Source organism: Ovis aries, chromosome 1, assembly GCF_016772045.2.
Source record: "Ovis aries strain OAR_USU_Benz2616 breed Rambouillet chromosome 1, ARS-UI_Ramb_v3.0, whole genome shotgun sequence".
Classification (NCBI taxonomy): Eukaryota; Metazoa; Chordata; class Mammalia; order Artiodactyla; family Bovidae; genus Ovis; species Ovis aries.
This window is the reverse complement of record NC_056054.1, coordinates 249986496-250274853: the sequence shown is the minus strand read 5'-3', so window position 1 is coordinate 250274853 and position 288358 is coordinate 249986496. Positions and strand designations below refer to the sequence as shown.

Below are 288358 nucleotides of genomic sequence, written 5' to 3'. Positions count from 1 at the left end.
TTTTATAACAATGAAAGCAAAAGACAAGAAGAAAATGTCTTAGATCTCTGATTAGCCCTCTACTTCTGGCAATTCATGCTTAAGGACAAAGTCAAAGAAGGGCCTCTCAGCAAACAAAAACAATGTATATTCAGGGATATTTGTTCTACTGTTGTTTATAATAGTAAACAAAAATAATTTAGAGAGTCAAAAATTGATTGAATAAATGGTAGAAATTCATACAGTGGAATACTTTGCAATGTTGAGACTAAATATTGGGGCTTGCATTTTTAAAACATTTCTGAGTGAAAATAATTAGGATATGGAGCAACATGTAAAGCAAGACACTCTTTGCCTTGTTTTCGAAACTTCTGAGTGGCTTTTGAAACCTCAGGTTCCCAAACCTGGACCCTCAGCAATGAGAGTGTGGGGTCCTAACCACTGTGCCACCAGGGAATTCCCAAGGAAGACCCCTTTGATGCCATTCTACATACTTGCTCTTGTGTGCTTACGTTTGGAAAAGTACCCAAGAGAGTGTTTTCTAAGATGTTATCAATGGCTGTCTCTGGATGATAGGATTTCTCATTTTTCAGTCTCATTTCTCATTCTCTGCACTTCTCTGTACTGAGTTGACTTTTTTCTTTTACATCATATGTGTATTGATTTTATTTTTTTTAAAAAAGCTTGTACACTCTCTGCCTTTCTCGAGCTCAGGGGACTGGCAAGGTCCCTGTAGCCATCTGGGATGAGAAGGACTAGACAGAATGAGACCAGGTCAATGTTTGCTTTGTAGTGAGTTTGCCAAACACCTTGTCTGGCCTTAGGACAGCTCTATAGCCCCAAGCCCTTGGGAAGTTTCAGCAACAGCTGCTTGACCTAAAGCTATTGATGGCCGGCTAGGCAGGCACCTGTTGGGACATTGGACTTGTGGCAGATGAATTGTTTTGGAAAGTAGAATGGGGTAGCAAAAGAGAAAGAACCCAGAAACTGTTGGGCAGGCAATCTTGGGCAATTATTTCTCCTCTCTAGCCTCTGTTCCTCGGTTCATGAGTGCATGTGTGCACTAAGTCACTTCAGTCACGTTCAACTCTTTGGAACACTATGGGTCATAGCCTGCTGGGCTCCTCTCTCCTATGTGATTCTCCAGGCAAGAATACTGGAGTGGATTGCCATGCCCTCCTCCAGGGTATCTTTCCAACCCAGGGATCGAACCCATGTCTCTTATGTCTCTTGCATTGGGAGGCAGGTTCTTTACCACTAGCACCACTTGAGAAACCCTCCTCTGTCCATAAAATGCACTTAATAGACCCTATGCTATAGGGTCATTGTAGGGATCAGATAAAATAATTTACATGAGAGATACTCAATACATGTCAGTTTCCCTCTTTAAAGTCTTTCCATTGTGCCACTAAAATTAGATTCTTTTTATTTTATTGATAATTGGACCCTAGGTTGAGGGTAAATTTATCTGGAAATGTTTGTGGAGGACAAATGCTCTCCGTGTCCTCTGGTCTGTATCCACATATCTAGCCTTAAACACACTTTAGGATTTCACTCCTGATGGGAGACTTTCAACTCAATTATTTGTTTCCAGAACTTGATTTCCCTGTGCATTATCTTGTTTGATATGTGAGAAACAAGAGATTTCTACTATAATTTCTATGAATAGACTATGATTAAACAGTTGTCAGGAAATCAGAACAAAAGGGGATGCTTTGCACTGAAAAGGCTCACAATCAATGTTGAGAGGTCAGAATGGCATTTGTCATCAGAGACAAGTGAACAGTGTTTCCATTTCTCCCTTGGGGTGATAGACTCTTGTTTCCCACCTCTTCATCTCTGAATTTCAGCTCAATTAAACAGCAGAGTCAGCCTGCTGACCTGGGCGGAAACACAAGTTGAGTACATTCGGCTCCTTCTAGCTTATTCAGAACAGCAATTTGAATTTTTAAAAATAGTTAAGATGAGTGAACCAGCGCTCCACATTGTTTTAGGAGGGAGAGTCTGTCTCAGGCAGGGTATGGTGAAAATATTCCCTCTGAAGTCAGCGCTACTCAGGAACCCAGCAAAACAGAGTTGTTCACTGGATCAGAGTTTTGGAAACATTTAAAACAAAGATTTCCGGGTGGCTCTGTGGTAAATAATCCATCTGCCAATGCAGGAGATATGGGTTTGATCCTTGGGTCCCGAAGATCGCTTGGAGAAGGAAAAGGCAACCCACTCCCGTATTCTTGCCCATATAGTATGGGCAGAGGAAAATCCCATGGACAGAAGAGCCTGGCAGGCTACATTCAGTCCATGGGGTCACAAAGAGTTGGACACGACTGAGCATGCATGCAAAACAAAGATTATTTTATGGGGGTTATTATATCAAAGCAGTGAACTCAAAGGGCTGAGTTCCAGTTCAGGCCCCAAGCCTGTAATCATGGAATCCAGGATTCACCAGAGCAAATAACATACCTGCACACTGTCCAGGCAATTTCTTTCTCAGAGGACAATATCTGCATTTTTTTTTACTGAGGTGGCCCCCGGCTTCCCCGGTGGCTCCATGGTAAAAAAAATCCACCTGCCAATGCAGGAGACGTGGGTTCAATCCCTGGGTCAGGTAGATCCTCTGGAGAAGGAAATGGCAACCCACTCTAGTGTTCTTGCCTGGAAAATTCCACGGACAGAGGAACCTGGTGCGCTACAGTCCATGGGGTCACAAAGAGCTGGGCAAACTGAGTGACTGAGCATGCATGCAGTGATTTAAAAAGATGGCTATACAAGTTAACCTAGATGTGTACCTAGCCCAAGGGCTTCAGAATTAAACATTGCATGAAGGTCCAGGTGATAACTTTACAAGTCCAAGTCCCTCCACCAGGTAAATTTCACCTCTGTCCAATGGGTGTGTGTCTGCAGGGGGGCTTGACAATACCTTGACCCTCGTCAACATCCTTGGTGTGGGAATTGGGGATTGAGGCTTCTAGGGGCAAAGTCTTGGGTTGAACATGATTAGGAAGTGATGACACTGATGAATCAACCACCATCAAATGGTCAATCATTGAGACTGAGCTCTTCAGAATTTTCCTCGTATGGGATTAGTACTTGGCCCATACTGTGCGGGATTATGTATGTGTGTGTGCATGCATGCACACACATGCACAGACATTAAGTGGACCAAGAGAACAGAAATAAAAGATTCCAATTAATTGCCCAATTAGCTGCCCTCTCAATTATGGGAATGTGACATTTAGTTAAAAACGCAATGATTGTTTAAATTAAATTGCCCATTTTGAAAGCGTCCTCCTGGCTCAGTCGCCATGCCAACTGGTTCTTACAGTGGTGCCTTTGCTTTTGAAAGGCAGGCACAATAGTCTCCCTCACACCAAACCCGGTCTGCTTTCTTAATTAACAAAGTTGAAACCAGGGAGGGAAAGGCCTGTGGTTGGGAGCTGGGGGTTCAGCTAGACTCTTCAGGGATTTCTCAGGCTTGGGGGTGGCCTGCCTGGCCTCTGAATCAGAGGAAATACTGCAGCGGAAGACAGGACCCGGCCAAAATGGGCTGATCAGGCATGTTGCTGTACAATCAGCTGAAGGTTTCTTTTCTCTTTTAAAAAAATTAAAAACTATGATTTGGCCGCATCAGGTCTTTGGCGGCATGCAGGCTCTTTGTTGCAGTTCATGGGCTCAGTAGTTGTACCTTGAGGGCTTAGTTGCCTTGTCAAAAGTGAGATCTCAGTTCCTTGACCTGGGATGGAACCAGTTTTCAAAGCACGGTGGTAAATGAGCAAAAATAAAAGACAAAGGGAATGTAAACAAAATCTAAGGTTCTAGAGAGCTAACAGCATTACTGATTGAGGTCTGGCTGGATTCTTAGCAGAATTTCCCATTGGCATTCAGAAATCCAGAAGGAGACAGAACCTGTAAACTTTTCTTCCTCCTCTGTGTTTGCAGGTGTCTTGCTTGTAGACTGAACTGATTGCTCACCCAGGGCCCATCTCTTGGATACACAAGAGCCTCAGGACTTTTTGGCATCCTTTCCCCCCTGCATCATACCCACCCATAAAGAGAGCATGACCTAAATCCAAAGGGGCTGGTTGTTCCCACATGTATCACTTTCACATCCCTGAGCTCAGGGAGGGCAGGCGGGGGCGGGGGAGGGGGTGGTCAGGATTCTGAAGGGCCCTGAGACCTCTTCAGGGAAAGCTCTGCACCCCAGTGAACAATGAACAAATGCAAGCTTATGTGGCAGTGTGCTCCTCAAAAAGCCCCATTGGCCAACACTTCTCCTCTCCTACACTATGAAATGTGCTGTTGATGTACAGGGCTGGAACCAGCACTTGCTTAAGAGCAATGGGCACTTTGGATTTGGGTTTACTGAAGGGTCTGCTGCTTTGCAGCTGGAGGCACTTGGACAGGTTACTTAAACTTTCTGAACAGCAGGGAGCCTCGTCTATAAAATGGGGACCAAAAACGGTTACTGAGTTATTGTGAGGACTCAGTAAGGGAATGGATGGGAGAGGCCCAGCACTGTGCCTCAGATATAAGTACTCAGAAATGGTAGCCTTTATCACTAGATAACATACTATGATATAACATATTATTATTACTATATTACTATAAACTATTACTATATCACTATAAACTATGACTATATTACTATTCCTTTCAAAAGGATAGCTCAGTGTCAAAGTTTTAACTCCAGAGAGGATCCATCAATCTACAGCCTTACACAGACCCTGGGGCCTGGAGGCCCAGACACAGGCCCACTGGGCCCACTCCATGGTCCACCCTCCACATGGCCACCAGCAGGGTCTTTCTAAACATGGAGCTATAAAAACATGTCTTTTGTAGTACTTGAAGCCCTTTAGTGGCTGCCACTGAGCCCAGGATAGGAGCGGGGGCTTCCTGCAAGATGGAGGGTCCCTCTGAGTCATGTGGACTCCTGGGTCTGGAGTAGAAGCAAGTGTATGGGCCCAAGGGGGAAGCCTTCTCACTAGGGCAAGGGTCTGGGCCTTCATGCATCAGGGCCCAGGGTTCAATCCAGGTCTAGAGAAGACTCAGGAACAGAATGGGAGCAGAGATTTGGGGCAGGCAGTCTAGGACCTAAGGCAGGCTGGCAGGAGGGGTGGCCTGGGTAAAAGCAGGACCTAAGAGTGACCGTTGATCCTGGGTGGGGGGGATGGTGACCTTGCTCTGTCCCACCGCCATGTGACTGCTTTGCATCCTAGTGTGTGTGGAGAAGTGTGGCAGTTTCCAGCAGCACCCGGGATGGCTTCAGTGGCTAGTGTGGAAAGACAATATCACTGCGGGCAGTTAAGATGTTTAAGCAGTAAGTCACAGAAACCCAATTCAAATAGGCTTGAAACATAAGGCTATATGTTTTCTCACAATTTTAGAGGTACAGGAGGAGGCAGGCTCCAGGTGGAACTGAGCAGGACCCCGTGGGACTCCTGAGCATGAAAGCCTTTCTGCTCCTCTCCCCCCACCACCTTCACCCCACAAGCTTTCTTTTTTAACAGGTAGGCTTCATTCAGCCTTCATGACCTTCCCTGAGTGCCAATGGGCAGGTTCAAACAGTTATTAATCAGGAATGGAGGGGATGTGGGGACACGAAGGAGAAATAGTGCAGCCTTGGGGCAGGGTCCTGGTTTCCCATCAAAGAATACACACAGCAATATCTTTGAGTTGTTTTGCAGATACTAAAACCCCCATCAGGTGGGAGAAGTTAACTTGTGCTGCCCATAAGCACGCAGACCACAGACCAGTTGGAACCAGAAGGTTGATGATGCTAACTCCCACTTACCCCACCACCAACCAATCAGAAGAAGGTCCATGAACTGGTCACACCCTCTTTGAAACCATTTCTATATAACTGCTCACTCCCGACTCCAGGTTGGGACACACAATTTTTAGGGCATTAGGCTGCAGTGTCTCCCTTTGCCTGGCAAAGCAATAAAGCTATTCTTTTCTACTACACCCCAAACTCTGTCTCTGAGATTCAGTTTGGAGTCGGGGTACAGAGGCCAAATTTCAGCTATGCAGGCGAGGGACTACAGGTGGCTCAATGACGTCGTCAAGAATGCAGGCTGTCCTTGTGTCTGGGCTCTGCCGTCCTTGCAGTGGACATCCTCCCAAGATGCTTTTCTTCAGAATCTCAAGGTGGCTGCAGGGAAAATGGCTAGTCTCAGCCTTCTTGTGAGGGTAGGGGACGAGTGCAAGAGTCCCCTTCCCCAATCATGAAATGTAAATCCTTTCAGCCTGACTGGGCAACTTAGGGTGCCCCAGAATCAATAACACAGTTTCCCTCTAGAGCTGAGTGGGCCCCAGAACAAACTTGAGACTGAACTAGAAGGGGCACAGGGCAGAATTGTGGATTGGGTGGGCAAGCAACTCCCCAGCATGTCCTAACAGAGACGTGCCTCACTGTAGTTCACAGGAAGCACTCCCAGAATTTTAGGACTATGACATCTTCTAACTTCTTGAAGATTGTTAGGCTAAACCCAGGAGGCCTGCAAGAGCTGTCCAGCTTCAAGACCAAAGAAAGAGCCCAGAGTTAGCAATAGAGATCTGAAGTAAGGACTTACAGCAACATCCCACTGTGTGCAGTGGAGGCAGGACATGGCAGAAGTTTTCACTCTCCAGGGGAAGGGGGGATTGCCAGTTATAGGGGAATTGTTGTCAGGTGGGCTCATTAGTTACCAGGGAAACCAGCAGAGGGGCACGCTCCTTGCAACCTCTTTGATAAGAACAACCACTGGCAGGGCCTGAGGCAAGCACTCAGGAAGGTCAGTCCTGTGCAGAGGGCATAGGTGCAGCAGGCACTAGTCGGGCAGGGGATGTCCGGAGAGAAAGAGAAGGGGCATCTTGAGTGGCCTGATCGTACAAAGACCCATGGCAACCTTGAGAGGTGGGCAAGGATTAATCTACCTACGTGCCACAGCAAGGCTCAGAGAGGTTAAGAACTGCACGCATGGCCACACCGGTAGAGAAGCAGCAGCGGGTCTTTATTCCCCTCCCTGCCCACTCAGAGCTCATTTGTGTTCTAGTGCCCAGAGACGATTGAATTTTTGCTGTGCATATGACTGGTACATAACAATGCCCTCTGTGACAACCCCGCCACCTGCACATCCTAGAACTTTGGTGCTAGACTCATCCCAGCCCCCAGTCCTTAACCTTTAACCGGCAGCTCCCCATCACCCAGCTCTTCCTCTGCTTCCTACCCACAAGTCCTGCTTTTTCACATTTTCCCTTCCCACCTCTGAGTACCTTTGTCTCACAACTCCGCACTATCAGTTAATGACAAAGTCCTTCTAGTGTGGGTGTGATGGGAAGGAAAGAGAGAAGCACATTCCTAAGCAGGGAGGCTGGGGCAGCTGCCCCCAACCCCTGCTCCAGGCTATGTGGCGGAGAAGCCCATCTGAGCAGATCTGAGACAATCGGTATGGGTGCTCTCAGACGGACCATCAGTGCCATCAAGGAGAAGACACTGACTCATCCATTGGAAGATGTGGTTCCTTCCATGAAGTTTCCCTGTTGATGTTTGGTACAAAATAAGGAACTGGAAACAGGACTTTGGACAAGCTGGTTTTCAAAGTACTCAAGGAGCAGAGTCCACCTGTGGGCTGGCGGGGCCTGACCTTTGCCACCTGGAGGGGTTACAGGGAGATGGGTGTGTATGGCCTTTTCCTCCTTCTTATTCTGATGAGAGAACCAGAATCAGGGACTATCCATTCCACCCCTGCCTTGTACCTTCCAGGTGCCAACAAGAGGCTGCGGGCTCCTCTGGTCATTGAGACATCCACCCTCCAGGTCAGCAAGTGCCTGGTTCTTTCAGGCTCTTTCTCTCCTTTTCCAAAGTCTCCCAAATTTGGATGGCCCCCACCAGGAATTTCTGGGCACCCTGGGGTTTCTCCTGCCTTTTGGATTTCCTGGGGCTGGAGCAAATGTGGTCCCCAGGGGAGCGGGGAGAACTGCATCTGAGGCCCGGCTCTGCTGTAAGCATTGGAGTGACCTGGGAAAAGTCACTTGACCCTCTTGGGCCTCAGTTTTCTTATCTGCCAAGAGGATCTTGACATTACCTGCCTTTTCTTCCTGGTTTTCACGAAGATCGCACACAAATATGAAAATGCTTCACAAACTGAAAGATGCTTCATGATTGTCAGGTGGCCCTGTTAGTGACCCCAGTGCTATCCCTTGTGATTTCTCCCTACCTGGAAAGAAGAGCATGGGAGCAGGCAGCAAGTCTTCAATGAGGAGGTTATTCCCCTTAAGCCGAACCGTAATTGGGAAGCGTGTGGAGTGAAAGTCGGGAAAATCTGAATTCGAGTCCCAGTGTCCTCATCACTAAGGCATCTTAGCAAGTCCCTTCTTTGGCTTCTAGCAGGGAAGGAGTGTCAGATGACCACCAAGTCACGTCTTAGCTTCAGTTCTGTGAATTTTATTGAAATCCCTACCCTTATAGCCAGAGTTATCAGTTCAGTTCAGTTCAGTCGCTCAGTCGTGTCCGACTCTTTGCGACCCCATGAATTGCAGCACGCCAGGCCTCCCTGTCCATCACCAACTCCCGGAGTTCACTCAGACTCACGTCCATCGAGTCCGTGATGCCATCCAGCCATCTCATCCTCTGTCGTCCCCTTCTCCTCCTGCCCCCAATCTCTCCCAGCATCAGAGTCGTTTCCAATGAGTCAGCTCTTCGCATGTTATAACAAGGTCCAAAAAGAGCTCTATTGAAGTGTAATTAACATAGAGCAAACTGGGGACCTGACTTCTGGTCAAGGGACTCGAGTTTTGACCATGGAAGGTCTTCTGTAGCCTCACCTGTTAGAGAAAATGTAGCCATGTCCCTGCAGATGCCTCTGCAGTCCCAGAACCTCACCCTGATTAGAGAAAGTAGCACCACATTTTCTAATTATCCCTGCAGTTCTGACAAGGCCTTTGTTCCTTGAGTCCAAAGGGATTTGAAGTCGTTCTAATCTGGCTGGGCTCACGTCACATGGCACGGGCTTTCAGATTTCCCATTGTTGGAAGTGCATTAACATTCCCCAAAGGTCTTAACGGGGCTAAGAGGGGCCTCCAGGCCTGCAACAGGGAGAGAAGGAACTCAGACAGGGCGAGCACTTAAAAACAGGAGTTAGGGACTTCCCTGGTGGTCCGGTGGTTAAGACTCTGAGCTTCCCCTGCAGGGGTATGGGTTTGATCTCTCGTCAGCTTCCCTCATAGCTCAGTTGGTAAAGAATCTGCCTGCAATGCAGGAGACCCCAGTTCAATTCCTGGGTTGGGAAGATCCCCTAGAGAAGGGATAGGCTACCTACTCCAATATTCTTGGGCTTCCCTTGTGGCTCAGCTGGTAAAGAATCTGCCTGCAATGTGGGAGACCTGGGTTCGATCCCTGGGTTGGGAAGATCCCCTGGAGAAGGGAAAGGCTACCCACTCCAGTGTTCTGGCTTGGAGAATTCTTGGGTCGACTCTTGAATCACAAAGAGTCAGACACGGCCGAGCGACTTTCACTTTTCTTTCAGAGAACTAAGATCCCGCATGCTTCATGGTGTGCCCCCAAATAAATAAATAAATAGATAAATAAATATTTAACTTGTCATCTGATCTGAAAAAAATCCTTTTTAAAATATAGGAACTAAATCTTGGAAGTCCTGACTCTGCAAAAAAGTAGGTCGTGTCTAACTTCCGTGGTCCCTGAGCGAGCCGAGAAGACAGAGGGGATGTGGGATGAGGCAGACAGTGGCAACAGACTATCTGTGAAGCTGGAGCAAAGCCTATTAATCCTATACTTAGGTTACAAGGGGGGAAAAAAAAAAGCCTTCCAACTGATTCTAGATCATCACCCAGGGAATTGATCACTCTGTGTCTGCTGAAAATAATGTTATAATAAATAATTGATGCTGCAAGAGAAGTCTCCATAAGACCAGCTTCTCATCCTTGGCATTTTTGGCATCTGGGGCCACAACACTCTTTTTTTGGGGGCTGTCCTGTGTGTTGTAGGGTGTTAGCATTCCTGGTGCCTTCCATCCCTAGTTACAACAACCAGAAATGGTCTCCAGGCAATGCTGAATGTTTCCTGGAGGGCAAAAGTTTTCCTTTCTGGTTTTAAAAAATAGTCCCATTTTATTCTTTAAAAAAAGGAATTACAGACTACTGTCTTAGATTTGTTGCCTGACTGTTACCTGCCTGGCTCTGGGTTAAGGGCCTTACAGACAAGATCTTGTTTATCTGTGGATAGTGGATTATAAGGTTTTTTTTTGTTTGTTTGTTTGTTTGTTTTAAATTTTCTTCTCTTATCATGCTTCCCTGGTGGCTCAGTGGTAAAGAATCTGCAGATGCAGGAGACTTGGGTTGCATCCCTGGGTTGGGAAGATCCCCTGGAGGAGGAAATGGCAACCCACTCCAGTATTCTTGCCTGGAGAATCCCATGGACAGAGGAATCTGGCAGGCTTCAGTCCATGAGGTCCCAAAGAGTCAGACACAACTTAGCGACTAAACAACAAAAACAACATTGTGGAAAACACATAAAACAATAGCGTCTTCTTTTTTTAACCTCACTGCCTACAAGATCTTAATTCTTTGACTAGGGCTCGAACTCGCAGCCCCTACAGAGGAAGTACGGAGTCTTAACCACTGGACCACCAGGAAAGTCTCAGCAGCAGCATCTTCTGATTTCTCTAGTTAATTTGCAGGCTGTTTCTCTACCTCCTGCCCCATCCAGCAAGGAAGAGGAGCAGTGTCGAGCAGGGAGAAGAGATGCCTGACTCTGTCACTTCCAAATCAGTAGTGTGCTTTTGGAATCCTTCTCACCCTGTTTGAGCTGCATTTATAAATGTGGATAATGATGCCTGCCTTGCAAAGCTGTGAGGCCAAAAATGAGGGAGGAGGTAACGTGGCTGCTTGGCTTCCCTCTGTCCCATCAGTGTCCACCTGCTGGGCCTGGTAGATGATCAGTAACATTCCTGGACTGAATAGGTTGATGAAGAAAAATGTTTGTATCTATTGTAGGCCCTGGCACCAGGGTGTCCGATGAATACTTCCTGACTGACCACGTCTGCGATGCAGACAGGCAAAGGGCAGAGGCAGCAGCAGGCATCAGAGGCTACAGAGAGCGGTATGCAAACCAGAGCTGCCTCTGCCCTTGAGGAGTCTGGGATCCAGGAGGATGGGAATGACAAAGAACACGAATTCCAAATCGCTAAGCAATTACCAATTTGAAAAGTGCCACAAAGAAAGGGTTGAGTCACTCACATCCCACACTCACCTGGACACACGTAAGCACATCTGCGGGAGCTGTGGTGTAGCCTGTGGGACCATGGTTAGCCAAGGATCTGGGCTCTGGGGAAGTTTTAGAGCACTTTCCATTGCTTTTAAAGTTCAAAACAGTGAACTTTAATAAAACGTTTCCATTGAGCTTTTAAGTACTTAATAGGAGTTAAAAGTAAGGTGAATAAAATAGTCTGTTTTGTTTCAGTTCAGCAACTGCTTTCTTTTTATTAACTTCATTGTCCTTTAAGATTGGGGTTAAGGTTTGTCTGCATTTGGAAAAAGTCACGTTTGCCCAAAGAGCGATGGATGTCAGAGCCAGGCAGCCACAGGCACTGGGGATGCCAACAGGAGCCTAGGCTCTGTGAGGCTGTAACCAAAGCTTCCCCACCCCCACCGTGTCCTGGCTGTCACCCTCCCTGCCCCGCCAAGCCTTAGTTTCCTTTTGTGTAAAGTGGGGATGGAACTGCTGTGCAACGCGTTGTGTTGAGGGTTAAGAGATCTACCACACTATGGAAAGCACCTGGCACACTTGTGGCACAAGGAGGGGTCAGTTGGTGATGAGCCTTCCCTCTTCCCTGTACTGCAGAGGTGGCCTGAGTCAGACTGGAAGCTCCTGAAGGGCAGCGCCTGGGCGCCACTCCCCCTCGTGCCCCTCGTGCCCATTTGCTCTCAGATTCCTTCCCCTCCTTTCCCTGTGCTGCTCTGCCTTGCTGGAAACTCCACTTCCCAGGCTTCCTGGCAGCAGGCTTTGGGCTACTTTCTACTTGTGGGAGGACAGATGGGAGGTTGGAAAGTGGAAAGAAGAAGAAGACAGGGTGATTGTCCACTTCTTCCATCTTCTGTTTTTGGCCTTCTCTGATAGCTCCTCCTGCTGTGGTCCAGCCCCGCCCCGGCTTCTGGCTTCTGATAACTATGTTCCCCCGGATGCATCCATCCCAGTAGGTGGTACTGGCAGTTTCCTGCTATTGCCAAGCTTCTGGATGCTCCTCATCTCCTACTAGGCTTCTAAGCTTTCCATCTTCTGTGTAAGCAATTCCTGGTACCGAATCCCCTTCATGAGAAACGCCTAGCAAGGCTGTTTCCCTCCCAGGAGTAAACTAACACATTTGTGTCTCCAGACTCTGACCCTGGCAGGTGCTCACTAATCTCTTATTGGCCGAATGCATTTTCTGTTAGAATATTCTTAAAAAAAAGGTGGAATTTGACCATCTTTTCCAGGTTTTCTCCTTGGTGTCCCTTCACTTTCCATAACCTTGGCAATCCAAGAAGCATGAGGAGCAACTAAAGTGAGGCCAGCCCCAGAAAATCTATGACCAAATCTTGGAAGTTCTTGACAATTCTGTCTAGTTCATTTCTATTTCATTTTCTTAAGCCCCAGCTTTTAACTGCATCCATCTACATAACCAATGTAATCAGTGAGCCAAAATTAAATATCCCTAACCCCTGACCTTCTAACCAATCACAAATCATGAATGAAAAGAGCCAGTTCAAGTGGAAAAATCAGTTCCAGGAAGTCTGCTCAGTATATCAGTTCTGTCAGGCTCTTTACAGAGGCGTGACCCAACTCCCCAACTGGGAGAATGCAAACAAGTCATTTCCAGTGACGTCTTGTCCGCAGACTTAGTCTTGGAAGAGACATAGCGAATGTTAATTTAAGAAAAAGAAAACCTGATTTCAAATAATGAGGAAGAGATGGCCTTTGGTCTCCTGGCCTTTGGTCTCCAGGGGTCCAGAGCCTACTGGGGTGGGCCTGGACGTCAAGGAATGGGGAGACCCACCCTGTTCCTGCCAGGGGCCACCTCCCCCAGGAAAGGTCTCTGACTCTGGTGACAGACCCAGCTGGGTTCAAGTTCTGCTGTATGACTTACCAGATGTGAAGTTCTGGGTGAGTGTTGGAGCCAGTCAGAGCTTTCCTCTTCTGTAAAATGGGATCCTCTGTCCTAGTCTTAGAAAGTGTTCTAGCACTGATGAGGTACTTAACAAAAGTGCCTGTATGCTCTCTTTGAACACCAATTAAGGACCCAGGTCTATTGAGCGCCTGCACACATACCTGCTCTGTACTGACTTGCCAATTTCATTTAAAGAAAACTTCCTATGCTTATGGCTTCCCAGGTGGCTCAGTGGTAAAGAATCCAGCTGCAATGCAGGAGATGCAGGAGACTCAGATTCCATCCCTGGGGTTGGGAAGATCCCCTGGAGAAGGGAATGGCAACCCACTCCAGTATTCTTGCCTGGAGAATCCCACGGACAGAAGAGCCTGGCAGGTTATACAGTCCAAGGGGTCACAGAGAGTCCTACGCGACTGAAGTGACTGAGCATGCGCTCGAGCTTCAGGGTGTATGTAGGGGAGCAAAACTAGAGAAAGTCTCTGGGGTGTGTCTCAGTTGCTGCTGTTCGCCTGGTTGGTCAAGGTTGTGTCTGCATCTCTCTTCTGCCCTTACTCAAGGTGAATAGGGGCTCCATCCCAAGTCCCTCCTCCTCTCTCCTCCTCTCCCCTCCTCTCCCCTCCTGTCCCCTCTTCTCTCTTATTCTCCCCTCCCTTCCCCTCTCCTCCCTCTGCCCTTCTCCCTCCCCTCTCCCATCCTGTCCCCTCCTTTCTCTTCCCCTTCTCCCTCTCCTCCTCCCTCCCCTCCCTCCTGGTGTCATCATCACTTCCTGGCCTCAAGAGTGTCTTTGCAGCCTGGCCCTCTTTCAGCCCCAGCATGGCCTCCTGCCCCAGCAGGGAGGTAGGATGTAGGGGGTGACACTTGGCCACTGGAGCATGGCAGTGGGTGATGGGAAAGGCACATGGGCTTTGCAATCACTGCTCTGTCGCGTCCTGTGCATCAGGCTTGACCCAAGCCCACGACCTTCTCTGTGGCCCTCTCCCCCCTTGGCTGCTAAGGTGCATTGAGGCTCCTCCTCCCTCTTCCCCAAACTCACACTACCCTGTGGCCTCACTTCCTCTCAGAGCTTCGAGCAACCAACACCTAGTACAGGGGCCCCTCCCATCATCTCTCATCTTCCTTGCTTGCATCCTACAGCCACCCCCTGGCCCTAACATGGGTCCCTCATTGCTTCTTCATATGGATGACTTATTGCAGCAGCCTGAGTCCCTTTCCTCACCTCCATCCCTCCTGCCAACAGTGGCTGAGCATCGCTGCTGGCCTGTGAGTTGAATCACATCACTTGGCTCTCAGAAGCCTGCACTGGCCCCCATGATGCTCCCATTGAGGCCCAGCAAGGCCTTCATAACCTACCTTGGTTGAGTAACTACCTTCTTCATCCAGCTCCTCACTTACCATCACAGGTAGGTGTGGCGCTCCCACCACCCCGAGCCCTCACTGCCTTTCTGCCTCCTGCTTTGGCCCCTTTCTTCTCTGCTGTGCCCTGTCCCCATCATCCACCGTCATCCTCCAGGGCCTGAATGCCACCACCCGCCCCCCCCCCCCCCCCCCCCCCCCGTCACAAACCAGCTTCAGAGAGTGTGACATCACTTCTGTTACAGGGCTCAGCCACATGGGCAGCAGTCCTGATTCCACCCAGCAGAAAGAACTGTGTGGGTGGTTCACATGACCTTTGGCCACCTGCAGAGATGGGCCTGGCTTTTGCTTGATAGTGTGTATGTAAAGTGAATCAATCAAGGTAGTGTTTGTCAATGTGCTTGCCAAGCACCTCTGGGTGCTCATCTGGGGAGCTTATAACAACAGACATTTCTGGACTGTGCCTGCGACCTCAGAGCGAGAATCTTGAAAGGGAGGGCAGGATCTGTGTTTCTAATCAAAGTCCTCCTGGTGATCTTTACTTTGGAGGACTATAGTCAGAATCTTAGGGTTAAAGCTTTTAGAAAGCAAATAATTTTAATGAAGGGAATCACTTATTATATATGTATGTATAAATATGTGGAACTGGGATGGAGAATATGTATACATATATGTGTGTGTTAGTCACTCAGTCGTGTCTGACTCTTTGTGACCCCATGGATTGTAGCCCACTGGGTTCCTCTGCCTATGGGATTTTCCAGGCAATGAAACTGGAGTGGGTTGGGGGTGCCATTCTCTTCTCCAGGGGATCTTCCTGACTCAGGGATTGAACCTGGGTCTCCTGCATTGCAGGCAGATTCTTTACCATCTGAGCCACCAGGGAAGTTCATATATGTATATACATCTGTATATTTACACATACATATTTGTCCCTTAGTATTCATGGGATTGATTCCAGGCCACCCGTGGAAACAAAAATTTGGAAATGCTTATATCCCTTACATAAAATGTCATAATATAGTTGACTCTCCATATCTGCAGGTTTTGAATCCATGAATTCAGCCAACCTCTGGTCTAAGTTTGGAATCCTCAGATACAGAGCATTGAGGATAATAACGATGTTGGCTGTTGTTTCAGTCACTGTGCCAAGATCTTACTCAATCCTGACTAATCCTCATGAATCACAGTCCATATTCCTCACTTTGCAGATAGACGGAGGCTCAGAGAGGAGAAGTAACTGCCAGACCACCACACAGCTAGAGAGAGATGGGGCAGGATTTGATCCAAAGGCTGACATGTAAGTCCACACTGGGCCACTTGGCAGCTCTGCCCATTTGTGAACTGAGATTTTCATGTGACAAGTTCTCTTTAACTTTCAAGATTCAGCTCCCAGGTTTATAGTTAACCCCAGCCTTATAATACACTCTGAAGGCAGGGGTCCTGAAAGTCTGGGAGTCTTTCCCACCAGCGTGACCCCTTCCACTCTGTTCCCAGACAATCTTGTCAGTACTGGGGTGAGGCAACCCTGTCATGATTTGGTTTTGAAATAGGCTGAAAGAACAGAAATAGGAGGCAGGCAACTTGCTCTGCCTCACTCACAGTGAGTGCAGGACTGGGCGACTAGCCCAGGTCCCAAATGTTTCCCCTGGCTTTAATATAGGAACCTCTAGGGACTTCCCTGGTGGTCCAGTGGTTGAGAATCCACACTCCCAATACAGGGGACATGGGTTTGATCCCTGGTCAGGGAACTAAGATCCCACATGCTGCATGGTGGGGCCCAATAAAGCATAAGTAGATAAAATCATAAAAAATAGACACAATGGGTACCTCTCATTTGACCATATCTGATGAGTTCAGATGCATTTTAGTTGAAAAAGAATGATCAGTAGCATGAATACCGCCACAGCAAGTCTTTCACGCCATATATAATATAATTCAGCTACTCTCCATTTGTGGGAAAAAAATATACTGAGAAAATCCCACTTGGGAAAAGAGGGTTTTAAATGAAGTCATTTGTTCTCTCTCATTGAATGCAGATGTACAGTGTTTCCAAAACACCCTGTGGACAGGAAACACTGCAGGGTGGAGGGAGTGCTGGGGTTTAAGGCCAAGCTTCTTGGCTGAAGGACGTTGCAGGGCTTTAAAGACACTAATTCTCACTCTGCATTCCTAAGAAGAGGATGTAGTTCTCAGCATTTCTGTAGTTCATTTGACCATGAAGAGTTGTGCAGAATCTTGGGAGGCTACCATTCCCTAGAATACACTTTGCAGAAACTAGGATCCAGAATTACTAATAAATATAACCCGTATGTGTGAAGAATACTTTTCAGCTAGTCCCCAGTGACCTCATTCAATAGGGTTTTCTTGGGGGACAAATGAGAGGGTCATTTGAGGCTGTGGTGAGCAAGGGTAAGACTAGGGGTGGGGTGGTCATTCAGTAATACAGAGAGGCTCCTGGGAAGCTTGGGACAAGGGCCCCCTTCACCAGTTCCTCCACTTGGACCCTGGCCTGCCCCAGGAGACGGGCCTGCACCTCCTTAGGCTCCCTGCCCCCAACAACCATGGGGAGAACTCCCACCTCCCCTGGGTCCCCAGCCAGCGTGAAGCTCCATGGGTCACTTCCTTGGACATCACATGGCTTTGGGGGAGTGCAGATTGCCAGGAGGCCCATGTCACTACCTCCTGTCACAAGGGCTTGAGCCAAGACTGACCCTGGGTCACTCAGGCAGCTGACAGCCTTTCTCTCCATCCCCAAACCCATTTAGGATGTTTGGGATCAATGATCATTCAAATCATACCAGAGTGTGCTAACACTACCGGCTACCCCTCCTGGCATGAGCCTACTTTTCAACGGCAAGGCTTGTCTGATTGTGAGATTCCAGGCCTCATTACAGAGGAGTAAGGAGATGCCTTCCCAGGACCCCATGAATGATCCACCTTAAATCCATCCCTATTAACTACTCTGCCGTTTCAGGTGCACTATTTCACTTGTGTACCCAGCAGGAAAATACAATGCTGCTCAGAGGAACGAACCTAATGTTCTGGAAGCACCAGGAGGCCTTGGAGGTGCTGACCTCTTGCTACTTAGCATCCACTCATCTGGACCCCTGGGGTTGTAGAGGGAGTAACTCTACATAATGACTAGAGCTAGGAGAGCCCTTCCAAGCAATCTGTTTGTGTTAACTTACTTAATCCTCACAGTGACCCATCCCAGTGGAGAAGATGTTATTTTTTTTAAAAATTTTTTTAGAAGATGTTATTTTTATATTCTCCATTTTATGGAGGAGGAAAACAAGGATAGAGAGTCAAATGATCTGCCTATGGTGACACCATTAGAAGTGGCGCAATAAGACCTGAACTCAGGTTACCTTGCAGAGCTTTGTGACCTCTCTGCCAGCATGCTGGTCTGCCTGGAGCTGTAGGGCAAAGGGCTGACTTGAGCCAAGAGCAGCTGGTACTGCAGACCTGCAGAGGCTTTTAGAGGTAGTTCCACTCAGGCTCCTCCAGGGAAAGAACAAACTGGAAGGCATATGCTTCTTAAAATAGAACCTTGAAGACATAGATGTGCTATCCAAAGGAATGAATCTCAAACAGGCAATATCCAAGGATTAATAGGGGCTGCTGTGTTGGTCAGAGAATGTTTCCAGATAAAACAACCCAGCACAGAAACTAACAACAAACAAACAAGGCTAAACTAAACTAAAAAATAGACAATAACAAAAGCTTCACAGAAAACCACCATGTAGCCAATCACTCTGGTTATGAATAAAACTGACAGTTTTAGAAATAAATGAGAATAGATAAAAGGGTTTCAAAGAAGAGGAATGATTTTTGATTTTGGATTAATGCCAGATTTCAAGGAAGGAAGACTGTGTCTGATACTGTTACACACTCCTGTTTAAAACCCATTCAGATGTCTTTTTTTTATTAATGCTCAAAATTCTCCAAGCCAGGCTTCAGCAATACATGAACTGTGAACTTCCAGATATTCAAGCTAGTTTTAGAAAAGGCAGAGGAACCAGAGATCAAACTGCCAACATCTGCTGGGTCATGGAAAAGCAAGAGAGTTCCAGAAAAACATCTATTTCTGCTTTATTGACTATGCCAAAGCCTTTGACTATGTGGATCACAATAAACTGTGGAAAATTCTGAAAGAGATGGGAATACCAGACCACCTGACCTGCCTCTTGAGAAACCTGTATGCAGGTCAGGAAGCAATAGTTAAAACTGGACATGGAACAACAGACTGGTTCCAAATAGGAAAAGAAGTACGTCAAGGCTGTAGATTGTCACCCTGCTTATTTACCTTACATGCAGAGTACATCATGAGATACGCTGGGCTGGAAGAAGCACAAGCTGGAATCAAGATTGCTGGGAGAAATATCAATAACCTCAGATATGCAGATGACACCACCCTTATGGTAGAAAGTGAAGAAGAACTAAAGAGCCTCTTGATGAAAGTGAAAGAGGAGAGTGAAAAAGTTGGCTTAAAGCTCAACATTCAGAAAACAAAAGCTGGCTTAAAGCTAAACTGGGCATCCAGTTCCATCACTTCATGGCAAATAGATGGGGAAACAGTGGAAACAGTGGCTGAACTTTATTTTTCTGGTCTCCAAAATCACTGCAGATGGTGATTGCAGCCATGAAGTTAAAAGATGCTTACTCCTTGGAAGGAAAGTTATGACCAACCTAGACAGCATATTGAAAAGCAGAGATATTACTTTGCCAACAAAGGTCCATCTAGCCAACGTTATGGTTTTTCCAGTAGTCATGTATGGATGTGAGAGTTGAACTATAAAGAAAGCTGAGCACCGAGGAATTGATGCTTTTGAACTGTGGTGTTGGAGAAGACTCTTGAGGGTCCCTTGGACTGCAAGGAGATCCAACCAGTCCATCCTAAAGGAGATCAGTCCTGGGTGTTCATTGGAAGGACTGATGTTGAAGCTGAAACTCCAATACTTTGGCCACCTAATACTAAAAGCTGACTCATTGGAAAAGACCCTGATGCTGGTAAAGATTGAGGGCGGGAGGAGAAGGGAACGACAGAGGATGAGATGGTTGGATGGCATCACCAACTCAATGGACATGAGTTTGGGTAAACTCCGGGAATTGATGATGGACAGGGAGGCCTGGCATGGTGTGGTTCATGAGGTCGCAAAGAGTCAGACACGACTGAGCGACTGAACTGAACTGAACTAAACTGAAAGAGAAAAAAGGTTTATTCAGGGAGGAAACAAACTCCATAGACATAGTGTGGACCATCACAGAAGCGGGAGAGCCCCAGATATCTCAATGGGCTCTGTCAGGACCAGGAGGGTCCCCATGGCTGCTCCCCAATGCTGGCAGAGAACTCTTCACAGGGAGCATGGAGTGTATGCTCAGTAGGCCCTCCTCACACCGTCACTTCTTCTTGAACACTTGACGGCACACCTGGTCGCCGCACGTCAGCTCCTGCAACATTATAAAGCAGGTGAGCGATTAACAAGCCACGCCTTCCTTCCACCCACCCCCAGCCCTCTGGGTGTCTGAGTCAGAGAGAAGGGGAGCTGGAATAAAGAGGACAGTTAGTCATTCCAGGCAAAGAGCATTTCAGAGACCCAATCAGCTGGCGTGCCCTGCAGGTAGCAGTAATTTGATTTTGACACTTGAATTGAGCTTGAACAGCTATAAAAATGAAAAATGCAAAGAAATTACCCTCTTGGGCGGGATTTCTCCTACTCTCATGATTAAAGCAACATCGCTTAATTTACAAAAGGCACGAAGCCACGGTAAAGGGAAGGATCTGAAAGGGGAGTGTTTGGAAGGCCTGGTGAGGGGTTTTCTGGCCTCTGGTAGATTGGGCTGCAGAGGGGCTCCTCCAGGCCTGCCTGGGTAGAAAAGATGCTGGCCTTTCATCTGGACAGAGGGAGTCCGCAGGCCTTACCCGCATCTCATAACCCCCTGGGGGGAGAGGAAAAACACGAGTGTGGGACAACCAGAAAAATCTTTCCAGTTGACAATGAATCCATTGTCTTAGCCACAGGGACCACCAGCGTTTGTACTACAATTAAAAAAATCTATCATCCAAACCAGAGCACGTAGGGAAAACCATCGATGGAAAACATGGTGACTCCCTCCCATTCATCACTGGTTGACATTTCCTTTGAAATAAAGATCTCAGGTGAGGCAAGGCTGGCTCTGAAGGACACCCTGTGACCTGAATACTGATGCTGGAGGCAGGTATCTGCCTGACACTACAGGTTGAATGAATGAATGAGGGAAGAGCCATTCACTGAATGAGTCATTCAGTTAACAAATGAGTGGCTGAATGCATGAAGCAGTGAAAGGTTTTTCACTCTTTGAATGTTGGATGCATCAATTTTAAAGACTGAAGTGTGAAAAATTAAGCTATCTAGACAGGTGTAATTTATTCAAGAAAATCAGCAATCATTCCAACTGCTCTGTTCTGGTGTCAAATTAACATAAAGTATTTTGGGATCAAGTGGATGTACCTTAGGATGGGAGTGGAGTGCCTGTGGTCTACAGGCAGTTCCCAGGCCCAGCTGCCCCCAGTACAACGTGTCCCCACAACATCCCACCCCTATGGTGACCCTGCTCCTCTGAGGCTCACATCACTGAGGCCTGGTCTCAGCCTCCTCCAGGGCCTCTTAATTCTGTGCCTCACATTTCTCCCTAGCTGGTCTTTAACAGACTCTGTACATTTCTCCTTGGATTTCAGCTTCCTAACTCAGCATTTTGAACTTTCCTTTTAATTGCAGCCATTCACAGAAATAGCCATATAGAGTTCCTCCTGGAGTCCCCTGAGCCAGGAAGGAATGACTTTCTAACTGTATGACCACACTTGTTTGGCTGGAGCTTAGGGGAGGAGGGAGGGCCATTTTTCTTGTCCAAGTGCATGGCGAGGTGAACCCGCAGTTGGCAAAAGCAGAGTAGAGGGGAGCTGGGTGGACCCTGAGACTTACCAGATACAGCTTGTCCCCCTCAACCCACTGCTTCCAGCCTCGGTTCTCCTTTTCCCCCTTCTGCACGCACACAAGGGCATCACCTTCCCAGACGACCAAAGTCTGTAATGAGAGGTTTCCAGCCAAAATCAAACACATGGTCTTGATGGGGACTGAATGCATGTAACCTGCAGGTGCAGACCCTGCAGCCACTCTCGGGCTCCCGCTTGGCTCCGGGGCAGAGCCTCAAGCCACAGCGTGCCAGCATCACCCTCTCTACCCTGCCCCAGACTCCTTTCCCCACACACTCTTCATTCCAGCCAGACAGGCTAATCATGGCTAGTTTTGTTCTCTTGGAAAGATTTCTCTTCTTCCCCTTTACCATATGGTAAAGACAGTATTCTAGATCAGTGGGGGAAAATGATGATGAATTTAACTATGTTGCCATGTAAAATTTCTGGGAGGGAAAAATACCTCAGTGTCAACAGATACATAACAAACTGGGAAAAGTAATTGTAACTCATATCAGACCAAAGACCTGATTTCCTTATATACAAAATGAAAGTGAAAGTTGCTCAGTCATGTCTGACTCTTTGTGACCCAGTGGACTATACAGTCCATGGAATTCTCCAGGCCAGAATACTGGAGTGGGTAGCCTTTCCCTTCTCCAGAGGATCTTCCCACCCCAGGGACTGAACCCAGGTCTCCCACATTGTGGGAAGATTCTTTACCAGCTGAGCCACAAGGGAAGCCCTCCTGTAAATCAAGGAGGCGAAGATCATTAATCTAATAGGAAATTCAACATAGGACACCAAACCAACAACTTATAAGGAGAAAAAAAAACACCCTAAGAGCCTATCATACGGAGTGAAGTAAGTCAGAAAGATAAAAATAAATATTGTATGTTAACATACACACACACACACACACACAGAGGAATCTAGGAAGATGGTACTGATGAACCTATTTGGAGGGCAGCAGTGGAGACGTAGACATAAAGAACAGGCTTGTAGACACAGGAGGGGAAGGAGAGGGTGGGATGGACTGACAGTAGAATGGAAACATACATCACCGTGTGTAAAATAGATAATCGGTGGAAATTTGGCTGTATTTTGTAGGGAGCTCAAACCCGGTGATCTGTGACAACCGGAAGGGGGTGACATGGAGTGGGAAGTGGGAGGGGGGTTCAAGAGGGAGGTGATAAATGTTTACCTATGGCTGATTCATGTTGATCTATGGTAGAAACCAACGCAGTATTGTAAAGCAACTGTCCTCCAATTAAAAATAAATAAATTTAAAGTACAGCCAAAAAAACAAAACAAAAACAAAACCACCCTAGCAGGTGGCTTTTAAACATAAAAAAAAAATATTCAACCTCACTTATAATAAGAGAGATGCACATTTTAAGGTTGTTTGTTTTTCAGATACAATTCATCCTGCGGTCAAAGATCAAAGAGCCTAATAACACACTGAGTTGGAGGGGATGCTGAGAAACATAGGCCCTCATACAGGGCCAGTGGGTATATAAATTGGTGTGAATCTTTTTGAGGGCAATTTTACATTACCTTTGAAAATATAACATTGACCTAGAAATTCTACTTCTGGGAATTCTCCCTGCAGGAAACACATTGGAGGCCTGCCCATTGGAGGGCAAGAATAAAGGCAGGGAAACTCCCTAGTTAGCAGGGGGCTCCACAGATCACTCCAAAGCTAACCTTGTCATCCAGAACCAGGAGGTGGACTTTCCCTTGGTCTTGGGTTTCCTCCAGGCAGCCCTGCTGACCAATTAGCGCAGAGAAGGTAGCAGAGATGCAGAGTTTGTGATGGACAACCTGGCTGAGTTGACCAGTGGGTTGGAGATGCCACAAGAGGCTCCAACCTCTTATTAAATTTGCATATTTACAAAGTTCACACCCTGCCCCACTTCTCCTTCTGTTTCCCTCTTTACCTGTCTTATTACTTGCCTAGGGACAATCTGTGCTATCCCTAAGTGGTCCTCCAAGCCACCCACCTCTGTGCCCACATTAGGCTTGCACGTGAAGTGATGATATTCCCATCCAGGCAGTGGTGGTGTGTGGGTACTGCTATTCCTCAAGAATGATCCTGATGTGAGCTGGTTTTCTTCCAAGTATGTGCAAACCATATTATACCTCTATGAATGATATTATGCTAAAGACCAGACATTTATTTTCCCCTCTATCTTGCAAACCCAGTTGGTGATAAACAAACCTGTGTGTTTATTTTAATTCACTGTCCTTGCAACTTCAGCTCTATCTATTTTTTGGTAGAAATCTGTTTTCTACAGATTGTTAAGTCTACCTACTTCTTAAAATAATATTTGACCTTGACCAAATTATATATTTTATGTACAATTTTATTTCTCCTTATTTAACTCCTCAGCCCATCACAGCATTGTTTGTTACAGCAAAGGCCTGGAAGCCTCATAAATCCCATCAGTGCACGACTGGTTAAATATAGTGTGGTTCCTCCCTGTTCTGCGGTCCTTGGAAGGAGGAGGCAGTTCTATATTATGGAGAAGCGCAGTCTCCATAGTGTATAATTTAAGTTAAAGAAGCAAGGAGGAGGGCCATGTACATGAAAGAAAAAGGGATTGGGGATGCACGCATATGTTTTGAATATGTTCTCTGCAAGGAGGCAAGAATATCTTTAATAGTGGTTGTCCTTGGGGAAGGAACTGAGGGGCTGGGGGCCAGGATAGGAAGGAATTTCACTTTTAGTGTTTAATTTTTTTTTAAACCATGTATATATATTAATATTCCCCCAATTAATTTAGCAATAAAATTTTACATGTTTAATAAAGAAAATATCTCTTCTTCCTTCAGGGCCATCCCAAGCCTCACATTTTTTAATGTCTTAGAGAAGCTTAATTCATAGGTTGTTCTTTTTGTCCTTTTGGAAGGAATTTATTACCTGGAATATTCCAGAGATGCCTCCCAAATAGACAAGGAAGGACTCACATCTTCTGTTTGGGCAAGGACAGGGTCTTCCAGTCCCCCAGCCCATATTGTCTCACACATCAAGGACACCTAAATTATGTTGACTGAATGAATGTCCATCTCCAATAGACAACAAGCTTCATAAAAGAAGAGGCCATGGCAGCCGTTCATTTCTTCAGCCCCAGACTCAGCATAGTCATCAGCATATAGGAGGTCCCTGCGAAGCACTGTTGAGTAAGTCTGTGGTTAAATGATTTTGTTGAAACAGCATCTTGAGGATAAATCCACATGGGGAAATAAATGAGCATGTGTATATATTTTTCACTGATAGTCTTGACAGTGTCTTAGTCACCCTGCCTTTTTGCTTTAGTTCTGGTATCACTGGAGGGTACACGTGTCCATTAACATGGACACTAGATGGTCATTGTCATCTACTTGTCTGCTACTTCAAAAGGCTGTGAGATTTTTGAGGGCAGGAAAGGGGGTCTGATTCATTATTTATCAATAGCTCCCAGGCCTCACAGGTAGGAGGGGCTTAACAAATTTGTGGAAGGAACAAAGGAGAAAAATGTTGGTGCATGAGGGCTTGTCCCAATGTCTTCTTTTAATAACTCATGTTTGGGAACAAGATTAACTAAAAGTTATTCTGACCCCAGAGTAAATTGGTTACTAAGGAATTGTGGTAATACCTATGATACTGTAGCCTCACTCCTACATGAAGCAAACAAACAGAAGGGAGAAGAAAATGATTATAAGAACTAAAATGCCACCACTCAATTTGCTTTTTAGTTGGTGTCCTTTATCCATGCATTGGAGGAGGCTTCAAAAAGAGATTCAATTGCCTTCACAGATGTTGAGTTTGAGGAGATGGATATAAGAGAGGAAAACCACTGGTTCTGGGCCATGCTGAAGAGGGAGAGTAGTGTTCCATGAAGATGAAGAGGATGACTTGTAGGAAATTAAAGAAGGAAGTTGGCCTCACACTGCAATTTCCCCATCACCATGTCCAAAGTAAAGTCGTTCAGTCGTGTATGACTCTTTGGGAACCCATGGACTATAGCCTACCAGGCTTCTCTGTCCATGGAATTTTCCAAGCAAAAGTACTGGAGCGGGTTGCCATTTCCTTCTCCAGGGGATCTTCCTGATCCAGGGATTGAACCTGGGTCTCTCACATTGCAGGCAGACACTTTACCATCTGACCCACCAGGGAAGCCCACAAAGTTAACATCATGAAAAACATCCCATGATAGCCAGTCAATGAACCTGCTTACCTGCATGTGTTTCTGCAGAAACATATTTAGAAAAAGCTGGCAATAAGAAAGCCATGTTATGAGACTTTAAGACACCGAAGTCATTAAGGCCCCTAAAAATGGCCACAAGAAAACAACAACCATAACAATAGCCTTTTGTGGTAAATTAGATACAGGTACTGTGTCAATGTTAAAATTATAGAGGTTGATAACTACACTGTGCTTATATAAGAGAATATCCTAATTCTTAGAAAATAGACAATGAATTATTTAGAGGTAACCCATAAGATTGCTCAGAAAAAAAATGTATATATACTAGAAAGAATAAGAGCAAATGATGAAGCAAATGAGGCAAAATGTTAACAACTGGTCACTCCCCTGGTGAAGAGTGTATAGGTACTCTTGGTTATACTCTTGAAACTTTTCTGTAAATTTGAATCATTCCCAAGTAAGTTTTCTTTAAAGGAAAGTAACAGCTCTCTAAATTAGGAGCAGTGAAGGACACTATCAGCATGTTAAAACCCTCCCCAGTACATCTGTTCTCTTCTAAGCCTCAGCTCTGCCTCCTGCCTTGCCCGGTGGGGCCCCTCCTGGGGAGTCGATTTTCCCTGGGCTCTCATGGGTCCTCTCAAAATCATGACTCTAACCACCATCTTTATATCTGTTTTTCCCTACCATTATTTTTCAGTCGAGATATAATTCTGATAAGATAAAATTCAGCCTTTTATAGCATATGATTCAGTCATTTTTAGTATATTCACAGGGTTGTCAGGCCATCTCCGCTAATTAAATCTAGAGCATTTTCGTCACCCTCAAAATAAACCCAGTACCTGTTAGCAGTTCCTACTAATGGCAACCATTAATGTCTCTACAGATTCACCTATTCCAGACATTTCATACAAATGATACAATATGTAGCCTTTTGGGTTTGTCTTCTCACTTAGCATAACAGCTTCCAAGTTCATCCATGTGATAGTATGTGGGCATGCACTTCATTCCTTTATATGGCTGCATGACATTCTGTGGCCGTGAGCATAAATTACTGCTTCTTAGTTTTATTCTACTTTGGGTAGCTTGTGTATTTTAATTTTTAAAACTTTTTGTTTTATGAAGGCGATGGCACCCCACTCCAGTACTCTTGCCTGGAAAATCCCATGGACCGAGGAGCCTGGTAGGCTGCAGTCCACGGAGTCGTGAAGAGTTGGACAGGACTGAGCGACTTCCCTTTCACTTTTCACTTTCATGCATTGGAGAAGGAAATGGCAACCCACTCCAGGGTTCTTGCCTGGAGAATCCCAGGGACGGGGGAGCCTGGTGGGCTGCCGTCTATGGGGTCACACAGAGTTGGACACGACTGAAGTGACTTAGCAGCAGCAGCAGCAGCAGCAGCAGCAGCAGCAGCAGCAGCAGCAGCAGCAGCAGCAGCAGCAGAGTATAGCCAATTAACAGTGTTGTGATAGTTTCACGTGGACAGCAATGGGACTCAGCCATACCTATACATGTATCTATTCTCCCCAAAACTCTCTAGCTTGTGTATTTTTGATGGGGCTTTAAATTCTGAGAAATAAGTAAGTGTAGGAAGCTAGTAATGTATACAAACCACAGGAAGGAAGAAGGCAGCCCCTGAGTCCCTCAGAAAAGAGTCAAATGCATGATCAATGTGGTTTCATCACTCCTGCCCTTGGACATCACAGAACTGGGCCCTGCAGGGCCCTGAAGGGCCTCTGCTGCAACCCCACCCCCAACCTCTCGCCTCCAAACTGCTCAACGAGGAGATTTTCAGAGGGGCTCATGCAAATGACCATGGAGTTAAGAAAGTGGCGTCCTGGATCCTGGAGATTAAGAGGACGAGGAGTAGAGGAGTACTACACGCAAACATGCGCATGCGCACAGAACAGTTTCTACGTGCGCTCGGGTGTGCTATCAAGCGTGAGCAGTAGAAATTAATCAGACTTAGACTCACCCGCTTTCTCCCCTCCCTCTTCAGCTAAGGGGTTGTAGTTAGGTTACAAGAAGAAGGTAGTGCCCAGGGCACCTGCTCTGTGTTGTATTTCTCATGGGAACAGCCCATGCAGGAGGCCACTGTCTGGGTACTTCTCAGCACCCCCATTGTGTGTGTGTGTGTGTGTGTGTGTGTGTGTGTGTGTGTGTGTGTGTGTGTGTGTTTATGTATGTTCATCAACCCTGGCTTTTTGCTACAGGCGAAACATCGACCAGAAGCGAGAAAGGGGATTATCTCTCTCTGCAGGGCTAAGAGCTGATCTAGGAGAGAAGATGGATGGCTCTCAGAGGGGACAGCGTGTGGAATGGAGAGGCAGAAGGGTAGGCATTATCGGATGGAGTCCTTTAAGAGTCATGAAGGATCAAAAGGACATGATCTATTTCAGCAAAAGTGAGTTCTCCAACATCAAAGGGGATAAAAGAATGAGTCAGAGGGCTGCTTTCCAACAGCCCACACCCAAAACTGAGAAGCGAAGGGAAAATGAATCATTTAGAACTGATTAGGTTAGAACAGCAGAGGGATGCAAAAATCCTGAGACAAATCTTCCTATCAGTTCTGGTGTCTAATGATTTGGCCTTACAGCCACACAGTTCAGAAAAGCCTTGAAGATCCAGCAAACCCTTGGGGAGTGATTCCACAAGGGCTGAGCTTTGGGTCTCCTGCCAAGACTGCTCTGATGGAAGCATTTCCAAAGTGCTTTCCATTTCCCGCTTTTCTTCAGCAGGGGCATTAAATGCCATTCAACCCAGACTCAATGGCTGAGATGATCAATGTGTCAGGACAACCTGATTAAGAAATAAAATCTTGCTTTTTTGGCTTTAGAGTCTTCCTCAGAGAATGATGACCTCTTTTCCTCCACATGCCAGGAGAAGAGCCAGAGCTCTGGGGGAAGAGTTGAGATCTCCAATTTTGAAGGAGCTCCTGGAAGCACCAGAAAGAGTGGGACTCTGGGGTGAGAGGTGCTTACGGGGAAAGGAGAAGGGCAGGCTGGTGGGTCCTGCTTCCTCGTGACCCTCCAAGAGACTGGCCCTCTGTAGAGGTGACAGCATGGGTAACTGGGCACAGGAGTCTTGGTCCAGCTCTCCTCAGCTTGGGAGTCAAGAGAGAGGTCCTGGTGGCCGCATTGGCACAGAGGGAGTGGGTACCATGAGGCTTCAAGCTGCCCACTCTTGTATGAACTGCATGGGCTTGTGCTGGACTGTGCAATCTCAGGGCACTTGTATGATACTAAGATTTGGGTGTGGGCATCCTTAAATTGGATTTCTTCTCATTTGTGTTTGTCGGGACTACCCACATGCAATTAGATCTGGAAAACCAAAGACGTTCACACTGATCGTGAGGGTGGACATGACTGAGACTGGATTTCTCCCCATTTGTGTTTGTTGGGACTACTCAGGTGTAATTGCATTTGGGAAACCAGAGGCATTCACACTGAGCATGAGCGTGGACAGTGCAAGAGTCAGTCACTAGGCTGCGATACCACCAGGTGACACGGGAGAAGAGAAGGACCTGCTGCCGGCCTCATGTTCCCCACCACCACCCCACTTCTCCCTGCTAGTACCAATTTCTGCCTTATTCCTGAGGGCCTCTTGGGTGAGGGCCTGCTTCTTCTGCAGACTCCAGTTCTCAGGCTTGGAGATCACTTCCCACTCTGCACTTAGCTGTCTGTTTGCCTTAGGTGCCTCCCTATATCCAAACAGTTCAAGCAGCTAGAAGTCTGCCTTCAGATGCACAGAGGATTTCCTCGATTATGTCCTGCAAGTTAAGGTGAGGCTGAGACTGAAGACGCAAACTTGGTAGAGATTTCTCTGAGTTACTAGGATTGGAGACAGCCTGACTTCATCTAGTCTACTGATTTTTGGGTGTGATTTGCATTACAATTTTCTAAAAGATAAATAGATAAATCAGTTGGGATCATCTAAAATGGAGATATTTCATGTAAGAACATACGAATGCTCAACAGCTCCTGAAAAGAATAAAAATTCAGGCAACATGAGGGCTTCATGCTCTATGGCAATGCTTGGCTGCTGCTGAGGAGGGCTGCCCTGTGATGAAGCTACGCTGTTCAGTTGGCACCATTATCATCCTTCCCTATGACTCCCCCTGGCCCTCTTCCCTTTGCCTGCTAGGCCCATGGCAGTCTATGAGTCAGTCTGTTACTCTGGATACTTGAGAGGTCAGTATCCTTTAATCTCTCCTTGGCTTATAAGCTTCATGCAAAGGCCAGCCTGCTGCTTCTCACTAAACTTTCAATACTTGCTTATCCAGCATCATTGAGTCCATTCTGGTGCCCCTCTCCTGATGCCTCACAGGTTGTTTCAGTCATTGTTCCATTGTAAAGCCAAAACCCAGCCGCTGCACCAAGAGTATGCCAGTGAAAACTCTAGCCCGGTCAGTACCTTAACTTTCCGGTCGTCCAGGCCCTTTGTATGCTCTTCAAACTCCACCCCAACTGTGAAATCCACATTATAGTTACGGAATGTGCTCTTGGTTTGCGTCTTGAACTTATCACCATCTTGCTCAATGATCTTCGTCTGAGTCAGATGGATGGCGATCTTGCGGGTGGCAAAATCAATATCTGTTGGCACAGGGAGTTGTGGAGGTTATGAGGTGCTCAGCCAGACTCATTCATTTCTTTTTTTTTTTTTTCATTCATTTCTTTAACAAGGCCAAGCACTCAAGACCAGAGATGCAGATCTCAGGCCGGCCACATTTCTTTGCTTAAGTGGGAAGCAAGAGCTGTCTTGTAAACGGCCAGTCCGGGCATCTCAGCCAACTCTCAGGAAACCCAGGGTCTCTGGGCGCTTACTTGGGAGTCTTGATGGGAGGAGGAGATAGCAGGCAGGGTTCACCCCTGAGCTGCAACTCTCCAGGGTGTATGTGTGTGCATACATATGTGTTTGTATGCATACATATATACAATATGCACACACCCCTCCCCCACAGCAGCTCCCTTCTATCTATTGACATATCGGTTTCCTCCTAAGAGTCTGCTGAACAGAAGTCTTTGTGGTTTAAAAGCAACCAGTCTAGATCCTGGGTAAAGACAGAACTTCCATTCATGCTCTCCAAAAGGAGGCATACATACAAACTTCCATTCTATAGCAGCTTTAGGAGGCTGTTGTGCCTTAGTCGTGGCCCTCAGCACAGCTTAGACATACACCAGACATTTAATCAACACTTGCTCAGAGCTTTCTTTTGTCGTCTTTAAGGAAAAGATGAATAATTGTTTATATTTTTATTACAAAAAATTCCAAACAAACCGAAGTAGAGGTGAGAGTACAAGGAACGCAGCACACTCACCATGCAGAGTTCACTACTGTCCAGTTTTTGTTGCATCTACTCCATTTACACCTTTTCTTTGCCTTGATATTTTAAAGAAAATCTTATTCATTTCCTAGAGACTATTTGTAAGTGAAAGGGAGCATGTCCTTTAATAGTGTATTTCATTTCCTAAGCTTTTCATTTTACAGCAAGAATCTAAGTGCTGAGTCCACCTCCTGCTAACCTCTGTACATAAAGTGGCACCCAAGCCAAAATGTTACTGGCCTGTGAAAATGATGTAGAAACAGAGGCTAATACCAGAACTGTTACATTCATATCCTTGTTACAAATATCATTAAGTTTTCAGTCTCTAGCCAAATCATATTTCACATTTGACCTTAACGCCTGTGAATTTTCTTGCTTCCCTGGTGGCTCAGATGGTAAAGAATCTGCCTACAATGCAGGAGACCCGAGTTTGATCCCTGTAAGGAAGATCCCCTGGAGAAGGGAATAGCAACCCTCTTCAGTATTCTTGCCTGGAGAATCCCGGTGGACAGAGGAGTCTGGCTGGCTGCAGTCCATGGGGTTGCAAAGAGTCAGATACGATTGAGCAACAAACACACACTGTGAATTCTTCAGAATCTTTGGATGTCAATCTAAATCTTTTTTTTTTTTTTTTTTAGAGACAGTTTACCTAGATTTCAAAACACACTGAGATTGATTCTCTCATAACCCAAGATAATAATGACGTCAAGAGAAAGAATAGTTCTAATTCACTGAGTGCTGTTTCTTTGAGAATTCCAGCCTCATCTCTATGGTAGTAGGTGATTAAACTTCACATTGTGTATTATCTGATGGGGGATAAATACTATTGTGCCCAAGAGTGAGACCGGCAGTTATCAACATTTCATGGAGTAACTGTCAGTTTAGAGAATGAACAGCTCCTGTGGTTGCATCCCCACCCTTTCTGCTATCCTTCCCTGGATAGCAGCGACTCACTTCCCTGAAGTGAAGCATCATTTCGCTCACCTTCTCCTCCCATTTCCTTTTGGACCCATTTCTTTCCGAATCTCTCTTTGGTCACTACCACTTTCTTTGTCACAGAGGTCCAAGTGGATGCCTGGACCACAGGAGAGTCTAGGAAGGATCTCAACTGGATGGCCTTTGCGATCCTAAATTGTATAAAGTCAGCTTTTATCACAAGGGGCTTCCCTGGTGGCTCAGATGGTAAAGAATTCACCTGTAATGCAGGAGACCTGGGTTTGATTCCTGGGTTGGGAAGACCCCCCTGGAGAAGGGAATGGCTACTTACTCCAGTATTCTTGCCTGGAGAATCCTGTGGACAGAGGAGTCTGGTGGGCTACAGACCATGAGGTTGCAAAGAGTCAGACATGACTGAGCAACTAATACTTTAATCATAAGGGAATAATTTCAAGTTATGTTAGGCAACCCAGAAGGTAAAAGGATTACACACCGTAAGTTGAAGAGACAAAAAGGTTCAAGTTGCCCTAAGCTGGGACATGAATGCCAGCACCTTGCTCAACTACTGTTCATTATTAATACTATTTGTTCAGAACTTGCCACATCTAAGAGTTCACTGATGGGGCCCAAAACTGGCTGCCCATCTGCATCACCTGGGAAGATGTAAAAAGTATAGAACTGGGCCTCTTCTCAGACCCTGAACCTCTGGACAGTTTTAGACCTTAGATTTCCTTAGGGGAGTGCTTTTGGGGGAAAGATTTCAATAGTTTAAGAAATTTGAAAGCTGCTGTTTAAGCATGAGTTAGGAAAAGTCAAGGCTGGGCCTGAGAACAGGCTCCTCATGCATAGGTATTACGCAGAAGGCAAGCCATCTCCTTGTTCTGCACTTAATGAGGCCATGATGGGGGCATGGCACCCAAGACAAAAACTTTGTAGCATCTGAGCAAGAGACTCTGATATGAAAACCATGGAGCAGGCTCAATAAAAATGTACAGACTGCAGATGATTTGATGAAAGACAAAGCAGCCACGGCAGCCTCCTCACCCTTGCGATGCAGAGGATTTCTTCACCCAACATGGTTGCGGAGAGGATGTCAAGTAGTCCTCTAGTAACCCTAGCCACATTGTAATACCATCATAATATGATTGGCATTGCAGTTTTGACCCCACCCCCACGCCTGTGGGTTTCGAGTAGGTGCTATGGGAAAGATGCAAAATGGAGCCTGGTGGAAGTCCAAATAAAGAATTACAGATGATACAATCACAGGAGAGGGAAAGGGGAGTCACTCCCATCTAAGCCTGGAAAGATTAAGCCCATATTCACAAGCTAAGCTACCCCTATTCATACCCCTCCACGTAAGAACACCTGCGCTCTTCTTCTTCGAGGATGCAACTTCAGCTTCTGCCCTAAATCAACTGCTTCTTTGTACACTCTTCTGCACATACTGTGCTTCTAATAAACTCTGTGCTTGCTTTATAATCTTGGTCTCTTTGTTGAATTCTTTCCTCAAAGGGCTAAGGTCCTTTCAATTGCAGAAATCTCTCATGGCATCTCACTAGCAAATCTCTCTGATGACATGGAGACCCAGAGACGTTAAGTGACTTGTCTAAGGTTACACAGTTGAGAAACAATCAGAAGGGTTTGGCAATTGGATGGATGTGTGGAAGATCAAGTTGGGAGGTGAAAACAGAGGTTCTGAGCTTAGGGAACCAAGGTAGAACCAGACAAATTGGAGAAAAAATTTTACGGGGGCCCTTAGGAGCTAAGTTTTAGGTAAAATGACTCTGGCGGCCATGCTGTGTGAGAACCTTCAGGGTGATAGTTAAGACATGCCTTGGAATCAACCAGGAATAGTGCCCCATGGTAGACCTTCCCTGGGAAACTTCACTCGCTCAATTCTCTCACGAAACCCACAGATGAATATCAATTCTATATTATCTCCATTTTGCTAATGAGGAACCTGGCTTACAGAGGCTGTGCCATTGGCCTTGGATTATATAGTGAGGAAGCAATAGAGGTGGTAATAGAACCTGTAATTGATGGCCTGTCTTCAGGGCCAGCTCTGAACTCCACGAGCTCTGGGCTGGCCCATCGCATCACATCAGACCACTCCAGTTTGTGCGCTTCCAGTGGCTGCCCAAGATACCAAGAACTTCTGACTCTACATTTCCCCTGGAGCCACAGGGCTTCTTGACCCAACTGCATGAGCCCTCCCTGTTTGGAGCAGCTGATGTTCCCCAGAGTTCATATGCACTGTCCCCACCAAACAGCAATTGATTACTAGGCCTATGACTCTACGGAAATTCAGAACTGGAGGAACTACACTTCAACCCTGGATGTTTTCTGATAGCTTCAGCCTTGTGGCTTACAAAATGGTACCTGGGCACTTTTAAGCCATACAGCCTGGGTGTTTGGGGGGAAGTTGTATAGGCCTCAGGGCTTGGGGGGGGATAAATGCCCTCTCTGCCACTGTGAAGCCCCTGGGCATCTCGACCAGCATTCACAGAGCCCAGGGTGCCCCACGGTGTTTGCCATGGGTTCAGTCCGTAAAAGACTAGTGGTCAAAATTATTTTCAAATGGGAACTCACGATCAGCTAAGTTTGAGAAATGAATAATTAAAACCAAGACAGGCTGGCTGTTTCCCATGCTGAAAAACTTTATGGAGCCTTTAATTTGGAAAAGGTCCTTTGTAGCTCTAACAGCAGGGTACAAGATGTAGCTAGCCTCTCCCAACTTTCCGTGTGTGCTAAGTCGCTCCGTTGTGTCTGTTTCTGTTCGACCCTATGGACTGTAGCCTGCCAGGCCCCTCTGTCCATGGGATTCTCTAGGTGAGAATACTGGAGTGGGTTGCTGTGCTCTCTTCCAGGAGAATTTCCTAACCCAGGGATCGAACCTGCTTCTCTCACATCTCCTGCATGGGCAGGTAGGGTCTTTACCACTGGTACCACCTGGGAAGCCCTTTCCCAACCTTATGTGGCTGTAGAACCCTCCATGGTGGGATTTCCAGCTGGTCAGGGTTTCACAGAACATAATACAGGAAGGGCTGACAGAGCCCCTCCTGAGGCCTTTATCTCTGTCTCCTGGTCCCTGCAATTGTGAAAATATCCCCTACTCAATTTTTTCCCATTTAAGGCAATAGTTGCCTTGTTTGGAATGGAGGAACAGGACCAAGTGGTCAAGTATTTCTGATTTAAAAATGAATCCTTCCTTAAAATTGTTAAAAGCTGAAAAAGAATGTCTTCCACCTTCCAGTTGGTATAAACATGTGCTTATGCTAGGCAGAGCCTAATATCATCCTCTGACTCATGTTTCTTTCCTTCTGCCCCAGAAATATAGCCTAATGAGCCAGGTGGTGTCTGGGGGTCTCACTTCAGCCACATCCCTGGTCACTAGGGTCCAGATCTGGAAGCAGCACAGAGCAGCAGCTGTAAGTGGAGTGATTTATAAACCACATCAGGCTATTTTGAGGATTAAATGTGATGGTGTGGGAGAGTTCTGCCTGGAATCCGGTGGGTATGGTAATGGCTCCTTAAGTGTAGCTGCTGGCATCATTGAAATCAGCCCCCTGATTGCATAGGCTAGTTTCTTCAGAGTCCTTTGCATTTTCCCAGATACTCCCTGTACCTCTGCTCCCCGAATCCCTGCCCCTCTCCACCCAGCCTCACCTGCTTCAGCACGTCCTACTCTTTCTTGCCTCCTTTCTCACCTGCTTTCCAGGCCCAGAAGTTTAGCTCCCAGGAGGCTCTACCTGACATTCTCCTCTTTTTCATGGGGTCTATTGTTCTTTTCTCCAAAGTCTCAACTCTGTGAGGACAAGGACGATGTTGGCTTTTTCCTCTGTGTCCCCCTAGAACCAGAGCCAGGGCTGGGTACACAGTAGGAGCTCAAGAGATACTTATGGGTTGGCTAATGTGGGCACTGTGGTCTAGGATGGGGGTTCTCCAAGTGAGGCCCCTGGGCCCGCAAGCAAGTACATGACAACATTTTAGAAATGTATATTCTGGGATCCACCCTAAACCTACAGTAGAGGGTTGGGCCCTTCCTGGTTTTACAAGCCTCCCAAGTAATTCTGCACATTTCCATGTTTAGAATCCCTAGTATAAAAGAGTGAGGGTGAGATCTGGGCAAAGATCCTGTCTCTGATCTCCCAGCTGTGTGACCTCAGAGAAGTCACTTTCCTGTACTGAGTCTGTTTCTCATAGTAAAGTGGGGAAAGAAAGCTCATCTCATGGCATTATTTATGTAAGGATTCTGTTAAAATGATAGGTAAGTGCTCTTCCCAGTGCCAAGGAGCTGGTGGGTATTTGATGCAATTGGCCCCCACTCATTGGTCTTTTCTGTTCTGGCCAAACTGTGGTCAGGGAGGCCTGGTGGTCTAATGGTTAGAATTCCAGGCTTTCACTGCACAGGGCCCCGTGTTCAATACCTGACCAGGGAACTGAGGTCTTGCAAGCCACACAACATGGCCAAAGATAAATAAAAATAGTTTTGTAATGCCTAAAAAACAAAACAGTGGCCAGATAAGCATTCAGATCCTATTTATGCATCTCCACAGCCATCTGCCACTTCACACAGCCCAAGGGTCCTGGGCTCTGAAGGAACAGTCAGAATGCTGACTAATCTACGCTCTCCCTCCCTCATACAGCCCCGGCTTGCCACGAGGGCATTTAATCCAGCCTGACCAGACCTTCGTTTGCATGGACTGGTTTCCTCACTCCATAGTTTGGCCAAAGTGTAGAAACTTGAGTTTCTGCTCTAGCCCTCTGTACTGAGTGAGGTCCAGGCTATGCTAAACCCTGCTGGAGTCACAGGTAGATGATGAGGAAATAAAACCATGGATCATGTGTTAACCAGATGAAACACAGGGGAGGGTGTCATACAAAACCACAGCTGACTCTTGAATGACACAGGTTTGAACTGTGCAGGTCCACTGATATATGGATTTTTTTTCAATAGTAGCTACAGAACCACTCCATCTGTGGTTGGTTAAATCTGCAGATGCAAAACCACAGATATGGAGGAACTACATGTATAGGGAGGGCCAAATATATGTTCTGTGCACAGTTTTGACTGCGTGAAGTGTCAGGACCCTTGACATGCCCCCACTGTAACCCCTACCCCCCTGCCCCTGCGGTTCAAGGGTCAACTGTACTAAGGAAGAACTGGGAACTACAGAGCCGTTTAGAAATCTAAATGTAAATGATCTCAGAGAGCAAATCTATTTTTACTCCACAGATATGGAAATCAAAGCTCAGAGAATTTAAGTGACCAGTTCAGAGGTACCCAGCTAGGAAGTGCTCCTGACTCTTTGCCTACAAGTACATTCTGTTTATCATCTACAACTAAGGCTCCCCAAACAGAAATTATTGCTTGTTCCTGGTAGTTCAGAGAGGTAGAGCGCATCTAAAAATGTCTATTGCCAAGAGAACAGGTTTGTCCTGGAAATCCCAGCCCCAGTCAGTCTTTCTGACCAGAGCCAGGGAATCTTATTAGAGGCCCTATGCAAATTGAATCAAGCATCGTTTCTTTTCTGGATTGAAAAATAGCTTGGTCTCTTGGCTACCCTTTACCATGTGTGCCGGCTAGTTAATCATGTCACCTCTGCTCCACCCCAGGGAAGGGAGCCGAACGTTCTCTTGGTGGATTCTCAATATTTCTAATCAAAAGGAAAGGTTTAACTGCTGCTGTAGAATACACAAGCACACACACACAGATTACAAAAACACTTCCTCTTTTTACTTTGGAGGGAAAATTATTTTCCTGATACGGTATTTGAACACCAGGGTTATCAAATATATTTGATCTGCTTTTCTGGATTAAAGGTATCTCTGAGCCTGATTTATAGCCAGGCGAAATGAATTTCTATCTCAGAGGAAAAGGTCCAAAGGCAAGCAATTTCTGAATAATATATATGGCTTGTAGCTGCTGCAGAAGAAAAAAAAAAAAACCACTGAAGTGACTTTATTAAAGCATACTTTTCATAACTGCATTTTGAACAATGCAAGCCATAAAGTTGAAATATGAGTATGCTACTCAACATTAAAATGCTTTGTAATGTGCTTGTGGAAAAAGCTAAAGTTGTAGGCTAAAAGGGCAGGCGAGCTTTGTAAATTAAAGAGCAGAGATGCACACGGATTCATCACATGAAATCTGAGACCCTTCCAAGTGCAGCTTCCATGGACTTCGAACCTGGACTCTTAATTCACAAGTCATCAGCACTCAGGCAGTTGTGAGAAGCAGAGTGAAAGAGCAATGTTCTCCATCTTTCCACGTCATTTCCTCCTCTGGATAATCCATTGAGAGAGGAACTGTCCTTGCCCCCTCCTGCCTCCTCCTCTCTCATCCTCATGGACTTCTCCAAATATATTCAAAGCCTTCCCTAGACAGCAGAGGCAGGCTGGAGACCCTGAAGTGCCTCCATGTCCCCTTGTACTTTTCATCTCTATGCAAACTGAATCAAACACTGCTTCTTCTCTAGGTTGAAAAAATGGCTTGGTGCCCCACCCATAGTCGGGTCCTCACCACTGGGCTGGAGATTAGGGAGGAGGGGCTGCCCGTACACACCAGGGAAGACCCATAGAAAGGGACCAAACTTATCTTCACCTGGGTTTTCCCCACAGCACTGTCCCTGTGTGAAAATTCAATCAAGTAAAGATTTTGGCAAGTGTCTAAGTTCATTGATTTGTGAGCACCAGCAGCAATTTAAATGTCGTGAAACTAACTCTTTGTTAGGTCATCAGACATTCATTCATATATTCACTTGTTCATTCATTTCTGCCCAGGGACTCGGAATTATTCTCTTGCAGTGTTTCTGCAGTGTTCTGAGTGTTTCTCCCGCCTTCTTTGGAGCTCCCCATCCTGACGAACCTTGCTCACTGTGAAGCGCCCTCTCCTCTAACTCCATATTAGTACTCTCACCTGGGAGAAGGAAATGGCAACCCACTCCAGCATTCTTGCCTAGAGAATCCCATGGACAGAGGAGCCTGGTGGGCTGCTGTCCATAGGGTCGCACAGAGTTGGACGTGACTGAAGCGACTTATCATGCATGCATGCATTGGAGAAGGGAATGGCAACCCACTCCAGTGTTCTTGCCTGGGGAATCCCAGGGACGGGGGAGCCTGGTGGGCTGCCGTCTATGGGGTCGCAGAGAGTCGGACATGACTGAAGCAACTTAGCAGCAGCTGCAGCACCTGGGAGAGTGCTGCAGCAAGGGCTTGGGGGTTAGAAGCAGACACACTGGGCTCCTGTCTGAGCAACACCATTGTCCAGCCAGAAGTGACCCCAGGAAAGTTTCTCCACTTCCCTGACCTTCAGCTTCTTCACTCCTTAAAATGGCAAGCATTCCTTTGGCTTTATCCCTGACTCTACCCTGAGTTCTAGATCTTATATCAAGATGCCAATTTTAACACTCTCCTTGGATGCATCACAGCCATCTGAAATCAAAATAAGCAACTCAGAATTCTTAACGCATTCCCCCCATCCGGCACCCCTGTCCAAACTTACTCCTCTCCATGTTTCCCCATGTCAGCTGGTGGAGTCATGGTCTTCCCAATTATGCAGGCTTCAACCTGGGGGCCACCTGCATTTCTTCCCATTTAATTTTCATCTGAAAGCCCTGTTGGCTTTATCTCCAAAATATTCACTGAATCTCTATCTTCTCTTCTTTAGTCCTGGGCGTCACCCCAACCCAACCCACCATCATTTCTTGCCTGAACAACACAGAAACCTCTTTAGTGGGCCTACTTGTTTCTAGTCTTGCCCTCCTGTGATTCATTCTTCACAGTATAGCAAACCTTAAAGAATATAAATAAGATGGTATAAGTCTGCCCATCGTAAGGCCTGACTACCACTGGGTTCACCACATGCCCAGCACACCAGCCTTTGCATGTTCCCCGAACACACCCAGAGCCTGTGAACTTGCTGTACCCAAAACATCGCTTCTCACCATTCAAGCCTCAGCTCCAATGTCACTTCCTCGACAGCCTTCCCTGACCACCCATCACTCTCCTCCCAAGAATTCCTTTCTCTTTTCTTTAAAGTACATCATCTCAAACTGTTACTCTCTCTCCTACTAGCATGCACCCTCCACAAAGGATGGGAGTTTGTTACCTCATTTACTACACTTCGCCAATGCCTGGAGCATTTCCTGGTGTGTCTTAGGTGCTTGTGCATTTGTTGAAACTGAATTAATTAAACAAACGAAAAAATGGAAGCTCATGATAGCATGATACTTATCATGGCATGAGAATTGTTTGTACATGTGCTCACCTCCGATGTTACACTTTGGTTCCTTCAAAGTGTAAGGCTTTTGAACCTTGTGGGTAATCAGGAAATGCTTCCTGGCATAGACCACTCAGGTTGGGAGCTCCTTGACTTCCGTCTCTAAGGCTACTGCCGTCCTGGTAAAATTTTTCAGAGACCCACTCCACTGTTCTTGCCTGGAGAACCCCAGGGACGGGGGAGCCTGGTGGGCTGCCGTCTATGGAGTCGCACAGAGTCGGACACGACTGAAGCAATGCAGCAGTAGCAGCAGCAACTAGGACTTTTTGCAGTGGCCACTGCTCTTTTAAATCTGTGCATGAAAATTTCAGTGAAAAGATGCTCTTCATAGAAGAAGATTCTCACTTTTCTGTGTGAATTAAGGGCATTGTATTTTTCCTGATGTCTACAATGTTGGAATAAAAATTTCCCCAAAGATTCAAGTTCAAAGGTAACTGGGTATTTTCAGAACAGATGCCTTCCATTATACATTCCCATTTTCCTGATTAAAGTTGCATGGTGGTGTTTTATTTTCTAGGCTCAGTCTTGCCTCTTCTCCACTTGGTCACCGAGCCTAGTCTGTTTCCTGCTATGGACATCCCCCTGGCTGCCCTCCTTGGCGCCGCTCTTGCATCTTCCCGGGGCCACTATAACCACTTCTTCAGTTCTCCGACCGTCTCTGCTACCTGCTTACGCCCTGGCCGTCAGGGCGTTCACGGTCTCTCTCTCCTCCCGACAGTGCTTCCCAGGATTCTCTGCTTGCGTGATGCCCTCGGGCGGCGTCCGCATGTGGCGATGCGCCGCTTTATGATCCAGCCCTGCTGCCTTTTCGACTCTTCTCGCCCCACTGCCTTGGTAACATGACTCCTGCGTCCCTTGGCCGCAAACATCCTTTTCAACCAAACTTGGCCCGTGCCCACAGGGCCAGAGCCAACTCTATCTCTGTGTGGAGCGCTCCTCTCCTTCCTTCGAAACTCCACCCAGAAGCACTTAGGGAGACTTCACGCATGCCTGCTCAGTCACTCGGTCATGTCCAACTCCTTGTGACCCTATGGACTGTATCCCACTGGGCTCCTCTGTCCATGGGATTTTCCAGGCAAGAATACTGGGGTAGGCTGCCATTTCCTCCTCCGGGGGAACTTCCCGATCCAGGGATTGAACCCAAGTCTCCTCTGTCTCTAGCACTGCAGACTGATTCTTTACCACCGAGCCACCAGGGAAGTCCAAAGAATAAGCATCTACAATTTTAGCTACTTGGGTTTAAAAAAAATTATTATTATTTTATTTGGCGGGCTGGGTCTTTCTTAATTGCAGCATGTTGGATCTAGTTCCCTGACCAGAGATCAGAGTCAGGCCTCCTGCATTGGAATCACAGAGTCTTAGCCACTGGACTGCTGGGGAAGTCCCAGGAAGCCTTCAATGACCCGTCTATTGTAGCTCTCCAACCACCATCCCCCACCACACACGCTTAAAAAACAAAACAAAAAAAACCAATGTAAATTTCAGATGTACAACATCATAAATCAACATCTGTGTAGACTGCAGAGTGATTCTCACCACAAGCCTGGGTACCGTCCCTCACCATACAGCTTACATACTTCAGGTCACCATTGTTCTATCGTCACTATAGTCTTTTCAGCCCTAAGGGACAGAATCACCTGCTGTCCCATCTGTGGCAGATTATACTTTCTTAAATAGCTGCAACACAATGTCTCATCCTACTGGATGTTCTTACAATTGATTTTGACCTTTTGAGAGGCGGGGTCTACGTACCTTTCTTTTGAATATAGGTGAACTCAGGACTGCTTCAACCAATAGAATACAACAGAAGTGATGCTATGTGACTTCTGGGTTTGGGTCATAAAATCTCATTCATCTGCTGCCTCCTCTCTCTTTGCACACAGCCAGGGTGATGTGAGGACACCCAGGCCATGAGGGACATCACAAGTAGACACCCACAGCCCTGGCTGAGGTCTCAGGGGCTGGCCAGCACCGAATGCTAGACATAGGAACGAGGAAGACATTGAGATGGCCCCAGCCACTGTCCTGCTACAGTGGAGTGAGAGCTTCCTAGCAAGACCTCTCTTGGTGAACCCAGTCAGCTCCCACATCTACGAGAGGCAATAATAAAATTGTTGTATAAGAAAACAAAGCCTCTATGTTTTGGAGGTGATTTAATCTCACTGTAATAGAAAACAGGAATGCAACTTGTATATGGCTATAGCTTGACTGGCGGCACCATTTTGAGCTCTTTGAGAATAGAGACTGGGCCTGGGCCTGCCTCAGATGGCACAATCCCTGGCTTCCATGGCAACGTCTACAGCTTTGGTAGAGAAGCTGAATGATCCCATGTACATGCAGTGCTGGCTTCACTCTGGAGTAGAGTGAATGGACTCTCCCCTTTTGTCCTGTCACAGCACCGGGACCTCACTTTGAGGGGTCTGTCCCTTAGACTGAAGATCACTCCTCCATTCTCTGACCCCCTGATCCAAGTTGAAGGAGGACCTCAGGACATGACAGATTCCTCAGGGAAGATGAGTTCACTGGCTGATTTCCTTACTGTAAAGAATCTAGGGCCTCAAGGAACACCAGGAAACAAGGTACCATTGACCCTTGGCACTCACCCTCTGAACAGCTAGTGACCTGGATAAGTTGGGGCAAGCCCAAAGGTTGCCCTGACATGTCACTACTGAGGCTGGCAGCCAGGTCATGTGGGGAGGCCGGGTGTGGAGTGAGTTGCCAGCTGGGAACAAAGCCAGTTTGTCCCCCAACCCCCTCCCCCTCAAAAAAAAGAGTACTTCCTTCTTCCGGAACTAGCTTCCAGGTTCAGGGAGAAAGCCGACTCCTTGGTGCTAGGGACTAAGATCTAAGAAAGGGAAGGCTCTTTGGAGTTATACTTAGTGATATTTCTGCTTCTGGGGACTTAGAAGGATCTCTACATGTTCTTTCCAAATGCCAAGGGCTTCATGCTCCAAGGGGCAAGAAAGTCAGGCTTCAACTTGTCAATATTGGGGCAGTAACGTTTGTCCTGCGGGGTTGATGTGGAGGGAACTGTATGGATCTGCTGGGTTTCTGTTAACAGATTCAATTGCAGGGTAGTGAGTGGGGGTGGGCAGCCCCACTCAGCTGCTTCTGGCTGAGCCCTTGAGACCTGTCTCCAGTCACCACCAGTGCCTGCCTGGCCACTTGTGTCCCCATGGGCAGATGAGCGGGGTAAGGTGTCCTCTCTTGGAGTGGGACAGTGACTCTGGCAGCGGCGTTTCTGCACAAAGAGTCATGGGTTCAAGCTGGGGCACATTTCTAGGACACCTTAGGAACACTGAGGCAGCTGGGCAAGCCAAGGCATGGAGCGCATCCGCATTCTGGAGTTAGCTAATACCATTCCCTATGGTATTAGTCTCCACCGGGAACTGTGAGCCCACCCCTCTGCACTGCAGAGACTGGCACAAAGAGGCCAACCCATTGGCTTGCTAGAGTGAAATCAACATAGTGCGATGTTGAATGGAAAGTCATGACTGCAGCTCCAAGAGATAAGAGGTGTCCAGTGCCAAGGAGAACCAGAAAGGCCACTCCCTCCAAAACCTTCTGAAATAAGACATTCACACATCACACTCAAAATCCAAGCACCCCTCCTCCATCAGGAGGCTGTAAGTTGAGGTGAAAGAGTCCAGTGGAAAGCTGCTTTAGAAGAGGATTGTTTGAAAGAGCTGACAGGGTGCCCTGCTTCCTGGCACCACCCAGAGGGGTCAGGGGATGATAACAGGACTGCATGCCTTTCACCTCCAGCCTAGAAAGAGGGGCTCCAGGGGCCCACCCTGTACAGAAGAAAACTAAACTGAGACCTGCTTTTGTACCTAAAGTCACCGCAGGACTTTTTATTGTTTAAGAATAAGCAGCAAAGGAGACAAAATTGCTTTTCGATTATATTCCCTGAGTTGGGCTTGTTCAGTTTACTGCAGAAAGCTTGAAACCACCAAATAGCTTTTGTTAAAGTATTTTCAGTCATTCCAAATAACAAGCACATCCAACATCATCTGGAGAAACAGGCAAGGCTGGTATCTCTATTTGGTGAATGAAGAGACTGGGTCAGAAAGGTTAAAAAATTGGTCAGAGAGAAAGCCTCAGCTGAACTTCTGGTTTGGTTTCCTCCTCTGTATGATGTTGTTCAGAATCCTAGTCCTGAGCTCAGCTCCAGAGCATTTACCCACATGTTAGAGGGAGGATTCCATTTTCTATCCTCACTCAGTATTAAAAGCAGAGGCAACAGGGTTAGGGCTCTGGCAGGAGGATTTTTTACCTCCTCCCTTCTCTCCCAAGTATATTGGTAACACTCTGTGCATGCGTGCAGGCTAGGTTGCTTCCGTTGAATCTGACTCTTTGCAACCCTTATGGATGGTAGCCTCCCAGGCTCCTCTCTGTATGGGATTCTCCAGGCAAGAATACTTGAGTGGGTTGCCATGCCCTCCTCCAGGGGATCTTCCTGACCCAGGGATTGAACCCACATCTCTTATGTCTCCTGCATGGTAGCTGGGTTCTTTACCACTAGCACCACCTGGGAAGCCCAACATTGTAGCCAGGAGGAAAAAAATCTGTTCAGTGTTGGAAACATGTCCAAAGTCCGTGAAAAACTTCCAGTCTCTGAAAATTGCACAACGTATCACATGAGCTCTTCTTATTTACTGACACGGTGGAAGTGTCATCAAGGTAGAAGTGAACTGCACAGAAAAACCTATGATTCCCATTCTTGATGAGACATTCTATCATCACATCCAAATTATTGGCCCTCAAACTCCACTTGCAGTCGTTTTCCTCATGGTTGGTATAGAGAAGTTCCAGTTGGAAACTCTATATATGGAGAGATCTAAAGCTAGAAAAGGTGATCCAGAAGCCGTCACAGGAATAAGGACAGGCAAGGTTCCTTGTCTGGGGCCTGGCCTACATTGTGTGCTAAGTCACTTTCTGTCATGTCCAACTCTTTGAGACCCCTTGGACTATAGGCTGCCAGGCTCCTCTGTCCATGGGATTCTCCAGGCAAGAATACTGGAGTGGGTTGCCATTTCCTGCTCCAGGGGATCTTCCCAACCCAGGGGTTGAACCTGCATCTCTTGTGTCTGCTGCTTTGGCGGGAGGATTCTTTACCACTAGCACCACCTGGGGCCTACAGCAGCTGCCCCCAAAAGTGAGCTTCCCTCCATGGGTCCAGCTTCTCTGGTTTCATGTTTTTTCTGCCTGCCCCACAAGAGATCCCACAAGAGGTTAACTCAGTACACATGCTGATGGAGCCCCTGGGCTGGCGTCTAGTTCAGAAGTCAGGTGAGCAGTAAATTGTTTGATCTATGTGACGAAAGCCCTTCCTAGCTTTCTGTGTGCCTGACTTTCTCTCGGCTGAGAGGTTTGTTAGCCACTTTTTTTTGCTTCTCCACTGCAAGACTAGCAAAGGAGCAATGCAGGGGTCATCTGTGTATAATATCAGTTCCAGCTGGCTGCGACCACAAGGCAAGGAGACCTGCTGTGTTTTCCTCTCAAGTCTGGCTTTCCTCATGTGTGCATGCATGTGCCTTCATGCGCGTGTGTGCGTGTGTGTGTGTGCATTCTCCACTCAGCGAATCTTTTCTGTGTGCCAAGAACCTTCTAGACGCAGCCTCATTTAATACTGTTCCTAGCTTGCCAACAAGGAATCTGAGCCTCAGCAAATGAGTATGGCCTGCCTCATACTACACAGCTGGTCAGAACTGGGGGCAAGACTTGCACACAGGTCTGGGGAACTCCACTGCAGCACTGTCAGAGAGGCCAGACCGCAGTCCTTACGAAGCTGCCCTCTCTCTCCCTTTTTCACCTCCCCTCTCTCCCACCTGCTGCATCCCCCTTACCCAGGGCCTTCATGTAGCCTTCAAAGTTGTCATTACTCTCCATCTCCCAGGTTCCATTCTGGTCCCTTGTCATGGTGGTGGCCTCTGGTTACCGTTGGTGTGTGCTGGATGGCAAGGAGCAAGCTGCAGGGAGAACATGTTAGAACGAGCTACTTTTATAATCCAGTGGGCCAGGCTTAAGACTTTGAAGATAACAAGCTCAAAGATCACAAGTACAACCGAAAGGAACTTTCCTTTCCTTTGCAAAGCTCAGCAAGACTATGAGCAATGTACGCTCAAAACCTGGCACAGCCAGGCATGGGTGTCCTGGTGACCTCATTTTTGGCTGGTTGGGCTCCCACAGAACCCCTTGCCCCAAACAGAACACTCTGTCCAGCAAATACCCAGTGCCACCCCTCATGTACAACAGGCCACCAGCTCCCAGGCTTCAAACCTCAGCTGGAGTCTCTCATCTGTGTAGCCAGCATTTCTGGCCTGGCTAGTGAAGCCAAGAAATGAGAACTCACACCTGTGCACCTCTCCTCTACTTTGGGCTGGGCGCCAGACATCCTCCATCTTGTTTTCTTACAAGAGCTCTGAGCTATGTTTAAACATCTCCGTTTTACAGATGAAAAAGTATCAAGGAAGTGAAATCACATGCCAAGTAACTACTGGTCAGTGACCAACCTGGGATTCAAATCCAGGTCTGTCTGTCTCCAATGCTCTAAGGAAAAGAGTTTTGTTAAAACAGGGTGCTAAAGACATCATAACGGTTCATATAGTCAAAGCTTTGCTTTTTCCAGTAGTCATGTACAGATGTGAGAGTTGGACCAGGTAGAAGGCTGAGTGCTGAAGAATTGATGCCTTCAAATCGTGGTGCTGGAAAAGACTCTTGAGGGTCCCTTGAACTGCAAGGTAATCAACCAGTCAATCCTGAAGGAAATCAGTGCTGAATATTCATTGGAAGGACTGATGCTGAAGCTGAAGCTCCAATACTTTGGCCACCTGATGTGAAGAGCTGGCTCACTGAAAAAGGCCCTGCTGCTGGGAAAGATTGAGGGCAGGAGGAGAAGGGGGCAGCAGAGAATGGAATGGTTGGATGGTATCACCAAATCAACGGACATGACTCCAGCAGATACTGAAGAACAGGGAGGCCTGGCAGGCTATAATCCATGGGGTTGCAAAGAGTCAGACACGACTGAGTGACTGAACAAGTTCAGCATGGAAAAGGCAGCGTGGATTGGGGTTTGATTTGAGAACCTTATTCTCAATTGCTTCCCAATAAGGTACCCCAAGGCATCTAAGCAGTGGGGTTACTCAAGAAAAGCATGTTTTCAGAGCATGGATCTACCGAAAGCAAGCAGGACCCAGGGGAAGGCCAGATGGAAGGTAGTGGGGGTAGTGGGACTCTGCTTGAGACCCCAGGAAAAAGTTGAAGATTACCTTGACCAAGGAGGGGTGCATGGCTGGCATTTGGACAAGGACCTGGTCAGGACTGTTCTTCAAATGGGCTATCCCAGTAGGTCAGAAGATAGGTTGACTTACTGCTCTGACACATGGTTCTGAGAGTTACGACCTGAGCCCTGACTACACTCTGAAGAATGGAGCCGTGGACTGAGATGGATAAACCACGAGTCTCTGATTTTAATTATGATACTTTAAAGCTCTAAATCTAAGCAAATGGTTCTGCTGTTGAAACAGGGAAGGACGCTATGGTCCTTGCCCCCTCCCCACATCCTCTGGTTGCCTTTTGCCAGAGTAAAACTTTAATCAAAGAAAAAGTTTAATCAGAGAAATGAGAACATAGAAGAGCAAAGGAAAATAGTCACAGAAGACCAAATAATAATACTGTATTCATTAAGCATAGTCAAGGATCTTTACTTCTTTCTCAAGGCCTATAGACAATATTCTGAGCCACATTCTGTGAGCTGTCTTAGACATAACGAAAACCCCAGGTGGAGAAGTTAACTACATGATGATCAGACTGTACCCATGACATGAGCTGCCACAGTTCTAAGAACTGGCTTCAAAGAAATGGAAACACACCAGCCCTAGCACTGAAGGTTAACTGTACCTGAAACAATCAACATGCACTGATCAGACCATCAGTGACCAATATAGAAATGACTGTCAGAACTGACTGTGCTGCTTTTACATGTAGGGCCCCCCCCCAACTTCTGTCTACAAAAGCTCTTACCCCACTTTTTGCCAGGAGGGGGAGTTGGCCTTTGGGCAGATGTCTGCCCTCCCCACCAGTTGCTGGCATCTGAAATAAAGCAAACTCTCCTTCCCACCAGACTGGCCTGTTTATTGACTTTTGGGTGGTGAGCAGCCAGACCCCACACCTTTTAGTAACAGTGTGTGTGGTTTGGGGGTATAAAAGAGTACATTTATTTTTTTTTTTTCAGTAAATATTCTAGAGTCAGAAAGACACACAGTCAAAAAAATGGCCCAGCTGTTGTCCAAAGGCCAGTGTAGGATGAAAGGGAAAGAGGAGCAAAGGAAAACTTTACAACAAACGGGGGATGAGTGAAGGCAGAAGAAGTGGACAGATAAGGGAGCCTTGGGCTTCGTCCTTCGAAGTCTGGCCAGAACCTCCTGCAGGCTGAACATTCAGCCTCCTGGGTTGAAGAGATAGGTACTCCCCTCCAGGTTCAGATTCCTACCCCTACCTGATTGACCAGCCAGTCTCCTGGGGACCCCTCCCAGCAGTCCCCAACATTTTTGGCACCAGGGACTGGTTTTATGGAAGACATTTTTTCCCATGGACTTGGGGTAGGGGGATGGTTTTGAGATGATTCAATCACATTACATTTATTGTTCACTTTATTTCTATTATTATTACATCAACTCCACCTCAGATCATCAGGCATTAATTAGATCCCAGAGCTTGGGGACTCCTGCCCTGTAGGCCTTCCTTGCAAGAAAGCAACAGAACAAACAAACAAAAAAACCTGTGCTAGTAGGAAAGGAGACCGACAAAAAGAATGGGTTTGCCAACTGCAAAAAGCCAGGGACTTGAGTTTTATAGGTCTTGGGGATGGGGGTGGGAAGCATTTACCCTGTATAAGCAGGAAGCTGAAACTGAGAGGCTTGCATAAAGTCAAAATGCTTGATGGATTAGTCCCTCAGTGAGAATGTGAAAGCCGAAATCTACCTAGAGACAACAAGAAAGTTTGTTTATTTGGCTTGGGTTCTATGTGACTTGGGCTTCCCAGGTGGCTCAGTGGTGAAGAATCTGCCTGCCAATGCAGGAGATGTAGGAGACATGGGTTCAATCCTTGGATTGAGAAGATCCCCTGGAATAGGAAACAGCAGCCCATTTCAGTATTCTTGCCTGGAAAATTCCATGGAAGAGGAGCCTGGTGGGCAGAGTCTACCACAACTGAATGACTGAGCATGCATTATTTAAGCTAAAAAAAAAAAAAAAGTTCTTCCCTGCTCTCACTCTAGTTTAGGGTTTGAATTTATGCTTCCTGGTAGACAATGTATTAAGCTTGCAATACTCGTAAGCTGTTGGAAAGAAGAAAATGTAAAAGCTCTCTGGAGGGACACACCTTCAAACCAGACCAGCCAGAATTTCCTGTGATAAAGCCATGCTGAATGTGAGCTCATAATCCAAAATTACAAAACACACATTAAATTAATCCACCAGAAAGCGAGCATCAGCAGAAACTTACAGTCCACTTAGACTTCCAAGAGCTTCAGATAATAAAAATAATCAAATAAACTATAGATAAGTATGTTAAATTAAATAAATTTAAAGCACCTAAAAACATAAAAAAAGGATAAAATGATTAAAAAAATAGATTAAAAATGACAAGAGAGTAGTAAAAATTTTAAAATACAGTCATTAAAATTTAAAATGTAATAGAGGAGTTAAATAACTGATTAAACACATCTAAGGAGAGATATGCAGGATGTACATAACACAGAAAACACTGGTGGAAGTTTAGAACATCAAAATAAAATAAAACTTTAAATATTACAGAGAAAACAAAAACAACCATATAGATTACTATAAACAATACAATAATCAAATAGATATTACACTTCTAAACAACTCTGATGGAAGATAATAATGGAATAATATCTTAGAGTGATATGGGGAGATAGTTTGGTATAAAAATTACAAACCCAGCAAACGTCATTAAAATGTGAGGATTTTAAAAATGAAAATAGTTTCACATTTTAATAGCCTCAAACTGGAAATAACTCAAACATTCATCAACAAGTTAATAAATACATTGTGATATATTCACAAAATGGAATACTGCTTAACAGTGAAAGGAATAATCTCCTGATATATATATATAACAGCATGGATGAATCTCAGACATTATGCTGAGGGAAAGAAACTTAACACAAAAGATCACATACTACATGGTTCCATTTATATGAAAGTCTAGAAAAAAGCAAATCTTATCTATAATGATAATAAGATAGGTCAGTGATCTGATGTTATGGGAAGAGAAGTAAATATAGGAAAAGGCACATGAAAAATTTCTTAGAGAGGTAGGATAGAAATGCTCTATAGTTAAGACGGTGATTGTAAGAATATTGCCAAAAAAAAAAGAATATTGCCAAAACTCAAACTTTACAATTAATATATATTCCTTTTATTATATGTAAATCTTACTTAATAAAAATGAATACAACTGTTTTTATTCATGAATCCATTCATGATTGTTTATGTAAAAAATATTTAGTTTCAACCCAAACTAAAATCCCATGTTTTGATCACATGAGAAGTTAGCTGATTGACATGAAGTAAACAGGTACTAAAGGAGGCTGTAACTATTGATCGACTAGATGTTTATAAGAAATGTAGGTGTAAATATCTTAAAAACTTAACAGGAGCCTCTAGAGTAGTGGTTGTCAAACTCCAAACAACATCCTATTCATTTGGAGGACTTATAAAAACATACATTGTTGGATACTACCCCTAGAATTTGATTCAAAGGGCCTGGGGTGCTACCCAAGAATTTACATTTCTACTTAGTTCCCTGGTGGTGCTAATGCTGCTGGTCCAGGACCACAATTTGAGAACCACTGTTAGAGAGTAATGGGGGAAAAAAAAGGGAAACAATGGAAAAATAAAATCTTAAAAAAGTTTTGGAGCTGGGTACACCCAATGTTGAATCCAGTTTCACTTCTTCCTAGCAGTGGGATCCTTGGAAACTTAGTTGAGTTTCAGATTTGTTTTTTGAGTCTTGGGGTCATGGTAAGAATTAAAGGAGGTCATAAACATAAAGCTCTTGGCAGAGTCCTTAGCACATAGCACGGGTTTAATTCCAAGGTAGTGGCAATGGTAAGGGTCATAGCTCGAGCTCCTAGCAAGTATATGACAGGTCTTCAGTAAACACAGCTTTGGCACGATCTCCCATCTCAGATCTGTCTGTGAAGTGGATGGGGGGGGGGTTGGGGGGGGGGGGGGGGCGGTGACAGGTGAGGATTCTAAGGGGGAAAAGTGAGGGACAGTGGATGAAAGAAAGCAATTGTCACTCCACAACTCAGCTAGGATTGTCCTCTACACCTTCTATTCACGGAGGACCACTCTTCTTAGAGGGCATCCCAGGTGGCACTAGTGGTTAAGAACCCACCTGCCAATGCAGGAGACACAAAAGACTCAGGTTTGACCCCTGGGTTGGGAAGATCCCCTGGAGTAGGAAATGGCTACCCACTCCAGTACTCTTGCCTGGAGAATCCCATGGACAGAGGAGACTGGCAGGTACAGTCTTTAGAGCTGCAAAGAGTTGGGCATGACTGAAGTGACTAACAGGCACGCACACACTCATATTAGAATTGGCAGCAGAGCTCCAGTTTCAAAAGTTCTGTTTTAGGGCCCCTTCCTGGAGCAGGGCATGGCAACCCGCTCCAATATTCTTGCCTGGAGAATTCCCATGGACAGAAGAGTCTGGCAGGCTGCAGTCCGTGGGGTTGCAAAGAGTCAGACACGACTGATCAATTAAGCACAGCACAGGGCCCCTTAAGTCTCCATCCATACTAACAAATCACATACTTGGATGTTCCATCTTCTCAGGTGCCTGGGTGTCTCCACTACTGAATTTGTTTACCTGACTCTTTGTAGAATCCTTCAGGTGACTCTGAAGACTGGGAAAACTCATCAGTTATAAATGAATCTTTCTAAGTTGAAAGAAACTTTCTTGAGATCACACTAAAAAGTGAAGATGTGGACCTCTCAAGAAGTCTGGATCTGAGATAAATTATTCAGCTAAGAGCACACACAGCAGAGATCCCCAGGTATTTACCTGAAGTCCTTCAGAGCATCTGACTGAAGGCAGCTGGGCTCCAGGCTGGCTCTGGGAAGCCAGGAAGCCCCTCCAGCTCAGGCCTGCCCAGCTCCACCCTCTCTCCTTCTCATAAGGCAAAAAGGTGTGCCCTTTGAAGACAAATGTCACCAACTGGGTGTTTACTGAGCTTCTCTGCATAGCCCTTTCCTCTCCTCCCCTTTCTGTTGAGCAATGCCCTTTCGATTTGCTTGTCTCATCCAGCAAAATGTGCCTATTATGGGCATTAGACTTTCCCTCAGACTTGTCTTCACCTGAAGACCCAGGAGGAAGGGGTCATGGGACTTTCCCCAGCCTCCAGCAGTACTGGACCTGGCTTTGGAAGTGTTTTGTCATTCAGTCATGTATCCCACCAGACTCTTCTGTCCATAGAATTCTCCAGGAAACAATGCTGGTGTGGGTAGCCATTTCATTCTCCAGGGTATCTTCTTGACTCAGGGATCGAACCCGAGTCTCCTGCGTTGTAGGCAGACTCTTTACCATTTGAGCCACCTGGGGTCTTGCTTTAGTTTTATACAAACTGTACTTCTCCATTTTTGCTCCCAGAAGGCAGGCCAGGAGAGCAGGAGGTCACAAACCTTCATCCCTCCCAGGGCCACAGGGATCAAATTGCTCTGGCCCAGAAAGGGGCCCATTTGCAATTCTCTTGTCCTCTGCCTCCCCTTCCAACTTAGCAACTGCCCAGAGGAGGTCCTGAGGTGGTAGGGGTCACTCCAGACCACCTCTTCCCAAGGGGGGCTGTTCCTGCCTTTCTTCCAAGGATTTTTGGATTGCCATTGGCTTCACAACCAATAGAAACTTCCTCCTACTAACCTTTCCTTCCACCAGACTGAAGGAATGTCTCACATTTCCCAAATTAGGTAAAATCTGTTTATTTACTGTCTGTCTCCCTGAGACGAAGAGGCATTTTCTATTTTATTTACCACCACATCCTCACTGCCTAGGAAATGGCAGATGAGAAATAAACAAATGTCCATGGAGTGAAAACTGCTTGTCTTGTGTGTGAGTAGGAGAGGGACTTTCCGCAGCAGAAGACCCAATTTTCTGTGGAAGGAAGAGCAGAAAGGCTTTGACTACCAATGGAGTTATGAGTACTAACAATCTTTATTTTTAAGACTTCAAATTAAACGAAAGCATTGGTGAGTTAATCAATAATGTATTGGTCCATATACTCTCCCACAATATATCAAATGGCATTTGATGTGTTAAAATCAATGAAGATGTTCCAATTCAAGAACTTTTATTACATAGTGTTTTGTTTCCAATAAGTGGCTTGACCCTTGATTACAAAACAATTATGACCTTGTGAGTGCTGCGAATTTGCCCTGGCTAATTTCTTTTAACTCTCTTAGCAACCCTTTTAGATAGGGGGCTGGTACTATAAGGATAATGAAGATGAGGTTCAGAGAGGTTAGGTGCCTTCCCAAAGGTCACACAGCTAGTAGTAAGATGGTAGACTTGAATCCAGACACTTTTATATCTGGCCTATTGGATCTTATTTTCTAATTGAGGAACATAGTAATTGCAGCCTAAAGCAGTACTGAAGATTAAATTGGATGGCTGAAAACCCTTAGTGCAGTCATTCTCCAGCTTTGCTCCTATAGGAATCACTTGGTGAACTTGGTAAAAACACAGAGGGCAGGCCCTATGCTACTTTAAGGATGCTGAGCTTCTGTGTGCCTATTTCCTTCCCAGGCCTGATTCTGATACCTGCCAAAGTGGGAGAACCATTGATACAGCATATTATATACATTAAAACATGGGGGAGCTAGGGAAAAAGCAAGCAGGTATGAGTTCCAATGAGGTCAGCCCACTCTAGGATTTTTGCCTGAAGAATCCCATGCACAGAGGAGCCTGGCAGGCTACAGTCCATGGGGTCACAAAGAGTCGGACACAACTGAAGGGACTTATTATGCACGCGTGCATATGTGAAAAGAGAGCAGAGGATAGCCAAAGATTTTGAACCAGAAAAAGCACCAGTTTTTGTTGTTGTTGTTTTAAATGTTTATTTGGCTGTGTTGGCTCTTAGTTGCAGGCATGGGATCTTTGTTGTGGTGCGTGGGCTTAGCTGCTCCGAGGCGTGTGGGATTGTAGCTCCCTGACCAGGGATTCTTTTTTCTTTTTTTAATTTTTGGCTGAGCTGGTTGCACTCAGGCTTTCTCTAGTTGTGGTGAGTGGGGACTACTCTTCATTGTGGTGTGCGGGCCTCTCATTGTGGTGGCTTTTCTTGCTGTGGAGCGTGAGCTCTAGGGCACACAGGTTTTAGTAGCTATGGGTTGTGGCTCTTCAGCTCTAGACTGTGAGCTCAGTAGCTGTGGTGCACACGCTTAGTTGCTCTGTGTCGTGTGGAATCTTCCTGGACCAGGTATCGAATCCATGTTCCCTGGACCACCAGGGAAGTCCCTACACCAGCCTTTCTGGAGGCGCTGCCCCCTGGACTCAGGAGAGCCAAACCTCAGGAATAAGTATTAGTAATGGACATGGCCACCCTTGTGCCCACAGTGGCCTCAAGGAAGCCACACCACATGGGAGCATGTAACTGCGTTTGGACCAATGCTGGGCTGGTGAGGAGCCCCTGGTTGCACTGCCTCTTGGCTGAGCAGACTGCCCACCTCAGCCATGGATGTGAATCAGTTTGAATGTTTCCCAACCAGATGCTCCCATGAGATTACGGAGACCAGGTAAGTCTGTGCCCCCTGCTGCCAGAGGTGCGACTCCAGACTCAGATCCCCACGAGGCCCTGAGTAAATTTTTGTTTACTCAGGTGGGGTAGAAGCCATTGAATGTGTCTTCACCTGAAGACATAGGGAGAAGGAAGTCTGAGACTTCCTTCAGCCACCAGGGCACTGTGTCTGGCTTTAGTTTTATGTGAATTGTGCTTCTCCAACTTTGCTCCCAGAAAGCAGGCTAGGAGAGCAGGAGGTCACAAACCCTCATATCAGGATCAAATTGCTCTGGCCCAGGAAGGGGCCCAGTTGCAATTCTCTTGTTGTCCACCCTCCTCATCCTCTTACCGATAGTCAGGAGGAGGTAAGGAGCTGGCAGGGGTCATCCCAGACCACCTCTTCCCAAGGGGGCTGTTCCTTCCTCTCCAAGAATCCCTGGGTTGTCATTGAAAGTCACACCTGATGGAAACTTCTTCCACTGAGCTTTCCTTCCACCAGTCATAAGGACTGGCTGAAGTTTCCATTTAACATATCTTGGAAATCTTTCCAAAGCATACATGATTTACTTCATTCTTATTTACTTATTTATTCATATGTTATTGCATTTTTGAACAGGTAACATATTCACATGGTTAAAAATTCATATAGTATGGAAACATATAAAACACAGTGAAAATGCTCGTTCGCCTATATTCAGGTCCCACTGCTGCTACTGCCAAACGCAAAACCATCTGTATCAATTGCTTGTGTATCTCTTCAGAATTTCTTTATGTGTATAAAGCCAAATATGAAATATTTTCTCCCTCTTGCCTGTTTATTCAAAAAGGAAAGTATACAAACTTGGATCTACAGTTTTCTTTTTACTTATCTTGGCAAACTTTCCATATCAATACAGAGAGAATTTTTTCATTCTTCCTGACCGTTGTATAGTGTCCTATTGATTGCAAGTACCATACTTAATTTAGCTGGGCCTGAGCTGAAGGTCATTTGGATTCTTAGTATTACTTGTAATGACAAACTGTGCTGTTCTGATCTATTGTATACATATGTTTTTGCACACATTAAGGAAAATGTCAAAGTGGTTTTCAAGTAGGTTTTCCCAGTTTTGAGAGGTCTTATTTCATCACATTCTTGGCAACCCTGTGTATGAGAAAATAATTTTAAAAATCTTTGTGTGATAGGTTTAAAAAAGTGTATCTCCTTATTTTAAAATGGATTCTTATAAGTACAGTTGTACATAGTTTCAAATTTTTGTGAACCATTTTTCTTATTCTATGAGCTTCTTTTTCATGCCCTTTGTTCATTTGAAATTGTGCTGTTAGTCTTGTTTATTGATTTAAAGAGCTTTTTATATACTAAGGAAATTAATCTTACTGTGCAACCATTATAGTTATTTCTCTTAGTTGCTCTTACCTTTCTTTACAACATTAAAAAAAATATTTTTCTACATTTTTGAAAAGAGTGCCTGCAGATACTACAAAAATTGAAGCACTACAAGCTTATAATAAATGGATAAGTTTTCCATATGACCCAGCAGTTCCACTTCTGGATATATATCCAAAACAACCCAAATCACTAACTCATAAAGATATATGCACTCCAATGTTTATAGAAACATTATTTATAATTGCCAAGATAGGTAAGCAATTTAAATGTCCATCAACAGATGAATGGATAAAGATGGGCTTTGTATATACACAATGGAATATTACATAGCCATCAAAAAGAGTGCTATTTGCAGCAGCACAGATGGATTTGGAGGGTATTATGCTTAGTAAAATAAGTCAGAAAAAGAAAAATATGTATGATATCACTTACATCTGGAGCCTAAAAAATAAAGCAAACTAGTGAAAGTAATGAAAAAGAAATAGAGAGAGAACAAACTAGGATTATCAGTGGGGAGAGGGAAGAGGGAGGGGCAAGATAAGGGTAGGGAATTAAGAGGTACTACTATTAAGAGGTCTACTGTACTACTATGTATAAAACAAGCTACAATGATGTTGTACAGCACAGCGAATATAGCCAATATTTAGTAATAACTAAAAATGAAGTATAACCTTTAAAAATTGTGAATCATTGTGTTGTACATCTGAAACTTACATAATATTGTATCAATATACCAACTATATCTCAATAAAACCTTTTTTAAATGTAGAGGTCTTTTATCCCATTCCTACTTACTAAATTCCTACTCACTAAATTCCTACTTTCCAGAAGAAGCTCTTTTTTTAAAATTTTTAATGACTTTTAGTTGTTTTAGTTGTTTTGCTGGCCCTTGCCTCTGCAGTTCTAAAAAAAAAATTATATAACTTTTAAAATTTGAAACATTTTTTGTTGACTTCTGTCAATGAATGGTGAAGATGTAACACTCATACCAGCTCTTCCTTCCCTTCCCATGTGTATATTCATGTCCTCTATTTGCTCTCTCTTTCTCTCTCTCTCTCTATATATATGCATACATACATATATGATATCAGTCAGTTCAGTTCAGCCGCTCAGTCATGGCCAACTCTGCAACCCCATGAACTGCAGCACACCAGGCCTCCCTGTCCACCACCAACTCCCGGAGTCCACCCAAACCCATGTCCATTGAGTCGGTGATGCCATCCAACCATCTCATCCTCTGTCATCACCTCTCCTCCTGCCCTCAATATTTCCCAGCATCAGGGTCTTTTCCAATGAGTCAACTCTTTGCGTCAGGTTCCAACATCAGTCCTTCCAATGAACACCCAGGACTGATCTCCTTTAGGATGGACTGGTTGGATCTCCTTGCAGTACAAGGGACTCTCAAGAGTCTTCTTCAACACCACAGTTCAAAAGCATCAATTCTTTGGTGCTCAGCCAAAGAATCTTCACAGTCCAACTCTCACATCCATACATGACCACTGGAAAAACCATAACCTTGACTAGACGGACCTTTGCTGGCAAAGTAATATCTCTGCTTTTCAAAATGCTGTCTAGGTTGCTCATAACTTTCCTTCCAAGGAGTAAGCGTCTTAATTTCATGGCTGCAATCACCATCTGCAGTAATTTTGGAGCCCAGAAAAATAAAGTCTGACACTGTTTCTACTGTTTCCCATCTATTTCCCATGAAGTGATGGGACTGGATGCCATGATCTTCGTTTTCTGAATGCTGAGCTTTAAGCCAACTTTTTCACTCTCCTCTTTCACTTTCATCAAGAGGCTCTTTAGTTCCTCTTCACATTCTGCCATAAGGGTGGTGTCATCTGCATATCTGAGGTTGTTATTTCTCCTGGCAATCTTGATTCCAGTTTGTGCTTCTTCCAGCCCAGCATTTCTCATGATGTACTCTGCATAGAAGTTACATAAGCAGGGTAACAATATACAGCCTTGATGTACCCCTTTTCCTATTTGGAACCAGTCTGTTATTCCATGTCCAGATCTAACTGTTGCTTCCTGACCTGCATACAGGTTGTTCCAGAGGCAGGTCAGGTGGTCTGGTATTCCCATCTCTTTCAGAATTTTCCACAGTTTATTGTGATCCACACAGTCAAGGCAATGGCAGCCCACTCCAGTACTCTTGCCTGGAAAATCCCATGGATGGAGGAGCCTGGTGGGCTGCAGTCCATGGGGTCATGAAGAGTCAGACACGACTGAGTGACTTCACTTTCACTTTTCACTTTCATGCATTGGAGAAGGAAATGGCAACCCACTCCAGTGTTCTTGCCTGGAAAATCTCAGGGACGGCGGAGCCTGGTGGGCTGCCCTCTATGTGGTTGCACAGAGTCGGACATGACTGAAGCAACTTCGCAGCAGCAGCACACAGTCAAAGGCTTTGGCATAGTCAATAAAGCAGAAATAGATGTTTTTCTGGAACTCTCTTGCTTTTTCCATGATCCAGCGATGTTGGTGATTTGATCTCTGGTTCCTCTGCCTTTTCTAAAACCAGCTTGAACATCAGGAAGTTCACGGTTCATGTGTTGCTGAAGCCTGGCTTGGAGAATTTTGAGCATTACTTTACTAGCATGTGAGATGAGTGCAATTGTGCAGTAGTTTGAGCATTCTTTGGCATTGCCTTTCTTTGGGATTGGAATAAAGACTGACCTTTTCCAGTCCTGTGGCCACTGCTGAGTTTTCCAAATTTGCTGGCATATTGTGTGTGGCACTTTCACAGCATCATCTTTCAGTATTTGAAATAGCTCAACTGGGATTCCATCACCTCCACTAGCCTTGTTCATAGTGATGCTTCCTAAGGCCCACTTGACTTCACATTCTAGGATGTCTGGCTCTAGGTAAGTGATCACACCATCATGATTATCTGGGTCATGAAGATCTTTTTTGTACAGTTCTTCTGTGTATTCTTGCCACCTCTTCTTAATATCTTCTACTTCTGTTAGGTCCCTACCATTTCTGTCTTTTATCGAGCCCATCTTTGCATGAAATGTTCCCTTGGTATCTCTAATTTTCTTGAAGAGATCTCTAGTCTTTCTCATTCTGTTGTTTTTCTCTATTTCTTTGAATTGATCTCTGAGGAAGGTTTTCTTATCTCTCCTTGCTATTCTTTGGAACTCTGCATTCAGATGCTTATATCTTTCCTTTTCTCCTTTGCTTTTGCTTCCCTTCTTTTCACAGCTATTTGTAAGGCCTCCTCAGACAGCCATTTTGCTTTTTTACATTTCTCTTTCTTGGGGATGTTCTTGATTCCTGTCTCCTGTACAATGTCATGTACCTCCATCCATAGTTCCTCCGGCACTCTGTCTATCATATCTAGTCCCTTAAATCTATTTCTCACTTCCACTGTATAGTCATAAGGGATTTGATTTAGGTCATACCTGAATGGTCTAGTATAAATATGTATATTATATATATATATATATATATTGTCCAGTAGAGATTACAAAGCTCTGTAAGTTAAATCCTCATTTGAAGCAGTTGCAGTATCTTATTGGTTGCCTCATTAATTAGAGTTAATTTAAGTGTTCATTTTATATTTATATGAGAGCTATGATTTCATCTTTTTAAAAAACTGTATTTTAACAATTTTTTGAGTTGCTGCTCAGACACACAATCGATTCACCTTGACAGAGTCACCCAGGCTTTGTGCCCAGAGTATCCTTCATGGACAGCTTCAGCCAGAGCATATTTCCTTCTTGGCTCCTAGAGGTGAATCCCAAATGTCAATAGAATTTTAACCTTTCCAGCTCTGTATTCTCTCAGATTTTTTTCCCTTGCAATTAATTTTGTATTTTGGTTTTGTCTCACTTAGAGCCCATAAATTATACCTTATTGCCAATAGCAATGACTGGGAACTTAGCTTAATGGTCTGACCATTTGGTGGTTTCTGTAGATGAATGATGGATATCTATTTTCTGCTGGGTGAGAGCTAACAGAGAATCTGGCTATTTATTTGTTTTCTCACGTGTTTGAATACAAATTAGTTTAAAAATTCATGCCCACTAAGAAAGAGAGCAGTTGTTTTTGGTAAATAAAATATTACAAAAAGTTTCTTTAATTTCATGTCTGTGTCATTTAACCTGTGTGACAAGTCGTAAAACTGAAGCTGTAAGCTCTCTGTCTATAATTTAAAAAGAACTTTACCTCTCAATGTGCTTGTGTATACTTTCCTGTTTCTGGAGGGTATAAATTAATTAGATTATAAAGTCTTTTAAATGAAAGGAGCTTTGTTCTGATTGGTTTATGGAATAAATAAGTGCTGATATAAAGTCCTGAAATAGGATAATTAAACTTCTAACACTTTAAATGTGCTAAAAATTGTTCTTTGTGCAGCTCACTCAGAAACCTTTTGAAGAATCCAGATTCACATAATTAAAGTAAATGTTTGCAAACAAGGTCAATTGACTAATGTGTATTAATAAAAACAGCTATGTCTTCTCTGAGTTATCGCTGTTAAGTATCTGGTTGATCCTTGAACAACATAGGTTTGAGCTGAGTGGTCCAGTTATACACAGAGTTTTTGCTAAATAATTGTTTTCATTACAGGATCCATAGCTGACTCTGCAGATACTGAACTGTGGACAGGAAGGGCTGACTGTAAAGTTATATGGGGATTTTCAGTTGCATGGAGGGTGGATGTTTCTAACCCTCCCACTGTTCAAGTGTCAGCTGTAATTTAGCAAACACTTATTTCTAATCGGGTATATTTTCCCCAAATGATTGCAGGTTTGTTGATTGAATTAGCTCACGTGACTCCTCCATAATGTTTGAGGATGGAAAATGTAAATTTATGTCCAGCTCCATCTAATCATGATTCTGATAAACAGTTTCAGCAGTAATTGTGTTCCGTAGAATGTCAGCTTGAAGATCATTTCCAGGATCTCTTGGTAACTTAAAATTTTAAGCTAATATTAAATTAAATTAATTATGTAATTGATGGATATCTAGGTACTTTCTAAGAGCCTAGAACACTAACACACTGGTTACAAAGCATAATTTTGCATATTTGTATGTGCTGTAAGAGAAGCTATAGACATGAGTCATGTTAATGAATGTGCTTATATTTTGCCACACAGGAATGCATGTGACTGAAAAAAATGTATTATAAACTTTGCTAATCTGCTAAAATGGTTCAGTATGACAGAACAATCAATTATTTTCTCTGTGAAATAGAAGTTAATTACTTTAGTGAAAAGTTATAATTAATACGAATGGTTACAACTGCAATAATGACAGAAATATGACTGAGAGTATGGTTTTGCTTTTTCATAAGCAGTGGTTCTTGGGATTTTTGTTTTTTAAACCACTTTGTGCCTATTGAGGGTACAAAACACTTTTATTTATGTGTTTATAGCTAGTTATGTTCATTAAAAACCAAAACTGAGAAAGACTTAAGATATTCATTTATCCACTTGAAGATGGCAATGATGAAGGCATAGCATGCTAACTGAAATAGCCTTTAAATATTATTATGAAATTAGTTTTGAACATGTGGACCCCTTGAGATCTGTGTTGGAATAAAAGCTAGAGGTAATCAGGCTTGGTGAATATAAAAGAGCATAAAAAAGATAAAACTTTGATATTTCCTAAATCAAACAAGTAAATTTTACTTGTCTTGATTTATAATACTAAATCTCACAAGCTACAAAATGTTTGCAAAGTTCTGAGTCTTGATGGATTTCCTCCATTGGTTTTCCGATTAATGTTTTCATCTGCAGTTTGAATGGTTATTCTTTCTGGGGTGACCCACCTTTCTGATTGGCCTAGGACAGTGGGGTTTCTGGAGATATGCAGTTTTCTGTGCTAAAACCAGGACAGTCTTGGGGAAATCAGGATGACTGGCTACTTTATATATTCTCTGTATTATCTACCTAGAAAGCACAGATTCTGTGATTAACCTGAATAATTTTACTTTATACTATTAATTACAAAAAAAGAGGAGAAAGAAAAAGATTCCTCAATTATGAAAGTGTTAAGGTTCTTGTTTATTTTAAAATGTTTTATTGTTCCTTTGATTCATAAGCAACCAAGTATTGTTTCTCACGTACTCATTATTATGTCTTAATCTAGTGTCCAAACCTCCTTGGACAGCTCTTAATTTCTGCCTTTTAAAAATCAGGTCTGAAAAGTAGAAGATAATAAAAATTGCCAGATATCTTACACACCTAAAGCAGCCTTTGAGATTTCCCATAGGATCCCTAGAAGAAACTCCACAAAATGTTGTCCTTTTACCTTATAAAAAGGGATGCTAGAAATAATCAGGTTTGGGGAGTTGTGTGGAAAAAGTTAAATCAGAAGAGATGCTCACCCCTCCCTGAGTTAAATTTTGTAGGTAAGGTATTATTAATAAAAGCATTTCAGAAATGTTATATTTTATGGGATGCTCCAGGAGATTTTTCAATGCCTCACTTTCTGTATGTTTTAATTTCAGGGAAAACACTGATTGAAGGTCTTATAAAATTGTTCTGTTGAATTTCCCTCTATTTATCTGAATCTTGGTAGTGTTATCAATACCTGATAATATTGAGCAACAATATATTTCAATTATTATTTAGCATATTGATTGCCAGTCTTTTTTCTTTTTAAAAAGACTTCAAACCGAGTAATGTTTAAGCCAGTGGTTCTCAAAGCACATCAGACATAATCTTGAAGTTTTACAGCTGTATAGGCGTCTAAGCCCTTTCAAGTTAATGGAATCCCTTTACTCAACAGTCTAAGAACGTTATGTAGTATATCAAAGGATTATCGTGTGTCATCTCTCGAGATATTTTCCCCTATAAAATCCAATTTTATAAATCAGATGCAGCATTCGCTGGCCTCTTAGAAAATAGACTTTATCATTGAGCTAAGATGTATATATTTAAAATGTTTTCTTGGAGAATGGGTTTATTATCTTTGTTTTGCATGCCACCAACCCAACACCCAAATATTCTTGTCAGTTGTATTTTTCTTTTCTTAAAAATATTTATTTATATATTTGGCTGCACTGGGCCTTAGTTGCAGCATGCAGGATCTCTAGTTGCAGGACGTGGGCTCTATAATTGCCTGACCTGGAATTGAACCAGGTCCCCTACATTGGGAGCATGGAGTCTTAGCCACTGGACCATCAGGGAAGTCCCAGTTGTATTATTCTTTTGTTTATTACAAACTCTTATCAGTCCTTCTACGCTTGAGATTTTTCAATGACAAAAGAACTATAACTTTGTCTTTTATAAATAGCTTGTGTTTTACGCTAACTCTTGCTGAAGTCTCTTTTATAAGCAACAGGTCAGAGTTTGTGTCTTCAACAAACAAGGAAAATCTCAGAGCCTTGTGAAAACAGGTACTGCAAAATATTGACCTTTCAAATGATCAAGTCTTGGATAGAAGCATCTGAGCTGGAATCACTTAGGCAACCTTCAGACCATATCAATGGAGTGACTTGGGATTTCCAGAACTCTTTTCACTGGGAAATAGATGGCTTCATGGGACTACTAACCCAAGATCCAGTGGAACAAGAGTTAATTACGTAGAACTGAATGAGCTGATGTGCAACATTTTATTGTGGTTATTTGTTTGGAATATTGCTGATGTCATTTGAATTTTTCCAAACCTATATTTCCCAGATCTATAAGGACACCTTATCTGCGTCTTCTCATGCTCCCTGTAGCCTATAGCAATTTGGTGAGTGAGTAAGTGAAGTCGCTCAGTCGTGTGCGACTCTTTGCGACCCCATGGACTGTAGCCTACCAGGTTCCTCCGTCCATGGGATTCTCTAGGCAAGAATACTGGAGTGGGTTGCCATTTCCTTCTCCAGGAGATCTTCCCAACCCAGGGATCGAACCCGGGTCACCCGCATTGCAGGCAGACGCTTTACTGTCTGAGCCAGACTCTGCTTTTTTAAACTAAAATGAAACATTTAAAAGTGATATCTAATTTACCAACTAATTCAGAAACTCTGAGTCTCCTTTTCATGACAATATAGTTATTTGTGTAAGTTTAATAAGACTCTTTCTTTATATGAGAACATAATTAAACAAATTGATTAAACATCCAAGGTCCTCCTGCAGTACTATATTTGAGTACAATGCTCTTTTAATCAGGCATGACAAGTCATTCTTAAGGAACAAAGTCTGGGAGTACTTAAAGAGACATTGCCTATTATGGCCTCCCAGGAAAACAGGTCTGAGTGCTTTGTTTACAGGGTCCAGACTCACAGGTAGTAAGGAAGGTGACTTCCTTTGGAGGAAGAAACCCAAGTTATTTTAGGAACCTTGAGAAAAGAGAGTCATTGAACTTTGCATGTAAAATCTAGTAGAGAGTTTCTTAGCCATGGGATGGCAAATAACAGATGTTTTTAAAAGTTCATCTGAGTTGCCTTATGAAGACTTTCAGATAGAATTTGTTTTGCTCTAGATACTGCTGGTTGTTCTTTAGTTGCTAAGTCATGTCTGACTCTTTGTGACCCCATGGACTGTAGCCCACTAGGCTCTTCTGTTCATGGGATTTCCTAGGCAAGAATACTGGAGTGGGTTGCCATTTCTTTCTCCAGGGGAATCTTCCCAATGCAGAGATTGAATCTGTGTCTCCTTCTTGTCAGGCTACTCTAGATATCACACAGCAAATTTAGGGACCTATATGAACACTCCTCCAGCACGTACGTAAATAATCAGCTCAAACATTATGAGAAGACTGTTGTTTGTCATCAAGAATAATCTTTCTTCAGATTATTATGATTACAAGTAGGGGAGAGTATCAGGAAAATTGTAAAAGTCTTTGAAATGGGCAAAACAATATTATTAAGTGTCCTGTCTAGCCTAGCCATCCAAATTATCCTTGGTTGTCTTTGACTAGGCTATTTTCCAACACTTCAGGGATAGAAGTTAGAACGAGGAACAATGCAGGAACTTCCCTGGTTAAGACTGGTTAAGACTTTGCCTTCTAATGCAGGGAATGAGGGTTCGATCCCTGGTTGGAGAGTTAAGATCCCACATGCTTTGTGGCCCAAAACCCAAAAACATAAAACAGAAGCAATGTTGTAATAAATTTGATTTTTAAAAAACCTCTAAAAATGATCTACATAAAAAAATCTTAAAATAATAATAGTGCAAATGTTTCCAGTCTATAACTATGCAAATGACTCCTGAATGTGGCAAAAATGAATAGATTCTGTTAGGTGGGGAATAGAAACCTGTAAGTTAAAGCCTCCATTGTAAGAAATGTAGCATCTTACTGGTTCCCTCATTAATTAAGAAGTTAAATAAAATCTCTGCCAAGTGTATACATTGTATGAGGGTCATGATTTTTTCTTCTTTAAAATATGTTTTCTTCAACACTTTGTCACTTAACTGAAATTTTGGAAAAAACAGTGATAAATCTGTCTATTCAATCCAAATTTTTAAACTGAAAGTTTTGTGCAGACATTTTAATTTATAAGTATCAAACTTTTACTTCGTTGGTTCTGAAGTTTGTGTTTTAGAATGGCTTTCCCTACCCTAAGATTAATTTAAAAATTACAGACAAAAAAATTCTTGTAACTTCTAAAACCTTTACACGTTCAGTTTTAGCTTATAAACTTTGATTCAGCTTACTTATTTTTCCAAATGTGTGGCTGATTATCTAACACCATTTCAAGTCATTTCCTCACTAATTTAAAATTCCATTTTTTTATAAAAATGAGAAACTTTCCATATTCCATTTATGTATTAATTTAAGAAGAAAGGACATTTTTATAATGTTGGGTTCTCCTATGTAAGAACAGGGTAGAACTTTTCATTAATTCAAATCTTATTTTATATTAAGACTAAGTTTAAAGTTTGTTGTAAATATATCTTTCTCATTTCTGGTAATTACTTCTAAATATTTTGTCAGTTGTAACCACTGTAAATGGAATATTTTTTCCCCTCTGTATTTTCTACTTCTTGTTCATATATAGAAAAGCTATTTATGAGCATATTTTGTGGACTTTTTGAATTCTCTTATTATCTGTAATAGTTGTTCAGTTGATTTGCTTGTATTCTTGTATTTTCCTGAATATAATATCATCTATATATGGTGCTAGTGGTAAAGAATCCACCTGCCATTGCAGGAGATGCAAGAGGCACAGTTCGATCCCTGGGTTGGGAAGATCCCCTAAGATGGCAACCCATTACAGTATTCTTGCCTGGAAAATTTCACGGACAGAGGAGCCTGGTGGGCTGTAGCCCATGGTGTCGCAAAGAGTTGCATATGACTCTTATTGGACACGACTCCAGTTTATGCCTTTACTCATTTTGATTGTCTGACAGCAATATCTAATCCTTTGAGGAAAATATTAGTGGTATCTATAGCTTATTCTTGACTTTTTGATAGAAATGTTTTTAATGTCCTGCCAATAGGACTGATCAGTTTTAAACCTAAGTCAGTCATCCATGTTTATTTTACTAAACTTTCATTTTTAGGTTAGAATTGGATGCTCCACATCCAAAACGCTGGTCATATAAATTTCTCCTTTGACATGTTACATGGTGAATAACATTTAATCTTCCTTACACTGTAGGAATTAACACCATTTTTCTTGGTGACTTGTTTTTTTAAAGTACATTTTGGTTATTTTTATTTAAGATGTCTACACAGATGGCTCAGAGGTTAAAGCGTCTGCCTCCAAAGTGGGAAACCCGGGTTTGATCTCTGGGTCAGGAAGATCCCCTGGAGAAGGATATGGCAACCCACTCCAGTATTCTTGCCTGGAGAATCCTATGGACAGAGGAGCTTGGTAGGCTACAGTCCATGGGGGTCACAAAGAGTTGGACACGACTGAGTGACTTCACTTTCACTTTCACACAGATATTTATGAATTAGGCTAATATGTAGTTTTCTCTGTTTAGACTATCTTGTCTGCTTTGGGTATAAATATTGCACTAGTTCGTAAAATGAATTTGGAAGCTTTTCTTCTTTTTCTCTCTGCTCTTGACTGCTTTATATAAGCAGTATAGGGATTGGAAGACTTAGAACTGCCATTATTTGAGGTATTACCCAGGAAAAGTCAGTATCAGCACACAATCTGTTAGAATTGATAAGAGACTTCAGAAACTTGGTCAGATAAAAGAGGAAACAACAAAAATCAATAGCATGGTTTTATGTAAGCCATAATTTACTAGAAAATATAATAAAAAAGGAGAAATTATTTACAAGGGTGAGAAATCTACAAAGAATATGGGAAAAAGTGAAAAATGAAAGAAAAATGAAAACATACACAATCTCTTTGGAGAAATCTTAAAAGCCTCAGTTAAAGGTCACATAGATAATTGAATAAAAGTGGAGATGTGTTATACTGTTGGATCAGATAATTTAGCATTCTGAAGGCCTCTGCTGCTACTGCTGCTAAGTCGCTTCAGTCGTGTCCGACTCTGTGCGACCCCATAGACGGCAGCCCACCAGGCTCCTCTGTCCCTGGGATTCTCCAGGCAAGAACACTGGAGTGGGTTGCCATTTCCTTCTCCAATTCGTGAAAATGAAAAGTGAAAGTGAAGTTGCTCAGTTGTGTCTGACTCTTAGCGACCCCATGGACTGCAGCCTACCAGGCTCCTCGGTCCATGGGATTCTCCAGGCAAAAGTACTGGAGTGGGGTGCCATTGCCTTCTCCACTGAAGGCCTCTATTCCCCCACAAATTCATCTATAAATCTGGTGTATACCCAAACAAAATTCTAGGTGGAAATTTTTGGTGGGGGAACATGATAAAATTGCTCTGAAATTTACATTGAGGAATAAAGGCCCATGAATAGCTTAGTCTAAGAAGATTGAAAGATGAGGATTTGTGCTAACAATGCTAAGAGATACTACAATGCTAAAGTAATCAATGCACTCTAGTGTTACCACAAGTACACATAGACAGAAGGAGCAGAATAGAGAAGTGAGAGAAAGAGCCCTGTGTGTACAGGAAGTCAATACGCCATAGAATTGACACCACAGATCAATGGGAAAGGGCCAAAGAGTGAGCAAACCGATTCAATATACAGCGAAAAATAAAACCATATATCTCCCTGATAGCCCATGCAAACCTGCATTCTAAGTGAATTAAAGACCTCAATGTGAATAGTAAAACTGTAACATTTTTGAAATAAAATGTAGGGGACTGTTTTTGAACCTAAGGGCAAGGAGACACTTCTTACAATTTCAGAAGCACGAGCCATATATAACAAAATACCATTTACATAAATTAAAAAAAAATACAGTATCACAAAACAAAGCATATCTTGCAAAAATATGCCAACACTATACTTACTAAAATGGTAGCTTATGGTATACAGGGAATGAGAGTACAAAGGAAAAAAAGGAATAAGTATATTCATAAAAATACCATGAAAAATTGAAAGAAAAATAAGCAAAGTGGCATTATTTATTCCTTTAGGATTTAGTAACATTTGCCTTTGAAACCTTATGGGTCTGGTGCTTTTGTGAGGAAGGGTAGTTCTTTGACAACTGACTCAGTTTCAACTAAGTAATTTAAAGATCTCTTTAGATCTTCTGTCTATCCTAAGGTCAGTTTTGATTTTTGAAACATATTTTACTTGAAAAGCTCCCATTTCTTGAAATTTGGTTCAGTTCATTTCAGTCGCTCAGTCGTGTCCGACTCTTTGCGACCCCATGAATCGCAGCACGCCAGGCCTCCCTGTCCATCACCAGCTCCTGGAGTTCACTCAAACTCACATCCATCGAGTCAGTGATGCCATCCAGCCATCTCATCGTCTGTCATCCCCTTTTTCTCCTGCCCCCAATCCCTCCCAGCATCAGAGTCTTTTCCAATGAGTGAACTCTTCACATGAGGTGGCCAAAGTACTGGAGTTTCAGCTTTAGCATCATTCCTTCCAAAGAACACCCAGGGCTGATCCCCTTTAGAATGGACTGGTTAGATCTTGAAATTACTTACTTTTATTTCCTTGTATCAGTGGCCATTTCTTCATTCCAATTTTAATTTTGTGTACTATGGTTTCTTATTTTTTCAAAAATTTGGTTGGTTAGTTGTTTCTCTGGGGCTTCCCTAGTAGCTCAGCTGGTAAAGAATCTGCCTGCAATGCAGGAGACCCTGGTTCAATTCCTGTGTCAGGAAGATCTGCTGGAGAAGGGATAGGCTACCCACCCCAGAATTCTTGTCTTCTCTGGTAACTTAACTGGTAAAGAATCTGCCTGCAATGTGGAAGACATGGGTTTGATCCCTGGGTTGGGAAGATCCCCTGGAGAAGGGAACAGTTACCCATACTAGTATTCTGGCCTAGAGAATTTCATGGACTGTACAGTCCATGGGCTCTCAAAGAGTCAGACATGACTGAGGGACTTTCACTTCACTTCACAGTGGTTTCTATATTTTAATTTTAAAGATCCAACACTCAAGTTTGTTCTTGTTCTATCTTCAGTGCCAGTAATGTCTGCTTTTTCTTTATCAATTCCTTCTTCCTATTATTTTTATGCTCATTTTACTGCTTTTTCTAACTATCAAATTCATAATTTAATTATTTTCATAATTTCTTTGTTGAGTATTAATTGCTTAAGGATATGAATATTTCCTCTGAGCCCTGTTATAATCATATCCCTTATAATTTTACAAGTAGTGTTATTTTTAAAGCTTTTTACTTTGATATGATTATAGACTTAGAAGAAATTGCAAAATGAGTATGGCGAGGTCCTATATAACCACCCTCTAGCTTCCTTCAGTGGCGATATCTTCTATAATTATAGAACATTATCAAAACCAAGAAACTGTCTGGCACCATTAATACAATTGACTACAGAACTTACTCAGATTTCACCTTTTTTTTTTTTTTTGCATGCCCTCAGTTTTTGTATGTCTTTGTATATGTGCGTGCATGTTCAGTCACAGTCATGTCCGACTCTTTGCAGCTCTATGGACTCTAGCCCACCAGGCTCCTCTGTATGTGAGATTCTCCAGGCAGGAGTACTGGAGTGGTTTGCCATGTCTTCCTCCAAGGGATCTTCCCAACCCAGGGATCGAACTCTAGTCTCCTGCAGCTCCTGCACTGGCAGATGGATTCTTTACCGCTGAACCACCAGTGAAGCCCATTTAATCACATATATAGATTCATAGCTGAAGCTCTAATACTTTGGCCACCTGATGTGAAGAGACAAGTCATTGGAAAAGACCCTGATGCTGGGAAAGATTGAAAGCAAAAGGAGAAGAGAGCAGAGAGGATGAGATGGTTAGATAACATCACCGGCTCAATAGACATGACTTTGAGCAAAATCCAGGAGACAATGAAGGACAGGGAAGCCTGGTGTGCTACAGTCCATGGGGTCACAGGAATCGACATGACTTAGTGACTGAAGAGCAACAACATAGATTCATATAACCACCACCACAATCAAACACAGGATTTCTTTCCCACAAAAGAACTTCCTCATCCTGCCCCTTTGTAGTCACATCTTCCTGCTCATTTCCTAACTTCTGACAACCACTGATGTGTCCTCCATTTCTATAATTTTGTCATTTATGTAATGTCATACAAATGAAATCTTATAGTATGCAACTTAACTTACAGCATGCAGTATGGGAAATTGGCTTTTTCCCATTTGCTTAAGGGCTGCTTTCCTAGCTCCGTTGGTAGAGAACACGCCTTCCAATGCAGGAGACACAAGAGACGTGGGTTCAATCCCTGGGTCTGGAGAAGGAAATGGTAACCCACTCCAGTATTCTTGCCTGGAAAATCCTACAGACAGAGGAGCCTGATAGGCTACAGTGCATGGGGTCTATAAGAATCAAGACAGTACTGAGCAACTAAACCACCACTTTGATTACTGCCCTAAGATCCATCCAAATTATTGTTAAGAATCAATAGTTTGTTTATTTAATTGCTGAGTAGTATTCTATTTGTGGTTCAGTGGTGTAGAATCTGCCTGCAATGCAGGATACTTGGGTTTGATATGTGGGTCAGGAAGATCCCCCCAGAGAAGGGAATGGCAACCCACTCCAGTATTCTTGCCTGGAGAATCCCATGGACAGAGGAGCCTGGTGGGCTACAGTCCATGGGATCCCAAAGAGTCAGACATGACTGAGTGACTAACTTTCACTTTCATTCAATTGTATGGATATGCCATGGTTTGTTTAACATTTCATCTGTTAAAAGGAAATTTGGACTTTTTTCATTTTCAGATGTTACAAATGAAGCATCTATGAACATTCATGCACAGGTTTTTTTGTATGTATATAAGATTTTATTTCTCTGGGGAAAATACCCTGTATTGAGATTGCTGAGCTGTATAATAAATATATGTTTAAACTTTAAATAAATTTCCAGACTGATTTTTTCACAGTGGCACTACCATTTCTTATCTCCATAAAAAATACATGAATTATCTACTATTGCTGTATCTTTGTCAACACTTGATATTATCAAATTTTAAATTAAAGACATTTAACAAGTAAGTCATGATATATTATTGTGATTTATTAATAATTTGCATTTTTCCAACGGCTAATGAGGTAAACATCTTTAATGTATTTATTTGCTTTCCTTATGCCTTTATTAGTAAAGTGTCTATTCTTTTATTTACTTTCTAATTGGATTTTTTGGTTTCTTACTGTTGAGTTCAGAACATTCTTAACATATTTTTATATGAGTTCTTTGCAAATGTTTTCTCCCATATATGTGACTTGCAATTTTCTCCCATACAGTTTTTTAAATTATTCATTTTAAACTATTTTACAATTTCAGGTTTTTTAAATCAAATTATACTATTTACAATGTTGTAAAACATGGTGATTCAATTTTTGTAGATTATACTCTATTTAAAGTTATTACAAAATATTGGCTATATTCTCTCTGCTGTATTTCACTTACTTTTTACCTAGTAGTTTATACCTCTTAATCCTTTTCTCCATCTTGCCCCTTCCCCACCCCTCTTCTCACTAGTAACCACTAGTTTTTCTTTACAAATCTGTTTTGTTATATTCATTTGTTTGTGTTATTTTTTAGATTACACATACAGTGATTTCAGTTTTGATTTATTGTTTGATCTAAAAATTTTTTAAATTGAGTTAATGGTTAACCAGAAGAGTGGAATTTAACAATGACCCAATGTTAGTCAGGAGAGAGGTCACCCAGGGTTGATGTGAAAGGTGTCTTGCTTAAGCAGGGGCCTTAGCTGATTCTTGAAGAATAAGTAGGGCTGGGAGAAAAAGTCTGTAGTGATTACAGCAACTTTGAGGGTTATCATTTAGGGGTTATAAAATTGTAAGAGTCCCAAAGTACAAAACAGCAGAGTTTCTTAAGACATCCCCAGGCATTATCTTTATATCCTCGATTAGATGCTACAGTGCCCACTTCACCGGAAGAGCAGCAACCTCTCAGACGTGGCCTTACTTTGTTGGCCAAAGGTCCCCACCTACTGCTGCGTGGCAGGAACATTTCTTAACATAATCTAGAGGTCTTCTTAGAAGAGCCATAAATGAAAGTGTAGTCAAGGTTGGGCTATCAGCCCGGTGAAGTTAAGTCTATTCATTAACGTACTTGCACAGCCTAGTCACTCAGGGAACACAGGGTGAACTGAGGAGAATGACAAGAGACTGGGACTCACCTGGTTGGAGGAAGCCTGATGGAGGCCAAGAGAGAGCTCCGAGACGGGCAGCCTGACTGGCCCTTCCCTGTCAAGGTCACAGCAGCACCAAACCAATCAAAATTGATTGGAATTCTTAGGGAAGAGTCAAAGACATCTTGGAGGAGCGTTAGTCACTCAGTTGTGTCCAACTCTTTATGACCCCATGGACTGTAACCCTCCAGGCTCCTCTGTCCATGGAGTTTTTGAGGCAAGCATACTGAGTGTGTGGCCATTTCCTTGTCCAGGGGATCTTCCCGACCCAGGGATCGAAGCTGTGTCTCCTGAATTGGCAGACCGATTCTTCACCGTGAAGCCATGGGAAGCCCTACTTCAATTTAAAAAACAAACAAACAAAAAAGAAGTCCCTCCCTCCTCCAACTTCCCTGGTGGCTTAGACAGTAAAGAAACTGCTTACAATGCAGGAGACCGGGGTTCAGTCCCTGGGTCAGTGGTTGCAAAGTGTTCTGGCCTAGGAAATCCCATGGACAGATGAGCCTGGGGAACTACAGTCCAGGGGGCTGCAAAAGAGTCCATTCTCTCACAAAAGACTCAGACATGACTTAGTGATTAAATGGCAACAACATAGTTGATTTTGTGTTAATTTGGGGGTAGAGCAAAGTGATTCAGATTCTTTGATTCATGATTCTTTTCAGATTCTTTTCCATTAGAGTTTATTTCAAGATATTGAATATATAATAGTGCCCTGTGCTATACAGTAAGTTCTTGTTGTTTATCTCTTTTATATACAGCAATGTGTATATAGATGGGGAAACAGTGGAAACAGAGTCAGACTTTATTTTGGGGGGCTCCAAAATCACTGCAGATGGTGACTGCAGCCATGAAATTAAAAGATGCTTACTCCTTGGAAGGAAAGTTATGACCAACCTAGATAGCATATTCAAAAGCAGAGACACTATTTTGCCAACAAAGGTCCGTCTAGTTAAGGCTATGGTTTTTCCAGTGGTCATGTATGGATGTGAGAGTTGGACTGTGAAGAAAGCTGAGTGTTGAAGAATTGATGCTTTTGAACTGTGGTGTTGGAGAAGACTCTTGAGAGTCCCTTGGACTGCAAGGAGATCCAACCAGTCCATTCTAAAGGAGATCAGTCTTGGGTGTTCATTGGAAGGACTGATGCTAAAGCTGAAACTCCAATACTCTGGCTCCTCATGCGAAGAGTTGACTCATTAGAAAAGACTCTGATGCTGGGAGGGATTGGGGGCAAGAGAAGAAGGGGACGACAGAGGATGAGATGGTTTGATGGTATTGAGCGACTAAACTAAACTGAACTGAATGTGTATCTGCTAATTCCTAATTTATTCCTCCCCACTTTGGTAACCAGAAGTTTGTCTTTTCTGTGTCAGTGAATCTGATTCTGTTTTATAAATAAGTTCGCTTACATCATTTTTTTCAGATTCTACATATGATTGATATCATATGATATTTTTCTCTCTCTGTCTGATTTACTTCACTTAATATGACAATCTCTAAGTCCATCCATGTTGCTCTAGATGGCAATATTTCATTCTTTTTAATGGCTGAGTTATATTCCATTGTGTGTGTGTGTGTGTGTGTGTGTGTGTGTGTGTGTGTATCAGTTCAGTTCAGTCGCTTAGTCATGTCTGACTCTTTGCGACCCCATGAATTTGAGCACACCAGGCCTCCCTGTCCATCACCAGCTCCCGGAGGTCACTCAAACTCATGTTCATAGAGTCGGTGATGCCATCCAGCCATCTCATCCTCTGTCATTCCCTTCTCCTCCTGCCCCCAATCCCTCCCAGCATCAGGGTGTTTTCCAAGGAGTCAACTCTTCGCATGAGGTGACCAAAGTATTGGAGTTTCAGCTTTAGCATCAGTCCTTCCAATGAACACCCAAGACTGATCTCCTTTAGAATGGACTGGTTGGATCTCCTTGTTATATATATATATATATATATATATATATATATCTCACATCTTTATCCATTCATCTGTTGATGTTCACTTGGGTTGCTTCCATTTCTTGGCTATTGTAAATAGTGCCGCTATGAACATTGGGATGCATGTGGCTTTTTGAATAAGAGTTTTCTCTAGATATTTGCCCAGGAGTGAACTGGATCCTATGGCAAACTTATTTTTAATTTTTTAAGGAAACTTCATACCATTTTCCATAGTGGCTGTACCAATTCACATTCCTATCAACAGTGTAGGGGGGTTCTCTTTTCTTCACAGGAGAAAGAACTTTGTGAGCAAATTTGTAAGAATTTTCTAGGAAGAGAAGAACTAGGTATTTTTCAGGGGTATCAGGAAGAATACTAGTGTGGGGCCGAAACTACCACATCACTAAGGGAGACAAGCCTGGCTCAAACAGAGTGTATCTGGGAGCTTCAGAGAAAGGGACTTCTGAATGAGGTCTTAAACATCAGAACGTGGAGGCAGGTGCCATAGGACAGAAGTTAATGTGCCGCCTGTCCCTCTGGTTTTCTACCCACATGATGCACCAGCCCAAAGTGTGTTACCTGGGGCTGCATCTGTGTGCCTGCCAGAAATTTCCACCCTCTCACCTTTCCAACTTTCTACCCAGCTTGCTCAGTCCACCTGCTGCAGAGAGTCTTTCTAGATCCTGTACCCAACCTTGCCCTCCATATGCCAGTGACCTTGGGCTGACTGAGGTGTTCACTTGGCCCCTGGCTCTGATGTAACATTTCCTGTGTGTATGGTCCAGACATGGCCCTGGCACTAACTAGGTCATCAGCATACATTTATGGAGAATGAATGACATCAGGGGACATCCCAGTCCACTAAGGCCGTTTTGAAACTGTTATCTGTTATTGTCCTACTATTTATTTAATATCATTGGTAGGGGGGTTTTTTTTGTTCATTTTTGTTTGAAACAATAGAAATTTAGTCTCTTACTTTGGGGAAGCAGAAGTCCAAAATCCAGTTACTGACAAGGTTGGTTCCTTCTGGAGGTTCTGAGCAAGGATTGGCTGAGTGCTTCTCTCCCAGCTTCTAGTGGTTGCTGGCAGACATGGAATTGTTTTGTGTGTAGACACATCACCCCAATTTTTGCCTCCATATTCAAATTGCCCACTTCTGTGTGTGTCCCTTTCTATCTCATATAAGGATAAACTAGTTAGATTTCAAAGCCCTCTCCTAATCCAATATGATTTCATCTTGATCTCTACCCTAATCACATCTCCATTCAGCTTTATTTATTTAAAAAAAAAATGTTTTTAGAAATTTATCTGTTTGGCTGCACCAGGTCTTTGTCGTGCATTGTGAACTCTTCGTTGCAGTGTGTGGGGTCTAGTTCCATGACCAGTGATTGAACCTGGGCTCCCTGCATTGGGAGCTTGGAGTCTTAGCCACTGGACCATCAGAAAGATCCCTCCAATGGGTTTTAAATAATTAAATTAATAAGAGAAGCACCCTCTTACTCTGTCCTCTAATTCTTGGCCTCTGATTCAAAAGAAGCATCTTAAGTTTCTCAGCTGTTCCTTCCTAGTCTTCTAGCTCCTTGACATCCAGACTTTGAAATGTGACCTCATGGAGAGACACAGTCTTTGGCATCGCAAAGACCCAGATGCCAACCCTGGTACTGCCTCTGGATTCTGCCTGGAAAGTTCTACAAAGAAGAAAGGAAGTCTTGCCATTGGCAGATATGCCATGCTCATGGGTTCAGAGGACGAGGCATAGCTGTCCTTTATGATTTCCATGGAGATACCGTCAGTCCACACAGAGGCCACCCTGATGGTGTGTATCAGAGAGCTCCTGTTTTAGTTATTAATTGCTGTGTAACAAATTACTCCAATAACTTAGTGGCTTAGGACAACATAAATGGGACTTCTGTAATGGTCTAGTGGCTAAGGCTCTGAGCTCCCAATCTAGTGGGCCCATGTTGATCCCTGATTAGGAAACTAGATCCCACATGCTACAACTGAGACCTGATGCAGCCAAGCAAACAACAAATATATATTTTAAAAGTAGATATTTATTATCCCAAAGTTTCTATGGGGGTCAGGTGTTTGAGAGCAGCTTGGACTGGAGGATCTGATGTTGAAGGTGGCTCACAGGCTGTTAGGCTGCTCTCCCTGTGGGCGAGGCTGCTCAAGTGTCCTCATGACGTGGTGGCTAACCCCCCTCAGACCAAGTGATCTGAGAGAGAGCAAGGAGGAAGTTGTATCCTCTCATGACCTGGCCCTGGAAATCACATCCCATCACTTCTGCCACCAGTCCACATTCAAAGGCAGAGTGGGTGGGGGGCAGTTAGGCTCCATCTTTTGAAAGAAGACACATCAAAGAATTCACCAAAGTATTTTTAAAACCATGACAGTTCTCTTCCACACTCCATCTTTCTTCTCCTTTTGCCTTCAGCTACTTGGTCTCATTACTATTCTGCTCCCCCCACCTTCTCTCCATGACTCCCAGGGTCTAGGGTCTCTGCTAGAGTGGGGTGTGTATGTGTGTGTGTGGTGGGGTGCTGGATTAGCTCACAAAAATCTCTTCCTGTTCTGTGTTCAAAAAAATCTTCTCAATAAAAAGTGAGTGAGAGAGAGAAAGGGGTTGGGGAAAGAAAACACCCTCCTTGACTTATGAAAGTGATGGGTGTGTGCTCAGTAGCTTCAGTCTAGTCTGACTCTTTGCGACCCTATGGACTATAGCCTGCCAGGCTCCTCTGTCCATGGGGATTTTCCAGGCAAGAATACTGGAGTGGGTTGTCATGCCCTCCTCCAGGGGATCTTCCTGACTCAGGGATCAAACCCCTGTCTCCTACATTTCCTGCACTGGTAGGTGGATTCTTTACCTCTGAGCCACATCAGAAGCCCATGAAACTGCATAATTTTAAACAATTTCACTAATTTGTCAGAGATTCAGCTTTTTTCATCAGGAGGTTGGAGATGGTAATATTTATCACACAAGATTGTTATATTAGGACTATTTTAGTCACAAGTCACAGAACTCTGATTCATGCTAGTTAGGAAAAAACAAAGGAGCTAATTGGCTCATCAATCAATAGCTCAGGGTTAGGGCTGGCATCAGGCAGGACTGGATCCTGATGTTCAAATGAGCATCAGCATCTCTCCATCTCTCGCCCCTGCTTTCCTCCCTGTAATGAAGGCTTCATGACAATAAGGCTCTTTCCACTTGATGGCTCTCAGCTGTTCCAGGCTGACATTCTACCCTCTTCAGTTCAGTCACTCAGTCATGTCTGACTCTTTGTGACCCCATGGACTGCAGCACACCATGCTTCCCTGTCCATCAACAACTTCTGGAGCTTGCTCAAACTCACGTCCATTGAGTTGGTGATGCCCCCTAACCATCTCATCCTTTCTCCTCTCCTTCTCCTCCTACCTTCAATCTTTCCCAGCATCAGGGTCTTTTCCAATGAGTCAGTTCTTCACATCAGGTGGCCAAAGTGTTGGAGCTTCAGCTTCAGCATGAGCCCTTCCAATGAACACCCAGGACCGATTTCCTTCAGGATGGACTGGTTAGATCTCCTTGCAGTCCAAGGGACTCGCAAGAGTCTTCTCCAACACCACAGTTCAAAAGCATCAATTCTTTGGCACTCAGCTTTCTTTACAGTCCAACTCTCACATCCATACAATGACTACTGGAAAAACCATAGCTTTGACTAGACGGACCTTTGTTGGCAAAATAATGTCTCTGCTTTTTAATATATGCTGTCTAGGTTTGTTATAGCTTTTCTTCCAAGGAGGAAGTGTCTTTTAATTTCATGGCTATTGTCACCATCTGTAGTGATTTTGGAGCCCCCCAAAATAAAGCCACTGTTTCTATTGTTTCCCCATCTATGAAGTGATGGGACCAGATGCCATGATCTTAGTTTTCTGAATATTGAGTTTTAAGCCAACATTTTCACTCTCCTCTTTCACTTTCATCAAGAGGCTTTTTAGTTCTTCTTTTGCTTTATGCCATAAGGATGGTGTCATCTGCATATCTGAGGTTATTGATATTTCTCCTGGCAATCTTGATTCCAGCTTGTGATTCATCCAGCCCAGCATTTCACATGATGCACCCTGCATATAAGTTAAATAAGCAGGGTAACAATATACAGCCTTGATGTGCTCCTTTCCCGATTTTGAACCAGTCCATTTTTCTGTCTGGTTCTAACTGTTGCTTCTTGACCTACTTACAGATTTCCCAGGAGACTGGTCAGGTGGTATGGTATTCCCACCTCTTTAAGAATTTTCCAGTTTTTTGTGATCCACACAGTCAAAGGCTTTGACGTAGTCAAGCAGATGTTTTTCTCGAACTCTTTCACTTTTTCTACCCTCTTAGCGTCCTCACATGATAGAGAGCATCTCTTTCCCAGGGGTTTAAACTGAACACCCAAGATTATGTACTGTGCCAGGGCCAGCGACTCTGGGTCTGATTGGCCGGGCTGTGTCGTGTGCCCCACTTGGAATTGGCTGGGGAAGAGGGCGGTGCATTCTGTCTGAAAGACATGAGCCAAGTGCTATTACCAGAAGAAAGGGGGCCAGACTTGGAACAAGCAAAACTGTCATGGTCTGCTGCACTGACGGTGAATGTTGAAGGAGATGAGGTATGTAAACTGCCTGGAAAAAAAAAATAAATAAACTGCCTGGCACTTTATGGGAATGTTTTTCTTCTTCTGAATTCTTCTCTGTTCCTCTCTCTGTATTTAACCACTTGATACGTCGATGGAATCCCCTTTAGCTTTGTTGCTTGCAGCTTCTCCTCCTCCACCCCACTGCCTTGCTATGGCCTCTCACTGCAGCTCTCCTGGCCTGTTGTTGGAGGACCATCTCGCTGACCTCACTCCATCTCTCTCAGAGCACATCAACTAGAATCTGGATCTGACAGATTCATCAGCTTCACAGTTTCCAGTGTCGCCTTGGCTGCAGAGGTCCATGCAGATGGTTTCTGTCAGAGAAAGCTGGCTGCAAGTGGGCGTAGGGTTAACTAGCTGGGATGGAGTGGAGATGCATGGTAGTCATGGCGCTGGGCTCCATGGTTCCCAAAGCAACCCTGGAAACCAGAGCATCTCTGAGCTGAAGGAGACCAGTTGGCTAGAGCGTACTACAGATTCGCAGCCTCCCCATCCAAGTAGTTCCACCTTCCATCTCCCGTAGAAAAGAAGCCATTGCTTTGCATGCTTTGATCTAAAATGGAAAGTACCTGGCTAACCCAGCCCATCAGTTCTGCAAGGGTGTTCTCTGTTAAGCCAGATGAAGTTTGATTTAATGTAGGATCATTGATTTATTTATTTAAAATAGTTTTTATAAACATTTTTATCAGGGAATATTTCAAACATTACATAAGCAGAACAAGAGTGTTGAATGAATTCCATATACCAGTCATTCAGCTGCAACATTTATCAAGTCATAGCCAGTGTTATTTCATCTCTATTCCTTCTGCTCCTCCCCTCCCTAATTATCTTGAAATAATTCCCGGACAGTATGCCTTTTATCCATACATATTTCATTGTGTTATCTCTAAAAGATAAGAACTCTCAAAATCCATGACCATACTGCCATCATTTCACCTAAAAATTTAACAGTATTTCTGGTAATATTATCAAATATTGTCAACGTACACATTTCACTAATTATTTCCTCTTCTTTTTGGCTTGTTTTAGTTTTTGTGTTTTTTTTGTAGTTCATGTGTGTGGATTGAAACAAAGGCTAAATAGTGTGATTAGTTGACATGTCTCCTGAGTCTCTTTTAGAAGACACTTTTAGGAAGATCCCCTGGAGAAGGAAATGACAACCCCCTTCAATATTCTTGCCTGGAAAATTCCATGGACAGAGGAGCCCGGTGGGCTCCAGTCCATGGGGTCACAAAGAGTCAGACACAAATAGAAACTAAACAACAACAGTAATCCCTCTCTATCTCTCTTTTCAATTTTTAAAATTTTATTTACTTTTTACTATACTGGGTCTTCACTGTTGCGTGGGCTTTTCTCTAGTTGTGGGGAGCAGGGACTGCTCTCTAGTTGCAGTGTGGCAGCAATTGCAGAAGCTTCTCTGCTAGTGGAGCACGGGCTCAGTAGTTGTGGCATACACGTTTAGTTGCCCCATAGCACTTGGAATCTTCCTGGACCAGGAATCAAACTCATGTCTCCTGCACTGGTGGATTCTTAACCACCAGGCCTCCCAAGAAGTCCCTCTACATCTCTTGTGTGTGGGGGTCCCTCGTGATTCATTTGTTGACGGAAACCAGGTTGTTTGTCCTCTAGCTTCTCACAGACTGGGTTTTGCCGATTGCATCCCTGAAATGGCCTTTATCATGTCCTTCTGCTTCTGCATTGCTTGCAAATATGTAATTAGATTGGAGACTTGACCAGATTCAAAGCTGGGGTTTGGAGAGTCCACTTTAGAGGTGGTGTGTATAGGAAGTACAGGACCTACCTCTTTTGTGCCCACCATCAGTGTAGATGGCACTTATGATCCCGGACACCAGGAGCCAGAACCTCTGCCACTGGTACCACCCCAAAGCCAGTCCCTGTGGATTCCCAAAGAATCCAGTCTGCATTATCCATCTCACATAGTTCTTTTTCTAAATCGTTTCAGTTCAGTCACTCAGTCGTGTCTGACTCTTTGCGATCCCATGGTCTGCAGCATGCCAGGCTTCCCTGTCCATCACTAACTCCCGGAGCTTGCTCAAACACCTGTCCATTGAGTTGGTGACGCCACCCAACCATCTTGTCCTCTGTCATCCCCTTCTCCTCTCGCCTTCAATCTTTCCTGGCATCAGGATCTTTTCTAACAAGTCAGTTCTTTGCATCAGGTGATCAAAGTATTGGAACTTCAGCTTCAGCATCAGTCCTTCCAATGAATATTCAGGAATGATTTCCTCTAGAATGGACTGGTTGGATCTCCTTGCAGTCCAAAGGACTCTCAAGAGTCTTCTTCAACACCACAGTTCAAAAGCATAAATTCTTCAGCACTCAGCTTTCTTTATGGTCCAACTCTCACATCCATACACAACTACTGGAAAAACCATAGCTTTGACTATATAGACCTTTATCAGCAAAGCAACATTTCTGCTTTTTAATATGCTGTCCAGGATTGTCATAGCTTATCTTCCAAGGAGCAAACATCTTTTAATTTCATGGCTGCAGTCACCATCTGCAGTGATTTTGGAGCCTAAAAAATAAAGTCTGTCACCGCTTCCATTGTTTGCTCATCTATTTGCCATGAAGTGATGGGATAAGATGCCATGATTTTAGTTTTTTGAATGTTGAGTATTAAGCCAGCTTTTTCACTCTCCTCTTTCACTTTCATCAGGAGGTTCTTTAGCTCCTCTTCTCTTTCTGCCATAAGGGGGGGTGTCATCTGCATATCTGAGGTTGTTGATACTTCTCCAGCAGTCTTGATTCCAGCTTGTGCTTCATCCAGCCCAGCATTTCACATGATGTACTTTGCATATAATTTAAGTAAGCAGGATGACAATATACAGCCTTGAAGTACCTCTTTCCCAATTTTGAACCAGTCCATTGTTCTATATGTTCAGTTCTAACTGTTGCTTCTTGACCTGCATACAGATTTCTCAGGAGGCAGATGAGGTGGTCTGATATTCTCTTTTCTAAGAATTTTCCACAATTTGTTGTGATCCAAACAGTCAAAGGGTTTGGCGTAGTCAATGAAGCAGAAGTAGATGTTTTTCTGGAATTCTCTAGTTTTTTCTATGATCCAACAAATGTTGGCTGTTGATCTCTGGTTCCTCTGTATTTTCTAAATCCATCTTGAACTTCCGGAAGTTCTCAGTTCACGAGATAATTGAAGGCACCTCAGTCTTACATCTGGAGCCTGGGTGCAAGTAGGCTGAGAAAAGTAGCTTTCTTTCCCATTAATCTTGGAGAGACAGAATTCCTAATGAAGAAAGTTCTTTAAACGTGGGAGAATTGTTCACAAGATGGTAGACAGCCACAAATGTGATAAATGTCCAGTGGAGTGTCTGTAACTGTGGTGGGATTGAGAGTTAAGTGTTAGGAATTTAAACAGGGCTTCCAGTGGGAATCCACAGTGTTGGGGAAAAGGACCCATTGGCCCAGACATCACATTCATGAAGGGCTCTTCAACTTTTGATATTATCATCAAAGGAAGTTACACATGAAGGTCAGAGAGAAACAGCAATGAAGTTCATTCTCCACCTTTAAACTTGTGAACCATGATTGGACCAGACTGCCCCAGGGACTCACGAATTCATTAATCTTACAAATTCTGTAATGAGTTTGGAATTTGCACAGCATAATTATATTACTCTGTAATTTTGTCTGCTAAACTACTGGTTACATGCAACCACTTCAACAACAATTTTGTCATACTGATCTGTATTTCTGTATTGGGAGCATCTCAAAAAGGGGAAATGGCCAGAACCCCATTCAAGAGGATCAGAACTCACAGATGGGAGGTTTGTGGGTTGCAGAGGGGGGAAAAGAGGACCCAAAACTTGTCCCTGAAGGATGAGTGTGGGTCTGCTTATTGAGGGAAAATGGGGGATGTCATGATTGGTAAGCATCCTTCCCAGAGCAAATCAAGTCTTTTTTTTTTTAAAACAAAGGGACAGCCATCCCTTTCCTTGTCCCAACTTACCCTGAGAAGAAAGCCATTCTTGTGATGTGAGTGGTTAGTATATCCCCACCACTGCTACTGACTCTGCTCTGCAGGTCTGCAAGTCCCAGCTCAGGGTGGGATGTGCGGCTGGGGCTGAGTGGGCAGAGATTCTGGAGACGCAGTTCTGCAGGTGAGGTGGGGTGGTGTGGATAAGGGACAGAGAATTGAGCAGAAGTTTTAATTGCAAGCAGTGATGAGCTGTTTAATTTGCACCTTGAAAGGAATGGTAGAGGTGTTCTAATTAACCGAGACAGGTTATAAATTAGGACTTTCCAGAGAGGTCCTTGGTGGTCACGTGTCAGGACTTTCTTGTGGAAAGATTTGGGAAACTGCCCAGAGAATGACATTTCGGGAGCCCTGGGGGTCTTGGGTCAGAAGTCTATCCTCCTGCCAGCCCTGTGATGGACGCTCATGGTGTTTACATCAGAAACTCAAGTCTGTCAGTACCCTGTGGTGGGGGTGAAGGAGGCAGACCTACACTGGAACCTACACCCTCAGGTCAGAGAGGCCCTGTGTGAGCTCTCTTGCTGAGGCAGTCTGAAGTTTCCTGCCCTAGAAATCCACCCCTCCTGATTCCTGTTCACAGCTTCAGGCTGCCCTGAGATTAGCTTCTCCAGCTCTTTCGTCACCCATGCTGTGTTGTCGTGTCTACAGTGAGGTCACATTGCTTCCACCCTGAAGTGCCTCTCAGATCTCTGATTTTTAACCCACACACATATAATTTGCCTAGTTATGCCAGGCACCATTAAATCTCTTTGCAGATAAAATACATATTTGTTCTAAGTCGCTTACATAGACTACATAAATCCTAACAAAACTCAAAGAGGAATTATTAGCCCAAATTTACAGATGAGCAAACTGAGGCACAGACAGGTTGTGATGACTTGCCTTAACCTCACAGAGCTAGGAAGAGACTGAGATGGGATGCAAACCCGGGCTACATGGCCAGTGCTTGGCCACACAGCAACATCACTCCCTGCCTACCCAGTGAGGGCCTGCTATTCTCTGAGGTCTGGCTTCAGCAAGGTGCCTGAGCTGTTGCACGTGGCAGTCCTAGTTTTTGAATATATGAAATTATGTGATGTAAATATATAAGGCCTCACTTCAAGTGTATTTTGAAATGTTGCAACCCTCCCATTTGAAAAAATGTGAAAAAAAAAACCTCCAAAATAAAAATCAAGACCTTTCCAGCTTGGCAGGCCCCAGGATTTGCAAGATGTAGTGACATGACTTCCAAAGCCTCGTGGCACCAAGTGAGCCGATAAATAGGTAGCCTCCATCCTTTGTCGTCCTGCGGGTATCACAGTATTACTGCCATTCTTTGGAAGACCAGTGAGTGAATCCATTCCTAGAGCCTGGTTATGTGATCAACCGCTGTTGTTAGAACTGAAAATCTTTTTTATATCTGGTAACAATGCCATCCAAGTGTCAATTAGGTGGTAGAGCTGGCGGCAGTGTTCCCAAGATGGAGCCAACATCAATAGCTTTGCATTGGAATTGAGAAGTACTAAAATGCCTCAAAGAGGGCTGAGCAAGCACTGCGATACACACTGCTGCCAATTTAGGAGGAAGCCCTTTGCAAGCCATCGGAAATGGCTTTTCCAACCGGAAAGTAGCAGTTAAAAGCCCAAAGCCTGCTTCCGTGGTGATAGATTTATGTACAGTAAGAAACATCCCTCCCACTCGACATGTACTTCTCTGGAAAGATTAATCTCATGTGAAGTGAATTTCAATTAAATGTGACTGCCCGGTGCTAAACTCCAACTGCTATTCCTCACCTTTTCTCTTCTTACTTTGGAGAGAACGGCTACCAGATTAGTTCTGCTAAAAGATAGATCTTGCCACTCTCCCACTCAGAAACCTCCTGTGGCTCCCACTGCCCAGTGAAATAGGTCCTGATATTCAAGCTAATCAGTGAGTGGGATTGAGTCTCCGCTGGGGAACAGAGACTCCCGGGTGTCTCTGTACATCACACACACACTCACACCAGCAGGGCCACACCATTGAGGCCACCTCCACTCAGAACCTAACAGTTGAGTGAGGCATTTATGAATTGGGAGGGGAAGTCTGATGGGATCTCAGTTACCAGGGATGGGATGGGAATGCCTGGAGGCCCAACAGGTGTGTTAGCTCAGTGCCTGCTGCTTAATAGATCTTTATTAAGCATTCGTGGGGCTTCCCAGGTGACGCTAGCAGTAAAGAATCTGCCTGCCAGTGCAGGAGAGGAAGGTTCAAGCCCTGGATCGGGAAGATCTCCTGGAGAAGGAAATGGCAACCCGCTCCAGGATTCTTGCCTGAAAAACTCCACAGAGGAGCCTGGCAGGCTAGTCCGTGGTGTCGAAACTGAGGGACTGAGCATTCATGTGATGAATGAATGGATGGTCTTTACGAGAATCTTGGTCTTCGAGTTCTATACCCTCAAGGACAAAGACCAAGGCTACAAATGTGAAGAGGTCTTTAGAATCTTAGGCCATTCTGGACTTTCATGTCCTTGGTCTGGGTTATGGAAATAACCTCAGGAATCAGAAAACAAACATTTCTTATGTTTTTCTAGGTCAGGGCCTCTCAATCTTGCCACTGTGGACACATTGGGCTTGGTAATTCTTCATTGTGGGGGCTGTCCTGGACATTGAAAGATATTTAGAGGCATCCCTGGACACTTCTCTTGCGGCTCAGATGGTAAAGAATCTGCCTGCAATGCAGGAGACCTGGGTTCAATCCCTGGGTTGGGATGATCCCCTGAGAAGAAAATGGCAACCCACTCCAGTATTCTTGCCTGGAGAATCCCATGGACAGAGGAGCCTGGCAGGCTAGAGTCCATGGGGTCACAGAGTCAGACCCGACTGAGCACCTAATATACACACACTGGCCTCTATCCAGATAGATGCCAGGAGCACCCATAACCTAAGATGTGAAATCAAGGATGTCTCCAGACATTATCAAATGCCCCTGAGTAGGGGCTGGATTATCCCCAGGTTAGAAACACCCACCCCAGGCAGTGATTCTCAACTCCATTGGCATACTATCATCTGGGGAGCTTGAAAAAAAAAAACAACCTGAAGCCTGGGTCTCACCTGGAGACATTCTGATGTAGTTGGTTCTGGAGAGTGGCTTGGGGATGGGAAATTTTCAAAGCTCCTCAGGTGGGAGTAAGGTTTAGCCCAGTCTGAGAGCCACTGGTCTAGCACTGGGCAGTCCACAAGTTTTACATGCATGGTAAGCTTCACGACCTTCCTGTGCAGGAAGGGAGGGAGATTCTTGTTGTGGGTTTCTGACTACAGAAGTGAGGTCCAGAGAGGTATGGTGGCCCTATGAGTGGTGGTGCTGGCATTCCAACTCAGCTCATCTGACTAACACAGTGCTCCTCCCAAGGGGCAAGGCCACCCTGGACTAGCTTGATGTTGAGGGTCATGAGTGAGTTTTTCCCTTCCCAGTGGTTCTTCCTACCCCTTAGCTCCTATTCCCTCACTGTTTCCCCATTTCTTTATGCAAAGGTGCAGCTAGCAGTCATTTACACTCTAGTGAGAACGTGAGACTGCTTTTTGTCTTCCAGGGGGATTTGCAAATTATGCCTCATCTGTAACAGTGAAGAAGATGGCATTGCATCAGCCCATAGATGAGGTGGGGATGGTTTTAGGGTGGTGAGGAGAGTGTTTCTGACACCTCTGACATCAAATCCAATTGGCAACAGCCTTTCATTAAGTTTCACCTCATTCTAGCTTTGAGCTGAAAATCCTATCCAGCTCCATTTCATTTACAAATGATTTTTGAAGCGTCTCCTATACACTTGTAAGTGCAGTCACGAAGTCACTGTTGGCTGGTTCTCATTCACAAGGCTGTAAGTTCCCAGGGAGAGGGCATCCTGGCCTTCTTCCGTGGCACTCACTACACCTTGGCCCACACTGGACACGTGACATGGTAGGTATCTGACACATAGACAGTTGAATGTCAGGCCACCTATCTCGAACCCAAGCCTATGCCCCAGGGAGAGACCACATAGGTTAACCTCAGGACTAAACCTGAAGGCATGTGGCTGAATTTTTCACTTCTGCTCTGTGCTGTCATTAAGAGAAGCCAGCTTCAGAAGCCTTCAGAGGAAATGTGAGCACAGTGGGGTTTTGAAGCTTCCCCAAAACAGACATCTCAAGCAGAAACCACTTTTATTGGGATGGCTTCATTTGAAGACAAGGAAAACAGACAACACCAAGAGACAGACTCTGCTAACAGAGGCGGGGGTAGCCAGGCATCTCTGCGCCCATGCTGTGCAGAAAGGGGGGGACCCCGGTGTCCCGTCATGTCACTCATTCCTAGAGACCAAGATGTGCTCAAGCTTCAGTTCACCTTTTTGAATACTTGCTTGCAGACCACACCCTCCACTCTCATCTCCTGAAACAAAAACAGATTCTTGTTATTGGCCAAAGCAAGGTCACACTTGGGGCTCAGCATGTCCAGGGGCAGGAACTCTGAAAATACTCTGTGACTGCTATTTTTCCGCAAGAGTTGGTCTGAATGAGACAATTCCTTGGAGAGTCAGATGAGCTGGGTCGGGGGACATCAGTCTTGGCTATGCCCTCTAGATAGAGCTGGCTGGAGACAGATGTGGCTCAGAGCTGACCAAGAGGACCCTCGGATGCCTCCTTCCTCCCACTACCCTCAAGGAGCCAAAAGGCTTTAAGAACACCAGGCCTGAGCCCAGGTCAGAGACCGTGCCCAGATTTGCAAGAAATCAGGGCCAGAAGCAAGGCTCAACCCCTAAAGGGCTTAACAGGTCTCAGGTCACTGAGACCAGGGTTGCAAACTGGCATGGTGGTTCTAAGCTCCAGCTGCACATTGGCGTTACCTAGGGAGTTTGAAAAATGCCTGGGTCCCAGGCTAGACTAGTTATATCAGCATTTCAGTGGGTGGAGTCCTGGAATTGCTACATTAAAAGCTCCCAGGTAGTACTAAAATGCAGCAGGGCAGCCCCTGCTGAATGTCGCCAGCAAGAACGATAGCACAGTGTTTCTACACCTTCCAATTTTTTTTTTTTTTTTTTTGGGCAGGAGGCTGGAAATTTGAATATTTATGTAACATCTCCTAATTTTTAAGTTGTTAGCTGAAAAAGTGTGAAGCCCATGGATGGCCAAATAAAAGATGCCTGTGGCCCCTACTTTGTAACCTCTGGCAAAAAGTCACGGAACTTTTGAGCTGAAAGGGCTGATGAAGATCATCACATAACCCACCCTGATTGCTCTGCAGCTGGGGAAGTGGAGGCTCAGGGTCAGGTCAGGCATTGCAGCCCAGGCTATTAAGCTGCCTCTGAATATGATGTCCTTGTGCCTCTTCTTAGGGCACACACGTCCTGAAGCTCCTACAGACCCTGATCTTGGCAGAAGCCCTTTGTGGTAGGATGGTGTTTTCCAGATGAGGTTGAGGGAAAGAAAGCAGCTCCCCAAAGTACCTGGCGAGTCAGAATAGAACCCTGGTCACCTGTATGTGGCTCCCTTCTCAGAACACAGAGTTCCAAGGGAGCAGGAGTGACGCGAGGTCTCTGCTCAGAGGGCAGGTGGTACTTTAGACCCCCAGGGGCTAAGGCCCCTACTCTGGATGCGGATGTGCTTTTTCCCGATAATGATAGCGTAGACGCGGCTTTAACCAGCGGTCCCAGGCTGGAGGACCGGGTGAGGGAGGGGCCCACACCTGAGCCAAGAAAGGCTTCTCCTCTCCCGACCCAGACTGTTGAGATTGTGAGCAGATAGGGTAGGGGGTCCTTGGACATAAAAGAAACCACTTTTGACTGAAGCCATTTTGTGATCTAATGCCTGCCCTCAAACAGGTCTGAGTAAGTAATGATCTTAAGGGAAGTGAAGAAATGCAGGAATCAAGGAAAAGGAGTCAAGGAACTGTGATAAACAGAGGCTGGGTTCCTTCTCAAGGGATGCACATAACAATCTCTGGGTTCTGAAGGAACTAAAGCCCCCGCTCAGGTGAAGGATGGACATTTTCTGACCCTTGCAACTTCCATCAATTAAAGCTTGGACTCTGTCGACCTTTGTCCCATCTCAATGCTGAATTCTTCTCTGCTCAAGTCCCTTCATGAATACGCATGAGCCCTTGGCTTAAAACTTCCCCAATTTTGCTGTTTGGGAAGACATGGCTTTCAGAAAAATGCCCAGTGTTCTTACTTGCTGCAAGTAATAAATCCTTCCTTCTCCCAGTCTGTGGCTTGGTTGTATCTTTGGGCTTGACACCCACCAAGAGGTGAACCCAGTTCTGGGGTAGCAAGATCATGTCTTGAGAAGCTTAGAGAAGTCACCCTGGTTCTGGCTAGCCACAATTTGGCATGGTGAAAACGGGTATCATTTGGGAGCACATGTAAGTTATGTCATCTTCTAGCTGTGTTACTGGGATGTGAGCCTCCACGTCGTCTCCAAAAGAAGAATCACAACAGTACCTGGCCCATATGGTTGCTGAGACAATGGAAAGAGATATGGAATGCTAAAGGTTCCACATCTGATGGTTAGCAGATGCACCTCCTCACCTCCCTCTGATTGGACAATTGGGTCAGCCCAGACCTTAAACACATTGCTCTGTTTTTCAAATCACTCAAGCATCTTCTCCAGGGCCTTGGAAGAGAAGTTTCAGAGCAAAGCCAAGGCCCAGAAATGGTGCATTTTTCCAAAGTCCGCTCAGGCCCCAGCATGACCAGGACCTGTGGGGTCCAGCGTGGCTTACCCATCCACCTTCCCGACCTCCAGAACCTACCAGGTGCAGCTCGTCACCCTCAATCCACTGGGTCCAGCCACGTCCCTGCTTCTCGCCCTTCTGCACACACTCGAGCTTGTCCCCATCCCAGCTCACCGTGGTCTGCCGAGGCAAAAAAATACAGTTGTCATTCTGGAGCCAGCAGCCCCTGGGCTTTGGGGTAGGGGCAGCCCCAACCTTGAGAATCCAGGGTGCGCTCAAGTCAGTTTCATTAGAGAAATCTACAGCCTCGTGCTCCTTGCCCATCACATGCAAATCAGTTTTAAAATTTACAAAAACCTTCATAAATGTAAATGGGTAATTAGGAGAGAAAAAGTCACTGGGGTGGGGCTGACAGTGCAAAGGCTGAGAATGGGGCTGGGGCGGGCACGGATGCGGAACATGCTCAGGAAGCTCCTCAAGATGGGTTCCGTGTCCGGTTCAGGTTCCAGGGGACCGCAGTGGGGAAAGAGGAAGAAGCAACCTGTCTGCCCTTCTGGTCAGGCCGCCAACCCCTGCCCCCTACCCCACCTTTGAGCTCTCACATCTTCCCTGCGCCTCGTGTGCCACCACAGGTACTGGGCGTGCTGATGGCCAGACAGACAGCAGGAGGAGGCCCAGTCTCTGCACATGGATCTACCCAGAAATACAGAGCTGGGAGTGCTGGAATTTAGACGGGAGACAGCCCGGAAGCCCATGGGCTAGACTGGGACCTGTGAGCAGTGGGCGTCTCCCCTATCTGCAGCTGCCCACCTCCGGTCCATTGAGCTCTGCCCTACCTCCTGGAGAGGTCAGAACCCCATGTGTCCCTTCACTGTGAGGCTCTGAGCAAGTCCATCACTTCTCTGAGCCCCAGTGTCCTCATTTGTCATATGAGGTGGTCAGAGGCCATGAACTCAAGAGGCCTTGGCTACACAGAGGTAAGCTTCTAGGATTCTTGTGTTCCTGCCCTGCTTAGCTGAGAAGACAGTTAGCAATTGCCTGAAAAGGATTTAGGAGAGCAGGAGGAATCTAGGAAGTGGGTGTGGAGTGAGGGGTCCACTCCCTACTGGACCACCACCTGCCCCTTCCTACTCCACCCCCAGTCTCCAGCCTGGGTTTGCTGATCTCTACCGCCCCCTACTGTTGGGATGAAGCCTGCCGTGAGAGGCGGGCACAAAGGGGACAGGTGGAGCCGGTGTGTCCCCAGTTCCACCCAGGAATCAAGCTGCCCTCTGCTCCCGGAGCCCAGAGGGCGAGGGGCATGGGGGGACTTGGGGTGAGAGCGGCTTCTTTCCCTGGTCCAGAGATCACTTGGGGGGGCGCATGTCCAGCCCCAAGCCAGAGGGAAGGTTCCACCTCAGTCAGAGCAGAATGAACGTCTGAGAAGGTGGGTGTAGGGTAAAGGCTGCCAATGACCTCAAGCCATAGACAGAATGACCGTTCGCTGAGCGCCTTGTGCACACCCAGCCTGTGAAGGGAAGTGGGGACTGAAATCAACTTTAAGGAGCTCATAAGAACACTTGGCCTCCTCATCAACTGAGCTGCCCTTTATGTTTATTCAGAAGTCTCCCCTGCATACAGAGGGCTCCAGATGCACCCAGAGGCCAAGAAAGAACCGTGATGCTCAGTTACAAGAGATACACTTTTGTCTCTACTGGAAACATTAGAGCCAAGGAGCATATTCCTACCCTCCATCCTAGAAAATGCAAGAAATGCTCAAAAAAGATCACAGTAATAAAAGGAATATTGTAATCTTGCTTCTTCACAGATAATTACTCTAACATTTTGGTGCATTTCTGTCCAGTCTTTTTTCCTCTATGTATGAAAGTTGAAAGTGTTAGTTGCTCAGCTGTGTTCCACTCTTTTCGACCCCATGGACTGTAACCTGCCAGGATCTCTATGTATAATGTTTTTGTTTTTTAAAAGAGTGGGCTTCCCAAGTGGTAAAGAACCCGCCTGCCAACGCAGAAGACATAAGACACGCCGGTTTCAGGGTTGCATTAATTATGGTTTTGTACCCGTTTCTTCATTTAACAGAAGCAATTTTCCACTTTGACAAATATTCTCCATAAGCATCATTTTAATTGTTATGTAGTATATAGGAAATGGATACATAATTTGTAAGGCCCAGCCAGGAAAAAATGAAAATGAAGACCCCTTTTTAAAGAATGATTAAGGATGGTAAAGAACCCGCCTGCCAATGCAGGAGATGTAAGATTCCTGGGTTGGGAAGATCCCCTGGAGAAAGGCATGGCAACCCACTCCAGTATTCTTGCCTGGAGAATCCCATAGACAGAGGAGCCTGGCAGGCTATAGTTCTGGGGTTGCAAAGAGTCGGACACAACTGAAGCGACTTAGCAAGCACACAAGAATTTTAAGACAGTGACAGCAGAGCATTAAACCAAGGCAGGGGTCCTTCTGGGAACAGGAGCCTGTGGAGCTGCCTGATCACAGGCCCATGGAAAGCAGTCCTGGCAGTATTTCCTTGTACATGCACCATTATTTAGCCTGTTACCTATTCTTGGACATTTAGGTTATTTATAATTCTGTGCTACTATAAATAAGACTTCCATGTATACAGTTTTGAACACAATGTTTTGTTAGAATAAATTCTGAGGCAAAAAGCCTTGCATGAAAGAGTGAGCACACCTTTAAGGCTTTTGATAAATATCACCACCTTGGTCTCCAGAAGGCTCACACCTGCTTGCCTTCCCACATCAATTTCAGAGAACAAGCTTGCAAGAGATGTTCATTAATGGTAAAGCAGGCTTTGCTCCGGTGCTAACACGTTACCCTTTCCAGATCATTTGGCATCTTTTAATAGGGACCATTTGGATATAGATAATAAAAATACCTTATCAAAAGAATGATGGATGGTGCAATTTCAGGCTTCATGATAGATCTAGGGATTCAGGAAGTAGAAAGCTCTTGGAGTGTAGAGAACTCTTTGTTGCTGCTGCTGCTGCTGCTAAGTCACTTCAGTCGTGTCTGACTCTGTGCGACCCCATAGATGGCAGCCCACCAGGCTACCCCGTCCCCGGGATTCTCCAGGCAAGAACACTGGAGTGGGTTGCCATTTCCTTCTCTAATGCATCAAAGCCCTACAAATCAGACCCTCAAAGAGAAGGATCCCAAACACAGAAACGCTATGTCAGTTTCCACAGGAGGTACTTTCTCAGCCTAGAATTCTTGTTGACTCTTGACCCTGGGTGAGTTAGGCAGAAAAGAGACCGGTTCTTGTCTGTATTGAAGATCCAGGAGAGGCTGAGCTCAGAGAGGTTAGGTGACTTTCTCAGTGTCACCCAGCTAATGAAGAAAAGAACCTGGGCTGGAACATGGGCCTTACATGACGCAGTGTCCTCTTGTTTCCCAGCCCATGCAGGGTACCCAGCAGATGTCTGGTAAATTTTGAGGGGCTGCAGAGAAAACATGGGCATTACGCTAAGACTCTGAGCTGCCCCAAGAAGGAAGACCCTTCAGTTCAGCCCAACCATTGCTGGGTGTGGGTGCCGTGCCAGAGTTGGGTCCTGAAGACCCATGCCCCTAAGAGACCACCACAGAGAAGGGGGGACAGTGACATGCCAGGTGGTTATAGCTCAGTGTTGTAGGCGCTGGCGTCAGGGGAAGCACAGAGGCAGGAGGGCCCTCATTCTCGAGGAAATGTGACTAGCTTTCTAAAGTGGGAAGGCATTCCAGTCATTACAGACAAGCAGTCCAGTGCTGAAGGAGGGCGAGGTAGACAGGACCTGGACTATAACTGTGACAGGGGCCCAGAGCATGTCTTCAGTGCTTCCTGATGCTGCCTTTGCCCTCACATAGCCCCATGGCTCTGGTCTGCTGGTGGAACACTCACCAAGGGGCCAGAGAGCCTTCTGGGCTGTCCTCTGGGTTAAAGAGGCTGGGAAGCTCAGCTCTTGGTGTCTGTCTCCCTCCCATGCTGTATCAGGTTGACCCAGTATTGTCAGCAAAGAACACATTCCCTGGAGTCAACAGACCTGGACCCTCTGTCCTGAGCTGTGGGGAATGACCCTGGGCAACAGGAGGAACCTCTCTGAGCCTCGGGGCCCTCATCTATAAAAGAGGGATTCACAGTACCTTCTGTGGCAGACTGTTCCATCAGGAGCCCTGGTGGGTCATATGATGTTCACATCCTTGGGAAGCCCCCTCCCACACGGATTCTGGCCTTGGTGGTGTGAGTTGCTTTGGCCAATGGGACAGCAGGAAGCACAATACAAACAGTGCTTTCAGAAGCCCTGGGGGCTTACTGGGGGCTCATCATCTCAGGATCCTGCCTCTTGGGATGGAGCTGCTGTGCTTTAAGGAAGTGCAGGCTATTCTACATGGCATCTGGTCCCATCACTTCATGGCAAATAGATGGGGAAACAGTGACAGACTTTATCTTCTTGGGCTCCAAAATCACTGCAGATGGTGACTGCAGCCATGAAATTAAAAGACGCTTACTCCTTGGAAGGAATGTTATGACCAACCTAGACAGCATATTAAAAGTAGAGACATCACTTTGCCAACAACAAAGGTCCCTCTAGTCAAGGCTATGGTTTTTCCAGTAGTCATGTATGGATGTGAGAGTTGGACTATAAAGAAAGCTGAGTGCCGGAGAATTGATGCTTTTGAATTGTGGTATTGGAGAAGACTCTTGTGAGTCCCTTGGACTTCAAGGAGATCCAACCAGTCCATCCTAAAGGAAATCAGTCCTGAATACTCATTGGAAGGACTCAGGCTGAAGCTGAAACTCCAATACTTTGGCCACTTGATGAGAAGAACTGACTCATTGGAAGAGACCCTGATGCTGGGAAAGATTGAAGGCAGGAGGAGAAGGGGACGACAGAGGATGAGATGGCTGGATGGCATCACTGACTCAATGGACATGAATTTGAGTAAACTCCGGAAGTTGGCGATGGACAGGGAGGTCTGGCATGCTGCAGTCTATGGGGTCATAGAGTTGGACACAACTGAACAACTGAACTGAACTGAACTGAGGCTCTTCTACTGGAGTGAAAGACCGCATGATAAGCTCCAGAGGATGAGAAAAAGTGATCACTGTAGGAGAACTGAGGCTCCTCAACCAAGCCTTCAGCTGAATGCATTCATATGAAGCTGCGAGTACCCCATCAACCCACAGAACCATGAGTGAGAGTAAATGGTGGTTGTTTTAACATCTTACATTTTGGGGTGGTTTGTTAAGTGGCTTTGGATAACGACAAGATGCACTTTACCAGTTTATGCTGAGGATGAGAGAAAATGTACATAAATTGCATAGGGCCTGTGTATGGGGCCCTAGGTAATGGTGATCATGACGTCCAGAACTCAGATAAGGGTGGGATTCGCTTGTCAAAGTGGAACAATAACTAAAGCATTTGTTTCTCTTTTTTTAAGCCTTTCTTTTTAAAGTTGGAGTTTAGAGAAGTGATGGACAAGCTAATTACCATGGCTTAATGTTTCAGAAGCGCCTTCGCTTCCAGAAGACTTGGATCCAAGAGGAGACCCTGCAGGGCTGCCTGCTGACTCGGGTGCCTGGGAGCCCTGGGATGTCTGCTTCCCCTAAAATTTAATTAGTCTTTGTTTAAGTAGAAGACCTATTTGGAGACTCCCCACTGACAGCTGCGGTGGCTCTGAAAATGCGATTGAGTTCTCCCACTTTGCTATTCCCTGTTCATACTTGGTGGACATGGATTTTTCTTTTTTAAGCTTTGTATCCTGTGGGAATAAACCAGCCATTTCCTAGAGGAACAGATTTGTCCTAAGAACAGAAAAGGGGTGGGGAGTCAGGGAGGAGGGTGATCATCTATAAACGCGTAAGAGGACAGAAGGAAAGGATGTTGGGAAATGGGTGGGTAACAAACAATGGTTGCTTGTTTTCATATGACACAAAACATAGCTTATGATAACAATCTTTCCCGGAACCCAAGGACTTCTTCTGTGACCTCCCTCTGTGGTGAGTAGCCACCTTTGGCACATCAGGCAAAGCCTGGAATGAGGCTCAGCTTGCATTGTGAATGCAGATCTGAAAGGGTCTTTAAGAGGTCATTCAATTCAGTTTCCCAGCTTGGACACTCATCATGGCTTAATCCTGTAATCAGGGTCTAGTGGGGCACTTTTAGGCAAGAGGATGTTCCTGGTGCTTTATAAGAGGCACAGGAAGGCAGGTGCCAGTGGGAGCTGAGGTGGTACGGTACAGATCACAGAGACAGTGCGGTGTCCCCCCACCTCCGCACCATGGGCTCTGGGGCCCCTCTTTGGAACTGAAGCCCAGACAAGTCAAGGACAAGGGGAACGTATGGCCACCTTCAGCTCCCCTCCTAACAGTAATTCTCACAGACCATCTGAAGTCTGCAAACGAGCTGCAGACCAAGGTGGCTGGTTATAAAGCAAAGCCGGTCCAACTCTTCTATTAAAAACTAATAACCCCCCACACTTTGGCCTTGTCAGCAACTTTCCCAGAAACACTTGTACCGAAAGATGAGTGAAGACAGTCAGTCCTCTGACAGGGGACTGCCACTTCAAAAGTCATTATCCAGTTCCCCTGACCACTCAGAAACCCGAGCTGGCATGGAGGTGACATAGAAAACTCAGGTCCCCCAAGCAGCCTGAGGAAGCTGGTTCCAAGGATGCCTTGAGGCCTCTCACTCTGTCTGAGTGACCTATACTGGGAGTGACAGACCATTCCCACTAAATGGACCCAGTGACCTGGCATGAGCCACAGACAGTGAAATTCAACTTCACTGCCAAGAATTTATAACGATCCTTAGAGCCCCAAACATCCACTCCCACAAACAGGGGGATGATGGATCAGTGGTCCTTCGGCACTTGCCCTCCCAGCTCTGGGAGGCCTCTGCTTGGAGGCCTAGGGCTGGACCTGATTGCCTCTGTGGTTCCACAGCCAAGTCCTAAGAGGGGAGGTCTTGTCCATGGTTGGTTCTGCCTGCAAAGGCCAGAGCCCTCCAAAGCCTGTGCTCTTTAAATTTAAGGGGAAAATTGAAAATCCAGACAGTGACTAGACATTTTCTATACGTGTTGTGAAAGGATAAAAGATACAAATTGGCCATTCCTCCTGGAGTTTGGTGCTTCACCTTTTGAGGGTTTCTGGGAAAAGGAGGATGTTTTTAGACTCCAGTACTGTTAAATATGGAAGTGGGAGGGTAAGAAGGACAGGGAAAGTAAATGAGACCCTACCAAGTGCTGGGTATGGTACTGGGAGCGTTACAGCTCAAGCTTTACAGCTGATCAAAATTAGGCTTGTTAAGTAACCCGGCCAAGCCATCTCAGGGTTAGGGGTTGAGCCATCACTTGAACCCATTTCTTTCTGGCTGACTTCACGAGCTCCCCTGCCCAGGAGGCCAGGCTGGGTGATCTTCTGATCCATTACCAGGGGGCTGGCAATGACTTAAAATTAGCACATTCAGGGGAAAAGCCGATTCATTCTAAAAGCAGGTTAAAACTGGATTAATAAGACCTTAAAACACGAATAAGTAATTAGGTACATAAAAGCCATCAGAAGCAACAGCTATAGACCCGTAAAGCCACAGTAGGCCTCCGTGGGCATGGACAAATGTGATTCCAACACCATGAAGAAGCCAAGAGCAAATGATACCGTGAATCTTAGGACAAACAAAACAATAAAATGTTAAATCTTGACAAGTCATTTTTAAAAGTCCTTAAAAATTCCAGAAAGTACCCAGGATTAATTTTAAAACAACAAACTATCAGAGAGCTCAGGGTCCCGTGAGGCCAACGTTCTGAGGAAGAGGGAGTGAGGCTGGAGAAAGTCACGGGGTTCCCATGGAACTGGGCTCAGTCATTCCAGGGGCTCAGTGCTGAGGATGGCCCAAAGTCTGTACTGGACCCAAATTCTGCCATGAAGCAGCTCAGCCTGGAGGGAAGGCAGACATGCCAACTAGCACCAGTGCCACCTGCGTCCTGTTTGCTGGGTCCTTCCTGGTGGAAGTAACGGCATCCTGGCATTATTGCCATCATCATCATCCCCCCCAAATCAGGAACTGAATACTCACTGCATGCTGGGCAGGGTATTAAAGTGTGGGTCATATCAACACTTTGGCCACATGATGTGAACAACTGACTCACTGGAAAAGACCTGATGCTGAGAAAGATTGAGGACAGAAGGAGAAGAGGGCCGGAGGATGAGATGGTTGGATGGCATCACTGACTTGATGGACATGACCTTGGGCAAACTTTGGGAGATGGTGAGAGATAGGGAAGCCCGGTGTGCTGCAGTCCATGGGATTGCGAAGAGTCAGGCATGACTTGGCGACAACATATCTGATTTGATTGATTTGATTAACATATTTGATTCCCTAAACCTCTGGGGCAGGGATGCTTCTCCCCAGTTTACTTATGTGGAGACTGAGGCTTTATGGTCACTCAGCCATTGGGACTTCCCTAGTTATTTGGTGGTTAAGACTCCACCTTCCAGTACAGGGGACATGGGTTTGATCTCTGGTCAGGGAACTAAGATCCCATATGCCCTGGAACAACTAAGTCAGGGCACTACAACTAAACAGCCCACTCGCTGCCACTAGAGGGCCTAAAGAAGCCAAAAATAATAGATAACTTTTGAAAAAAGGTCCCCCAGTCATGAAGTGGGGAGATGAGGTCTGACCTCAGAGCGTATGCTCTTGGCTACTGGGCTCTGCATTTCCCTGATATAAGCTGACCCTTGAATGAACAATAAGGTTTTGCATCACAGCTCTGTGTAATCAAGGGCTTCCCTGCAGGCTCAGACAATAAAGAATCTGCCTGCAATGAGAGAGACCGGGGTTCAATTCCTGGGTTGGGAGGACCCCCTGGAGAAGAGAATGGCTACCCACTCCAGTGTTCTTGCCAGGAGAATCCCATGGACTGAGGAGCCTGGCGGGTTACAGTCTATGGGGTTGCAGACTTGGACACGACTGAGTGACTAACAACTGTCACTTTTCTGTGTAAGTGAACAACATTCAGCAAAGACAGGTTGCAAACCAGCCTCACATGCTAGAAACAGAAGGCAGGGAAGGTGAAGGTTCTGCTCTAAAGAGCTCACAGACTATTGAAGACAGACAGAGAATTTCTGCAGAATGGCAAGTGCTGCTAGAGGCACGTGATGGTAACTGTGGAAGTGGGAGGGCACCTCATCAGACTCTGAAGTGGAGACAGGTCCATCAGGGAAGGCTTCCTGGAGGAGGTGATGCTGGAATCGATGCCAGAAAACATCAAGAGTTAGGTTAAGAAACAGAAATTGTAAAAGAGGAATGAGGGAATTTCAGGCTAAGAGAATAGCTTGTACAGATGCAGGGAGCTCAGGGGGCTGCATGAGTGAGGCTTCCAAAATGGGCTTTGCCTGGCTGGACCCTTCTGGAAAGATACCCCTCAAGAAGACTAATTCCGCACCTCCAACCCCAGAATGTACCAGCATCTCTTTTTTCTCACTTCACAACTTTGTGGCTCCAACCCGCCAAACCTGGTACAATAGAAAATCTAAATATTTGCCTATCTGGCAGGCAGAGTTGGCTCTACTACTTGGGCAGGTACAAGGAATTGGTTTATTCCCAAGTCCACCTGCAGTGGAGGTGGAATAAAGGAGGGGCTGTCCTGCCAGAAGGTGCTCAGAGAGGCTCAGAAGAGCAGAGCCTACTCGGGGGAGGCCTCATCTCTTCCATGGGGACTTCTGGCCTCTATTTTTTTGTTTATCTTTCAAAGCAAACAGAAACAATTCCCGGAAGATAAGAGATGGCAACTCAGTAACCAGGGAAGGTCAAGCAGGTCAGGATGTCTTGACGAAGAATTCCTTTGAGTCTATATTACTTTTATCCACTGCAGGATACCAGCCCCTACCTTAGCATCTAAAACAAAGAAAATGCACAGTATTGTTTGTTGACTCAACAGAATAAATAAAATGGCAGAAAACATTCTAGGGGTACTCTTGTAAATTTTCAGGCAATGAACATACCCCTTTTTTCTTTTACAGACAAGCTGTCCTAGGCAAGGGGCTTTCCTCGTGGCTCAGACGGTAAAGAATCTGCCTGAAATGCAGAAGACCCGGGTTCGATCCCTGAGTCAGGAAGATCTCCTAGAGAAGGGAATGTCTACTCACTCCAGTACTCTTGCCTGGAGAATTCCATGGACAGAGGAGCCTGGCAGGCTACAGTTCATGGGGTCACAATGAGTCAGACACGACTGAGTCACTTTCACTTTTTCATCCTAGGCAATGTGGCTGTTTGTTCTTCCATAAATTAGCCTCATAGAAACAGGTTAGTTTCCAGCCACTTCTCCCTGACTCTGAACCCACGGCCTGCCCATTGCTCCACAGGAACATCTTGCTGCCATGGATACAACTGCCATTGAACCTGGCAGACTGTGTGTGAGGCTGGTCTGGCCATCAGGCAGCAACTTGCCTGACCTAGCTGGGCACTGGTCAGGGACCCAATGACAGCCTTGGACAGAGGCTGGTCTGGACTCCAGTCCATCTCCACCTCTTTCTAGCTGGGTGATCCCAGCTATTTACCTTTTGAACTCATCTGCAAAATGGGGCTAATGAGTCCTGCCATAGAACAAAGCCATCAGGAGGAAATGAAACAAGGGTTTGGAAGGACTTGTTTTAGAGCTGGACTCTTCTTAGCTCTTGGCCTTGCCCTCCATGCCCCTGTTCTCAGTGGCTGTAAAGAGGCAGGTGCCTCTGCAGCCCAGCCTCTGCACATGTAACCTACGAGCTCTTCTCTCAGTGGCCAGGTGTCTCTTCACACAATACCACCTGCAGAATTTGGCTCCTGGAGGACAGTTTATAAAGTGAGCGAGTTACTGATAACAACTCCTACTGATGGAACAGTTGACTGCAGGCTTTCCTGCACCTAATCCTCTTTGTGAAGCAGATATCCCTTACTTGATAATTATTCCCATTTCATAGACAAGTGAAGGCATAGGAAGGTGAAGTAACTGGCTAAATGACACCCAATTTGTTAAGCGGCAGAGATGGGACTCCAAAGATGAACTGAACCAATTATGAACCCCAGGCCCTGCCACGAAGGAAAATGGACTGCGGACAAGCAAGAGTTTAGAGGAAGGCCAAAACAGCTACCCTCGGCCTGGAAGCTGCAGATCTTGGCCAGCAGGGCAGCCTCCACTGCCAGGGAGAATGAGATGAAAGCCAAACCTCTCACCTCCCCTACCCATCCCGTCCCAGGACATCACAGCTTCCCTGGGGGACACAGCATTTGAGACTGCAAAAGTCTCGCAGAGAAATTAATTCAGAGCCCTGACCCCTTAACATAACAATGCTTCCATCTTTCTCTGGTAACAACCTGAAGTTAGACAGCCTGGATCTAAATCCTGGCTCTACCAGCTAGCTCCCTGATCTCAGACAAATGATATCTATTCATTTCTTATTAATATTTCCTTCAATCTAGGAAGAATTTTGGCATCTTTATCATAGAATTGTGAGGATTCAAAGAATTAATGCAATAGTGTTTAGAATGCAATAGTGTTTAGAATCCATATTACCAACACACATTAGCTAGCTTTTAATGGCAAGTAGATCTCGTAGATATGGTGGATGATGACCACCTATACTGTTTGAGGTTCCACTGTTTTTCTACTCATTTCATAAACACACTGGAGCTAATTGTGCCAGGCACTAGAGATACAAAGGTGTGGGCCCCACTGCTCAGCATCTCAAATGCACTGAGCATCACAGGCGCCCTGGGGCAGCACCTGCAGAGAGGGACAAGGAGGCAGAGGGGAGGATGAAGGGGGATGGGAAGTCAGGATGAGGTCTGTGGAGCAGTTAAACCTGGGCTGGTCCTGACCATAAGTTAAGTATCCTCCCAGGCAGAGGAAGCAGGGTACTTATCCCAGGGAAGAGTGCAAAGAGGTGCAAAAGAGGATGGTGTGTGCAAATGGTGGGATGGGGCTAAGTGAAAGGTGTGAGGCGAGTGTGGGGCTAGATAGGCAAGCGCTGCCATGTTCTGAGGTCCTGAATGCTGTCTGGATTTTGCCCATCAGCCCTGGGGAGACTCTTCGGATTTTGAGCTGGGGAGTAGAAGCGTGATCCATTTCTCTTTTTATTAAAAAAATTTTTTTGCCCATTCCATGCAGCATGTGAGATCTTAGTTTCCTGACCAGGGATTGAACCCTTTCACCCTGCATTGGAAGTGTGGAGTCTTAATCACTGGACTTCCAGGGAAACCCCCATTTCCCTCTTCAGAATGTGAAGGATGGTAGATGGGAGATTAGTGTGAAGATACTGGAGTAATTAAATGAAATTCTCCGTGGAAAGCGCTGAGCCTGGCACATACTAAGGGTAAGAGATGTTAACTGTTATTATTATTACAGGCAAGAGATACTCAGACGATGGTGAAAGGGGAGAGAGAGATTAAGAAGCAGAATCTATGGAACTTGTGGATGAGTTGTCCATAAACACTTTCCATTTATCTTCACAGCAATCACTTTCATGGCTACACAGCGGTCTATGGAATTAAAAGCCCACAGTCACTCTAAACAGCTGCTGCCCCAGGCGTTTAGGGACAATAGCAGGAGGCGGCCTGTTGTGTAAACCACGCAAAGTTGGGAGTCAGAGGTCTGAAGTTGAATCCTGGACTATGGTTAACCAGGAGTGTGACGCTGGCAGGACCATGGGCCCCTGTCTGTTAAAAAGAAGAGTACCTCTCGGCTCTAGGATTGTTAGAGGACTGAATATATAATACATTATACATCAGGCACTAGGGCGGAGCCTGCCATACATAGCCCTCAGAGGGTGGCTCTGATTCTATGGGCTGTTGGGGATTATTACTGCCCAGCTTCTACAATTTTCTTTGTACAAATATTAATAGATACAGCCTATCTTCTGAATGCTTTTCCTGGAATGTAATTCCATAAGTGGATCTCTGAGTCAAAGAATAAGATGATTTTTCTGACTCATTGAACACTGGATTCCCCCCGCCACCCACCCTCCCCCACCCCCACCCCCGGCCCGCCCTGCTCATTTTCTGAGTGCAGGGCCAGTTTTACTGTAAGGTTGGCAAAGACCTATTTTGCAGGCTGGGTTCTCCCCCCAGTCCTGACTTTATGTTCTTCACACTCATCTTGCTTTATAGTTTTCCCCCAGACTATGTTGTCCTTGGACCCTCAGGTCAAGAAAGAAAGGAGGGAGGGAAGAAGGAATCTAAGCTATTTGCATACTATAGGAAACAAGTAGAGTCTTTAGGAATTTAACCAAAATAACTGTGCTCTCGTGGTAGAAATTCAGGTGGCATGAGGTGACCTGGGGTTCCTCTTTGAGGACAAGGGGTGGTGTGTGTGAATGTGCGTGTGTGACGCTCTAGCACAACTCCATTTATACAACACAGACAGCTACAAAAATGCTTCCCAGGGAGGAAGCTTTTGTGAATCAGGCAGTCTCTGCTGTCAGAGGAGCTTCTAGTCAACTTGAAGTCATACAGGAATAAATCCCCGAGCCCAGGTGAGATGTCTGCCAATGTTGATTTCCAGGCAGACTTCCGTGGAGAAAGGGGAGTCATGTTTACAGCCTCTGGGTGCCTGGAGGGGGTTTCCCAGTTCCAGGTCCTGTGCACCTGTGAGGGCCTAGAAATCCTGAGTGACTGGGATGGTAAACCAGCAAAAAGGAGGCTCCCACGCTGAGCACACATGCACAGTTTCAGCTGTGTTTAGACACAGTGTTCAGACCTGTCTATCTGGGACTTTTGGAGGTGGGTACAACACGGCTGAAGGTGAAGCCCTGGATCACTCCCAACACCCTGAGGCTGTCCTTCTCCCCTTCAACCCACACTCCAGCCTCTCATGTGGGGCCTGCCTTGGATGGGCGGCCCAGGGAGGTGGAGCTCCCGCTCTGCCTGCAGAGACCCATCTCCAGGCACCACACACCCTCTCCCACCCCCTCAGAGTCCTTGTGGGCTCAGCTGCTGCTTGAGATTAGTCAGAAACAAGAGCCCAGTACTAGCAGACCTCCAAGCTTTAGTCAGAGAATAATATTCCAACTCCCACTGTGTACTCACCATACACCAACACTGTGGTAACCGCTTAGCTTGCATTTAGCACATAGAATTTTGTAAAGTATCTTCCACCTGATGTGCTCTCTTAGAACCTTGCCACATCTGCACTGAGGTGTGGAGTCCATGTTCCCTTCCTTGGGAAGATGGGTGGGCCTTCGGGACTGCCTGAACCAACAGAGTATGGCAAAATTCTTTCTATATGACTTCAGAGGCTAAGCAGATTATAAGAACGTCATATACTTCTCCTTTATTCTCTTGGCCCCCTTTTTCTTGGAACCCGGTTGCCATGTTGTGAGGAAGCTCAAGCAGCCAGTAGAGAGTGAGTATGAGTGAGCCATCTGGAAAGTGGACCCTCCAATGCCTCACAGATGTGGCACACAGCAGGGACCAGCCTGCCTTTTTGAGCCCTGCCCAAATTGCAGATTCATGAAGAAAATACAGAACTGTTATTGTTTTGGAGTCTTGGAGCACTAAGTTTTGGAGTGGTTTGTTACATAGCAATAGAAATTTGCGATAATTCATCACCACATAGTTTTCACAACAATCCTATCAGTGGTACTGTTAATATCTTTGGCTCCTGTTTACAAATGAGAACACTGAGGTCCAAAGAGATAGAGTATGTTCCCAAAGGAAACACAGCTGGAGGGTGGACCCAGGATTCAAATCCAGGTCCATCTCAAAGCCAAGACTCCCAGTTGCTCTGCTGTATCCTGGACTTGTCCAGCTGCACAGACTGTTGGTGTCACTTACTCGGACCCTGAGTCACAAACCATCGTGGGCTGCTGCAAGTTTGGTGTCTCCAGGCATCCACATGGACTGGAGGGCATCTCTCCACTTTCATTCAGTCCCCATCAATGGGCACCCTTAACTCCAGCACACTGAACCATGAAAAGAACATCATCGGAACCTGGGCATGGGCCAGCCCACTTCCTCATTTCTCTTTCTTAGTAGTTATCATAAGCATGCTCTTTGAACCCACAGCATCAGCATCAGTCAGGAACTTGTTAGAAAAGCTCTTGGTTCCTACTCGAGACTTTCTGAATCAGAAAATCGGGATGTGGGGCAAGTTTAAGTTTGAGAACTACTGCTCTAACTCCTACGTGGTTCTTAACCTATGATATGTAGGAGTCTATGTCACAAGATGTTTTTAGATGCAAGCAACAGGAAAACTGCAAAACGCTTCAGGGGAAAAAGAAAAGGAACATACTAGCTGGTTCAAGGATGTGAGAAGTCTCGGAATGGTGTTGTATCAGGAGTTCCAGCAGCCCTCCAGTGTCGTGGTTTCTCTCTCCCTCTCTCTTTCTCAGTTATTTCTGCTTATCTACTGGCCTCATTTTATTTTTTCCTTCTGTTCGATTTTTCCTGCAGCCATGGAAGGTGGCAGGAAACATACGACTGGCCCAGTCACACACACAATCGCGGGACAGGCCACAGGACACTGTCACGGCCCTGGTTTAAGGTGCTCAACCCAGGAGAGACGACGTACTGGGATTTGCAGCTTCACCAGAACCCACAGGTAAGTAGGGGTCATTCCCACGAAAAAGAAGGTCCTTCTTTGGGTGGGTAGCAGAGCAATGTTGATGAGAAAAACAAATAGTTGTAATCCTCCAGTAAACATGTGGCCATCACAAGAGCACTGCCTGTAGGCCAGGGTCTCAGAGGGATTTCCCCCTGCTTGTTGGACATAGTATAGTGGCTTCACAAGGCCCTATTTCCTGTGCTATCACCCTAGTCCTCAGAATGTGCTGTGAGCCAGGTGGAGCGGCAATCACAATGCCCATTTAGCAGATGTGAAAACAGAGGCAGTGTGTTCAGTCATTTAAGGTCACTTTGTTAACTAAGTAAGAGGGGAGGATTCAAAACCAGATGTCTAACTCTAATACCAGCACTCCTTTCTCCACACCCCCAAGCCTTCTCACCACTCTCTTCCAGGTTGTGATGAGGCTCACAATAAGGAATTGAGGTGCTAGTCCTTAGCAGAGCTCCATGAAAGATTTTGTAATGTAGAGTGTTATAAACAGACAAGTTGGAATCCTTCCTCTGCTACCAGCTGACTGAGTGACTTTGGGCTAAAAAGATTCCTCACCCGGGAGCCTCAGATTTCCATCTGTAAAGTGGGCATAATGTTACTTACCGAACAGCATTTGTTGTGGGGACCAAGAGAGAAAAAAGTGCTAAAATCATCAGGGGCAGGCATGGCACTTGGTAAGGATTTAGCACATGTTATTTCCCTTTGTTCCTAACAAAACCCGAAACCTAACAAACAAGTGTGATTCTTGAAAGCTACTTTGTGAATTTTATTTGGGTTGCTTTAATTCTCCTTTTTGTAATCCTCAAAAGCATGCTGCAGACACTCATTTCAAAGGTCGAAGAACTTTAGCTAAGACATGAAAGACACTCCGTGTTTCCTTCCTGGAAAGGACCCAGCCAAATGCTGGGGCCCTGATCTGGGCAGGGGCGGCTCTCAGAAAGCTCTCAAACCCACTGGCATTCTCAGCTCTGCAGCCCAGGGAGTGAATTCTGCCATTGACATCGTGTTTTTGTTTTTTTAAAAATAAGAATCAAAGAAATCTGTTTAATGAATCAAGAATAGGATCAGAAAGCTGGCAAAAGGGTTTAAGCCAAACTGTTAACAGAGGTTTGGCAGATACTTAGATGCATGAATGGATGGATGAAAGTAAGTCAAGGAGGGAAGGAAATGAAACATGTAAGTGCTGATATAGAAAGATGCTGAAGAAATATTATTGAGAAAACAATGTACAAAGAGGTAGATCTTTTCTTTCTTCCCTCTTTTCTTTTTCTCCTTCCTTCTTTCCCCTCCCTCCCTCCTCTCTCTCTCTGTTTCTCTTTCTGTTTTTTCTGGCTTTTAGTAGAAATATTGACCAATTTGGGGGGAGCTTCCCAGGTGGCTCAGTGGTAAAGAATCTGCCTGCTAATGCAGGAGATGTGGGTTTGATCCCTGGGTCGGAAAGATCCCCTGGAGAAGGAAATGGAAATCCATTCTAGTATTCTTGTCTGGAAAATCCCACGGACAGAGGAACCTGGAGGACTACAGTTCATGGGATCGCAAGAGTCACAACTTAGTTCACTAATAACAATTGACCAGTTATCTACTCAATAGCTGCAGAGCTGCTGGCTTCTGTATTTGAGGACGATTTTGGGACAGACCAGCCAGAAACAGTACCAGTGATTACCTCTGGGGAGTGGGAATGAGGCTGAGTAAGGAAGGGGCCTTTCCTTCTCAGTCCACTTTCTCCTGTGCTGTTTGAATTCTTTTTTTTTTCTTTTACCATAAAAACAGACAGCAGCAACAGAAGGCTGGAAGCGGAAGGCAGGCTCTGTGGAAGGGGTCATCCTGAGTTCAAGGCTGGAGCTGGAAGCGAGGCCTCTGCCTGGGAGGAGGAGCCCGCTCCTGAGTGAACAAAGCTGCAGTTTCCCTGGGGTCCATGGTGGGATGACAAATGGCCCTTCTGCCACCAGCACACAGAGCCAGGCTTCTGGCTGAGACCCTGGCCGAGGCTAGTCTTCTCCCATAAAAGCAGCTAGTGCCGGGGGAGCTGGAATCAAGAGTCAGATCATTCTTTGCACTGAGGGGCTCCTTGGCCTGGGTGTGGGGAACAGTATTTGAAGTGAAAGAGCACCTCTCTTTTGTCAGGTCCCCCACTCTGCCAAGGCCTCCATCTGCTAGATTCAATAAATAATATTGGTTTTAAACTGGGCCTGCAATTTCATCTTAATGGATAAAGGCATGCAGGAGGTGGTGGAGAAAAGCTGGACCCAGGCTTGACACATTTCCACCAAGATGACAGCCCTGACTGCTTGCGGTCATGTAAAGATCTGAACACAACCAACTGGAAATGTGAGCTGAGTGATCCTGGGCTCCATAGATCTGAGTCCCTCCACCCGTCAGCCTGGGGAGAGACTGCAGAGCCATTTTAGGTGGTGCTGGACATGGCTGCCATGTCCGGAGGGGTCCAGGAATGGGCTAAGCCATCTGGTGGCATGTGGCCCTCTACACTGGGCCTAAAAACTATCGCTGAGTGTTTTCCACTTTTTCTAGAGACGCAATTACAGAGAGGTCTCTTTTCTCCAAAGTGGTGGTTCTCAAGGTTTAGTTCAACCAGAACCACCTGGTGGCTTATTGGAACCCAGATTGTAGGCCTCGCCCCCAAAGTTCCTGATCTGGGAGGCCAGGGGTCTGGCTGGAAAATCTGTTTTTCTAACAAGTCCTCACACACTGCTGCTGCTGCTGATCTCAGCTCTGGGAACCACTGCTCTCAGGAACGCACAACACAAACAATGATATATGGCTGTTTGATCCTGGACTTCAGGTAATGGAGTGGGCAAGAGCTGGGGAAAAGTGGAAAAGGTCCCATCAAATGGGAGCAACTGCGACCATGTTCCGGGGATCTACATGGCACAGAACTAAAAGGGCACCCAGCCTTTTCAGCAGTCTTGATTCTGCTGGGGTATGAACAGCCAGGATTATGGATTTTCCTATGACATAACAATCTTTGGCAATCACTGGCAATTGGCTCTGAAATTTGTCAAACACGGTACAAGCCAAACAAAACACATCTGCAGGCCGGATTTCATCCTCTGGCTGCTGTTCTAGAAGACAGATAAGGTTTCCAGGGAAACATGCAGGAGCAGAGCTCTCTGGGCCCTTTGGGGAGGGTGGCAGCCTGACCACACCTCTCCCAGGCTCTCTGGCGCCCATCTGGTTACCTCCAGGCCCCCTACTGGGGCCCCAGCACTGCCCTCTTCTCCAGCCACACCCTATACTTGGCCACATGAAGTCTGTGCAGGCTGCACCTCTTTCCCTGGTAAAACCCCTCACAGCTAGGCCTTCTCTGACCTCTGGGCCCAATTCTTACTTGTCCTTCAAGGCTCCCCACGGCTCCAGGGAACCCTCCTTGACCACTGCCTGCTCTTCGCCCTACCAGCCCTGTGTTCCCAGTCCACTGTGCTTCCACCACTGCACCGGGTGTAAAGGCCTGAGGATGTGTCTGGCTCCTCCACTGGCCTGGGTGCCTTTGTGTCCCCAGGCTGAGCCCAGGGCTGGTGTGGGACAGGTTTGAAATAGCAAGTACCAAGTGCTGTTGGAGAAGACACTTGAGACCCCCTTGGACTGCAAGGAGATCAAACCAAATCTTTTAGGATTGACCCAAAAAGAAATCAACCCTGACTATTCATTGGAAGGACTGATGCTGAAGCTGAATCTCCAATACTTTGGCCAGCTGATGGGAAGAACTGACTCATTGGAAAAGACCCTGATGCTGGGAAAGACTGAAAGCAGGAGGAGAAAGGGATGACAGAGGATGAGATGGTTGGATGGTATCACTGACTCAATGAACATGAGTTTGAGCAAGCTCTGGGAGAAGGTGAAGGACAGGGAAGCCTGGTGGGCTGCAGTCCATGGGGTTGCAGAGTCAGACACAACCGAGTGACTGAACAACGATAAAAACAAGAGCTATTCTCTTGGCCTTGGCTTTGTTCTCATCCTTTCTGTTGTCTGCCAATTTCCTGCCTATCCTAAGCCACTGCTGAGACTCCACTTTCTGCGGGAATAGCTTCTGACCTCCCAGACCCGGGGGTCCTTCTCTGCCTGTCCCTCCCCGTCAGCACACCATCTCAGTATGATCGGCTGCTTTGGTCTGTTGCCTCCCATTACACTGAGCTCCAGGAGGGCAGGACTCCCGTGTGATTCATGTCAGTAACACGAGGGCTGCAAAGATAAACACCAACGAAATGCTTGTAGGACCAAGAAAGGAATGAACATAATAGGTGAAAATGAGCTACTTGTAATGTGCTGGGAAGAACGTGTTAGAATGAGGCCAACTGATGCTGAGAACTGTCTTCCTCCAGCCACAGCTCCTCCTGCTGGGTGCAGAGCACGGGGAGCAGAAGGGACATTATCTTTGGCTACCACCTTGCTCAGAACCGCCCTGGCCTGGGCTATGTGGCCTCTTGCAGGCAGCTCCCCTCCATTCACAAGGGCAGGCTAGATAGTTGCTATCATTGTATTATCCTGCACCCTCCCTTAGCCATGCTCTTCCCTGTGGCTACCCAATACGACTGGACAGCTGGGAAGAAGGACTTCTCTGCAGTCAGGGGCCAAAGGAAGGCTAGAGCAGAGAGAGGGCAGTCCATCTTCTCCATTCGCAACAGCAAGGTGAGTGCCTGCTGTCTACTCGAGAGGGGGCCTCCCTGAATCCTGAGACAGCAGACGTGACCGTGAGTCCTCACCCAATGTCACTGAGTTTGCCCAACTGCTGGGCTCCCTGATCTGTTCACCTATGGCAGAACTAATGGCTAAGAAAAGAGGGTGGCCAAACCCTTCCCTTCCTCCCTCCTGCCCACCCACCCACCCACCTTCCCATTTTCTGTTACAGTAAGTTGTGATGTCACCACCTCCAGAACTCCTTCTGGGATCCCCTCCTCTGGTGCTTCCCTTTGTCACCACTGATCACACTGTGTTCTGAGCCTCTGTGCATCTGTCTCCACCACAAAGACTGTGGGTTCCTGGACATCAGAGATTGCGACATGTTCCACTGGGTCAGACCACATGCAAACCCTCCCTCGGCCACTTTCTTAATCCACCAAGGTCACACAACAAGAAATCTTGCCTTGGTTTTCTTGTCTGTAAAATGGGGTTAAAATCAGTGTTGTGAAAATTCAGTGAGTTAAAATAAAACGGGAACAGTACTTCAGCACTCAATGAGTACAGGCATGCCTTGTTTTATTGCACTTCGGAAATACTGTGGGTTTTTATTTTGGCCATGCTGCTGGGCATGTGGGATCTTAGTTCTCTAACAAAGGATTGAACCTGCATTGGAAGTGCAGGGTCTTAACCACTGGACCACTCGGGGAGTCCCTGATGACACTGCGCTTTTTAGATCGAAGGTGTGTGGCAAATTTGCATCAGACAAGTCATTTTTGTCTGATTGATTGATGCCATTTTTCCAACAGCATTTGCCATTTTTCCAACAGCATTTGCTCACATTTGGTCTCTGTGTCACACTTTGGTAATTCTCCCAGTATTTCACACTTTTTCACTATTTGTTATGGTGATCTGTGATCAGTAATCTTTGACAGTACTATATTGCAAAAAGATTATAACTTGCCCAGGGCTCAGATGATGGTGAGCATTTCAGTTAAGGTGTATACACTATTATTTACACGTAATATAATTGCAAATTTAATAAACCACAGTCTAGGATAGCCAAAAGTTTTATATGCACTGGGAAAAGGAAAACTCTGTATGACTCGCTTTATTTCGATGTTCATTTTATTGCAGAGATCTGGGGCTGGACCTGCAATCTCTCCGAGGTCTGCTTGTATTAACTAGTATTACCAGGTGATCAATAAATGCTTCATGCATTAATGGATGAGAGTGAGAATGAAAGAGCAAAGATAATTAGCCAAGCAAGTATAAGCCAGCACATTCCAGAAGTGGCAATGACCCAAAATAAACAGAGATGCTTGCTGTGCCTTCTAAGTACCTCAAGAGTAGGCTGGGGACAAGGACGGTTCTCACATTCGGTTCCAGGCAAGGAGCCAGGGACCAGACCTTGGGCAGTGGTCCGACAGGCAGGGCCCCCACTTTATCAAGGCAGACTCTGACTGAAAGTCTCCTTTCCCACTGTGAGCCTCTTTGAGGATTAAGAGGCCTTGGGCGTTTAGAAGCATGACCTGACATTTCACTACAACCACAGTGTTTTCTCCCTCCAGCGGCCTCTCTGAGGATCCGCCTTGCCAGCCACCCCCTCTTCCGCCACTATTCCGAGTGTAATCACTGACTCCTGATCCCCTTCAGATGAATCAACAAGTCAGGAAGGGTGAGTCATCCTGGCCTGGGGCTCTTTATCCCCAGACACTGGCACTCCTTCAACCACAGTCAACCAAAGCCCAGGCACGGGGTTCCACAAAGGCTACCTACAGAGGAGCTTAGCCCAGAGCAGGAGTCTGGGCCTCAAAGTCCCACCTCTTCAATCTCTTCGCCTGGGAGCCTCAGTCATTGAGAAATATGAGGTTAGTAATCCCTCCTTCACTGTGGAGTAAAACAGCTGGCACAGTGCAAGGCATGGAGTAGCCCCTCAGTGAAGGGTGGGAAGGGACGGGGAAGAAGAATGAGGAGAATCTCATCAGGAAGCAAGGCAGGCCCCTAGGTCCGGACCCACGACTGTGAGAGCGAGGCAGACGGCACCCTGACCTCCCAGCGATCTCCAGGATGTTGATGGAGGCCCAAGGCTGACCTTCCGGAGGCAGCCTGGTGGCGCTAATTGGGGTCTCCAGGTCACCAACTTCCCACCCTTGTTTACGGGTGGCTTACTCCCCTCCTCCACTGCTGCTCCTTCTGGCCTGGGCTGCAGGGGCATTGACCCACTGAGTAGGTGCTGGCTGCGGGGTTCAAAGGCAGCCAGCCGCCTGGAAGCAGTGGAAGATAGGGAAGGCACTGGCCGGGAGCCAAACCCCAGTTTGGGGATGAGGAGGGGCAGGGCAGAAGGCATAGATCACAGTGCCCCCTGCTCCCTAAAGTGACTTCATGCTCTGCCATGTAGAAAGTTTACACTTGAAAAAGGTTGCCTATGTTTGGCCTTGCCTTCCTCCCTTCTCTCTTTTCTCCCCCATGCTACCGTACAGATAGAGTCAACAGATTTGCCTGGAATTCCTGCCCAGCCCTGCCCTAGCTGTGCTACTCCAGGCACATCTCTTTGAGACTGTTTCCTCATCTGTAAAATGGGCATCCTCAGACCTCCCTCAAGGGTTGTGATGATTGGATGAAGTCAAGCATATAAAGAAAGCATTGGCTCAAAGCCAGGACATGGTAGCCAGTCAACAAGCCACAGCTTTCCTGTTACTGTCTGGTTAGGATGTAAGGGGAACTTGATGAGTCAGGTGCTGCCTACCTTGGGGGCTGGGACTGGGAACATCTCCCGCCCCTCAGAACACAGGGCCCTTGCTCCCCTCTGGGATCACCCAGCCCCACCTTTGTCAGGAACCCTGGGAAGGAGATGCGCAGGCAAACACAAAGCCTCACCATGCACTTGCGGTCGTCTATGCCCGTCAGATCCTCCTCAAACTCCTTCCCAACCTGGAAGTCCATGATGTAGTTCCTAAAAGTGCTCAGCGTGCGGATGATCATGTGGTCGCCTTCCTGCACGATCTCTTTGTCTGGCTTCAGCAAGTTGGCGATTTTGCGCAAGGCCACATTGACATCTGCAGAGAGTGCCAGGGTAGAGAGTTGGCTGAAAACATTTGGAGAACTGCTGCCAAGGTAGTGGGGCCCTACGAGCCTGCTCCCCCCGCCCCTAAGAAAACCACTGGAGTTCCTTGCTCGATTAACACGGCCTCTGCGTGCAGCTGGCTTGTCCTTTTCTTTCTTTCCTTTTCTTCCACAACAAAGTTTTCTGCCCTATGCTAAACCTTTGAAAACAAAAACTAGCCAACCAAGCCCAACTTTTCTAATGAAATCCTCCACGTCGAGAGCCAAATATCAGACACCGACCACCATGACCCCAAACAACCCCCGCCCCGTCCGCGGCCCGGGTGCTCTGGCCGGCGGTAAGGCCTAACCGAGGCAGGCAGACGGGCGGCCGGCTCGGAAGGGCGCGGGGATCCCACCCTCAGACGTCTGGCCGGGCGCCCGGGCAGAGCGCGGCGGGCAGCGCTTACCCAGCGCGCGCAAGTACTCCTCGAAATTCTCGTTGGCCAGCATCTTCCAGTACCCGGTAAAGTCGACCGGCATTTCGGGGGGACGACTGGGGCCCGACGGGGACCGAACGGGCCGGAGTAGATGTGGGCAGGCGGTGCGATCTGGGTGGTGGGCGGCCCGGAAATGTGCGTCCTCCGGAGGCAGGGGGCTCTCGGGGCGGCGACAGCTGGATTGCAGGCGCGCACAAAGCCGGCGGGAGGATCCATCGCAGCGGTCGCTCCGCCCCTCTCAGTGGGGCGGGGGCGGGGAGGGCGCAGGGCCAGGTTCCTCAGACCTTCAGTTCGCTTCCCTGGGAGGGAAAGGGAGAGGAGGTGAGGGTGAAGGGTGCTTAAATGATTCCAAACTCTTAGGTTCCTGCGGATTCCTTCAGACGCCTTGAACTTTTCACGTTCAGCGGCCACTTGAGGATTGGGAAGGTCTCGGGGCTGGCTGGAGTAACTAGGGAACGGTGTCTCTCCCAGGCTTTTGTCTTAAATCCCTGCGGGTGGCTCGGCCTGTGGGGGTCCAGGATCCGGAAGGCTGGGCAGTTCAACTCCGGGAAAGAAAAATGAGGCACTCCCCCCCCCCCCCCCCCCCCCCCGCCCCAATAAAAGCAAAGTTAATGTTGCTTGAAGTAAGTATGGCTAAATGAGGCCCTCTGGGTGGTTCTGGTGCTGAGTGACGTTTGAAATCCGCTTGTTTAGTCGCTAAGTCGTGTCAGACTCTGCAATCCCATGAACTGTAGCCGGCCAGGCTCCTCTGTCCATGCGATTTCCTAGGCAAGAATACTGGGGTGGGTTGCCATTTCCATCTCCAGGGGATCTTCCCCACCCAGGGACTGAACCGCACCTCCTGCCTTGGCAGGCAGATTCTTTCTGGCTGAGCCACCAGGATTATGCAAATATAAGCAATTATCTGTACCGCGTTGTTCCTCAGCCGCCTTTCACCTGGCAGTGAAAGGCCAACTCCACAGGTTGTGCACTTGGCTTTTTTTCACTTACTCTATTTCTGGAGACCTCATTCTTTTGCAGGATATGCCATTGTTTATCCAGCTTGTCCTGCCCTGATGGGCATTTATGGGAGTATTGTATTTTGATCTTGTACTGTTAGAAACAGTACTGCAGTGAAGATCTTTGAGCTCATCTCATTTCTCACCTGGTAGGTATGTCATCGTGCTTTAAAACTTCTGTCTTTGCCAGCAAGAAGATGACATAATCATGTGGGTTGACTTTTTGACTCTCTATTAAGACTAAATATCTCTTTTAAATTGCTTTTTGTACAACTCACAGTCTGGGTGACAGCAGGTACATTCTCCTCCCACTCCAATATGACTGTGGCTCCAATCCCCAGGCACCTTTCCTTTGTCCCCCATCTCTAGGCTCATGTAAGTCCTCACACTGCATCTGGCTGAGTTAGAAAAAGATGCCTCTTCCTCAGGGTAGGGGCAGCTTCATTCCAGGCACTGGGTTGGATTTTAGCCTCTCTTTGTTGCAATGCACAGGCTTCTCACTGTGGTGGCTCTAGAGTGCAGGCTCAGTAGTTGTGGTGCTTGGGCTTAGTTGCTCCGTAGGATCTTTCCAGACCAGGGATTGACCCTGTGTCCCAGGCATTGGCAGGTGGATTCATTTCCACTGGACCACCAGGGAAGTCCAACACCAGGCTTTCTTAACCTTGACGTTGTTGCCAGTTTGGACCATGTCATTCTTTGGTGGACGGAGGGTTCTTATGATTGTAGGATGTTAAGCAGCATCCCTGGCATCTACAGGCTAGAGCCCAGTTGATACCTCCCAAAGATGTCTGCAGGCCTTGCCAAATGCCCCAGGCTGGTGGGGGGAGGGGTGGTGATGGCGTGGTGCAGGGGAGGGGAGCAAAATCACCCCTGGCTGAGGCCAGTGCTGTGGACAGCTGTAGCCCTCATCAGACCTATTTCCCATCTCTTCTCAGCTGTACTGGGATGCTCACACCATCAGTTGTTCACACAGGCCTTGGCTCTGCATCCCTCCCTGGCCAGCCTGGAGCTCATCTCAGGGACTGTGGGGCAGCCTGTCCCTGCCCTGTCCAGTTTAAAGGTGCAAGAAGAAAGCCCCGTGGCTTGGTCAAGTGGATAGTGGGTTCTCACCTGATTTGGCTTCTCTAAAGCAACAGTTAGAACTGGACATGGAAAAACAGACTGGTTCCAAATAGGAAAAGGAGTATGTGAAGGCTGTAGACTGTCACCCTGCTTATTTAACTTCTATGCAGAGTACATCATGAGAAACGCTGGACTGGAAGAAGCACAAGCTGGAATCAAGATTGCCGGGAGAAATATCAGTAACCTCAGATATGCAGATGACATCATCCTGATGGCAGAAAGTGAGGAGGAACTAAAAAGCCTCTTGATGAAAGTAAAAGTGGAGAGTGAAAAAGTTGCCTTAAAGCTCAACATTCAGAAAATGAAGATCATGGCATCTGATCCCATCACTTCATGGCAGATGGGGAAACAGTGGAAATAGTGTCAGACTTTATTTGGGGGGGCTCCAAAATCACTGCAGATGGTGACTGCAGCCATGAAATTAAAAGCTGCTTACTTCTTGGAAGGAAAGTTATGACCAACCTAGATAGCATATTTAAAAGCAGAGACATTACTTTGCCGACTAAGGTCCGTCTAGTCAAGGCTATGGTTTTTCCAGTGGTCAAGTATGGATGTGAAAGTTGGACTGTGAAGAAAGCTGAGTGCCGAAGAATTGATGCTTTTGAACTGTGGTGTTGGAGAAGACTCTTGAGAGTCCCTTGGACTACAAGGAGATCCAACCAGTCCATTCTGAAGGAGTTCTGCCCTGGGATTTCTTTGGAGGGAATGATGCTGAAGCTGAAACTCCAGTACTTTGGCCACCTTATGTGAAGAGTTGACTCATTGGAAAAGACTCTGATGCTGGGAGGGATTGAGGGCAGGAGAAGAAGGGGACGACAGAGGATGAGATGGCTGGATGGCATCACTGACTCAATGGACGTGAGTCTGAGTGAACTCTGGGAGTTGGTGATGGACAGGGAGGCCTGGTGTGCTGTGCTTCATGGGGTCGCAAAGAGTTGAACATGACTGTGCGACTGAACTGAACTGAACTGAACTGAAGGCATCTAATCAGGACCAGCCATGGCCCTGAACTTCCTTGTTAGCCTGACTCACTAGAACAGAGCATCAGCCAAAGGCTTAAGCAGTGAACTGACTGTTCCTTGGTCACCCTTGACTAAACTCCTCTCCATGCTCCCTACATCATCCATCTCAGGCAGGTGGATTTCTCACCCTCCCCAACCTTTGTGCTGAGTCTCCTGAGATGTTTATGCCAAATGTCCAGCACAGTGCCTGGCACATAAAAAAGGCCAGGTCACTGCTGGCTCTTTGCATGCCCAGAGTGGTCCCCTCATGCTCCAGGCAGAGGTCTGCCCCTCTCCCACCCTTCCAGTGGGTCCTCTGCTGTTCGTTCCTAAGAACTGAGATCTGGCCACTCCTCTCTCCCCTGGCCACTTTAGACACCTCCTGTTCACCAAGCCTCAGTCTTCTGAGCTGGCTGGCTGGGCGCTTGGCACTTAATTAGGCCTGCTTTTTCCTGGTTCCTATCTGCCTTTGTTTAGTCTCCCAGTAGCTAAGTGTATGCCTGCCCTGCTGTGTCTCCTCCCAGGAGGAGGGGAAGGTAAATGGGGATAAGCCATGAGCTCCACGGAGATAAATCAGAGCTCAGAGAGCCATTTTGATGAATCAGTGCCTCGATTTCCCATGATCCTTACAATCTCCGTGTGAGGCGGGAAGTCCTGTCCTGTTTCACTGAATGGTCAAGCAACTGGCCCTTGTGTACCCAGCCATGGGGCAGTAGAGCTTCTGGAGGGCAGCGGGGTTGGAGCAGAGAGCCCTGGGACAGACCCTGAGTCCTGTCCCTCCTCCAGAGATGCTCCTCACAAGAGGTGGGGCAGGAGATGCCTTCCAGTGTCCGTCCTCTTTGCTGGGTCTCGCCATCCCAGACTGAGTCTCCTAGGAGGGGACAGGTGGCTCATACTTCTGCCTCTTGCTGATAAAGAAATCCTCCTTCATCCTTGTTTCTCTTCTCAAGAGCTCATTTTATTTTAGAGACTTGTAAAATCTTCTCCCTTTCTGTGTTCAAATATGTGTCTTGAATTATGTTGTAGAGAACCACCTCACTCCAGTCCCCAAGCTACTACCAAGCCATCTGTGAGGTTAATTTCTGAAAGGATAAGGGTGGCTCAACAAAGCTGCCTCCCTGTGTCCACTGTGTTCCGAAGTGAGAGGGCTTGTCAAGAGGCAACAGGGGCTGAGGGGGCACCAAGGTGTGCTCAGAATACTCCTCTTTAATGCCTCCATGAATATGCAGATATGCAAATGAAACACCAGGTCTACAAACCCACTTTGGGGAGGTGGCCCGGGGATTTATTTCTGCCCAGAAAATGGTTCTGCTGAGTGGGTCAGTTACTTTTCATCGACACATGACAGTTGTTTCCACAGATTGTGATATACACTGCATGGGAAGTGTGTCTTCATTACTTTCCCCTCCTTTCTCCCTCCCCCGCTCCTTCTTCCTTCCTTTCTTTTCTCTGTTTTTTTTTTTTTTTTTTTTGCTTCCTTAACTATTTTATTATGGCAACATTTAAACTTCCATGAACAGACAGATAATTGTACATAGACCTCCCACAGATCTATCACCAGCTTCAACAATTATTAACCCATCGCTGATCTGGTTTCATCTATATCCCCGCCCACTCCCCATTTTCCAAAATTATCTTGAGTCAAATACCAGACATCATATTGCATCATCTGGAAACATTTCAAGAAGTATCTCTAAAAGATAGACTTAAAAAAAAATACCACAGCATCATTATCACAGCTAATAACCAATAATATTAATTTCTAAATATTATCAAATACCCAGAAAGTGCTTTCTCATCTCTTAATTTTTGTTTCAGTTTTCCCATAGTGAGGACGTTGGTCCAGTGGGTAGATCCAGGACACTCAATGAGGAGATGTTGGCTGTGGTAGTTTTGTGAAGGACACCTTTACTTATCTACCCGAGCCCACCTCCCCAGCCTAACATCCTTCTGCAGATACCTGGGTCCCAACTGCCTAATCTGGAGGCTCTGCACAATCAGCTAAGTTACTTCAGTCATGTCCGACTCTGCGATCCTATGGACTGTAGCCAGCCAGGCTCCTCTGTCCATGGGATACTCTAGGCGAGAATACTGGAGTGGGTTGCCATGCCCTCCAGGGGATCTTTCCAACCCAGGGATCCAACCACACAGCCATATATTTGAAGGAAAATGCTTTCTAGAAAATGAAATCTGGGTCCTGTGGAATCCTGTGATTTCTGTGGGGCAGGCATAGATATCATGTGGAGGGGATTACCCTTAAGCTGTGTTGACTAAAAAAAAAAAAAGCACAGGTTGAGAATTATGTTTTCAGTGGACAAAACTGAGGTTGTAAGCCCAGGACACAGCCTTCCAGACAATTTTAAGGAACTGTTCCAAAGATGTAAGGGAGGAACCAGGATTTATAGGAGTTTTTGCAACAAAGACCAGGTAATTAGAACATCAAAAGATTACTATTAATTAAAGTAAAGCAGGCATCTCAATTTAATGAATTTAGCACTTTTGTATATATAAAAGATGCAAAATTCTGGGCTCATTGAAATCATTCCTTTGATATGTCCCTCAGCCACCCTGGTGGCTCAGATGGTAAAGAATCCACCTGCTATGCAGGAGACCTGGGTTCAATCCTTGGATTGGTAAGATCCCTGGAGGAGGGAATGGCTACCCACTCCATATTCCTGCCTGGAGAACTCCATGGACAGAGGAAGGAGCCTGGATAGATACGGTCCATGGGTTGCACAGAGTCAGACACGACTGAGCGACTAATGCTTTCACTCTCACAGATGTCTGACAGGATGGTCCTCCAGAATACTGGTTTGGCTGAAAGATAGCATCTAAAATAGAGATGTAGCTGGTAGGAAATCAAAAGTCAGTCTTTGAGTTCCAGTCTGATTTTGGTCTTTAAGTGGCCATTTCATGCAATGCGAGATATGGTGGGTGGAAAGACTAGAGATGTCAAGGTTCCATGCCTCACAGTATCAAGACAGTGAAGTGGGAATGGTTTTGATCAGAAGCAATTAGTAAAGGAATTTTAAAATGATTTGTCATTAGCAATTAGGTTAAACCAGAGTCACCAAAAGGTGGGAAAAGGGTCCATATAATTTATCTGTCTAATGGTGGCCAGTCAGTGTACCTCCCCTAGGATGTGCCCACAAAAGGCCTAATGTGGGGAGTGGCACAGCTTATCTGTGAAGTTTGGCAACTAAGAGCAGTCCTTGCCAACTTTTAGACAGAAAATAGGCGAGGGAAAGATTCTTGACCCACATGGTGTTTGCTGTTGTTTCAGTAGGTTAATTTGGCCAGTGTCTGGGGAGAGGGGGCCACTGGTGTTGCTGTTTTTAAATCACTTCTCTTAAGCTGTCTTTCACAAGTACTTGGTGTATTCGGCCTTGTTGATTTAAGTTTTAAAAAAAGATTAATACATTTTGTGTTTTCACTTTGATGATACTCTTTTTAAAATTGAAGAATCGTTGACTTACAGTGTTGTGTTAATTTCTGCTATATGGCAAAGTGATTCAGTTCTACATACATACATATATATATACATGATGATACTCTATAGTTTTGGCCAGTAATAAATTTGAAAAAACTGCCTTGTACATATCAAAATTTTTCCTATCTCCTTGTCTTTTTTACAGAGGACCATGATTCTGTGTACTTTACCCTAGACCTTCTTATGCGGTTAATCAGAGATGCTGGTTAGAAGGGAGGATTAGAGGTGGCATTGAAAGGCTGACTTAGTAGACAGAGAAAGAGCCAGCAGTTATTTTTGGACGAAAAGGGGAGACTGGAAAAAAGGTAAGGGATAGGGGTAAGGAGCGGGTGTCCTTGCAGAGTCAAGGACTCTTCAACAGTAATTGTTATGGCCATATATGGGCTTTATGCTGATTATACAAGCCCGGGTGAGATATGAGTCCCTTGGGTCTTCATTTTCAATGAGCCTTAGAGACCCATGTGACTTGCTTGTGGTTGAACAGGTAGAATGGCAGGGCTGGGACTGGATTTGTGTCTGGCTCTGTGTGACCTGAGGCCCAGGGTCTTAGCCACTGGTTGTCTCCTGAATGAGGCAGAGATCTATGGGGTTCTTGGCATGGTGGCACTGATAAATAAGCCCACAGAACAAAACCCCAGAGAGTACATAAGTCTTCAGAGTCATCATCTATATGGAAGCAGAGCTTGAATCTCCATGTGAAATGCAAGCCCAGAGCATATATTCTAAGCAGAAAAATCTATAAAAAGTTAAAGATTAATGGACTTTAGTGAGGCTCCGGCCAGATTTAAAAAGAACAAATCTTGCCAGACCAATGTTTTTGCCTTCGGGGGGCAGAATTATACAATGAAAAGATGAAAGGGAAGCAACCGGTCAAACACATTGATTTCCAGGCAGCACGTGACCTGTCCTCCGAGGACTTCCCTGAGAATGAACACAGATCCAGCGGTGCTGGCCGGAGGTGGGGAGGCCTTGGCAGGGAGGCCCAATGGGGTAGGGTGGGCTGCAGTCACCTGTTCAGTCCAGGCCTAACCTCAAGGCGTGGGTCTCTGTCCTGTCTCCTTAGAAGCAGCGGAGGTAAACACACATTTTAGGTGGCTCATGGGGGTTTTGATTCCAACAAGAGAAGAAATAGGCCAGGAGTTCATTGACTCAGGGACAGAGAACACAGTCCAAATAGCAATATCATAATATTTGTAAAGACCCATCTCATCCATAACCCCCCTTCCTGCTACACTTTGCCCTCTGCCTCCTGACTGATAAAGAGTCCAGCGGAATGAAGAGATGGGTATTATTTTATTTTAAAACAATTTTTAATTTATATTGTAGTGTAGTTGATTAACGTACTATGTTAGTTTCAGGTATACAAGAAAGTGGTTCAGGTTCACATCTATCTATGCTTTAAAAAAATTTTTTTTCCATTTAGGTTATTATAGAATATTGAGCAGAGTTCCCTGTGTTATACAGTAGGTCCTCACTGATTATCTATTTTACATATAGTGGTGTGTATATGTCAGCCCCAGACTCCCAGTTTATCCCTCCCCTGCCGCCCACCTTTCCCCTTTGGTAATCATAAGTTTGTTTCCTATGTGAGTCTGCTTCTGTTTTGTAAATAAATTCATTTGTATCATACTTTTTAGATTCCGCACATAAGGGATATCATGTTTGTCTTTCTCTGTCTGACTTTACTTAGTATGATAATCTTTAGGTTCATCCATGTTGCTGCAAATGGCGTTATTTTTTATGGCTGAGTAATATTCCATTTTATATACGTACCACATCTTCTTTATCTACTCTTCTCTCGATGGATAGTAGGTTGCTTCCATGTCTTGGCTATCGTAACAGTGTTGCAATGAGCGCTGGGCTGCATGTATCCTTTTGACCCAGGTTTTCTCTGAATATATGCCCAGCAGTGGGATTGCTGGATCATATAGTAGTTCTGTTTTTAGTTTTGAGGAGGTGGATTTTAGAGTCAGACTGGTTTTGAATCCCAGGCCTACCATTTCCTAGCTGTATTATCTTGGGTAAGTTGCTTAATGTCTCTGAACCTTTACCTCACAGAATAGTTTTGAGGAACCCGGCCTTCTCACCCTCAATAAATTCTAGCTTCCTTCTTGTCTTTGTCATTCGAGGCCCTTGACCATCTGACCTCAGCATCTTTTCCCAGCCCTATATTTGTTTCCCCTTGAGTCACCTTCTTGGGCTGGTGGCTTGCTCTTATGTGTCCTCACAGCCAAGCCTCACTCATGTGGATCCTTGGCCCCCAAAGCCTTCTCTTCCTCACCCATCAAAGTCCCCATGTCCCAATTTCACTGTGATCTCTTCCATGAATTCTGGGCACCCTGAGCTCTCCCAGAGGTGTTGGTGTCATGCTGCCTCTGGTGGACAGAGCTTTGATTTCTGGGAGATCACATGTGCACATGGGTGTATGCCTGCTTTTGTTCCCTCCACGAGACTGTCAGTGCTTTGTGGCTAGCCCAACACCTGGTCAGGAACTGGACACACAGTGGACACTCGCTGAGAGAACAGGGCAGGGGGGAACATGTCAAAGCTGCAAGGGATGGAGCCTTTCAGCAAACACTGGGTACCTTCTAGGCTCCTGGAACTGGGCCAGATGCTGAGGACACTGCCATGAGCCAGATATGACCCCAAGGAAGGTAAGTCTGGGCGGGGGTCGGGGGGACAGAAATGTAACAAGAGGAGGCTTGTACAAGATGCCCTCAAGGACAAGATGGTGGTGAAGCACAGGGATGAAGTCTTAGAGGACAAGTAAGCAAACGTCCACTTGACTGAGGGCAAAGAGGTCACTTCCAAGAGGGAACAGCATGTACAAAATCAGGGAGGTGTAGGAAAGCTTGGCGTCTTCAAGGAAAGTGGGGGAGCATCATGTGGCTACAGCATGCCTAGGGGGAGCAGGTGGGAGAGGGAAGGCATGGTCTGCCGCAGCAGGAGAAAACACTGGGGAGACAAGTGGGGCCAGGCCGCGGGGAGCCTTCCATGCTGCAGCAAGTTACTTGGCTTCTATCTTGTAGGAAATGGGAGCACTGAGAAGTTTAAGGGGTGTCATCACGAGGGAAAGGAGAGATATGCAGTCATGGTAACAGGCCCTGGGCGTGGCCAGCCTGCCCAGGAGCAATGAGATTCCGGTGTGGTGCAGTGTGCAGCAAGGTGACTCATTTGCCCACCAGGAGATTGCAAGGGATGTAGGATGGAAGCATGGTCTTATTGTTCCTATGTGACCGTGCCCCTTGACTCTAAGGATGAGAGTAGGATGCGTGTCTTCTGCCTACCACCCATGCAAACCACCTCCATTCACTTGCCCTGTCACACTTTACCATTGAATGCATCTTGCATCTACCCGTTCACCCATCTACCCACTCATACACAGTGGCGCCCATCCACCCAGCTACTCTCTGTCCATCCTCACAACCGTCCACCCATCTTTATTTTATAACAGAGTTTTTTCACTTCAAGCCATAACCAGGAACTATAAGGGATGCAGAGAAAAGCTTGAGGCCTGTGGCTGATTGCAGACATGGCTGTAATGTACAATAATAGGTCATTCTTTTCATGGAGAGATGGTGTGGGTACGTACTTCCCCATCACTTGAACCTGGACTGGCCTCATGACTTGCTCTGACCAGCAGGCTTTGTGGCAGGAGTGATGTCATACCAGTTCTGAGTGAGGCCTCCAGAAAAGCCTTTTGGAACAATACCTTTAATTAAGGCCAGCCAAGATCAATTGATCGTGGCCTAGAAGCACCCAGCTAACTGCTGGACTCATGAGAAATCATAAATGGTTCTTGTTTTAAGCCGCTGAGACTTAGAGTGATTTTTTTTCACAGCCAAGGCTCACTGATACAAGGGAACAACACTCGAGGGAATGACATAGTCAAAATCTTGCCTCTTCCACTGAGAGGAATTCTCTCTGCACTTAGGCTCCCGGGGTCCTGGCCAAGGCACTTGCCTTTGTTTTTCTTGGCGGACCAGGGACTGGATGTGGAGCCACCCCGGAGGAGATGTGGTAGTGTGATGATTGACGGTGAGAAGCTTCAGGGACAGCTCAAATACTTCATCTCCAATATGCCTGATGAGGATGATGGAAGATGATGCCAGCCACTGTCTGAGGCTCATGTGACAAACAAGAGACAAACACTATCTAACTTTATCCTGAGACACACAATGGGGTAGGTGTTTTCTTATCACTGTGTTATAAACAATAGAGTTGGAGAGATGAAGGTGCAGGCCACATCGTTTTAGGTTAAAAAAAAAAAAAGTCATGCTGCTAACTCAGTTCTGTGTGATCCCAAAGCCAGCATTCTTTTCTGTTATTGCTACTCTGCAGAGTGATTTCTCTGTGCTCCCTCCTTGGAGAGAAGGGGTGGGGGCGGGGTGGCGTCCATCTTTGTTGGGTTCACACCAGTTCCAGTTAGTTCTTTCTGTCTGTTTGGGATCCACCTGAGGAACTAAGGTGGCCTTAGTTATGCTTGGGCCTCTGGATGACTGGGCAATGCCACTGGATCCGAGGGCAGGTGGGCGGCGCGCAGCTTGCAGGAGAGAAGACGGGAGAGGCAGGAGGTTTGGCTGTGGGGGGAGAGGGAGAGGGGTAAAACAGGAGCACAATTGGTCACCTTTAGGCTTAGGGTTGAACCAAGATGCCCAGTGCGCCACTGAGAACCCGTGCATGGGCTGGAGACCCTCCCAGTCCAGCTCAGAGTTGGTCTACAACTCTGCCGACCGCAGCCACTGCCAGTCCACTCCAGTCTTTCCAGGTCAGTCAGAATGGAGTTCTGCTCATCGACCCTCTGACCTTCCTCTGATTCAGAGGGACAGGAAACCCTTTGTCAGTTTCAGTCACCTGAGACAAAGCGACCCTAACATGAACTTGGAGGAAGGGAGGTCCCCGGGTACCAGGGTGGGGAGCGAGGGCTTTTAGAAGGTGGAGCTTGAGAGGGTCACCAGGAGCGAGTGGTGATCAGAGAGGCTTAGAGAAGCAGGAAGCGCGTCCTAGGTTAGGGAGAGGGCTCACACAGACGCTGGGGAGCAGGAAACCGTGGTTGATTACAGAGAGGATCTCCAGCCATGCAGAGGAGAGGGTTTGTGGATGGCCATGCAGACAACGGGCGGGAGTGAAAGAGAATGACTGGACCTGGAGGCTCAAATGCTAACTGAGAAGTCAGCCTTTCCCCATGAGTTGATGGGAGGCTGTTGAATGTCTTTGACACCCATGTAACAGCAGCACAGTGGAAAGATAGCTTAGGAGGAGCTGCCTTGGGAGAGGGTGAAGGACAGATACTCTCCATCTTCTAAAAGCTCTACGGAGGATCAGCCAAGCTGCATGCTGAACAGGACACACCCATCTGCATGCCTTCTTCCTTCACTTGATTGAGTCTTAGATAGCATCTTCCAGAGACACTGCTTGCCTCAGGCTCCTGGGATTTTGTTAAAACTTAGATCCCTGGGTTTGTTTCAGCTCACTGAATCACAGTCTGGATAAGCCCAGAAAAGGGTACTTTTACCAGGCTCTCCAGATGATGCTTATGCCCCTGGCATTTTGAAGACACGACCCCTGGCATCTTTTTTTTTTTCCTTACCAATTTTTAAAAATCTTTATTTTTTATTTATTAAATTACAAAAATACGATAATACATTTATTATTTCAAGGAGACTTGAAAAATACAAAGTTACATATTGTTCCATTATATATTACAATTGTTTGTTTCAAGTAGATATGTTAAGATTTTTAGTTGGTGCTTCAATATCAAACTCTCAAAAATTAATAGAATGAATGTCCAGTACTTTGGCCACCTCATGCAAAGATTTGACTCATTGGAAAAGACTTTGATGCTGGGAGGGATTGAGGGCAGGAGAAGAAGGGGACCACCAAGGATGAGATGGCTGGATGGCATCACTGACTCGATGAACGCGAGTCTGAGTGAACTCCGGGAGATGGTGATGGACAGGGAGGCTTGGTGTGCTGCGATTCATGGGGTTGCAAAGAGTCGGACACAACTGAGCAACTGAACTGAACTGAACTGAACTGAACAGAGAAGTAGGAAAATATAGTAGACCTGAAAAGCATTATGAACCATTCAACATCATTGAGATTTATACAATTTTCACACAATAGTAGGATACAAATTCTATTCAAGTTCCTATATAGACTATAAACTAGGAGACACTGGAACATATCCAGAGACATAAGACCAGGTACAGAAATTTCATGGTCTAAAGGTGTTGAAGTCATAGAGTCTATTCTCTTATTACCATGGAATTATGTTAGCGATCAAAAGATATTTGAAAATAACCCACCTATTTTCAAATGCAGTATGACATTTAACAAGAGAAAGCTTTGACTTAGCCGCTGAAAGCCTCAATAAAGTTAGAAGACTAAAAAAACACAAAGGGTGATTGCAGAGAAGAAAGCATTTAAATGAGAAATATCAATATGAAAAATTAATATCAAAGATACTTAAACAAAATCCCTTGTATTTGGAAATTAAATGTCCGCTTTGAAGTGAGGGATATATTTAAGAAGCCATAACAAGGAAAATTAGAAAATACATGTAATAGAATAAAAATGATCCCTAGCTTCTTTACTGCTCAGTTGTCCTGGCCCCTCCCTTTCACCCCAGCTCAGTACTAGAGGATGTTGGAGGTACTCTCCTAAGAGACTGGGGAACCTGATGGCGGGGCCCTAGGCTTTCCTGTATCTACTAGCAGGAGCTCTGTAGGTGTCTGTTAGTGCCATGATGGGAGGACCCCATGAGCCCGACATCATTTGTGAGAAGCTAAGAGAATTGTCTGAAATCATCTCCATGGCTGGCCCAGTGGTACCACAGATGTGAATGTGTGGGCTTGGCCTGGCTGTTCCAGGAAGACAGTATGGCTCATCACAGCCACTGTTGCCCTGTCCATGGCTGCCCTGCTGATGGCAGGCTTTCCAGCTGGACTGTGGTCTGGTCTCATTCGCTCACTGGGTGTTTGAGGTAGTTTTCCTCCCTCCTTCCCTTCCTCCTTCCCTCCTCCTCCTCTTCTGCAGTCCCCAGTTACAAGCAACAGAAACCGATTCTGGAGCATTTAAAAAATGAGAAAATACACCGGAAGGATTACCAAGGACACAATCATGTTTGGAGAGAGAAATAGGAAAAATAAATGAGGCCCTGTATTGGAACTGGCCACAGGATAAACCTATTCTGGCCATTTTCAGTGGTCACTGTGTTCTAGATTTAAATTGCAGGCAGTGAACATCTGGGTGTGCTCACCAGGCTGAATCCAGTGAGGAAGATAAGTCCTTAAAAGAAACAGAGGGTGCTGTTAGGAAGCAGAGTAGGTGTTAGGCCTTCACCAGACCATCACGATGTCCACCTATGGGGGGCTTGGTCTGGGCACAGTGAGACACGGAGCCGCTCCTCTTTACAAGGAGAACAAGTTTGATGCCATATTGGATCTGCTTTTACTCTAATCTTTACATTTCATTGCTTTGAATACAAGCTAATCACTAACGGGAAGTTGCCTGTAAGCTTATTATACATGATGGTCCATCTCTGGGAACCCTGCCTCCCAGGTAATGAGGATTAAGCTAAAATACCTTTGTTTAAGTCACAAGAAACATCCTGACCAGGCCCACCTGGCTGCAGGAAGAAATGAATACATCCCCAAACCAGGAGTTTACCCCCTCCTCTTTTAGTGCAAAAGAAGCCTGGGTTCTAACTCCGAGAAGATGGCTCTTTGGGACACTAGTCTGCCATCTTCTCAGTCTGCTGGCTTTCTGAATAAAGTTGCTATTCCTTGCCTCAAAGACTCATCTCTCATTTACTGGCCTGTCATGGGGAGAGTCGTACAAGTTGGACTCAGTAACACTGTCAGGGTGCAGTCAAGTTAGGGAGACAGCCACAGAAACAGGGGCACCTGGGGTGGCTGGGGCTGTAGCATCACTGAGTAGAGGCTCTCCCCAGAGAAGAGAGAGGGACGTTAGAGCAGAGGTTGGGAAAGACAGGTCTCCGGGTGACATAACATCTTGCAATGCCAGGGAAATCCACACTCACCTTGCAAACATCCGTTTGTACCAACTTGCCATCCTTCTGCCAAGAAGCCTGTTGAGTTTTGGCCAAGTTAGGACTCCCAGTGAGGCTGTGAGGGTCCAGCCATGGCTTCTGGCTGCTGTGGAGCATGGGGACCCACACCTGGCTTGACCCTCCATGTCCTGTAGTCCACGCAGCCTCGAGGAGGAAGTCCCTGCCCCCTCTGCAGAATCCCGCTGAGGGGACCAGCTCACGATCCAGCTGTAGCCATTGTACTCTGCCCTTCCTGGTCCTCCCAGACCCACGGCTACTCAAGCACATGCCTGTGGGCCCTGGGGGGACTCCCTCTAGCTTCTGCCCAACCCATCCTGGGGTCTGGTCCGTCTGCCCACAGCATAAGGGAGGGTGGAGAAGGAGAGACTGACGTCTGATTGTCATCCTGCCCTCCCTCCCCCTCTCCCCCCAGGAGCACATTTCCTAGCAGCACCACCTGCAGCAGAACAAGAGCAATAGGCATATACACAGACGCTAGGTTACTCTGCAATTTTGTGGTGCTCACCCGAAAGTGGGAAGTGTCCTTCACTTCTTTCCTGCCTGCCCACCTTCCACCCTTGTAGAAATGTCACTGCCGCAGTCCACCCGGGGCCAGTGAGTCAGGGAATCTAGAATTGTGACACTGAGACAGGGCTTAAGTGGAGGGTCAAGTGGGTACAGGTGTGCCAGCTGCTGGAGGATGAGCAGCGGCTGAGGACCATAGCAGCTAGTAGTGGGGGCAGAAGGGGAGGGAGATGAGGAAGGAGGGGAGGAGAAGGGACGATAAGGGAAGGTGGGGAACATCAATTTCTTCTTTCTCTTCAGTTTCTTTGCTTTTTTTTTTTTTTTTGGCTCTGCTGGGTGTTCATGAGGTGCCCAGGCTTAGTTGCCCTGTGATAAGTGGTATCTTAGTTTCCCCACCCTCATCCCCTGCATTGGAAGGTGGATTCTTAATCACTGGGCCACCAGGTAAGGTCCTCTCTCCAGTTTCTCATGAACTGAGTATATATGTCCTGTCCATGGGCTCTTCCATTCCTGACATCCTTATGACCCCTGTGCTCTCACCTCTGTTGTTTGGGTGAGTTTGAGGAGCTCCTATGTACCAAAAAGAAAAAAGAATCCTTGACTGAGACACCCAGCAAACACTGGGAACAGTGTGCAGCAACCTGCTCTCTCTAAGGTGTGAGAGTCCCTGAAACTATTCCACACAGATTATCTGTTGGAATAAAGAGATGGGTATTGCAGTGGTGTGTATGAAAGATAATGAAGGTGACTCCCTGCAAAGGAATAAGGAAATGAAATTTAAGCTGCTTTATGAGATTCTATTTTTTTTAAAAAATTCAATTTACTTAAATCAATCTGGTAACATTGATTAGAATAAAAAGTACACATACTGTTTGACCCAGCAGTACCACTCCTGGAACCTATCCCACAAGAGCACTAGCTTGTAAGGGCTTATATTCAAGGATGTCTACTGCCGCAAAAAGCTAGGGAAAAAAACTTTAGACAAGAACTTTGTAAATTACACTTTGAGTTCTGTGTTCCTCATACTGTTAAGTGTGTGTGTATAGAAAGGATTCCAAGTGCAAACATGCTTCAAAAACACTGATTTATACAAACAGGTGTGTTTATCATGAGCTTCTCGGAGCTATTAAGATGCTTATTCAGGTATTATTTTTATGCAATATTTATTGAGTCCCTACTTTAAGTCAGGAGTTGTACTGGAGAAAAAGCACAATGATCAAGACAAATCCTTGCTTTCAGAGAACTTGATGTTGCTATTGAATCAGTCATTTCAAGAGTGATGAAATTCTCTCATGAAAAAGGAAGGCAGGGAGCTGGGAGTCCAGTGGGCAAGTCTGGCTTAAAACTGAGACTCAGAGAAGTGTGAGAAACTGAAAGAAGCCCTAGGCTGGAACAGAGGGTGAAAGGGATGGTGGTCTGGGGTGGGTCGGAGGAGGACTGGGGGAGGAGGAGGCCAACCCTGGGAGGAGCCAGGTATCTATTCAGCCAGGTCTCTACTCCAAAAGCATGTAATGGAAGCTCAGTTCAGTTCAGTTCACTCGCTCAGTCGTGTCTGACTCTGCGACCCCATGAATCGCAGCACACCAGGCCTCCCTGTCCATCACCAACTCCCGGAGTTCGCCCAAACTCATGTCCATTGAGTCTGTGATGCCATCCAGCCATCTCATTCTCTGTCATCCCCTTCTTCTCCTGCCCCCAATCCCTCCCAGCATCAGAGTCTTTTCCAGTGAGTCAACTCTTCACATGAGGTGGCCAAAGTATTAGAGTTTCAGCTTTAGCATCAGTCCTTCCAAAGAACACCCAGGACTGATCTCCTTTAGAATGGACGGACTGGTTGGATCTCCTTGCAGTCCAAGGGACTCTCAAGAGTCTTCTCCAACATTGCAGTTCAAAAGCATCAATTCTTCAGCGCTCAGCTTTCTTCACAGTTCAACTTTCACATCCATACATGACTACTGGAAAAACCATAGCCTTGACTAGGCGGAACTTAGTCGGCAAAGTAATGTCTCTGCTTTTGAATATGCTATCTAGGTTGGTCATAACTTTCCTTCCAGGGAGTAAGCATCTTTTAATTTTATGGCTGCAATCACCATCTACAGTGATTTTGGAGCCCCCCCCAAAATAAAGTCTGACACTGTTTCCACTGTTTCCCCATCTATTTCCCATGAAGTGATGGGATCAGATGCCATGATCTTCGTTTTCTGAATGCTGAGATTTAGGCCAACTTTTTCACTCTCCTCTTTTATCAAGAGGCTTTTTAGTTCCTCTTCACTTTCTGCCATAAGGGTGGTGTCATCTGCATATCTGAGGTTATTGATATATCCCGGCAATCTTGATTCCAGCTTGTGCTTCTTCCAGCCCAGAGTTTCTCGTGATGTACTCTGCATATAAGTTAAATAAGCAGGGTGACAATATACAGCCTTGATGTACTCCTTCTCCGATTTGGAGCCAGTCTGTTTTTCCATGTCCAGTTCTGTTTCTTCCTGACCTGCATATAGGTTTCTCAAGAGGCTGGTCAGGTGGTCTGGTATTCCCATCTCTTTCAGAATTTTTCAGTTTATTGTGATCCACACAGTCAAAATCTTTGGCATAGTCAATAAAGCAGAAGTAGATGTTTTTTCTGGAACTCTCTTGCTTTTTTCATGATCCAGCGGATGTTGGCAATTTGATCTCTGGTTCCTCTGCCTTTTCTAAAACCAGCTTGAACATCTGGAAGTTCACAGTTCACGTATTGCTGAAGCCTGGCTTGGAGAATTTTGAGCATTACTTTACTAGCGTGTGAGATGAGTGCAATTGTACAGCAGTTTGAGCATTCTTTGGCATTGCCTTTCTTAGGGATTGGAATGAAAACTGACCTTTTCCAGGCCTGTGGCCACTGCTGGCATATTGAGTACAGCACTTTCACAGCATCATCTTCCAGGATTCGAAATAGCTCAACTGGAATTCCATCACCTCCACTAGCTTTGTTCCTAGTGATGCTTCCTTAAGGCCCACTTGACTTCACATTCCAGGATGTCTGGCTCTAGGTGAGTGATCACACCATCATGATTATCTTGGTTGTGAAGATCTTTTTTGTGCAGTTCTTCTGTGTATTCTTACCACCTCTTCTTCGTGTCTTCTGCTTCTGTTAGGTCCAGACCATTTCTGTCCTTTATGGAGCCCATCTTTGCAGGAAATGTTCCCTTGGTATCTCCGATTTTCTTGAAGAGATCTCTAGTCTTTCCCATTCTGTTCTTTTCCTCTATTTGTTTGCGTTGATCGCTGAGGAAGGCTTTCTTATCTCTCCTTGCTATTCTTTTGGAATTCTGCATTCAGATGCTTATATCTTTCCTTTTCTCCTTTGCTTTTTACTTCTCTTCTTTTCACAGCTATTTGTAAGACCTCGCCAGACAGCAATTTTGCTTTTTTGCATTTCTTTTCCATGGGGATGGTCTTGATCCCTGTCTCCTGTACAATGTCATGAACCTCCGTCCATAGCTCATCAGGCACTCTATGAGATCTAGTCTCTTAAATCTATTTCTCACTTCTACTGTATAATCATAAGGAATTTGATTTAGGTCATACCTGAATGGAAACTCAGGAGGATTAAAGAAAACAATTTTATTTATTTCTGTTTGCACTGAATCTTCGTTTCTGTGTGGGGTTTTCTCTAGTTGTGGTGCACGGGGGCCACTCTCTAGTTGTGGTGCTTGGGCCTGTCATTGTGGTGGGCTCTTGTGTTGCTGAGCACAGGCTCTAGGCCCTTGTGCTTCAGTAGTTGCAGCTCCCAGGCTTTAGAGTATAGGCTTAATAGTTGGGGCACAGAGGGCTTAGTTGTTCCACAGCATGTGGGATCTTCCTGGATCGGGGACTGAAAGAATCTCCTGAAGGATTCTCACCCACTGCACCACCAGAGGAGCCCTGAGGAGGACTTTTTAAAGACACCTTTATTGAGGTGTAATTTAAATACCACAAACTCTATTTTATGTGTATAGCTGATGAGCTTTGGTAACTTTATACACTTGTGCAATCATCACCACAATCTAATATTAGAATATATCTATCACCCCCTAAGTTTCCTTGTGTCCACTTATGGTCAATCCCCATGCCTACCCCTACCCTTGGGCAGCCACTGGTCTGCCTTCTGCCTCTAGAGTTTTGCCTTTCCTAGAGATTTCATATTGATGGAACCATACAATCTGTCATTCCATATGCCTGGCTCTTTCCATCTGACCTGTCTTTGAGATTCACTCACCTTGTTGCAGGTATCCATCCCTAGTTTTTCTCCTTTAAATTGCTGAATGGTATTCCACTACATGGATGCAACACATTTGTTTATCCAAGCACCAGTTAAAACAGCCTTATCAGTTAGATACGTAGGCAATATTCCAAAAGCCAATTTCTCAGATGCCAGTCAAGGGCCAGTCTTCTGTAGAGCTGCATCAGGCCTGCTAGGTAACCCTCTCCTGAACATGACCAGTCAAATCTTTGGGTTTTTGATTAATTTTTTAGTCTTGTTTTTTATAGTTTCTTATATATACTAGGGGACTTCCCTGGTGGCTTAGATGGTAAAGAATCTGCCTGTAATGAAGGAGACCCAGCTTGGATTCCTGGCTCAGGAAGATCCCCTGGAGAAGGGAACAGCAACCCACTCCAGTATTCTTGCCTGGAGAATTCCATGGACAGAGGAGTGTGGTGAGATACAGTCCATGGGGTTGCAAAGAGGTGGATGTGACTGAAAGACTAACACTACACACTAGACACCAGTCATTTATTAGATCTACATTTTGTAAACATGCTCTTCAAGTCTGTGGCTTCTGTTGGAGTCTCCTGGTGTCCCTTAGAAGGAATATGGGCAGGGGAAGAATATACCCAGTTTTGTACACATACATGACTGCTCTGGCCCCAGTATAGAGAAGGGACTGCAGGGGCTGGGAGTGGTAGTGGGCTAGGTAAGAGATAATGGAGAGTCTGGCCTGAGAGGGGACAGGATAGATGGAGAAAAGAGGTTGCATATGAGGCATGTACAGAAAGTAAGACTGACAAGGCATGCAAATGCTCATAATGGATTTCCAGCAGGAGAAAGAGAGGTAGGGCTCCCCAAAGAAACATGGTACTATTGTTTCTAAGAGTGATACAGAACACTGGGATTTCAGTGTTCTGATAATTTGGGAAAGCTGGGACCTACCAGATTAACTTTAGGGTCCCTTCTAGTGCCACAAACAAGCCTTCTGGGGATTAACAATTCTAAAATATTCTGAGGTATGTGCCTAGGTGCATTATGATTGATTAAGATCACACACATATGTATCTAACATGCAGAGCTGTGGTCCAAGAAAATAACATGACTGAAACGGAGCACGGTCTATGCATTGAGACCCTTGCAAAAATCAAAGACAGAAACACTGTTAGCATAGAAAGTGTGAGGCTGGGGAGAAGAAATTCATATTCATGTATTAACTCGATTACCATGTGTGCCTTGCAAATCCGGAGCGCTCTCTGTTTAAAATGGGATTTCACATCATTCTGTCCCAAGCGACACAGACAGGATTATGAATGAAAAATCTTTTCCTCAGGCCAGGATACAGAGCTGCGCTCACTTGGGCAGCATGCACTAGCACGGGAGAACCTTTATTTAAGGCTGGAAATTCTATTTCCCCAGGAGTCCAAGCCACTGTCTTATCTATTCTCGCCGAATAAACAAAACACCCTGGCAAACGAGATGCAAAGAAGGCCCGAGGGAATGGAGAAGAATGTGAAATCAGGTATGCAGGTCAGTGTCAATGCAATAAAGCAGGAGCTCAGCAGTGACATGTACTTTCTCTTCTGATACTAAAAAAAGGAGGCTATGTGAATCAATGAGGCAAGTGAGAGTGCAGAAATAGAATGTATGAATAGTTGATACTATATATATATATACACACACACACACATATATATATGGTAGAAGTATGTCTATTGGGGATTATCTTAACAATTCTAAAATATTCTAAATTAACAATTCCAAAATATCTTAACAATTCTAATATAAAATATCTAACAATTCTTAAATATATGTAGATATTTATCTACATATATAATAGATATATCCACCATATATATATATATAGTAGATCTTTTGTGATGTTTTATTTTAGGGGACAATATATATAAAGGTGGATTTCGCTGGTGGCTCAGTGGTAAAGAATCTGATTGCCAAGCAGGAGATGTGGCTTTGATCCTTGGGTCAGGAAGAGCCCCCTGGAGAAGGAAATGGCAACCCACTGCAGTATTCTTGCCTGGGAAATCCTGTGGACAGAGGAGCCTGACGGGCTACAGTCCATGGGGTTACAAAAGAGTCAGACGTGATAGCTACTAACCAGCCACAAATGTGTAAAGGCTAAGGAATGAAGGTTTTGCCTGGTGGGAGCCACAAGGTATGACCATGACTCAGACAGGAGGTCTTCTCCAGCCTAGTTGGGCCTAGTGCCCTGAGCGCACAGAGAGGCTGGTCAGGGAGGCTGACGCTGGCATGCCAAAATGCCTACCGTCAGATGCACGCTATAACACTCAACCTCTTCTTAAGGAGGTGCTCATGAATCTAGCTTGTCATGTTGTCTATTTCGCCCTCTCTTGCCACACGGCCTTTGTGTGTGCTGTTCATTCTGCCTGAAAGTCAGCTGCCTCCACCCTTCCCCAAGTCTTGGGGATTTGTCTTTCAGGCCTCAAATCCATCCTCTCTTTTCTGCTGTCTATTCTCTGTCATCGGGGTGAATCCCTGGTGTCTTATGGGGCCTAAACTTTGTACAATCTTTAACGCCCCTTTCCAGAAAAAGAATAAAAAGTTTGAATGTGAAATCAGTACCTACATAATTAAGATCCCTCCAGGCAAACGAGGAGCTGCTTAAGCTTCCTTACTTCACAGGGAACCTGTTGCCTCTGGCTGGCAGAGCACATGGTGGATTTGCCCATTGGAGCCCTCAGGATGGTATGAAATCATGTTTTGTCATGGTAATGCTTGATTCTCATCCATACAATGGTCTGTAAGCTTCTCGAGGGGCAAGACCATGTCCATTTGCTCACATCACTTCTCCTAGTGTTTAGTGCCTAGCACAGGCAAGGTCCTTAATAAATGGGATTTGAGTAAATGAATCTTGAAATTTGAATAATTATAATCACAGAACTATTAGCTCCCACTCATTGGGAGTCTCCATTCACCAGGCCCTGAACATCGGGACCGAGGGTACCGGGTATGTTGGAAGACTCGGCCTGTGAAACAAGGAAGAGAAAACTACTCTGGGCACTGGGATTAGAGGGAGACTGAAGGTGGGGTGCCTCTGAGTCAAGGATGTGGCTTCTGATTCTTATTGTCAACAGCACTGTGTCCCCAGAATAAACATGACTTCATGACTGGTAGGGATCCCCCTACTCCCAAACTAGACCTTTGTAAGATACTCAGCTGCCATTTCCTAATCTTCTCTCTTGGGAGGCAGAGACCCCATCTCATAAACATCCCCCTCCCACTCTAAGCCATAGTCTTAAACTAGTGGGTCTGGTGATTATCTTGGTTACAATGGGCAGATATTATTATCAGCTACTGAACTGAGGCAGGGATATTGCTAAGCATTCTACAAGGCACAGGATAGCCCCTCCCAGTGAAGAATTCTCTGGTACAGAATGCCAGTAATGCCCAAGGTGAGAAGCCCTGCCTCAAACCCACAGGCTCCCTCTCCATCACTTTTTCTGGATACTACAGCTGTGTGCTGTTTTCCTCTTCCCCCCGCCCCACCTTTGCTTTCTGTACTCCACACAGAACAGTGGGGGCAATTTACCAGAGTAAATGTGATGCAGTTTCAGCTATACATACAGCTTATTCAAAACAAAATGAATAACTTTTATACCACTCTAATGGCAGAAAGTGAAGAGGAACCAAAGAACCTCTTGATGAGGGTGAAAGAAGAGAGTGAAAAAAGCTGGCTTGAGACTCAGCACTAAAAAAACTAAGATCATGGCATCTTGTCCCATCCTTCATGGCAAATAGAAGGGGAAAGGGTGGAAGCAGTGACGGATTTCCTCTTCTTGGGCTCTAAAATCAATGCAGATGGTAACTGCTGCCAAGAAATTAGAAGACAATTGCTTCTTGGCAGGAAAGGTATGACAAACCTAAATAGTGTATTAAAAAGCAAAGATATCATTTTGCCAACAAAGGTCTATATAGTCAAGGCTATGGTCCTATCAGTAGTCATGTATACAGATGTGACAGTTGGACTATAAAGAAGGCTGAATGCCGAAAAATTGATGCTTTCGAACTGTGGTGCTGGAGAAGACTCTTGAGAATCCTTTGGACAGCAAGGAGATCACACCAGTCCATCCTAAAGGAAATCAAGCCTGAACACTCATTGGAAGGACTGATGCTGAAGATCCAATACTTTGGCCACCTGATGCGAAGAGTCAACTCATTGGAAAATACCCTGATGCTGGGAAAGATTGAAGGCAGGAGGAGAAGGGGATGACAGAGGAGGAGATGGTTGGATGGCATCACTGATTAAATGGACATGAACTTGGGTAAACTCCAGGAGATGGTGAGGGAGGCCTGGCATGCTGCAGTCCATGGGGTTGTAAAGAGTCAGGCATGATTTGGTGACTGAATGACAACTCTAGGCCAGTGCGTTGAATGGTCTGGGAACCTTATTCAAATACAGAGTGAGTCAATAGATGTGGGCTGGAGCCCGAGAGTCTCTTTCTAATCAGTTCCCCGGGGATGCAAACACTGGGCCTGCAAGCACACTTGTAGTAGCAAATTTCTTGGCACTTAGGATACAGCAGCAAAGAATACAAAGGCCCCTGCCCTTGGGGAGTGTCCAGTTGGGCTAGAAGTGTATTGGACCCAAATAAGGGTGGAGAGGTTGAAGTCAGAGGCACTCAGAGTCTTAGAAAGTCAGCTGGAAGAGAATGTGGAGGATGTCTAACCACACTTCCCCATTTTAGAGACTGGGAAACTGAGGCCCACCGTGGAGAAGGGAGCTAGTTTACATAACACAGCTTGCTGTGCCAGCTTTGGGGCAAGACTATTTGATTCCTATTCCCCTGAATTAGCTGGGTCCTTAGGGAGCCTCTGAGGGCATAGCTCATCAGAGTGAGGAAAGGTCAGCAGCTTAGGGGTTACAGGGGCAGAAGTCTGGAGACTCCCACGGGGGGCTCCCCCCCACTCCACTCTCCTCACAGGGAACCCTGATTCCCAACTTCACTCATGTCCATCCTGACACACCTGCAGACACTGGGATATATTTTGGGAGATACTAGATTCTTCCCACCAACTCTGTGCTTCTGCATGATTGAATTTGTAACAAGGATGAACCAGGGCAAAGTCTGGGAGAAGTAAATTCTAAAAGCATTCAGTCAGCAAGTGGAAAGAGTCAACTCAAACAGGGTTTGGCCAGTCAAAATCTCCTCCTAATCAGGAGTGGAAGGACAAATCCTGGACCTACACCGGGCTCCTAGGGGCATCTTCCAGGGCTCACCTGAACAGAGCCATTGACCCAGAGCTTAGAGAACCTTTCGCTTGGAAAGAAGTTGCTTCCTCCATGGCTGGTACCTGGGACTAGAAACGTTTAAATTCATGTCAGTTGGACTGAAACAGTAGCAAATTTCATGGAGTAGCTAAAAAGAAAAGAAACAGCTGCTATATCAGGCATTAATAATAAAACAAAGAAAGAAAAAGATAAACTTTTCATTAGTACTTTTTTATGTCAATTTATTATTTATCCCTTCGCCTATATTCAAACAGGCAGGCCATCATAAAACATTCAAAAAGATTCTCTAAAACAGGCAAAGCATCTGTTTTAACTCAGCTCTTTTTTAGAAACCTGGAAATCAGGAACCCTGGCATTTATATAATAGAATAGCTGTATTGAAAAAATATATATGTATACTGCATCAAAAATAGTTTGAGGATCACTACTTAGAAAGATTTTAATTTAAATTTTACCAATGACCAGGAGGCAGGCAGACAACAGCTCATAAAAGAAGATTCAGTGTCAATCAACAAAGTGCTGCTCCCGAATGTAGGCCTTCATGAATGCTGTTTTGTTGAAACAAGGTCTTGACAAGCCCACTGTTTGGTAATTAGCATCCTGTCAAGTCTCTCCAGTCAAGGCCCACAGGTTGCACCTGGTCCCAGTTAAAAAAGGCTTTGTGGGCAATTCTGATCTGACCCTCAGGGGCCCCTGCCATGTGCAGAACCACCTTCTGTGTTCATGCCATAACTACCATTTACAAAGCAAGGAGGCCTCTTCCACCAGAGGTTCTGAGAGCTTTTGTCTAATCCTGATGCGCTCCACACCACTTTAACCTCGATGATAAATGTCTATCCTTGTAATGCAGACCTTTGCTCCTCCCTGAAGAAGGTATCTCTTCCTGGGACAGAAGATGCCGCAGAAGCAAAATCATTGTTGAAACAAACCAAATGCAAAATGGAAAGATTTCAGAAAACAAAGACCATAAGGGCCCTGTCTTCAGGACGAGCTGGTTGGAAAAGAAGGGGCTGGCCCTCCCTGGGTTGGCAAGCCTTCATTCCCTCTCTGGGCTGGGATCCTGGAGGTAGAGGTTGTGTTCCCTGATGTAGGAGATGACAGCATCCGGGAGCAGGTACTTCACGCTTTGCCCCTGGCTCAGGGCCCACCTGACGTATGTGGCGCTGATCTCATTCTGCACTGGCTCCCTGGCCAGGTGGATCTGGTCCTGGTATCTCTGCAGGATGGGCGAGTCCAAGACATATCCCTTGGGGTCATGCCCTGCTCGGGTCACACACACCAAGCCAAACTTCTCCACTATTTCCTGGATGTGTGTGTCTTTCCAGAGGTTGGGAGTCTGGAAGGTCTTGAGGAAATCTGCCCCGCAGAGGAGCTTCAGCTCAGGCACAGCTGGAAAAACAAAGGTGGATCTCAAGAAAGTAACAGGAGGGTCATGGCCAGGAAAGATAGCGTCATATTCTGTTTGAGATTTTCACCAAACACTTTTCTTGGAATGTATGGGGAACTCAATGTCTATGTGTTCATGACTCAAGGAGAAAAAGCATGTTGATGAATCTGAAGCTACTTTAGGGATATACAGTTGTTAAGTAGTACTTGAATCAATACATCATTTGTTTAAGGTTGGCAAAATGCCAAGTAACCCAAAATGGATTTTTTTCTCATTGTCATACCACAAGGCTGTCTGTGGTTGCTGGAGCCCGCAGTAGGTCCAGCAAGACCAAAGGTGGCTGTGCTGAACCTAGGACTCTTGTCTTCTGATAGGTGAGGTTCTTAAAGCCCTAGGACTAATAGACGGTGGACCTCTGGCAAGTCACTACCTTTCTCAAAATCGATTTCAGCCCTGTGCTTCTCTGGGAGCTCAGTGGTAAAGAACCTGCCTTTCAGTGCACGAGACATGGGTTTGATCTCTGATCTGGGAAGATCCTACAGGCTGCTGAGCAACTAAGCCCCTGCGCCACAGCTACTGACCTGTGCTCCACAACGAGAGAAGCCACAGCAATGAGAAGCCCACGCAGCACACTGAAGCACAGACCCCGCTCGCCGCAATGGGAAAGAAGCCTTCACAGCGACAAAGACCCAGCGCAACCAAAAGTAAGTTAAATAAATACATTTGCATTGCTTGCTTCGCTTCAGTCGTGTCTGACTCTTTGCCACCACATGGACTGCAGCCCACCGGGCTCCTCTGTCCATGGGGTTCTGAAGGCAAGAGTACTGGAGTGGGGTTGCCATTTTCTTCTCCAGGGGATCTTCCCGACCCAGGAGTCAAACCTGTGTCTCTTATGTCTCTCTCATGTGGAGCACAGGCGGTTCTTTACCATTAGGGCCAATCTATTCCAGCCCTAACTTCTGGTACCTTTGTAAGTACAATTCCATCTTAAAGGTTAATTATAAAGGATCTTTGGGTAACTAAAAGGTCTCTGAGACCTCGGCTGGTGACCTTTTCATCTGTTTTCAATAAAACAAAGCTCTAGAACAACTGATCAATGTGGATAATCCTTTAGCATTTGTTCTAACAGAGAGTGATGATTGTGATGATTAAAGAATACTTAACATTTATTGGCTCTTTACTACGGGCACTATTATTAAGTGCTTTATGTGTTTAATTTCATTTGAGCCTCAGAGTAACCTCAGGAAATAGGTGTTATTGTCATGCCCATTGTGCAGAGGGGGTAACTGAGGCATAGAGAGCCGTGTGACTTACCTGAGGTTATTCATTGCTAACAGAGTCCGCCCGCCTCCACTGGGGGGCATTTGAAACCCCTGGGCTCTGCTGCCGCCTGCTGGCAGGAATTGTACATGCATCACTCTGCCTGGATTTTCCTCGCACCGTTCCTATTCCTGTCCCTTTGAATGGGCTAATCAGAAAAACTATGTCCATGCTAGAAGCAAACAGCAGGGCCTCTGGTCCTTCTGGAAGTCGGTTGTAGCTTCAGTGAACAGCAAAGGCTGGGCTCTTAGAGCAAGAACATCTCAGTCACCATGAAACCTCAGCTGGGAAGGGCTTCAGGGATATCTGCTGAGGGGACACCTGATGTAAACTGTCAGCTTAGGCTCCTCTGTTGTGGAAACTTTAAGGGAATCTGGACATGGATTAGAGAGATGAGTTTACAAAGGAGCACTTGACCAGCGATGCACTGGAAAGTGAGAAGCTGGACATGTCATAAGAGGTCAGAGTTCCCGCCTCCGTTGGGTACTGGCTGCTGCGGGGCTGAAGCTGAGATCCTTCCCTGGGCCTCAGTTTCCCTGTCCATGAAACCATGGCACTAGACTTGTTTACTCAGTTTAAGGCATCAGATGTAATCATAGAAACATACTTCAAACACTTTAGCAGTGTACTACTGGTATAATAAAATGATATTCAAACATTTATTAAGAAATGTATTCATGAATTCTCCATGGCTAAGCACGAGGACTCTAGAGCCAGACTTTTATATTCAGATCCTGACTGCCATCTGACAGCTATGTGACCTCAAGTTTAAAATGAGGTGATAACACCACTTATCTCACAGGATTATTTTAGAATTGAATGAACTTATAAATATATCTAGCTTCCCTGGTGGCTCAGAGGTTAAAGCGTTTTCCTCCAATGCGGGAGACCTGGGTTCGATCCCTAGGTTGGGAAGATCCCCTGGAGAAGGAAATGGTAACCCACTCCAGTATTCTTGCCTGGAGAATCCCATGGACAGAGAAGCCTGGTAGGCTACAGTCCACGGGGTTGCAAAGAGTTGGACATGACTGAGCGACTTCACTTTTAAAAATAAAAAACATTTAGAACAGAGAACAGAAAAAGCGTGGTATGTGTTAACTACCATCCATCCATTCATCCATTCATCCATATACCTACTTATCCACCAATCCACTCACTGGCACATTCACCAAGCTTTTATGGAGAGTGTCCTAAGTGCATTTAAAATTTATTCAGTAACTTAAGACTTTTCACTCATTTGGGCTGGTCCCATTGCTTACAACATGTATGTGGATTCAAACTATTCCATACCTGTGAGATTTTACTCTACTTTCTTATTTATCTGACCACCGTAATACAGAAAGAGACCAGTGTTTGATCTTTCAAGCAATTGAATTGTTATTTTGTGCTGAATCCCAGGGACGGGGGAGCCTAGAGGGCTGCCGTCTATGGGGTTGCACAGAGTCGGACATGACTGAAGCGACCTAGCAGCAGCAGCAGCAGCTCTTCCTATGGGAGAGGTTAAGTGATGTGCATTGAATTTCAGGGTCTCCTGGGGTCTGGGCACACTTCCCTGTTCCCACAGGTCAGGGTTTCTTCTTCTGTGGGTTTCTGTGGGGATGATCTCCACATGCCTGCTTCAATATTAAATACTGCTTGAATTTATTAACAATGACAGTATGGAATACAATTCACTCTGAGCCCTTGCCCAGAAGGAACAAGTACCCACACCTGCCCCATCCCCCAAGTCAAAAGGCACGCCCGTGGGGCTGGTGCGATGGATCCCTCCTGCCAGCCACATGCACCTTAGACCCCAACTCTGGGCAGTCCTGTCATCAGGCCCCTTAAAGGCAGTTACATTTCCTTTCAGAACCATTCATATCACTGTTACGAAATTGGCAGACCGAGTTACTCTGAGTCCAGTCTGTAAGTCTGAGGTTTTGAATAAAAGCTGCCGATTTGATTTGTCTTAACAGTGACTCAGCGACATAGATGTCTATGGCGTTTTGGGGCAGTGTGCTCTGTCTTTGAATAACCACAGGCTCTGGAGAGCAGATGAAGCAGAGATTCACACAGGAAGCAAGAGAAGTGCCACCAGGACCTGTCTGAATGTCCAGTTGCCCACACTCTGACACCAAAGAGCACCAACCTGGGGGCCAGTCAGCCCTGGGTTCAAATCTCAGTTACAGCTGATGGGCCTGTTTCCTCACCTGTAGTAGGGGCAATAAAGCCTCCTTTGGGAGTTATGGAAGTTGAGTGCTGGTGAGAATGCAATGGAAACTTCCTGCCTAGTGCAGCACGTGAACACAGGCACGGAGGGTGGTGTCTGGAGTGTAGGCTTCCGGGTCTAGACAGGATACCCACGATGAAGCCAGGTATTGGGGTCTGAAGTGTGTGTGTGTGCTCAGTTGTGTCCGACTCTTTGCAACCCCATGGATTGTAGCCCACCAAGCTCCTCTGTCCATGGAATTTTCCAGGCAAAAATACTGGACTGAGTTGCCACTTCCTACCCTAGGGGATCTTCCTGACCCTGGAATTGAAGCATCTCCTGCATTGGCAGGTTGATTCTTTACCACTGAACCACCAGGGAAGCCCACTGGTTTATGAGGGGAATGCCCATACTAATTATACAAGGCCGCCTTGAAACAGGCAGTGTGAAATGGAAACAGATGAAGCATCTGCTCTCGTTGTATGGAAAGAGAATCCTCTGAGCTATGCTCGGCCCCAACAGCCAAGGCAGGGACTACCTTCACAAGCGACAGAACTGGGCTATCAAAGGACTGAAAGTGTCCCAAAGTGTGACACCCAAGTGGCCCAGGACAAGGCAATCCACACGCCTCTGGGTGAGTCCAAGGAGGACCACAAATCACAGCAGTGATGGGGAAAGCAGGGCCCCGGCGGCCAGAAGATGCTGAGCTCAGCTGCAGAGCAGAACAGCACACGCCAGGTGCACGGCACACAAAATGGTCCTTTAAGAAGGTCACTAGTAGCACGTAAGTTACCTCATCAGAAGCCAAGCTCACGTGAGAAAAACTCCACCTTTCTTTCTTAATTGCTCTTATTTTTTTTTCTGATGACAAACAAGAAATCTGTGTCAACTGTGGACCGTGTGGAAAATATAAGTATTTAAAGTAGAAAAATAACAACAATAATTCTGCTTTCTACAAAAAATTGTCAATATTTTGGTGTATTTCTTAGTCTTTTGTATTTAAACATGCAAATAGATGTGAAAGTACATTTACATATGCTTATATACTTGAGATTATCCAGTCTTATATCCTGATTTTTTTCCTACTTACCTCCTAAGTGTTTCGCCATATCATGAAAACCTTTTGTGTGGGTTCTTCATCCTATATTATATATAGTAAATTTACTTATACATTCCCTAACATTTTAACACTGAGGTTGCTTTATGTTCTGCCATTGTAGTTTTACAATTTTTTGCTGTGATAAACATCTTTCTCATAAGTCTTTGTCCCAATTTCTAATTACCTCTTCAGGCAGATTCCTAGAAGGGGAATTTATCAAGCAAAGGGCACAGGCATTTTTAAAGCCCTGGATATATTTTGGCAAATTGAAAAGCCCACTTTTCATTCAATGCAAACTTCCTTTTTTTCCCCAAACATCCGTTTTTAACAGTTACTTTGGAAGAGAACAAGAAGAGTAGGATTTAGGGTTTGAACGGACACAAAGGGAATAAAGGACAAACCCCCAATGCCACGGGGCCAAGCAGAGCAGGCTAGTAGCCCCTGGACAAGCACATCCAAAAAGAAAGTGGGGTGACTTGAAGAGGTGGAGGGGGAACTGGTTTCTTAGGGAGAGTTCCTTCTTAGAGAAGGGTGTTACAGGACAGACAGGTTTTCAACAGCAGAGCCACAAAGGGAGGTGGGAGAAGAGGCAGGCCAGGCAAAGAGACAGGGCTTCTGGAAGCATCTGCAGAGAGGTGAGAAGCTGGGAGCCTCAGTGTGGAATCCCTCCTGCCTCACTGGCAGCTGCTTCCTTCTCTCGCCACAGGTTCCAGCATCCTGAATGGCATGGGGTGGCCAGCACTTCCTGCCCTGCGTGCCTTACTCAGCTGCTCTTCTGCCCCCCAGGTGTCCCCCACCCCAGATAACCTACGGGTCTGCAAGTGGTGATGCAGCGTTGCCTCCTCCAGACCACTCCCCTATCCACACCTGGACTCACTGCCAAACATAGATGGTCTCCAGCTCACGACAGGTGCTGGGCAGGGCCCCGCTGTTCTCGGCCAGCGTCTCGAGAACTCTATCAGGAGTGACTGCTGAGCCAGAGGTGATTCAGAAAGTAGACAGAGGGCTGAGAATGAGCACTGTGTGCTGTGCTCAGGGCTGGGGGACAAGCGAGGAGGAGCCCTTGCAGGCTGCGGAGGAGAGGCAGACAGGGAGGCCAGAGGAATGTAATAAATACTGGAGAAGCTCCTCATATAGGAAACTCTGTGGCTCCTTCTTTCTTGGGTTCCCGCTCAACAGCACAGCTCCCCAGACTGGCGGTAAAGCAGATCTCCAGCGTGCCTGTTAACCATCGAGTTCCAGGCCCCTCCCCCTCAGGAGGTCTGGGGCGTGGCCTGGGCTTCAGTGTTTTTAGTAAGCCGCCCAGGTGATTCTGCTGTGAGTGATGCTTTGATCAGCATCCGGGGACTGCAGCGGGAAACTTGAGGGCATTTTCAAGGCCTCTTAATTAATTTATTTTTAATATATATTTTTTTCAGATTCTTTTTTCGTTATAGGTTATTGTTCCCTGTGCTATACAGTAGGCCCCTGTTGTTTACCTATTTTATATATATAGTAGGGTGTATATGTCAATACCAGACTCCTAGTTTATCTCTTCTCACCCCACCTTTCAAGTCCTTTTAGAAGAGCGGTTCCCAGTCTGTGTTCTGGGAGCACCAGTTCTGAGGAATACTAATATGCGCTAAAAAGAGCCCCATGATTAAAAAGTGCTAAGAATGGCTGCGAGCTACTTCCCTTCCTTATAAGAGTCACATGCACATGAGCATAGTAAAGGCCCTGAAAATCCTATAGAATCTAAGACAGCACTGTGAGCGTGTTTAACCACAACAATCTAGAGCGCTTCTCACAGGGCAATAGTGTCCCACCAGTTAAAGTTGGGAGAGCTGCTGGAGGCAACCCCTCGGAAGAGCCTGTTGGAATGCTGGCCGGGTGGGACCAGTGATCCCTTGCTCCTGGCCCACCCTGCCCCCCATCACTGTGCTCTCATTTATGTGCCTGAGGGGCTGTGCATTTAAGCCCTGGTACCAGGGCTGCCATGGGAGGCGCTCTGAAATTCCAGCTGACAAGGTCCCATCAAACACCAGGAGCTGACCACGGGGTAGAAACCCAGGGCTGCAAATTAAAAGGAAGATCCAAATAGATGTTAAATCCCTTAAAACTAGGTTTCCTTTTCCAAGTAAAACACTTGAGTAACAATGCTATACAGTGCCAGGTTAAGCGATATAATGGCACATTTTGTATTCAAAAAGGCTAAGGCTTTCCAACTAGCTCAGCAGCTCCCAGAAGTTGATTCCGGCTTAGTCCTGGCTGTAATCCAGGTCACAAGCACAAGTCACAAGGTAGGTAAACTCCTTTGGGGCAGGAAATCCCACTTTAGCAAACAACGATTCACAAGGGATGGTGGCAGATTGTTTAACCTGACTTTTCAACACGGAAAGTGTCACCCCAAGCAGGCCTCAATACTCTTACCTGTGCCCAGGGGCTATGGCTCACATGGGTTCTCACCTGAAGCCCTGATATCTCACCCCCTCCTCCCATGCTCTGCACCCCTGACAGAGCAGAGGGTTAGCACCTACCTGCGGAGGCGGGGGAGCTGGCACTGCCTTGGTCTGGGTCTTCCATCTGGGGCAGAGATCTGAGCAGTTCGCTGTGATGATGCCTGTGGGGTAGGCATATGGGCTCAGGGTGCATCCATGCGGCCTGCAGTCCCCCCACATGGCCCAGGGGGGTCTCTGATTTTAAGTCTCATTCTGCCTTTGTCCATTTAAGGTAGGTCATTCCACAAATACGTACTGAGGGCCTACTGTGTGCCAGGCCTTGTGCCAGGTGATGCATCTGGGTCCTGACAGACCACCCCATCCAAGACTGCCTTCTATGAGCCCCAGCTGAAAGGAGGAAACAAGCAGATTTCTACTCTTTTAAGTACTTTCTTTCAGTAGCTCACTTTTTGCAAAAGTTGAATAGGGATTAAGGACCTGGGCTATCAGAATCAGACCTGAGTTCCAAGTACAAATTTTCAGCTGTAAAAAGCTGGGATAATATAGCTACTTTTCAGACTTCTGTGAAGGTAAGTAAGTTACCACACAGTAAGCACTGGCACCGGGTTTCCCTGATGGCTCAGCAGGTAGAGAGTCCATTCGCAATGCAGGAGGCCCGAATTTGATCCCTGGGTTGGGGAGATCCCCTGGAAAATTCTCTGGATGGAGGAGCCTGGCGGGCTACAGTCCATGGGGTCACAAAGAGTCGAACACAAGTGAGCGACTAACACTTTCAAGCCCTGGCACAGTGTGTGGCCCATAGCTGCCTCTCAAAACAGAGGCTTGCTCGGATCATAAGCTAGTACTTTAGAACCTGACTGGGCCGTGGCTCAGAGCCCGGTTTGGAGCTTGACTGCCTGGGCTGAATCCAGTCTCTCCAGCCAGCAGTAGGACCCTGGGTGGGTGTTTCATGTCTCAGTACCTGCAAAACGAGGATTGATGACCGCGCCTGCCTCCCAAGCGTGGTCATGAAGATGGAAGGAGTAGATGTGCAAAGTCCACGGAGGGGTGTAGAGCGCAGAGCAAATCGCAAGTCTCGTTATATGTTAGCAGTTTGGATGTGATTAGACTTAACACCCATTTGGTAGGCCTGGCTCTTTTAGCAATCTGTCTTCTGAAAATCAAGAGATACCTGTGCCTTCTCTTTAATCAAACATGGGTAAGCACTAAGTCTTGTATCAATCTGATCTTCCGTCCTCCGCCTACTGTATTATGCATTGACTGGAGCTGTGTTTGGGGAAAAGCGCCTGATGGAAGAAGCAGGTATTTTCAGTAAGAGTGTCTGGGTTCAAGTGTAGGCTGTCCTGCTTGTACGCAGGGTGTCATGAACACTCTCGGAGCCTCACTGACCTCTATTCCCCTTATTTGGTCAGGAAAGTTAATGGCAGCCTTGTCTACACTGAGTATCACAAGACCATGAAGGAGCAAGGGCTTCTCCAGGGCTGGGGAAGAGGCTGATGCTGATTGTTAGGAGAAGGTGCCGTGTAGGAGGTGCAGTGTAGAAGTTTAAGTTCTAGAATGAGACTGCCTGGGGTGGTATACTGGTTCCAAATAGTAGCGCTGGAATCTTCTTAGGTGTCTTAAGCAATCTGCCCCCCCTTTCCTCATTGGTAGAATGGGAGACAATGACAGTACCCACCTCAGAGAGCTATAACGAGGCTGAATTAAAGAGCTCAGCAGCCCATCCACAGAAAAGTGCCCAATCAACATGGGCTGTTATTAACAGCCTTTCTCTCAGTCTATCTTCCCCACCAGATTGTGAATAGGAAACTCATAATTTATCCTTATATTTTTGGTACCTAGGAAACTGCTTACCTAAAGTCGGCCGAATTCAGGAAAGATGGAAGGGGGATAAATAAATACATTTAGCTCAGGTCCAAAGTCCTTCCTGATGGTCTCAGAGACTCACCTGAATCTTTTTAGGGCCTTGCTGGACTCGTCTGTGCTTCCATTATTGTCTTTTTTAAAATATAAATTTGTAGTTTTTATTTTTAAATTTTATTTTTAAAATGTTTTCTTGGTCATGCCACATGGCATGTAGGATCTTAGTTCCCCAACCAGGGAGTGAATCAGCGCCCCTTGCATTGGAAGCATGGAGTGTTAACCACTGGACCATCAGGAAAGTCCCTCTTACTGCTTCAGTTTTAGAAAGCATCGCCTCTTGAGGCTTCATTCCCAGATTAGTCTGGAATTTCACAACAGATGGAAACAGGTTTGGGTGCCATCTTTACTTTCTCACTGTAGGACTTTGAATATGTTGTTGACTCTTTCAGAACCTGTTTCCTCACCTGTGAAATGGGGCCAAACTCATTTACTTCTCAGAGTTGCTGAGCTGTCTAGTTATTCCCTGCTTGGCACACATAGTAGGTGATCAGTAAAAGCTGGTATTATCATTTCATTTTTACTGATCTTGAAGCCCCTGGTCCAAGGTGACCCTGCTTTGAACAGTAGCTGGAACTCTGAACTCTGGTGTGCAAAAGGTTACTTTCAGTGCCAAACGCATCTTCCTCACAGACCTCCACTCTGCCTTTGTGGGGTCGGGGGGCCATTGCTTCCTTTTGTTGCTTGCCTGAGTGGTACTCTGGTGTGCCCAGCCTTGGGCCTGATGACTGACCCTGGCAGCATATTTTTTGTCCTCAGCAGCCCCTGGTCTCTAGGGAAGCCTGAGTAGAGGGTCACTGTGGCGGAAACAGAGTCAGCCACGTGGTGACCCCTCCTGTAGATCACTGGTTTTGAAGATGGCCATACGTATGGCTTCAGAGTCCAACAGACTGGGGTTCTACCACTTGCTTATCATCTGTTGTGCAACTTACTTAACTCCGCCTCTCTGAGCCTCAGTTTCCTCACCTGCAGGATGAGGACAACACAGGCCCATATTTGCCAAGGGGCACTTCAGCTGCTGTTGCTGGACCACATCCCACGGCATCATGGCCAAGGCCTGCCCAGCATGGGGAAAGGGTGAGTGAAATAAGCTATCAAGTGCTCCAGAAGCAAGAAAGCTGACCCAGATTTTAGAAATTTAGAAAAAAATAAGTAACGTGATAAGGAGAAAAACAACACTCAAGAAACCCTACAGTGAATCGACTTCATAGTGATGCATGTCACTGTCGCCATGACGTAGAGTCACTGTTGACTCCACCAAGTAAGTGTTAGTCGCTCAGTCCTGTCTGACTCTTGCAACCCCATGGACTGTAGCCCACCAGGCTCCTCTGTCCATGGGACTTACCAGGCAAGAATACTGGAGTGGGTAGCCATTTCCTTCTCCAGGGGATCTTCCCAAGCCATGAATCAAACCTGGGTCTGATGTACTGCAGGCAGATTCTTTACCATCTGAGCTACCAAGAGGATACTAAATGGAGCAAAATGGTGGGAGCATTTTAGAGCATTCCACCATGCTTCTAGAATCACCTCACTTTACAATTTTAATCAGATTTTCAATCTTAAAAAGTGTTTTTGATCATTTTAGGAAAACATTAGTAACTGAACAAAATTTCTAATGAAGGCCACTCCAAATACTGAAAAGACTCTCAACTGGCTGATAAAACAGTGCTGTCTTTGTCAGTGGATTCTCAACCTCGGCTGCACAAAATAAGCCATTTGGGAACCTTTAAAATATCCATGCCTAGACCCTGCCTATTACCCTAGAAAAATCATAAGCTTGGGTAGGAGAGGTTGAACATTTAAAAAAAGCTTCCCAGGTGAGTCCAACAGCCAGGATTGGGACCACTGGTTTGGATCCATCCCGGTATTAATCATAAAACATGATTCACACACTTGGTGACTGAGACTGTGGGCCTCAACCCTGGCCACACATTAGAATCACTATGGAGCTCTTAACAATCCTGACGCCGCATCCCAGACCAATGACATCCCAGTCTCTGGGGTAAGACTCAGGCTTCTGTGCTTTTGAAAGCTCTCTTGGTGATTCGGTGTGCAGCCAGGACTGAGAAGCATCTGTCTAAAGCATACAGTAAAAGGAGAAAAAGAATGCATCCTGTAAATCTTAGGCCTGCATTTTGTGGCAGGATATTAATATGTGGTACTGCGGTCAAATCCTGTTTACCCGTGAATGGCTTATCTGTTATGAGAATAAACTATGGGCCAGTTAGGGACACAGGGAAGGTATTCTTTACCAACTGAGGTGGAATTGCAGGCAGATTCTGAGCTATCAGGGAAGTCCCAAACATTGTTAAGCACCTATTATAAACCAGGTGTGCACTTTCCTGGTATCTAGGCTAGTAAAGAGTCTGCCTGCAACGCAGCAGACCTGGGTTGGGACGATCCCCTGGAGAAGGGCATGGCAACCCACTCCAGTATTCTTGCTTAGCAAATCCCCATGGACCGGGGAGCCTGGTGGCCTACGGTCCATAGGGTCGCAAAGTGTTGGATAGGGCTGAGTGACTAAGCAGAGCACATAAGCCAGGTGTTTCCCTGCACCACCTCATTTAAAGTACACAGTATCCCAGTGAAGTGGATGATGTCATCCCTATCTTATTAGTTGAAGAGAGAGCCCGTCTCACTTACCTCAAGTCAGTTCACTAGTAAATTTGGCTCCAAGCTCTGGGCCCGAGGCCTCAGCGCCTCCCACAGGGTGGAGGAGGACCGAGTCTCTGCTTCTGACTGCATGCTGCTGCTAAGTCACTTCAGGACTAAAGCTAAATGATTTGTTGTATTATCTGTTTCTACTCCCCTCTGTTAGCCTAAACGAGAGCTGACTGCATTGTTTATTCTAAAAGGATGATCTAGGTGTAAATTTATTCCTTATGTTAAAAAAACAGCATATATCTAACAATTATTTCATATTTGCTCTCCTTCAATTTGGCAACAGATATTGAAGAAGCACTGTAACTGAATGCTTCTAGCTGGTTCTTTCCCCCATAAAGGGTAAGTAATGAGAACAGGATATGGAAACTAAATGTTTACCTTCTTTTTTTTTTTGCTAAAGGTAAGCATTTTTCTCCCAAGTGACTTTCAAGAGAAGTAAAAAGTAAACACCGAATGTGGGCAGGCCTGCCAATGTTTCAGCCTGGCCCCTCGTGTCTAGTCTCTGACAAGTCTAGAGCTCCCTTATGAATAAAAGACAGCCCACAGTCTGCAGTCCCTTCCAGCCGAGCTGCCTGTCGTCAGTGACAGGCAGACCCGCCTCTCAGTCCCCTCTGGCAGGCAGGACAGTTGGGGTTTCCTGCTTCCCTAGCAAACTCCCAAGGTTTCCCAGACACAAGTCAGAGACAGACTGTCCTCATATACAGGGCTTGCTGGGGCTTTTAAGCAGCTCCATTACTTATGCTGAACACTGTAGCAATTCTAAAAGAAAAAAAAAATCCTGTGTAACTATCTCTAGATTCATAGTTCTTTTTAAAGTCCAGATTTAGAGAACCCAGAATTTGTACAATTAGAAAAGGTGGCCCATTATGTCGATGCAGTTTTCAAACCTAGTGGATGATGACAATAATAAAAGGTCTCATTTACTGTGTACGATTATGTGGTTCTGGGTCAGAAAAATGATTTACATTTTTGTGATCCTTGTTAGGTTATACTGTCCCCATTTTGCATGTGAGAAATGTGTCCTGGAGAAGTCATCATGTGTCTAATGTCAGACAGCTACTGAGTGGTAGTCCTGGACTCTGGATGCTTCAGCCTTCTGAATCGAGACTGGGCTTTTCCACAGAGTACCCTGAAGGGTAGTGGTTTGTGATTTGCTTACTCAGAGTCCCTCTGAGACGGTGAAGGTGTCGGTCTCTCTCGCTCTAAGGATAAACACTTGCAGGACTTGGGTGCAAGGATCTGGCTGAAGCCCCACTCAACCCTCCATCCGTGCCTCCCACCCCGTGGGCTCTGCGGACATGATCGGGGCCCCTGCCCGTCCCACCCGCGCATGCCCGCTGTTACCTCAGCACCTTGACTGTCTCCATCCACTGCGCCTGCTCGCTCTCCCAGGAGTCCACCCGGATCCAGTCAGACGTCTGCAGGGCCAGCCGGGCCATGGCCACGCGGTGCCGGGCAGACACAAGGTCTTTCTTCCCGTAGTTGTCATTGACAGGAGAGATGATACCCCCGATCACCCGGTACCTGCCTAGGCAGGGGAGAGCAGGGGTGTTGCTGGTACAGGGGCTTGCCACCCGGCCGCTGGAGTCCAGGCAGGCACTAAAAGTCTCGGGGCTTCATCCTGAGTGGGAACAAACACTGGCATTCTCTGCTGGGGAGGTCAGCTCCCTTGGGTCAGGTCAAGGTGCTGCCTTAGGCATCACGTGCCTCTTCTCCAGAGTCTTCTACGCCCTGGAGTACTGGAGAGCGGGCGGGGAGGGTCGGGCTGAGGCCAAGGCTCCCAGGTGGCACTGTGGACAGTTAGGGTCAGAACACGTTAGGGGAATACAATGACTCCCCCTGTGTGGGCCTCCTCTAATCACGTATGGGACAATAGCTACACATGGCTTCTTAGCTCAAATAGGAGTTTCTGTGGATCAAAGACAAAGGGATGACATGTCCCCTGGAGCAGGTGGGTGGGTGAGGGGATGCAAACTGACTGCACAGGGCCACCACTGGCTTTGGAGGACTGTGCTGCTAAGGGAGGGAAGACCTACTTCGACAATGACGTGGGCCATCTATGAACCATGCTGCATGGCTCAGCGACAGGAGAACAGGGTGGTACAGATTTAGAGCTGCAGTGAACTGCAGAAGCTATAGGGAACCATCGTGGAAAGAGCATGAATGGGGCTCAGAGAGACTGAATGGGACTCGGGTGGGAGCTCTAGTTCCATCACTCGCTAGGAGGCCTTAGGCAAGTTACCAAGATATTTGAAAGAATAAAATGCTGGGTCAATTGAGCTTCAGTTTTCCTTTCTGTAAAATGGGATAATAGCTCCTTGGCAGCACCTTGTGGGAAGGATGAAATATAATATCTATGAGGGGAGTTAATATTTTAACTTAGTACATGATATATTAAAAATTGTATTATAAGATATACACATGCACATAACAGAGCATGAAAAAATACAGTTTTACAAAGAGTTATAAAAACATCCTGTTCTAATCCTCACCCAGGTTAACACGCAGAAGTTCCTTATCACCCCCCCCCCCCCCACACTGATGAAAGCTGATCGGTATTCTCACTTTTCTTCCTGTGCACACAAGCACCTAATGCAGAGAGCTGACTCATTGGAAAAGGCCCTGATGCTGGGAAAGACTGAGGACGGGAGGAGAAGGGGACGACAGAGGATGAGATGGTAGGATGGCATCACCGACTCGATGGACATGGGTCTGAGCAAACTCTGGGAGCTGGTGAAGGACAGGGAAAGCTAGCATGCTGCAGTCCGTGGGGTCACAGAGTCGGACACAACTGAGCGACTGAACAAAGATCAACAACAATTCTCCCTTTTTCATAATTCTCTTGCTTTCCTTTATAACTTTACCATGTATTTATGCAGCCTGAAAAAACAAAGATTTTTGCCTGCTTTTGAAACTTTAAAAAAATGGAATCATACTGAATTGTTCTTTCAATAAAGCTTTTTGTTTTGTTAATAAAATTCATGTAGTCCAACCAGTTTTATTGCTACATAATATTCCATTGAATGATTATATACCAAATAATTGATCTGTCTTATTGTTGATAGATTTCATTTGATTCTGGGTTTAGACAATTACCAACAATGCTGCTATGAAAATGCTTACACAAGTCTCCCTGTGTGCACAAGCATATATTTCTTAGGATATGTACCCTTCCTAAGAGTGAAACTGCTAAACCGTTGGGTAGATGTATTTGCAGCTTTACTAGATAATGCCAAACAATCTTCTAAAGCGGTTATAGATATTTACTCTCCAATCAGCAGTGTATGAGCATTTCATTTGCTCCACACCATCGAGCAAATAACCATACAGAGTTATTGTCAGGATTTTCCCATCTGATGGATGTATAGTTATGGCTCATCATGATTTTAATGTTCCTTTTTCTGCTTACCAATGAGCCTGAGCATTTATTCATATATATTATTAAGCATTCAAGCTTAATTTTTTGTGAAGTGCCTGTTTAAATCTTTTGCGTTTATTTCAGGTTTCTGCCTTTTTATCATTGATTTGTAAAGTTCTTCATCTATTTCAAATATTGGCTCTTTGTTGGTTGGTTATATGTGTCCTAAGTAACTTCTCTCACTTGTCTTATTGTTCTTTTTGTGGAATCCTTTGCAAACGAATGTCCTGAATTTTTATGTAGCTGGGTTGTTAGGTTTTTTCCTTTATGGCTAGTGCATTTTGTGTTATAAAGGTATTTTCCTGTATTATCTCATAAAGTGTTATAGTTTTGTTTTTCACATTGGTGTCTTTGCGCATGACGGGTGTCCTATTAAAAGTATTTTCCATTTGGATAGTCAATTACTCCAGCATCATTTACCAAAAAGACCCTCCGCCCCCCTGCTGTGTGGTGTCACCACGTGGGATTCCTAGTGTCCATCTGTGAACCAGCTGCTTTCTCCGCTCTGTTATGTTCTGTGGTTCTATTTACTATTTACTGTCCCTAGACAACGTCACACTGCCTTGTTTAATAGAGCTTTAGTACACTTCTTAATGTGATTAAGTACATCTTCCTAACTCCTTCTTCTTCGAGTGTTTCAGCAATTCTTGACTCTATACTTTCCATGTAAATTTTAGAAAGCATTTGTTAAGTTCCGCAAAGATGAAACAGCCCCCCAAACCTGCTGAAATTTGATAGGCATTGGATTAAATCTATAATTCAATTTAGGGAGAACTGACCTTTTTATAATATTGAGCCTTCCATTACATGAGCATGTTATATCTTTCCATTTGTTTAGGTCTTCCTAAGTATTTCTAAACAAAGTCTTACAATTTTTCTTGTACAGCACTTAACACGTCTTTTGTAAGATTTATTTCTAGATTCTTGATATTTTTTGATGCCACTATAAATGGTACTTCTAAAAAGTACCTTTTTTCCTCCTTGTTGATATGCAGAAATATAACTGATTTACGTGTATCTTGAATGTGTATCTGGTAAGCTTGCTAAATTCTCTCATTAATTCTAATAGTTTACCTTCAGAGTCTTAATCTTCTATGTGCAAAATACCAACGATTTTACTGTTTCATTTTCAATTCTTTTACACTTTATTTTTCTTGTCGCATTGTTTAAGACCTCTAGTATTATGCTGAATAGAGATGGTATTAGCAGGTATCCTGTATTATGCCCACTACCAGAGGAAAAACTTCCAAGCTCTGTTATTACATATGATGTTTGCTATAAGTTTTCTGTGGATATCCTTTCTCACGTGTGGCAGAGAACATGCTATGTGTTCATTAGGACCCATTTTTATTTTTCCTCTTTCAGAGCTTACAGGAAGCTAATATTTCTGTTTCCCTTGAAATTAGGTTGGGTTTTTGTGATTTGACTGAGTTATAGTCCCTGATGGCCAGCTGGTAAAGAATCTGCCTGCAACGCAGGAGATGCAGGAGATGTGGGTTTGATCCCTAGGTAGGGAAGATTCCCTAGAGGAGGGCATGGCAACCCACTTCAGTATTCTTGCCTGGAGAATCCCATGGACAGGGGAGCCTGGTGGGCTACAGTCCACAGGGTGGCAGAACTGGACGTGACTGAAGAGACTGGGTCATGGGATGTGGGTGGAAGTGATGTAGCACCATGTAGACCTGGCCATAGAAACCCTTGCATGACCCTCCAGCTCTTCATAGTGGACCTGAAAGCTGCTATTAAGACAGCAAAGCCTATGGGACCTATCAGGATCCCTGAGATACAGGGATTCCTTCCTGAGCTTGGGAGGAAACTATCCTGCTGATCTTCTGAACCTATGTGGGATTTATCTGGTGAGAGATAAACCTTGTTTAGTGTGTTAAGCTCCTCAACTTGTGGGGTTTGTTTCTTCAACCAGCATGGTCTGTCGTGACAAATATGCTATTTTAAAAGAGCTGTTTAATGTCCAAAATATAATAAAAACCACATACAACTCAACAACAATAAAAACAAAATCCCAACTTAAAAATGAGCAGAGGAGGTGGGTGGACATTTTTCTAAAGAAGACATACAGAAGACCATTAGACACATGAAAAGAAGCTCAATGTAACTAAACATCAGGGAAATGCAAATCAAAACCACAGTGAGATATCACCTCATGCCTATCAGAACGGCTATTGTCAAAAAGACAAGAAATCAGTGTGAGAGAGGATCTGGAGAAAAGGGAACCCTCTTGCACTCTTGGTGGAGAAGACAGTATGGAGATCCCTCAAAAAAAATAAGAATAGAACCACCATATGATCCAGCTATTCTACTTCTGGATATTTATCTAAAGAATACAAAAAAATACTAATTCAAAAGATATACACACTGCTCTGTTCACTGCAGCACTGTTTACAACAGCCAAGATATGTTCCTAATCAGATGAATGGATAAAGAAGCTGTGGTAGGGGAGCCCATGTACATACATATCCAAATACACACATACATGCATACAATGGAATACTACTCAGGCATGAAAAGATGAAATCTTGCCATTTGTTACAACACGGATGGACCTTGAGGGTAATATGCTAAATGAAATAAGTCAGAAGAAAGATGAATACTGTATGATTTCACTCATATGTGGAATATAAAAAATAAACTAAAAAAACAAAACAAAGCAAATGAACAAACCCAACAAAAAGAAACACAAACAGAGAACAGAGTAGTGATCCCCAGAGTGGGAGGGGTGGAGGGAGGGTGAAACGGGTAGAGGAGATCAGTGGTTTGGTGACAGCTGGGAACTAAATCTTTGACAGTGATGGTATGCATGTGTGTGTGCTAAGTCGCCTCAGTCGTGTCCAACTCTTTGTGACTCCATGGACCGTGGCCCATCAGGCTCCTCTGTCCATGGGATGCTCTAGGCGACAGTACTGGAGTGGGCTGCCATGCCCTCCTCCAGGGATCGTCCCAATTCAGGGATCAAATCTGCATCTCCTATGTCTCCTGCATTGGCAGGCAGGTTCTTTACTGCTACTGTGACCTGGGAAGTCTGGTGAGGGTATACAGAAGTAAAAATATAATGTTGTACACATGAAACTTGCATAATGTTATAAATCAATGTTACCATAATAAAATAAAAAAGATATCCTTAGCTATTCATAGTTTAAAAGCTTTTGTCATAAATGAATTCTTTGCAACTCTTGAAATGACTATGTGGTTTTTCTCCTTTAGTCAGTTAATATAGTGGATTGCATTGATTAACTTTCTAATCTTTAACATTGCATTCCTGAGATAAACAGTTAGGTCAAGATGTATTATCTTTGTAATGTGCTGATTCATTTACTCTGGTAATATTTATTTTAGGAAGCAAGAGAAGTCTATAATTTTCTGTTAATGTTCTAATCAGGTTTTGATATCAAGGTTATGATAGCCTGTTAAAAGCTGTTAGAAGTTCTCATTTTCTATGCTCTAAAAAAGACTGTATGGGTTTGGAGTAACATTTTCCCCTTAAGTGTTTGGTAGAAGCCACTGGTGAAGTCTTGTGAGGCTGGAGCTTAATTTGTGTGATTTTTTTTTTTTGACTACTGAGTTAATTTCTTTAATGGTTGTAAAATAATTCAGATTTTAATTTCTTCATTATAATTTTTGGCACCTTTCATCTTTCTAGGATTCTGTCCATTTTATCTAAATTTTGAAACGTACTGGCATAAGGTTGTTCCCAATATTCTCTTATCTGTTTAAGTGTCAATACCATCTGCAGGGATGTTCTTTTCATTCCTAATGTTGGTTGTGTTTCCATTCTTTTTCCTTGCTCGACCTTGCCAGAGGCTTGTAATCTTATTAGTCTTTTCAAAGGGCCAACCTTTGGCTATATTGAACTTCTCTGCTGAACGTTTGTTTTCCATTTCATCAGTTTCTGTTCTTATTTTTATTAATCCTATTCTCCTGCTTTCTTGGTGCTAGTTTGCTGCTCTTTTTCTAATGGTGATAGATGTGCAACTAACTAATTTGCCATTTCTCTTATTTTCCTAATACAATTAGGAACGCCTATATAGTTCTGGCTATAAAATTTCCCTATAAGCATGATTTTACTTGTATACTCGAAGCATGACTTGCATTTACTTTTTACTTGCATGTAAAGTTTTCATGATCATTTAGTTCAGAATACTTTCTATTTTTATACCTTTTCTGATCCATGAATTATTTACAAGTATTTTTTGTAATTACCCAAACAAACATATTGAGATTTTTGGTAATCTTTTTGTTACTGATTTCTGGCTTAGTTGCAACTGTGAAGAACATTATTGATTTCAATCCTCTGAAATGTGTTGATACTTGCTTTATGTCCTAGGAAATGATCAGTTTTAGTCAATGTTCCATGAGTACCTAAAAAATATGTGTTCTATGATTGCTGTGTGATGTTGTCCAACTACTCAATACTGCCAATTGCTTTTTAAAAATCTATGTGTTTTTTTTTGTCTGTTGTATTACTTACTAAAAGAGGCACGTTAAAATCTCCCACTATGACTGTGAATTTTTCCATTTTTTCTTTTTAGTTCTTTTAACTTGTGTTTCATATATTTTAAGGATATGTTACTTAGGTGCCTATATATTTGTGATTCTAACATATCTGTGAATCAGGTCTCTCTCTCTAGTAATCCTTTTTACTTAAAGTTTATATGCCTGATAGTAATATAGACCCTGGCCTCAATAGTGTAAGTTGTTTTAAAATTATTATTATTTGATCACACTGTACAGCATGTGGGATCCTAGTTCTCCAACCAGGGATTGAACTTGCACACCCTGCATTGGAAGCAGAGAGTCTTAAACACTGGACCACCAGGAAAGTCCCCAACAGTTTTATTTTGACTAGTATATGCATGTCATTTTTTTTTTTTACCTTTTTATGTTCAACTTTTCTATACTTTTGTTTTAGGCAAGTCTTTTGTAAATAGCCTATAGCTGGATTAAAAATAATTTTTTGGGGGTCAAGCTTGACGTTATTGACTCTTGCTTGGACTACATTAATTTACATTCAATGTGAATGCTAACAGATTTAAGTTTAAAGCTACCATTGTATATTTTCCTTCTTGTCACTTAATTTATGTTCTGGTTTTTTTTTTCCCCCCCTCTTGTCCTGCTTGTGTTTGGGCTTTTTTCTTTTTTTTTTCTCCTGGATTAGAATTAAGTGTAGTCTCACATCCAAAGTAAATAAAGACCTTTCCCCTGTTCCCGAATCACATGAGGACTGCAGAGCTCTGTCCATGCTAGTATTGTATATATTTTAAGCCTATTGTTTCCCCTTAGCCCATTAGAACTTATTATTCTGTTTTATACAACCAGTGCTCATTTACATTTATCCATGTATTTGACATTTTCTTTGCACTCCATTTCTCTTTGCATATGAGACCTGCTTTCTGGAAATCACTCTCCTTCTGACAAAATATATCCTGTAGAATTTTCTGAAGTTAGTGACTTCCTGCCTGAAAAGACATTTTCAAGATACTACTCTCATCCCCAAAATATTTTTGCACTGTATATGAACTAATTGGTTTGGCTATCACTTTCTATTCAATCCTTTGAAGTGACGGTTCTGCTGTTTTTTTTCTTTTAATTGATACTGTTATGAAACCATCTATAATCTAACTGCCATTTCTGTGAAGGTAACCTGTATTTTTCTGGTTGCTTTTAATATTTCCTTTGCCTACACAGGGGATTTCTGTTTACCCTGCTTTGGGATCTACAGATCTCTTAAATCTGGGCACTGGTATCTTTTTTATTAGACCTGGAAAATGCTTAGTTATCTCTTCAGAAAATGCCTCTGTCCCCTGTGCTCTGCCCTCTTCTAGCTGATTGTGTATATATAGCTCCCATGTCTCTTACTCTCTTTCCTGGAATTAGAAACAAATCTCTTTATCTTTTCACTCCATTCTTGATAGTTTCATCTGATCTATATTCCAATTCACTAAGTCTGTATTTCTCTCTCTCTAGTCTGATTCCAAATCATTCATTGAATTATTTACTTATTTTTTGAGTCTTCCAATCTATAGCCATGCAAACATTTCCATTTGTCTTGGTCTTCTTTGATTTCTTTCATCAGTATTTTATAATTTTGAAAATTATATAATACTTTGTTGAGTTATACCTAAGTATTTCATTTTCTTTAGATCAACTGTAAATGGTATTATGTTTTAAATTTTGGTCTTCACATGTTTGTTACTAGTACACATAAATGTGATTGATCTGGTGATTTTTAAAAAAGATTTATTTGTTTTTGGCTGTGCTGGGTCTTCATTGTGGTTCACCGACTCTTCATTGCTATGCATGGGCTTTCTCTGGTTGCAGTAAGTGGGGCTACTTTTCATTGTGGTGCACCGGCTTCTCATTGCTGTGTCTTCTCTTGTTGCAGGCTTTAGGGTGTGCAGGCTTCAGTAGTTGTGGCACAGAGGCTCCGTAGTTGTGGCTCAGCTCACAAGATCTAGAGGGCAGGCTCAGGAGCTGTAGCACACAGGCTTAGTTGCCCTGTGGCATGTGGGATCTTCCTGGACCAGAGATGGAATCTATGTCCCCTGCACTGGCATGCAGATTCTTGACCACCAGGTGAACCCTGTTGATCTTTATCTCACTTATTCTATGAAATTTAAAAAAAAATTAGATTCCTTGGCATTGTCTACATAGACAACCATGTCATGTGCAAATAGGGGAAGCTTTATTTCTTGTTTTCTATATGTATGCCTTCTATTTCTTGATTTTTTTCCCCTAAAATAACCATTTAGTGTTATAAATTTCCTTCTTGTACTGCTTTAGCTGCTATGTTATTTGCCATATTTTACTAATTTTTTGTGATAAAGAACAAGGTTTATTGTTGTTGGAGGTTGCATTTTTTTTGCGGTGGTAAAATATACATAACATTGACCATTTTAACCATTTTTAGCTGTACAGTCTAGTGATTTGCCATATTCGAATACGATGTATTTTCATTTTCACTCAGTTCTATGTTTTTAAAAATTTCTTTTGAGATTTTCTCTTTGACCCATGGATTATTTAGCAGTATGCTTAATATCCAAGTGTTTTAATATTTTCCTGTTGTTTTATTGATTTCAGTTTGATTCCATTATGGTCATAGACTGTAATCCAAATGATTTCATTTCTTTAAAAGTTGTTGAAGTTTGTTTTATGGCTCAGAATATGGCCTGTTTCAGTGACTGTTCCATGAGTCTTTGAAAAAAATGTGTATTCTGCTGTTATTGGTGGAGAGTTACATGCACATAAATTAAATCCTGTCGGTTGACAGTGTTATTCAGTTCTCTTATATCCTTGCTAATCTTCTGTCTAGCAGTTCTGTCAGTCTCTGCAAGTGGAGTACTGAAGTCCCAACTATGATGGTGAATTTGCTTATTTTGCTTCTCAGCTCTTACCAGTTTTTGCTTCACGTATTTTGAGACTCAGGTTTTGGTGCGCACACATTTAGGACTGTTGTGTCTTCTTAGTTGAAAGTACCTACTGCATAGCCCAAGGAACTCTGCTCAGTGTTATGTGGCAGCCTGGATGGGAGGGTGTACATGCATGTGTCTGGCTGAGTCACTTTGCTGTGCACCTGAAACTATCACGATATTGTTAATCAGTTATACTCCACTAGAAAAAAACGTTTAAAATATGCCACATAAAAAATTTAAAAATAAATTGTAATATCAGGAAAAAGGAGAGAAAATAAAAAGGGAAGACCCTTTCTGGGCTGACAGTGGGTGGGTGGAGGAATGAGCAACAGGGCAGAGAAGAGCTTGGGAGGTAAGTTTTGTGTGATGCAGCATTTAGATTTGAATTGAGGCTTGCTTCCTACACCCTTCTACCACCCCTCAGAGACAAAGTCTGGTGTCTGTTAGAGGGGGGAGGGCATAGTGAAGGGGTCCAGCTGGGTTTGGAAATTGCAGAAGAGACAGACACGCTTTTTGCTTCCCACCTGGAATTCTAGGAGAAGACCACATCCCATTGCCTTGTGCCAACACAGAATGGCACCAATACAGTGGAAATGGCAGTGTGGTGGGTGCAGGCAGATATGGTGTCAGAAAACACTCTCTCCCCTGCCTTCTGAGTTCCCCATCAGCTTTAGGAGGACATGGCAAAGGCCCATGAAAATCCCCAAGATTCCTCAAGAGGAGTACTCGAGGGGCGGGGTGCTGAGAATTAAAGGTCAGGAGTGATCCCAGGTGGGAGTACAGGGTACAGGTGTGCAGCCTAAAGCCAGGGGCCATGGCATTGGCAGCACCACAGAGAGCCCAGCGTGGGCCCAGATAGAAGCAGTAGTGCCTGAGCCAAGAGAAGCCAAGGAGGCTTCAGAAGTGGAGGCACAGAGGACAGAGGCTGATGCCCATGGTCAAGGGCAGATCCCTCAGCTGAAGGGCATTCAGATGCCAGGATGATAAGCCATCTCAAATGCTTAACTCACTCTTGGGAAAGTAGGCAGAAAAATATAAACTTGATTGCAAACTGACCTATAAGAAAATAAGTTTAAAATCAGAAGATAGTTACCTTAAAGTGGCATTTTTGTTTTTTTAATCATTCATGGAAATGGTGGTTTAGAACAAGTCGAGTGTTACAGAAAGGAAAGGAAGTTGTAATTCTGCACATGAGTCTCACATTACACATGGAGGGTATTAGTTCTTTCTCTTTTCCTCTTTAAAGGAAATGAGGGCTAGGAGAACTAACTCCTATTGGGTGTCAACTCTCTTGGGAAATTTACATCCATTTAATCTTCACCTTAATCTCTGTTTTTCAAGGGGTGGGAGGCCAGGGGCTCCTCCAGGCAGCTCTGCTGAGCATCTTGGACACTCAGGTGTCACCTGGGGTGGCTTATCTCATTTTGACAGGGGAGGTTATATACTGAGAAATCAATGCTTTGTTATAGTTCCCAGGAGAGAAGAGTCAATAAAAATAACAGTTTGAGCTAAAACTCCATCTTGCCCGCTAAATGGTTATGAATTTAAGTGTTTATCCTTCCCTACAATCCTACAATCCCTGTGTTGTCTCTTATGTGATCCCCTTTTTCCCTCTTGTTGGGTTTCCCAGGTGGCGCTAGTGGTAAAGATCCTGTCTGCCAATGCAGGAATCATAAGAACCATGGGTTCAATCCCTGGGTTAGGAAGATCCCCGGAGGAGAGCATGGCAACCCACTCCAGTATTCTTGCCTGGAAAATCCCATGGGTGGAAGAGCTGAGTGGGCTACAGTCCATAGGATCGCAAAGAGTCAGATACAAATGAAGCAGCTTATCACGCATGCAACTCATGCACTCCCTCCTGTTAGACGGAGGTACTTTTCCAGTGACCTCACTGTGGCCCAGACACACCTCTATTACAGCACTTCTATGATAATTATCTGTTTGTCTTTGTGTTTCCCATGCATGAAGTTGAGAGTTCCCTAAGGATGTGAGCCTATCATTTTATCCTGGGCAACATGGCCAGCACATCACTTAGCACGAAGCTATCCTTTCCTTACCTTGGGGTTATCATAGCGACATGTGGCTACGCGTTTAACATGGCAGAAAGAATTCCTTGCTTATCTCCACTCACTCTGGAATTCTTAACAAAATGGCAGAAAAGGAATAAAAGAAGTATGAAATCACAAGGAAAGAGAGTAGGGAAAGAAACAGCAACAGGAAAGGTCAACACAATTTTGGAAGCTGGTGAACTGATGAACAAGGGTACCAGAGCTGGCAGAGTCTGCAGGCAGGGGAGACAGGAAGGTGCAGACTGCCATGCATGGCACAAGCCCAGAGGTGCCAACAACCTCCCAGTGAGGGTGCCAGAGGGCCTGAACACAGGAGGACTGGCTGGGAGTTTGTCTAAGGAGCCCTTGGATCCAACTGATTACCTTATTCTCCCATCCTGGCAAAAAACCAGGATGCTTTCTGCCAAGGTTGGACCAGAGAGACCCCTGACTCCTGGGCATAGCTGAGTGGAGGAAGAATTACTGTCCTTAAGACAGGAGGGCCAAGTCTGGCTCCCAGAATACCAGATTGGAGCCATCTCTCTGGACACCTACAGACACATTCTGGGGTCTTGGACATGGGGGGTGGATATATACCATGAGGACCCCCAGCTTCACCCACACACCCACAGCTTCCAGATGACACTATGGGACTGATCTACAGATGGGAGTGGACAGCCCAGGGAGAGACCAGTTTAGAAAGGTGCTGATCATGAATGACAGAGATCAAAATAGCTGTCAGGAGGAGAGGAACTTGGAGGACATAAAGGCAGGGCAGAAAGCAAAAGGTAACTTCAAAAATCTTCAAATAATGTTTTCAGAAAACAGGGGGTGATATCCCATCCACGAAACAAGAACGGGATATTTTATAAAGGAACAATCAGAGAACAGGACAAAGCTCTTAGAAATTAAAACACTCAGTCTGACTTACCTTATTCTATATAACAGGTGCTAGGTCCATCTGTGAAACTACAGACAACCCAGTATTGTTCCCTTATGGCTGAGTAATATTCCATTGTATATATGTACCACATTTCCTTCATCCATTCATCTGCTGATGGACATATAGGTTGCTTCCATGTCTTGGCTATTGTAAACAGTGCTGCAGTGAACACTGGGCTGCATGTGTCTTTTTGAATTATGGTTTTCTCAGGGGATGTGCTCAGTAGTGAGATTGCTGGGTCATGTGGGACAGATGACCCTAGTTGTGGGGCAGGAATAGAGATGCAGAGATAGAGAATGAACTGTGGATGTGGGCGGTGGATGAACTGGGAGATTGGGATTGACATACATGCACTGCTATGTATGAAACAGCTAGTGGAATTATATGCAGCGCAGGGAGCTCGCTATACATGATACACGAGATCCTCTGTGATGACCCAAATGGGTAGCATGTGGTGGTGGGGGGGAAGTGGAAGGGAGCTCCAAGAGGGAGAAGAATGTGTATACATATTTATTCACTTGCTTGTACAGCGGAAACTAATGCAACATTGTAAAGCAACTATACCCCAATTCAAAAAAAATACTCGCTCAGTTGACAATATTCACCAACTGCCTATCACATGCTAGGTGCTGGGCTGGGTGCTGGGGAAATACAGTAGGGATGAGGCAGACTAGTTTTTGTCTTCAAGGAGCTTACATGCTGGTGGATGACAGCAGCAACAAAATAAGTTGGAAGAACTGGAAGGTACCTTAATGGTACAAATCTTAATGCTAATTGGTACACATTTTAATGCTAAAAAGAAGATAAATTTAAAAGATCTGGAAGGTCCAGTGTCTAACTAATAGAAATCCCTAAAAGAGAGAACAGAGGAGAAAAATATCAAAGGAATAATACAAATATCTCCCCAGACTAGAAGGCGTCTGAGAAGTTTTCAGAGTCCAAGGATCTCTAAGTGCTCAGCACTTTGAATAAAAGAAGCTCCACACACTGGCAGACCACTGTAAAATTTCAGATTACCAGGCTTAAAGAGAAGATTCTAAGAGCTCCTAGAGAGAAAGTAAGAGATCGACTGCACTGGACTAGGACAGCGCTGGACCTCTCAACAGCAGTTCTGGGATCCAAGAGGCAATGAAGCAAAGTCTTCAGATATGAAAGGAAAACTATTTCCAGCATGGAGTTCTTTATTTGGTCAAGCAGCCAATCAGTTAGGATGGGGCTGGCAAACTTTTTATATTAAGGAACAGATATTTAATAGTTTAGGCTTTGTGGGCCACATATAGTCTTGGTGGCACATTCCTTTTTTAAAGCACCTCTTTAAAATGTAAAAAGATCATTTTTAGCTCACATGAAAACAAGCTACAGGCCAAATTTGGCCCATGGGCTATAGTTTATTGACCTGTCAACTGGAGAATGGGATTAACTTGCATTCATATATGTAAGGTCTCAGAAACTTTATCTTCCACAGATTCTTTCTCAGAAAGATGCTGAGAGGATGCACCCCACCAAAAGAGGAGTACAAACAACAAAAAGGAGAAAATAATCTCCCAAACAAAATAACTCCCCCAGAAAATCCGCTCCCTCCGAACAAAACCAAAAAAAACAAAAAAACAAAAAAACAAAAAAACCACACAGAAAGCATGGAAAGCATGGGATGCAAGAAACAAGGGTTCCAAATCAGGAGACAGGCAAAGGCAGTCCCTAGGAAAACAGTGATGGGAAACCCTCAGTTGACAGTGGGGTAGCAGGCATAGAGATCTAGCTGTCTAGATAGGAGCTGAAGGCTTCCTGGAAGTATATGAGCAAAACAAAACGGAACAGACAGATTACCATGAGTCTGTTTGTTCTAAGAAGAATTTTAGAGAATTTTTCTGAGGAAAATTTGGGACTAAATTAGTGGTAAGTATAAGGGAACTGGATGTGAGAGTTGGACTGTGAAGAAGGCTGAGCGCCGAAGAATTGATGCTTGTGAACTATGGTGTTGGAGAAGACTCTTGAGAATCCCTTGGACTGCAAGGAGATCCAACCAGTCCATTCTGAACGAGATCAATCCTGGGATTTCTTTGGAAGGAATGATGCTAAAGCTGAAGCTCCAGTACTTTGGCCACCTCATGCGAAGAGTTGACTCCTTGGAAAAGACTCTGATGCTGGGAGGGATTGGGGTCAGGAGGAGAAGGGGACGACCGAGGACGAGATGGCTGGATGGCATCATGGACTCGATGGACGTGAGTCTGAGTGAACTCCGGGAGATGGTGATGGACAGGGAGGCCTGGCGTGCTGCGATTCACGGGGTCGCAAAGAGTTGGACACGATTGACCGACTGAACTGAACTGAACTGAACTGAACTGATAAGGGAACCAAGGAAACAAATTAATGGGGAAATTATTAACTCTAGGAAAATCCAAAGCTTACAGAGGAGGCAATTACATAAAAGGAGAATTTAGCATTCATAGCTCCACCCTCACATTCATACTTCACCTCCACCACATGCTCCCAAATTGATTAGTTCACAACTTTGGGTTCAAATTAATATTTATTGTTTATATTTGTGTCTGTATAAATAGTATTAACTTAATAGTATTTTTTTTCTTTTAATAATTGGAAGATAATATCTAAATAGATAATGTCTAAATCTGAAAATTCAAGAAACAACAGTGTAAAAATATTATTTGGAAACAGGGAGTGAGAAAACAGCTTAAAAAAAAATCAAAACTTATTGCTCTGGGAACCAGGAATCAGTGCTGGAGAAGAATGGAACAAGTACTACTATAAGTCTTATAGTAATTTAACTTTTATTACATAGGTTTATAAATATATGGACTTCCCTAGTGGTTCAGATGGTAAAAAAATCTGCCTGCAATGCAGGAGACCTGAGTTTGATCTCTGGGTCGGGAAAATTCCCTGGAGAGGGAATGGCTATAAATATACACAATAAATTTTAAAATTAATGCATTTCATAGAAATATTATATTTTAGTATACTAACAGTGTAAAGAATCAAAAATTAACAGAGGATAATATCATTTATACTTTGGTTAATTTTTGGCTAACTTTGTGTTTTTCTTCTATTTCTTCATATAATGTAAATTCAATTTGGTATCTTCTTTATTTAGATTATATCAAAAGTATTTTTCTTGGTCATTAGTACTCTGAAAATGCCATTTGTCATAGCTGCATAGTAATAGAGATTTTTAAAAAATTTATGATAGAATCAATACATTGTGATAATCTTTGTAGATCTTGGTTGCAAGTTTTGGATACTTTTTTTCACATTTATATGATGATGTTTTTTTTTTTTTAAGTTTTGAACACATTTTTAAGGTAAATTATCAGAAAGGAAAACTACTGGTTTTACTATTTTGTGTGCTTTTGCCACATCTTGCTAAACTTCTTTTCAGAAATTCTGAGTAAGGGGAGAGAGACTGCAGCAGAGTATGAGACAGCTCATCTCTCTCCACATAGTCAATACTGGTCAGACTGGGAGTACTCAATTTAAAAACACTTGCCAATTTGTAGGAATTTCCTGGTGTTTAATATTTGCATTAATAAAAATGGCTTGAGTAATTTTTATTGTTTATTAGATATTTATATTTCTCTTGAACCTCCTGCTCATATTTGTTGCTCATTTGTCTACTGATGTGTATGAATTCTTTTAAACAAGCATGTTAAATGTTTGCCTGTTGAGTCTTGGCAAACATATATAGAGAAGTTTCCTTCAGATCATGGACCTTCCCCAACTTCTGTCTAGCAGCTAGCAATTAGGTCCAGGTATTCATCCAACTGGGGCCTCCCAGGTGACTCAGAGATAAAAAATCCACCTGCTATTGCAGGAGACTCAGGTTCAATCCCTGGGTCGGGACATTCTCCTGGAGGAGGACATGGCAACCCACTCCAGTATTCGTGCCTGGAAAACCTATGGGGAGAGGGGCCTGGCAGGCTGCAGACCACAGAGTCACAAAGAGTTGGTCGTGACTGAGCGACTGAGCTCTCATGTATTCATCCAACTAGAACTCCTCATGAAAGTGAAAGTGAACGTGTTAAGTGTCTCAGTCGTGTCCAACTCTTTGCAACCCCATGGATGCAAAAGTGAGACATGACTCCGTGTTGGATGCACAGGACCCACCGAACCTGCCAGGCTCCTCTGCCCTTGGGATTCCCCAGGCAAGAATACTGGAGTGGGTTGCCATTTCCTTCTTCAGGGGATCTTCCTGACCCAAGGATTGAACTCTGGTTTCCTGTATTGCAGATGGATTCTTTACCACTTGAACCACCAGGGAATTAGAGAACTCCCCATATCCTCATTACTGCCTCAAAAGCCTCAAGTCTGCATGTCCAGGATACAGCTCTTCCTCATTTTATGATAAGGCTAGTCCAGATAAACCCATCATAAGATGAAAATATCATTTAGTCAAAAATGCGTTTAATACACTTAACCTACTGAACATCCTAGCTTGGCCTCACCTACCTTAAACACTCTCAGAATACTTACATTAACCTACAGTCGGGCAAGATCTTTTAACACAAAGTCAATTTTATGATAAAGGACTGCATATCTCCTGAAATTTAATGGATAATGTATTGCAGAATGATTGGATGGGTACAGAACTATTGTTAAGTATAGCAGCTGTTCACCCTCATGATTGCGCGGCTGACTTGGAGCTGTGGCTGCTACCACTTCCTAGCATCACAAGAGGACCCTTACGCACATCACTAGCCCAGGAAGAGATCAAAAGTCAAGATCTGAAGTACAAAGTCTACTACATATGCATCGATTTTGCACCATCATAAAGTAAAAAAACAGTAAGTCTAGGATTTCCCTGGTGGTCTGGTGGTGAAGAATCCGCCTTGCAATGCAAGGGACACCGGTTCAATCCTTAGGTCCCAGAAGATCCCACATGTTGCTGTGGAGCAACTAACCCTGTGCTCCGCAACTACTGAGTCCTTGAGACACAACTAGAGAATCCCTGCACCACAATGCAAGACCCGTCACGACACAAGGGAGAACCCGAGTGCTGCAACTAAGTCCCAACACAGCCAGATAAATAAATACATGTATAGTTTTATAAACCAAGAAACTGTAAGTCTAACCACTATTGGTCAGGAGCCTTCTGCATTTTCTTCTGTCGTTTTCTGATTGTTGCTGCTCTTCTCCTCAAGTCTTGCATTGGTTCTCTGTCTCATCTCATAATTTTCCTATCCTTACGTTTTCTTGTGTTCTGGAAGAATTCCTTGTGCTGGTGACCTAATTTCCCATTCAGTTGCCAGAAATTGCCTCCCTGTTCCCTGTCTCCACTGAGCATGAATGTGGTGATGACATTTTTCATTCCAGAAGCCCCTCCTTGTCCTCAAGCAGGCTACGCTTTATCACATTCTGCTCTTGAATCTCATAAGAACCAGACATTAAAAATTTTTATCTTTGTAAGCGGAAGGCTAGGTGGCCTGAACCTGCAGGGTAGGGCCTTCTTTGGCAATGCAATTCCTTTTATGATTTGTGACTTCTCTCTGACCAGTCAGCTGACTTCAGAAAGGTCTGTCAGTGGGAAGGCTGGATGACCCTCTCAGAGTCTGGGTAGGTCTTAGTTTCATTATTTTCTTCATAGCCAAAGGATTCAGGCAACACTTAGGCTTTTTGTAATCGTTCTTTCCATCTTAGAAGTATTTCAAGGGGGAGCTACAGGTCAAAGGAGACACCATTGACACAGATTTCTCCACTTCTAAGGTTTATCTGTAGCATTTTGCTGACTGAATTACATAAGGTAGGAAATTACTGATCTTTTTCTTCAAATACTTAGGTGACTTCCTCGTTTCCTATTTAACTAAATAATCTGTACCCCCATCACTGATTTTTTTGTTTTTCTCTTACAGCATATTTTCACATAGATTTTAGGTTTTGTTGTTCTGTCCTGAGTCCCTATCACACTCATTTAATCTGTTTTTCTTTTCATTTTTTTGGCCGTACCTCACAGCATGCAGGATCTTAGTTTCCCAACCAGGGATGGCACCCTTGCCCCCTGCATTAAATTGCAGAGTCTTAACCACTGAACCGTCAAGGTAGTCCCTAATCTATTTTTAAAATTACATTTTAATGTCTTAAGAGAGCTTTCTGAGCACATGGTTAGTCTTCCAGGAGAAAGTTGGCATACTTTTTTGAGTTAAATAAAGAAAAATACCGATTGGCATTACTAAAATGCCAATCAATGAATGCCAGTTCTCATGAGCAGTTGGTCATATTTCACTGGGTCAAGTCTCTCAGCAGAGGACAGAGCCAGTGCCTTCAGTATCCTTCACATTTTTGGTTCTGGTTAGCCCTGAGGGCAGATGTCCTTAGCTCTTTCTCATGTGAATGGATCTTTTTCCCCTCATATTTTCTCTCTCTCTCTCTCTATCAATATATCCCATTACATTGTATTATAGCTGTTATACAGAAAACTCTGTACTTTATTTTGAGTCTGGGCTGCACTACTAAACTTACTAGTTCTAGCAGTTTTCCAAATGCCTCTCCTGGATTTTCTAGTGATATAGTAATACCACCTGCAATAGTGAAAACTGAGTCTCCATTCCATAGTGATATTTCTTATTTTTGAATGATGCCATCAGAAAATGATAGTGGTGAGTAGGCATTCTTTTCTATTTTCTTGCTTCTGTGGCAAGGGTTCTGAAGGGCTGTTATGCCATTGTGTATCATGCTAAATAAGTATCCTAGTTCTAATTTACTAAGAGCTTATAAAAAAAAAAAAACCTTGAGTAGGTGCTGTACTTTTATAGAATGGCTTTTAAGTGTATATTGAGATAATGACTTAAGTTTCATAAAAATATATTGTCTTAGTAATGTGATATATTAATAGATACCTTTATGTTATACTGTCCTTGAATACTGGGATACATGCTACTTGGTCATGTTGAATTTATTCTTTTAGTAGCAATTTGATAACCTACTACTTTATATGGGTATTTTATACCCGAGATTATACTGTTAAACACTACCTATAATGTCATAATATTCTTATCTAATTTTCTCTGTTCTAGAAAATGAAATGGTAGATTGGATGATTAGTCCTAATTTCTCACTCTGCCATTATAATATTGCACACCCACACCTCTGCCACAGTCTCACTGAGGCAGAATGTACTTCCCCACCACATGACTTTGGGCTTGGCTGTGAGACTTTCTCTGGCCAATAAAAGATTAGCAGATGCAATATGAACAGAAACTTAAAACCTGCTTGCTTGGTGGCCATCCTGTGTACGTGCCATCCCCGTGAGAGAATAAATAAGGTAGCCACTACCCTCTTGTGTTCTCACAGTCCCCAGAATTATTTAAATGCCTTACACTAGTAAGAATTTGATAACATGAACAGTTCATGGTGCACGGCTGGCACTCAGCCATTGTAGAGCCCTGCTCTACTCCCTGGCCTGGCTGGTCAGCAGAGGAAGGAACTGTGATAAACATGGTCCCATTATCATCTCCCAGCCAACATACTCTTCTGGATCTGGCCAGTTCTCCATCTAGAGGTCCCTGGGTGGGCACGTTGCTTGGGGCAAAAGGTGTGTTTTCTGAGGCTGTGTTTTCACCTTGTGATCTGAGGGCACTTGGTCTTAGAGCCCAGCTACCAGGCTGTAAGAGCCCCAGCTAGCCTATGCAGAGTCCCCCTAGCATCGCTCTGAGTATCTTTAGAGTCAGTGTCCCATCTGATGTCCCTGGCAGTATCCAGCATCAACTGCTAGTCATGTGAGTGAAGAGGTCTCCAGCTGACTCGTGCTTCCTGCTGTCCACTCTTTCCTAGTCTTTGAGTCTTCTCAGCTGAGTCTTCCCAAACATTGTGGAGTGGAGACAAGCCATCCCCATGAAGCTCTGAGCATAACAAAGTGGTCAGTTGACACCATTAGTTTATGGTGGCTTGTTATATAGTAGTGATAACTAGAACAGGAAAAGAGATTCAGAAAGGTCATGTGATTTTTCCCATGGTTACTCTACCAGCAAATGGCAGGACTGTGATTTGAATGCAGGTCTGCCTGTGCTTTTTCTGTTGCACTATGCTGATGACCAACTGAGCTTTGGGGAGCCCTAAGGCAGCCTAAATCAACCCTGAATATTCATTGGAAGGATTGATGCTGAAGCTGAAGCTCCAATACTTTGGCTACCTGGTGCCAACTCACTGGAAAACACTCTGATGCTGGGAAAGACTGTAGGCAAGAAGAGAAGGGGATGACAGAGGATGAGATGGTTGGATGACATCACTAATAGACATGAGTTTGAGCAAGCTCTGGGAGATGGTGAAGGACAGGGAGGCCTGGTGTGCTGTAGTCCATGGGGTCACAAAGAGTCAGACACGACTTAGTGACTGAAAGACAACAACAAAGGCAGCCAGGTCTCAGAAGGTAGTCCCACCTCTGTCTGTGAACATCCCCAAACCAGGTCCGCTGGGCATATGACAGAGATTCTGCCTCTAGAGTAGACTCAGACAAATGAGACCATCTCCCCCAACAAGACTGGGCTTCAGTAGAATGTTTCTGCTGTTTAAAATGCTTAACAGCCTCACGAGCCAGGAAGCAGAGACTTAACAGCATCCCAAACAGTAAAGACTTCATTATTTCCACGGAGAGCGCTTTGGCACATTTATCAGCATGTTATTAAGAATTACCATACATATTTAAAACAAAACTACACTTGTCAAAACAGTTGAGCAAAGCGTTAGGTAATGCCAGCAGGCATCTGGCAGCCTCCAGTTCTGGGACTTTTGCCGGGCAAAGCTCACTGTTCCCCTGGGCACCAGCACAGTCCAACTCTTACCCACTTCAGGGACCCTTTTATCCATTTTCTTCTTTCTTCTGTTGTGGCTGAAAAGCATCCTGAGAAACAAAGCCCTGAAAGGCAGGAATCCTTTCAGAAATATCAGGAGCAACAATTGCAAGTGCTGTTAGAAATTAAGAAACATGGGAACGAGGAAAAGAAGCTGGAGTGACCATAAGCAGGTTGGTGCGGGGCAGGGGGAAGGTAACCTCTCAACTAGACTAAACTAAACTAAAGGGGGCTTCCCGGGTGGCACTAGGGGTAAAGAACCCACCTGCCAATGGAGGAGACATAAGACTGGGGTTCAACCCCTGGGTTGGGAAGATCCCCTGGAGGAGGGAATGGCAACCCACTCCAGTAGTCTTGCCTGGAGAATCGCCATGGACAGAGGAGCCTGGCGGGCTAAAATCCATGGGGTTGTAAAGAGCCAGATACAATGACTGAGGCAACTTAGCACACAGGCACCTGCCTTAACAGTGCAGTTCGTGGGCCTCCAAGCTAATGTCAGCAGCTCCTTTGCCTCTTTTCTATTTGATCATCCCTGTTTTCTCCAGACCTTAATCATAAAGAGGAGATCATTAGGCAATATTTAACTTAGCTCCTGATTTCTGCTTTACTAAACATACATAATGCCTTACCTAACCTGTTGATTCCTTTCCTCCATTAGGAGTAAAAATGAAGAATTAAGTAGTTAAAGGATGACTGACCCTCTACCCTGAGCTTCTGCTTAGTAAATTTACAGGTAGACCCAGACAGACCATGTGGGCAAGAGAACATCCAATTGCAGGAGGGCCACGCGAGCAAGACAGTGTCCCAAGGAAGATCTGGAGAAGTCAGCAGGTCTGCACGCAGTGCAAAGATGATGAAGAATTCGACCTCTCACTGACGATTAACTGAGATTATGTCCGCTTCTTTTCTCCTTTAAAAATTGTCATGGCTGAGCAGAACCTTTGGAGGTGGTCTCTGGACGTAAGTCCACCATCTTTCACCATTTCCCCAGATTGACAGCTTTTCTGAATAAAGTACTTTTCTTCTCTACTGAAGCTTGCCCCTCGACTTATTGGCTGAGTGGTGAGCGGACGAACCTATGTTTGGTTACACTAAGCCTAGTGAATATGACCTGGCTGAGGCTACTGAGGCTTTGAGGCCATTTTGGCATCTTTTCTCTTTTGGCATCGTCAGCTCTCAAGATTATTTAACAAGTTTTGCTCTTTTCTTCATGCGTTTGTTTGTTTCTTCAGCCAGATCACTCTTAGCTCTCATGGTCCAAATGAACTGGAGACTGCCTATTTATTGCTTTGCTCTGGGCACTGCTGGCCAGAGCACTCATCAATTTCCATGTCCACTGCAGGTCTCGATGGCAGAAGTCTGCAGCAGGGGGACGACCAGTTCAGCATTCCCAGGACCCCATGGAGAGTGAAGGCCCTCTGGCAGCATACCCGGCTGGCTGGGACCCTGGTGGCCGTTACCGGAAAAATGACCATCCTGCCTCTGGAGGCCTTGGTGTATGCTCCTCTTCTTCTGTCTGCCCTCTACTTCCCTCACTTCTTTCTGGGAAAGAGTCTTTCTGTCAACCAACAAACTCTTCCTGCACACGACAAAGCCCCCTCTGGTCTCAAGCCTTTCAGTGCTTGAGCTGGTCAGCGTGAGGTTTCTCTTTCTTTCCCTGCCAAATGTCCCAGTTTGGGTGTGCAATTTCTTAAAAAAAAAAAAAAAAACAACTTGACAGAGTAAACAACAAAGTGTTAATATTTCATAGAGTTTAAACTTCCTCTGGTCCTGGGTAGAAAGGACGTTTTGGTTTCCTCTCTCTTCTAACCCATTCTCTGCAATCATCTCCCCAAGCCTCAGACACTTGGCGCTGGTCCACTGACAGCGCCTTCTGTCTGAGCATCGACAAAGCCTCGGGTGGGGTGGCTGGCTCTGTGGGGTCCTGTGTGCTTGCAGGGTATCAGAAACTCTTTTTTTGCGTGTCTCTGTTTCCCATTATTTAACTCCTGGCAGCTGCATCTCTGCCTGCTGAATGGAATGACTATCCTTTTAGAGGAGAGTATTATAAAAAGAACTCAGCAGAATCTCAAATGCCAGGGTCTTGTGGCTTCTTGTTGAAGGCCTTAGATCTGGCTGGAATGTCATACAGGAAGCAAGGCAGTGGGGGGCAGGCTGCAACTGGGCAGTTCTGGCTCTGTGTGTAGCCCACTGAAGTGGGTCGTGGGAAAGCTGCCCAAACACTGCCCCGGGCAGCCTTGCCCCAGGCAGCCTCTGCATGTGGAATCTATACAAAGAAGCCCCATTTCCCATTAAGGAGTAACTGGTCTTGGGCAATCAGTCCCTTCAACTGTCCTCTCAACATAGGCTTTGTGGTGGCAGGAACTTGATGGTGAGCAGGCAGAGACACACCTGAGCTTCTGACCTGGGTCAACTTACTTAACCTCTCAGTTCCCCCATTCTCTCCTCCTGAACCAAATGAGCTCATGCAGTAGACAGAGACCAGTTCAGGGCAAACACATGGATGGAGAACATGCTAGAAATATCAGTTGAATCTGAATTCCCCTCTCCTTCTCTCCTATTTTCACTACAAGCACCATTTCTCTTAGTAAGGCATGAGGGGCTGGCTTGGCAGGCACTTTAAGCCGGATAATATGCACCAGCACTGTGAATTCTAAAATAAATACGGTGGGAGCCCTGCCCTCATGGAGGTTTAGTCCTGGTAGATGAAGAGTCACCATGGGATGGTCAATGTGGAGGAGATGTACACAGGGAGCCCTGAAGAGGCTCTGAACAGGCAGAGCAGATTTTCTGGACGGGGGCATCTAAACCAAGTCACGTACCATTGCTGAAGGCAGATGGTGACCTATGAAAGGTAAAGTCTTGTTAATCAAATCAATTCTTTCCATTCTAACTGTACTGAAAAGAGACTTAAAAAAATCTTCAGAACAACTGAAGCTTGATGACTCCTTGATTCTGTACTAATATCCTTGCCCATTTCTTGATACGTTTTCAATTTACCTTCATGGTAATTTACACTCAAGGAAACTGTCCAAGATCTGCTAAGGGATTCAATAGAATAGGTCATGGAGTTAAACGCTGTGGTGAAACCTAGGGCTTAATTTTATGGATAAAATTTAAATTGCTTAGCTGCCTTTTTGCATTATTCGTGTTAAGACTAATGGCTGCTCAGTGAGTGGGAAGAGATCACTGTAGGAATCAGGGGGCCATCTTGCTATTCTTTAAGCACATCTGGTGAGGCTGTGGACTCTGCCCTCGGGGTTAACAGATCTTGCATTGGGAAGAGATCTGAGCAGCCCACTAGCCCACCCCCACCACTGGGCCTGCTCCTGAAACTGCAGTAGGGGCAAGGAAACTGAAACTGGAATTCTTCCCAAGATCGACCTTGGGAGGAATGAGGGGGTGACAACATTTTGCCACCAGTGCTTTTTGGGTACTTCTCAAAGTGAGGTCTGCATTGATGTCAATATTAAAAATGCGTACGCCATGTTGCACCTGGAAGTGCTCTCTGGTTGTGAGATTTACAAACTCTTTATGAACTTTCATTTATCCCAAGCATCTCAGGTGAGTCTTAAGCATCAGTGGAGAAGCATGGGTCAGCAGTGACTGTAGGGGGACCACTTCCTTTCAGTTATTCATGGTGCTCTGATTAACCTAGCTCTAAAGTAACTGAACTCTAAGGTAAACAAGGACCACTTTGCTATTATGACCAAATGACCAATTTTATGAGAATGGAAAAAAAGGATAAAGTTAATTGTATCTCAATTTTAAAAATGTTTAGCTTTTTTTTTTAAGGATATGTATTTCTTAGGTTGTAAATGTTTTATATAGTTTAATGCAATTTCATTTTGAGGTTGGTTTCTAATGATAGCCTTAATTTACATGTCTAATATATGCATCAGTCAGTTCCGATTTATGTAAATGATAGATGATCCTATTCACTTGCAATAATAAGCCATAATTTAGAGCTGCAAAACTAACCTAAAGCTAACCATTCTCAGCAAGCACTAAAAAACTAGTCTCTGTGGGGAAACATTTTTCTTAAAAAGTTTTTAATTTCTATTTCCAGTGCTATTTAGATTAGTGTTTCTGTAGCTCTTCCGTGTAATGGTTAATAGGCACCAGCTGCCCCAAAGAAAAAGGGTTCAGTGATCCAATAGGCTTAGGAAACCCTAGGGGAAGACAAAGTGAAACAGGTTTTTACTGCAGATTACAGATCCTCTGAGAAACCCTAACATGTGGATGTGCAGAGTAACTCCAAGAAGGGGATGGAAATCTTAGGGTTTGCCAAGCTCATTTAGCTTTCATGGAATGTTCTATTGGATGAGCACTGAGAAGGCCACTAGTAGTCAAACACTCAGTTTAACCCACTGGCAAACTATTTCAGGGGAATTATGCTTAGATGTACTGCCCTTAAGACCCAGTCCTAGGAAAGTGTATCACAACTGGGAGTGTATATGAGATCACATGAGCAGCCCCCTCAAACACAAACCTCTCACTTGATGTTCAAATTCAAGCACTGATCTCAACTAAGGGAATCATAGTCGACTTGCTCATCACCAACACTCACTGCCACCAACCTCATATAATGACTAGCACTTCTGATCAACACCACGACTTCTACCACTCCCAACACATTGAAAGGGCCACCAACAGTCTACAAAAACCAACAGGAGCCAATCAAATGTGATATTATTACAATTATTTTGGTTTCAAGTAATAAAATTCTTTTTCCTATATGACATTTGTTTAGTTATCTGGATAATGCTTTCAATATAATTACTGGCTTCCTTAGTAATTTTACATCTTTTAGCTTTTTATTTCAAAATAGTTTTAGACATAACAAAGATAGTACAAAGACTTCCCAGACATTCTTCACTCAAATTCTGCCAATGTTAACATCTTATATAAGCATGGTACAGGGATCTAAACCAGGAAGTTAATATTAACTCTATTCACTAATCTACAGGCCATGTTTATACTTCCCCTCTATTGTGCCACAGTTGCATTTTTCTAATGTAGGGTCTGATTCAGGATTTCATGTTGTGTGTGACTGTCCTGTCTCCTTGGTCTCCTCTAATTAGGGACACTTCCTCAGTCTTTCATGAAAAGATGTGAACAGGTTTTTTGTAGAACATCCCTCAATTTGGGATCGTCTGCTATTTTCTTATGAGAAGACTGAGTTTATGCACCTTGTTGTTCGTTGTTTAGTCGCTAAGTCATGTCTGCCTTTTTGTGACCCCATGCACTGCAGCACACCAGGATTCCCGTCTCTTCACTATCTCCCAGAGCTTGCTCAAGCTATCCAGTGAGTCAGTGATGCCACCCAACCATCTCATCCTCTGTTGCTTCCTTCTCTTCCTGCCCTCAATCTTTCCCAGCTTCAGGGTCTTTTCCAGGGAGTCAGCTCTTCCAATCAGGTGGCCAAAGTATTGGGGCTTCAGCTTCAGCATCAGTCCTTCCAATGAATATTCAGGACTGATTTCCTTTAGGATTGACTAGTTTGATCTCCTTACTGTCCAAGAGACTCTCCAGAGTTTTCTCCAACACCGCAGTTCAAAAGTGTCAATTCTTCGGTGCTCTGCCTTTTTTAGGGTCCAACTCTCGCATCCATACACGACACGACTACTAAGTTTGTCATACTTTTGTTCCAAGGAGCAAGTGTCTTTTAATTTCATGGCTGTAGTCACTGTATGAAGTGATTTTGGAGCCCAAGAAAATAAAATCTGCCACTGGAAGGACTGATGCTAAAGCTGAAACTCCAATACTTTGGCTACCTCGTGTGAAGAGTTGGCTCATTGGAAGAGATTCTGATGCTGGGAGGGATTGGGGGCAGGAGGAGAAAGGGACAACAGAGGATGAGATGGCTGGATGGCATCACGGACTCGATGGACATGAGTCTGGGTGAACTCCGGGGGTTGGTGATGGACAGGGAGGCCTGGGGTGCTGTGGTTCATGGGGTCACAAAGAGCTGGACACAACTGAGCGACTGAACTGAACTGAACTGAACACTGTTTTCACTTTTCCCCATCTATTTGCCATGAAGTGATGAGACCAGATGCCATGATATTTGTTTTTTGAACACTGAGTTTTAAACCAGCTTATTCACTCTCCCCTTTCACGGAATCTTAGGTAAGAATGTCTCAGAGATGACGCTGTACCCTTCTCAGTGCATAATATCTGGGGTACATGATGTTGATCTGTTTTGATTCTGGTGCTAATATTACCTTTAATACTTGGTTGAGGTGGTGTCCGCCAGATTTCTGCATTGTAAAGTTCTTACTTTCTCCTATATATCTGTAATTAATAAAGATCTTGTGGGAAAATGCTTTAAGACTATGCAAATATCATACTCTTGCCCACTAATTCTAGCATTCATTGAGTATTTTGGTGTGTATTACTCATTACTATGATGTTGGCTAAATAGTGATTTTCTATTTCCAACATTCTTTATTAATTACAATTCAACTGGAAGGAAGAAATATTGCCTTTCCTGCACTTATGTACTCATTTGATCACTTATTTCTATCAATATGGACTCATGAATACTTTTATTCTATGGGATGGAATCCACTATCATTATTTATTTTGTTCCATAGATTATCCCAGATTTGTCCAATGGAATCTGCTTTAAATTGGCTTTTTTTTTTCTGACACACTCCCAAGCTAGGCTTTAGCAATACATGAACCGTGAACTTCCAGATGTTCAAGCTGGTTTTAGAAAAGGCAGAGGAACCAGAGATCAAATTGCCAACATTTTCTGAATCATCAAAAAAGCAAGAGAGTTCCAGAAAAACATCTATTTCTGCTTTATTGACTATGCCTAAGCCCTTGACTGTGTTGATCACAATAAACTGTGGAAAATTCTGAAAGAGATGGGAATACCACACCACCTTACCTGCTTCTTGAGAAATCTATATGCAGGTCAGGAAGCAACAGTTAGAACTGGACATGAAACAACAGACTGGTTCCAAATAGGAAAAGGAGTAAGTCAAGGCTGTATACTGTCACCCTGCTTATTTAACTTCTATGCAGAGTACATCATGAGAAATGCTGGGCTGGAAGAAGCACAAGCTGGAATCAAGATTGCCGGGAGAAATATCAATAACCTTAGATATGCAGATGACACCACCCTTATGGCAGAAAGTGAAGAAGAACTAAAGAGCCTCTTGATGAAAGTGAAAGAGGAGAGTGAAAAAGTTGGCTTAAAGCTCAACATTCAAGAAACGAAGATCATGGCATCTGGTCCCATCACTTCATGGGAAATAGATGGGGAAACAGTGGAAACAGTGTCAGACTTTATTTTGGGGGGCTCCAAAATCACTGCAGATGGTGACTGCAGCCATGAAATTAAAAGACGCTTACTCCTTGGAAGAAAAGTTATGACCAACCTAGATAGCATATTCAAAAGCAGAGACATTACTTTGCCAACAAAGGTCCGTCTAGTCAAGGCCTATGGTTTTCCCAGTGGTCATGTATGGATGTGAGAGTTGGACTATAAAGAAAGCTGAGCGCCAAAGAATTGATGCTTTTGAACTGTGGTGTTGGAGAAGACTCTTGAGAGTCCCTTGGACTGCAAGGAGATCCAACCAGTCCATCCTAAAGGAGATCAGTCCTGGATGTTCATAGGAAGGACTGATGCTGAAGCTGAAACTCTAATACTTTGGCCACCTGATGCGAAGAGGTGACTCATTTGAAAAGACCCTGATGCTGGGAAAAATTGAGGGCAGGAGGAGAAGGGGACGATAGAGGATGAGATGGTTGGATGGCATCACCGACTCAATGGACATGGGTTTGGGTAAACTCTGGGAGTTGGTGATGGACAGGGAGGCCTGACGTGCTGCAGTTCATGGGGTCACAAATAGTCAGACACAACTGAGCGACTGAACTGAACTGAACTGACACACTCCCATCATTTGTTAAGTGTTCCCTTGCTTTCTGGCACCACAAGATATTCAGGCTTGTTTTGTACTTTCTCTGTCTCAACTCTGGAATCATTTTTCCAAGAAGCTCTGATTTTTTTAAACTGGAGAATGACACATAGAAACCTAGAAGGCTAGCTGTGCTCATTGCTACTGGAGACTTGTGGTTTCCAGGAACCTCTCAGACGACACTAGAAATCACACACACACATATGTACACACACCTCACCATATTTATTTCGATCACCATCCATCTGGATATATTAAAAGCCATGAGATTATACTGAATCCTCCCATTCTAATCCAACACCACAGAGTTCATTCTAGCCTTCCTCTCCTTTCTTTATTTGCAATTCCTTTCTTTAATACTGAGATACGTGGCTCTGTCCCCACAATAATTTACTCATTTGCTTGATCCTAGTATTTGTGTGTGCATGTGCGCTAAGTTGCTTCAGTCGTGTCTGAATCTTTGTGACCCCATGAACTGTAGCCTGCCAGGCTCCTCTGTCCATGGGCTTCTCTAGGCAAGAATATTGGAGTGGGTTGTCCTCCTCCAGGGGATCTTCCCGACCCAAGGATCGAACCCACAATTCTTACTCCTCTGAATTGGCAGGGGGGTTCTTTATCACTAGCGCCACCTGGGAAGCCCCTTAGTATTTACAGTTTCAAAACTGTTTACCTATACTCTTGTGGAAAACACATTTTCTAACTAGATAACAATATTTATGTATACTTTTTTTTTTTTTGTCCTTAGCATTGCAATGTCTAGTCACAATGATGTTTTCCAAGTTATTGAGGTTGGTTCTTTCCTTTCCCATTGGCTTCATTGAGGCTATGTATTCATTTAGTGGAGAAGGAAACGCCAACATGACACAGGAGCCTAGCAGGCTACAGCCCATAGGGTCACAAAAGAGTCCAACACAAATTAGCGACTAAACAACAAATTTGTTTATAATAGAGAGAGGCTCATTTGTTACTGCCTGTTTTACACTTTTAGGTTCCCCTCACATCCTGGTTGACCTTCATCACATATTGTTTTTGGAGTATGAGGTTTCATGGTTCTAAGAATCAGACTGAAAACAGACGCATACACTCAGAGAAGGTGGTCTCTTCCCTCATCCTATTTTCTACTCTATTCCCACCCCGTATTCTTTCCACTCTGGTCCCATTTAGCCACTAGAAGGAACCAACATCATTAGCTTATAAAATCCATTCTTAAATGATTTTGTCCTCTCAAGATTTATTTCCCCTGTAATTATCAGTAACTCATCAATCTCCCCAAGGTCAAACTCTTTCCCAACAACCTCATTTTTAGGAGTATTTATACAGACACATCTTTTCAATGCGTTTTAATTAATGCCCTTTGTGCTGCTGGGAGTGGTACTTTGGTGTCTGTTTTATCTGATGTTGGCCTGGATTTTCTGAATGCTCTTGCATGAGTTCTCTTTACGATCTGCTTAAAAAAGCTGCCAAATGCTGGTGCCCGATTCTCAATGATCTTCACTTCCCATTTAGAAGACAGAGATGGCTGCAGGTCCTGGCGCATTAACCCTGGAGCCGTCTCTTCAGGGAGTTGGAAGTTTGACCTGTGGCTGGTGTGGCAGTGGCAGCAGCAGATAAGAGACAGCATGGTTTGTCAGGAGATGGGGACCCCTGTGGACAGACGACAAGAGCACTGGCTATGCATTCTAAGAGTCTGGGGCTTTGTCTTTTACTTATTGGGCAGGTCACATGTAAAATGTGTCACCTCTCCAGATTTCAAGCTTCCTTATAGCTGTAAAATGGGAATCTAAACACTCTACAGGACTGTTTTGAGGATGACATTATTCTGTTTGGAAACCCTGGGCATGGAAGAGGTCTATTGAAGGACGCTGTCACTTCCTCACTTCATCCTTTCATCCACAAACTATGTTGCTTCAATCTTTGTTGTTTTTTTAAATTATGCTTTTTGAGATAATTGTAGATTTATAAGTAGTTGTAAGAAATAATGTGGAACAGTCCCATGTGCCCTTCACCGTTTCCCCAGTGATGACATCTTCCAGTATGACACTTCCTATCACACCCAGGACGTTGGGACTGACAGAATGCACTGACCCCATTCAGATTTCACCAGCTCCACACTCACTCAGCTGCTCATTTCCTCTCGTCTGTAGGTTTTGTGTGTCCACCGTCAACAGCAAACTACATCATAGCTCCCTCACCCTCAGGAACTCTGCGTTGTGCTTTTATCACCATTCCCACCTCCCTCCCGCTGCCCCCAAGCCCTCACGCTAACCCCTGGTAATCACGAGTCCATTCTCATTTATATAATTTTGCCATTTCAAGGATATCATATAAATGGGATCATTTAATATGCAACCTTTTAGGATTGGCTTTTTCCACTCAATAATACTGCCTGGAGTTGACCTAGCAGAAGCCTGAAACTACGCTAGTATGGAATTTGGGACAGACTTAGTTTTTGCACATAACCTTGTACAATCTTGCAACAGAAGCAAGCCACACAAGATATATACCTGGACTCTCCTGTATTATACAATTTTTCTTGTTCTGAATATCCATGATGCTACAGCTGACAAAAACAAAATTGGTATTTCAGACATTTTCTTAAGTCTTTTAAGCTAAAATCACATGCAAGAATAGCCTTTGCAGCTACTAATTTTGATCCCTTTTAGACTGGTATGAAAGTCTGTGTTGAAGCAGCAAACCAATGAAGGCTGCCTTTTGGATATTATGTTTCATCTCTAGTTAAACACTTCCCTGCTATATTCATTTATCATGGTCTTGTGCTCAGCCACTAAGTCGTGACCAACTCTTTGCAATCCCATGAACTGTAGCCACCAGGTTCCTCTGTTCATGGGATTCTCCAGGCAAGAATACTGGAGGTTGCCATTCCCTTCTCTAGCAGATCTTCCTGACCCAGGGACTGAACCCACGTCTCCTGAACTGGCAGGTGGATTCTTTACCACTGAGCCACCCGGGACGTCATATTCATTTATATCATCTAATATGTGACACACCGTTGTCGTATGCATAATTTTGTGACCTTTTGCCTATTTCCTTATTGGACTGTTCGTGTTTTTATTGAATTTTGAGAATTCCTTTTTTTAAAGTGGGGTAAAATTGTGATATAACATCATCAAAGTCGTTGTGCAAATAGAGTTTGTTTCTTCTTATACTAAGTCTGTTCTATGATCTGGATGCATCCCAGTTTAAGTGTCTGCCCCTTGAAAGATACTTGGAGCGTCTCCAGTTTTTAATACATGAAGCTGTAACGAACGTTTGAGTACAGGTTTTGTGCAAACGTAAGTTTTCATTTCCCTGGGATAAATGCCCATGAGTGCAATTGCTGGGGTATGTGGTAGCTGCACTTTAGTTTCACAGGAAACTGCCAAACTGTTTCCAGAGCGGTTGAGCCATTTTACGTTCCCAACAGCATTTACGAATGGTCTTGTTCTCTGCATTCTTTCAAGCATTTAGTGTCGTCACTCTTTTTTTATTTTAGCTATTTTGATAGGTGTATGATAATACCCTTTTATGTTTATAAAGAAGTTACATTTCCCTAATGACTAATGTTGCCAAACACCTTTTCATGTGTTTATTTGCCATCCGTATATCCTCTTCAGTGAAACATGCCTTTGTGTCTTTGGCCCATTTCCTTATTAGGTTGTTTGTGTTTTTATTAAATTTTTAGAATTCTTTTTTTTAAAAGTGAGTTGAAATTGGTATATAACATTATATTAGTCTCAAGTGTACAACATAATAATTCGGTATTTATATACACTACAAAATGATCACCACAATAAGTCTAGTTACCATCCATCATACAATTGGCCCCCTTCCCCATTTAGCAGCCCCTTCAAACCCCTTCCCCCCAGTAACCACTAATCTGCTCTCTGTATCTATGAATTTGTTTTTGTCTGTTCCTTTGTTTTGTTTTTATAGATTGCACACATAAGTAAAATCATATGGTATTTGTCTTTCTCTGTCTGACTTATTTCATTTAGCATGATACCCTCTAAGTTTATCCATGTTGTTGCAGGTGACAAGATTTTCTTTTTTACAGCTCAGTAATATTCCAACATGTATACATACTATCTCTTTTATATCCATTTACCTATAGATGAGCACTTAGGTTATACCCATATCTTGACTATTGTAAATAATGCTGCAATGAGCATGTATCTTTTAAAATCAGTGTTTTCATGTTCTTTGGAGAAATACCCAGAAGTGGAATAGCTGGGTCACATGATAACTCTATTTTTAGTCTTCTGAGGAACCTCCATACTTTTTTTAAATAGTGACTGCACCAATTTACATTCCCACCAACAGGGTATTGGGGTGAGATTCTTTATATATTCTGGACACTAGTTTTTTGTTGGCTTTGTGGTTTGCAATTTCAACTCCTTTTGAAGAATCAAGCAGCAAAAAATTAAACAAAAAATATTGATTTGTTTTACTTTTCTACCTGTTTGGGGAAAGGAGAAGAGTGTGGGGAATAAGGGGGAAAGTGGGAGGCATTTCATGGCTTATGAGGATATGAGCAATGGCTCCCATTTTTCACAGCATGTCCACATGAACTGCAGTGAGGCAGATGGAAACCAGAATGCGGGGAATCAGGCAGTGTCTGAGGTCCTCGATATGAAGCACACTCACAGGTAAGGCTATGTTCACTCCCTATCCTGGCACAACCGAGTCTGGTGCGAGAGTACCTGCTGTGGAAACTGCCCACTTAGAGACTCTTTCAGGATCTGTTTCCTTCTATGTCCCAAGGTAGACACAGAAGGGAAAAGGAAAATGCTGATTTGTTATTAAATCAGAAAAGCATCTCCTCTCAAAAGAATGTGAAACCCTTAAAGCCTCACAAGACAAGGAACAAATTATCCTGGTTCCAAACAATTGCTGGAGTAATTCAACATTCTTAAATCTATCTTCTCCAGAAAAATCTCTTAAATTAGAAATGTGAAAATGAAGAGTTTTTCAGACCAGGCTGGAGGACTGCCCATGAATATATATTAAACTCACTCTATCTGATTAATAAATGTCCATGTGAGCCCAAGATTAAGATAACATGCTGAGCTTATATAATATTTACTCACTCTCTGATAATATCTCCAAAAGCCCAGAAGACCCAGATCTGGGGTTGCCGCTGCCTTAAATAGAATTATTATAGCTTAATTTCCCTCTTTATCTCAGATTGCAATGTACCAGTGTATCATGGTGCATTTAATTCTCTCTCTATTCATTGTGTAGTAGAGGACCAACATTAAAGCCACAGGGGTAGCACATTGGACACTGACCAGACATTTTTATTTAACACAGAAAAATGCTGTTGTAAATGATACTGAAATAAATATGCTCTGATTTAAAATGCAAGTTCCTGAAAGGAAATCTTGCGAGCCATAAAATACCGTTCCCCTCCTCAAGGTTGTCCAAAGGGAAAAAAGTCAGACAAGGCTTTCAACCGGGTTGTTATCTTTATGATGCAATTTAATCTGGGATGCTACAAACACGCGGGGCAGGATCGTTTAGCAATAACATCATAAAATACCAAGAAGGGGCTAAAGAAAACAGGAGAAGCTGTATTGCAGTTTTCTCACTTTCACGCAAAGATGTGAGAATATTATGTTAACCTGTCTGGTGACCACAGGGAACTGCTCTGAGCCTGCACTGGGTGGGGCCTGCTCCGATGCAAGTGGAGAGACCAAATGTATTGGGTTTGTCATGTGGGTTAGACCCAACATGTGTGTCATCTCATTTAGGCCTTTTGATAAATAACTTTAGAGATTAGGAGATAGTTTCCTCATTTATCCGTTTATTCATGTAATTAACTAGTAAACTGTTTTATATCAATTTATATTCAGGAACTGTTACTTTATTCAATAAGTTATAATGTTTATTTTTATGCTCAAATTATCCTGTATTTTATCAGTGGGAATCCCTTCAAGCTGGCTCCTGTGTGCCATGGACATTTAGACATGTCCCCATTATTGAAGTACTTTCATATTTTCTGGCACCACAAGATGTTCCAAGTTCAACATCTTCCTTGCCCCAGCCCAGAACTGACCATTTTACCAAGGAGAGCTTTTCATACAGAATAGTATTTAGAAACCAAGATTAGAAATGTTAGATGGTACTATTGCTACTGGAGTATAATTATTTCTAGACCCTCTCAGCAGATAGGAATAAGCTAGACGGTAAAGCATCTGCCTGCAATGCGGGAGACCTGGGTTCGATTCCTGGGTTGGGAAGATCCCCTGGAGAAGGAAATGGCAATCCACTCCAGCACTCTTGCCTGGAAAATCCCATGGACGGAGGAGCCTGATAGGCCACAGTCCATGGGGTCACAAAGAGTCGGACACGACTAATGAATGACCTCCTCCTCCTGTACAGATGTCTATGTATGTGTGTCTGTATGCATACTGACAAGACATATCTGTTTATCTCTCTAATCTAGTTTACCTATCTATCCACGAGTTCACATTAATACCTTCAATTGCAATACCACACCAGGAGGGTATTTCTAAGTTCCCTCTGTTTTATCTGTAACTCCATTGTTCAAGAATGAGAAGCCTGACTTTCATTATCCATAAGATATTTAATTATTGCTTAATCCTAGGATACCCAGGATTGGGCTTCCCTCACAACTCAGTTGGTAAAGAATCTGCCTGCAACGCAGGAGACCTGGGTTCAATCCCTGAGTCGGGAAGATTCCCTGGAGAAAGAAATGACAACCCACTCCAGTATTCTTGCCCGGAGAATCCCATGGACAGAGGAGCCTGGCAGGCTACAGCCCATGGGGTTGCAAGAGTCGGATACAACTTAGTGGCTAAACCACCACCAGGATACCTAGAAAAGAGTTTCAGATTGTTAGCCCATGACTCAGGGAAAAAGAAATCTACTTATTAGAGTTGAATATTTGTTTACAGTTGATTTTGTGATCCCAAGCAATGTGGCAACCGACCATCTTTTAAACATAAAGTTCATATTTGCAGCTTTTCTTGAGAAATCAGAAGGTATGGCTCTCCCCACCTTTGGACAGGGCATGAGTGCTTTCCCAGGGTTTGCTGTCTCCCCTACAAATAATCCCTTCTTGCTCTTGTACATTCAAACCCCACTTCACCTGGACCTCTGCCATTTCCTGGAAGGACCTTCTCCACCACTGCCTCCTTTTCCTCTCTCTCATTCCCTCCATTCTGGTGGTCAATGCTGCCACTCCAATAAAAGCATTTCACAAAGAACTGGCTCCATGCTGCTAACCCAATATACATGATTTTTCAGCTTTGTTTAACTTGACCCCTTAGTAGCACTGACATGGGATGCCCCATCTTTCCTGTGACAAAACTGCTCTGGTTCCTTCCCACTTGGTGGCCTCCTCACCCTTCTGCACAAGCTCACCCTCCTTTGTTCATTTCAGCTCAATTCAGTCACTTAGTTGTGTCTGACTCTTTGTGACCCCATGGACTGCAGCACGCCAGGCCTCCCTGTCCATCACCACCTCCTGGAGTCTACTCAAACTTATATCCATAGAGTCAGTGATGCCATCCAACCATCTCATCCTTTGTTGTCCCCTTCTCCTCCTGCCTTCAATCTTTCCCAGCATCAGGGTCTTTTCCAGTGAGTCAGTTCTTGGCATCAGGTGGCCAAAGTATTGGAGTTTCAGCTTCAATATCAGTCCTTCCAATGAATATTCAGGACTGATTTCTTTTAGGATGGACTGGTTGGATCTCCCCGCAGTCCAAGGGACTCTCAAAGAGTTTTCTTCAACACCACAGTTCAAAAGCATCAATTCTTCGGCACTCAGCTTTCTTTATAGTCCAACTTGCACATCCATACTTGACTATTGGAAAAATCATAGCTTTGACTAGATGGACCTTGGTTGGCAAAGTAATGTCTTTATTTTTTAATATGCTGTCTAGGTTGATCATAGCTTTTCTTCCAAGGAGCAAGCATGTTTCCATTTCATGGCTGCAGTTACCAGCTGCAGTGATTTTGGAGCCCAAGAAAACAAAGTCTGTCACTGTTTCCATTGTTTCCCCATCTATTTGCCATGAAGTGATGGGACCAGATGCCATGATCTTCGTTTTCTGAATGTTTAGCTTTAAGCCAACTTTTTCACTTTCATCAAGAGGCTGTTCATCTTTGCTTTCTGCCATAAAGGTGGTGTCATCTGCATATCTGAGGTTATTGATATTTTTCCCGGCAATCTTGATTCCAGCTTGTGCTTCATCCAGCCTGGCATTTTGCGTGATGTACTCTGCATATAAGTTAAATAAGCAGGGTGACAACATGTAGCCTTGATGTACTCCTTCCCTGATTTGGAACCAGTCTGTTGTTCCATGTCCAGTTCTAACTGTTGCTTCTTGACCTGCATACAGATTTCTCAGGAGGCAGGTAAGGTGCTGTGGTATTCCCATAGCTTTAAGAATTTTCCAGTTTGTTGTGATCCACACAGTCAAGGGCTTTGGCATAGTCAATAAAGCAGAAGTAGATTTTTTTTTTTCCTGGAATTCTCTTGCTTTTCAATGATCCAGTGGATGTTGGCAATTTGACCTCTGGTTCCTATGCCCTCCTTTGTGGGGCTGCTAAATGTTGTGGCTCCCTGGAGCTTACGCCTCCTATGGCTCTCTCTGTGATCTCACTTACCCCAATGGGTATCTTCATTTATAACATACAGGGAACTTGCAAACGTCCATCTCCAGGCCTGTCTTCTCTGAGTTCTAGCCACTGCCTTCTCTCAGATGTTTCACAAGTCTCTCAAAGTCAACAGATATAAAGCTGAACTTGTTCCCCCCCAAGTCTGCTCTACCTCCAGACTCTTTCTGCTGTGGTGGCTCTTTCTCTATCCCCCAGACCCAATCCATTAAGAGGTCAGCCTCAGTCTCTAATGATCTTCCTCATCTGCCAACTTCTTTTCATTGCCATGTCACCCTCTCATCCAAAGTATTGCTCCGATGGCCCCTTAACTGGCTCCCCTCCCTTCCCTAACTCTACAGTGTTAGTATATTGTGTGTGTGTGTGTGTGGGGGGGGTGGCAGACAGAAAGAGGAGGGAGGGAAAGGCAGATTTTCTCACAGCTCTTAGGATGAAAAGAAGACTGCTTAACAATGGCCTGCAAGGCTCTCATAGTTTCCTAACCTCCTACAGCACTCCCCGCTGTTCTTGCTTCTCAGTTATTGCATCTGTTCATCCCTCAGTGGGCAGCCATGTCCTCTTCCCCATGGGGCATTTATACATGGGCTTTCTTGGTCAAAGAATGCTCTTTTCCTGTATCCCCTAACCCCGGCCAACTCACTTTCAACCTAAAATGTGCCTCACTAATTCTTCTCTAGCTCAGTCCTTTGATTTTCAGAAACACTTTCCCTGGACTTGCTGTCTGTGTCTAGCTGCCTCCCTGTTCACACTGATAGCATTAGGAATTTGGCTCAAAGGCATTTTCACCTCTGTGGGATCTGATTAACACCTGCCTTCCTGTTACAGACTGAATACCTCTGGTCCCCTCCCTAATTCATATTTGGGACCCTACTCTCTGATGTGATGGTATTAGGAGATGAGGCCTTTGTGAGGTGCCTGGGATTAGTCAGGGTCATGAGGGAGGGGCCCTCATGACTGGGATTCATGCCCCTATAAGAGTCCTGAAAGAGCTTGCTTTCTCTCTCTGCTCTCTTCCATATGAGGACATGATGAGAAGTTGGAGTCTGCAATTTTGAAGAGGGCTCTCAGCAGGATCCAATCATGCTAGCACCTTGATCTCAGATTTCCAGCCTCCAGACTGTCAGAAGTAAATTTCTCTTGTTTACAAGCCACCCAGTCATGGCATTCTTGCTTATAACAGCCTAAACTGACCAACACACTCCCCCAGGGGCACAGGGTCCACTCTTGTTATCTCTGCTCTTGCACAGTTCCCAGCAAGATATGTGCTCAAGAAGCTTGTTGAGTAAATGGAGACAACATGATGTGGTGGCTACAAGTATAGACTCTGGGGAAGACTGGCTCTACCCTGTGTGTGATGTCAGGCAAGTCACTCAAATTCTCGGAGCCTCAGTTTCCCCATCTGTTAAACAGGGAGAGTGATAGCACTCACCTCATAGGGCTGTTAAGAAGATTCAGTGATAGTTTGTTTAAATGTAATGCATTCAGAATATTACCTGACAAATAGTAAGGATGATATGTGTTTGTTAAACATGTAAAATGAACAGGTACTAAATAGTCATTGAGTGAATAAGTATTAATGAACCAGACAGAAAATATGATTTTTAAAAAGAAATACAAGTGGGCTATTACTCACATATAGGCCAATGGCCAGATCGTGTTGACTAGATATAACAAACTAAGTAACAGAAAACAAGATTTAAATTTAATTCAACCTGCATTAGTAAGTCTGTGACTACATGTTGGGAAAACAACTTCTTACAACTGGGAATACATCCAGCATCTTAAGAGAAATGGGGACTCAAATTCTTAATATATTCAATGAAAGCTTTAGGTATGTCTGATGCTATTGACTAGTCATATGTAGGGCTGAATTATTTCTGTCAAAAAATCAGCAAAACAAGAATAAAACTCCCAAATGAACTTTTTATAAACCACCCACAGCTACCACACAAATTCATCCATCAAAGGTTTGAGAATCTTCTTTGAGAGGTCCCCATGCAGCACCTAGTACAAGGCAAGAAAGCACCATGACTAGAAGACAACACTATAAAACACAGAAATCACACATTCCTACCAGCCCTTATCATATTCTTGAACATTCTTTCAAGTAAAGGAATATTAAAAAAAATATCTGGTTCCTCATTTCTTCCTTTGAGCATGTATGACTTTGTCAGGGTATTAACAATGAAAACCTTCAGGTCTAGTTTTCATCCAACATATAATTTTTTTCACTATAAAGGGGAGTATTATCATAGGACTAAAGACAGTTAAAAAGTTTTTGATATAGTGTTTCTGTCAGTTTTTAAGGTTTTGTTGTTGCTTTGGAAGAAAAAAAAAAGGCAGGACAGTTATGGTATTAAGAAAGGGTGCTTGGCAAAGGGGAAAGAGCTCAAAACAACAAAGTAATTAGAGCTACTGCAGCAAACTAGGAAGACACTATTAGTTTCTACTTAAAGGTACTACATAAATTGCTTTAGCTTGTTTAGTTCAATTTATATGCACACAATATCAAATTTAAATTGTGAGTTGTTTCAGTGAAAATGCACCAACAGAAGGGAGATTTCATTTTCTTCATGAAAAAAGAAAGTCAGCTGTGAGGCCAGATTTTCATCCAGCCTTAATTGTGAGCTGATTCTGATTGAGAGAAAAGGCTCTGTTTAAATATTTGTCCCAGGAGAGACAAAGGGTTGGGTGAAGACTTGGTGCACAGTTCTGCTGGCTCTGGGAGGCTGCAGCCAGCAACTGGGGCTGTGGGTCAGGGAAACTGAAGCCAAGCTGTGCAGAAAAGAAATTCATACCACACACCAAGACCTGGTGCTCCCTACCTTACCAGCCTCCTCTCCCTCCCGTGTGCTGGAACAAGACTCTCTTCCACCCCCACATTTCACCTGTGCGGCTTTCTCTGCAGACAGCGCCCGCTAAACAGCGCTTGCCTAAGTCTCTTATGTTCTTTAAGCCTTTGGTGTCACCTCTTTCAAAAAGCTTTCTCCAACCCCCAGGTGGGAGACATCTCTCCTCTGCACCTAGTGCCACAATCATGTATTTCTCATCACTTATGCTGTGTATCCAGTTTGGGCAGGAGATGCAATTTAATCAATTCTATTTCCAGCAACAGTGCCTGGCATGAAGAAGACACAGCAGGTATCTGAATAATGTTGAAAGATGTCAACCTGCTGGGTAACACGCAAAGACACAGCCAGCAGAATCCATTCTGGATTTTCAATAATGACTGGGTACCTTCTATGGAGGAATGATTGACAATAAAGGCAAAAAGATGCTTGAGGTCCTACGTGAGGCCCCTCTACCTATTAACACCTTAAATAATAGGGTTCAAGCCAGTCTAATTTGTCTCCCACCCACTTCCCTGTTTTGGGTCATGCTTCTGGTAAGGTCTTATTTAAACATTTTTTTATTGAACATAAGGTCACAAAGATTTTCTATGTTTTCTTCTAGTTTTAGGTTTTTACATTAAAGTTTATGATACATTTTGAGTTAGCTTTTGTATATGTACAGGCTTTGGGTTGAGTGTTTTCTCTCAGGCAAGTGTGATGGAAGAATATTCAGTAGTTCCACACCTATTGGTGAAGGTGAAAGAGGAGAGTGAAAAACCTGGCTTAAAACCCAACTTTAAAAAAATAAAGATCATGGCATCTGGTCCTATCACTTCATGGCAAATAGATGGGGAAAAAGTGGAAACAGTGGCAGACTTCCTTGGCTGCAAAATCACTGTGGACGGTGACTGCAGCCACGAAATTAAAAAGTGTTTGCTCCTTGGAAGAAAAGCTATCACAAGCTTACACAGCGTTTTGCCAAGAAAGGTCTCTATAGCCAAAGCTATGCTTTTTCCAGTAGTCATGTATAGATATAAGAGTGGGATCATAAAGAAGGCTGAGTGCTGAACAATGATGCTTTTGAACTGTGGTGCTGGAGAAGACTCTTGAGAGTCCCTTGGATAGCAAGGAGATCAAACCAGTCAGTCCTGAAGGGAAATTAACCCTGAATATTTATTGGAAGGACTGATGCTGAAGCTGAGCTCCAATACTCTGGCCAGCTGATGAAAAGAGCCGACTTATTGGAAAAGACCCTGATGCTGGGAAAGACTGAGGACAAAAGAAGGGGGTGACAGAGGATGAGATGGTTGGATGGCATCACTGACTTAATGGACATGAGTTTGAGCAAACTCAGGGAGATAGTGGAGGACAGGGAAGCCTGGCATGCTGCAGTCTATGTGGTTACAGAGAATCGGACATAACTTAGTGACTGAACAATTTTTTGAAAAGATTATTCTTTCTCTCTTGCATTGTCCTTTGCAACTTTGTCAAAAAATCAATTGTCTATGTCAGCGGAGAGAAAAATTTGGTGTTCTCTATTCTGTTACATCGATCTATTTTCACACCAATACCCCGCTGTAACAAGTACTGTGACTTTAGTCTTAAAATCCAGTAATTTAATCTCCCAACTTTGTCCTTCTTTTAAAAAATTACTTTGGTGCATTTCCATATTAATTTTACAATTGGCTTATCATTTTTTACCAAGAAAAGCTTACTGGGGTTGAGTTGAATCTATAGGTAAATTTGGAGAGAATTGAAATTTTAACACTGTTGAGTTTTCCAACCCACAAGAACAAGGCATGTCTCTCTATTTTAGTAAGGTTGTCTTTATCTCAACAATGTTTTGTTGCTTTTAGCATGTAGGTCTTGTACACTTTTGCTGGATTTATCTCTATTTATTTTTTCTATGCTATTGTAAATGGTATTATTTAAAATTTTTAACATGATTCTTTGCTGTGTGTATATAGAAATGCAACTGATTTTTATATATTGATCTTATATCTAGCAACACTGGCTTCCCTGGTGGCACAGGTGGTAAAGAATCTGCCTGCAATGCAGAAGACCCAGGTTCAATCCCTGGGTCAGGAAGATCCCTGGAAAAGGGAATGGCAACCCACTCCAGTATTCTTGCCTCTTCTTCATATCTTCTGCTTCTGTTAGGTCCCTACCATTTCTGTCCTTTATTGAGCCCATCTTTGCATGAAATGTTCCCTTGGTATCTCTAATTTTCTTGAAGAGATCTCTGCTGAAGAAGAGGTGGCAAAACTACACAGAAGAACTGTACAAAAAAAGATCTTCATGACCCAGATAATCACGATGGTGTGATCACTCACCTAGAGCCAGACATCCTGGAGTGTGAAGTCAAGTGGGCCTTAGGAAGCATCCCTACGAACAAAGCTAGTGGAGGTGATGGAATTCCAGTTGAGCTATTTCAAATCCTGAAAAACGATGCTGTGTAAGTGCTGCACTCAATATGCCAGCAAATTTGGAAAACTCAGCAGTGGCCACAGGACTGGAAAAGGTCAGTTTTCATTCTTCTTAGGTTATTATATATATTTTTAATCAAAGTATATTCTGATTCTATTTTATCTCCTTTGAATCCTTAGGAGTTAAAACTGTTTGCCTTTTTTTAGTGGTTGCATTAGGGTTTATAATATGTGTCTTTACCTTATTTCAGTCTACCTGTAAGTGATATTATACCACTTCATGTATAGAATAGAAACCTTACAATAGTATTCTTCTATTACTCTCCTCCCAGGTTTTCTTTTTTTGATACTGTTGTCATAAATTTTACTTCTACTATGTTATAAACTCCATAATATATTGTTATTTTTGTTTAAATGGTCAATTATCTTTTAAAGAAATTTAAATAATAAACAACTTATATAATTGCCCATGTAGTTATCAGTGCTCTGTATTCCTTTGTGGGGATCCATCATGTGTGGTATCATCTTCCTTCTGCCTAAAGGACTTTGGTATCTCTCATGGTGCAGGTTTGCTGGTGGTGACATCATCCAGGTTCTATAGATTTGAAAATGTCTTTACTTTGTCTTTGTTTTGAAAGATATTTTTGCCAGATATAGAATCCTAGCTTGACAGGTTTTTTCTTTCAGTACTTTAAAGATCTATTCCACTGAACTCCCTTGTGCTGCATTCAGAAGCAAGAAATTTACTATCTTCCTTATTTGTTCTTCTGTAGCTGCCTTTAAGATTTTCTCTCTATTATCTGTTTTGAGAAATTTGATTATTATATATCTTGGTGTTGTTTTCTTCATGTTTCTTGTGCTTGGGGTTTGTTGAGCTACTTCATGAAATCTGCTTTCATCAAATTTGAAAACACTTCAGTGATTATTTCGTCAAATATTTTTCCCGTTCTTCCTGTTTTTTTCCTTCTATTGAACTATTTCAATTATATTAGGATGATTTAAATTATCATGTATTCTTTTCTTCCTTTTTAAGAATTCTTTTTTCTCTTTATGCTTCATTTTGAATTGCTCCAGTTTGGATAGATAGTTTTATCTTCAAGTTCAGTAATCTTTTCTTCTGCAATGTTTAATCTGTTGTTAATCATAACCAGTTTAATTTTCATCTCACATACTGTAGTTTTAATCTCTAGATATGAGCCTTTTTATATTTTCCATGTCTCTACTTAACTTTTGGACATATATAATATAGTAACTTTTAAAATCCTTGTCTGCTAATTCTAACATCTGCATCAGTTCTGGTTCAGTTTTCATTGATTGATTTTTCTCTTCATTATGGATATGAGTATAGACTTCAATTATTTTTTTCCACAGAAAACCAAACTGCCCTCCAAAAATGTTTTATCATTTCCCACCACTACCAACACATGGGAGTGTTCATTTCCCTCCCTCTCCTGCCAACACTGAATTTGACAGCCTCTAATCATTGGCATGCAGAGTTCCAAAGAATAGCAAGGAGAGATAAGAAAGCCTTCCTCAGCGATTAATGCAAAGAAATAGAGGCAAACAACAGAATGGGAAAGAATAGAGATTTCTTCAAGAAAATTAGAGATACCAAGGGAACATTTCATGCAAAGATGGGCTTGATAAAGGACAGAAATGGTCTGGACCTAACAGAAGCAAAAGATATGAAGAAGAGTGGCAAGAATACATAGAACTATACAAAAAAGATCTTCACAACTAAGATAATCACGATGGTGTGATCACTCACCTAGAGCCAGACATCCTGGAATGTGAAGTCAAGTGGGCCTTAGAAAGCATCACTATGAACAAAGCTAGTGGAGGTGATGGGATTCCAGTTGAGCCATTTCAAATCCTGGAAGATGATGCTGTGAAAGTGCTGCACTCAATATGCCAGCAAATTTGGAAAACTCAGCAGTGGCCACAGGACTGGAAAAGGTTAGTTTTCATTCCAATCCCAAAGAAAGACAATGCCAAAGAATGCTCAAACTACTGCACAATTGCACTCATCTCACATGCTAGTAAAATAATGCTCAAAATTCTCCAAGCCAGGCTTCAGCAATATGTGAGCCATGAACTTCCAGATGTTCAAGCTGGTTTTAGAAAAGGCAGAGGAACCAGCGATCAAATTGCCAACATCCTTTAGATCATGGGAAAAGCAAGAGAATTCCAGAAAAACATCTATTTCTGCTTTATTGACTATGCCAGAGCCTTTGACTGTGTGGATCACAATAAACTGTGGAAAATTCTGAAAGAGATGGGAATACCAGACCACCTGACCTGTCTCTTGAGAAACCTACATGCAGGTCAGGAAGCAACATTTAGAACTGGACATGGAACAACAGACTGGTTCCAAACAGGAAAAGGAGTACGTCAAGGCTGTATATTGTCACCCTCCTTATTTAACTTCTATGCAGAGTACATCACGAGAAACGCTGGGCTGGAAGAAGCACAAGCTGGAATCAAGATTGCTGGGAGAAATATCAATAACCTCAGATATGCAGATGACACCACCCTTAAGGCAGAAAGTGAAGAGGAATTAAAAAGCCTCTTGATGAAAGTGAAAGAAGAGAATGAAAAAGTTGGCTTAAAGCTCAACATTCAGAATACTAAGATCATGGCATCTGGTCCCATCACTTCATGGCAAATAGATGGGGAAACAGTGGAAACAGTGTCAGACTTTATTTTGGCGGGCTCCAAAAAATCACTGCAGATGGTGATTGCAGCCATGAAATTAAAAGACGCTCACTCCTTGGAAGAAAAGTTATGACCAACCTAGATAGCATATTAAAAAGCAGAGACATTACTTTGCCAGCAAAGGTCCGTCTCGTCAAGGCTATGGTTTTCCAGTGGTCATATATGGATGTAAGAGTTGGACTGTGAAGAAACCTGAGTGCCAAAGAATTGATGCTTTAGAACTGTGGTGTTGGAGAAGACTCTTGAGAGTCCCTTGGACTGCAAGGAGATCCAACCAGTCCATTCTAAAGAGATAAGTCCTGGGTGTTCTTTGGAAGGAATGATGCTGAAGCTGAAACTCCAATACTTTGGCCACCTCATGCAGAGTTGACTTATTGGAAAAGACTTTGATGCTGGGAGGGATTGCGGGCAGGAGGAGAAGGGGACGATAGAAGATGAGATGCCTGGTTGGCATCACCAACTCTATGGGCATGTGTTTGGGTGAACTCTGGGAGTTGGTGATGGACAGGGAGGCCTGGCGGGCTGCAATTCATGGAGTTGCAAAGAGTCGGACATGACTGAGCGACTGAACTGAACTGAAGTGAATCTTTGTCAGTCTCACACTATTTACTCCTATAATAGATACTTATTTTTCTAATTAAAAACTTTTTTTTGCTGCACTATGCAGCATGTGGTTAGTTCCCAGACCAGGGACTGAACCCCTGTGCCCTCTGCAGCAGAAGTGTGAAGTCTTAACCACTGGACTGCCAGGGAATTCCCACAACAGATATTTATTCAGCGCCAGCTATAAGCCTAGTGACAGATGGTGGCAATCGTGTAGTGTTCAAGCAATCATAGTAGTTGCCCACGTGGTGCTTATTATCTTGTGATGCTTACTTTTTTATTTGCATTTCATTGATTATTAGCAATCATAGTTGAGAAATTTTTCTCATTTATTGTCCAGTTATATTTCTTCTTTGCATATGGCTTAGTAATGTTTACTGACCAGTTTCAAGTGAATTGTTTGAATTTTTATTCCTATGTAAGAGCTATTCATTTACTAAGAATAAATACCTATTTCACTTTTTGAATAATTAAAAATATCTTATAAACAAAGATTTTTTAAAATAAATTAACATTTGTATGCAATTTCTTTGAAGAAATGGTTTACATGTTACTCAAATATTTTTTTCTATATTGAAGGTAAACAGAAATTGATTTGGCATTAAAAACATGGCCCTTAAAGACAAACATTTTTGAGTAATGAAAAAACACAAAACACATATATTAATACATAAGATATTGTGCTCTTGCTCAGTCATATCCAGCTCTTTTTGACCCCATGGACTGTAGCCTGCCAGGCTCCTCTGTGCATGGAATTTTTCAGGCAAGAATTCTGGAGCGGGTTACCATTTCCTCCTCCAGACATAAGACAGACATAAACACATAATGAATAAAACTTTCATATGTATCTGACATCAACAAATAAATGGCTTACAGTCTTTAGAAATAATCAAGCAGATCCCAAATGCTATTTCACTCTTTTAATAATGAAATGGAAAGTCCTTTGATGAAACATTCCCACATTAAACATTTCCAGCTGATTAGATATTTCTGGCAAAGCCATGCCATCTGTATTAGAAATGCCCTATATACAAGACTTAATTTGTAATTGTCTAAGATCTATTCTTTTGAAGGAGAAAATGTCAAAATCCCCATTATAGAATATTTGCTTACCCACTGAAGAGTAGCAGGAGTTCTCAAAGGCATGTACTATGTATTCATCTGGCTGTTTGGGTAAATGCTTCCTGGGGCACCAGGAAGGGATCCCCTGATTGAGACACAGGTTCTATAACAGGCCCGGTGTCTTTGTAGCATTCATGGTCAACATGAAGTGGACAGGGGTGTAGTGGATCCTAAGAAGCATTTCAACTCTATGGCCAGGGGTGTGACTGACATACATCATATGGCTAAGGAGTGTTGGCCCTCTGAATATGATGGAAGACATGTATGTCACCACTTGTGCTATGAGCAGCTTTAATAATGGGGATGATCACAGCAGCCAGCAAAGCCCCCAAAAGCCCAGCTCCCCAGTTCCTCCCAGAGGCCTGGCCCCTGGACTGACCTGTCTGGTGAAGGTGGTCTCTGGCCACCTCAAACAAGCGCAGGTGCATGTTGGTGATGGGGTTGAAGGAGCCACAGGCCAGGAGCACCACAGGGATTCGGCTCTTCATCCTGTCGGACACATCCGCACCCGCTGCTGCAGCCACCCTGCCTTCATTGGGGCAAAAACTCGCATCAGAGAGTTGGCACCAAGATAAGCGTACAATTACTGAGATAGCTGTGAAACTTGAATGGCATCTAAAAATTACAGTTAATGTGGATTTCTTGATTTTTATGATCGTTTGTTGTGGTTATGTAGGAAAACGGCCTTATCAGACATAAACAAAAAGTTTTTGTAGGTTACAAAAGGAGAAGACAACTGTCCAAATCAGTGTCTCTGAACCACATACAGGCCATTATTTCTTATTTGTAAGATGACTGAGGTGGTAAGAATAACAACATTAACAGGAGGCTTACCATGGCCAGGAACTGAGCCAAAGTATATCCCTTATCTCAACAAACGCTTCCAAGTCAATCCTGAGTGGTTACTTATAGGAGCTTAGAAGCTGCAAGGTCAAGACTAGAACCCAGGCAGCCTGACCTAGAAACCATGTTTTCTTGTAACCTCTATACTCTTCCTGTGCTTTGAGGATCACCTTAGGGTCAAAAGGAGTATGTAAGATGCTCCAAATGCCACCTCTGATAGTCCAAACAGAAGTCACAATGCCCCAGAGCAGAGGAGTGGTACTTTTAAAAATTTTATTTTAAAATAATTTCAGACTTAACAAGAAAAGCTGTAAATCTTGTACAAAGAATTCCTATGCACAGAATCCCTAAATGTTAACATCTTACCACACTTGCTATATCATTTATTTTCTCTCTCCATATACACATGCATACATGTATATACCTATAAATTATTTTTTTCTGAAATGTCTGAAAATATTTTTCTGAAATGTTTGAAAATAATATTTCTTTACCTCTAAACACTTCAGTATGTATTTTCTAAGAGCAAAGACATTTTCCTATATAACTGCAGAGAAACGATTAAAATCAGAAAATTAAGTACTATTAATTTACTATAAATTAACTACTATTAAGCTACAGTACTATTATCTAATCTATAGATCTTTTCTGATTTTACCCATTGTCCTTTATCTGGAGCCCTAGCATTCTGAGGTGGTCAGGCCATCCCGTTTGTCCCCTCACTGTGTAGCTTTCAGCACCAGGGAAACTTGGTTAAAGTGAGGTTAAAGTAAAGAGGTTGAAGTTTAAGGTTAAAGTAAAGCAGAAAACAGCCTGGGCTAGAGGACAGGCTGGCAGACAGGGCTCTCTTAACTCTGAGGCACTGCCTCCTACAGTGTTGGTGAAGTACTCCACTGGAGTTTAGGCCTTGGTTTGAATCCTAGTTCTGCCTCTTACTGGCTATGTGACCCAGTGCAAATCACAGTCCCTTTCAAGCCTCAGATTCTCCATATGCAGAATGGGGACATTATTACTTACACTTCCAGGGTTGTTGTAAGGATAAACGAACTATGGATGGAAAATGTTTGGGTGCACAGGAAGCATCTAATAAATAACCACTGTCACTGTGATGATGATGATGCAATGATAAAAAAGGTGTTGCTGTTGACCACAGTGATGGAGGAGGGGAGGGGGAGAGGTGGTGGCAATATGTTTGTGATTCAGTTCAGCTCAGTTCAGTTGCTCAGTCGTGTCTGACTCTTTGCAACTTCACGAACCACAGCACACCAGGCCTCCCTGTCCATCACCAACTCCCGGAGTCCACCCAAACCCATGTCCATTGAGTCAGTGATGCCATCCAACCATCTCATCCTCTGTTGTCCCTTATCCTCCTGCCTTCAATCTTTCCCAGCATCAGGGTCTTTTCAAATGAGTCAGCTCTTCACATCAGGTGGCCAAAGTATTGGAGTTTTAGCTTCAGCATCAGTCCTGCTAATGAACACCTAGGACTGATCTCCTTTAGGGTGGACTGGTTGGATCTCCTTGCAGTCCAAGGGACTCTCAAGAGTCTTCTCCAATACCACAGTTCAAAAGCATCAATGATTCGGCACTCAGCTTTCTTTATAGTCCACTTCTGACATCCATACATGACTACTGGAAAAACTATAGCCTTGACTAGACGGACCTTTGTTGACAAAGTATTATCTCTGCTTTTCAATATGCTGAGCAGGTTGATCATAACTTTCCTTCCAAAGAGTAAGCGTCTTTTAATTTCATGGCTGCAGTCACCATCTGCAGTGATTTTGGAGCCCCAAAAAATAAAGTCAGCCACAGTTTCCCCATCTATTTCCCATGAAGTGGTGGGACTGGATGTCATGATCTTCGTTTTCTGAATGTTGAGCTTTAAGCCAACTTTTCACTCCTCCTTCACTTTCATCAAGAGGGTCTTTAGTTCTTCATTTTCTGCCATAAGAGTGGTGTCATCTGCATATCTGAGGTTATTGATATTTCTCCTGGCAATCTTGATTCCAGCTTGTGCTTCATCCAGCACAGCGTTTCTCATGATGTACTCTGCATAGAAGTTAAATAAGGAGGGTGACAATATACAGCCTTGACGTACTCCTTTTCCTATTTGGAACCAGTTTGTTGTTCCATGTCCAGTTCTAAATGTTGCTTCCTGACCTGCATACAGGTTTCTCAAGAGGCAGATCAGGTGATCTGGTATTTCATCTCTTTCAGAATTTTCCACAGTTTACTGTGATCCACACAGTCAAAGGCTCTGGCATAGTCAATAAAGCAGAAATAGATGTTTTTCTGGAACTCTCTTGCTTTTTCTATGATCCAGCATATGTTGGCAATGTGATCTCTGGATCCTCTGCCTTTTCTAAAACCAGCTTGAACATCTGGAAGTTTGTGGTTCACGTATTGCTGAAGCCTGGCTTGGAGAATTTTAAGCATCATTTTACTAGCGTGTGAGATGAGTGCAATTGTGCGGTAGTTTGAGCATTCTTTGGCATTGTCTTTCTTTGGGATTGGAATAAAAACTAACCTTTTCCAGTCCTGTGGCCACTGCTGAGTTTTCCAAATTTGCTGGCATATTGAGTGTAGCACTTTTACAGCATCATTTTTCAGGATTTGAAATAGCTCAACTGGAATTCCATCACCTCCACTAACTTTGTTCATAGTGATGCTTCCTAAGGCCCACCTGACTTCACATTCCAGGATGTCTGGCTCTCGGTGAGTGATCACACCATCATGATTATCTTGGTCATGAAGATCTTTTTTGTACAGTTCTTCTGTGTATTCTTGTCACTCTTCTTTATATCTTCTGCTTCTGTTAGGTCCATAACATTTCTGTCCTTTATAGAGCCCATCTTTGCATGAAATGTTCCCTTGGTATCTCTAATTTTCTTGAAGAGATCTCTGCTGCTGCTAAGTCGCTCCAGTTGTGTCCGACTCTGTGCGACTCCATAGACAGCAGCCCACCAGGCTCCGCCGTCCCTGGGATTCTCCAGGCAAGAACACTGGGTGGGTTGCCATTTCCTTCTCCAATGTATGAAAGTGAAAAGTGAAAATGAAGTTGCTCAGTCGTGTATGACTCTTCATGACCCCATGGACGAGACCTACCAGGCTCCTCTGCCCATGGGATTTTCCAGGCAAGAGTACTGGAGTTGGTTGCCATTGCCTTCTCCGAAGAGATCTCTAGTCTTTCCCATTCTATTGTTTTCCTCTATTTCTTTGCACTGATCACTGAGGAAGGCTTTCTTATCTCTCCTTGCTATTCTTTGGAACTCTGCATTCAAATGGGTATATCTTTCCTTTTCTCCTTTGCTTTTTGCTTCCCTTCTTTTCACAGCTATTTGTAAGGCCTCCCCAGACAGCCATTTTGCTTTTTTGCATTTCTTTTCTTGGGGATGGTCTTGATTCCTCTCTCCTGTACGATGTCATGAACCTCCATGCATAGTTCATCAGGCAATCTGTCTATCAGATCTAGTCCCTTAAATCTACTTCTCACTTCCACTGTATAGTCCTAAGGGATTTGATTTAGGTCATACCTGAATGGTCTAGTGGTTTTCTCCACTTTCTTCAATTTCGATCTGAATTTGGCAATAAGGAGTTCATGATCTGAGCCACAGTCAGTTCCCGGTCCTATTTTTGCTGACTGTATAGAGCTTCTCCATCTTTTGCTGCAAAGAATATAATCAATCTGATTTCGGTGTCAACCATCTGGTGATGTCCATGTGTAGAGTCTTCTCTTGTGTTGTTGGAAGAGGGTGTTTGCTATGACCAGTGTGTTCTCCTGGCAGAATTCTGTTAGCCTTTGCTCTGCTTCATTCCATACTCCAAGGCCAAATGTGCCTGTTACTCCAGGTGTTTCCTGACTTCCTACTTTTGCATTCCAGTCCCCTATAATGAAAAGGACATCTTTTTTTGGGTGTTAGTTCTAGAAGGTCTTGTAGATGTTCATAGAACCATTCAACTTCAGCTTCTTCAGCATTACTGGTTGGGGCATAGACTTGGATTACTGTGATATTGAATGGTTTGCCTTGGAGATGAACAGAGATCATTCTGTCGTTTTGAGATTGCATCCAAGTACTGCATTTCGGACTCTTGTTGACTATGATGGCTACTCCATTTCTTCTAAGGGATTCCTGTCCACAGTAGTAGATATAATGGTCATCTGAGTTAAATTCACCCATTTCAGTCCATCTTAGATTGCTGATTCCTAGAATGTCTATGTTTACTCTTGTCATCTCCTGTTTGATAACTTCCAATTTGCCTTGATTCATGGACCTAACATTCCAGGTTCCTATGCAATATTGGTCTGTACAGCATCGAACCTGGCTTCTATCACCAGTCCCATCCACAACTGGTTGTTGTTTTTCTTTGGCTCCATCCCTTCATTCTTTCTGGAGTTATTTCTCCACTGATCTCCAGTAGCATATTGTGCACCTACCAACCTGGGAACTTCATCTTTCAGTGTCCTATCTTTTTGCCTTTTCATACTGTTTATGGGGTTCTCAAGGAAAGAATACTGAAGTGGTTTGCCATTTCCTTCTCCAGTGGACCACATTCTGTCACATTCTGTCAGACCTCTCCACCGTGACCCATCCGTCTCGGATGTCCCCACATGGCAGGGCTTAGTTTCATTGAGTTAGATGAGGCTGTGGTCCGTGTGATCAGATTGGCTAGCTGTCTGTGATTGTGGTTTCAGTCTTTCTGCCCTCTGATGCCCTCTCTCAGTGCCTACCGTCTTAATTGGGTTTCTCTTGGCACCCTTCAAAAACGCTCCTTGTGATCCTCACTTCCTGGTATTTACCTGTAGACCCCTCTCTTTGAATGTGGAGAGGGCCTACTGACTTGCTTCTAGTGAAGATTCCACTAGACTCCTCACTAGAGGATTCCACGTCTCAGAGAAGATTACAAAGTCTCTGGCTTCCCTCTTGTTCACCTCTTTCACTTTCTCTCTTGCTCATTCTGAAGAATTTGGCCACTATGTTGTGAGCTCCCTCATGGAGAGACTCACTGGGCAAAGAATGGAAAGTCCTCTGGTGATGACAGCCTGCGAGAAACTGAGTCCTGCTAACAACCATGGGAGAGAACGTGGAAGTGGATCTTTCCCAGCTGAGTCTTCAGATGAGACCACAGCCCCATGAACACCTTGACTGCAACCTTGTAAGAGACTCTGAACCAGACACCCCAATTTAGTGGAGCCGCCTCTAGATTCTTGGCTCACAGAAACTGTGAGATGATAAATGTGTGACATTTTAAGCTATGTTTGGGGGTAATTTGTTATGCAGCAACAGGTAACTAATAGAGTGACCAACAAGGGGGATGCATTTACTTCTTCCTTACTCCTCTTGCTATGTTGGCCTTGGCTATAATTCTGCAGTCAGAAGGGTAACATGGAGAGTCCTTGGTGACTGGAACCTGGTTCCTCTCTGTACTGGAGGAAACTGTTTTAATCTGGCCCCTGCTGCTGCCTGTACCAGCTGTATCCAACTACTGCTTGCTTCACACTTTATAGTCTAGCTGTGATAAACTTCTTGTCAGTGGTTTCTCTGTGAGCTCCTCATGCCTTCTGCTTCAACTTCAAGTGCTTCTATTTTTGGTTTGCTAACAAGTTTGTTTGGATTTTCCATAACATCTTAAACTTTTTGGCCAACCCAATATATGCTACTTCAGTTTCTTCCAACTGGAATATTCACAGTACATCCCAATCTGTTAAGACTCAACTCAGGTGATCATATTACTTAGGTGACTTCAATCATTATCTCCTGACTGCCTGCTAGGTGTTTGTTATCAGTTAGGGAGGTATTTGGCTGCAAGTTCCAGAAGCTAATCTCAACGACTTAAATAAATAAAGTTTTATTTGTTTTCTTTCTTTTTTTGGGGGGGGGGAATAGTTTCATCCTTTATTTTTTTATTTTTTATTATTTTTACTTTATTTTACTTTTACAATACTGTATTGGTTTTGCCATACATTGACATGAATCTACCACGGGTGTACATGCGATCCCAAACATGAACCCCCCTCCCACCTCCCTCCCCACAACATCCCTCTGGGTCATCCCCATGCACCAGCCCCAAGCATGCTGTATCCTGCATCAGACATAGACTGGTGATTCGATTCTTACATGATAGTATACATGTTTCAATGCCATTCTCCCAAATCATCCCACCCTCTCCCTCTCCCTCTGAGTCCAAAAGTCCACTATACACATCTATGTCTTTTTTGCTGTCTTGCATACAGGGTCATCATTGCCATCTTTCTAAATTCCATATATATGTGTTAGTATACTGTATTGGTGTTTTTCTTTCTGGCTTACTTCACTCTGTATAATCGGCTCCAGTTTCATCCATCTCATCAGAACTGATTCAAATGTATTATTTTTAATGGCTGAGTAATACTCCATTGTGTATATGTACCACAGCTTTCTTATCCATTCATCTGCTGATGGACATCTAGGTTGTTTCCATGTCCTGGCTATGAAATATCTGGGAGTAGGCAGCAGCTGGCACTGGATCACTGGCTAAACAATGACCTACAGTTTGTTCACTTTTCCCTAGTGGTCACAAGAGGTCAGCAAGATTGCTGCTATAGCCACATCCATCATGATTATAATCAAGCCAGGAAGAAGGAGCAAAGAGCAATACAGACTGGATGCCCCTCTTAAGCAAGAACACAAAAGTTTTTAAAGAACTTTTCTGTAGATTTTGCTTCTGCCTCATGGCCATAGGTTGAGTGGCCACTCTAGGCAAGAGAAGCTGGAAGAGCAAGTCTTTAGCTTTGTAGCCTCCAGTTTGGAAGCAGTAGGGAAAAGGGAGCTGGGAATAGGATTAGTTAATTCACAGCATCTGCCACACTGGCTTTCCTGACACCTAGGCTAACTGATCTCTGCTCACCTTTAGTAACTCACATACCACATTTTTTGGAAAAACCTACTCTTGTGTCTGTCTTCCCAACCAGAGAGTAAACCCCTTAAGAGAAGGAGTGGTGTTTTCTTCATTTTTGATCTCAACTTCCAGCACAGAGCCTGGCCCAGAGGAGGCCTGGGTGGAGACTGAAAGGGCACCAGCCAGCGGGCGAGTGGACCCATGTCCTGTTACTGGGAAGGCTTAAGCACCTCCTCAGGTACATACAGAAGTTGTCCTGGGAGTATTTTGAGCTACAGTGGTGTGAAGATAAAAAGTCTCAACTGAGGCAGGCTGTGGTTTGCTTCTCACTTCCTTTGAGGCAGTAGGGACACCCCCTGCTATGTGAGAAGAAAGTAGCCTGCGTGTGAGAGCTGCTGCCCCTGGCTTTTTCCAAGGGAGGGCGGATCTTTAATGAGAGAGTATCTGCAGAGTGTGCTGAGCTACTCACAGGAGCAGTCTTGTGATGAGCGTAGCTGAAGAGGATGGCTGGTTTTGTTTTGTTTCTGTTTGTTTGTCTTATTGTTGTTGTTGTTTTTACAATTGTTAGGAGGCCTTTCAAAATTCTATTTTATTTTGACAAAATATCATGTTTTTAGAGCCCTTAAAACATCTACCTGCAGCATCTCAGGTAACCTGGGGTATTGATGCATGTTCCCAAAGTCCCCAGAAACTGTAAATTAGAACGTTAGTTTGAATGGTGGCATCAGTGTGATGCAGTGCCATGTTGGAAGGAGAATAAATCATATGTAGTAAGTGTCTGTCTGTCTTTTCTTTCCTCACATGGAGCGACTTGCTCTGTCTTAACCGTGCCTCAGGCGGGAGGGTTCCCAGGCTCAGGAACAAAGTCAGTGCACCTGCATTGTTGAATCATTTGTACACTCCAGCTGGCTTCAACTAAACACCCTCCCAAGCCCAAACCCAGAGGAATACAATGACAGGACTGAGACGGACTCCCTCCTGGGGTCCACCAGAGAATAAACCCGGCTCAAATTTGAACACATCTCAGAAGCTGGATGCACGCCATAAATGACTCATCTATAAAACAGAATTAAAGAGAGGAAAAAAAATGTGACCCATCTGCTCTATCATGTCATATTATCCAGTGAGATGAAGCAAGTGTGGGGGACTTTTGCTACTGGGAAATGCTTCTCATCAAGAAGCATTTAATGGGAGGTCCACAGAATGAGCAGTAATTGCAGCTGAAGGGTTTAACAAGTAGAGAGAGTGGCACATGGTCTTCTTGGAATTTATCATTAAGCTGAAGGCAAAGCAAACAGATTCCACTGTTGGATCCTGCCTCCTACTGTACAGTCATCCCAACAGCATCTCATCGTGCTGTGTGCTCGGTCGTGTCCGACGCTTTGTCCGACCCCATGGACGGTAGCCTGCCAGGCTCCTCTGTCTATGGGATTATCCCATCAAGAACACTGGAGTGGGTTGCCAGGCCCTCTTTCAAGGGATGTTGCCGAATGAGGGATTGAAGCCATCTCTCTTGTGTCTCTTGCATTAAGTGGATTCTTTACCACTGTACCACCTAGGAAGCCCAACAGCCTCTCATCCTTTCCTCAGATACAACACGATGCTCTTTTCTCCTCACTTGTGCAAATGCTCTTCCAACCACCTGAAACACCAACCTTGCTCCTGTCTTCAAGGCTTTTTCCTTAGTCTCTACCCAATGCCTCCCTCTCCCATTGTACTAACTGTACCTGTTAGATATTACACATTTATCACTTTCTTCTTTCATCTGACCACAGACTTGTCATTGCTTTGTTTCCAGGTCGCTCTTCCTCAAGTAGAAGGTGAACTCCTACAAGGAAGTTTCTTATTCATCTAGGCCCTTTAACTTCTGCAGAGTTCTGGCACACAGGTGCTCTGAGTCCACCGATTCCATGAACAGATAGGTTTGGTCCCAGCCTTCCTGTTAACTTTCAATAGACTTACACATGACAGGAATATATGTGGCATGAATGAGAGAATGAGGGACTGTTTCTGACCAGTTCAGTTCAGTTCAGTCGCTCAGTCATGTCCAACTTTTTGCGACCCCATGAATCACAGCATGCCAGGTCTCCCTGTCCAGCACCAACTCCTGGAGTTCACCCAAACTCACATCCATAGAGTCAGTGATGCCATCCAGATATCTCATCCTCTGTTGTCCTCTTCTCCTCCTGCCCCTAATCCCTCCCAGCATCAGAGTCTCTTCCAATGAGTCAACTCTTCACATCAGGTGGCCAAAGTATTGGAGTTTCAGCTTTAGCATCATTCCTTCCAAAGAACACCCAGGACTGATCTCCTTTAGAATGGACTGGTTGGATCTCCTTGCAGTCCAAGGGACTCTCAAGAGTCTTCTCCAACACCACAGCTCAAAAGCATCAATTCTTCGGCGCTCAGCCTTCTTCACAGTCCAACTCTCACATTCATACATGACCACTGGGAAAACCATAGCCTTGACTAGATGGACCTTTGCTGGCAAAGTAATGTCTCTGCTTTTGAATATGCTATCTAGGTTGGTCATAACTTTCCTTCCAAGGAGTAAGTGTCTTTTAACTTCATGGCTGCAATCACCATCTGCAGTGATTTTGGAGCCCCCCAAAATTAAGTCTGACACTGTTTCCACTGTTTCTCCATCTATTTCCCATGAAGTGATGGGACCAGATGCCATGATCTTCATTTTCTGAATGTTGAGCTTTAAGCCAACTTTTTCACTCTCCTTTCACTTTCATCAAGAGGCTCTTTAGTTCTTCTTCATTTTCTGCCATAAGTGTGGTGTCATCTGCATATCTGAGGTTATTGATATTTCTCTCGGCAATCTTGATTCCAGCTTGTGCTTCTTCCAGCCCAGTGTTTCTCATGATGTACTCTTCATAGAAGTTAAATAAGCAGGGTGACAATATACAGTCTTGATGTACTCCTTTTCCTATTTGGAACCAGTTTGTAGCAACCTCCTTTTCAGATATTGACTTCCTCTCTTTGTTTGTCCCAAGCAGTCAAGACTGTGCCTTCCAGGGATATAAGCTAACCTTTCCAGCTTCCCAGAAACACCCAGGGCTCCTCCCCAAGATTCCAGTTTACCCAACTCAGGCTGAAATCAAACAAGATGTTCCTGCCCTGTTGTACCACCTCTGATGCCAGGATTCCATGAACAGGGATATACGGGCCTCCTGCACACTGACACCAAGGTCGCTCCTCTGCCCTGATGGTCATCAGCTGTGGCTTTGCCAGGTGGGAAGACTATGAAGGTGTTATTAAATTAAGGATCAGAAATGAGGGTACCTTGAATTATCCAAGGTGGGCCCAATTTTAACATGATTAGGGTCCTAATAAGAAGGAGGCACGACAGTCACAGGGAAAGACGTAAGGACCAAAGCAGCGATCAAGAGGCAAGAAGATGCTTTGCTGCTAGCACTAAGACAGAGGGAGGGACTGTGGCCGAGCAGTGCACGTCGGGCCCACAAGGAAACAGTCTTGCCTAGAGCTTCGAAAAGGAGTGCAGCCTTGCTGACACCTTGACTTCAGACTTCTGACCTCCTGAATTATAAGAAAGTAAAACTGTGTTGTTTTAAGCCAATAATGTGTGGTAGTTTGTTATAGCAGTCACAGGAAACTCATACACTCACTTCTTTGGGGCAGGCTCTCGAGGTGACCTTCAAACTGGGGCAGGAAAGGCTCAGGAACTGAGCCAGTAAGGAGGATATCGAAGAGTGTGTCGGGACCAGGGACCAGCACTGCAAAGGTTCAGAAACCACCACTTAAGGACAGTGATGAACACACTGGCTATGGGACCCTATGTGATGTGAGCCATTGTGCAAGCGGCCCAAGGTGAGGGTGCAGAGAGTGCAAGGATCACACAGGCCTACAAGGGGTCTGGGGGCGGGGTGCCTAGATTTCATCTTATAGGCAATGAGGAACCTCTGAAGGATTTTAAGAGCTCTCAAGACCTCCCAGGATGGTGTGCCAGGAAGCAAGCCCCAGGATGGCTGCTACCCCCAGGGCCCTCTGCTTGGCAAAGGTTAGGCAGTCCCCAGCTTCCCAGAGGATGACTTTTCCTGTTGCCTACATTTCACCTCAATCACCAGGTAATGTGTACTGGCCAGTGACCCCACATGCACTAAATTCTAACAAATGTAACCCTCAGCCCATTTGTCACAGGTCATCGCAGAGACACAGAAAGGAAAGGCGAGCCGGGAAGGTTAAGTGTTGTCACTGCAGATGTAATGTACTAATGCTCATTGCTGGGAAGGCAGTCAATTTACCTTTCCCTGAGGAGAGTAACTCTAACACGACCTGGCCTGGGGATAGTGGTTGAAAACATCCCTGTTTATTTTAGACATAAAGCAGATGGCTTCGGGCAGAATAGAAATGGATTCCACAAACATCTTTCATTACACAGACCTCTTGACTGGACTCCTCATCTTAAAGAAAACAGAGACGCAGTTTGGATTTGTAGAGTTGACGAGCACAGTTTTTAGGGCCCAGGGAGATCATCTCCATCTGCACGACTGCGTCAACTTCTCCAGGGCAATCAACCTTCACACAAACTCTGGGGCACTTTTTCTTTCAACTTTACCAGATCTGCTTGCTGTTGCTATGGGCACGCAGTACTGCTAAGAACAACAGCAGACCCAGCCTCCTCTGTCGTGTGAGGCGCCTCCGCCAGCCACCCCTTGGAGGAAACAAACATGCCAATTAAGCACTCGTCCTAATTATGAGGATCGCAGGAAAGCAGGCAGCCTGGCTCTTCAGTTTTGAGAACTTTCAAAACATTTGGAGGAGGCCAAGGAATGGAATGAGGTCTCTTGCAACCCCACACTCAGGAGCTGGGACTGATTTCACTGTTATAGGAGGGAGGAAGTGAATAGCAGCTACAAGGTTTGTTGAGTGACAGGCTGGGCACTGTGTGGAAACCTTGCATACATTGGTGCTGATTCTTCCAACGTGCCTGGAAGGAAAAGGTTGGTGCCTGAGTTCTGGTGAAGAGTCTAATCAACTTCTCCGAGCCTCAGTCACATGGGAAATGGAGATAACTACACATACCTCCTAGGGCTGTCTTGAGGGTCATTGGAGTTGACCCACTTAGCACAGTACCTGGCCCATAGTGGGTTCTCCAGGAATATTAGCTCCTTTCTCTCCCCTTTCATTATACTTAGAACAGAATTCATCAACCTCACATCCACTTCAACCTGTTCACCTTGCTTGAAAAAGAGCCTACCATTTCATAGCCACCCATGATCGAAACCTGGCAGGTTTTAGGAATATGTCAGCATTCCCAACCTGGGAGGTAACTCGCTCAGATCAGCTTGAGTTGCTGCCATAGGAGAGGGCTCCCCTAAAAGACCACTCTCACATACCACTACTGTCGTTTCTTTTCGTTTGACTTTTAGTTGCTAAGTTATGTCTGACTCTTTGTGACCCCCATGGACTGCAGCCTGCCAGGCTCCTCTGTCCATGGGATTTTCCAGGCAAGAGTGGGTTGCCATTTCCTTCTCCAGGGGAATCTTCTTGATCCAGGGATCAAACCCATGTCTCCTGCATTGGCAAGTGTATTCTTTACCTCTGAGCCACCTGGGAAACCTAGCTTCTAGGCTAGTTCTAGCCGTAACAATAAACTTGAAGCATCGCTTATCTTAGAATTGAGTTGAGTTGATATTGAGAAGCAGAGGAATGAATAGTTTAATGTCACTCAGGTAGAGGCAGCATCTTCTGAAGTTGACGAAACCTGCCGCAAATCACAGTCAAATCGTCAACTTCAAATGAAGGTATCAGAGGAGGTAACAGGTGAGAAGCGGTGCCTGGGGTCTGCTATGAGGAGCATGAAGTAGCAGACTGTGCTAGTGCCTTGGAGGTATAGGGCGAAAGGAAATCTGGCCCTGTCCTCCTAATCCTGCAGGTGCTGAGGACGTCAGGTAGGACAGAGTCTGCATGAGCTCCCAGCATTCCCTCTCCCAGCCTTTGGCTGGGCATGCTGCTGCATTCCCCAGTATCCTGTGCAGCAGGGTGAGGCCACATGACTAAGGCCTGGCCAGTGATCTATGAATAGAAGTGTTGAGTGGGACTTCCAGTAATTCTATTTAAAAGGGAAAGGCATGCTTTTCTCCTCTTCTCCCTTCCTGCTGTCTAGAACATGACTACTGGAGTATGGAAGCTAGCTTGGACCTTGACTATGAGGATCAACTCCAGGCTTGGCAGAGAATAAGCCAAGAGAAGGGCTTTTCTGGTAGCTCAGCTGGTAAAGAATCTGTCTGCAATGCAAGAAACTCCAGTTCGATTTCTAGGTCAGGAAGTTCCCCCGGAGAAGGGAGAGGCTACCCATTCCTGTATTCCTGGGCTTTTCTCAGATGATAAAGGATCCGCCTGTAATGTGGGAGACTTGGGTTCGATCCCTGGGTCAGGAAGATCCCCTGGAGGAGAGCATGGCAACCCACCCCAGTATTCTTGCCTGGAGAATCCCCACGGACAGAGGAACCTGGTAAGCTACAATCCATGGGGTGCCAAAGAGCAAGCCAAGAGAAAGTCAGGACCCTGAGGACCTAGATTGCTGACCTCCAGGTGTTTTTTTTTTTTAAACTGAGGAGAGAAATAATCTCCTAAATCACTATTATTTTCTATTTTCTGTTATATACAACTAAACCTAAATCAGTTTAGGTTGAGGGAATGGCCACCCACTCTAGTATTCTTGCCTGGGAAGTTCCATGGACAGAGGAACCTAGTGGGCTCCAGTCCATGGGGTCACAAACAGTCAGACATGACTGAGCAACTAACACACACACAAGGAATGTTTATTGAATTTGGATATAAAGAAATTAAAATTGTGTAAACTTTTAAGTTTCTATTGTCACTGTTAAACCTATTTTATATACAGAAACTCAAATGGATATTGTTTGACAGGGAAAATACACCTAACAAAAAATTCTACCATCACTTAATTTTGTATATGAATTTTTCATAGGAGGAAAAATCCTTACTCAGGACTCTAGAAGGCTGAAATGTGCAGTAGTGAATCTGCTTTTCTGTGGATCACAAAAGCCAGACTCTGTCCTATCTCCTTCCCCCTAAAACAGATTCATTATGGTGTGCTGTCGTGCTCTGCTTCGAGTGGGCATTTGCCATATGGCTTGGCAGTTTAATGGTTTTCTGATACTTGACAAAAATGAAGCGCAATCATTTTGCAAGGAGTTTGCGTTCCTAGATGGGTCTTTTCCAAATAACAGCTGTGCCTCAAAATTGAGTTACTCAATTTGCAATTTGTGGACACAATACTCAAACATTTACAAGTGAGCAAAACCTCAAATCACTTGGGCTATTTCCAGACTTCAGAGTTTATGAAGTTTTTAGCAATGTTATGAGTGTGCAGCTGTCGACAAGCTCAAGCCAACGTCTCTGAACCATCAGACCCAGCAGGCAGCAATGATGTCCTACTTACTTAGCAGGCATGTGGAGCCGACCACAAACCATCAGGGAGAAAGAACATGAGGGAGAGAGATAAGTCTCATGCCAAAGTCCACAGACTAACTCCCCATTCCTTCCTCTAGTGACCCCATGGACTGCAGCCTTCCAGGCTCCTCCGTCCATGGGATTTTCCAGGCAAGAGTACTGGAGTGGGGTGCCATTGCCTTCTCCACCCAACTGTAGAGATGACACCCAAATCTATTGTGCTACTCACGACCCCGCTATGAGCCCCGATAGGTCCATGGATGGCCATCTGGCACTGGCTTGATAGCAAGCCAGACAGACGTGGATTCAAAGCCAATAAGTACTTCCAAACTGAGTGACCTTGAGCATGCCAGTCAGGAGAGGCCAGGTGAGGTACATTAACAAACAACCCCCAAATCTCAGTAGCTTAAAACAATGAAAGTTAATTTCATGTTCCTTTAGACTCCCAGTCCTTGCTTACTGAGGGCTCTGTGTCATCTTTGTCCTCAATCCAGGACCCAAGTCAGTGGAGGAGTCACTATCTGGAATAGTCATTCACAGTAGCAGAGAAAAAGAAGGCTCTGGAGGGTCAAATGGGCACATGTCACTTCCAACAAACCCACCTGACTTCAACAAGCTAGAAAATATAATCTGACTCTGTGTCCTGAAGTTAGACAGCCAGAAGTATTTGGTGAATAGCTCTGCAGTTATGAGTTAAATCAACTATCTGAGCCTCAGTGACCCATGTGGAAAATGGAGATAATTACACATACCTCCTCAGATTGTCATGAAGATTATTGGAGTTGACCAGGTAGGGTACTCAGAACAGTGCTGGCCCGTAAGAGGTTCTCCAGAACTTCTAACCATTCCGTGTGTCCAAAACAGAATTCACCACCTCCCACACCTGTTTCTGGACGGCCTGTAGCCCTCATCTGTGTTTTCAGTCACCAATGATCAAGACCTGCCAGTTAGCTATGACACTTCATCATCCTTCCTCATGTCCCTCCAATACAATTAGCCTCCAAGTGCATCCAATGTTCTTTGCATGAGGTCACCTTTCATCACAACTGAGACCTGCCCTACTAGAGGATTTCATCACTTTCTTGTACCAATTAGGGCAACTGCAAATAAGAGACAGGAGCTCTGGTGATCTCAGTTCCCCTCCCCACCAAAGGCAAAGCAGTGAAGGAGCATGGCATGATCAGAAGCCATCAGGCCACTGCACAGAATAAAGGGAGAGCTGAACGTGAGATGTCAGGATGGACTGGGGACAGGATAGCGTCACAGTCCCAGGCTGGGTGGGGTCCCATGGTACCCACATGGTGACGGGGGCTCACACCAGTGTACAATGCTATCCCGGAGAGAGGCAGCGGATGTGGGCTGGACAGTCACCCCCACCCCCAGTGAGGGCTTTCACATAGGATAGGGTGAGAGAACTCTTGAATCACCTCTCCACCCCCAATATGGCCCAATCCAATCTTTTCTCAATATTCTGAGCAGATGAAGTAGTTCTAAAGTTTGGGTTCAATCACTCAGACCAATGTGATAAACTACTGAGTGTTTACTATGCACCAAGCACTTTACAAAATCTGGGCCTTTGTGCTAAGCCAGTGATAAAATCTTCAGTAATTTTGTTCTTCACTGGCATTTATGAGCTAGGTCAGGTCCTTCATCTGGCATCAGAAGGAGACTTGGAGACTCTGGCCTCATTCCACCTCTCCTAATTGTCTCCTGACTGTTCTCTCTGTTTGCTCCGTGTGCTCCACCTCCTCACCAAGCTGGGACCACCTGCCACGTTCTGATGAGTCTTCTCAGTCTTTCTGCTTCTGGGGGTGGGGTGGGGGGGCGTCTCTGGTTAAGCCACTTCCTAGAGCTAGAATCTCTTCTAAGCCAACCCTCCCACAGAGCTCCCCCTGGTGGCCCACCAGGAAGTCAAGTGTTCCTTTTCCTGACCTCTTCATGGTGACACTCTGTCTGTAAGGTTGAGCCCTCACACTTTTCTTGCAGAACAGACTGTAAAGCCCTGAGGGCAAGGATCTCAGTGCTTCTCATGAAGAGTTGAAGGCAGATAAGGAATATTCACCTTATTCATTGGGGGACAAGATAAAAGTGAAAAGTAGATGAAAATGGGAGCCAGGGAGCACTGATCTAGGCTGAAGCAGGAAGAGGCAGCTGAGGAAACATCCTCCAAACCAGAAGAGCAGAGCCCCAGGTCTGTCCACCCTCCCAACTTCCTTTCCCCCTTGCTTCCAACAACCAGTGCTTCCTGGTCTTCAATTTGCTTTATTTTAACCCATTCAAACTCTGTCTCGCAATCTAGGGTGTCAGCTCCCTTTTGGACTGGAATTTTGCTCTCACCCCATGACCTGTGTCTGCTGTCTTGTCCCGGCCCAACCCAGGCTCCTGATTCCTCCTTCAGACACATCATCGGACTCCTTTGTTCCCTCTCTTGTCTCTGCCCAGGCCTTGTCCAGGGTGCATGCCCGAGGCCCTGCTCCAGTCCAACAGGGGGCAGTGAGACACAGTGTTGGGAAAGCCATTTCATACCCTCTATAGCCCTGGGCGGTGGCAGGAGTGGGGGGGGGTTCCTCTATGGCAGCAAAATGCAGAACTGTTCATAATGAGAGCAGGGGACGGCACCAAGGCCCTTCTAGGGACCAAACCTCAAAACTGGCAGCCATCTGGGCTCTTCCCCCTCCTTGACCTCGACAGCCTGTCAGCTCCACCTCTGTAATATCTTTATTAACCAGCTCTCTCTCAAATTCCATAGTTGTTGTCTTGGACTGGGGCTCATTATTTCTCAACTGGACCTGAGTGCACTCTTAATCTGTTTCCTGTCTCCAGTCTCACCTCTGATACACCCTCAGCTTAGCTGCCCAAGGGATCTTTTAACATGCACATCTGGTTCCCTCTAAATCCTCTGCCACCCAATCAGATTCTGAGTAGTGTTGAAATTCCTGAGCATGGCATCCATAAACTCTTATAATCTGGTCATAACCTGTTTCACCAGGCTCATCACTTACCTTCCAACCCCTCTCTGTGCACCATCCAACTGCTTTCTATTCTATCCCTAGTTCCTCTGGACTGAATTTTAGGACCAGTCTTGAAATCAAATTAAAAATTCTAACAAAGAAGGCAACTTGTTTACCTTGCTTGTTCATTCATTCACTTGAAAAGAAAACAAATTGCTGCTGCTGTCAAGTTTCTCCAGGCATGGAGCAGGGGGGTGGAATGGGCGTGACAGGGAGCTCCTGAAAAATTCCTGGAAAGCTGAGGAGCCGGCTGGGACCTCCATGAAGGCAGGACAGGCCAGTGGAGGCTGAGGGAGATGCTGGCAAGTCTTTCTTCTGAAAGATAGGTGTTCACTTGAGAATGTCACTGGGCACAATATAACCAAGTCCAGAGCAATCCTTTCCCATCTCATGTAATATAATTTCCTCCAGAAATTATAAGCCGAGCAGCCCATCTTCCCTTCTTTATTGAGTTATAAGCAGAATGCAATGGTCATGAGCAGATAACTGCAAATCTGTGCAGTGATCTATGAAGCCAGATCAGACTTGAGCCAGGTTTTAGACTGTGATTAATTAAGATTTTTAACCGAGTTCATTCAACATATATTTAATGCTATGGACAATTACTTTTGTGCTGGTTAGAGATGAGGGCCAAATGGTAGGCAGTTCATAGAAATTACTGCAGCCTCTATGAATCTTTAACAGACAAATCTTGTCTTGTTTCTTGCCTGTTACTGCTTCAGAATCCACTAGCAGGAGAGGTAGCACAGGCCCTGCCCACGTCTCCAAGGAAGCCGATGCGCAGGTCAACATTTCTCATGCATACAAGGACATGTGTACTCAAACAATGAAGCCCAAGGAGCACGTCTGGCCTTGAACTGAGGTTACCTGTGCTTGCAATTGGGGGACCTTTGCAATGGAAAATGCTTGTCTTTTTGTTCCAAGCTCTATGCCTCTGAACAAGCCCTCCAGTTCTCTGTAAAAATGAGGATATCCCAATACCCATCCATGGGGGTGTCATGAAGATGAATGAAAGAGACACATCAGGGCCTCACCTCTTATACAATGCTAAGAGGAGGAGGAAGCCTTCCATTAAAAAGTTAGGAAACAGGATTCACCTGTGCCAGCCCTGATTAAAGACATCACTGGTCCAAGACAGATTCAATCTGTTCCTGCCAGAGCAAGCCAAATGTGGCCACTATTTATCTCTGGGCATGAGCCCTACATGCAGCGTATGAGGGATTTAGAGAAGTCGGTGTTTCAGGCAACTTAGGCCTGGGCTGGGAGAATCAGAGGCCCAATATATCTACCAGCACGTCATACACAACACTCCAGATGACGTGCACCAGGCTCCCTCCCACGAAGTCAGGACTTGGTGCCTTCCACTATGCAAAGATATTAATTTGCTCCTATGATTTCTGAAGAACCAAATTATTTAAATGGCACCCTCTGGCTTTTGGCATTTTTTACAGGACATTGTGCTACATGGTAATCTATGAGGGTACAGGGCAAGAGCATGGGGTTCCTGGGAGTTGGAGCAGAGTCGCTACCCAGCGGCCTGGACAAGGAGAGTCCTGGCTGCAGGGGAAACAGGAATGTCCCCCAGCCTCAAGCTCAATGGATAGAGTTAGAACCCACTCAGGCCAGATGAATTACAGACCACCACATGCCCAAAGGATGGGGTAAAGCCAGACACAGAAATCTGGAGGTATCTGCTCCACAATTAAGACAGAAGCTTCCTCCCACAGGCTTCTGGCTCAGGTGAATTTTGCCTGCGAAGGCCTCACTAGATCAACAAAATAACTTAAGTGTGAAAGAAAATATAGCCAAAATGAAATTATTTAAGCTCACTGTCTTCCACAAGCAGATGTTCCAGAGGGAGTATGATGTGGCAGAAGTTATGCTGGTCCTTCCTGTAGCAGTGATCACCCGTTCACTTTGTCAACAAACCTGGTTTTACTCAAAGAGGAGGCACACCGACTCATACAGAAACCATGGCACCACATGCACCATGGCAGTCTGTCCCCTTTGCTGTGATTGGTTGGGCGTGGGCATGTGACCCAGTCCTGGCCAATGAGATGTAAGAGGAGGGGCCTCTGGGAAAGATTTTCCGACTGGACAAAAGAGCAGCAACACGATGACCCTTTCTTTGCCTCTCCCCGCTCTGGCCTCTGGTGTAGGATGAGCCACTTGGGGCTGCCACAGCCCTCGTGTCATCATGTAGGAAAGGCCTAGAGAGCTGCAGAAATAAGGGGATACCCAAAGTCATGGTCTCATTAAGTCACTGATTTAACCTAGTACTACCTCTCTCCGGACTTTATTACTAAGCTGCTGAAATTCGTTAACTGCCACAGCTATCCCTCGGGTAGTAAGTTAACTGTGGCCTGAAGCATCCAAGTGGATATACTTCAGGAGGCCTTGGTTCTTGCTTCACCCTTACAGTGGGTGCTGGCCAAGTGTGACTCCAGTGTAAAAAGACAGAGACCTTCTGCATGACATGGTCCCTAAAGTCACAGCAGCCACTTCATCTGGGCTGCAAGCCAGACACTGCACCTGTCCTTGAGGGAATCCCTCTGTGTGGGTCCCAGGGAGGGGTGGTATGTTGGACCCCATGTGGCTAATGTACTGGGAATTTTCCAGGGACTATTTTGAACATGATTTTTGATTGACCCTGGGCCCTCAGGATCTAATCTCAAGGGAAGTTGCCTCCTGAGCCTCTTAACAGACCCCTCTCAACTGCATTCACTGTCCGCACATCCCCACAGGGACCTGAGATCAGCTATGTATCTGGTGGGATTGTCTTCACATCCTCAGTGGCTCCCCTGGAGGACTTCCTCCTCCCCCCAGCTCTCCAGGTGGGGACAACTATGTCTTTTCTGGTTCGGTGCCTGGCTGCCTGCTTGTCTGTGCTTCTGGCCCAGCACAACCTGGTGACTTGTGGAAGCCTGGTCCCTCTGCCTAGAATGCTTTTTTTACCTACTATATCCATTTGTACCTATTTAACTTTGCTCCCCTGGGCAACATAAAAAGTCTCCTTAACAACAACAGAAACAAATAACCCAATTAAAAGAGGACTTGAATATACATTTCTCCAAAGAAGACATAAAGTTGGCCAACAAGCACATAAAGATTCAACATCACGAATCACTAGGGAAATACAAATCAGAACTACTTTAAGCTTCTACCTTATACCCCTCCACATGGCTACTACCAAAAATACATAGAGCAACAAGTGTTGATGAGGATGTGGAGAAACGAATCCTCGTGCACGATGGCTGGGAATGTACAATGGTGCAAGTACTGTGGAAAACAGGACAGAGGTTCCTCAAAAATTAAAAATATAATTTCCATATGAGTCATCAGATCTACTTTTAGGTATACCCCAAAGTACTGAAGGCAGAGTCTCAAAGAGATATTTGCAGAGCTAGTCACAATAGCTAAAAGGTGGAAGCAACCCAAGTGTTCATGATGGATGAACAGATAAGCAAAATGTGGTATTTACATACAACAGACTATTTTTTCACCTTCAAAAAACAAAATTCTAGTATATGCTTTAATATAAGATGAAACCTAAGGACACTGCTAAGTGAAATAAGCATCAGAAAAAGATAATTACCCTATGGTTTCAGTTACATGAGGTGCCTAGAGTAGTTAAACTCATAAAGACAGAGAATAGAATGGTTGCCAGACACTAGATGGAGGAGGGGATGGGGAGTTTGGAGAGGAGTACAGCTTCAATTTTGTAAGATGTGAATTTTGGAGATGGTTGTATAACACTGTGAGTGTACTTAACACTATTGAACTATACACTTAAAATGGTTAAGATGATAAATTTTATGTTATGTGTATTTTACCACAATTAAAATTTTAAAATCAAAGATCTTTGGTGAGCCTTCTCTGATGCCAAGCTCCAATTGCACTGCCTTGCTCATTAACCTCTGCTTTGCTTCTTTGTTTTCTGTTCTCTCCAGATTGTTTTGAGACCTACCCAGCTTCATAAACCAAGAGAATTGCAGAGAAGCAAGCCAGAGCACTGATTGAACTGCTCCTAAAATCAATCCTAACTAGGACATCTCAATTACGTGGGCCAGTAAGTTTTTTAACATTAAGCAGCTTTGAGTTGGTGTCCTGTGACTTGCAACTGAAATCACCTAATTGCTAATACGCTTGATCTGAAGTAATCAGAAAACTAAGGATAAAGAAAAGATGACAAGGATTTCTAGGGAATAAGAAAGTTCATAGACAAAGGAATGAAAATAAGACTGGCATCCGACCTCTCCTTTGCAATCTTAGATGTCAAAGATAATGAGCAATGGCTGCATACTTCTAAAAGAAGATGACTTTGAATCTAGAATCGTCTATCTGGCTAGACTATCATTTAAGTATAAAGACAAAGTAAATACATTTTTAGACATGAATGGAATCAAAGTTTACCTCTGAGGCACACTTTCTTAAGAAGTTCACTGGAGTGTGTTTCAGCAAAACCAAGAAGAAAAACTAATAAAGTAGAAGGCAAGGGATACAACCTAGGAGAATGGTGAAATTAGGATGAGAGCTGTGCAGGTGGCAGAGCACGTCCCAGGCAGAAGAGGAAAAGATGGGCCTCTAAGAAAAAGGTGTTTGCTGAGAGCCTGGGTAAACTGAGATTAGAGTGAAAGCATTTCTCTCTCAACCATAACTAGAAGAAAAAAAAAATCCAAGTAAAACAGAAAGCTATATAATAATGTAAATTAAAACGTGACACAATTTTAAGCCCTGACGGAACATGAGAAAAGAAAATTCATTTGACGCTGATGTTAAGAACTTCCCTTTGAGTGGGCCAAGGGTACTTGACCCTGGAGTGAACATTCACACAGTCAAAATGACTTAAATGCTATTTAATGGTATACAACTTTTGGAGTCAATCTATTATAAATCCATAATACAAAGATAATGCTAACACCCTGGGCAATGTGAGAATACAGCTACCAGAAGGGAAATGGTTCAGGAAAGAAGCTCCAGTATTTTCTTCTTACCTCACAGAGAGTCTTGATACTGACTACAGTTTATGAATAAGAAATAGAGATTTGATTGTAACAGACATGGGGAATGTAGTGCTTTAAACAAGATAGAGCATAAACTTCTCCTCCAAAAAAAGAAGCTAGAAGGCAGGCAGTTCAGGGGTAGTATAGCAGGTCTGCTATCATAAGTATTTCTGGATACCTCCAGATTTCTTTGTCATTCTTAGAATATAGACTAGTTCATCTTGTCTCATGGCCACAAGATGGCTGCTATGGCTCTGGCCATCACATCTGTGTTCCAAGGAAGAAGAAAGTGGGGGGAAGGGCAAAATAGCCCAACCTGCTGAGTCAGTAGAACTCTCCTGAAGCCCCATCCACAACTGTTTACATCTTACTGCCTAGAACACAGTGACATGACTGTCCTTTTCACAAGGAAAACAGAGAAGTATAATTTGTTTAGATGGCACATTGCTACTTTCAACAAAACTGGATTTGTTTGGAAGAAAGAAGTGGGAATGGTTATAAAGAACGCATCATTTGTGACTCAAGAAATAAAAGTATACTATTTAAAATAAAAAGGTAACCAGTAAAATAATAAAAAGTAATAAAAACATTGAAAATGAGAGGAAAGAAGAAGGGAAGGGTACAAATATAAATGAATTAAACCTATCTTTCTTAACAGGACTCAATGGCTATCATCATATGTTTAACCCCTCAAATAATTTAAAGAGGCTACCTTCATGGGAAATAGATGGGGAAACAGTGGAAACAGTGTCAGACTTTATTTTTTTAGGCTCCAAAATCACTGCAGATGGTGACTGCAGCCATGAAATTAAAAGATGCTTACTCCTTGGAAGAAAAGTTATGACCAACCTAGATAGCATATTCAAAAGCAGAGACATTACTTTGCCGACTAAGGTCTGTCTAGTCAAGGCTATGATTTTTCCAGTGGTCAAGTATGGATATGAGAATTGGACTGTGAAGAAGGCTGAGTGCTGAAGAATTGATGCATTTGAATTGTGGTGTTGGAGAAGACTCTTGAGAGTCCCTTGGACTGCAAGGAGATCCAACCAGTCCATTCTGAAGGAGATCAGCCCTGAGATTTCTTTGGAAGGAATGATGCTGAAGCTGAAGCTCCAGTACTTTGGCCACCTCATGTGAAGAGTTGACTCATTGGAAAAGACTCTGATGCTGGGAGGGATTGAGGGCAGAAGGAGAAGGGGATGACCAAGGATGAGATGGCTGGATGGCATCACTGACTCGATGGATGTGAGTCTGAGTGAACTCCGGGAGTTGGTGATGGACAGGGAGGCCTGGCGTGCTGCGATTCATGGGGTCGCAAAGAGTCGGACACGACTGAGCGACTGAACTGAACTGAACTGAACCTTTGGGAGGCAGGCAAATGGGGTAGGGATGACACTATAACTTTTTTAATAGTAAGAAAATTTATTTTTATCAATTATTGTCAAAAAGCAAAATAGTTGTTTAGGCAGAAAGGAAAAGATCCAGACAAAAACATAGACACAAACAAAAGTAAAACTAATAGAAAAATAAATAAATACTGATTGTGCACAAATAATAATAATGCTTTCGAGATTTAAATATCTAGAAAATGAGATTCATGACAAGTATACTATAAAAGACTACATATAAAAATAACTGACTCTAAAGCCCTAGACTTGTTGTTCAGTTGTTCAGTCATGTCTGACTCCTGGAGACCCACGGACTGCAGCACGCCAGGCTTCCCTGTCCTTCACCATCTCCCAGAGCTTGCTCAGACTCATGTTCATTGAGTCAGTGATACCATCCAATCATCTCATCCTCTGAGGATGATGCTATAACTTTATATTAAAAGGCCCTTCTGAATTAGTCGCATTATTTTGATCACAAAAGTATCAGTGTTTAGTCTATTATGTTGGGAAGCAAAGCATCACTGTATTTCTTTTACCTTTGATAACCTGGTTCAGTGGTTAGCATCTCAGTATGTTTTTGCATTCCCTCCACCGTCTTAGAAAGTGAAAAACCCAGCCCTATTCAGGGCTTTCTTTATTTAATTTCTTTGAACTGATTAGTTATCTTTCAACTCTAGCCATTCATATTCCAGATTCTCTATAAGAAAGATTGGCAGACACACCATCTTTTGTGTTTCTGGTGAGGTGGGTCTGCCTGGGCCCCACCCCCTGTCTGAAAGGCTGCTACCAGTATCCCCTCATGCTCACTGCCCTGGGTCACTCCCGCCTGCTGGCAGACCTCTGTGCAGGGAAGTGTGTTCTCCACCTGCCTGGTCTGCACTCTCAGATCACTGTTCTAATGTCTCTATAACATATTAACAGGTGGTAGCCAAAGGGAGTTCTGCTGAAATAGGCAGTAGTTTGGGCCATTTTGGACCAAATCCTGGAACGCACACGGATAATGCTGAGTAATGCAGTTTAATTTATGAGCATGCAGGTCTGCTGTGAAATTGGGAAATGGAAGTACGAGACATTAGCGTTCACGTGGCAAGGGCAGGGCCAGGTCCGAAGCTATAATAGGCCTTTCGCACTGGTGAGTTTAAAGGAGCTGATGCTCTGTCAGTTAATGTGTGCTCATGAACCTCATCCTGGTGTTTCAGTAGCATCAACCACCTGAGATGCACGTGCTGCTCCTGGCCTTACCCCCTTAATACGCCTCAATGCCCCCCTCCCGCACCTGCTCCTCCACCCCATTGTTTTCACAACAGTAAAATACTTGTGTGTACATCCTCTGTACAGGTTTAAAAGACGAATTTCATGGTTTGATCTGTAGGAGGGAAGGAAGAACAGCTGCTCCACTCCTTCTAGTGAATCCATACAAACTATAACATGAATGTTGCTGCTGTTTAGTCGCTTAGTCGTGTCTGACTCTGTGATCCCGTGAAGTGTAGCCCACCAGGCTCCGTTGTCCATGGAATTTCCCAGGCAAGAATACTGGAGTGGGTTGCCATTTCCTTCTCCAGGGGATCTTTCCAACCCAAGGATCAAACCCGGGACTCCTGCTTGGTAGGCAGATTCTTTACCACTGAGCCACTTGGGAAGCCTAAATGTTTCCAACTTAAAACAGGAAGACAGACACGTTTGTGATTTAACTCATCGCAGTTGTACATGTAGTTCATGCCATGTAGTCTCCAGTTTAAAGAGGTCGTCAGCCAGAGATTTTCTGTCTGACCTTGACTTTCTAGCCTACTTTTCAATGCACAGAGTGAAATAACATTTCTTTCTGTCTTCCTGATGAATGAAAATACATTCTTCCAAAGTTCAAGGAAATATCAAGTGTGCCCCAGCAGGAAGCTAAAGTATACACTAGAAAAGATTTCTTTATGAGATTTGGAGAATCCCATAGTAGAGGCTGAAAGATGTCCCCAAACATATCAGGTCCTAATCCCTGGAACCTGTCAATGTGACCTCATTTGGAAAAAAAGTCTTTGCAGATGTGCTTAAATTAAGGAGGTTGAGATGAGGAGGTTATCCTGGATTATGCAGAAGGCCCTAAATGCAGCCACATGTAAGGAGGAGAGAAAGGGAGATTTGACACACATAGAGAAGAAAGTCCACGTGAGGATGATACAGAGAGAAATTTGGAGATGTTATTCCTGAAGACTACAGTGATGTGGCCACAAGCCAAGGAATACCGGCAGCTACCAGAAGCTGGAAGAGGCAAGAGACAGACGCCCTGCCCCTCACACACACTCCCAGAACCTCCAGAGGGCAAGTGGGCCTGTTGACACCTTGATTTTGGCTTAGTGATACTAACTTGAGACTTGTGGCCTGCAGAACTCTGAGAAAATAAAGTTCTACTGTTTAAAACCACCAAGTTTGTGATCTTTTGTTACACCAGCCCCAGGAAACGAATATGCTTGTAAAGGTGCTGCAGGGGAAGGTTTTGGTTTGTACAAAACCATCCCAAACACTCTGGTTCCTTTGGGGGTGGCAGACTTCAACTTCCTGCCTCCAAGCAAGTGGCCAGTGAGAAGGCTGAATGTACAATAGTCAGGTCCACCGAGCACAGGGTAAGAAAAGCAGGCAGCCCCTACCCCCCACCCCCTGCCCAGGTCCTCAGGAACGACTCTGGGCCACTCCTCTCCTGAAGCTCGGGGCTGAGTGTATGAAGCAAACAGATCTAGTTTTTTATTTAAAAATTTACTGGGCTGTGCCAGGCCTTAGCTGCAGCGTGCAGCATGCAAACTCTTAGTTTCACCATGTGGTATCTAGTTCCCAGACCAGCGATCGAGCCTGGGCCCCCTGCACTAGGAACACAGAGTCTTCGCCCCTGGACCACCAGGGAAGTCCCAACGTCTAGTTCTTGAAGCAAACATTTGAATACGTAAGTGTGAAGGGACTGTCTGCATGTTCAGTTGCTCAGTTGTGTCTAACTCTTTGTGACCCTGTGAACTTAGCCTGCTAGTCTCCTCTGCCCATGGGATTCCCCAGGCAAGAACACTAGAGTGGATTGCCATTTCCTCCTCCAGGGGATCTTCCCAACCAAGGGACTGAACATGTGTCTCCTGCATTGGCAAGGGGAATCTTTACCACTGAGCCACCTGGGAGGCCCAAGTGTGAAGGAGGTACCAAGGATTTAAGAAACTTGTCATAAATTAACCTCATCGCTTAGATAGGGCTGGGTGTGTGTGTGTGTGTGTGTGTGTGTGTGTGTGGGTGTGTGTGTGTGTGTAGCATATCTTCAAACAAATGCATTGTCTGCTCAGTCACGTCTTACTCTTTGAAAACCCATGGACTGTAGCCTACCAGGCTCCTCTGTCCATGGGATTTTTCCAGGCAAGAATACTGGTTCAGGTTGCCATTTCCTATTCCAAAGGATCTTCCCAACCCAGGGATCAAACCTGCATGTCTTGAGTCTCCTGCATTTGCAGGCAGATTCTTTACCACTGAGCCACCTGGGAAACCCTAAATTCATTGTAGTTGTTAGTAAACATAGCCAGATGCCTGTGAGGGTATGTCACAGCATTATTCTCTGAAGGTTTATTTGGAAGAGTGAAATATTAGAGACCTGAACGTCTATCAACAGGGCATTTTGGCACACAGCTATTAAAAAGTAACACCTCTATGCATATACTGATATGGGAGGTAATCAATGAGTAAATGAATGAGAAAAGAAAGAATGTTACAGATAGTATTATAATACTATCTCATTTTGGTTGAATGAAGCCATCTATGTTGTAATACACGGGAATAATACATAATATATACACCTATATATGTGTGTGTATCCCAGATGAGTGCTCATCAAATGTAAGTCATTATCTCTGGATAGGGGAGGGTTTGTTGGGGGGACAGTAGGAGGAGGGACAGACTTGGACTTCTTATTTTACATGAATCCTCTTTCTCCTTAAGTGTGTACTCCTTTTGCAGGTTTAAGGAAGAAAAGATGAACATGCAATAAAGACATGCCTTGTAGGTACTAGGTTCACTGTCGCCAGAGGGAGGATTGGGCAGCTGGAGCTCTTTAGAGACTGGCTGTGACTTCACGAGGTTGCCTTACAGCCAGCTAATGTCGCAGGGCTGGAGGCAAAAATGTTGGTTTTTACACAAAGTTCCCTAGTGGTGCTGCCATGTTTTTATTTACAGCAGACCAGAGGGCATTCTCAGTGGCTCAGCAGTGAAGAATCCGCCTGTGATGCAGAAGACGCAGGAGACCTGGGTTCGATCCCTGGGTTGGTAAGATCCCCTGGAGGAGGGCATGGCAACCCCCTCCAGTATTCTTGCCTGGAGAATTCCCATGGACAGAGGAGCCTGGTGGGCTCTAGTCCATGCGGTCGCAGAGAGTCGGACACGACTGAAGCGACTGAGCGTGCACACAGAGCAGATCAGAGGCCCAGGCAAGTGTGTCTACTGTCTCTTCCACAGGAGTAGGGCAAACCCTCTATTCACTGGCTCATCTGTTTTGCATCAAAGCCAAGGGGAATCTGTCTTTGGAGCACAGAGAAATTCTACATGAGGATGTTTTGAAAGGTTTTGCCCCCTGGAAGGATGGTTTTCTTGCTGGTGAGCAGAACTGTCTGAGCACAACCTTTCTCCTTTAGTGACCTGCCCAGCAGGACAGGAGCTTATGCCTTAGAAAAGGATCCTCAGAGTGCACCCCGAAGAGCACCCCAACCACACTCCATCACACAGGAAGACAGGGATCTTGCATCGAAAGAGTCCCCTAGTTACTCGCCCACTGGAAGCACTCTTTGGGATCAACGTACAATCAGGTTGATCAACTGTGCACCAAAAAGGCACGAATAAAGCTGGGGAAATATGTGTTGACCTCCCCCCATTCAATTCAGGGGCACTGGAGGTGTGATAGGAGTGTACCTTGGGACATCAAAGCAAAGATGAGATTTCTGGACAATAAGAAACCATGACGTGCAATTCCCTTTCAGATAAAAGCAGGGTCACGGGTCACTTCCATCTCTAACGCATGCTCTCTGAGCACAGGGCTGTGAAGGTAACAGGTCTCTGCCAATACCTCTGCACTGATGGCTCTCAGTGAAATTACTGCTTTTTGTGGAGTGAAAGGAAACAGTACTCTCTCTCCTATATAATATGAAGTGTTTATTTTTCCAACTATGTTTCTCCAAGATTTGCTGCAAATCATCAAAAGTCATGACATTTTATGATTCCTTACCACAAATTTCAGAAAAAAGATTTTCATCTCCTTTAAAGAAACTGTTGCAAAAACAAAAGATTGGGAGCTGGATTTGTCCTTAAGCAGAGGGACTGCTTATCTAGAAGGCTTACGCTTAATCCAAACATTGACCCCTTGGGACTTCTCTGGTGGTCCAGGGGTTAAGACTCTGTGCTTCCACTCCAGGGGGTGTGGGTTTGATCCCTGGTCCAGTAGCTAAGATCTCACAGGCCGTGTGGTGAGAAAAAAAAAAAAAAAAAAACCAAAGGAAAAAAACCAACAAATATTGAACCCTGTTGGTTTTGTGCTTCCATTCGCAGAATCTGAACATCTGGATCAAACCCTCTGTTTTATAGTTGAGGAAACTGAGGACCAGAGAGGCAAAGCTGCTGATCCGTGGTCACACAGTAAGGTAGTAACAGAGCTAGAATCAGAGCTTGGGCTGAGACTTCTAACACACTGTGACACTGCCTTATAAGCCAAGCTCTTAGGTTATGGAGATTTTTAGGTTTTATCCAAGGATTGCATCATGACATATAATCCTCATCACTAGGCCTAATGAGACCGGCAGCCTGGGACAAAAGCAGGGAATGCAGAAGACTCCTTTTGTACAGGTAATAAATCCAGAGAAATACAAGATTGGAAAGGGCCTGGAGGAATTCTCTACTATATTTCCTTTCCTGGAAGCAGAAGTCTCAGACATCATTCCAGGAGAGATGGAGCTTATTTCTAAAACCCTTCAGGGAAGATATTGTAACTTCACTTTACAAAAAGGAGTATCTGATTTCCTCTCAACAGTAGGATCCAAGAAATAACCAGAGAAAATCAGCTCATGTTCTTTTACATAAAAAAACCGTAAAACTGTCCTCACCTGATACCTCAGAAGTAATTATTTAAAATCACCTCCTAATTTAATTAGTTGTGGACATTTCTACTGTAAAAGGAAAGCATTTTGGAGAATAAGCAGTACAGAGTTATTCTCTGTGTGTGCATGCTCAGTTGCTCCGTCGTGTCTGACTCTTTGTTATCCCACAGACGTAGCCCTCCAGGCTCCTCTGTCCATGGGATTCTCCAGGCAAGAATACTGGAGTGAGTATTTCTTCCTCCAGAGGATCTTCCCGATCCAGAGATTGAACCTGCATCTCCTGCGCTGGTAGGCGGGTTCTTTACCACTGAGCTACCTGGGACCTCCACAGAGTTGTCATGACACCTTAACTATGACTTCGGTAAGACTCTGTAAGAACACTGGAGACTCATTCAAGCCTGATTATATGAAAACTTTGACAGAAAAGATAATACAGAGAGACCTGCAGAAAAGAAAACATTTGTAACATGAAAGCTCTTGAGTCAGAAACCATGCAGCAGCTCCCACTGTATGAATTTTATCTCTAAGTTTTTTAAGTCCTTTTTTTTTTTTTCTGCAAAGCTGTTTTTGTAGTGCACCTTAGCTGGAAAAAGTCCATTTCTCAGTAATCCAAAGGGGGAAAAACTTGATTAAAACCTCCGCCGATGATTCCACATATATTCATGCCAAATGAGTCCAAAGCCAGAGGTGATTCTGAGAGGAGGAAGTCTGCCCAACATCCGTGATATTAAGAGAGCGGAAGCTAATAATGTGTGGCACTTTATTTAAGACGATACCGCTGACCCACCGCCAATGGCTCTGAACTGCTTTTTCATCAGATGATGAGATTTCAGGCTCCTGAGAATCCAGGGGTGTGGCTCAAAGGCAGCTGCTGGAGTTAAGGTGGTCCAGGCCAATGTGCAGGCTGCCCGTGTGGGAAGCTGGCAGGTCTGCTGCTATTGTTTAGTCACTAAGTCGTGTCTGACTCTTTGTGGCCCCATGGACAGTAGCCCATCAGGCTCCTCTGTCCATGGGATTCTCCAGGCAAGAATACTGGAGTGGATTGCCATTCCCTTCTCTGGGGGATCTTCCTGACCCAGGGATTGAACCCCCATCTCCTGAACTGCAGGTGGGTTTTTTAATTGCTGACCCACAGGGGGAGCCCCTGGCAGGTCTGAGGACAGAGCAAACACCAGAGTCTTGGCCTCAGAATCCTGGACAAGGGTGCAAAATGACCCTTCTTTATTTTTCCCCGACTCCCACTCAACCCCCTAATGACCTGTCAGAGCTTCTTTAAGCCATGGCTCAGGGCTCCTGTTTCAGCCACTTCTCCTCTGTTGTTTCAAAGCAAGTATTTCTCTGAATGCCCTCTACTCCTCCCAGGTGTTCAGGAATCTCCCTTCTACTGATGGGATATCTGTGGCCCACTGCTTGATCTGTGTCCAGCTGTCATCTTCCACCCAGCTTCAGGCTTGAGCAGTCAAAGGTCCAGGTCCTTACCTAGAGCCCAGGCTGGAGGGGATGCTTGAAGGACAGAGGCCTGGAGAAGACTTGCCCTTTGAGGTCTGCCCTGAGCCAGCTGGTGTGGGCTCCCAGAGGAGATTCAATAGCATCTTAGTCCAGAGGTGGTCCATGGCTGGTGGAAGAGCCCCATGAACCATAATCCAATTTAGTGCAGGTATCCAGGAAATTCAAAGTAGCCCAGAAACAAGGCTAAGCAGCTCTGTGTGAATGAGCCAAGGAAAGCTGGAGAGTTTGCATTGGAGCCAGATCATGTCATTACTGGGGGTCTTCTGGGTGGCTCAGCAGTAAAGAATCTGCCTGCAATGCAAGATCAATCTCTGGGTTGGGAAAATCCCCTGGAAGAGGGGATGACAACCCACTCCAGTATTCTTGCCTGGAGAATTCCATGGACAGAGGAGCCTGGCAGGCTACAGTCCAAGAGGTTGTAGAGCTGGACACGACTGAAGTGACAGAGCACACACGGGTCATTCCTATTTATGGGGCACCATTGCTAACAGCTTATGCACGTTATTTCAATTAGATGCTATTATTCCTCCTTTGCAGATGAGGAAACTGGGGCAAAGAGAAGTGAACTACTTTGTTCCAGGTTACATACGGTGGAGGAGTGAGCTGGGCCCTTACCCCACACTGTGGGCTCTCGGGCTGCCTCCCAAGACCTGGGTATGAACCAGACGACAGCAGTGTGGACCCGTGAGCACACACTTGGGGGAACTTCACAGCCTGGATTCCCAGGTCCCCAACAGCACAGTGTTTAAGTGGAACTGCAAAATTTTCAAAACTAAATTGAAGTCGCTTTAATTTTGAAAGCAAGAACAAACAGATCCCCCATAGCCTCTTTCAGTAGGAGGGAGGATGGAAACCCAGTAAACCACCGTCTCTTCCCTCCTCCTAGAGAAGCTGTCAATTGCTATCAGTGCTGGCTGTAATTCTGGAAGTCCAGAGCAAAGTCAAGAAAATCCTGAGCTTGAGGTCCTTCACCAAGGAGATGCACATTCATTCAAGAGACGATTTAAAATACTCAAAGTACAAAACAGTTTCCAAGATACTGCACCCTGCCCCTATTTCACTGAAACAATGGAGTTAAAATGTTGAACAGATGGACACAGTGAGAAAAAAATATGAGACGTTTCAGTTCAAGGAATCTTTGCTTCATAAATGTCATCTTATTGGTGGTATTCTGTCATTTCCTGTGTCTGCTCCAGTTTATGAAAATACTTATGCTTGGATGAAAAGGTTCCTAAGAGGTCATTCTGCAAAGAAAACCAGAATAGGTATTTTTAAAAAAATTCTGATGCAAAAAACCTCACACCTCTCAATGTGTCATGGAATGATGCAAAAGGTTAAAAATCTGATAAGATTTTTTTTCCTTAAAAATATAAACAACAAAAAAACTCTTGTAATTAAAAAGTAATAGAAAACTACAAAATGCTGACCTCTCCCTCTGCTTCTCTGCCTCCACATCCTCAAGTGAGTTCCTGACCTTCGTCCAGAACACCCTCCCCCCAACTGTTTACTACCTCCCCGAACTCCAGTGGTCATAACTCACTGTTTCCTCGCGAGAGCAGCCCCTCGTCCCACATCAGCAGCCCTGGGGATGGCACTGAGGGGTGGATACCTCATGCCTCGCTGCCCACCCAGCAGCTGCACGTTTCTCCCAGGCTGGCCCTTCTTCCTCTGTGTCTGAGACCAACATGCTTGTTCCTGGCATTCCTGGCCTTCAGCCTAATATACAGATGGTGCTTAATCAATGCTCACTGAATACAGAAGGCAGGCATCTGGCCAGGCACCTCTTGCTTCCTCCCTTTCCTGGGAGCTCTACTGTCCACCTGGAACACAACCCTACCCCTTCAGTTTACCTAAACCACCTTCTCCAACTTTCCATAAATAAATAGCACCGTCATCTAGGCAGCTGTGTGCAAGGGATTTGAGGCCCCCTTTTCCCCCTCCCACCACCACCCTCCTCTCAAGTCATCCATCATGGATTCCTGTGCATTCTGCATCCCAGGTCCCTCTCTTATCTCCTTTCTTCTCCAACCCCTCCACCCCCCATAACGCCTGGCCCTGGCCTTCCTTGTGTTCATGGGGCCACCACATGGCTCCCCTGCTCCCCGCTCCCCTGTCCAGCCTCTCCTGAATACACTGAGTTCATCCTCCCCTCTGTCCTCAGGATGGAGCCCAAGCTTATTGACAAGGCAGAGAGGTGGTCCGTAACACGGCCGTGTAAGTCTCAGCTTCTAGCAGTCAGCCCTCGGCCCCACCCCGTCTGCTGAAGGTGACTTCTTACCCTCATTTCTGCCTGGGGAAGCAGAAACAAATGGTCAAAGCAAGGAATCATTCCCAGAAAGTCTAGGCAAAACTTTAGCTTTAAGTTAGACCCATACAAAGTGAGCGGTCTGATGCAGGGCCAAGGCTCTGTTTTTGAGCAGGGCTTGGAGCTTCACAAACCCTATCTGTCAGCATCAGTCCCCCATGCCAGCTTCTTCCAGGTGGGGAGGGTACCAGGGGGAGCTGAGGGCAAGGATCTGTCTTGATGTTTCTGATCTGTTCCCCGCCCCACCAGTTTTTTATAGTCAAGTTCTTTCACCAACACCTGGTGGGTGGGAAGGAGCCACTCATCTTTTTGAGCCTTTTCAAAGCATTCAATTCAATCCTCAAAAAGCCATACTCTTTCTCCACCCTGCCCTAATCCATCAGTTTATGCAACATTTAGTAATGTCATGTGATTTATTACAAGTACAGTGGGCACCAACACATTTGGAAACAAATGCAACTGACTGATAAGTGCTGCATGCCAGAGGTGTGGCAGGAGAAGGTAGGCAGGGGGCTCGGGCAGGCCTGGGGGGCTGGGGACAGTGTGTGTATGCCTGGCCTGCCTGGCCCCCTGGATTATGCACTCCAGACCAGAAAAGCCTGGCTCAGCTTGCTGTCTTTAGGACCTCTGTGTCTGGCACAGGACTGGAAGATAATCTGGGCTTAGGAAACACTGGCTGAATGCAGAAATAAGCCTCCCCACAGGCCAGTCCTACCCCAGCTCCTGAATGTTTCTAGCAAATCCAGGTGGCTGAGACACCCCCTTCCCCTCCCTACTTGGACTCACTCACTGCCAGAATCACAGAGGACAGCATGTTCTAACTCAGACCTAGGGTGTGGCCACATCTCAGAGCTGGATGCAGACACGAGGACCAGAGATCCTGCCTGGTGCTGCCATGTGCTTCATGGGTCAGAAGGATGGAGACTAGCCAAGGGATCCTATCAGGACATGCAGTGTCTGACCTCTTGTCAGATTCTGCTCCCTCCCAGACCGGACTCCTCTCCTCTCTCATCCCTGGGTCCCAGGAGTTGGGAGAGCACAGAGCACATGTAGAGTCCGGAGGCGGCACAGCCCTGGCCTGAGAATGGCTCTGGAGCATTCCCACCCTATGGGTGTGTCTTACAGGGGAGACCCTGGGCAGGAGACACACCTTCCTCTTCTCTCCCGTGGCTTGGGGTGTGAGAGCTAACTTGCCTGAAGATAAAAATAAAATCAACTTCAAACAAGGAAGCCGATTTAAATGTAAAAGTCACACCTCTACTGCCCACGAGCCTGGAACTGCTCAGAAATAAGGGCAGTGAGGAGACAGTCAATCACTGGTGAACATGTCTACTCAGAGGCAGGCAGAGAGCGAGCTGGACTCTGGGTTAGAGAGGAAGGGCACAAATGGAGATGAACTTGTTTCCTGGGCTCATGGATGCTTTATTAATAAGGCTGACCTTCTTTTCACGCCAAAAGCACTTGTGTGCCCGTCCATGCTTCCAATAGTCTCACAAAAATAAGATGCAAAGCAGTAAGCATACTGTTCTCCTGATTATGATATACAGACATGTAGAATGGAAGACAGAAGTGAAGCGAAACCACTAGGTATCTCAGGCCAGTTTTGCTCTTGACTTAAAAACTGGACAGGCCGACCTCATGACCCACCCATCAGTTTATCACAAAAAGGAATGTGGACACAGAAGACCCAAACCTCCCACTTGGCTATAGAATGCATTATGTGTTTATTTCATCAATGGGATAACCGTGTTTTAAAGACAAACCTTAAATTGTTTCACACTCCTTCACTGTCATTTATAATCCCTTCATTCAGCAAACATCAATCAGCATCTACTATGTGTCAGGCAGTGTGCCAGGAAGTGGGGAGACAGAAGGGTAAGGGCTGCGCTGGTGGGGGGCAGACAAGCTACCGGCTGTTCAAAACGCGTATTGGAATCGGCATAAATGGAAACAGAGGGAGGCAGAGTGCACAGAAGAGGGTTCCCATCCCAGTCAGGCTGACAGTGTGCAAAAGGCACATAGAAAGGTTCTAAGAGGAAGTAACAGGTGTTTGGGGCTTTGACGAATGAACAGGAGTTAGGTAGGGGACTGAGTTGGGAAAACAGTGCTTGCAAACCTGGGGAAGGGGGAAGCCATAGGCTTCCTAGACTCAGGGATGTAAGAGGGTCAACAGAGTAGCTAAGGCTGGGGGAGGGGGATGGGGCGGTGTAGAGGGGGGAGAAGACAGGGTTCTCCAAGACCTGGTTGCCAAGGGCTTTGTGTTCTGTGTTGCCAAGGTGGAGCTTGATCCTGATGGTGGTGGCTGGGGAGCCCAGACACACTTACACAGAATGTTCAATCCACAAGTGATTACCTGAGGGTCTCCTGAGCAGCAAAGCAGTCCCCCAGGGACACCTTCCTTTATTCACCGCTCCTGAGGCAACAGCAACCTACAAACCTCATTAGCAGGCAGGTCTCCAACAAACAACTCAGCCTGCTTTCCCTTCCATAATGCCCTCTCTTTGAGGCCATAGCTACTTTCAATTGCATCCTAATTTCAAGAAGTGATAAACATATGCTCATGTTTCCACTTACAAGTTTTTGATTATCAGCCTGGCATTGTAGCTGCAAATTGCCCATCTTCTATTATAATTATTTTTACTTCTCTAGATGAAGAGAGAAAAGAAGCGCTTTTAAATTACTAAAGTGCCCGAACCACAGAAGGAGGGAAGAATTAAGCACTGCCATATCTATTGCCAAGGGTAATATAAAAGTAAGGGTTTGAAAAATGAAATGCTAGCTTATGGGCTGTGTCAGATCAGGCTCCCTGGATTAACTGCATTTGTGCACTGTGATCAGTTCAGTTCAGCTGTTGCTCAGTTGTGTCTGACTTTTTGTGACCCCCAAGGACTGCAGCACAACCAGGCCTCCCGGTCCATCACCAACACCCGGAGTTTACTCAAACTCACGTCCATTGAGTCAGTGATGCCATCCAACCATCTCATCCTCTGTCATCCCCTTCTCCTCCCACTTTCAATCTTTCCCAGCATCAGGGTCTTTTCAAATAAGTCAGTTCTTTGCATCAGGTGGCCAAAGTACTGGAGTTTCACCTTCAGCATCAGTCCTCCCAATGAATATTCAGGGTTGATTTCCTTTAGGATTGACTGGTTGGATTTCCTTGCAGTCCAAGGGACTCTCAAGAGTCTTCTCCAACACCACAGTTCAAAAGCATCAATTCTTCAGCACTCAGCTTTCTTCACAGTCCAACTTTCACATCCATACATGACCACTGGAAAAAACCATAGCCTTGACTAGATGGACCTTTGTTGGCAAAGTAATGTCTCTGCTTTTGAATATGCTATCTAGGTTGGTCATAACTTCCTTGCAAGGAGTAAGCGTCTTTTAATATCATGGCTGCAATTATCGTCTGCAGCAATTCTGGAGCTCCCCCAAATAGTCTGTCACTATTTCCACTGTTTCCCCATCTATTTGCCATGAAGTGATGGGACCGGATTCCATGATCTTAGTTTTCTGAATGTTGAGCTTTAAGCCAACTTTTTCACTCTCCTCTCTCATTTTCATCAAGAGGCTTTTTAGTTCTTTGCTTTCTGCCATAAGTGTGGTGTCATCTGCCTATCAGGTTATTTCTCCTGGCAATCTTGATTCCAGCTTGTGCTTCATCCAGCACAGCATTTCTCATGATGCACTCTGCGTATAAGTTAAATAAGCAGGGTGACAATATACAGCCTTGATGTACTCCTTTCCTGATTTGGAATCAGTCTGTTGTTCCATGCCAAGTTCTAACTATTGCTTCCTGACCTGCATACAGATTTCTCAAGAGGCAGGTCAGGTGGTTTGGTATTCCCATCTCTTTAAGAATTTTCCACAGTTTGTGGTGATCCACACAGTCAAGGGGCTTCCCTGGTGGCTCAGATGGTAAACCGTCTGCCTGCAATGCAGGAGACCTGGGTTCGATTCCTGGGTCGGGAAGATCCCCTGGGGAAGGAAATGGCAATCCACTCCAGCACTCTTGCCTGGAAAATCCCATGGACGGAGGAGCCTGATAGGCTACAGTCCATGGGGTCACAAAGAGTCAGACACGACTGAGCGACTTCACTTTCACTTTCACACAGTCAAGGGCTTTGGCATAGTCAATAAAGCAGAAATAGATGTTTTTCTGGAACTCTCTTGCTTTTTCGATGATCCAGCGGATGTTGGCAATTTGATCTCTGGTTCCTCTCCCTTTTCTAAATCCAGCTTGAATATCTGGAAGTTCATGGTTCATGTACTGTTGAAGCCTGGCTTGGAGAATTTTGAGCTTTACTTTACTAGCGTGTGAGATGAGTACAATTGTTTGCGCACTGTGATCGGCTTACCTAAAACTAGGAAGAGCAGGGCTGGCAGCAGAACAGCTCCTTGAAAATCCGCTGCTTTAGGTACCAGGGGGATCCCTTGTGCTCTCAGGCACTAGCTCCTGTCTTTTGTGCTTCTAGGAGGCATTTTTAAACATGGGATTGTTGCTAACTCAGATCCATCCAAGCAACTGAAACCTTTGGTCATATTCTGATTAGAATTCCCCAAGAATCCAGCCACACTCACTAGTGTCCTGAACCTCGCTTCCACAGGAGACCCAGCACAGGGGCATGGCTTATCTCTGTTGGGGCTGGGATGTGGGTGAGGAAGAGCCTTGAGAATGGATGGGAGGCAAGGAATTCAGGTCATTGAGTGAAGCAGAGAGGATTCGAGCATGCAGCGTTGCATGCCTATTGGCAGCTTAACGTCCCATTTAATTGGCATGTAAAGTTAATTGACAGAGTAGCATGTAAATGAGAACACAACCATGGCTTTGTGGCTTTGGAAGGTGCTTTGTTTCTAAAGCCCAGCTCTGATGAGCTGCACAGTTTCATTATTGGGATGAGTTGCTCATCAAGAAACCAAGCCAACCACCCAGATTCCTAACATCTTCCCTGTGGCGCTGTGCTCAGGGTACAGAGGACCCAGACCCTGCTTTGGAGCTGGGGGAAGGCATGGAAAAAATGACAGGCAGCTACTTAAATGTTCAAAATGCCATTTGTGGCCAAAGCAAAAGCTCATGTCATTGTAGCCATGGAAATTCTAAATTCTGATCTCTTCACATTTTCAACCCTTCTGGATGACAATAATATATCCCAATCATGTTAAGTCAATAATCAATAGGAACCATGGCCACAGCTAAGAGTTATTTAGTATACTCTGTACTAGGCACTTTTTAGGTCTAACTCATATTTTGTCAGCATGTATACTGTGCCTGGTGACTCAGCTGTCTTCTGTGTTATCTTTTATCTTTGCAAGCACTATGCAGAGAAGTACATATTATCATCTTGTTTCTGAAGGTCCCCTGAAGCTCGAGGCTCATCCAAGGATGCGGTACCTTAAAACACAGAGTCAGGACAAGCTCCTGTCTGATCACAAAGGCTGGGTCATTTCGCTCCCTGCTGTTGCGAAGGCAGAGAAACCAAGATGGGGCCAGACTGCCCCTCCATCCAGGCCACAAGCTCTCTGCTATTCAAGACGGGTTCACTCATTTTTGCAGCAAACAATAGATGTAATCAACATATTAACCATCCTTTAGACATCAATTGTAAATCCTTCCCTCAGGAGTAAACTGTTCTCATTCCAGCGTAGCTCAAGATCCTTGCGAGAGTTAGGAAAGGTAAGAGCAGGTTAATGCATACATGCCCTCAATAGCAAAGGGCAGGGGGCCTCTACTCAAAGTGTGTGGGTATGTGTGTGCGTGGATGCACAGTGGGGAGTGTGCTGTGGCTGTGTTGGGCGTGTGTGTTGCAAGGGGTCTGGGAGGGGATTGACAGATGGTCTACAAGGTGTTTCATGGGGAGGCATGTGGTGGATGTGGGGAGGTCAAGGGCAGGTGATGGGATATGCTACACTCTGTGTAGTGGAAATCATGTTGTCAGGGGTGTATGCAGTGAGGGGGTGCTGTGGAGGGCCTAGTGGGATTGCAGTTGGGGAGTGCCACTTAGAATGCCACTCGCCACCTGGTTCTACAAGAATGAGTATCTCAACCACTGTAGTCATCAATCTTCAAAACATCCTGAAAGGGGTTCAGGCAGAATGCACTCTGTGTTCTGGGAAAATCTGGCAGAACAGGACTTCAGAGAGTTAGATATTTTCAGGAGAAATTTTTATGAACCCCTGTTGGGTCACACCCTGCAGGCCTACAAGCCTTGGGCTTGTTCAGCTTCCAGATGGAAGAAAGCCTGCAGTCAGCAGTAGAGTCATCAATGGTTTAAAGGATGGGGGAGCTTACGAGTCTGGAGTGGAGTCTTGGAGTGACACGGCAGCTGGCGGGCAGGACGCGAGGCCGTCTTTGCTCCCAGGGTAGGGGGAGGTTGCCAGTCATAGAGGGAATTACTTCAGGTTGGCTCATCGGTCATCAGAGAAAACCAGCAGAGGGGAGCACACCACTCACGGCCCCTTTGATAAGAATGATGCGTAGCTAGGAAGGTCAGTCCGGTGCAGAGGGTGTAGGTGAAGCAGGCACTGGTTGGGCATGGGATGTCCAGAGAACAAGAGAACAGCCATCTTGAGTGGCCTGACTGTACAACTCTAGTTCTTGCACCTTTCCATACTTGGAAAGGCACTAAAACTGTTAACTAAGATGTCTGGTCCTCACGACTTAGCAGCAACCTTCCACTGAGATGTGTGCTTGATTACACCTACCCTTCACCAAGAAACCTCCCTCCTCCCCATCTCTCTGGAACAGATCCTCAGAGCTACTGAGAGGCTGGCCCCTGGGCTGTATCCTGGGTAAGAGGCAGACTAAACGACTCACAGTTCCTGTGTTACAGGCTTTTTTCCCAGCTTGCAGATGTCTTGTGGGGTTGTGCTGTGGAGGTGTGTCACAGGTGTGTAGTGTGGGCGTGCAGAGGGTGGCGAGGACCCAACAGTCCAGGGAGATGCCTCAGGTCCCTGGTCAGTGCTGTGGGCCCCCTAGACAGCCCACCATGGCACCTGCCTGATACCCGTGGTGGGAAGCTCAGGCCTCAGTGCCCCCACTCTCCCCCAGCCACATCCCTGGGTTCAGGGCTACCCAGGGAGACCCTGGGCTGGCATATGCTGGAGTTCTGCTGGCTGGAGGAGCCTGGGAAGGCCCTCTACTCCTCACCCACCCATACTGCCTTTCTATAACGGGGTCCAGGTGGTCTTTGCAGGTCACATCTGACACAGCCTCTGCACAGCCCCTCCCAGAGAACATGCAGGACACAGCATAGGTGGAAGAAAGGAGTGTCCTTGACTTTCTCCTCTTGCAGTGGCCCCAGCACAGGGAGCCTCTCTCCTAGGGCAGCAGCCTCTCTTAAGGGGCCCCCATCCTTCCACACCTGGCTCACCCCTCTGACCCTCTAGCCTGTCTTCTGAGGAGTCCTTGCACTGGCAGATGCAGAGAGTTCAGACATGTGGGGGAAGTGCTGGTTTGCTATTTTGAATGTATATGTCAAATTTTCTTCAATCTTTCATGGGAAAGATTTTCAAACATCCTGCCAAGTTGAAAGACTTTTGAAAGGAACACCTGGATATCTCCTACCTAGATTCTACCATTCATATTTTATTGTGTTTGTTTCATCATATATCTATCCGTCCATCCATTCATCAATCCAGCTTAGCTTTTGGATGCCTTTCAAAGTAAGCTGCAGAAAGCAGTACCCTTCTCCCTGAAAACAGCAGCAAGGGTATCACTGACTGGAGTTCACTATTGGTTTAACTCTTTTCCCCGTTTTTTGAACACAGAATGAAATGCACAGATCTTGAGGGTACCACGCAACAAATGGTGACAAATGCATGCAGCCATGTAACTAACCCCTATCAAGACCCAGAACATCCTACCGCCCCACAAAGTCCTCTCTGCCCCTTCCTACTCAATCTCCCGGTACCCCTCCCCACAAGCAACTACTGTTCCAAACTGCACTGTCTAGTCTCCGTGTCTGGCTTTCATGCAACACACCGTCTGGGAGTCACCCAGGGGGTGTGTCCATCAATCATCCCTTTTCATCACCAAGCAGTACTCCATGCTCTGGCCACACCACAGTTCATCTAGATTCTTTTCTCACTGGTGAATGTGTTTCTTAAAAGTAAAGATTATATCTTAACCAAGGTTGTTCTGTAGTGAAGTCACACTCACTTGCGTTCCAACCTGTCTCTCTGAGGGGAAAAGACCAGGTGTGCCAAGAGTTAGCACAACCTTGCCTGACCAGTGGGAGGGGAGGAAAGGCAGAAATACTGTATTCCATCACCTTTATGAAAAAAGAGTGAAAAGCACAGTTCTAAAGTCGAGACTCCCAAAGTGTGATGGGGTGCAAGATGATTCTAAGCCAAACATATATTAAGCATTCTTTAATGTGTTTACTATTACAAGCATGTAACAGGCACAGCTGGCCTGTGGAACTAATTTTCCTACATGAAGGGGGCATACAGTTTTCTTTTAAAATAAGTTTATTTACATAAAAAACTTTAAAGAAATATTAAATATACAGGGAGTAAAGATAGGGGGAAAATCCACGAGACTTGTATGCAGGTAACTGAGATGTTGGAGAATGTTCCCGAGAGTGGTGGTCATCAACCCTAGATGCACACTCAGATCACCTGGAGCTTTAAAGTCACCTGCGCCTGGGTCCCACCTCCACAGCCTCTCATATAACTGGCTACGTTGTATTGGCCGTCAGTAGGTTTCTAAAGCTCCCCAAGTGGTTCTAATGTGCAGCTGGGAGGACCAGAATGGTCTGGAAAGCCACAGTTCTCCAGGTGAGGTTCCTGGACTGGCAGGTGTCACATCACCTGGGCACTTGTGAAACATGCGAATTCTTAGGCCCTGCTCCAGATCTACTGAAGCAGAAACCAGGGCTGGGGCCCAGCAATCTGGGGCTTCACAAGCCCTCCAGGTGGGCCTGATGCAGCTCAAGTTTGAGAACCACTTCTCAAGGGGTGGGGCAACAAGACCTAAAAGCAGTCTTCATCTAATTCCCAGCACTGAAATCTGTGTCTTTGTGGCCAGACTAGTTTGGCCAAGGTCAGCTAGCTCTGCTTGACCAGTCCCCAGGAAACCCTTCTCCTCCCTGGGACAGACAGGGTGGGTGGAGGCCAGGTGGTGAGCAGCTGCTGACCAATTACCATGGCAATGACATCCTGGGGTCCACTGTGGCTTAACCTCAATTAATTCACAAACCACTAAATGAGCCCCCAGAAAATCCACTGTTGACTATAATTTTATTTTCACCATGATTTTGATTATCACTGACTTCCTTCCACTCCATTACCCTTGTTAATTGAGAATTGACTATGCAGTTAAAATGAATGTTTCCTCCACTAACAGAGCTGTACCAGATTCATCTTAGAGTCCCTTGCAGCTCAGAAAATGTGATGAGTCTACAGATATATTGATTTGATACAATTCATTTCACCCAGAATTTATGAAATTTCCACTCAGAGGTCACCTATTATGTGTTCCTATGTCCAAAGGCTTATAGGGAAGAAACAGAGTGCTCATGGAAGAATAACATGGTATTTAGAGAACCAAACCATTACTTGGCCAAGCAAGGCTGGCCTCTTGGTTGGCAGTGATGTCTGTATTAAAAGATGTTCAACACAGTTCTACAGATTTGGCAAAGTCCTTGGAAATACTGAGAAGATAAGGTAAGAACAAACACTCTGTGGGCTGTTCTTCACCGGCTGCCTATTTTGTTTGATAAGGAAAAATGGAAAGAAAGAGGAGGCCGACGGGAGATCAGGGAATCTGATTATCTCTTCCAATGCTAAGTTTGAAAAATGAACTTTCATGTGCAACCCAAAAGATTACAGAATTTGCTAAACAAACAAACAAAAAAAAAGTGCTTGGGAGTCAGCAGTGACAAATGAATTCGTCTAAAGTGTCTGTATCGTGAGAAAATGTTGGACAAAACATCACAGTCCTTTCCTCCTAGCATAACACATGAAAGGTGTAACGCCACCACGAAGGACAGTCGCACACCGCTGGGACTCTGTTTGCGGTCAGCCATCAAAAAAGATCCTGACCGACTACCAACAGCTCTACAAGAGCACCTACAGCTAGGACAGCCAGAATCTTTTCCCTGGGAGCCCGGCCCTCCGGGGGCTGCCCCGCCCTCTGCCTGCATGCGCCTCCACCTCTGCTCCCAAGCTCCGCCCACTCCCGCTGTCATTTATTTGTGGATTTCCGGAGTACAGTGCAAAGTCGCTTCAGTACTGTCCGACTCTTTGTGACCCTGTGGACTGTAACCCGCCAGGCTCCTCTGTCCATGGAATTCTCCAGGCACGAATACTGGAGTGGGTTGTCATTTCCTTCTCCATCAGGGTACAGGGCTATGTCTCATTCAGTCTAAGACAAAGTGTGCCCAAAGGCTTCAGCAAACGACTTTAAGAAAAGAAAAAACAACTTTTTATTATAAAAAATTACATCATAGAGAAAAGTAGAGGAAATAATGTAATGGAGTGCAACACAACTGTCTCCATACGCTCATTAATACATTTCCACATTTACTTCACCTCTTTTTCCTCTTGAATTATATTAAAGTACACATTATAAACACCATGACATTCCACCTCTGAATACTTTAAAAATACAGGAAACTTTAAAGCACGCCCACTTTCTTACCTATTCATAATACCATGATCACACCTGACAAAATTAGCAACCATCAACAAAAATTCCTCAATATCCTCTAACAGTACACGTCAGCATACGTCTTTTGAGGACATAAAATACTGATACAGCCTAGATGACTGGGAGAGAGACACAGCAGATGTGAATGCCCTTATGAGGCCCCCAGGGAAGCAAACGTGCTCACCCCCTCCCACCGGAGGGCTCTGTCATTCCCAGAAGGGTGGGAGGGCCCTTTCTGGAGACTCTGTGGGACCTCATCCTCACAGTACCACTGCATCCGAACACAGTGTTCCCAAGCGCCTCTAGTCAGCCTTCTCCCACCCAGGGACTAGTCTTGTTCAGGAGGCTGGATCTAGTCAGAGGAAACCAGCTGTAGGCCCAGCTCTACCACTGATAAGCTGTTTGACCTTGAGCAGCACTGCACTTCTAGAGCCTCCGTTTGCTCCTCTGTAACATGGGACATGAGGCTGGCCTCAGAGGACGGTCATGAATTGGAAGAGACAGTGACTCAGGCGCTGCTGTGGAGTGCCTGGCATACTGCCTGAGCCGTAACAAGCTCCCTGAGGTTCTGTGGCCACCACCAGAGGTGGCAGTGATCACCCTTAAGGCTAGAGGGCAGCCAAAGGCATGAGGCTGAGCAGGGTCCAGGTAGAGAGTGGCCCACATCCCACAGATCTCTAAAGCAGGGCTTGCCTGATGGGAGATCCCAGGGCCAGCCCTTCCCAGCTCCCATGTCTCCCATGTAGGACGGCACTGTCAGATGTAAGCACTGAAGCGTTGGGGGAGGAAGGCCGTGTGATCTATTAGAGCAGAAGGGTTCCTTGCATGGGCCCTCTGGCTACCTGCCTCCTGCTAGCTCTGAACCTCACACCTCACCAAGGCAGCAACCTTGGATCTTCAGAAGCACCTGCCATCAGCTCCTTTCCCTTTATTCTGTGTTAAGGATCACCACTGTCCACCACCACCACTGTTCACCATCAACACTGTTTATTAAGCATCTACTACAATCCGGGGGTTTGCTGTGTAATTTTTGGACATTATCTCCCTGACTCCACACTCCAATCTTTTGAGAAAGACATGAAAACCTCCCCTCCTTTACTCAGTGACTAAAAACAACATATATTTTATTATCTCCTAGTTCTGGAAGTCAAAAGTCCAAAAGGGGTAAATTTTACATGAGTAAAATCAAGGTGTTGGCAGGATTGCATTCCTTTCGGGAGGCTCCAAGGGAGAATCTGTTTCTTTTCTTTTTTTTGGCCATGCCACATAGCATGAAAGAACTTAGTTCCCAGGCTGGCGCTTTAAACCCGTGCTCCCTGCAATGGAAGTACAGAGTCTCAACCATTGGAAGGGAAGTCCCAAACAAGGGAGGTTTTAAAAAACATTCGTTTCTTTGTTTATTTTTGGCTGCCCTGGCTCTTTGTAGCTAAGTGAGGGCTTTCTCTAGTTTCAGTGAGCAGGAGCTACTCTGTTGCGGTGTACGGGCTTCTCACTGTGGAGATTTCTCTTGTTGCAGAGCATGGGCTCTAGGCACAAGAGCTTCAGTAGCTGCAGCTCAGACTCAAGAGCTCGGGCTCAGGAGTTGCAGCCCATGGGCTTTGCTGCCCTATGGCATGTGGAATCTTCCCAGAACAGGGATCGAACCCATGTCTCCTGCATTAGCAGGAGAATTCTTAACCACCGGATTACCAGGAAAATCTGAGAATCCGTTCCTTGCCTTTTCCAGCTTCCAAAGGCCACTGTATTCCTTGCCTCATGCCCCTTCTATCTTCCCAGCCAGTGAAGGCCAGCTGAGTCTTCCTCACACTGCATCACTCGAACTGCTTCTCCTGCCTTGCTATTTCATTTATTAAAACTCTTATGATTACGTGATGCCCATCTGGATGATTCCAGATAAATTTAGGGTCAGCTGATTAGCAACATTAACTTCGTCTGCAACTTAATTCCCTCCTGCCATGTAACCAAACCTAATCACAGGTTTCAAACCCAATCACAGGGATTGGGATGTGGACACTTTGAGGGGCCATTATTCTGTCCTCCACAACAGGTGAGAGAGACTGAAACTCAAAGAGGTAATGGGGCTTACTCAAGGTTATGCAGCTATTAAGCGGTACCAGATTCAGCTCCTGCTAATTCACTGTGTGACCTTGGGCAAGTCATGTAACCCCTCTGACTTCAGTTTCCCCACCTACAAAATGAAAAAGGCTGCCTTAAATGCTAATATTTCTTATAGCAGCCAGTCTGTGACTGTCTGAAGATCTCAACCTTTCCCCAGCAAGATATGTGGGGAAGTCCAGGAGTCTGAAACTCTTACCTGCTCTGTCCACACTAACCGAGGCTCTAGTACTGACCACCAGAAGGAGACAGCATAGATTCCTTCTTTCCTCTAGCTGGAATTTTCCAAGCCTTTTGTCCTGGGAACAATGGAGATATGGACTTAAAAGAGCACCTGACTGCCTTACCCCCAGGCTGCTTCTAGCACACCCCACAAATCTTAAGTCAAATATTATGTGTTTCCCCCATCCCAATCTCTAGCTTAGAGGAAAGTAAGGATTAAGGTTTCTTTACACAATGAAAAGAAAATGAGAGAGTGAGAAAGTCAGACAATAAACATACAGGGATGTGCAGGCCTTTTTGTTGAGAATTCCCAAACCAAGGCAGAAGAAAACTGCTCTTATTTTTTATACTGCATTTCTTTTAAAAAGTACTTATTACCAAAAAAAAAAAAAAATCAAATATATACAAAAATAGAGACATCAGTACAATGGAGTTTTTTTTCCCCTAACTCCTAGGCCTGCTGCTACTGCTGCTGCTGCTGCTGCTGCTAAGTCACTTCAGTCATGTCCAACTCTGTGCGACCCCATAGATGGCCTCCTACCAGGCTCCCCTGTCCCTGGGATTCTCCAGGCAAGAATACTGGAGTGGGTTGCCATTTCCCTCTCCGATGCATGAAAGTGAAAAGTGAACGTGAAGTCGCTCAGTCGTGTCCGACTCTTAGCGACCCCATGGACTGCAGCCCACCAGGCTTCTCAGTCCATGGGATTTTCCAGGAAGAGTACTGGAGTGGGGTGCCATTGCCTTCTCCGACTCCTGGGCCTACCACCAGCAATTTAGGTGCTCCTCACAGTCTGAAATTTGAAATTTGGATCCCCACATGCAATGGGCCACTTTATGTGTGGGTCTTGCATCTCTTTGTTTTGGAAGCTGCTCTGCTACCACTCATACAATTCTGGAAGGTCATGCCATCAGGATGGCCAGAAAACTTTAACTACAGGACAAATCAGAGCCCCTTTCTTCAATATGAACACTGAAATCAGGAGCTGTAAACTCCATATAAAGTCTGGAGCTGCCACTGTCACTATCTTAGAGAGTGAAGCCAGCACAGTGGTAGGAATTATTGGAAGATAAGAGAAGGTACAATTCCCAGTCCATCATCTGAGCACCCGGATCCAGCTGTACCTGATACACTGAAATTTTTTTATTCTAATAATCATATTTCTAGTTTTGCTTGACTTAGTTTGAGTGAAGTTTCTTTCCTTATAACAGATAAGAATCTTAAACATTCTCAGAAAGCCTTTTTTAAAACAACTAGCACAACTGTCAATTTTTCCTCATAGGGGTTAGAGATTGGCCTCCTTAATTTAACAAAAACAACTGATATTCCTTAGGGAATATATTTCTCAGCAGAGAAAGAGTGAAACTACATGATTTAAGGATACTTCCTCAAGCAGGAATTTTCCTTTCCTGGATGTTGATCAGGACAGCAACTCATTAACAATATCTTAGGACCACACCTTCCCCCAGCAACCACTGGGGGTGCTGTTTTTGGCCAAGACAAGCTGTCAGAGAGTGGTCCTTGGCTGAACTGGGATACAGCACAAAAACTAGGCTTGAACCCAAGCCTCCTAGGGTATACCCATGAAGCCAGGCAGGACAGGGTGGGATGGAGAGAGGACCCACGTAGGCCTCAAGTGGTAACTGCCTTTAAGAGATATGGCTCCAAATGAAATTAGAGAAGGCGGACCACAGGCCATCCAGAAACCTATACTCAGTCACCTTACCCTGGTCTTCCTTCTTTCCTGTTCCTCTGCACGGTGTGGACACAGAGCTCCCCGTGCCAGGCAGTGTGGGGACGAGTGACAACGGCTACAGTTCATGACCCAGAGGATCCACGGTCTGGTAAGAGGAGGCAGGTAAGTGCAGGATGGAAGGAGCTACAAGGTAGTGGCTGTCTATGGAGAGGCAGGGGTGTGGGCTATGGGATGAGAAAGACCATTTTCATTGTGTATATTTATATTTATTTTTTTCTTAACTTTCCAATCATGTAAATATGTCACCTATTCCAAAAATTTTTTTAAATAAAAGGTAAAGCTTCTGCGGCATTTACGGTAGTTCTCGAAGGGATAGACACGTTTGGAGACTGTAGCTAGGTTCATTTCCAACACAGCCACAGTGTGACACTGACATGCCTCCTACCTCTGTTCCGCCCCTCTGCAGCTGGGCAGGTGGATAAATACAGAAGAAATGATGTTCTGAGACTGTTGAGGGTGTGTTATGAGAGGTGATGGAGTTTCTGCCTGGTCCTCTTGGGATGCCTGTTCTTAGAACCCAGCTTTCCTGCAGGGAGGAAGCAGATCCCAGCTTCCAGGCCCCTAGTGAGAGGGCCACTGAGATAGCTCCAGCCCCAGCCACCAGCTAACTGCCCCTGGATGAGACCCCTAAGGTGAGACTTGCTTCACTGAACCCAGTCAACCTCCAGAATTGTAGAGACCATAAGCAAATACCTGTTTTCTTTTCAGTCCTTGAGTTTTGAGGAGCAGTCTTTGGTTTGTGCCTTTGTCTTACACTCGATTTTTCAAGATGAAAGCTTTCTGACACGCTTAGAACAGTTTACCTATAACCCCAAGGAGGGAGCAGAAACCAGCCCGGGGGCAAGTATTTAGTTGGCCCTGTGAAAGAAAGAATAGTCTAAACAAATGAAACATGTGACTGTGGATGCTCTTGGGAGCCACAAGAGGCACCCTTTGGCAGGCTGCTGGGTACCAAGGTCTGGGCTCCAGAGAGGACCTGTGATGGAGCTGAGGATGCAGAGGGTGTTCAGGTAAGTGAAGTTGTTTAGTCATGTCCGACTCTTTGTGACCCCATGGACTGTAGCCTACCAGGCTTCTCCCTCCATGGGATTTTCCAGGCAAGAGTACTGGAGTGGGTTGCCATTTCCTTCTCCAGGGGATCTTCCCAACCCAGGGATCAAACCCAGGTCTCAAACCCAGGTTTCTCACGTTGCAGGCAGACGTTTTACTTTCTGAGCCACCAGGGAATATTGTTCAGGTAAAGGTGGTCGTTAAAAGCCAGGGGTGAAGATGAAGTCATCCATGTGGAGTCTAAGGGAAGTCAAGAGAGGAGGCCTGGGCATGCCCCCACTGAAAACATCAGTGGAGGAAAGGGAGCAGGTAGAAGTCAAAGAATCATCATCAGGGAAGAAGGAGGAAAATGCAAGAAAGAAAAGTTCAAGGGGTGGGCGTGGCCAGAGGTGTCAACTGATGCACCGAAGAAAGACTGATAAAATTTTGGAAGATTTCACAACACAGAGGTCACTTGTGACCTCTCTAGAGGAGAGCTCTTCCTGAAGAGGTGGGGGAAGAAAGGAAAATCTCACCAATGTTCATCATCAACACATTCCCATCAACACAAAGCACTGCAGCTAAACTTGATGAGGCCAAACAGCAAATAATTTGGGGCTCTCTGCTTTATCTTCTGAGCAACAATGAGAGGAGGAAAAAGGGAGAAAGATAAAATCAAAATGCATACAATAAAAGGAAAAAAGGAGACAAACATGAACACATTGGATGACCGCCATCTGCACAACAAAGAGGTGGCTGAAAAAGTACAAGATAAGGGAACCAACTGCCTCTGGAATTCTTATTTTCTCTTTTTGTACAGAGACTGTGAAAGATTCCTTTGCTGATCATTCACAGCAATGGCAGGGCCAAGCACAATGAAAAGGTGGGCCATGGCACGGGGAGCCCATAGGCCTCATCTAGGGAGCCAGTACCAGTGAGCTGGAGGGGCTGCAGGGAGCACTCTGAGGACAAAGATGCAGATTCGGTTATCAGGGAATGATGTCTGTTGTGTACCCAGGACACGGGAAAAGGGAGCAAGCACCAAGCATTCACCATCTCAGTGTTTATGGAATGTATATCAAAATCATACCTTAAAGGGAAATGGCCCAATTTCTCTCAAACACCAGGATCTTGAATCCTTATGCAAATACCAAAATGCCCATAACTCAAAGCATATGAGATTTAGCTACTAAATCCTATTGAGCTTGCTACATGAACAATTTTAAATCATCTCTTGGATGATAGACAATAATAATAAATACATGGAAATATTTCTAGAATCTGCAGTATGCGCCCACATTTCTGCCATTATTCCTCCTCCATGCATAGGAAAAAAAAAAAAAAACCAGGCATATAAAATGGAATGAGAGTTAAACTATAGAGTGAATTAAGTTGAAATGTCAGCACAACCGTAGTGTGCGCCTCAATTGTTAACAGATATTTTGATGAAGAGCTTACTAAATCTTTAATTGGAGATGGAGTATTTCTATATAGAGGCAATGACTACAAAACATTTATCACAGTGTCTAAAGCCATAACTACAGAAATTCTCTCCCATCCTCTGGTATTAGTGTCAGGATGGTGAATCCAGTATTAATATTAAAACATGACACTGGAGATATAATTTAATTATGAGCTGATACAAATGAGGTTCAATGTTTTCTCCTAGTGATTTTTTTTCTTTTCGTATTATCCTAGTGTACTTGAGAAATAACAGGAAAAAAAAAATCTAACTACAGCAGAAGAGGGGGAACATTGCCACAATAAAGATAAATCTTATTATATACTCAGGCCCTTTTTAAAAGTGTTGGGTCTCAAAGTGCATGGCTGCAGAATACTTATGTTCTGTGACTAATCAAATATTGTAAGTCTAGGCCAATGTACAGGGGAAAATATGGTAGTAGTATTCTTACTTAAAGTTTTCGTTGTATGATTTTTCATAAACTTTGAGGGTTGGTTATCCTTAATGTAGTCTTCAATTTAGTATAAGTGGGTGTCTGATTCAGCACAGAACTACGGATTTGGTTTTTATTTTTGCCCACATGGTGTGGCATGTGGGATTTAAGTTCCCCAACCAGGGATTGAACCTTCGCTCCTGGCATTGGAAGGCAGATTCTTAACCACTGGACCACCAGGGAAGTTACATGGATTTGGTTTTCAGTTTAGTGCACTGATCATTCTCATGGTGTTTAGGGAAGAATATCCAGCAGACACTATCTGAGCTGTGCCCTGAACTCTCAGGACTCATCGCTTAGCAAGGCAGCATCTTCTGTGTGTCAGCATCGACATCCCTTTGCCCTGGTGCTTTACCTGGTGTTTGAGGCTGCTGGAAGTCCCAGAGAAATCACTCCCCATAAGGAGGAATGTTCAACCAATGATGGATCACAGTGAGACATATACACAGGCAGCTGCCAATCCCCAGGAGAGGTTAATTCTAGGGGGTGGGGGTGCTCTATACTGGCTGCTAGAGACTCCTAGTAGGTTTACACTCCAGTGGTTCACGTTGGTGACCTGCTCGGCATGTGCTTCTCTGGCCTATTCTTCTACTTCCTTATTTCCCTTCTTTACTTGGGAATCTCCTCTCAAATAAGCCATGCAGGCTCAAATCTTTGTCTCAAATAAAGACACATATCATGATTTCCCAGTGTATGGCCAGTTGAGTTCATGAACCGCTGCTAGCACTGTTTATAATAGCCAGGACATGGAAACAACCTAGATATCCATCAGCAGATGAATGGATAAGAAAGCTGTGGTACATATACACAATGGAGTATTACTCAGCCATTAAAAAGAATACATTTGAATCAGTTCTAATGAGATGGATGAAACTGGAGCCGATTATACAGAGTGAAGTAAGCCAGAAAGAAAAACACCAATACAGTATACTAACACATATATATGGAATTTAGAAAGATGGCAATGATGACCCTGTATGCAAGACAGCAAAAGAGACACAGATGTGTAGAGCAGACTTTTGGACTCAGAGGGAGAGGGAGAGGGTGGGATGATTTGGGAGAATGGCATTGAAACATGTATACTATCATGTAAGAAACGAATTGTCAGTCTATGTCCGCTGCAGGATACAGCATGCTTGGGGCTGGTGCACAGGGATGACCCAGAGAGATGTTATGGGGAGGGAGGTGGGAGGGGGGTTCATGTTTGGGAACGCATGTACACCCGTGGTGGATTCATGTCAATGTATGGCAAAACCAATACAGTATTGTAAAGTAAAATAAAGTAAAAAAAAAAAAAAAAAGAACCACTGCTAGCACTAAGCAGCAGAGGATGCAGGGACAGGGCTGACCCAGGGAGAGTTGACATCAAGAATGTAAAATCCAGGCCCCGAGGTACAGGATACCAAGACCTGAGCAGGACAAGAAGCCAGAGTGATGTGGGTTACCAGTTACGGTGGTAACTAACCTAGGGAGCAAGCGTGTATGTGTGTGTCTGTATGAGTGAATGTGTGTGTGTGTGTTGTGGACAGAGTTTGCTGAAACTTTATCAATGAGGCTCCAAAGGTTGCAAACCCAAACTGCCGATCCCCACCCCACCACTGGGGACTAGGTGGGGAACAGGGAAGAGAAATAATGACAGAAGGGTGTGAGGCTGCAGGACAGGGAGGGGCAGTAGCTTCCTCTAAAAATTACCCAGAAAATCTGTCTGCAAGGCCAGAGTTAGCACATTTCTGGGCCACTTGGCCAGTGGACCCAGAGGATGTGCCTTGACCAGAGACACAGAGGCAGGGAGCCAAACCTGGCCTGAGAAATTGTTGAGCGAAAGATTTAATCAGCATAAGGCCATGAAGGCGGTGAACTTCAAAAGGCAATTAGCATAAAGGTCATTATTTAATTTGCTTGTTTTAGAATTTAAAAATATTAGAGGGGTAATAAAAAATAGAAAGTTTAAAATATGAGAAAAAGTTATCAATTGTTCCACTGTTCCACTGCAAGTCTTGTCCCCTTCAAGGCATCCCTTACAGATTATTTTTTAAAAATATTTATTTGGCTGCACTGAAAGAGGAGAGTGAACAAGTTGGCTTAAAGCTCAACATTCAGAAAATGAAGATCATGGCATCTGGTCCCATCACTTCATGGGAAATAGATGGGGAAACAGTGGAAACAGTATCAGACTTTATTTTGGGGGGCTCCAAAATCACTGCAAATGGTGACTGCAGCCATGAAATTAAAAGACACTTACTCCTTGGAAGGAAGTTATAACCAACCTAGATAGCATATTCAAAAGCAGAGACATTACTTTGCCAACAAAGGTCCGTCTAGTCAAGGCTATGGTTTTTTCCAGTGGTCATGTATGGATATGAGAGTTGGACTGTGAAGAAAGCTGAGTGCTGAAGAATTGATGCTTTTGAACTGTGGTGTTGGAGAAGACTCTTGAGAGTCACTTGGATTGCAAGGAGATCCAACCAGTCCATTCTAAAGGAGATTAAGTCCTGGGTGTTCCTTGGAAGGAATGATGCTAAAGCTGAAACTCCAGTACTTTGGCCACCTCATGTGAAGAGTTGACTCATTGGAAAAGACTCTGATGCTGGGAGGGATTGAGGGCAGGAGGAAAAGGGGACGACAGAGGAAGAGATGGCTGGATGGCATCACCGACTCGATGGACATGAGTTTGAGTGAACTCTGGGAGATGGTGATGGACAGGGAGGCCTGGAGTGCTGCGATTCATGGGGTCACAAAGAGTTGGACACGACTGAGTGACTGAACTGAAGACTTACTTGTGGCGTTCCCTGACCAGAGATTAAACCTGGGGCCCCTGTATTGGGAGTGCAGAGTCTTAGCCACTGCACCACCAGGGAAGTCCCTAGACTATTTTCCTGAATACATCTTTCACATAACAGTGTTCTGTTCACTCAACAGGTAATGACTTCCCTCATTACTAATCTTCCTATTTTTAACCATTCCACCGACTGAAACTTGACTGCCCTCTTATAACTGTAGAGTAGGTCACTTCTAAGTTTTCACCATTATAAATAATGATACATCTTTATATAGTGGCATTTTCCATTTTTCAGTTATTTTCTTAAGACAGAATTCCAGAAGCCAAAGGGTAGCAATTCAGTGACATGTGAAACAGGCAGCCCCTCTACTTTTATCATCTACATTCCTTGGATTAGTCATAAAATATAAACTGGGCAACACTGGCATCCCTTATCTCACACAAAAAAATATTAACACAGATGGACCAACACTACCATAAAAGTTTCAAAGGAAGACCAGATGGGAGAAATAAAAAGCAGAGCAGTCTTCGAAATAAGTATAGGGTTTGAGTAATAAACACCAATTTCTGATCTTTAAAATGAACATTTGAAAGTCAGCAATGATTTCAAGTTAGACGCCTACACACTAATTCATGTAACTGGCATTCTGTTTTAATGATCACCTGCTCATAGAGAAACTTCTAGCCTTTTGAAGCTTGCTCTTTCCCTGGCCTGGCGGGATTCCCTGACTGACACTGACATTCATTCTCTCCCATATGCCACAGACTGAGCCCAAATTTGGCTTAGTTTGCATCACTTGCCTTCATCATTTGTTCCCCCCCAATTGCCAACCCTTTTCAGCAAGCAGATCGGCTAACAGCAGGAAGCTGGTGGCGGTGGTTAAGGGGCAATTAGGCTGATCTTGTTGGTCAGTCATGCTCCACACTCCTCTCTTCCCAATGCTGTGACTGGGTGGGAAGGACCGGAACCAAGGTGCTTACCCCTTACATGCCTGCCTTGACTATGTTAATTCTGCCAGTCGGTTCACACGCTCCTACTGGGCTGTGTCCTGCCTTGACAGTTCATTTTTTTAACAGGAAGCAAGGATGGGCAGTTTGCTGATGGAAGGGGGATGGCAGGAAGGAAGGTAGGTTCTAATTTAAAACCATCTTAGGGGCTCTAAAAAGCTCCGGGATGACTGACGGGCATGTTTACTCCTTAGAACCCTTTTCATAAATACCTACCACTTAACATGCACTTCTGAGAGGCATAAATACTGTCACTGTGTGTCAGCCTTATGGAAGGCAGATTTCCAGAGTCACTTCTTTTCTTCGTGGCTCAGAGCCACGCGATTACAATCCTGTTAGAGCTGTACCCTGAGAATGCAGCAGGCAATCCCAACCCACCAAGACTGGTGCCCAACTTCTGCACTGCGATGCAGCTTCCCTTCCCTTGCTTTGGGGAAGATGGCCGCTCATCTCTCCTAATAAGGTCCACCTCTGAGACAGGTGGGGATCGAAGGTGTATTTTGCCATCAGCACTGGCCAAACAAATAAAGTAACTCTCAAATAACATTCACTCATGGAGAGGGAACGTTTCCTGGGGCTGTTTGGATCATGTCTTATTTAACGCTGGACTTCTAGTATGATTTTCTCCTGGTTCTCAGAGGGACTGACGGCTCGAGGCAGGTGTGGTGCCCCTCTGGAGAGGACCCTGGCTCCTCAAGAGGGAGCACACTGGGGTGGCAGGGCTCTGCAGGAGCAGGTCGCTGCCAGCTCACCCACCTCCCCACCCACCCTCTGCTGCATGCAGACAGGTGCCCCTCCCGACCTGGACAAGAGCAGTTAGCTGTGTCCTTTCCCCTCAAATCGCAGGTCTCTAGATGCAACGTCATAAAATCTATGCTGGAACCTCAGCCTGGTGCCCAGAGGTATCAAAGGAGGAGGGAGAAACAGGCTCTCAGTGGACCCTGTGGCTCTGAAGGGATGGGGCTTCAACACCCACTGTGCTCGGTCAGCCATGAGGCAAGCTGGACGTCCGTTAGCTGCCACCACCCAGGATAAGAGGTGTGATACTGAGAACTAGAGCACCCAGCAAGACTACATCCAAGGGAGGGCTCTGTAACTGTAAAGGGTTAAGTCAGCAGTTAGCACCGGGGACCAATTTCGTGGAAGACAATTTTTCCATGGACTGGGGGGTGGGGTGGTTTCAGGATGATTCAGGCACATTTTATTTATTATATGCTGCTGCTGATCTGACAGGAGGTGGAGCTCAGGCAGTAACGTGAGTGACGGGAGCAGCTGTAAATATAGACGAAGCTTCCCTTGCTGGCCGCTCACCTCCTGCTGTGCAGCCCAGTTCCCATCAGGCCAGCCACTGCTCAGTCCTGCTGTGCAGCATGGGCCAGTACCAGTCCGTGGCCTGGGGGCCCTGGGGTTTAAGTAAACTGGAGCGCTAGCATTATTCTCCCATTTTGAAGCCAAAGCACAATGATTTTTAAAGTACACATTCTTATAAGATTTCCCTGGTCCCATAAAATATATTATTTGCCAGGGTTTATAGAAAAATACTATATTTTTCAATAGTCTTCAAAGATATATAAATAATTGAGTATAAGTCCCCAACTAACATTTATGGGACTCCTCTATGTATATTGATACATTTCTATATCTATCCCACCTTATGCTTCTCCTGGCATGCCAGGCTTCTCCTTCAAGGCAGTAAATTCAGTTTAAAATTTGACAATATATGTGTGGTCATGTGCTCAATACTGTCTTTATCAATAATCTGTCTCATGATGTCTTTGGGCTGCATGAGGATGGAGGCTGTGTCACTTTGTCTCAGCATTCTAATCCCCAGGACGCTGCCTGAAGAATGAATAGAAGTGGGGGTGGAGGAGGGGCGGGGAGGAGAGAGGACAATGAGCAAGATAGGTGCTGGGTACCAGGGATGCTCAGTCCAGTAGCTGTGGAAGTGCTCACAGCCCACAGAGTAGCTGGAGAAGCAATACCCGGCAGAGGTGCCCACTGGGGCCATGGGAATGCAGGGTCGATTCAGAAAGGCTTCCTTAAGCAGGTTGTGCTCCTGCACGTGCTGCAGGGGTTCTGGCTTTCAGGGAAGCTCTGGCCAGAGGCAGGGGCAGCAGGGAGACACAGAGATGCAGATCAGACCTTTACCCAGCAGGAGGTCAGACCCAGAGATGGGACTTCTGGATGGGAAGGGCAGACAGCCCTGACTTCTAGAAGACGCTGCCATCTTCATCCAAGGCATTTTCACCCCCAAACCCATCACTGGGAACCTAAGATTGCTCTGGAGCTGAATTCCCCAGATTCACACTGACCACAGAATGCCTTTCTATTCCTAGTTCCAAGATTGGTGCTGTGGGTCTATGAGTACGTGAGTGAGACAGTGATGAAGGGATCATGAGTCCACTGTGGTTTGTTAAACACACCATGCAGAACTGCATGCCTAAAACAGTGGGGCAGCAGTTGCCGTCCTGAGGCCTGCCCTGCAAAATGGGATCTGTCTGTCTATCAGGGAACTATGATAAACGAGCAAAGACAGACACTGGTCAGGATGAGCCACTTTATTTAAAAGCTTCGACAGCCCAAAGTGGTTTAACATAGATGCATGGAAGATTTATCTCGATGATAAAATACCTGAACTTGAAAGGCACATAAATTATCATTTTGCAATTCTTTTTCCTTTTAAGATTTCACATAGTCAAGTGCTTTAAGTAATGAATGAAATGCACATAAAGCTGTCTGGTTAGTGTCTGCCCAGACTGCACAGAGCCTCTGCTTCCAGACGGGACTGAGCTCACAATCAATGCCATCTATCTGTGTTTGTGGCCTTCTGTTTGCCTTCACAGTGGATATCACTGGGAGGATTATCAAGATAATAATAATATTACCTGCAGTTATCAAGATAATAATAATAACTGTAGCTATTATTGACTGGGTACTTCCGATATCTTGTGCTGCATGATGAGGATGTGTGCATGTGTGTGTGTGGATCCTCCCAACCCAGGGATCAAACCCATGTCTCTTGCATCTCCTGGGAAGCCTGTGCGCTGAGGACAGCAAGCCACATACGCATATATAAGCATTACTGAATGTCCTGTGAATAAGAGACAATGAGTCCCACGTTACAGATACAAAAGTGCACTTTAAAGAGCTTCTGTGAGGCGTGTGAGATCACACCAGCAATTTCATCTGACTCCAAAGCTGCAGTTTTCAACACTAAGTTGCAACATACATGAAAGCGGCCCTTAGCAAGGGCCTAAAAACATTAGCTCTCTCTCCCTAGCTTCATACTTCTTTTTTTTAACAGCACACTTAAACACACTGGGAAATTTGCCCTGCAGGTTTAGGTTTCTTCATTCCTTCATTCATTATGCACCCAGTACTCTGCTGGGTACAGGGCTTACAGAATTGGATTCCACAGCTCCTGGACCAACCAGTCTCAGGCAATTACCATATCCATAGGAGGGCAGGGGCCAGCAAGGAGCAGGGGCAGCTCCTCACCGGGGACCCACATCCAGCTGTGGGCTAGAGACAACCCAAACAAGACATTAGGTCTCTTTCAACTCTACTACCCCACCCCCACCCCCATGCTTTTGCTCTTTTCTTTGGCTTGAGTCTTCGGACAGCCTGGCTGCCCAAAAGGCCCTTTATCACACAGAACACCCCTTTCTGCTGCCAGGGCTGATGCTTTCCGGTAAAACCACTGCAACAGATAACCCAACTTCTCCACTAATCACCCCGCACAGTTCCTCAGAACCAACCTCCCATCTTGTTTTATCAATTTTTACCCAGAATAAAGAATAACAATTGCAATGGCAGCAGTAACTTCTACATGTCAGACTCTGATCTATGTATTTTAGGTACATTAAATCCCCATAATAATGCTCTGAAGTAAGCACTATTACTACTGCTCTTTTAGTTTATTTAGGGTAAGAGGGAGGGAGGTTACATTTCTTCGGAGCCAACTAGATATCAAACGCTGTCCTAAGCTCCCACAATCAGACAAAAGTGACCTGCTCAGGGTCAGACACAGAGCTAGGCAGTAACAAATAATCTGAACCCAGGTCTGTGACTGCCTAATCCAGCACTCCCCTTTTGCTCTCCACAAGTGCTATTGCTACAGTCTGTGAGGGGAAACATAGTGGCTGCCCAAAGCCTGCCCTCTCTCCTCCTCCTTCCCCCAGCAACCTTCTGTTGTTTTTTTAAAATCCCTATTCACAAACCATGCCAGACTTCTCTCTCAACTGTGTTCTCCACTCTCTGGGCTTCCTGGCCTGTTTTCATGGGGCAAATCCTCAGTCTACACCAACACTATACACAGAGCCAAAGAAGGAACTGGCATCATCCAAGACAATAAGATATACCAAGCAGTCAGCAGCCAGGTGTCTTCTGAAGCCCCCAACGTGCTCCTAAATCCCTGGGGGTCCAGCAAGGGACCAGCAGGGTTGCTGTCACATGAAGGGCTAATGCCACTAATGAAAACAGTAAAGACAACGCTCAGCTGAGGAGTATGAGCCTTGTGTTCTCAGGGGGCTCGCAGAGCTGGCAGCGGCAACTGAGGCTTTCTGGGAAATGCATATCCAGCCCTGGATGGGAGCAGCGCTTTCCCTGGCAAGGCCAGAGGGTCAGGCTCTGCTCCCAGAGCATCACGCTCACCAGGCTGGGACTGTCAGTATACTTCACCTGACCCACCCAACGTGGGCTCCAGGAGGGCAGGACCAGTGCGGAGTGGGCACCAGTTAAATATTTCAAGAATGAGTGACTAAAGCGGTCATCATTTCAAAGAAGAAGCAAATGTTTGAGAGATTCTACTCAGACACGGAAACAGGACTCCAGGAGAGGGGAAGTGCGTTTGCCTGAAGGCAGCAACTGTGTTCAGCCCAGATCAACGCCCTGCTCAATCTAAACATCTTCACCCTTACCTCACTTGCTGCACGTTTGAATACCACTAAATCATTTATATGCAAAGTCTCAATCGCTAATGGGGAGGAACAGTCCCATTTTACAGAGGAGGAAGTTAAGGAACTTGCTTTTCTTTCAGCTCTCAGCGGGCCCAGGCCCCCAGATCTTCCTTTTCTCCAACAAGCCACAGTCCCTCCCAATAAGTGTGCTTGCTCTGTGGTTCTCCGCTTTGGAACCCTTACATTCATACTGAAGAGTGAGCTCCCGGTATTTTTTATAGATAGGGACCACCGGCTACCTACTCTCCCAGCACTCTGCACGTACTGTCTTCATCGACCTTTCACAGTTTCAACTTTCACACTAACGTGTGGCGGTTATCTATTCGCTGTGAGTCTCTCCCACCAGACTGCAAGCTCCACGGGGGCGGGCACCACCTTCGTTGGCCCGCACTATACCCCCAGCACGGACCTTATTTGTATTTGTTGACTGCACGAGTGCTGAAGGTAGGCTCGGGTTTGGGCCACAGGGGTGCTGGGGTTAGGTTGCTAATGCTGCGGCTAGAATGGGCGGCGCCAGAAGTGGAGAGGAGGCGCTTTAGTGTCCACCCGACGCGGGCGGGCTACCCGGCGCCGCGCCCCGCCTCCACCTGTCGCTTCGGCGCCGGCCAGATGTCGGCGGCCGCCAGCCGGGGTAAAGCGGGGCTGAATAGGCCCGGCCCTGGCTGCGCTTACCTGCGCGTCGCGGGGCTCCGCAGAGGCACTCGGCGAGCCTCCGGGGACTCCAGGGAACTAGGGGCCCGGAGGTGCCGAACCGGGGTTCCTCGCCCGCGAACAGCCCTGCACCGAAGGCCCGGCGAGGACAGCGCCAGACCTGCGCAAGAAACGTCCTTTCCGGGGGGTGGCGGGGTCAGCCCGGGACCTGCCCGCCCCGCCCCCGCGCTGGGGGTAAGAGGGAGGGTCTAAGGCGAACTTGACCTTGCGCTACTACGGTTCTCCGAGGTGGGCGGAGTCAGAGAGAAACCGCCGGCTCCCTACTTCCTCACTGGGGGCGGGCCCTAAACGAGACCAGGTTCCCATGCCCCGCCCCCTCCCTAGAAACCACGCTCTGTCGCCCCACTCTCCCACCGCTGCCCCCATTCACTAGCTGTTGTGTGTGCGTTTGCATTTTATTTTTGTTTTACATTCTGTTTTATTTCTTATTTTTATTTTTTACTATCTATTTTTAAAGATCAAATTTTAAATATATCAAAGTAATGCATGAACGTTTTTACAAAATAAAATTGCCTACTTACGTGTTCTTAAAATGAAAGCAACAGGGTCCTCTCCCGTGCGCCCTCCACGCAGTCCTTTATATCACTTCCTTCGTTGAGTTCTTCTAGTGGTTACCCCCATGTCGCTAAAAAATAAGCTTACATAGCGGTTTCTTGATTTATCTATTGACTTTCTAACATGTTAGATGAGGATTTACTCTTTACTGCGGCTCTGCCTCCACTTTCATGACAAATTTACACCTCTGTTCTCAAGTCCTGCCTTGGTGAGCTCTGAGACTTTAAACCAGGAGTGGATGAAGGTTTTCTGGGGCCTGAAGCTTATACAGTTGTGGGGGGAGGGGAGAAAAGAGGCCTGTTACAGAAAGCCCTACAGGATCAAGGCTTGTGAATGAAAATTTATTTAGAATGAGGAAAGCAATCACAACAAAATGCTGGGGCCTTGGAAATTCAGATCCGTATTCTCTGAGATCTTTGTAGGCAGTTTATTTCCTGAATTTGTTTCCCCAGTGCGGCCTGGCCTCCTCTGCTCACTCAGAACCCTCCGTAACTCCCAGTCGTTACAGGAGAAGTGAAGGTCAAGATGCATCAGTTTCTGCCAATAGGATTTTCTAATGGAGTGAACTGAAGTGTGCAAGAAAAAGACACCGAGGATGATGTCAAGGTTTTATGACTGCCGCACACCTCATTCCCAGCCCTTCCTAGCATCCATGACAGGTTCTCAGTACAGAGTGTTTTGTAAAGCTGGCCCTGGGTCCCTGCCTCGTCTCCTGATCCTCACACTGCTCCCATGAGACTGGCTGGAGTAGCATACTGTCCCTACTTTTAGGAGGGCCTGTACTTGTCCCTCTTGAATCAGCACAGGGCACACAGCTAGCACACAATAAATGTACAGGTGATAGGTGATAGGCTTAGTCCACCTCTTCTTACTCAGACTGAGGAGGCGGTGTCCATGCCCTTCCTGACACCCCTTCTCTCCTGGGAGTTCAGCCCTTCCCCTTCCTCTGCTCTGCCTCCCATGTCCCCTTCTCTCCTCTCTCATCCATCTTCCTAGAATCAGGAGTGACTCCCTTAGGGTGTGAAAAGTGCCTCAACAACCTGACCTTGAGCAAAATCTCTTTACTTCTCCAAACCTCAGGCTCTTTCTCTGAAATCGGACGTACGTAACAGCCTTTTGTGGAGGATTAAGTAGTTTCATCATTTTGTCTGTGTGCTCAATCGTGTCTAACTCTTTGCAATCCCAGGGACTGTAGCCCACCAGGCTCCTCTGTCCATGGAATTTTCCAGGCAACAATGCTGGAGTGGGTTGCCATTTCCTATTCCAGGGGATCTTCCCAATCCAGAGATTGAACCCACATCTCTTGTGTGTCCTGCATTGGCAGGCAGATTCTTTACCTCTTCACCATCTGGGAAGCCCAGTAATATGCAAGAAGATTCCCGCCCCGCCCCCCTCCCGCCTTTTTTAAAACCCTTCCTTTTTTTTTTTTTTTTTTTAAAGCAACTCAGACATTTTAAATATTGGTCAAGTTTATTGACCTTTTCTTATTATTGCTTCTGGATTTTGTACCATAAAGGCCATTCCCACTCTGAGATTTTAAAGAAATTTGAGTATAATGATTTTTGGCTGTTCTCTTATTGATAACATGGTTTATCTCCCAGCAAAGTGGGAAGCTTGTGAGAAAGGTTAGGGACTTAAAATCTGTGTGTAGCATGTTGGAACTATAGGTTGAGTTAAAATCAAGGGCTACCATTCTAAGTCAGGGCCCTGACTCAAGGAGGAAGAGGCTTGATATATAATGCCAAAGAGGGGATGGGCAATGACTTAACCATGCAAGGAATGCTTCTTTCTCTGGGGTAATGAAAATTAAGCTTTCGTTCAAGAGGAAGCATAAGTATTGGAGATTCAGCATCAGTCCTTCCAAAGGACTGATTTCCTTTAGGATTGACTGGTTTGATCTCCTTGCAGTCCAAGACTCTCAAGAATCTTCTCCAGCACCACAGTTCAAAAGTATCAGGCCTTCAGTGCTCGGCTTTATTTATGGTTCAACTCTCACAACCATTCATGAATACTGGAAAAACCATAGATTTGACTATACAGACTTTTCTTGTCAAAGTAATGTCTCTGCTTTTTAATATGCTATCTAGGTTGGTCATTGCTTTTCTTCCAAGGAGCAAGCATCTTTTAATTTCATGGCTGCAGTCATCATCTGCAGTGATTTTGGAACCCAAGAAAACAAAGTCTGTCTCTGTTTCCATTGTTTCCCCATTTATTTGCCCTGAAGTGATGGGACCAGATGAAATGATCTTCATTTTTTGATTGCTGAGTTTTAAGCCAGCTTTTTCACTCTCTTTCACTTTCATCAAGAGGCTCTTTAGTTCTCCACTTTCTACCATAAGGGTGGTGTCATTTGCTTATCTGAGGTTATTGATATTTCTCCCGGCAGTCTTGATTCCAGCTTGTGCTTCATCCAGCCCGGCAATTCGCATGAGGTACAGTACTCTTGCCTGGAAAATCCCATGGATGGAAGAGCCTGGTAGGCTGCAGTTCATGGGATCGCTAAGAGTCAGACACGACTGAGTGAGTTCCCTTTCACTTTTCACTTTCATGCATTGGGAAGAAAATGGCAAACCGCTCCAGTGTTCTTGCCTGGCGAATCCCAGGGACAGGAGAGTCTGGTGGGCTTCCGTCTATGAGGTCGCACAGAGCCGGACACAACTGAAGCGACTTAGCAGCAGCAGCAGCACTCTGCATAAAAGTTAAAGAAGCAGGGTGACAATATACAACCTTGATGTACTCCTTTCCCAATTTGGAACCAGTCTGTTGTTCCATGTCTGGTTCTAACTGTTGGCTTTTGACCTGAATACTGGTTTCTCAGGAGGCAGGTAAGGTGGTCGGTATTCCCAGCTCGTGAAGAATTTTCCACAGTTTGTTGTGATCCACAAAGTCAAAGGCTTTGGTTTAGTCATTGAAGCAGAAGTAGATGTTTTTCTGGAATTCTGTTGCTTTTTTCTACGATCCAGTGGATGTTGGCAGTTTGATCTTAGGTTCCTCTGTCTTTTCTAAATCTAGCTTGAGCATCTGAAAATTCTTGATTCATGTACTGTTGAAGCTTCGCTTGGAGAATTCTGAGCATTACTTTGCTAGCATGTGAAATGAGTGCAACTGTGTGGTTGTTTGAACATTCTTTGGCATTGCCTTTCAAGGAGATCAAACCAGTCAATCCTAAAGGAAATCAATCCTGAATATTCATTGGAAGGACTGATGCTGAAGCTGAAGCTCCTTTACTTTGGCCTCCTGATGTGAAGAACTGACTCATTGGGAAAGACGCCGATGCTGGGAAAAATTGAAGGCAGGAGAAAGGGATGACAGAAGATGAGATGGTTGGATGGCATCATTGACTCAATGGACATTAGTTTGAGCAAGTTCTGGGAGATGGTGAAGGACAGGGAAGCCTGGCATGCTACAGTCCATGGGGTCTCAGAGTCAGACACAGCTGAGAGACTGAACAACAACAGGAGGAAGCCTAGCTTTCTGGGCGTGAGGTAGTGTCTTCTGCTGGTGGGAGGTAAGAATCTTATGTAATAGCCCTGCTTCACTTAACCCAGGTCAGGGAGGGGCAAGGAGCAGTGGTTAAGACATCCATTCTGGAGAGTTAGCGCCTAATACTCTAGATCTGGGACTATCTAGATAGGGTCAGGCCCCTTGCTTCAGGGCACAAAGGGCTAATGAATCACTGACATAACAGGGTAATTTTTTTTATTGCTCCTTTATGGGTAAATTTCATTTCTCCTGAATCCTCTCTGCCTTTATGAGTCAAGGAAGTGGCCAAGTAAAGCCATCTCAGGATAGGGGAGGGTTTTACACAGAGGGCATCTCAATTTGGGTCCCTTAGAAGCAGCCCCTGAGACAGGGATTCAAGTGCAACTGCTTTACTTATTGGAAGCCAATAAGTAAATTTATTTGGGATGCATTTTAAGCCAGCTACATATAATTGGATTTTGGTCCTGTAGGAAAACTCTAAAAAGCAAAGAATGTGTAAAGAACCTGGCTCAGAATTATCCCACCTAAGAAAGAGTGAAGAAGAGAGGTCACTAAAAGGAAAACATTGGAACTGACAAGGTGGCTTATTTTGAACATTTCGCAAATTACTTCTAGGTGTGTAAAATGTGGTTACCGGATGAGATCAAGTTCTGACTAATCCGAAGCTTCCTTCTGTCACCTGATGAATCACTTTCTGCATATCATCTCAGGCCTACAGGTGTGACCTATGAACATTCTGGAAAACTTGCTTTTGGACGGGACCTTGATGGTACTGCAAGCTGGGTCAGCCTCTGTGGTGGAATGAACCCATAACCTTGGCTTCTAAGCTCTCAGAAAGTGCAAGCTTTGGCTGCTGAAAGTAAAATGTAAAAAAGGAGATTGGTGGACTTTTAAAATAATTGAATGGGACGACTTTTTCAATCCATTAAGAACTTTAGAAAGTGCATATTGGACTTCCTTGTGATCTAGTGGTTCAGAATCCATCTGTCAACACAGAGGATACAGATTCCATCCCTGATCCAGAAAGATTCCACATGCCCCAGAGCAACTAAGCCCGTGTACCACAACTACTGAGCCTGTGCTCTAGAGCCCCTGAGCCGCAACAACTGAGCCCATCTGCCACATCTACTGAAGACTGTGAGCCTAGATTCTTTGCTTGGCAACAAGAGAATCCCCTGCAATGAGAAGCACGTGTACCACAAGGAAGAGTAGCCCCTGCTTGCCACAACTAGAGAAAACCTACGTGCAGCAAAGAAGACCCAGGTGCAGCCAAAAATAAATAAGCTAATTAATTAATTAAAAGGTGGATATTTTCTTGTAGGTAATGAACAGATAATGCCTATGCTGATTCCTTCTTACATGGCTGATGCAACAGGCCTCCACTAGAAGGTACCATTTAATCAACCTGGCTCCACTGGTCATAGTTACTATTGAGTTAAACTGATCCTTTTGAAATATGAATCAGGACACAGCACTCCCCAACTCAGACGTCCTCAGTGGCTCCCACCACAATTAGCATGAAACAGCAAGTTCTCCCCAATGGCCTCCAAGGCCCTCACAAGATCTGCCCTGATGAACTCTCCATGCCATCATCTCCTGACAATGACCACTCCTCACCGCCAGGCTCCTTGACTTTGCCGCTCCTTGACTTTTTCTTGAACACCCTAGGCCTGTTTGCACCCCAGAGATACTGAACTGCTGTTCTCTCTGGCTGAAATTATATATTCCCCCCACTCCCAAGGTAATTTGCCCACTTGATTAGCTTTTGAACAGACCAGGCGGCTGCAGCCAGCGCACTAAGCGCAGGAGGGCCTAGAGGAGCCATCCCATGTTGAAGATCAGGAAGGGCGGCAGTGAGGAGATACCCCTCATCCAAGGTAAGGAGCAGCGGCTGTGCTGTGCTGGAGCAGCTGTGAAGAGATTCCCCACACCCAAGGTAAGAGAAACCCAAGTAAGATGGTAGGTGTTGCAAGAGGGCATCAGAGGGCAGACACACTGAAACCATACTCACAGAAAACTAGACAAGCTAATCACACTAGGACCACAGCCTTGCCTAACTCAATGAAACTAAGCCATGCCCATTCTCTCTGGGGGTTACTAATCATTCATTCTTTCATTTATTCATTTAAAGTGTTGACTGGGCATTTAGCACATGATGGACAGGTCATGGTGGAGAGGTCTGACAGAATGTGGTCCACTGGAGAAGAGAATGGCAAACCACTTTAGTATTCTTGCCTTGAGAACCCCATGAACAGTATGAAAAGGCAAAATGATAGGATACTGAAAGAGGAACTCCCCAGGTCAGTAGGTACCCATATATGCTATTGGAGATCAGTGGAGAAATAACTCCAGAAAGAATGAAGGGATGGAGCCAAAACAAAAACAATACCCAGCTGTGGATGTGACTGGTGATAGAAGCAAGGTCTGATGCTGTAAAGAGCAATATTGCATAGGAACCTGGAATGTCAGGTCCATGAATCAAGGCAAATTGGAAGTGGTCAAACAGGAGATGGCAAGGGTGAATGTCGACATTCTAGGAATCAGCGAACTAAAATGGACTGGAATGGTGAATTTAACTCAGATGACCATTATATCTACTACTGCGGGCAGGAATCCCTCAGAAGAAATGGAGTAGCCATCGTGGTCAACAGAAGAGTCCAAAATGCAGTACTTGGATGCAGGCTCAAAAACAACAGAATGATCTCTGTTCGTTTCCAAGGCAAACCATTCAATATCATGGTAATCCAAGTCTATGCCCCAACCAGTAATGCTGAAGAAGCTGAAGTTGAATGGTTCTATGAAGACTTACAAGACCTTTTAGAACTAATACCCCCGAAAGATGTCCTTTTCATTATAGGGGACTGGAATGCAAAAGTAGGAAGTCAAGAAACACCTGGAGTAACAGGCAAATTTGGCCTTGGAATGAGGAATGAAGCAGGACAAAGACTAATAGAGTTTTGCCAAGAAAATGCACTGGTCATAGCAAACACCCTCTTCCAACAACACAAGAGAAGACTCTACACATGGACTCTACACATGACCATCACCAGATGGTCAACACTGAAATCAGGTTGATTATATTCTTTGCAGCCAAAGAATATAATCCCCAGGAGAAGCTCTATACAGTCAACAAAAACAAGACCCGGGAGCTGACTGTGGCTCAGATCATGAACTCCTTATTGCCAAATTCAGACTTAAATTGAAGAAAGTAGGGAGACCCGCTAGACCATTCAGGTATGACCTAAATCAAATCCCTTATGATTATACAGTGGAAGTGAGAAATAGATTTAAGGGCTTAGATCTGATAGATAGAGTGCCTGATGAACGATGGAATGAGGTTCGTGACATTGTACAGGAGACAGGGATCAAGACCATCCCCATGGGAAAGAAATGCAAAAAAGCAAAATGGCTGTCTGGGGAGGCCTTACAAATAGCTGTGAAAAGGAGAGAAGCGAAAAGCCAAGGAGAAATGACATCCAGGGAACTCCCTATCCCCACACTTAGAGCGGTGCCTGGCATCTAGTAGATAATCAAGAAATATTTGTTGAATGAATGATTGCATTGAACTTATGAAAAATAGAAACAAAGTCAGTAAGCATACAGTTAAAAAATATCCTGGAGTGCAGACTTTCAACTCACCCAGATTGGATTCCTCTCAAGTTGGGAAGGATCGTGAGAGCAGAAAGAGCAAAAAAGTGAAATAAAATGAAGTGGTGAGATGCATTATATAATCTGCTTCATAATTACAGGTGAGTGTTCAACTTAGAACTTTGACTCTTTCACGTTTGACCGATGTCTGTGTTAGTATTTAAGCAGAGGTTAGTTTGAAGGGCTATGTACTCATTCAAACGTAGTAAGAAAACTTTCCCCTGGTCATTTTAGTAATTCAGAATAGTGTTTTGTGGCTTCTCTTGCCATCTGAGGGCCCAAAATGGTTACTGCTTATCTGAAAACTGAGGCCTTAATCAAATATTTATGATCTCACTTATTTTTATTTTCTGCATATCTTTTATTTCTTCTTCCCAGGTTTTTTTTTTTTACCCATTTTCCAGGCACATGATTCACACACAAAAGTTAATAGAAATGTTTCATGGATTATTAAATGCAGCTAAGTAATGAGTTTTTTTTCTAGAACATAAGGCCAAACTGGGGCTACTTTGCTGTTCCTACAAAGTACTTTTTTTAAAATTTGAATTTATTTATTTTAATTGGAGGCTAATTACTTTACAATATTGTATTGGTTTTGCCATACAGCAAGTACTTTTTATTTGAAGGTATGGACTACAGTGAAACTCCAGTACTTTGGCTACCTCATGCGAAGAGTTAACTCATTGGAAAAGACTCTGATGCTGGGAGGGATTGGGGGCAGGAGGAGAAGGGGACGACAGAGGATGAGATGGCTGGATGGCATCACTGACTCGATGGATGTGAGTCTGAGTGAACTCCGGGAGTTGGTGATGGACAGGGAGCCCTGGCGTGCTGCGATTCATGGGGTCGCAAAGATTCGGACACAACTGAGTGAATGAACTGAACTGAACTGAACTGAACTGAACTGAACTGAACTGAACTGCTCTGTATTCTAAAGGTAAGGCAGATTCTGTTCTGTAAGGCATATGTGTGTCTGCTGCAGAAAGGACTTTAAGGTGAAGACAAAGATTGCCTAAAAAATAGGCTTTATAGTGGTGCAATGAAGTGGATTTGGAAAAGAGAACAGTTGAAACTATAGAATTGGTAGGTGAGGCCTTGATATCATGCCAAGACGACACTGAACAGTAACTGTTTGCTAATGAAAACATTGTACACTGGTGCTGCCAGCAGTCGAGTGGTTTTGGTGAGCCTCTACCTGGGCTTAATTGTCCAAGAAATGTTCCAGTAGCATCATCTTACTGATGGAGCTTTTATATTCTAACCTTGTTGTTAAAACTCTAATCCAGACCATGCTGTTGATCCAGGCTCACTTTGTACAAAGCAGGCCTTCTGAAAGAGGTCAAAGTCGTAATGCAACATTCACATTGGAAAGTACTCTAGTAATAAACCATTGTTTTTCGATAAGGAGAGAGGACCTGAAGAAGTTAGATGTCTTTTGCAGGTTTATGCATAGCTTGTCAGAGATGGGGTTGGAGTATTGTCAGAATTTTTTTTTGTTATTGTTGTTATAAGCAATGGAAAAGTCTCTGCTCAGACTGGGAATTTATTGGTAGGATTGGACTTTCATAATTTATGGGAAGGTTGAAAATCCAGACTTAGAAAAGGGCAGGCAGAAAGAAAGCAGTTCTGAAAACCTAGAAAGTGAAAACCTTAGGAATGATCTCTTAGCAAACATGGTCTGGGGAGGATGTCACTGCAGGGATAGATGATTAAGCTTTAGCCACTTCTGTCTTTATTTCACTCATGCAAGAGCCCAGGTCCCAGGAGGGCCCCTCACATTTGCCAAGATTAGGACACGATCCCCTGGCTGTCCTGGGGCAGTTGTTGGCAAACCCCTTCAACTTTGGTTATTGAAAGGAAGGCGCCTTAATTTACTCTTCTGCTAAGCCTTGTGGTGGAGAGAGGCAAATCCCCAAAGGACCCCCCAAAGTTACTGCTGGAAGGAAGCCAGGGACTCAGGGCAATCAGGATACAATGAAACACCTGTTTAGCTTAAAGCATGAGACTGCTGTGCAGCTAGAGAAGGCCATGAGGAGCAAGCAAGAGTTTGTGTGGGATTAGTAGGAAGGTTTTTCTCTCCAAGCACAGGAGTCCTCACCTCCTCCTTCCTTCTTCTGTCTTAGAATGTGGGCCTGGAGGCCAAGCAGCCATCTTGTCTATGAAGTGACAAGCACGACCTCTGAAACAGCGGTTGGCAGCCTTTTTGGCATCAGGGACTGGTTTCATGGAAGACAACTTTTCCATGGATGGAAGAGGGGATGGTTCAGGTAGTCTTGAAAGCAATGTGGGGGATGGTGCAGGCAGTAATGGGAGTGACGGGTAGTGATGGGGAATGGCAGATGAAGCTTCACGCGATCAGCTGCCTCTCACCTCCTGCTGTGCAGCCCAGTTCCTAACAGGCCATGGACTGGTACTGGTCTTCTGCTCCAGGGTTGGGGACCCCTGCTCTAAAGTACTTACTAAGGCTATTTATCCACTGCTTTAACAGATGAATAGAAGGAGTCTGATATAGCAAATATACCATAGGGCTGCTGTACCAACTCTGAACTGCCTGCCTATAGACCTTTTATTTTGTAAGAAAATTAAAAACCTATTTGGCCAGGCCCCTAGAGTTGGGTGTCAGAAACACACAGCTTTCATAATCTGATAATACAAATTGGTCCTAGAACTCTGGCCTCTCCATCCCTTTTATATAGCACCTTTCCCTGGTGGCTCAGTGGTAAAGAATCTGCCTGCAATGCAGGAGATCTGGGTTCAATCCCTGGGTCAGGGAGATCCCTATAAAGAAGGACATGGCAACCCACTCCAGTATTCTTGCCTGGAGAATTCCATGGACAGTGGAGCCTGATGGCCTACAGTCTACGAAATTACAAAAAGTCAGACATGACTGAGCGACTAACATGCTCATTTTCACTTTTTATTTTCCTGTTCTACTTACAGAGACATGATTCCTGCCTTCAAGAAGCTGATGACAGATTTGAAGTTAAAATAATCTTCTTAATCAAGTAGAGAGCAAAAGCTTGTGATGTATAGTACATGCTGAGGGACGTCCCTGGTGGTCCAGGGGTTAAGAATTGGTCTTGCAATGCAGGGGATGTAGGTTCGATCCCTGATTGGAGAACTAAGATCCCACATGCCTTGGGTCAACTAAGACCATGCCCACAACTACGGAGCCCATGGTCCAGAATGAAGATCCTGCATGGTACACCTAAGACCCAATTCAGCCAAATAAATATTTAAAATAATTATAATAATACGTTCTGAGCAGTGAGGAACAATGGCAAAGAGAGTTCAAAGGCCAGTCATTCTGCCCAGGCTCTTGAGCATCCTCCTGCCCCCGAGCTCTAACTGTACAATCTACTCTTATATCTTTTCACCTTTGCCTCTCCTCTGCTCCTTTGTCTTAGCATCTAAGAACCTCAAATCTCTCCTGTTCTAAAAAGAATCCACCCTTATCCAATGGGTCCTCTCAAACAACCAATCTCTTGCCTTTTCTTCTTCTCCAAACTAATCAATGGAGTGGTCTGTCTGCATCTTCTCTCTTCCCATTGAATCCTCTACCCAGAGCATCTAGCTTCATCCCTGCCTCCACACTAAAGTAAGCAATCAGCTGATTACTAATTCCCGTGGGTAAACCTTTGTCCCTGTTTGACTGTCCCTGTGTGCTGCCATTGATAATGCTCATTGCTGCATTTGTAGAAACTCCTCTCTTGGCCCTGTGAGCTCACGTTCTCTTACATCTTGGAGTGTGCATCCTGCCTTGGCAGGCCTGCTACTCAAGGCATCAGATCACATCCTAGCTAAAGCGAGGACACTCTGCCCCTCCCTGGAAACTGAATAGCGAGTGGACAAACCAAGACACTAAAATGGCATTCTTCTATTTTTGCAGCAGTGCCCTGGAGGAGCTGTTGAAGAGCTCCTGCCACATGAGGCCCCAGAACTGCCAGGTTTCTATCTGCCTCCTGCCTGATTCTTTGTTCTCCCATGGCCTCCAAGCAAATCCTTCACATCATCCAGAGTCAACAGAAGTTGCTGATACCCAAAGGGACTTGAGTGATGCCTTGTTCTTATTCTGATTTCTAAACACCTGAGTACAGAACAGGCCATGGGTCCTGGTTTGTACCTGTGTACTTAGGGAGCTCACTCAGATAAAATATCCCTCCTCCTCCATGCTGCCCTCTATGATTCATGTCCTTGCAGTCAAACCATATTGCCCTTTCCACTTTTCTTCCTCAGCAAAGCCCTGACCTCCATTGATCCCTTAGAGTCTGGAGCACTCCAAAAGCTTTTCAGAGTCAATACTAATGCTTACATTCAGAGTAGTCTGTCCAGGACCAGTCTGACCAGCTAGTCTGTAGAGCCACAGGACTAAGTTCTGGCCTTTCCCACTAACCTCCTGTCTCCTAAATGGTGACAGCTTTAGCAAGAGGTGACAGAGCTCCTATGGTGCTGTTGTTGCTCAGTTGCTAAGTCATGTCTGACTTTTTGCAACTTCATGGACTGCAGCATGCCAGGCTTCCCTGTCCATCACTATCTTCCTGAGTTTGCTCAAACTGAAATCCATTGAGTCGATGATGCCGTCCAACCATCCCATCCCTCGTCATCCGCTTCTCCTCCTGCCCTCAATCTTTCTCAGCATCAAGGTCTTTTCCAATGAGTCGGCTCTTTGCATCAGGTGGTGTAGTACTGGAGCTTCAGCTTCAGAATCAGTCCTTCCAATGAATACTCAGGGTTGATTTCCTTTAGGATTGACTGGTTTGATTTCCTTGCTGTCCAAGGGACTCTCAAGAGTCTTCTCCAGCACCACAATTTGAAAGTATTAGTTCTTCTGCATTCAGCCTTCTTTATGGTCCAACTCTCACATCTGTACATGACTATTGGGAAAACCATAGCTTTGACTTTATGGACCTCTGTTGGCAAAGTGATGTCTCAGCTTTTTAATATACTATCTAGGTTAATCATAGCTTTTCTTTTGAGGAGCGGGTGTCTTTTAATTTCATGGCTACATTCACTGTCTGCAGTAATTTTGGAGCCCAAGAGAATAAAATCTGCCGCTGTTTCTTCTTTTTCCCCTTCTATCTGCCATGAAGTGATGGGACCGGATGCCATGATCTTAGTTTTTTGAATGTTGAATTTTAAGCCTTATGGTGTAGTCAGCATCAGCTTTGATCTGTCTTCTGAGAAGGAGCTGGAGAGAAACACTACTTGGTCTCAGACCACAGAGTTCCTGATGTCAGAGGAACCTGTGCTTTCTCTTCTCCCTCCCATATTTCCTCTTCTGTGCCTGTGTGGTTTTGCATGAAGCAGTCACTGAGATGGAGTTAAAGGTGTAAAAAGTTTACAGAGGAGTGATGCCTGTGAAAGAGAAGGGGTAGAAGTAGGATGGGCAGGGGCAGCCAGCAGACCATGATGGAGACCCCATGGTCTTTGACAGCTGGTGGAGCTCTGGGGTTCAGATTGCCCTCTAGAGGCATCTTGTGTTAGATAGAAATGACCAGGCCCTGTAAGCCCACTCTGCTAAGTCACTGATCAGAGTTTGCTGTGAAAGTAGCTGGACCTTGGCTTGAAAACTAGGGCTACCCCAGGTGGAGGTGCTCAGGAAGCCATGCCCCTCCCATATGGAAGCCACTCTCTCTGAAGGTGGATCTGAGCAGTGGATCTGTGTCTGCCACGCCTTCTACCAACCGGTCTTTGTCTAGGCGAGTCAGGCTGCTGACGTCTGGGGCAGTGCTGTGCTCAGAGGTCCCATTGGCTGAATGAATGAAAGAATGAATGAACTATGGCATGAGTGAAGGAAAGAAGGATGGTCTGGATAAAAGAATGCAGGAATGATGAGACAGCCAGAGAAAAGAACAAACTGAATAAAGATACTTCGGCAACAGAACTACCAACTGGGTCACTTAGGGGTGAGATGATTGTGTCCATCTCCCCAGGGATTCTTTGAAAAATCACTTGACTGCTTTCTCCTGGGGCAGAGGTGTCTTCTCTCCTGCCCATTCCTCAGTGATGACAGCAATTCTTTTTCTTCTGAGCCTCCAGCTTTTGAATTAAGTCTCCATTCTTCCCTCGAAGGCAGCTTTGCTAAAGGCATGGAGAACAGATTGCCTGTGAAGGCTGTGTTGCTCTCTGTGTCTCAGACCAAATGTGGTAATTGATTGCACTACCCTGAGCCGTCCATCTTTATTGCTCACCATCTGCCCAAATGGCACCTGAGCCTCCAGTTGTGGCCACAGTCAGTGGCAGAGTGTTCCTTTCCATGGGTTCCTCTCAGACTTAGAGCTGGGCACTAATTGGCCTGTGTCTCTTTCGGCAGTTCCAGGACCTGTAATTGGGACTTATTCTGATAGTCTGGCCCCATCAGGAGAATGTGCTGCAGAAATAGGCCCTAAGGGAGGGGATCATCTTCCCAAGATCATTTTTGAAAAGGACAAGTTGAACTTCACACTAATACTTTGGACAAGACTTCCCCTATCTTTCTCTTCCAAGAGGTGGAAGTAAGAAACATGTTAGTGAGCCCCTATGCTTTTAAACTTTTGCATACACAGAGTTAGTTAGGTTAGGCTATGCTATGATGTGGTAACAAACAATCCCCACATCTCAATGGGTTATAAAAACAATGATCTATTTCTTGCTCAGGCTACATGTACATCGTGGGTTAACTACAGCTCTGGTCCATGTTTACACTTGGACCTTTTTGAGGATGTTGCCTTGTGGCAGAAGGGAGAAAGAGAACCATAAGCTGGATCTTACTGCTTTGGCGCAAAAGTGATATGGCCTTTCTGTTCATGTTTTATTAACCCGAGTAGATCATATGCCACTTTCAAGTTCAACAGGCTTAGGATGTATAGTCATCCCACAGGCCACAGGTCTGATGCAGGAAAGTAGAATCCTTCCAGGGAAGGCTAGTATTGTGAGTCATAACTTGCAGAACCACTTGCATTTACAGTGAGGAGTAGAGCAAGGCAGCTTGAATGATCTTGTGAGCTTTCAGGTGTGGAAAGCCTTTACACCTGCAGGTGAAGCAGAGGATTTAGTGACTGGGAGCCTAATGTCTGGTTGGATCTCCACCGATGTTTGTGTGATGTTCAGCAAATTGCATGACCTCTCTGAACCTCTAAATGTGCATAATAACATCTACCCATTAAGGCTGTTGGGAAGATTAAATCGGGTGTCTGGCAGATGCATAATACATGGGAGATTTTAGTATGATAAAGTAGTCCAGTCTTGCCTTGGGCAAGTTGGAAAACTCAGAAAAATAGGTAGAAATAAATAATGCTAAAGCACTTCTTGCCACCCAAAGACAGCCAGTGCTAAAATTTTGGCATATTTCCTTCAAAAGATGAAAGTAAGCTATTTTTAAAGCTGCAGCTGTTCTTGTTTGGGCAGAACGACAAGGAAGGCATTTGTTTGGGAAGACCCCTTAATGGGCTTTTAGCTCCTCTCCCTTGCTTTACCTGGCTAGTCTGGATGTGTTGAAATGTTGAAACAAGTTTTCTGCGTGCTAATCAAACAGAAATTTTTTAAATCTTCTCTTGAAAGCAGAGAGGAGTGGGTTCTGTTTAGAGGGCTCCAGAAAGAAAGAATGGGAACAGAGTGAAAGCTTATGAGGTGATCTGAGACAGAGATAGACATAAGGGAAAAGTGAGGGACACCCAGAGAGAGAGAGAGAGAAAGAAGGATAAAGTGGAGAAGAGGTAACACAGAAAGACCCGGAGACGTCCACGTAAAAAACTAGAGAGGAACAGGAATGGACACCTACACAGGCGGAGAGTGAAACCCAGTGACTTCAGCCTGCTTCGTCAGACAAGAAGCCAAGCAGGTTTGGCTTGGTCAGGGCACTGGCATGTACAGTGAACTTCAGAGACAAATGTTTGTTTTTTTTTTAGCTCTCAGGATTTTCTCACCCTCTGCTGTACAATACTTACCCCCTCCCCTAGCCCCAGCCCCACTCACTACTGCCTCATCCTCAGAACTTTTGGATAAAAGCCTCTTTTGCAAAACAGCCTGATGCTGCTGGTGCCTTGGCAAATGCAGAAGATAGGTCCTCGTTCAGAGAGCAATAAAGTGGCTGGGGGAGAGGAGCAGCGGTTAGGGGAATGGTGCTGAGGTCTCTTGAGGGAATCGACAGCAGAACCAGGAGAGGCTTTGGAATAAGAGGTGAAGGGCAACCCCTAGAAAAATGAAATCCCCCTTTCTCAGGGGAGCCTTGACATCTCAAGGAGGAGGTTTTGGATCCCTGCCTTTCTGTGAGATTGAATTGTATTTAGACATTTAAAAACCCTGGGGGCTTCCTTGGTGGTTCAGTGGTGAAGAATCTAACTGCCAGTGCAAGAGATGCCAAAGACTCCAGTTCGATCCCTGATCAAGGAGGATGCCACATGTCTTGGAGCATCTAAGCCCTTGCACCTCAAGTACTGAGCCTGTGCTCTAGAGCCCAGGACCACAACTCCTGAGCCCCCGTGCTGCAGCTACTGAAGGCTGGGCACCTAGATCCCATGCTCCACAACAAGGGAAGCCGCCACAGTGAGAAGTCCATGCACCACCAGAGAGTAGCTCCCACTCACCGCAGCTAGAGAAAGCTCGCACGACAACGAGGACCCAGCACAGCCAAAAAGGAAATCTGGTGATTGAGATGTATTAAATATCAGATATAGTCCAATCTCGTAACGATAGTCCTAGATTGAGATATTTACAGATATTTCACATAGTTGAAATGGTACTGTTGACATAGTGTATAGCCTGCTTTTCCCCTTAAGCATTAGATTTCAAACATTCTCTCACATCATTAAAAACTTTTCCATAAACATCATTTTAGGGCATTTATGTTCTAACAGCTCTTGCATTACTCTCCCTTCCACTCACACTCCCTGGAGCTCCTCCTGGCTCCAGCCGCCCACCTGCTTTGTTTTATGCATTCTTGGCTGAGCTAGAGGAGGGGCCTCTGACAAGGTCCGCGGTGGGCTCAATTATGGAAAACATGGCCTGAGTCACAGGATGAGTGATCGCTATGTCCCTCCTGCCTGCTACCAGAGCCGTCACAGAGATGCTTACGGAGCGTTGGCTCAATTTTGTTATTTGCCATTGTGGTTAATGAAAAGATGAAATTGGAGCCTGTGAACACAAGATGTAGGCAGCACTATAATTAGCCCTTTGGAAGGTGAAGGATCCACTCTAAAATAAAAGAAAATAGCTTTACTCCCACAATGAAATGGTTGCAATTTTCCAGTTAATGCAGAACCTGCAGTATTTCTGTAATTATGTCCCATAGGTCTTCTATTCATGGTAATTTCTTCCTTTCTTTTTCTATCTTTTCCCTCTTTTTTCTTTTCCTTTCTTCTAAGTAAATTCCCTTGGATATCAAGAAGACTAAATAACATTATTTGCAAACAGGAGGGGAAAAACTCTTTCCCAGGTGATAATACATTTTATTTTGAAAAATAAAAAAATAAAAGGCTGAATAATTAAGTTCTTAACCTAGTAGTGTTAGTGTTAGTTGCTTAGCGAGTCTGACATTTTGCAACCCCATGGACTGTAGCCTGCCGGGCTCCCCTGTCCATAGAATTCTCCAGTTAAAAATAGTGTAGTGGGTTACCATTCCCTTCTCCAGGGGATCTTTCTGACCCAGTGATAGAACCCAGGTCTCCTGCATTGCAGGTAGATTCTTCACTGTCTGAGCCACCGGGGAAGCCACATACTTAGTATAGCTGGGCTGTCTAAAATTCAGCCACACCCATACAGACAAGATTTAGTTTTGTTTCTTCATCCAAAGGCAGGTGTCCTGAACAAAGAAAGGCCGTTTCCTGGGGGTGACGGACAGCGGTGACAATCACAGGCAGGATGAGGCAGCCAGAGTGGTGGGGCCAGGTGACCTGGCCTCTGCCCCAGACCAGACCTTGAGACCCTCACCTCACCTCCCTCTGCCTCAGTTTCCTCACCTGTAAGATGCCTAAAAATCCCTGCCTTGCAGGCCTGTGGCGAGCATGTGACAGCGCCGAGCACCGTGCCCGAATCACAGTCGGGCTCAGCAACATTAATGATTCCTCTACCCTGTGGCCATCGAGTGAATGAACATGTAACTCAGAGAGAGCCTGAGCCGGTGGCGACTCAGTGCCTTCAGAAGGCTTACTGTACCAGGAGTCTAGAAGATGTCCAAAAGGAAAAGCTTTTGATTTTCTCAAAGCAGCCCCTTGAGGAGTTTTGCAGCAAATGATCTTGCAAGACAGGTGCTGTGTCTCTGTTTTACAGTTGAGAAGACGGTGTCTCAGCAACTTGCCCAAGGACACACATCTTGTAAGTGGTAGAGAGATGGCCATCCCTTTCGATCAGATTCCAGATCCTAGGCTCATTATTCTGCAGCTTTGCTCAGATCCTGCCCTGGTTCTGCTGTTTACGCACTTTTCTATTTTAAAAAAATGTTTGTGTCTGTGCTGAGTCTTTGTTGCAATTCACGGGCTTTCTCTAGTTGTGGTGTGTGGGGGCTTCTCTTTTTGTGCATGGGCTCTAGAATGGGGGGCCTCAGTAGCTGTGTTGCACAAGCTCTCTAGTTGTGGTGCACAGGCTTGGTTGCCCCGTGGCATGTAGGATCTTAGTTCCCAGACCAGGGATTGAACCCACATCCCCTGCTTTGCAAAGCTGATTTTTAACCACTGAGCCACCAGGGAAGTCCCTGTACTAATTTTTGTCTGCAAAATGGGCATGTTGCTTCTGAAAGGTCAAATGTATGGCCTTTGTTATCAGACAGATCTGAATTCAAGCTCCAGACCTCCCATCCTCCAACTGTATGACTTCAGAAAAGAAACAACATTCCTGGAGTCCATCCATAAAATAAGAATCTTTAACAGAACCTGGCTCATAGATGCTGAGGACATAAATAGATAGTATTTATAAAGCAAATGTGTGCAGGATCTGGCCTCTCATAAGCATCCAGTGAAATAATGGCTTTAATGATCTCTCTCCTATGTCGTTGTAAAGATTCATTGAGGTCACACATGTGAAAGGCTTTATAACTTGGGAAGCCTAGTTCCACACTGGCCCTTATTACACAGTTTATTCCACTAACTTCCGTAACCTTCCTGGTAATAATGGACCTTATAACCCGGTGTGAGAAAACTCTCCCTGCAACTCAGTGCTCTCAGCTCTGAACTGCCCCCAGAACTGTGGGGACAGTTACCATATGAAAATGTTTGCAGGAGGCTCAGCTGTCAGTGCAGAGGCTTAAGCAGCAATCCTCTTTTCTGATTAGTTTCACTGCAGATCCTAGGCAAACAGAGTCCCCACTCCCTCAGCACAGGCAGCACTGAGACTTGTCAGGTCAAGGGGAGGGGAGCGGCTGATGTGATTGAAAATTCACTGTGGAACACAAGTGAACAAATTGTGCCCTTCAGGAAGACTAAAGATTGACTGCAGGTCAATTTTCTCCCCCAGCCTGGCAATCTGTCCCCTAATCTAGGGATAGAAAAATCAGTTTTTGTTGGATCTGCGAGTCAGGTAGTGGGGAGAGGTCAGACAGACCAGGTAGGGCAGGAAGGGAGGTATGACAGACTGTAGGGGACAGGATTCCTCCCTTCCCCTCTCGCTGCCTGCCTCCCTCTCTCTTTTCCTTCCTTCCTTTCTTCCCATAAATAATTCTTGAGTCCCAGTTGAGCCAGGTCAAGATCAAGGCTCTGAGCTAGAGAATGAATCTAATCCAGCATTGGCCTCAAGGACACAAAAGTTCAGGACAATGACACTGGTCAGTCATATAGAGATCAGCACAGGTGCCATTAGGAAAAGTCCCTGATGCTGGGAAAGATTGAGGGCAGAAGGAGAAGAGGGCATCAGAGGATGAGATGGCTGGATGGCATCACTGATGCAATGAACATGAACTTGGGCAAACTCCAGGAGATGGTGAGTGAAGGGAGGCCTGGAATGCTGCAGTCCATGGGGTCACAAAGAGTCAGACACGACTGGGCGACTGAACAACAACAATGATAACAGGTGCCATGGAGCCCAGAGGCAGCTCAACCTTGGTGGTGGTAGTAGAGGGTTTGGGAGTATCCAGGGTGTCTTCTTCCAGCAGAGATGATATCTCAGTTGAGTTTTGAGAGGCATTTGACAGACAGAGGTGGGACTTAGAAGAGCCTGGGCACTGGCCCTGGGATACCTGGGGAATACAGATAATTCCGGGAGAGCAAGAATGTGAGGAAGGTGAGGCTGGAGAGGCAGTCTGGGCTTGAAGCATTTTATAAGCCAGGCTGTAGTGAGAAAAGTGAATCAGACAGGCTCATGGTACGTCTGATGATCTCAAATCCTAATTCTGCTATTTAGCATCGTATAGGAAATGGCAACCCACTCCAGTGTTCTTGCCTTGAGAATCCCAGGGACGGGAGAGCCTGGTGGGCTGCCGTCTATGGGGTCGCACAGAGTCAGACATGACTGAAGCAACTTAGCAGCAGCAGCAGCAGCTATTTAGCTAATTGTACAGGTTTTCATGCTTGCTAACACCTACTTTATAGAGTTGAATCTCCAAGTCGGTGTCTGGCCGTTTGGACTGTCAGCAAATGGCAATCCTTTCTTTGCTCCAAATGTGTAGATTGGAGAGAATGTGGGACAGGAAACCAGGCAGGTCGGGGTCTGGCTAGTAACCTTCCCTCTCTGGTAGAATTACCTACTACCAAGCCCTTTGAAACTCATACAGTAGCTAGAGCCCTAGAACTCAGAGTCCCCTGGTGGGCTCCAGATTCTAGCCTCTTGGTGTGAGGTTTCAGGGGAGCCCCTCTGTGTCTGTGCAGCCTGGAGGCAGTGACAGTCATCAGCCAGTGTGCTGTGGGTGCACATGTTGAGGGTGCCGATGGAATGAGGCCCTTGCCTTAGGTAGAATGGATGTTTACAGACTGTGTGTATATGCATTTTATTTGTATCCTCTTTCATCTCTGAAGGGTAAACAGGGTGTACCTGTTTACCACAGCACCCAGCAGTACCAGGGCCTGGGACACCTTGGTTGCATGAATGCAAGTACTGGCAGGAGGCCCCAGGTCATAGAATCTGGGGAGGTTATCCTGGGAAGTGGGTTTCCCCTTGCCCTTCAGTCTACTCCCGTCTACTCCCGGAGAAGATGATAGACTTGACCAAGCATGTGGGAGTTTGCCCCACTTTCTGGGAAGGGTCCTACCACTGAGGTCCAGGACAGACAAGTGATGGGATAGGGGCTTTCTAGGATCATCAAAGGTCCCATCAAATGGCTATGGCTCCTAACATCTGAAAGCCATCTTTAATTTCATGATTCTGACCAGTTCAACTTCTTCTTCAGGAAGATTGCCCTGGCCTCTTTCCCACTTTTTATGGCGTGGTTTCCAGACCACAGTTACATTGGGACTTTGTGTAAATCTGGAAGTCAGAACTGCAGACCAAAGCTATGTCTGAGTACGTCCCTACCCTACACCTTGGCTCTGCATCATCCTACAGCAACCACCACTGTCAGCTGTGTGTGCACATCTCCCCTGCAAGGTGATAGGGTGCCGTGAGGCAGCGCTCCATGATGCATGTGGGCAGATGGGCTCAGAGAGGTAAGTTAGATCACCAGGTTCACAGAGCAAGCAGGAACACAGCCAGCAGTCTTGCTTCTCCCGCCTCCTCTCTGCACCATCGCATAATACTCAGCTTTCTATTCCATTTGGATTTTGGAAGGGAAGGATTCTATAGTTTATTACTCCTTTAAGGTTGATCACAGTGCGGTTGTACTTTCTAGAGTCTGAGTGAAGGAACTCATGACAAGAATGATCAAAAGCCTTTAGTCATTAATGACACAGTCACATATTGCATTTTTATTTCACACAAGGCAGCAAACACAGTGATTTAGTATATAGGCTATGGCAACAGATCACCTGTGTTCCGAGCCCAGTTCCGTTACTGGTTGTGTGAGTTTGAGCAAATTGTTAACCTCTCTGTGCCTCAGTTTCCATATTTGTAATTTTGAGATAATTACCTTTTATGGTTATTATAATTAAATAAGTTAACAGGTACAAACACAACCGAACCTGCATTTGAACAAGCACACCTAAGTTTGTGGCTTCCCAGGTGGCTCAGTGGTAAAGAATCTGCCTGCCGATGCAGGAGACGCTGGAGACATGGGTTTGATCTCAGGGCTGGAAAGATCCCCTGGAGGAGGAAATGGCAACCCAACCAAGTATTCTTGCCTAGAGAATCCCATAGACAGAGGAGCCTGGCAGGCTACAGTCCACATGGTCGCAAAGAGTTGGACATGGCTGAGCGTGCATGCACTGCACCTCTATAAGTTTAAGTTGCTATTATAGCTAATTCTCTAGCTCTGGAGAAGGGAATGGCAACCCACTTCAGTATTCCTGCCTGGAGAACCCCATGGACAGAGGAGGCTGGTGGGCTACAGTCCATGAAGTCACAAAGAGTTGGGCATGACTGAGCAACTAACATATATTCTCTAGCTAGACTATTCTGGAAAAAGATAATAAAGGTAAAACAGCAGCTAGGTCCTGTTCATTCAAGAGGCTTTGAGGTCTAGGCAATGGTTTGAGGGTATTTTAACAACTCTGCTGATTAATGAAAAAAAGAATTGATCAGCAGGCCAAACTTTTCCAGTGTTGGCCCAGGTTCAGACTTGATTATAACTGCAGCTCAAATCATAGGCTTCGGCTGCCCCCAAAAGTGCAGGTGGTCCTCAGAAGCCTGGGCTATGCTAATATGCTGGTCTGCACTGAAGTCAACAAAATGAAGCAAATCGGAGCAACAAGGATGGCAGAGAAAGCCAGGCAATAGTTTTCTGCCCCTGAGATTAACAGAAGACTATAGAGTCCCTTAGTGGAACAGATGAATTTAATCATCCATTACCTTAGGACAATCACTAAAATTAAAAAAAAAAAATCTCATATCTGCAAGCAATGGAAATTCCACTGATAAATTCAAGCTATAACAAGAAGGCAGTCTTGATATCGAATACTGTGGCTGGGTTTTTAAATAAATGGATCATTTTATGAAACAATGTGCTTGCTATCAAATCACACACCCAGCTTTTACAAAAGACTAAAAAGAAATATTTTCCACATACTAGAATACAATTTCATGGCTGGGCAGAAGCAACCGGGCCTTATCCTGCTGGAGGGCATGCCCACTCTAGCCAGCACTCTGCTTCTGGTCAAAAAACAGCCAAGATAAGTGCAATGGGTAAGAACAGCTTTGGAGCAAGTTCTTCCCTGCCTCCTTTTAAACCTATGGCATTTACACTATGCCAACCCCAGTCAGCACTTGAGCCCAGACATAGCACTGGTTCTTCCCCAGGAAAGAGCCCTGCAGGATGGTGCACCCAGTTCATCACAAAATTACACACCATTTGTACTGTTTTCAATGCTGCTCCAATCCATAAATCCCAAGCAATAGCTGCGGTATGTATATATAATGGAATATTACTCAGCCATTAAAAGGAACACAATTTGAGTCAGTGCTAATGAGGTAGATAAACCTAGAGCCTATTTATATAGAGTGAAGTAAGTCAGAAAAGCAAATATCCTATATTAACACGTATATATGGAATCTAGAAAGATGGTGCTGATGAACTTATTTACAGGGCAACAATGGAGACACAGACATAGAGTACGGGCTTAAGGACACAGGCAGCAGTGAAGGAGGAGAAGGTGGGATAAATGGAGAGAGTAACATGGGAACATATGCGCTACCGTAGGTAGAACAGATAACCAATGAGAATTTGCTGTAGACACAGGGAACTCAAACCAGGGCTCTGCAACAACCTAGGGGTGAAGGGAAGGGGTGGGAGGAGGGAGGGAGGTTCAAGAGGGTGGGGACATATGTATGCCTATGGCTGACTCCTGCTGATGTATGGCAGAAGCCAACACAGTATTGTGGAGCAATTATCCTTCAATTAAAAATATATACATTTATTTAGAAAAGAAAAGCAACGTAGAAGTTCTTTAGGAAAGAGGAGGGATTTTCTTTCCAATACAGAAAAGTCCAAGACGTATGCATTTGCTAACACTTGACTTCCCCAACCAACACGTCTCAGCCTGATTTCCAACTGGGTAGCAACATGGTCTTAACAGGCTGTTAGGGAGTCCATTTTTGTTAATTGCACAGTCAACAATTTCCTCCCTCTTTAAGTGGCCTGCAGACTGTGAATTGTGAGTCCTCATTAGAAGGGAAGAGGTATTGTCCCGCACTTGGCGGCTTCCATACATCACATTTTCAGGTGGCTTTAGCATGCTAGAACATTTGTGAGCACAGGGCCTGACAGGAATAATCCCGAGATGTGACTCTGTGTTGGGCAGCAGCGCTTGAAACAGTTCTGTGATCCCATCTGTGATTCACCGAACATTCGTGCCGAGGCACAGACAAAGGTGAATTAGTTCCAGACAAAATGCATCAATGCTCTATTGAATAGTCAATTATTAAACACATAATGGAATCTGTGGTTAGCAAGGCATGCTGACGATGTGCCATGTTTGCACAATTTCTAGCAGGAAAGGAAGGCTGGCTTCTAGTTTTTGAAAAACGAAATGGTTCAGTGGTATTTAAGGTAAACTTGAAAACACATCTTCCCTTAGAGGTGGACGTGAGATTTGTGTTTATTATTCACATTTTCTTCCATTTCTCCATTTAATTAGACCTTGTGGCAGTTAACTCTTAAAATGCCGCAGTCAGCAGCTCTGGTTGGGACCAGTAAGGGGTAGGTATTCCAAGGGGGTAAGCCATCTAACAGTCTTTGTATTTTTGATTTGTTTTGGCCTTTATTTGACTTATGTGTGAATGTGGATGTGTGTGTGCTGAAACTCACAGGGCTTCAAGTAAAAATAGTGCATTGGGCAGCTCGCCTGCCTATCCTGCTTCCTGGATATCGAATTCTGAAATGGATGCAAAACACCATCTCAGAGCTCTTCTTTTCCATCTATGCTGGCTTCTACACTACCTCAGGCAGTCCTGGGACACGAGAGGCTATTCAGTGGTTTTAATTTAGAGCACTGCCCTTGTAGCTCAAGCTGGATGATTAAGAACAAAACCATTTAACGCATCAGGAGCCAGTGCTGCTTATCTCTCCAGGTTCTGCAGTGATCTATGCATCTTTGAAAATACCACCTCCCCTTTTTGGATTTTCTCATCTTTAAAATGGGGGAGGGGGTGACTTAAAAAAATCTTTGGTTGCTCATGTACCTTTTGCAATCAGATGCCAAATTTTGGGTGCTTGCACTGTTCACTGAACAGTCTTAACTAACTTGGGATAGGAATCTGTGATGGTTTCATCTTTCTCTAACCATTGCTTTCAGCTGGGTGTCTTGATTCCTCTCTTTAGCAACATTATGGCAAGATTCCATCACTTTCCTGTCACTTGCCACTATTAGATGTTGAGTCCAGTTGAAATCTGAAACTCCATTTATTCTTTGAAGACTTTTTTTTTTTGATGTAGATCATTTTAAAGTCTTTATTGAGTTTGTTATGACATTGTTTTATATTTTGGTTTTTTGGTCATGAGTCATATGGGATCTTAGCTTCCCAACAAGGGGTTAAATCTGCACCCCCTGCCCGGAAGGCAAAGCTTTAACCACTGGACCGCCAAAGAAGTCCCTGAAATTCCATTTATGTACCCCCTTCTCTTCTCCCCCAGGGAAGACTCTACCAATATGCTATGGTCTGAATGCTCATGTCCACCCCCCACCTCCAAATCATATGCTGAAATCCTGACTCCCAGATGTGATGGTATTAGGATGTGGGGCTTCAAGGACGTGCTGATATCATGAGGGTGCCCTCATGGATGGAATTAGTTCCTTATAAAAGAGACCCCATAGAGCTCCTTCACCCCTTCCATCATGTGAGGATATGATGACAAGTCCACATGTGAGAAGATAGCCCTCACCTGACCATGCATGTGGACACTGTGATCTCAGACTTCCAGCCTCTAGAACTGTGAGAAATAAATTTCTGTTATGTGTAAGTGATGTTCTCTGTGGTACTTTGTTATAGCAGCCCAAATAGAAGACATTGAGACTTTAGGACTTGGAGAAGGGAGGGGGTGTTTACTTCCTTGCCTGGCACCTGAGAGTTGGGGGTGTAGTCAGCCATGCACACACCTGCTCTTCTCCATCCCTTGGATCCCAGGTCTAGGTAAGGAAGAGAAAAAGAGGGAGCAGAAGTCTTCCCTCATCCGTGATCACTGGCCCATGGAGGGAGGCAGGTGCTGCTGGCCTCGCTAAGCTTTGCTGGGAGTCCGTCTCTGGCTGGAGGCTGATGTGGGGGTCCTCGCGTCAATGGTGATCAGATCATGAGCTCTGGGGACAGTGCTCAGCTTCCTCACAGCTCAGGATTTCTCCAGAAAGGGGAAAACAATGTTTCTTTATTTTCTCCAGAAGCCCCTTTCTGGGTGAGACATGAATCACATCTCATTTGGCCACTGGTTGCTCAGAAAGCCCATGGCTTCTGTGTGCTCCTCTAACCTCAGTATTATCTTCTTGGGGTCAAGAAGAAGAGTC

General features: G+C 44.9%; 3 protein-coding genes, 1 long non-coding RNA gene and 1 other non-coding gene across 7 annotated transcripts; 2 read left to right on the top strand and 3 right to left on the bottom strand.

Annotated features, from left to right (window-relative positions):
• Nucleotides 1-19672: 19672 nt before the first annotated feature.
• Nucleotides 19673-52300, bottom strand: RBP2 (retinol binding protein 2). The gene is made up of 5 exons (XM_004003298.5): nt 52248-52300; nt 45997-46119; nt 30021-30199; nt 21434-21535; nt 19673-19922 (listed from the first exon to the last, which is right to left on the bottom strand). Exons 2-5 carry the CDS (start codon nt 46067-46069, stop codon nt 19872-19874), a joined length of 405 nt encoding a protein of 134 aa, XP_004003347.1. The 5' UTR covers nt 46070-46119; nt 52248-52300; the 3' UTR covers nt 19673-19871.
• On the top strand, nt 25617-25750 carry LOC114111325 (small nucleolar RNA SNORA33). Its single transcript, XR_003587405.1, has one exon. It is a non-coding gene; the product is annotated as a small nucleolar RNA SNORA33 (small nucleolar RNA).
• Nucleotides 52301-87655: 35355 nt separating the features above from the next.
• RBP1 (retinol binding protein 1) lies at nt 87656-114156 on the bottom strand. The gene is given in 5 exon segments (XM_027959868.2): nt 87656-87898; nt 90257-90358; nt 113273-113451; nt 113908-114099; nt 114102-114156. Coding segments are annotated over 5 exon segments (579 nt in total). The 5' UTR covers nt 114154-114156; the 3' UTR covers nt 87656-87844.
• LOC121817255 (uncharacterized) lies at nt 110301-209030 on the top strand. 2 transcript variants are annotated; one of them, XR_006057085.2, is made up of 7 exons: nt 112126-112263; nt 115871-124731; nt 134768-140708; nt 149942-150046; nt 151917-151972; nt 152619-196187; nt 206338-209030. It is a non-coding gene; the product is annotated as an uncharacterized LOC121817255 (long non-coding RNA). The 2 variants fall into 2 exon arrangements; XR_006057087.2 differs by lacking the exons at nt 112126-112263; nt 115871-124731; nt 134768-140708; ... (2 more) ...; nt 152619-196187; nt 206338-209030 and adding exons at nt 110301-110404; nt 110625-110950.
• NMNAT3 (nicotinamide nucleotide adenylyltransferase 3) lies at nt 138822-262319 on the bottom strand. Of its 2 annotated transcripts, none has more exons than XM_004003880.6 (5): nt 262152-262319; nt 200912-201061; nt 152978-153161; nt 147128-147210; nt 138822-140006 (listed from the first exon to the last, which is right to left on the bottom strand). In XM_004003880.6, the coding sequence occupies exons 2-5, from the start codon at nt 201018-201020 to the stop codon at nt 139654-139656; spliced, it is 729 nt and encodes a 242-aa protein (XP_004003929.2). In that variant the 5' UTR covers nt 201021-201061; nt 262152-262319; the 3' UTR covers nt 138822-139653. The 2 variants fall into 2 exon arrangements, with proteins under 2 accessions (XP_004003929.2, XP_060251240.1); XM_060395257.1 differs by having other exon boundaries at nt 200912-201057.
• Nucleotides 262320-288358: the final 26039 nt, after the last annotated feature.

What these genes read in the sequence shown, in the direction of transcription:
- RBP2 (XM_004003298.5), bottom strand. Translation starts at nt 46,069, where the DNA reads ATGACAAGGGACCAGAATGGAACCTGGGAGATGGAGAGTAATGACAAC. An exon ending in TGGACGACCGGAAAGTTAAG is followed by an intron (nt 21,536 to 30,020) that starts GTACTGACCGGG and finishes CTCTCATTACAG; the next exon opens with ACTTTGGTCGTCTGGGAAGG. An exon ending in AGGGGGACAAGCTGTATCTG is followed by an intron (nt 19,923 to 21,433) that starts GTAAGTCTCAGG and finishes ATAATGTTGCAG; the next exon opens with GAGCTGACGTGCGGCGACCA.
- NMNAT3 (XM_004003880.6), bottom strand. Translation starts at nt 201,020, where the DNA reads ATGAAGAGCCGAATCCCTGTGGTGCTCCTGGCCTGTGGCTCCTTCAAC. An exon ending in AGACCACCTTCACCAGACAG is followed by an intron (nt 153,162 to 200,911) that starts GTCAGTCCAGGG and finishes TCCCCTGCCTAG; the next exon opens with GCAGGTACCGGGTGATCGGG. An exon ending in GAGACAGTCAAGGTGCTGAG is followed by an intron (nt 147,211 to 152,977) that starts GTAACAGCGGGC and finishes CCTACCCCACAG; the next exon opens with GCATCATCACAGCGAACTGC.